This window comes from Centroberyx gerrardi, chromosome 23 (genome assembly GCF_048128805.1).
Source record: "Centroberyx gerrardi isolate f3 chromosome 23, fCenGer3.hap1.cur.20231027, whole genome shotgun sequence".
Lineage (NCBI taxonomy): Eukaryota > Metazoa > Chordata > Actinopteri > Beryciformes > Berycidae > Centroberyx > Centroberyx gerrardi.
The window spans coordinates 12,130,908-12,419,265 of record NC_136019.1 but is presented as its reverse complement, the minus strand read 5'-3'; the positions used below and the strand labels follow the sequence as shown (position 1 = coordinate 12,419,265).

Below are 288,358 nucleotides of genomic sequence, written 5' to 3'. Positions count from 1 at the left end.
CCCCCTCCTCCCACTTTCCCTTATTTTAAGTCAATGCCCAGCAGACTGAAAAAGAGGACGATTCCTTTGGGAAATTAGGGAGTGTCAGGAGCTGACCAAAGTGTTTGGGTGCAGTAATTATGTTAAGTTAATAAATCAAGATGTAGCTCTCTGATGCTTCACTCTGATGTTTTACATATAGAAGACATTTTTTTTTAAGCATTTGTCACGTTTTCAGCCTCTATCTCGACAAGTCTTTTCTTTCCACGTGACATCATTCAGTTCAGTTGATCAGATAATGACAATGTATTACCAAATGCCAGATGTGCATTGGTCTGGGACTCTGTGTGCATCTGTTTTGGTGACACTTGGACAGTTTTTTGGCAGTGTCAAGTGAAATCTTTTGGAGCATATCCTTACAGTTTGCTGATCAGGCAAAAAAGGCTCAGGGCCTTCTTCTCTCTGCCTTATAACAAAATACGGACTCGTGTTTTTGTACAGAGCTTATCAAGATGATGTCGCCCATTCAAACATGCTTCATTGAACCCTGATTCTTACAAGTTATTAGACGAGCATGACAGAATGACATCTTCGCCCTTGCAGGTTCTGACGTGGGTTGTAACATGTTTGTTTTTTTAATAAAGCACACATGAGTCAGCCATTCTGCAAATGCTGCTATTTTAGGGTGTGTTGCCTTCCGCTGCTTCCCTCCAAGTAGCCCACCGTGCACTTGGCTTTTATGGGTTGATGTAAATTCTCTTTCATGGCTGCAGTGGAGTCACTGTTGATCCTTATCTCCCGTAAAGCCGCGTGTTTATCGCCAGCGGAACACTTTTTAGTGCCAGAAACTGGCTGTGGTGGCAAATTACCGTTTGAAAAGAGAAAATTATCTAAAAGCAGTGATGAAAGTTATTGACCATGTTGTGGTTTGATTGTGTTCCCACTGCGTCGGTCTTAGACACCTGCGGCCCTTTGGACTGTTCACTTTGCTTTCTGACAGAAAAGAAACAATGGGAGGCATTTTGGATTCATTCATACTGACTAATTCATGATTCATATCCACCACCTGCGGCTCGCTGTGTAGTGGCTTATTGGAAGGTTGAGTGAATGCTCCTTTAAAAAAAAAAAATTGAGGGTTATATTTCATTGTTGGAATTGTGATTTTCATTTCAGGAGAGAAAAATGTTTATACTAATGTTATCTATTGATTGTTGCTATTTTTACAACGGAATAAATCACATTTATATATTTTCTTTTCCTTACAGTCACATACTGAGATGTATTTCTGGGCTCACTAATGACAATAATGTTTCTAAAGCCCCGTTCCCTCTGATATTGCTGCACCCTCTCCCTCAATTTCCAACATTCACCGCTGTAAGTGAGATCATCTGGACGTTATTGACCACTTTCTCTCGTCACCTCTCTTCCAGAACACGGACCCTGTTCATGACATGCTGTTGGACGTTATTACGTGGGTGGGCATCTTGCTGTCGCTGGTCTGCCTGCTCATCAGCCTCTTCACCTTCTGCTTCTTCCGTGGCCTCCAGAGTGACCGCAACACCATCCACAAGAACCTCTGCATCAGCCTGTTCATCGCCGAGTCCCTGTTCCTGGTCGGAATCAATCGGGGCGACCAGCCTGTAAGAGCAGCGCTGTTGGTGGAGAAATGTCATACTGATTGTAGAAAACACAATTTGCAGCTATACTGGAGTCCAGGAACTGGACTTGGGGGCCACATTGTAGTTTAAATAGCTCATATAAAATATATACAATTAATTTTTGATACCCGCCTGTCGGACTAATGGAAGGTCATACAGGATTCAATTCACTGGCCCTAAATGGAGCATGGATAAATAAATAAATAAATAACTTTATTTATATAGGACCTTTCATACATAACATGCAGCTCAAAGCGCTGTACAAAACAGAATAGACATTAAAAGGATATGAACATTAAGATATTAAAATGTACACATAAAATGAAAAGTAAAACAGTGCAGGATGAAAATAATGAAGCTAAAAATAATAGAAATTCTCTGAAAATCCAATCTTCAAGAAATACGTTTTCAATTGCTTTTTAAAGCTATTTACAGAGGGAGGCTGATGAATGAGAAGTGGGAGAGTGCTCCAAATCTTTGGAGCATAAAACAAAAAACGGCCTCTCTGCTTTTATTTTGTTTTACAGTAGGAATGTTAGGTAAACCAGCGTTTGATCTCAAGCAGTGACTTGGAACATCTTCCGTCAGGCAATCTGATATGTTTGGAGGTACAGAACCATTTAGTGCCTTAAAAACAAGTAAAAGAGCCAGTGCAAAGTGGCCAATGATATGTATGATATGATATGATGATATGTTCACTCTGCTTAGTCCTAGTCAGCACTCTAGCAGCAGCATTTTGAACGAGCTTAACTGTCTATTGTCTTTTGAGGCAAACCAGTAAGAAGTGCATTACAGTAATTGAGGCAAGAAAAAATGAATGCATGTTCAACACCTTGTGGTGATAGAATAGGAATCACTCTTGCAATTGTCCATATATGCTAAAAAACAGTCTTTCTTATGCTATCCACTGTACTTTAAAATTTAGCTCAGAGTCAATAATCACACCTAGGTTTCTTATCGCCACTTTTATCTGTAGAGCCAGATTACCTAGTTTGTTTAAAATCTTTTCCTGTAATTAGAAAAATGTCTATTTTCTCTTGATTTATTTTTAAAAAATTGTCGTCCATCCACTCTATAAGACTGGACAGACATGTTATCAAGACATGCACAGTATCAGCACTGTATGGTGATACAGTTATATATCACTGCATAGCTATGAAAATTGACACCATGTTCATATGTTTTCCAGTGACAGCATTTACAGAGAAATCAGAAAATAATGGCAGACCAAGTATGGAACCCTGTAACACCAAAAGTGTATGTTATACCTATTCAGCACATGGTGGCCAATACTGTCTTTCTGTCAGATAAAAGTTAAACCAATTCAGTACAGTTCCAGGAAGACCAATCCAGATTTCAAGCTTTTTTTAGGAATATACTATGGTCAGTAATATCAAAAGCAGCACTTAGATCCAAAAGTACCAGAACTGTTCTCATTATTTAGTCTCAGATCATTTACAATTTTAACCACTGCTGTTTCAGTACTGTGGTCTGACTTGAAACCAGATTGAAATGTTTCATGAATATTATTCTCAAGTAGAAAATGAATTGCATTAATTATGAATTAAAAAATAAAGAATTGAGTGTGTGAACATTGCCTTTTCAAGGATCTTACTAAGAAATGGCAGGTTTGAAATAGGTCTAAAAGTGTTAAAACATCTAGGATTTGTTTCTTGAGTAGAAGTTTTACCACAGCTGTTTTAAAGCGCTATAGCTATGGGGTGCAGAGAGTGCGTGGAGGGTTTAAGGTGTGATGTAACATTATGCAGCTCTGGTTCAGTGATGCTACAGAATACATTGATTTGTGCTTGCGGTCAGTGAGTACTATACCAGTCCCTCTTTAACTTGCGGGAATCATCATTTTTCCATGGCACTGCTCTGACCATACTCTTTTTTTTTTTTACTTTTCTCTGGGGCAACAATGTCAAGACAGTATCTTAGTCTTGACTTAAAATGTTCAACCTTGTCGTGTACACTTGAAAATGTGTCTAAGGTTGTTCTTGCATAAACGTAGAAAAAATAGCAGCGGATTGTGCATTAAAATAGCCCTTTTTTTTTACAGTTAGAGTATTTTACAATTCAAATTATCCTTTAGAACACCGGCATCTAAGTTGAAAAACACACAGTAATGATGTGAGATCGCGCTGTCCATATGAGCTTCCACTCCAATGTTCAAACCATAACAAGATCAAGTGTGGCTGTGATTGTGGGTTGACCCCATAGAGATATAACACAGATATAACTGTTATATCTCTATGGTTGACCCTTTCAGATCAAAAGAGTGCAAAAGCTGCATAAATTCTGTAATACATGAAAATTCAAATCACCAGTTACTAAAATCTCGGATGGTAATACAGATAGACGGATTGATGCATGGATGGCGTATCACTGGCATACTTAACAGCATACAACAGTAAATACATGCTCAATCACAATATAAAACAGTGGAAAATAATGAGTTTATCTCCGTTAACAACCATAAAATATGGTAGGTGCATCAGAGCCAGCAGAATATTTCCAGGGAAAAACAGGGAGTTCAATATTGAGAATTCAGCCTGGAAAAGGTAGTTTATTAGCCTGAGGGTAAAAAATGTTCAAATGTATAGTTAATGTATATGTATTGTTTTATTCAGTGCAATAGCAGTGTTATCATTTGAAATCAACACCAGAATCCCAAACTCTCTTGTATGTACTGAATATTAGGGATTTGAATTTAGAAAAACCTAGCATGCTGTGATATGACCTAGCTTTGCACAATGGATTCCGTCTCTCAAAATCTTCACCCAAAGTAAAATTATTCATCTAAACACTTTAGGGAGTAATTTCAAAAGTGGATAGTACTACTGATCTTGAGGTTAGAGCCCTTATACTACAGAGCAACTTGGCTTTTCAGTTCTCTCAAAACCCATGGCACCAAAAGAGCTAAATGAAGCGAATCAAAAAGCCAAAGCAAAGGATTTTGTAATGCAAAAAAAAAAATGTCATAAGGTCGTGACCTGGTCCGTTTAACTCCTACACTCATATCTTTCAATTCCTCCATAAACAAATCAGTTAATAATGTTCTTTTGCGAAGTTATGACCTTTCAGCAAAGGGTCTCAGTCTGTCTTATCTTCTGACAGCCAGTCACAGCGGACAAAGCGATGAAACTCTCTGAAGAATCATTGAGACATGAACGTGTTTGCATGCACGCGACGCCCAAAGGGTTTTGCCACATTTGAAGGGCAAACACCTTCAGTCTCCACAGTATACATGTTTTTTGTCTACCTTACAATGGTAGAATTTGTCAACATCTCAGGAGCACAATAATGCAATGCAGGGAGCTTTGCTTATGAGTTTTCCTCTTACAATTTCCCCTAGAGCTTGGCATGAATGTCCACTTACATTCCCCATCTCCTCTCTAGATTCTTAGTTTTTAGAGTCAGCTTACATTTTTTGGGGAAGATGTAACTACTGATGTCATGCCGAGTGTTACTTCCCAGTGAATCCCAATAGCCCACAACTTCATGTAATTCATTGAGATGAAACATTGAGAGAAAAGAATCGGATGCTTTTTTTATTCAACAAATGTTCCCTCCTTTGGGTGTACAGATGCAGACGCACACAAGTATACTCACATACTCACAACTCTCTGTCTCTCACACACACACACACACAACCCGCACATTCAGACGCTACACACACACACACACACCTGCAAACTCACTCACTTGTACTTGGTCAGTCTGTTTTTCGATATCATTGTTGTACATACCGTACCAGGCCCTCTCTCGGTGCGGTTGACCAATTTGTAAAAACTGCGGATAATCTGGATTAGGCTGTTCAGCACACTCAACCTTCCTCTTTAATGGCTGCAGTTGGATGCCATTACTTTCCTGTAGGAGCTCAGCTGTGGGTAGCAGGTGGAGGCATGCTGTCACTGCACAATCATCTTCGAGTGTGTGTGCATGTCTGTGTGTGTGTGTGTGTGTGTGTGTGTGCATGCCACTCATAGCATGGACAAATGTGGAGCCATTACTGTATATACAGGGAAGCCAGAGGGGTTGATTCCACCTACAGCTTGTCACAATCATGCCATGTTTGCTTGCTAATGAGGAAAAGTACACAGTAAGCTTTGCTCTCCTAGAAAGAAAGTTGGAGTGGTTGTGAATGTAATTAGCTCTCTGTGAGCACAGTAAGAAATGATCACACACACACACACACATCCATACATACATTTTAAATAGGGTCAGTCACTGGAACACAGCTTATTGCTAATAGCCTGTTATTTTTTATTTAGTTATTTATTTATTTATTAATTGGGTCCTATTCCATATTGGACAATACATACAGTCCACACATTTTATCAGTGCAGGTAAATTATGATAAATTCACGTAATACATTCAGGGAGAAATAAGTGAAGATCATTAACTCGGATGCTAATCGAATCAACGTGTTAATTATGTGGTTATGCAACTAAAAGTCTTGTTGATTAAAATTAAGCATTTTAAGTCAATTATGAGTGAGCTGTGCAAGGAAATGTCATTCAAATTATTATTATTTTTTTTTTATCTCATATATCTCAAAAAAATTTTTATTTTGCCCTGCAAATATCACTATCAGTATTGTATCCAATAATCAGTCCAATAGTTTAGAATTGGCAAAGCTACTTCGCTATAAAGTTAAAGATCATGGCCCTACACTTTTCCCTTCCATAAGATTTTATAGGTGTGATTCAGAGCCTAACTCAAAGATCACTCTCCTGGACTGCAATTAATGTCCGCTCAACCTTTTAGTTATTTAATTGAATCCATTTCAGTGACAAAATACCCCAGTTATGTTCAATTGTGCCAATAATTAGATCAATCCATGGAGGTGCTGTATCATATTCTTGAGTGTGTGTGTGTGTGTGTGTGTGTGTGTGGGGTCATGTGCACGACCGCCCATCCAGGTGCTTGCCTGTGTCTCCATCGCCTCCTGCACATGCGAGTGTGTAACTACATTGCGTGTTTGCACCTGGGTGTGGTATACAATACAATAGGCTCCAAATGGCTCTTGGACTGTTGACTTCCGTTCTTCATATCTCTCTGTCATCCATGCCAGCTACAGCAAACAAGACCACATGGGCTCACTAGCTGCGGCATTCTTTTGCCAGTCACTATAGGCAAACATCCAATCGCTACAGCCAAACAAAGCTGGCCCGGACTTCGCAATGCTAATTGTTGGGAAGGCAGAAACATGGAGAGGTCAAAAGAGGCTGCTTGGTTGATAGGATTGGATTGCTTGGATGCTTCACTTTGCCAGTGACGCTGTGCCCTTTAGCAAGGCATTTAATCCTGTATGAAGTCAGCTGAATGCCATAGGTACAGATTTGATTGAATTATGCTTTTATGTACAGTAAATGCTCACTTCTCCCCTCTCTCTCCCTCTCCATCTCTTTCCATCTATCTTATTTTCGCTCTCTCATCTCTTCCTTTTTTGCCACCCCCCACCCCCCCCCCCTCCCCAGATTGCATGTGCTGTCTTCGCTGCCCTGCTCCACTTCTTCTTCCTGGCGGCGTTCACCTGGATGTTCCTGGAGGGCGTGCAGCTCTACATCATGCTGGTGGAAGTGTTTGAGAGTGAACACTCGCGCCGCCGCTACTTCTACCTGGTGGGCTACGGAGTTCCGGCGCTCATCGTGGCGGTCTCGGCTGCGGTGGACTACCGCAGCTACGGCACCGACCGAGTGTGAGTATCGCTGGAGCTAGCTGGGAAATAGAGGTTTTCGACTTCACCGTCTGTCTGAATGCAGCAGAAGAATCAGCTTTCCTTTCCCAAACCTTAACTTAGAAGATCTTTTTTTTTTTTTTTTTAAATCATTTACCTTACTGGTACTGCGAAGAGAGAATAGAGGTGAAAATTCTTCTCAAAAAAAGCCCCAAATATTATTTCCTTTTCCTCTTTCTCTAAACTTACTACAAGTACTTGTGGTCATTTTGATTTACAGCCTCACGGTGTTGCACTGTGGACCCGTTGCCAATGTAGCATATGCAAAAAGTATTTACCAGAGCATTTTAAAAATATACACAGTAAATTATGGAACCTTTCAAAAGCTGTGGGAAACGTTGCTCTCGGAGAGGATTTGGCGATCACTATCACAAACATGATGCACACCCTTGAACATCCCCAGACAAATATCATGGATTTAGCCCTAATTTCCAATTCATGAGGTTGTTAGAGTTAGAAATGCCCTGTGTTTTTTTCCAGAAGTAAATTTCTGAGCAGTAACTAAAAAAGTCGATCAGTGTTCCAGGGGACAAATTCCCTTGAACCCTATTTAAAGTTAACTTTTTTTCTGTGGTTGTCTAACTATATCTTCACAAAGCGGCGTGAGGCATTTTAAAATGTTCAAAACTCCCAACCCCATCATCAAGCATCAGTGTGCAGCATGGAAGGGCTGAACATGGTCGAAATTGACATTGCTTCACACACTCATCTATCGATTCATCTCTGAATGAACACATCAAATTACGCTAATCACCTCATTTGTGAGTGATCATGTGTCTATCTTAAGTAAGACACTACGAAAAATCCAACGACGTTCACCTACTTAACCCTGGAAAACAGAATTGTCGACTTAGTGCCTAAAACATTGACAGTTCAACATATGCACTTATATGCGGAGGTAATGCTTAGTATGATTGTCTTCTATCTCAAACAACACCTAGATATCAGTTAACATTTCAAGTCATGTTTTAGTGTTTCTGGCCCCTTTAATATTATGGGACAAATGCTGAATCTGATATTTAAGTATGGATACTGCACAGAATGGAAGCTATATACACATATTTGCCATAGATTTTTGGTGCAAGTCAGTTTTGTACAAGGTGCAAAAACCCCATCTGGATACTTGCACTAGCAATGCTATCAGTATCTACCATTTATGCCTGTTAGTGTTAAGAGGTTACTGAAATTGACAGTGGAGCTAAAAGCTGACACGGCTAACAAAGATACAAAATTGATGACAATCTCGAAGCTGTGGATGAGTCTTCACCCTGCTAGTGTTTTTCCCTGTTTTTCCCCCCACTTAGCCCCGCCATCCTGTGTGTATCTATGGCGACACAAATGCTGCTAACAACGTGACAACTGTTTGTGTTGGTTTGAGGGGTTTTAACAGTATTGCAGAAGGTGCTCCAATAGCTATCGCTCATCATCAACTTTTAATGAAGCCGAACGGTTACTCAAGCTGCGTACTTGTGCTGAATTGACATTGTTTTGACAGTGAAAAATGCTAACTCCAGGAGATAGTATTGCCGGATGAATGTCAGGCTATTGTGGCTAATGCCTTCAGCATTTACAGAGTGCCCAAATTACTGCACCGAGGGTAGAGAACAGAGATGGAGAGATTTCAGGGATTGGGGGAGGGAGAGGAGGGTGAAAGAGAGAAAAGGAGATAAAAAAGAGGGAGAGAAAGAGAGAGAGAGAGAGAGAGAGAGAGAGAAACAGTGCCTTTTTTGTGTTTCCTACAGAAGCTACTTGAGAAATAATTCCCATTGCTCCAGCCCTTTCCTCTGAAATGTAAACTGGTCTGTGAACAGTGTGATGCCAGGCAGACGATCGCCCTCCATTCTTCTCCTCTGTCAATCTCTAACCATCTGAAAATAATGAAGACCAGCATCAGCAGTTTGCTTCCGAGATATTTATCATATATGACACACACACACACACACACACATATGCATACTGTACAAACACAGACACACACATGCACTTACACACACACACACACACACAACTGTTAGACAGTGCATTTGTAGATTGGTGGAGCCATAGTTCTTGGTGATGGATGAGGTGATAGCTGCCACCGCCCGAGTCTTGGCATCATGTGAATAATTAAAACCCGCCACCGGTGGAACAATTATACGCAGCCGTTGAAGGATGGAGGACGGGATAAGGCGTGACACTCGGCGAGTAGCGGAGGGTGGGGGAGGGCGCACGGTCCCACCTCAAATTGATTTTGGGACCCTAGTAGTGTTATCATAGGCAGCCTCGCTTAAAAACATACAACTGTTGCAGTCACAATTGTCCCTGATGGACAAGTAACTTAATAATGCTAGTATTAGGAGATGTGAGAATGATTGAAGCTGGAATGAAGATAATTGAGCATGTTTTGTGTGTGAACATGCCTTATTCCCATTGTTGGGACTGGCCAGTGCCAAAAAATCTGATCTGAGAGCCTGTTTATATTCCTAGATCAACCTGTAAAATCTGATCCCAGGAAAGTGAAGGAGGATTTTTTTCTCCATTTCTCTCAGTGATTACTCTAAATGTGCCCTTGAGCAAGGCACTTTATTCTCCATTACTCCAATGAGGCTGCTCAGGGGTCAGTGAAACAAGGCTGTAGTTCTACTCCGAGGTGTGTGTGTGTGTGTGTGTGTGTGTGGGTGGGTGTGTGTGTGTGTATGTATCCATGGCCCTCCCTCTCAATGAAAATACTCCCTCAGGGCACATCAGTAAATGAAAATGTATTCTTAATTTCCCCAGTCAAATAAAAGTAATAAAACAGTAACAGCCGGTAAACTAGGGAGACAGGGTGACCTTTTGTATTTAAAGAAAACTGCTGTCACTCTTCAGTAGTCTAGTTACTATTTCCGGTAGTCTAGTTACTATTTCTGCTCCATTGAAGATAGAGAATACTTGGTGGACATTGTTGATCAATTTTACACACCGGCGTACGGTACCAGTGTTTGAGCTCATACTTCAAGGCAGAATGTGCCATTGGTACAGAGAGAGCGGGACGACTCATCACATCATAATAATCAAGACAGAAACAAGATGCCGCTAGTGATCTACTTGGCCCAAATATTTCACATGGCTTCGCTCACCGTGCATTAGTCATCAGTTCGCCATGCCACTGAAACTGCTTTCTATCTCGCTCTCTTGCAAAAAAAAAGTGTTTGCAGATTAAGTCGCCTCAGCTCAAAGGGCGTTCTCTCTGAACTAAAATGCGGTGTCAGCTCACTGCAGATTGGCGGCACGAATGCCTGAATACCCAGCGCAAGTCGGCGGCGGCGGCGCACCGGTAGGGACACAAGCGGCGGCGCCTGCATCGGCGGGGACGCGTTTATGGTTTTCCATTGCTCGGGTACTAAAGGAATCCGGACGGGACCGTGCAAATGCAGCATGTCAGGAAGAAATGCAAAACTAAAAGCCAAACACAACCATGACACAAGTGGGGAAGGGGAGGTAGAGGAAGCGGGGGGCGGGGGGGGGGGGGGGGGGGGGGAATGACAGCCCGCAGCCCCCACCACCCACCATGTCTTTAAATCTTTCTATGATCTGAAAAAAGAAGGTAAAAAGGAACAATAGAGCTTTCAGCATAATTTATAACGGCGACGCGCGGAGCCTTTGATGAGCCGCCGGAGTGCCGTTTGCTTTGTGCGTCTTTGTGTTTGCGTTTGTGCGCTTCTGCATGTGTCCGCGTGTGTTTTCTGTGTGTCGCCTCCTCTCATCCATTGATATCAGTGAGGGGGAGCGATATCACGTCCCAGTAACAGCAAAGGAACAGTCAATTTTTGTCTTGTTGTCTCTTCATATATTCTCTGTCGTTTGAAAGTATTGTCTACTGTTTTGCACAGTTCTGTGGAAACAAAAAGTGGAACAGATGTATAAACTTGGCCGTGGCAGTTGAGCTTCTCGCCTGAATTTGAAATCTGTGTCTGTAAATACTGGAGATGCCCCATTTTGTTTTTCTCTAAGCAAATGGGACCAACATAGCATTCACCATAGCATGCGGCATTGTATCTTGCTTTGTTTTGCTAGCATAATGGGTTCAAGATGTGTGAGATGAAGCTTTTTTTTTTTTTGCATCAAAACAAAAAAAGTTTTATATAACAGCAGATGCCTAAATATCCATTCCACAGACTACATTGTGTCTTCCATGATATGTAGTAGCTGTAATGTCGTATTTTTTCCTCAACACCTACGTATTACTGTCCAAAGCCCAAGTGCCCCTACACTTCAATCTGCCTTAAAATGCTATTGAATTACAGCTAATTCTCTGCCACTTCCATTTTGCCTCTCTGTCAGCCTGAGTGACAACGCGGCTGCATGAACTGTAATTTTCCAGTGGCCAAAAATGGAGGCGTCTATCTGGTGCAGCAGCGGAGATTAAAAGATTAATAATTCAGCTACAGGTCATGAATCAAGTTCTTTTTTTCTTTCTTTTTTTTCGGTCATTTCAAAGGAGCTCGCCCTGTCACCTTCCATCGGCCCCTTTGCTTCTGGTGTCTCAGAGAGGAGATTGACTCTCTGTGGCGTTCCGATATGAAGCGTGAGGTCAAGGCGGTGCATATCATTTCATTATTGACATAATTATACAGAGTCCTGGAGAGTCGTCATGGTTAACGTGTAACATGTAGGACACTTTGTTGAGTGCTTAAGGAGTGTGTGTGGTCATGTCGGTCAGGGCCCGGGGTCAATCCAATTCCTTTGGAGGGATACAGATAGGATTCAATTGGGAACTAATTGAATCATCACATAAATTATTATCAATGATGGTAATTTGCTACCTTAACCGGCCAAATTGAAAACATTATTGACCTAAACCTTGGTCGTCGTCCTCATTAAGCAGCCCTGAGGTACATCCTTTACTATTTTTGCTGCATCCCATCCCCCTTTTCTCCTCCCCTTTGTATAGTGCATCTGTTCTGGCTATGAAAGGCCATCATCATCGCTGTCAATGACACTGAAAGCCCCCTTTAGATTCTTACCCTCCAAATTCTCAGTGATGGTCATAATTCTTTAGGCCCCTTGAGGGGATCTGTGTTTTGAAGTGCCCATTCCTCTGTGTCACTCCAGCCTCCCACTTGATATATATCCTCTGAGCAGGAGTATAAAACTGTAACCTCAAATCTTTCTTTTTCTCTCTCTCTCTCACTACCCCAACCCCCCTTCCCTCTCTCTCTCACACACACACACACACTTTCTCTCCACTCATGCTCCCTTTGTGGCTCCATCCTCTCTTTCTCTCGCCTCATGTCTCCTTTCCCCCGCTCACTCTCTTTCTCTCTCTTCCCGTTGCAGTTGCTGGCTTCGCCTGGACACCTACTTCATTTGGAGTTTCATAGGACCAGCAACCTTGATAATTATGGTAAGCGTGTCCCCCCCCACCCTCCGCTCATTAACCCTACTTAGCCTGCGGGTCGCCGCTTAAATGGTCCACAGAGATCCCTTTTCTAGCTTCCACCCACCCTCTCCTCCCTGCCCTGTTGAGCATATATGCCACCGCCGGGCACGGAGCCGTCCAGAAAAACGAATGAGGGGCGTGCAAAATATATTGCAGTTCGTCACCCTGCCGCAGCCACTGACTGAGACAATTTTGGCGGGAAAGAGAAATGGAGATAGAGAGAGAGAGAGAGAGAGAGAGCGAGTGAGGGTGAACTCTGCTCAGTATGCAGTGTTGGGAGTAATCCGCTCTGCGATTATGATTGATTTTGTTCCCCTGCCGACTCGCACTCTGCTACCTTTCTCCGTCTCCTCCTCGGAGACGCAGGGAGACAGCTACGCGTGCAGATAAAACAAGCGTATGCAAGGAGGGCGTACACACACACACACACACACACACACACACACACACACACACACACATACACAAACACACACTCTTTCTCTCTCGCAACTAGGACAGTCCCTGACTAAACTCATGCTTAGTAAACTAATAGTTATAAGGTTTTTTTCTAATAATAGTATAAGTCATTCATCCAACTTGTGAATACTATTGTGTATTATTTCCCCCCTTCAGGTTAATGCAGGCATGTAAGATAACCGCTTTAGATTTGGTGTTGGATTTAGTGTTCATGCATTTAAGCTAATGCCTTATTGTAAGTATCGTGACGCCAGAGATGTGCTCATCATTTTCCAGGACATGAGTCATACATCATAAGAAATATTTAAAATCAGTAAATCAGCTAAAAATATAACAAAAATCTACTAAAATTGGACAATTAGTCAATTGAGGATGGAGCAGCTCTACGCTCATCCCACATAATCATTTACTGTAGACCGCGAAGAAACCCAAACATATGTAATTCCGACAAAAGCCACACACAAATACACACACACACACACACACACCGCTGCGCATACGACTCTTAATGCCCAGCTTAGATCCCGGTGCTGAATCCAAACATGCATAATGCACTTTCATGCTCCAGTTTGGAGTAATCGCTCACAATGCATCTCTATGTGCCTTATGACTCACTCCTTTCTCTCTAAGATTCACAAACAAGAATATCTACGCTGCGAAAGAATAGCTGGAGCAGAGATCCAACTCTCTCCCCATGGGAATTTGACGGGGGTTGGGGCAACGATGCATTTATGAGCAGTTACATTTTTTTTTTAAAAATGGCTCAATTTTCAGACCCACCTGCCATTAGCTGAATGTCACCTCCCAGTGAACAGCAGTGGCCGTTAGCATGGTAATTGCTGTAATTTTTGCGGAATCGTTCTATCTGAAAAACACCCCTATGCCATGTCCAAATTCCACTCGTTTTCTATTTTTGGGATTAATGACTCCCGAAGAACAGGAAAATAATGAGGTATCCTGAAGATGCACAGCGGGTCTGTTTGAATCGAAGTTCTGCGACTTCTACCAGTGAAACATGAGCTTTTATTCTTCTTTTTTTTGACTAATTACAGTGTATCGGGGCAGATGTGGGCCCAGTTGTATTTGAAAATTGCCTCAGATATTTCAGCTGCTTGAGATGTACTTGACTCAACTTCCACGAATGTGTTATTATTTGTGTCTTTGAAACCTTTCTGAATATTTTTTTATTTCCTAGTCTGGTACTCAGATACCAGTTAATGCATACAGCAGCAAGCACGATGTTATATAATACCTTATCATTTGAAGAATGATAATAATGCAACAAGTCGTTCAAACATTTCGCCCTTCACTAAAATTCCAACTAATACCAAACGTGTTTCCCAGATGCGGCAACTGTAAAAGGCACTGGGAGTTGAACCACCTTCACAGATGGGCTCCGTAGCCGATAACTCGCATGTATAACAATTTCCTACCAGAAAAGAAAATGAATGCAGCAGTACAAACAGTTATTCCCTATGGTTGAGTCAACGTGTGAATATGGTGAGATAAGTGTGAATACAGTGAGACGGAGAGGCTGCCTCATACAAGTATGCAGCTGTCTTGTCTCGGCGTTCCCTGCTCAGTCCGATGTACCGCCATAGAAGTTTCATAGGATTTTGCGCTCTGTTTGGCAAAGTGGGAAACCAAGTCTTGCTGCAACATTACAACTTTGTGCTACAAAGTGCCCTGATTTAAAATGAATGGAACTGAAACAAGGAACATACAAGCTTCATCACTGTCTGTGTGTTTTCTTTCACCCCTGTCTCCCTGAATCTCTGTCTCTCCCCTATCTCTCTCTCTCTCTCTCTCTCTCTCTCTCTCTCTCCCTCTCTCTCTCTCAGCTCAATGTGATCTTCCTGGGCATCGCTCTCTACAAGATGTTCCATCACACGGCCATCTTAAAGCCGGACTCCGGTTGCCTGGACAACATCAAGTAAGAGCACACCGATCACCCAGATGTATACACTGGAAGCTTCCAGAATAGCTTCCTATGTGACTTTTCATTACATTTGGAAAGAAGGCAGAACAGTGATAGACTCTCTGACACCAAGCACACTGCGTCATCCGAGTTGCGTTCGATACGGCTCTATTTGGGAGCATAGCAACAACTTTCAAGTAGGCTATTTCCTCCCATTTCCCCTTATTTAACAACCCCGTGATTTAGGGGCGACTCTGTTTTGTGCGATAGGTTTATTGTTTTCAAGCCGGTGTTCGTGAACAATTCACTTTGTCTTGCCTCCCCCTTTGGTATTTCGGAACCTTTTTAAAAGCACTTAAGCTTGCGAACACCCAGCCCAAGGGTCCGGGAATCGGAGTCCGCCAGGTAAGCGTCCCTCATTATGCTGAAAGGTTGTGTCAGCCCGGGTTAAAATGAAACAGGTATTCTGTTGGACGTCCATCATTATCTGAAGAGCACGCTTGTCTGCATCGGAAAAGGCCAGGAGACAATCTGACAGAATTAACCTGGTGTTATCTCGGCGTCAACATGCCGCAGATGAATATTCATGTGTGTGTGTGTGTGTGTGTGTGTGTGTGTTTGAGTCTGTGTGCCTGCATATTCCTGGCTGCCTTTCAGATAACATGAAATTGTGAATGACATTATTAAACTCAGCTTTGGTGTTTACAATTGCCGGTATATGTGTAAATGTCTTTTATATACATTTACTCTAGGAATACAATTTATTGAACAATTGTTATGCTAGGGCAATTCAAATTAAATAATAATAATTGATTACATTTATATAGCGCTTAGTACATATAGTACTCAAAGCGCTTCACATATTGGGGGGGAGCAGGGGACTCAACTCATCCACCACCAATGTGTAGCACCCACCTGGGTGATGCACGGCAGCCAGTTTGCGCCAGAACGCTCACCACACATCAGCTATCTCAGTGGAGAGTAGAGGACTGAAAGAGCCAATTAGGTAACGAGGGATGATTAGGTGGCCATGATGGAAGGAAGGCCTGTTTTGGGGAATTTTGCCAGGGCACCGGGGTTACACCCCTACTCTTGCGATGAGTGCCGATGGGATCTTTATTGACCACAGAGTCAGGATCTCGGTTTAACGTCTCATCCGAAGGACGGTGCTCACTCACAGGACAGAGTCCCTGTCTCTGCCCTGGGGCATTGGGGATATTATTCATGAGACCAGAGGGAAGAAAAAAGGGGTAGACCGTAAAGGTTTCAGATAATAAATCTTTACTTTGATTTCCATTTTGTTTCTGCTGCAGGTGTGGAAGAAGTACACAACTATTTTGCTTACTTTCAGTGAAAATAGATATATCCTCATGGAATAGTGCTTTGGTATATGCAAAAATGCTCCATTCAAATTTCTCCTGAAGTAAAACCATTGAAGTACTGCACGTTCAATATCGTGGTCTCATACAATGCTCAGGAGCGTTCCATCATGCATTAAACTCTCCGGATTAAACCTGATGGGGTTGGTGGTTCAGTTACTCTCCTTCTAATTGCATCTTCTTAAAGATGGCTGGCTCGATGCCAAAAAAGTGCTTCGTTTCTATGGACTGACCACCAGCTTTGTGTGCGAAACCTTCATCTTAAAAGCAAGTTGTAAGTATAATCATTTGTAGTGGAATGACAAGAATAACCTTGGCTTTGTGGTGAAGTGAAAATATAAATTCCTTAAAAGGGAAATTCTCAAATGGACAAATACCTCAAATCTATACTTGCCGGCCACAATTAATACCATGAAGAATATATTTTTTTAGAATTTGATGAGTAACTATAGTTTAACAGAGAAAAGTTGGTTTGTACAATGACACAGCATTTTTGATCATTGTCTTGGACTCAAGCTTCAGCTACCTAGTGTCAGGGCAGACTGATTCTACAGATGGGGTAAAGTTGTTTTGCTGCCTATTTGCCATGATGGATAACGGTCCCTGCTATGTTTTTGCTGTCTGCCTCGCCTTTTTTAAGGCACTCTGGACACATTAGTCTACTTTATGGCCAGCAGTACTGGCTGCTGTTTTGCAGCCTCGCGTCACTGGCTGTGTCTCAGCAGAGTGGCCCCTGTCTGCCCCGCTTCTCTCAGCACAGGATACACACATCCAGCCTTACAGAAACGAACGCACCCACACTCTTAAACGTACACTACCACTCAAAAGTTTGGACACATGCATTTTTCTTTATTTGTACTGTTTTTCACATTTTAGAATAATAGTAAAGATGCCAAAACTGTGAAATAACACAAATGGAATTATGCAGTGACCAAAAAAGTGTTCAACAAATCAAAACTATCTTATATTTTAGATTCTTTAAAGTAGCCGCCCTTTGCCTTGATGGAAAGGCAAAGGCTTTGGAAAGAAATTCATACATAGGCATCAACGTCACTATTTATATTTGTCTAAGAAACAAATTTCAAGCATTTAAGCATAAGCCTTTAGATCAAAATGGCTTTAAGAGAATGAAAAACAATCAGGTGTCCAAACTTTTGACAACAACTGCGCACACACACCCAGTCTCACACGCACGCTCGGCTCCACACCTGCACTGTCTTTCACCCGCTGGCTGACATACACACAGACGCCCAGTAGCCCACACAGAAATCCCCTCGGTTGGCACTGCAGCTGAAGCAGCGAAGCCTGATCTGGAAATAGTTCACTCAGCAGCACACTTTGATTCAACTCCAGACCCGGACTGGGCGACTGGACCAGAATGGCAGTTATGTCTTTGAGCGAAGCCTTTGCTCCAAAATCAAGAAGTACACCATTAAAAAAAAATGTTCTGTACTCTGAAAAATTGCTGGCACAATAGTACAATCGATTACAGAATACAATTAAAGTTACTGGCTATCATAAGACTTGTGCTTACAAAATAGTGACTCTCTATTTTTTTAAATATTGAGTAATGAATCTTGGCTCACAATCGCGTCAGATGAATGAAGGCTGTTTTCCAGTGTGGATCTGGACTGATGATCACAAAATCAGTCTTCCTCTCTCACTGTTGTTTATGCTGCTAGTTGAAGTCCATCATTAAGATCAGATGCTCTTGGCAGAACTATATTTTGGTTACCATTTCCCAAGCCTGTGTGTGTGTATATGTGTTAAGCGTCTTCGGTTCCTCTTAGATGCATTGCCTTGTTTGCTCTTCAGAAAAATATTGACTTCTGTGGAGTTCTGTGTATTGCGTGATTTATCACACCGGCCTCCCACAATGCACCAAAGACCCGACCTCTCCGCTCTGAGTCTTACAGCCCACAATGTTCCACATCGGCGTTGGAAAACGGCACGATGCTGCGCGGCTTTTGTCAGCCCTCATTCATCTGACACAGTTTTTAAGCCAAGACTCATTACTCAACACACACCCACACACACACACACACACACACATTCAGAACACTGGCTTGTATTGTAAATATCAACCAGATACTGTTTAGCCCAAAATATCCCTAATAGCCATAATGAATGTTAACTGGCGCTCCTTTCCCATTATAAAAAAGTGGTGACAAATGAAAAAAAAAAAAAAAAATGAAGAGACTGCAGTCTTTCAGCTCTTAACTTGGATGGAAATGAAACTTATTTGATGATCGTGTTTCTCTCAGCGCTCTAAAATGCCAGAGCCGGAGATTTATTTGTCTCATTTGGTCTAACGGTCAGCGCTGCTCCGACCATTATTCAAAAATAACGGATTAAAATAAATTGGCTGATATTCTGAGACCCACTATTGCCGTACTTTTGATATAAGCTTTTCTTCCAGTTGAAAATTGCTTATCAAGAAGAACTAGTTTGATGATGATGATGATGATGATGATGATGGCGCGGGTTAATTAAGTCAATTTAGCTTCGTTTAATGAGGTATGTCTTCTTTTCTCTCATCTTTCTTCTCCGGTTTCTCCTTATGGTTTGATGTCACGTTTTCTGTTCAGATTTCATCATGCTGCCTTGTTTTAATATGAATGTTACATCTCTCTTTCACTGTGTATCTCTTTTCCCCCAGCTTTTCTTCTTTTGATTAGCACTCGCATCCTGCCTTTTTATCTTATGCCGTGTTTATCTTTAACATCTTTCTGTTTTTTTGTTTTTTTTTCATCTTCCATTTCTTCCTCTTCATTTTAGCTACCGTTATTATGATGGATGTGTTATTGTAGAATGGCACTGGTAAGATGTAACATTTCTCAACAGAAGGTGTAGAGTAGAATTGATGTTGTGTTTGATGTGTTTTTCCCCTCTCCCCAAAATCTTGACAGCTACTGCCACTGCCATGTGATTCATGGATTAGGGCGTGACTTCTTCTACTGGTGTAACTTTAACTAAACACTAAAACTTCTGCTTCTCCGGGCGTATATTTGGAAGATGATGGACTGAACATCTTCTTTGAGGAAGGGTTTGAATTTTGTCTTGCATAGCCCACTCTCCATGCAGATAAGGAACTTCAAATGAAATATGCTAACCAGGATGATGTCAGAGATAGATAAAGATGTCCCTGCCAACATCAAAAACTTTATGCTATTGATGTCTTTGGTAAACAGTTTCAGATGATTAGCATTTCCTTTCAAGCATACCTTTGGTTAAATAATTAACACCCTGCAGAGTTTTATCATAGCATTTCCTCTTTTCCTCTCGGAAACAGTCTGTAAAAAGCCTTTATGGAGGTTTAAAGGAGGCTGAATCGACCAATTGCGATCTCGTACTTAAATGATTTGCGCCATTGGGATGAATGGCACCTCTGCAAATTGAGTCATTCTGAAGGAAACTGGTGGTAATTTGACACCACAGTCTGAAATAGTTCTCTCCCTAAAATCGCTCATTTTTTGGCATCTCTGCTTGATGATTAGCACAATAAAGCTTTTCTCACTTTTTCTTTTTTTTTTTTTTTTCCTGTGAAAGCCTACAAGTGCTCTGTCTTCTGTAGTGCGGCCCTTGGGGACGTATATCTCAAGTGGCATCATCGCACGGCCATTGAAACGGTTCTGCGGGACGCGCTTGGGGGGTTTTGTGACAGGCACAGTTGAGCGGGACTGAAATTGCTTAGATGAAATAGTTGACATTCTGAAATTCATTTAAAATGCACATGCATAATGGGAATTTTACTTGGATTGCTTGATTTGCCGCGCCAAATTCTACACTTTATGTAAACTATTTTGAAGCTTGATGATGCCAGAGATACGAACTGAGAGGATCCTGTTATTGATATTGTATTAATAGCTTTCAGGCATGCAACACTCCAGACAGGATGAGACTCTTAGCCATACAACCACTTCATTTGTAAGTGAGTTGTTATGCTGTTAGATGAAGGCCATGTACAGTTTCATAATGCTTGCGTCGAGGCTCTTACCATGCAGCCCTCAAACCTGTGCTCACATTTTTATCTGCCATCTCCAGAAGCAGATAAGCTGCGTTCGGTATGAGTAGCTCCTTCTTCATATCCTGTCCTCTCGGATGCATTTGTTATGACCTCCGGTGTCTCTATCATCCACCATTCCTCGAACAAAAAATGCCACTAGTTAGAGGTCAATATTTTGTTCTCTTTTTGCCCACTGCTTGTGTTTCCCTGTCCATTCAGGGGGCAATCGCCTTGATGAAGTACCTCTCCCACCAGGTCATTAAGACAGCCCTGGGAAAATTATGTTTAATGGTTGCCCCGGTGAATTCATAAATCATTTATTTTGCCGCACACCTGGCCCATTTATAACAGCTAAAATGCTAAGGTCTGCCAGCATTTATGAGGGGAGCGAGATACTTCTGTGAACCAAGATAATTATGCTTAGCACCTGTAAATCACCAACGGTATGAAATCCATTCCTAAAATGTGCGAATGTCGGCAGATGTGGATGCCGTTTGAAGTCCAGTGAATGTAGCTTTCATCTCCACTGCCAAAATAAGCTGTCTTCCCTCTTGGTGCATTGTTTTGGTAATTTCCCTCGCCTCCCTGCCTTCCCTCTCTTTGGTAACAGCCCTATAGTTATATATACACTGTATATAGGGCGACACATTTTACATTCTAACTTTCTGTTCCTTTTTTCTATGATTTGATTTAACTTTTGCCTGTTTTTCTTTTTGTCATTTCGTTCTTGTCATATTGCTACACAGCTATCAGGATTACCAACCTGAGATCAAGTAAGACAAAACTGGCAGGGCCCCTCTATCCACAGTGCCATCTTTCATTTACTCCTCCATAAGAACCAATCAGGACCCAAATCCATCTAGCTGCCTCTCTGAATCATTAACATGATGTATTGTGGAGCTCTCAGTCATGTTGAAGGCCGCATTAGTGTGCACACAGCACTCCTGTGTTAGATATACATAGCCTGCAGATGTGACACACTAGATTAGGTTTAAATGGCACCTGTATCTTCACAGTGCGCTCCATAGAAATGTTAGTACTGTAGTGTTGCAGGCACACTACTTGGAATGTTGGAATGTGCAGAACAGATACTCATCAGTTGGTTTTCATGTTTTTCTATCAATATCCGCGGCAGGTGAGCGTATAATACTCTTAAAAGACTCGGCTTTCTCAAGGGCATGTATTTCATTTCATCCCTACAGGTATACAGAGTAATAATTTACGACTACAAGACACTTAATCCAACCCTCCGGTAATAGATTTCAACATGTAATGTACCCATGCAAATTGGCTTCCAATGAAAATGCCATGTTTGATCATACAGAACTGCGTAACAGTATACATGAATCCATCTAACAGGTATTGAATATGAAATACTCGGTTTAACTTTTACACCGAAACTAAATCTGGTATTTCTAGAGTGTATCTCTATTCCTTTAATCTCGTGCCCTCAACTTAATCTCATAATCTATTACTTTTCAAACACGTGATGCTATCAAAGAGTGCAAATGAGTAAAAAGAAAGAGTAGCTATCCCAAAGGAGAACAGAAAATAAAGACTGGATTCAAATTCATCATTTCTCATCAGTTTCTCTCTTTCCTCATGTGAATTTGTGCTTTTTGCCCTCGATTTTCACCTGTGTTTTGAGTCATTGGTGTCTTCAGGCGTAAAAAAAAAAATAAAAAAAATGCATTAACATAAGCTTTTTTTTTATAATTATTTCTTAATTCAGTGCGAGCACATTCTGCAGTTAAAGCTATGGACTTTAAATCAGGCACACCATTTATTCTCACAACCCAGTTTTAGTGATGCAACTTGAGTGTACACTAATGAGGAAATATGTAAAAGAGCTTTCAAAGCATTGATCTTATTTCAAGGTTGAACCTAAGCCGCATGTAAAGAAATAAGTCAACCTCCGCCTTAGTTTGATCTCGGAGGGGCCATATGTAATATAAGACCTCTTTAAGATGATGCATAATATGCATAGACCATAAAAAATAGTATAATATGGCATGCAGGCATTAAAGGATATCCCAGTGATTTACCATGATGCCGTTCTGGATTTTCTTAATAATAATATAGCATTACTCCTTCCATAATATTTAGCCCTTGACCACCTTTATAGACTTTTGCTAGGGGAAAGCTGTACTTAAGAAACTTTTTGAACACAATCAGTTTGTCAGTTTGTTTGTTCTGCTGTGTTCCAGATCATGGGTGATCGGGGCTATTGCCTTGCTGTGCCTGCTGGGCCTGACCTGGGCCTTTGGCCTGATGTATGTCAACGAGAGCACAGTGGTCATGGCCTACCTCTTCACCATCTTCAACTCCCTGCAGGGAATGTTCATCTTCATCTTCCACTGCGTCCTGCAGAAGAAGGTATGGATTCACTCTTGAGGTCCCCATGAAATGAACTCCCATTACTTTTACTTCCTGGAAAGCACAGTATCTTTCATGGTGACCTCATGCTGCACTAGTAGGTGTAAATATACATTTCTAACCAATAAAACCATCAGATTTTTGAACAATCCAGCCCCTCTGCACCCCTCCCATCAAATAAAATTGCCTTTCTCTCCCTGACTCATGTTCCATTGGTTTAGACTTGAATGATCCCTCGCTGCTTAATGTCCCGCATGCATCAAATCAAGGAAGTAAAGATGCCATTTCATGGGGTCTTTAAAGCTGCATAAGGTGACTTTGCACGTTGGCAGCTTGTGGCAGTTTGAAAAATTTGAACCCCAATAACCAGAAATCACGTTACATGATGTCAGTAAACTGCAGAGTACGCTCATGTTTACCAGCCCTCTGGTCTGTGATGCTTTATAACAAAGGATACCAAAAAGTCAAGAGTTAGAGTCCAGCTTTCATGGGAGACAGTTTGTATGTCACTCTTAAGTTTTGATTAATCACTTCCGGTGAGTGGAGTAGATTTCCCAACAGTATTCATACCCGACACCAGAATTTAATTTGGGCAAATAGGGCGTATCGACAGCATCTCAATTAGAGGGGACGGGACGCTCATCTCTGCTGCAGCCCCACTTTGTGATTTTTGCTGATAAAATGGTTATATTTTTATATAAAAATCTTGCCTTCTGCAGCTGTAAAGCAAATGAAGAGATGGACTGCATGCAAACGGTTTCCTTGGTTTCTTTCTTTTCATTAAATTCGATTTTTAATTTTCTGTAAGCGATGTTCAGTGTTTTTTTAGGGTGTATAAGATCATTACTTTTGGATTTGGTTCACAGTGTAGTTTTTATGTATGTGTGTGTGTGTGTGTGTGTGTGTGTGTGTGTTTATGTGCAGGTCCGTAAGGAGTATGGAAAATGCCTGCGTACCCACTGCTGCAGCGGCAAAAGTGTGGAGAGCTCCATCGGCTCTGGCAAGGGCACGGCCTCCCGCGCTCCTGGACGTTACTCTACAGGGTCACAGGTGGCGCGACACTCCTCCTTTTCCTTTTCTCTCCCTCCCTTTGTCTTTTCTTCCCCCTATCTACTCCTTGATTTACAGTACAGTATCTCTTTGCCCATGCGGGATTGGTTGAAGCTCATTCAGCTAATGGAACACCACTGAACTTAAGCTTTAAAATACAGTATGTCATTCTAATGCATTACACCAATTAGTGAACACTCACTATTGTCCCCCATAGCCAGAAGCACGAGGGAGGAGCTTACCCTGCTTAATAATCTGTGACATTACGCAGATGTACACCTCCATAGCGAATGAATGAGAAAAGATTTCAAAGGTGACTGTCATGGTATGCGTGATATTTTTCAGGGAATTAGGGTGCATTTTCTTGTTAGCACCAGTAAAATGCAGCTCTTGTTGAGATAAACACAAGATAAAGTCAGTCTGCTGTTCATTTTCAATGGAGCAGCTCCAGGCAACCCAGACTAAAGTCTTGCTTTTAGCTTTGGGAGGAGATTGTTCATGCTCACAAATTTGACTGTTCCCAGCCATAGGAATATGTGAATTTAAGTCCCCTTGTAAAGTAAATTGCTAATGGATTCTTCCCACATTGACATGAAGTATAGAATGAATTGCCATGATACACTATAATTGAACATCACATCCATATTCCAAAGACTGAGATTTCCTTCCAGTGTTCAATTATAAATAGTCCTTAGAGTCGAGCATGCAATGGCAACACACGATACAAGCTGGATTCCGCATAAAGATCAAAGCTTTTAATTATACACAGGGCTTTGACAAGATGGCTCTAACCTCATGCTCCGTTTCTTTCTATGAGCAAGACAGGAATGGAAACACTCATAAAGACGCGGTTATTTAGTGCCAACTCTGAGGCTTCTAAATGAATGTGTAATCAGCAAAGTACATTCGAACCCAGTGGCTATGAATGGTTGGAGTTTTTTTTTTATCTATCCAAAAGAAATTCACTGTCATTTTCAACCCATCCGTGTGCCCAGTTGTTGGAGACAATAATGGCATGTGTGTTAATTACAACGGCTGTGCCAATATGTGTTGCTATTAAAATATATGAGATGTGTGTCGTCATAGCTAGACATACAGATGTGTTGAAAATGACAGTATTGATCATAACACCTCTGCAAAGGCTGGTTGTGCACATCAATTTTGTCGAAAGCTTCTATGAAAAAGCAGTCATGTCCACAGCCTGAATGACTTAACTCATCCAGCAGTGGAGAATTTCCGAGAGAGATCTGGAGAGGTGCAGTGACAGTTGCACTAAATTTAGTTAATGGTGATGGCAGTGGTAACGGCTTAATTAAGCTAACACTTTTCTGGGGTGTTAAAGGCAATCACAGGAAAACAAAGTCTTCAAAGCATTCCTCTATTTCAAGGCTTTGTGCGACTATTACGGCTGTTGTGTTGTTATTAGCTTTGACCCTGCAATTATTTTGATCATGGTTGATCATAACTTGTACAAAATAGTGTTGGTATAGAAACCTCGATACTATAGTGCAGCGAGCAGTGTTGTGACAGGTTAACTCGAGAGCGAGTAAAGTCAAGTAAAATTAGCACTAATTTTCTTTTCAGCGTCACCAAACTCGCTCGATCTTCCTCCGGAATCCTCTGCCGAGCCTCTCCGGTGCAGCGGAGAATATAGTCGGCTGTGTGGTTGAATAGCCAGACCCTTAGCTTGTGCAGCCACCCATGGGACTCTGTCAGAATTAACCAGGATGAACCGTCTTGAATTGAGCCTTTTGCAACCCCAGACACTGAAAAGCAGAACTAGACTGATGACTTTATTATTGACTTCACCTATCACAGTACTAACGCTCACCCTTAATTGGAGGTTACTTTTCCCTGCAGCTGGTATTGTGCATGGTTTAAATACGAGAAGCAAAGCTCACGGTCTCTTCTTTTGCCTCATATAAATTTTTATTATTATTTATTGTGAAACACACATTCCACAAGTCTACAGCTGAGAAAAAAAGAACTGAAAAATTGAATAAAGCTAAAGAAACATACTAATAATACCGTGCTTGTGTGTTCGGTTGCGCTTTATGCCAGTGCTATTTTTTTTCCTCTAAGTGCAGACTGCAGCCTCTCTCTCACTGCTGAGCTCTATCATTGAGAATGTGTTCTGGCATGTTGTTTGTCTCCGCAGAGCCGCATCCGTCGAATGTGGAACGACACGGTCAGAAAACAGTCGGAGTCCTCCTTCATGACCGGCGACATCAACAGCTCTGCGTCACTCAACAGAGGTACTTGGTCACACGGCAAACTTTTGCTTGAATGACCCCCACAATACGCCGGCCTCGACCAAAACATGTCAGCCGTGGAGCGATGAGTCTGTTTTGCAGCAGGAGGTTATTCACTGAAACTTCACTTTTCGATGTGTTGTAGTTATAATCATTCAAGGGTGCAAAAGCGGTGTTTTTTTTGTGGACGGGCAAACCTCCACCCACCTGCTCACAATGGGCCCCGCTATCTTAGTTATGATGAATCGGCCATTTCAGAATAGTTTGCTTTAGATACTACAAATAATAATTAATCCCTAGAATAAGCAAACTCCAAATAAAACACATTTTTCTCCACTCCCCAGTTAATTATCACCAAATATTGAAGTGACTTCCCAAATATTAGAAATTAAGTGTATTTATGTTAAATCAAAGCCATTGCTGTGAAATCAAAATGGTATTGATAGCGCTGCAGCACTGAAATAGAGTGCATTTGTCAACAAATTTGCCTGAATGAGGGAGAAACGTGATTGTGAATACAAGGCAGAGCTTGAAAGGATAAAATCTTTTTTCTGGTGTCATTCTGTGACGGAAAATAGTTTGTCAAATCAGTTGTTATATTGAACCACCAGCAAATTATTTCTACTATCTAGTCATTTAAGGGGTATCCAATGTAAAAGACTTGAGTGTTTTAATTTGGCAAAAGTAGATATTGTCCAGAACCTTCACTGACCTTCACTGAGTTTTAAGCTATAATTTCTCAAGATCAAGTAAAATGCAATCCTGTTATATCATACAGCTGCATTTCCAGAGACAACTCAAAGAAAATCTCATGTATTATGTACATTATGCATATGTATTTCTTTTTTCCCCACTCAAGCGATCATCCATCACATCCAATTTCAAAACCCCTGAAACTGAAAACAATCTTGGCATATTTTCAGGAGATCCATTTATGCAGAATAACAACCTAAAAATCGATTCGGTGGATTTCAGAAAACCCCTTCAGAATTCCCCCTTCAGAAAGGCACATTACGAAGTGTTTGACCATAATGTATTTGACAGTTAGCCCGGTGAACAGAGTTGACTTGTGAGTCTCTTAAGTTACAGGGAAAACAGATACCAGACACCCCGGACTACATTTGCCGTAGCAGCAAATACTGTCCTGGCTGGCATCGCTCACTGACACTCTCCCCACTCATGGCATCTCTTGATAGAGGGCTCCAGTTCCAGTGCGCTCTCTCTAAATTTGCTCTGGGCTCCTGCTCGCGTAGACACTAATGCATCGTTACAATGACGGATTAATGTTCGACAGCGGGAGGAAGTGTCAAGATCTCAATAATTAGGCACTCAGCTTAGCACCATCAACAGACACAGCTTTTATCCGTGGCGAGGAGGCTGGATTGGGGTGGAGCGCGGGGGGGGAGGAGGAGGGCGATGTGGAGGTGGGTCAGGAGTTGAGGAAAAGCATAGATCTTTTCACGAGAGAGAGGCGAGGGGAGAAAATGGAAATTATTATCCAAATTTTACACCCCCCCGGCCTCTTACCAGGCTGGATCTGAACGTTCGGAAAAGAGCCGGCGAGTCTGCTGGGAAGTGCTTTCTGTCATCTCAGCGGATGGCGCGTGGCACGAGCATCATAACGAACAGATGCAAATAGAATCGCACTTACCCCGCTCCTGTGTTGTTATTATGGAATTATGTGTAGAGGAGCGAGCATTTCTTCCTGATTTGTCCTTTTCTCGTTCCCGGCGCCCGGCGTCTCCCCTCGCATACGAGAGCGGGGCTGCAGCTGACACTCCTCTCGCTGCGCCCCTCTTGAGAGGGAGCCATGCAATCATCTTGATAGCATTGCATGTTCAATTTATTCCGGCATTCGCGATTATTGCTACACAATCAGTGCGGTTTGCAAATTGTCCAATTTATCAAACACAGGCACAATAAGTGGGGATCTGGCGTGGGGAAAACAGTGTTTTTGGAATACTCTGTAATTAGGGCATGCGAAAACAACAGCAACAAGAAATAACTTGGCTGATTACATCAAAACAATATTCTAATAAATACATGCGTTCTTATTAATACTTAACTGAGAGAAAACACAGAGATTAAGAGAAAAGGAGGAGTTTAAGAGGTATCAGGGGTATAATACTGTAATTCTTTTCTAGTCCATCGAGAAGATATACTGAACTTTTTTGAATTTAGAAATTAGAACACCACTGAAACTATCTTAGCCTCATTTCATCAACTTTTTTTTACTGTATGTTCAGTCAATCATAAACCAGTTTCTTCAAATTTTGTTTTTTTAAAAGGGGACAGTCACAGGGCAATATTAAATTCTCTCTCTCTCTCTCTCTCTCTCTCTCTCTCTCTCTCTCTCTCTCTCTCTCTCTCTCTCTCCCATCTGTATGACAGATTCAGAGCACTAGAAAAGAACAGTACATTCTGCTGGAAGAACTAATTGCTCTACCTCAGATAAAAGATGTTTACCCACTCTGGCACGGCGCATAGGGGAAGGCGCATGCATGTACCATCGCGATAGGCTCTGAATTTAAAAATAATAATAATCAGACGCCACGTTGACGGGGGAGAATTCTTGTAAACAGGAAGTGAAGGGAAGTGAATGTGGAGTGGCAAATATTTTCAGCACGCTTGATATTCAGCGTGATGTATTCAAACAAAATAAATTATTTTTTAGCACCAGTGAAGAAAGCAAATATCATTGAATCTGCCCCATTCATATTGAAGATTGCAGCCTTCAAATCTACAGATAATCACAGGGCTCCGACTGTAAAGGTTCTTTTGGTAGTGTGGTAGTGTGTGCTTGGGAAACCGATGAGTCATCCGAGCTAGATCCTGGCAGCAACTATCTGAGGACAACCATTGCATAAATAGAAAATGAGCCTCTGCTCTGTTTGTGCAAAGGAGGCAAGGCTGAAAGATCAAGTCCAGCAGAAAGATCAAGTCCAGCAGAAAGCAATGTAATGACCATCTTGACTAAAGGAGGACGTATCACTTTGAGGCTCTTTATTCAGTAACAATACACAAGAGAAGGATACAAAAGGTGACCCCTGGCCCTCGGAGGAATTGAAGGAGCACCCTCGAAAAGATACTAGCACTTTGGGTCATAACACTGACAGTACCTGCCATAAGCTGTAGTAATGCTGCAGAGAGAGACTGTAGGAGTGCATGCTGTAACAGAAAAAGTAAAAAAGTGACTTACTATACAGTAGATGGGACCACCGCATAGTTTTATGACAATTCAAAAGAAGCGATTACAAGAATTTGAGGCATTATGACTTCAACTGCAATGACCATCAGTGTGTGATTATTGTATTATGTCCTGTTTCAGTGTAGCACAGGCGTGTCACAGTATATGTCTTGTGTTGCCGATGTCAGTGCTTCTTTGTAATTCTGTCTGCTAACACGTGTGCGCTGTCTGAATGTGGAGCACAGCAACGGGCTTAACACTAACGGCCGGCAATGCCATCGACGACAGAGTTAACGCACTGTCCATCGGTCCCATTAGCCATGTCAGTCCGGCTCCGCCGCTCCCCGTAGCAGAACCCCTCACACTAATGATCATGTGATCATTTGAATGTTAATGGCTGTCATTGCTCAGCTGCATCTGCCTGACTGATATGTGTGTTCTCTCTCTTTCTCTCTGTATATACCTCACTTTATCTACCCACCTACCTATCTGTCTCTACGCTCTCGTCCTCCTCTGTTCCCTGTCCCTCTCTCTGCCTCACTCTGTCTCTTTCTGGCTGCTCCAGGGGCTATGGCTAACCATCTTATACCTAATGCACTCCTGCGTCCTCATGGCACTAACAATCCCTATAATACATTGCTTGGGGAATCGGCAGTCTATAACAACCCTCTGGGCATGTACAACACACAAGGTGTGCTAGCTTCTTTTCATTCTTTTAACATTGTGGCTAGGGCAGTGTTTTTTAATGCCTGGTCATGGGGAACCTTTAAGGTTGCACATCTTTGTTCTTGCCCAGGACATAAACATTGGCAACTTTATTATTGGAGAGTTGAATTTAATGGACTTGTACTGAGCTGGAATGCCAGTGTTCACCCTTGTGGGTTTTTACAGGACTTTGATTAAGAAACACTGCTCTAGATGTTGTCTGTTAGCAACAAAAAAAACTATAGCTTTATCACAAAAGTCCTACAGTTTTGTGTTGCTGTGGGGTTTTTATTTGGCGGTGTATCGTGGCTTCTGGTCAGGACATGCCATTCAGTCACACGAGCATGAGTCACACTCACTCATTGCTGCTTGGCCGACATGAATAATGCAGTTTTCAAAAATTAGAAAATCCTTAAAAGTCAAGAATGGCACGACACTCTGGAGCCAGATACATCACCAGTCATCTGTTTAGACTGTGCTCTGATGTTGTCAATGAAGCTTGTGTGCCATGTCTTCTGTCTCTCTGTTTTTACTTTTATTATTGTTCTTTTTTAATGTTTCTGTTGGATTGTCAAACATTAATGAAATAAAATAAAAAATACAAAATAACGACTCAAATGCCAAAAAGAACCAAAAACCAAAGTCAAAACAGCTTAAATGACAAAACAAAAACAAAATGTAGACTAAATTAAGGAAACTGAACCATGTTAATAGTTGTAATAATTTGCTATGGAATTAGATTTGTTTCAGAAGTTCAAACAGACATTTCAAATTGAGAGCAAAATCATTTTGACAGCCAAGAAAAAGAATAATCTCAAGATCAAAACATCACACCTAAGAACAGAGACAAACATATTGCTCTCAATTTGAAATGTTTTGCTTGATATTGACAATGTTTTGATACTTTTGAAACAAATCTAATTCCAAATTTTAAGGCAGCTTAACTAAGTTTTACAACAATAGTACATAGTTCCATGAAACTTGAGAAGAGTTGAAAAGAAATGACCTTCTCTTTAATCTTACCAACTGCAAATCCTTAAATAACTCAAATAATAATAACTAATAACTCAAATAACTAAGTAAGTCAGCGCTTATGCAAAGCACTTGATAAGGTAAAATAGCAACTAGGCTACTATTAATAATTCAGCAGTTTATTGGGAGTAGAAGGCTCTAGAGGCAACTTGTATTCCACAATCTTGGTCAATTGGACAACTGAGCACAGGATTTACCAATACAAGTAATATCCGATCAATAGAAACCACATTTGAACAATCATCAAACAATCCATTTTACTCTGGGATCAATCTGACTGCTGACATCTTAGTTCCCTCTGTGAATAGCTGTTATTATATTCATAGTGTTTCATAGTACAGAGTTCTAGAACATGACAGAGGGCTTTATTTCACTTACCTTGCCATAGACTTTGAATAAATATCTGGTAGGGCAAAAATTATCCTGCAAACAAAAAGTACTATTTTCAATATCTATATCTGTTAATTGATATGTTCTGGTCATTTCTGTGGGTTTTCGCAAAATGTGCATGGTGACATAAAACAAAATTGCATTGCGGAAACATTTTCTTGATGCGTCATCAGCATACTGTATGTGCACATTTCTCTTCTACCTGTCACTGTTATGCTTATTGTGTTTTCTTTTCTTCTTTCCTTTCCCTCATGCTGTCCCTAAAAGAGCCCTACAGAGAGACAAGTATGGGAGTCAAACTAAACATTGCTTACCAAATGTAATTGACTTCGGTTTTACTTTCTTTTCACTCTATGCTGACAAAGGGGTAATGAAAAAAAATGTCATTCCCTTTGGAAGTAATACTATTTTTATAACAAAGGCCCTCACCATTTCAAGCAAGACCTGTGAAAAGCAGTCTAAAACCCAATTTGAATTTCACTGCTCACTTGTAGTTTCAACTACTAGATGTGAAAAAAAGAATTCAAGGATATGCTATTTCATACATGCAAAAAAAAATCATTGGCCCATTTGATATCACAGTGTGAACATTAAGCTTATCCACTGCCAATCAAAGCATTCAAACTTTGTCACCTCAGCAGACGAGCCTCCACTTTGTCACTGACCAATCAGTTCAAATTGATCTTTACTCTATTCAGTGAAAGTAATACAGCTGTGCCTTTGTTCGTGCATTTTTTACCATTCACTTTGCTCAAGCCAATACAGTTTTTGAAAGTCTCCAAATTCAAGCTTGTCAAATTTTCAAGTGGCTAAACTCTGCACTTCTAACAAGCTGCATGGCCTTGTCTGGGGCTGAAGTTTGAATCATCCTCTCAAATTTGCACTGATCTAGATACCGTGGACATTGTAAAATTGATAGAAATTGAAATCCACATGTTCATGCAACAGAGAGAACAGAAAGTCCTTTCCTATCAATGTGGTTTTACTCTGACATATTTTAACTTGTTCACCTTTCGAAAGACAGTAAGTTATAATGACATGGATACAGCAGACATCAAATTATTCTTTTGGGTCATAGTTACATTATAATGCTCATATGGGACAATATGGCTGGGGTCCAAATCTATAGTGGGTGCTTTGTGTGTCACTTTGAGTGTTAAGTGCATGGCTGTGATCTGATTCTGTGCTTGGACTTTGTGCATAAACTTTGTGTTCTTGTGTTGTGCTTGAACTTTGTTTACATGGGTGTCACACATATATCCGTGTTTTCATCTGTGTAAGTTTTGCCACAGATTCATTTGTTAGATTTAACTAAAAGCAATAGACACTAGTCTGAGAAAATGTTTTCTTCTTATGTTTACTTTCTAATTAAAAAGGTAAGTGTGTATGATAGATATTCATGAAGTCTTTTAATATACACATGTTATTGCTAAATCAAATACTGTAGGATTTTACTGTCCACACAGTGCATTTTATAGAGCTGCAGATGACATTACTTGCTAAGTATGATTGAGGGTCAGGACATATTTTTGAATAAAAGTGCTAAGTTTGATGGGGGTCAAAATGGCTGACATTTAGCTGTGCTAATTAGATCCTATCAGATTTAACCATTCTCACATGTCTACTGTACCCCCAACCCAACCCATGTTTGTCGTTCCAGAGGGAATCCTGAACAATGCCCGGGATACAAGTGTCATGGATACTCTACCACTGAATGGTAACCATGGCAACAGCTACAGCATCGCCAGCGCCGAGTACATGAGTGACTGCGTCCAGATCATTGACCGGGGCTACAACCACAAGGAGACCACCCTGGAAAAGAAGATTCTGAAAGAGCTCACCTCCAACTACATCCCCTCCTACCTCAACAATACCCACGAGCGCTCGGCGGAGCAGAACCGGAACCTTATGAACAAGCTGGTCAACAACGTCAGCAACGGCGGCAAGGACAGCGGCTACGGGATGGGCATGGGTGTGGGTGTGGGGATGGGCATGAATGTCGCGCTGGGCCTGGATGACCACTCCTCTTTTGGTCCGCACCACGACGAAGGCCTGGGCCTGGAGCTGATCCGCGAGGAGTCGAACGCCCCCCTGTTGCCCCAGCGGCCGCCCCCGTCCCTGCAGGCGGTGGACAACCTCCACAATCACCTCCACCAGTCGGCGCCGCCTCCCCTCCCGCTGACCCACCACCCCTTCTCCTCCGCCACCACCTCCTCCTCGTCCCGGAGGAGAATCCCCCAGGAGAACAGTGAAAGTTTCTTTCCCCTACTCACCAACGAGCACACCCAGGATGAGGGCTCGTCGCCCAGCCACAACCACCAGAGAGACTCCCTCTACACCAGCATGCCCATGCTGGCCGGCCTGCCCGACGTGTCCGCAGCATCCGCCGACGGCTCCAAGGATGCCGGGGACGCCAAGAGCCCGGAGGCCAGCTCGGACGACGTTTACTACAAGAGCATGCCCAACTTGGGCTCGCGTAACCACCTCCATCAGCTGCACTCCTACTACCAGCTAGGGCGGGGCAGCAGCGATGGCTTTATCGTGCCCCCCAACAAAGAGGATCTATCCCCCGAAGAGGCCCACCAGGAGCCCTCGCACCTGGTCACCAGCCTATAGACCCAACCACCCACCACCCCCTCCAGTGTCCCCTCTATTACCGTGGTCCTCTTCTCCTCCCCGTGTCCCATCGTTCGATCAGTCGTTGGCAGTGGTAGCCTTTCTTTTTATTCTGTGTCCTGAAGACTGAAGCCGAGCAAATAACTCTGTTTTCTTGCTATTACTGACCAGAAATACAATATTAATCGCTGCGTCCGGTGGCTAATATGTGACTAAATTTGGTTAGACATGCGGGAATCTGTTGATGTTGTGTTTCTCTTTTGTGAGAGGCTCAAACCCATATGTTTTGTCTCAGTGTGAGAAGAGACAAGTACTCATGCAGGATTTTTAGGTCTCGGAGATAGAGTCTGACAGTCCAAAGGAACTACAAATGGCCCAAAAACTATTTGATGTGTAGAGTACAGAACAAATGGGAAATTTAAAAAAAAGACTATTTTATTATACTTCTGTATCGATATTGACTTTTTGAAAGATTTTCTTCCTCTTTGGTGAGTTGCAGCACATTTTGTTTGCTGAAGTGTCCCTGCAATGAAAAAAAAAAAAAAAAAAAAAACAGATTTTGAACAATTACCATGAAGGAATTATTGATCGTATGCTTTGGAGCATAGCTGTTCTTTTTTTTTTTTTTTTTGTTTCGTTTTACTGTAATAACAGTTGTTAAAAGAGGGAGAAAAAACTAATAAGAGAATTATGAGATATTTCTATGTAATTGTACAGATACTAGCATTGCACATAATAGTATGCTTTTTTGTTCCACCCAAACCATTTGTCTCTGTAAATGTAGTGGTTAGGAGCAATTTTGTTCTGTTGTGCTGGCCTTTCTGGGTTTCTGATACCAGTCTGTTTTTTTTTTCTCTCTTTTATCACTTTCCAAGAAACAACCATCCAAATAGCAACGAAATAACACAAAAAAATCACAACAAAACACTTATCGTACAGACATTTTTGTGCAACGTATCCACCTTTGTTTTCAGGTCTGTTTTGGTTCCTGTTTGATTTGTTTTTTCACTGTATAGATAGGAGAACTCTGATTCAGTGATCGCTGAGGGGGCAGAATCAGTCCTAAGTGTCCATAAAGTTAATCATGAGGTGTCCCTCGGAAAGGTGCAAAGTGCATTCTGCATTTCTTTTGGCATTCAGAAGACGCTTGTGCTTCTCAGAAAGAGAACAAATTGAATATTGATGAGCACTAGGCACTTGTACAAAAAAGAAAGACGGCTGTTTTACTTATTAAAGAAAGAGCTTTTGGAGTGAGAAAAACTGGAAAAGTGTTTTTGTTTTTCTTCCTCAAGGGAAAAATATATTTATTTATTTGTTTAAAAAAAACAATAATAAAGTGGATAACTCGAGGTAAATAAGTTTAGTGGCACAGATAAGTTTTTATTATCGGCTATGGTTATGGCTTTTTATTTATTCCTTTTTGTATTGGTTTCCAAGTTGAATGACCTCATAACTAATATTTGTTGTAACAGTGAAACTTGTTTGCCAACAAATAAATTACTGATTAAGATTTATCACATAGACATGACAAAAGTGCTGGTGTTTTGTCTGGGTCTTGGAACACTTTGATACAGAAAAAGGCTAATGACCTCCAAATGAGCGAACGATTGATTCTTTTGTTAATTAACGCTTAATATCCCTCATTAGCCCTCTTTATATTCTAGTGCCAAAAGCCCTGCGACTTTAGCCCAGGAACAGCGGATGTGCTCTGCTCTGCTCGCTCCGGTCTGCTTTACAACAGAAGCAGTGATTTCATAAACTTACTGTAATAAATGTTTAAATGTCATTGCTGGCGTAACCTATGAATTCCTTACAGATATATTTAACATGAGATTGAGAACAGTGCGCTGTGAAGGAGTCATGAAAGTCACCTGGACCATCCATCATGACATGAAGCATGAAGAGAGGTAGGTATGCTTTGTCCTCCGAGGAAACGCTTCAATCACAGGATTTTATTGTTTCATACTGTAGCGATAGCTTACTGTAATGGACATGCTGAGTGAAGCTCAAGGTGCTGGTGGACATATGGTATGACTTTAATATTCTCACAAAGAGTTTTGGGATATGATTATTAAACCAAAAATATCACAGTGGCTATATTACAATATTCCTTTGTAATTGTAAAAGACTTAAATGTTACATTAAATTCCCAATATGTTTAATGTCACAGTGGAGTTGTTTTAAAATATTGGAAATCTCCTAAAATTGGTGTATGATAAAAAGGAAAGTGAAAAATACAATGTTCTGTCAAAAAACAGAAAGACAATGGTGTGTTTTCAGTAAGTAATCTTGAAAACAACTTGAAAAGGTCTATGTATGTGGAAGTAGTCATATTCACTCTCATCTCCCTCAATTGTCTTAGTCATCAGTGCATGTTTATATAGAAAAGTATATTTCTTGGATTCACCATATCAGCATCTAGGTAGCCTACAGTTATAATTTCTACCAGGGTTTGAGAGTTGAAAGGTAAAATTGTGGTTGAAGTTGAAATACTGGAGAGAGTGAGTCAAAGAAACGGTGTATGCTAAATATACGCTGATTTTCGCTGAGGTTATTGGGGGGAAAAGAGAGAAAATATGACTATTTACCAGACTTGGGTCCAAGTAGTATTTGCAAATAAGACTTAGCATTTGCATAGTGAAAACAAAACAAAGGATTAATGAGAAGGGATACGTTTTTTTCTCCCCAAGCATTAAATCTAATAGTAAAACCACACACGATTAAAGGACTGAATTGAGAATGTGAATGAATCCTCATCGGCTTGTAAAACACGTACAACACTACAGTTAATTTTAGCCCCTAGACGATTTACACAATGTATTGTGGATTAAGAGCATGATATTACAATTTTAGAGTTTAATATCAAGATATATCATCAAAACGAGGAAATCACTACAGCGATGAGCCTGGTTTACAAAATCCTTGCTATACCAGCACTCTATTTAGTAGACATTCTCCCAAGACTGATAAATTCATCATCATTTTATGTGATAAGCAGTCGCAGACTTGAGAAACCCAGAACTTCTCTTTGACTATGTTTGCCTATTATATTTTAGCATATTCTGCATGCCAAGTAGGCAGAAAAGCAGAATTGAGCCCAGATTCATTGAGTTGGTGCAGTGATTAATGGCTGAGTCATTGTGAAAAATTGCGAGAGATGTGTGGATCTTGCAGTAAAAGATGGAGGGGGGGCCCGAGCCTTGGCGCCGCTTCTGGCCCACAGATACGCTTAAGCCTGGCTCCTCACTTAGAGATATGACTCGGGTGGAGAGGAAGTGCCGCGGCCGTCAGCGCCGCATCACTTTGACTGGCATTTGCAAACCGGTGCGAGTTCATGAAATGTGCTGAAGAAGTGACTCTGGCCCCTATCCACCTTATTAACGAGTCATTACGCGGGCTCATAAGCCGCCCCGGGCCCTGATGCTACCCGCTAACATGCTTGCGCGGCACAAAATGCCATTGTGAGTAAACAGCAATACGGAATCAAAGCCAGGAAAGCTCGACCGTGGAGATGACGCTTGCCGCTGGCTCGGGATGCTAATGCTGATACGCGGATGTTCACTGGCACATAGAATAGTTGCGGACTGCAGTTATGTTTTGACAAGCTGATCAGTCACTCTCAAAATTAGTCATACAGCCTCCTTTATCCGTGCTGTTCAGCTGCATGAGAATATTCTCTGCCTAGGACCAGCTAAATAGAGATATTGATTTTATCTGCTGGACTGTCAGACTTTAGAAATGCTTAATTAGCATAAGTTTACTGCTATAATTGTTGACATGTGCTCAAAGCTCTGGAATACTTTGGAATCTGTCACACTTTTGTCATGTTTTGATCGTGGTTACATGACATAAGCCAAACACAACCACCCTAAGCATGTTTATATTTAACAGCACTACTTTTTTTTTCAAAACCATCCAATCCTTGGGAATCGCATAGCAGAACAAATACCCTCATTTATACTTAAAGAGCCTTTTTAGCGGACAATAGAGCAGATGCCTGTGATTGTAGGAACAGCTCATTTTCCAAAGTCCCCTGAGGAAGTTCTCTCAGGCAAGACGGTTCGCTAGACGATCCATGTGACAAGAGATATCCTTGTTGCTGACAGTGAAGGGCGATGTCCACTCTCCTCTGCCTCCCTCCTGCAGCACTTCACCGCTCTCCAACTCTCCCGTCTATCCCACTCCGTGCCATTCCTTCATCCAGGAGGTGAACCGCTTTTGTGCCGCCGTTTAGCTCGTTCATTTGTTTGCCTTGTTTGCTCCTTTGCTTTGTAAACCAAATGTATTCCAATATGTTTACTATGGCACATAGCATTTAAAATCACCCAATTTTACTTGTCTGTTTTTCACCAGTGCAATTGGTATGACTGCTCAGTATTCAAAAGGCATTTTTAAGGCCTTCACTCGTCAGCATGCATGGTATTGTACAGTAAATTGACTTAATCAAGAATATGTGCTTTTTCGTTAGTTTATAGAAAAACATACAAAAAATGATTTGAGCAATTAACCACTTTGCTTCCAGCTGTAAATACTTTCTATTCTTTGTCTGAATGGAGGACTAGAAGTATTGCGTACATGGTATTTTTTACTTCTTTTTCCACCTTGTATATTCATTGTGCTGCAAATTGTACAGGAAAGGTACTGTGAATATTGCGGCACAGGAGGGGAAATAGGTACAGAGGCATTGTCGAGACATGTTGGATGTGTTGATAAGGTGAAGTGTCCAGCTAACAGCAATTGTGAGCTGTCTGCTTGAGGAGATTGCATTGGAAAAACCGCTCTCTGCCGTACGTGTCCGCACATCTGGGTGCGGGCGGCTGTGAATATGTGTCTCCACGTATGGCTGTGTGCGGACGTGTGTCTGCGTGTGTGTGTGTGTGTGTGCATGTGCTTGTGAGAGAGCGAGAGGCGAGAAACACCTGCGTGTCATGTGAACAACGGTGTACGAGTAGGTCAGATGTGATATAGAAAATGACACATTTCATACCTTGCCCCCTGGTGAAAAATCAATGGCCGAATGCCTGGCAGAATTCCAAATGAAAGGTGAATCAATGTCATCTCCAGCTTTGTGTATTGGGACAACTTGACAGCCCTAGCACATAAAAGAAACTACCTCCCTGCCTTTTTCAGTCAAGATAACATTGATTTAAGATAGAGGGGGGGTTTGTCAATGTTTGCCACTCCGGACCGAAGTGTTCAAGACTTGGGGTAAGCTGTGTTTCAACTTAGAAAGACATTAAAACTTGGACAGCTCTGTAACTTAATGCTACTGTTAAAGAAAAACACAATAGCAGAAATATGAAAGCTTACATTATTATCTATTAGCCTTATCAATGACTGGTCAAAAGGATTGGTCCTAGGATCTATGTAATATACATACAAATGGTTGCTACATACACTACCAGTCAAAAGTTTGGACACACCTGATTGAATGTACTATGTTTTTCATTCTCTTAAAGCCATTTTGATCTAAAGGCTTATGCTTAAATGCTTGAAATTGGTTTCTTACACAGATATAAATAGTGAAGTTGATGCCTATGTATGAATTTCTCTCTAAAGCCTTTGCCTTTCCATCAAGGCAAAGGGCGGCTACTTTAAAGAATCTAAAATATAATAGAGTTTTGATTTGTTTAACACTTTTTTGGTCACTGCTTAATTCAATTTGTGTTATGTCACAGTTTTGATGTCTTTACTATTATTCTAAAATGTGGAAAATAGTAAAAATAAAGAAAAAATGTGGTGTGTCCAAACTTTTGACTGGTAGTGTATGTTTTCTGATCATCCCGTCCCTAGCCTTACACATTAGTTGTCAATCTGCAAAATGGTAATTTACATTGTGATACAGTTATGTATTTACATAAATCACCTGACTGGCATCTTTACAGATCCTTTTTGCACGTCTTCCATGCATCAGCCTGTATCTCTAATTCACTCCCAGGTGCCTCTGTCACTTTCTCTCATAAATACACTTCATAGTGCCTCATCTCTGCCTTGTTTTATGACAGATGGGGGTAGCGACAAAGCCCCTTGTGCCCCTTTAATGTCTCACAATATCACAACACTTACTCACCAGGGAGCAGACTGGCCTCTCACGCCACGGGCAAACAGGTCGCGTGACATTCACAAGAATCCTCTGTGAGTTCATTTGGAAGATAATTTTCAGCACACAGGCCGCCGGAGATGAAGCGAGCGAGGCAGGGCGGCGGTAATGGCTGTCCTGGGACCACTGTGTGTTACTGCAGGTCACAGGATGGAGCGCGCTGTACATAACATGAGCTTTAATACAACATGCTTTAGTGCCAGAAGAAGGCTACCACAACACGATGTAGTTCACCTGCACTTTTAATCTATCCACGGCATCAGTCTGCAACCCCTTTAGTCCCTCCAAGTTACTCTGCACTTTTTACAGTAAGTTAACCTTAACAAGTATATCACAAGACATTGGATTGAATGGACTGTCCTTACTGATTATATATATTGTCATTGGATTACATGCCTATTGAGTTGTGCCCTAAAACTATATATTCTGTATGCAGTAGTGCAGCCCTCGGAAGAATATAATTCTGTTTTTCAGATATGCATATTCTGCAGAAGAGACAAGACCAATTATTAAATAGATTACGCAGTTTCCCTACTTACTTTTTCTAATGATTTAAGTTCTGAGAAAGAAGCCACTTTATAGTAGGAAAAAAAGTCTGAATTCTTTGCATAGCAATTTTATTTAATTGTTAAACTTAGATTGCGGTTGAAATGCTTTCAATAAATATAATAAATAAATATTTCAAAGATGTTTCAGATGGTTTCATGTATTCATAGCATTGAATTATCTGCCTCTTGAGGAACAACTGAAGTTTCTTGAAAAGAAAAAAATTCTCTTGAGATTTTCAAATGAAACATCTCACCTGCAGTCACAAGATATATTTGACTATATGCGACAGGTTTCAAAAGATGTTCAGAAATGAATATGAAAATACCATATTTTTGGCCCAGGTTTCCCACAGCTTGTGTTTTGCTTCAAAAGTGCGTCAATTTTAGATGCTGCTTGTGGTAGCGGCGTATAAAGGTCATATTGGCAAAAATATGTGTTGTGAGGTTGTGACAACCATAATGACACTATAATTATGCTTGACACAGCAATAGATAAATGATAAAAACACAGCGATGAAGGTAAAATAGTTCTGTCTGCAAGCCAGATGGCATTCAATGATGATGTCTGGCTTCCAGTCAAGGTGGACAGCGGACAAGCCAGTAGTTTGACAAGCCAATGGATTCCATAGTCGCCATTGCCCCCATCTGTCCCACCTCTATGGCCAATCAACAGAGATAATCTTTTGAATTAAGAGGAAAAAAATCCAGGGTGAGCACTTTGATGAGATAAGTACCCTTTGTCAGTCCAGGCAATGGTATTTTAATTAAATATATGAACACATGGTCCTGCCCCAGATGCTGAAGTCTAAACAAAGATAGCATCATCTAATCAAAGCCGGGCCCAGAGTGTTTCAAGGGCAGAATTATTTTCTATTAGGGCCCCTCTCCCCGGGGATCGAGCCAATTTTCTTTATTATGATAGAATCAGCATATTGTAGATTGAATCTGGCGATAGTGTCACAGCAGGGTAGGTGTGCCGGTCCCAGATGCACCACCAGCATCTTAAAACCTTCAAACACCAGTCTGTCTTTTTTTATTCCACATGTCTGACCTGCAGATATTTTCCTTTTTGATGATCGGTTTGGATCTTGGTATGAAGTTATGTTCCTTTGAAAGAAGAAAGCATACCATTTATTGTTGTTGGCGCACAAGATCTCTGTCAGTAGTACAAATGTTTTCCCTGATCCATTAATCTCCTGACCTTGCTTGATTGTAATCGGTGTTCTTTCAAAATATGCCATTGAGAACAGAGATAAGGCCGTCCGTCGCGGTGTGCCTCTGTTTCAAAACGCTAAATGACTGAGATGTTAAGTGGAAACATTTAGAAGGTAGAACCAAAAATTAGCTCTGAAATTTGACACCCGCTAAGCCAATAAAAACATAATCTTCTGGATTCTCTGTGGATACTGTTGATTGGACACTGCTGCGATCCAGCAATTTAATGAGATCTCCTAAAGGGAGGCTCTTACTAATGTGTACACATCTGCTTTCATCACAGCGGCTGGATGTGGCTGGATGCTAAAACTAACACAGGGTTATACCGTGGATGCTAGCAAGGAATGGTATACAGTTAGCTGTACACGATGAAGTCATAACGTGTCATGTTTTCTAATTGGATCGCTCAGCAGCCCGGTTAAGTCTGGATTTCATTCAACATTTCTTGGAGGAGGAGAGATGCCCTCTGGAAACTGGAGGCTCAAGTTGCATCGCATCTCCCGAGACAGGAACCCTGCATTTCCCACTGTCAAAACAGTTGACATCTAAATATGTAAAAGGATTATTAGTTCTTGATGTGGATGGTAGCACATTTTCATACTCAAGCCGTAATTTAATTGAAGTGAAGTGAACTCAAATTGCATTTTATTAAGTTGCCGCAGTGCCAGGAGCTCAGTTTTCATATTGCTATCACAGGCACATACATGTGTTTTAGTTTAAATCCACATTTGCATGCTACACATTTGTGGACTATTTGTGACTGAGGAGACGGAGGATTTGTGGAATGATTAAGTACTTTGATTTCAGGGTTTGAACAGAGCATTCAAATCACTAATTGCCTGGCTCCCCTTGTACATCCTTAATTGGCTTAATTTCAATCAATGGCCCTTTGAAACAACAATTACAATTTCCAATTTCCCGACGCTTTTATCCAAAGCGACGTACACATGAGATTTTGATACAACACAAGCAAGGTTCTAGTCAGGAGAAAACAACGAGAGTAAGTGCCATAAAGCTAAGTTCTGGTCCAACAGGACATAGGTGCTACGAGGCAGTGCATAGAGGCAGTGCATAGAGTGCATAGAGGCAGATAAAGAGTTTTTAATTTTTTTTGGTTACACAGTCCATCAGGTCCATCAACTAGATGTTGAGGCAAATGCTGCAAACTCATTTCTGCGTATATTTATTGTGTGAATAATCCAAATGGATCATCGATACCCTTTATATGGATTTTTCATTTATAATATATATATATATATATATAATATATTATTTTGCTCCTACCTTATTTATGGTTATTGATCATTCTGCATTTTGAGTATTCACCTCTCTCTCTTTCTGAGTTTTGTCATGATACATGGAGAACTGGGTCCTTGAGGGCCTTTTAAAAAAGAAAAAAAAAGATTATCTATTTTGAAAGAGGTGAGCTCTCTATTGTCATGACAAAACAGAATTATGTTAAGTATTCGCTTCTTGTTAACACTCAAATGTTACATGAGCACACTCTCCTGTCATCTTCACTCGTTCTTTATCACATTGAAGACTCCACGTGTGCCAAGATGTAAAACATTCAACCGCTCTACCTGTATCTGCAATGTCAAATACTTGGAGAAATAGGCTGTGGGGATGCTGGAACACCTTCTGCCCTGTGCCACTTTAACAAGTAGGCTAATAGAAATGCATTTTAATTCCTGATTTGAATATTGTCGAGGATGATGCAAGTCTGAGTATAGATCCTCAAGGCCAACAACAAGGAGGAGGCCCTGTTACTCATCGTCAGTTGAGGAAAATGACCTACAAGCGTCTGCCGAGGATAATAAGCAGATTTAGACAGACTACAGCGGGACCAGACGTCGATAAGGAGATCACAACAAATATGGCGCTCCTTTAATAAGCCATTCTGCTGGGAACATTCTTTGCAAATGAAATAAACTGTCAATCAACTGTTGTCAGTCTAATGACACACGGGGGTTATGACCCTAACTGTCTGCTCTGATTACACCTGCGGAAGAAATTAACTTGCAGCTAAAGCTGATAGACTGACGGCGGAGTGAAGAAGAAGAAGGAAGGATGGGGAGGAAGCACCGTTAATCACCGGAGACTGTTCTCAGTTTTAGTGTGTGGGCTTAAGCTTATGTTGTTGTTCCATTGAGCCTAACCGCAGGGACAGTTGCAAACTGCAAATATAAGGCACCCCGAATATTAAAAACTTAAAAATTCAACTTGAAATTATATTTTTAAGTTAAATTCATGTTTCTGGAGTTATTCAAATCCCTTTTACCATGTTTTTCAGTGCGTAATGATGTGCACCAGTAGTTTCATGTTGGAAGACAAAGATTCACACAAGTAGGCTACATATACAACTAACTTTGTAGTACAATAAAACGTGTTTCCATTATTTTGTCAGTTGCCTGTAGTTTGGTTTACTTAGGTGATTAAATGAGCTTGCACTCAGTTAGTCATTGACCATGTAAACATGCGCACAGTAATGTCACTATTGCCAATACTGTGAGTGAGGCAATAGTCTGATTAAGCCGTTTACATGATTGCATAAACTGGCAGCTCCCCATGATAATCCTATTTACATGACGATTTTGATTATCCAGAGAGAATTGTAGAAATCAGAGTTTTTTTGCTAAAACAAACAAAAGAAAAAAACAATCTTTTCCTAACCCGCCACTATCAAATTTAACTAAAACAATTACAGCCATGATTCTGCTCTACCACACTGTTGCAGCGGTCTATCTCTATTGCAAGCAGACGACACATGCAGTTGTTGCATTCCTGGAAACCCAGTGTTTTTGGATGAGGATGTGGAGTGAGGGTTGATGGGAACGGTTGGTCCTGAGGAAGTTCAGTGATGCAGAAGAGTGAAGAGAAATGACCCAAAGATCTTTCATGGAGCTGTGTGAAATACTGTGTCCAGGGCATCCCCAGGATGTCACCGTCCATCCTCCTGTACTCCTATTTCGCAAGAGCCTGGTTCTGGTTGTGCAAGATTTCATCTAGGGAGCTACATTGGATGACGTCCCTCAAATTAGAGGCTGCAGATTAAACGGCGGCAGCACATACCTGTCCTGCCGCCTTCAGACGGCTACATGGATTTCATCAACCTAAAGGAAAAGCCCTCATTCATCCTACATGAAGTTGTGGATGACAGATATTGATAAGAATCACTCCTTAATCTGGCCCAGTACAGACTCTGCTTTACCCGCATTATTCCCTTAATAGCTCGGCAGTCAGTTCAGCTGAGTTCTCTATAGCGTACAGGCTTTGGCATTAGTGCTTAGGGAGTGTAAGAGTTATTTTGGCTCGCTTCAAATGATAATCACATATATCTTAGATACCATTTAAGGAAACATTGTAAATAAATAAACTTGTACTTTGTGTCTGAGTCACTTTACTCTGTTAGAGGGCCGAGTCCATAAGCCAGCCACAAGGCTGGCAGGCCTTTAGTCAGACAGAGACTTAGGGAAGAGGAACCCAGCGGACGACTCTGGCTCCTGACGTCCCTGACAGCGCAGCAGTGCCCTATGGGAGAAGGTAAGCCCTCCTCATGTGCCTTAAGGTGTCCTCTTTGTGGCCTCTTTGTTGACTGCGTGTCTCACCAGGGTCAGTTACTCTTGTCTGTAGTAGTGGGCAGAAGGGAGCGTGACAGTAAACAAGGAGGTGGTATAGTGCTACAACGCAATATCAAAATAAAACATTTGCCCAATTTCAGTAGGGCACCTGGAATGTTAGTGAATGATATCAATGTCAGTGATGAATATTTGGCTCTGTGTTTGACTGCAGTGCTGACAAGCCGTACAGCTCCTAATGTAATCCAACAGAGTTGAATTGATTCCTGGCAGATGCGTGCATAAACAGTCCAGTGAAGGTAGAGGTTTCTCACTTACTTTAAAACAGTTTCTGCTGTGTTTTTGTATTTTGTATTTTGTATTTTCCCCTATTCTTGTATTTCTTGTATATAACGGCTGTCATAGTAGAGTAAGTGAAGAGTTTGGTTCCAAAATGAGATTTCCACCATTTGAAAAAAAAAATTGCATTACATAGAGATTGCTGGCATGATAGCCCAGCAAATTATGGGTCAAGTTATAAATCAATTTAAGACATTTTAAATAATTATGATTTCAAGGCCTGAACCTCATCTGTGTTTTTAAAATACTGACTGAATTTCAAGTAAGTTTTTTTTCCCCAAATGGATACCTAATTTTTTGGAATTAAACTCTGCATGCTGTTGGTGGATTATTCATCCGTTCATCCAATACAAGCAAGGGTGGACCAATGCTTTGAGCTACGGGAAAGAAATTAACAAGTTGTATAAAACCACTTAGATGTGAGTCACAAAACTGAGGTTGTTATTCAATTTGATGTGTAACCCGTGTTGTCTGTGTTTAAAGCCGACCACTGTCTGAAGAAGACAGTGGTCGAAACATGTTGGCTTTTTTAATGATTTAGCCACTACAATAAAGGCTTTTTAAGTATTTTCTTCCTCGTGGTTATATTTTTATATTTGGAGTGCCTGGACTGTTCTTTTGTTTGTAGCACTCTTTTTTTCCCCGTTTTCCAAGAGCACCCGATACATTTTTGATCCTAGTTTGATAATATAGAGCAACCAGTCATTTCCTTTTTTCCTTTTTTTTCCTTTTTTTTGATGTGTAACCTATCGGCTATTATTACCTGATAGTGAGATGAATGTCAATGTCTATACTTCTCATTTGCTTTCAGTTACATTTTGTCTTGAAATACTGCATGGTTTGTTTGTACAATAGAACCTACCAAGTCTGTATGTTCAGGCTATACTTTAAATAAGCGATGACTCAAATAAAGATAGAAGATGGTCTCTCTTCGACCTGCTCCATGTTGTCTTCACTATAATAAACCAAACCTAACCTAAACTATCAGCGGCAATCAACTGGAAACACGTAGGAGGAAATATGAAGCGACCCAAGCGGACCAATCACAATTCTTGTAGTCTTGCGTTGCCATTCGCACAGTTACATCTATCAGCTTGCATTTTTTGCCCTTTACATTTTGCACTCTATGATTGTGATATAGCTTTTGGCTGCAACCTGAAGTTCTCCTGTGACTGTTTTTGAGAGCATCTGTGGAAACTTTTCCAGGAATTGCGTTCAAAAGCATCTTTGGAGTCTCTGATTTGGCCAGCAGAGAACTTTTAAACCAAGCAAGGCACCCTAGATGCATGTTTTCAACCCAAATCTTCACCTAAATCAGTATTGGTGGTTGTATTTCACAGGTACACAGGTTCACACTGGCAATTTAATTAGGTTCAACTTGGCCGACACCATGTTTTTAGCTTAAAAGAGATCATACCAATTTTGCAACTGTGGCAGCTAAAACCAACATTCCATACAGAAACGTGGAGCTATCAAATCTGTTTTGTGTGTTTATTGAAGATGATGATGAAGTTTTGTGTGTGTAGGCAATGTCCATAAAGTATTTTGGCTAACTAACATTGGATGGCAGGCTGAATCAGCAGCTGCAGGATATCAAAAACAGCAGAACTGACAGTAGACGCAAGGACAAAGAACATGATGGAAGTAAAGGGGACGCTTATTAGCTCAGGAGCCACATCTGGTATGTTAGTTTCAGCCAGTTCCCTGTAGACGTGACACCCAGTGGCCTGGTAGGAGCAGACAACATAATAAATGATGTTGTAGATTTGAAAACATGAGGCTCTATACTTCATTTACAGCAGAACCAGGTCATTGAACCATGAGTTGTTGTTTTTTTGTTTTACTTCTAGAACAGCGATAGACGATCATATGTCATGGAGGGCAGAGAGTTTGCAGGTTTTCATTCCAAAGACTACAGCAGGTGACCTGCATACTCTCAGCCCTCCATGACACATGGTTGCCTACTCCTGTTTTAGAAAACAAGTTAGATTAGAATAAGAAAAGGAATTATACTGCGCATAATGTTGCCCTCAACTTCCTATTGATGACAAGATGTACTTGCTTTTTCACTTGCATATAGTGTTTAAAAGATTTTATGACTTTAGTGGCTGTAGCTATTGGTTTCATTTCAGGCAAAGCAAGTGCTGTATAACACAAAACAACTTCACAGAATTAGCACTAATGTGTTGTACATTTACTAATGGCTTCTGTAATTTCATAGTCTTGAATAAAGATATTGGCTTATAATAGGTTCCATCTCAAACAATACATATCTAGATCCAGAGAGCTAGTTTTGCTATGTAGGTTTAAGTCAAAACCACTTACATATTTCCCTCAATGCATTGTGGTTACACTCACATAAACTATCTTCCCACATGTCATACAAGCAAATAACACTTTTAATAATGTCAGGAACAGCACATAATTTATGTCTTTGGCTTGTTTTTTTGTTTTTTTAATCATGTTTGAGAGTAATCTCATCAAATTGGCATCAACTATGTTAATTTGATGAGATTACTCTCAAACAATCAGGGTTTCATCTTATTCAAGAATGTTTAGTGCAACATGTTTTGTGAGGCTGAGAGGTTTATTTTGCACTTTATAGTAGGATGGTCAAAGAAAGGCAAAATTCCGCCCTTTTTTTCTTTCATTAAGGAGCCCCTCAGTTTGTATTTGCAGCAAGGCCCCACATTCTGGTACAAAGGGACACACTTCCTCAGGCTTATTAGTAATCACATCACAGCGCCTGTAGCTGGTGCACAGAGAAGATGCTTTGACCATTCCTTACAACCGGGATCTGTTCAGTGACAAAACTAGTCTGTGTGTGTGTGAAGCAGGCCAAGAAGGTATTATTCTTCCCAATTCATAATGCAATGCATCTAAATCAGGGGGACATACAAATGAATTGATGCTGCTGGATGCTTAAATGTTGCTGCCAATGATTTTTGCAGTGCTGTATTGCAGTTTCATGCACTGTAAGTCTCAGTTTTTCTACAGTTATTCAAACTCACATTTAAACTCACATTTATTGGCAAAATGATGTCAAGCAGATTTTCTGACATTTAGTCAGAAAAGATAAGAAAACAAATGCATACCTGGGTTATTGTTAATCATCACAAGCAAAATAAAGGATTCATAACGATCACATATTCATAAATAATATCTGTCTACCTTAAATAAATCCTCTTTTTGTTTTGCTCAGTCGCAAAACAAAAAGAGGGTAAGCCAGATAAAGACATTTTCTACAAGGCAAGGACAGCAAACACATAATCAGTTTATCTGAAATCTGAGGCACTTTGCTTTTGCATCAAAATGTCATATGGGACTGGGAGTCAATAACTCACACTGAATGACTGAGGGAGAAGTTGAGGTTTACTTTAATGAAGCAAAAAAACAGTTTATCTGGCTAGATTGACCTTAGGCAATTACCTTAAGCGCATTCTTCAATCAATAAAACACTGGTTCTGTTTAGTGTGTGTGTGTGTGTGTGTGTGTGTGTGCCTTCCAACTTCTTTGCTCGATGTAACACTGTAAACTCTATTGTGCTAGATGCTTTTGCACAATGACCCACATGCCACAGCATTCCAACACTGTTGAAATATTTTAACACAGAAAAAATAGATAACAATTGAGATAAGCACTGCGAAACAGTTTGCTTAGTTGTCAATGCGCACCTCCTCTGTCGCTTTAGCTGCCAAGCGAATAAAAAGCAATCCAATGGGACTGAGAATGTTTTAAGGAGGAGGTTCCTGGCCTTTACTGGTTTAATAACCGCTGAATAGCTCGGGGTACACTGGTTTAAGTTAAGTGTTTTGTGTACCACACTCTGTCAGTGCTGAGCAGCCGCTGTCAAAACTAAATGCCCATTGGCTCTTTTAAGAGAATACAGATACAACTGACCTCTTGCAAATAAGCTTTGTTCTGCTCTGGGTTTGCAGTGGCACAAGGGTAAAATAAGAAATCACATTGCAGATGAATATCTGCAAGATGGCCCTTTCTTCTATATGCTGGGGTGACCTTGTAAGATCTAAATTCCAGATATATAGAGTATGCTCCAAATTAAGCTTTGCACAGGAAATTGAACTGTCAGACAGATGGAGAGGGAGAAAAAGCCAGTTTGTGATATAGCTGATTTTATGCTGAGGGTCTGCTTGTGCAAATGTCAGACTTACTGCCAATTATTCTGTGGGAAATATCGGGGAGGGGGGGCTATACATTTGACATGCTATTGACGTGATCGATCCAATTTTGACAGCCTCAGTAAATATGAGCAGATCTTTTGCCTGACAAAGAAACGCTGAAAGTACATTGACTTGCATGCTGATTTGCATAATAAATGATTAGGAAAATATTGTGGAAATGCACTGTAATATGAAGAAACTCTCATCTCGTCTCCCTGCTAATTCCTTAAATGCAATCTGATACTGTGCTGTACAGTAATATAATCCAAAACATTTGAATTGAGCTCCTCCAGCGGACAAATTGCACAGAAGCATGTTAGGTCAGATGTCAGATTTGAAGTGCCTTCATGGAAACGATGCTAATACTGTAATATGACACTTTATTGAACTCCTCTCTTATCAGTGCTCTGCTTCACACTCATAGTTACACACGTTCATACCTGGGAGCTGCTGAACACAACCTCAGTCTTCTGCGGGGGGTGGAGTACCTCAGTCTGCTATTTATGAGATTTTCATTCAAAGTTATGTTTTCTCCGGATAAAGCAGAAATTAATCACCTTGTGCCTGGGAAGAGATTGTTGCCACTCATCGCTTACGTAAATCTGTGAGTAGTTAAACTCTATTATACTTAATCTCTTGATCAGAATTTAATGTCCAGATTAGTATTTAGAGACTTTTCAGACCCCACCGGCGACTTTATTTCTCAAAAGCGAGTAGCGACAAATGTAGCTCCTTTTTCCAACCGATGGGAAAAATGTTAATGTGTTCACCCCTGAATTATTTGGCAACAAATTGGCACGGATAATACAGATTTGCTCTAATTGCTTATCTAATCCAAAGAGGAGAATGCTCTTCCTAAATTGCCTAGGAGAGAACTGACTTCTCAAGAACAGAGAATGCCTCTTTACAGTCTGAGATGGGCTGTGTGCTTTACAGTAGATTATAGAGCTGTTTATTTGTGCATAGTTTGGATGTGGTGTGTCATTCTCGCAGTGAATCTCGGGGCTTCCCATTGGTTCTCGTTGGCCAAGCTCCATCCGTTGCATCCTCCATATTTTCTTACTGGCAGGCAAACTTTTGGGATCTTTATCCGTCCCCCATCCTTGGCATCTGATTGTTTTGGAATTGTGCATCATCCCTTAGATATTACGGCAAACACATCATGGAGGACAGAAAAATGCAAAGCCTTTGAGAAATGTGTCAGACTCGCATTTCTGTCCAACTTTGTTCATTTTAGTTTTCACATGCTGGACAGCCTGTTTGTACGCTAAATTCGTTTCAGCTGGAAGCATGACTGTTTTCCTCAGGCCGCCTGCCCATTCAGGCTCTCCTAACATACCGTAGTGTAGTAAATCAGTCCATGTGACAGGCTGTGCTCCTTCATGATCTTACGACACACCATACTCCCCGTGCTGTTGTGACATCTGTGCAACTGCCATGACCTGAAGTCATCACCTGAGATATGAGTCTCAGTCAAAGTCCCTTTTCTTCCCTCTAACTCGAAGTAATGACACCAAAGCTTATAGAGAACCCATTTCAATTCAACACCGCTGCTATTCATCTGATATCCTGGACAGTTGTGGTATTCTCTTCCCAGGCAAGCCTAACCAAGACAAGTCTTCCAAGCCTTTAACAATATACCATTTTTAGTAGTTCATACATGACTGAACCAAATGGCCTTGTCATGGGAATTTAAGGCAACAAATGGCCCAATGGATGGAAAGTCAACTTCTCTCTCAAAGACAACCTTTCCACTTGTTATCATATCTTAGGGAGAAATATGACTATTGTTCTGGTGTCTCATTTGATATAGAGCTTTGTTCCAAAATGAAATATAAGCCATTTGAGGTGAAACAAAATCTGATACCTTACAAAATACTAGTTCCCATAAAAGTCCTGAGTCATTTTAAGACCTTTCCACACAAATCACTAAGTTTAAAGGATATAGTATTTGTGTGTGTGTGTGTGTGTGTGTGTGTGTGTGTGTGTGTGTGTGTCCATGTCCATGTGTGCACTGTTGAAGCATTTATTTTTTTTTCTGAAATGGATATATAATGTTATGGAATGAAAATTTTAATTCTATATCTTCCTGAGATGTGCATTAGATCCCCCATCCATTTTGAGGCAAATTGGATCTGCAACTCAGAACCTCCATAAACCTCATACACTTCATGTAATAGCAGTTCTGGCAATGTCCTTTATATGAGTGATGACTGAAATTAGTATCTAACTAAATCTGCAATAAGCTACTGTAGGATAAAACTCCCATAGGACGAATGATGCGACTGCATTAAATTAAGTGAGCCCTCTGATGCCATCACATCACCCTGAGCATCTGTGTCTACGTTTCCATAATTATGCATGTCCCACTAAGAGCGCTTTAATGGCAATCTATGCCATTGCTTATTTAGTATTCTTACGCAAATAGTGTCAATTAAATGCCGTTCCCAAAAGGCCACCTAGCAGGTAAGTAGACTGATTAGATTATATATTTTAATGTAGTTTTGTTTGTTTATTTTACTATGTACTGGCAATAAAAAATATGGCTTATTTTGGTCCTTTGACATCTTGTCTAGCAGATGGATGCTGTCTAAGTTGGGATAAAAAGATGCATTGTTTTCGTTTATTTATTTATTATACGCAACATTTTGCTTTTCTATACAACTCTAATATTGCTACTATATGCCTGTATATATACTGTATATCTCGTACAGTACTTTATTAGTCCTAATGGAGGTCTCATTTTGCACGATGACTCCATTTATATTATTATATAAATTCTAACTTCCTGCTTTATGCTCAGTTTGTGTTGCTGCAGCAAGGTTGAGAAAGAGAGAACTGACTTACCCTGCTTCAGTACTTATCAGTTCTTTTCTTTGACAAATGCAAACTTTTTCATTTGAAACAGTTTCCTGCCACTGATTGTTCTGTAGTCAGGGAGGTTTACAGCTATGGGTAAGCAGCCGATTTTTGACCTTGGGTGATAACATAAAACATTAAATAGAGTTGTGAATGCCAGACTTGATGTCAAATGGTTAAACTTGGCTACTGTATGGAGGGAACTCTGGTTCAAAATTCAGACATATCTAGATAGGATTGACAGAAACAAGAATGGAAATTAATAAAGGAAAACTGTATTCAGTAAATATGTATTACACTATTTGAATATGCAAATAGTGTAATACAATATTTGAATACACAAACCAAGAAACAAATATTTTTACCATCCACAAATGTAGAATCATTTTCAGAAACAGATGCATATTATATCATTAAAAAGTCCAACTCCAAACTACAAAAGTTACCAATTATACCATTTTCATCATAACATTATGCAAAGAAATGTTATAGAAATTGTTGAATCTGCATTTGTGAATCACATTAAATGTGACGTGCATTGCATTAATTTGTAGATTTTGATGACTTTGTTTCACTTTTGATGAAACAATTCACAAAAAGGATTAATTCTGCCTAGCGTTGAAGCAGGCTGTCTCTGCTCAGAGGAAATCTTCTTTTTTTATGATAAAATATATTAATTCTAAATTATCCATCTGTTTTAGAAAATTACTTTACATTCATTTCTATGATGGTTTCCAAAATATATCTTGTTTGTGGATGGTGAAAAATATTTGTGTTTCTTGGTTTGTGTATTCAAATATCATTATTGAATGTAGTATTCATTGGTTCATTTCCATTTTTATCAATTTTTTTCCATTTCATCCTATACAAGATGTTCTGAATTTTGATCCAGATCTCCCTCCATACCCCAGCCCCAAACTTTATGATTTAGAGTGAGGAATTCAAATTGGAGATTAAAATTAGCTACTACCTCAACCCTCATCCTACCGACTGGGGTACCCGCAGACCCCAGAGGTATACTTTTTGTCATATCTCACAGGTGCTTTATTCTATCATTCCAATTTTTCATGACTTTGCCAATCAATTTGTTCCTAATGACTTCATATCATTGTTTTCTGTTTCTGTTTTGATTAGTGCTTTTTAAAAATACCAATGTATTGGGGTCCTGGGGGACCCCAGTCAAAAGCACCCAATTCCGCCTATGCAGTTTTAATAGATGGAACTATTTATTGAGTTCATGTTTGCCATGGGTCCTAATTTAAAGTATCACACACTATCAGGGGGGGTAGGGGCACTCTGTCAGTCATTTTGAAGGAGACAGACACAGATGCAGCAGACACAGATTTCCTCATGTGCTCTGTTGACGACCCTAAATACTGCTCTTCCTAAGGTAAGATGATGTTCAAAGTCAGAAATACAATACATCATTTAATTAACTGTAACTTTCCTAAAATAATAATAATCTGTTTTGGTTTTTTTCAGATGACATTAATTACATAACTAATAATGTTTTGAGAAGAAATAAGTTAACATTTTGCTATGATGGTTGTTTCTTGCAGTAGTTTATTCTTGGGGTCCCCAGGGACCCCAGTCGGTAGTCCTTGTATGTTAAATATGTTGGTAGGAAGAAGACTTCTGAATTAGTTGCTGAACCGTTTGGAGGTTGTTTGAGCTGAATAATAGAGAAAATGTGACAAATTAATGTCTATATCATTCATCCATTATGTCTGTATCGGTAGGTTTGAGGTTTGGATGAATTAGGCTATATTAAGTTTTATGTATTTCTTGAAACATTAAGTAGTTTTAGACAAGCAGAGAATCAAAATAAGAGCCGCCTCAGGCTCTGAATGTTCGTTTTTTATGGCTGTATTCACAAAAAGTGGCTTTCAAAAGGATCCCCAATTACCTATCTGGAGGCTTAGGCTACTATCCATTGTGATCATAACTGATCACAACCCAAGTAAGAACCACCTTGATTTTTTTTTTGTCCTCCCAAGGACAGCTTGAGTATTTATCTTATCTTTTGCTTTATCTTAGTTCTTATCAGTTTGCTGGCTCTGTGTGTAGAGTGTCATGCTTTTTTTTTTTTTTCATGCTTTTCTTGTAAATTCTGATGCTGACAACTCCCTCCTGGCAAGTCCTTATGTCAAGTAATGCCAACAACACTGACTAGACACAGGTTAAGACATCATTTCTGCACTCATATGGCCTTTACTACTTTGGATCTTCATGCCAGTAATGAGATTTTATTATTACTATACTCATAAAAAAACAAGAAGTGAGACTTTAAGCGTTGACATTTTCAAAATTTCACCCTTTACTGTCGAAGTTCCAACTGGAGGTGTCTGTTATCCAATATCACACAGTAAATAATTCACTGCTGCGGTGTTCTGGGTAATTTGTCTGTGAGTTCAGGGTGGCACCGCACGGACATTAAAAGGCAAGCATCCAGCTATTATAAGTAAAACTTCATTGAATTCTAATTTGTCATTCCTCCACCAAACGCGACCATTAGTGGAAATAGATAGCTATTTAATTGTCTTGCTGTGGCCATACTTCAGCGCTTACACTGACAGTGGTGTCAGCTTCCACTAAAACCTTGTTGAATTGCCTCCCCCGGCTTATTTTCGTTTGAGATCCACATTAAATTTCTCACCTTTTAGTACCTCTCTGTCTCTCTTTCTTCATATCTCTCTCTCCCTCTTTCTGTCTTTGTCTCTCGGGATTATGGGAAGGTGTGATTCACGTGTGCGGATTAATACTCTCCTTTAGGGACACTTTTCTCTTTGGCCAGCTCAAAGGATTTAAGGCGTCTTGATGCTGCACGCATTGAAGCACATTTTCCTCCGGTATACTGATATTCAAGGGTCTGACCATCAAAGAGAACGGATATTTAAAGGGATAGTTCACCTTATTTTCTGCTGAGAGGCGGCACTCCACACGTATAATAACTTTGTCGCTTTGGGTGTCAGGTAATCTTTCAGCATTTTATTTTATATTTATTTAGCCATACAGCTAATACTTCATTTATATGCAATATCATGTCTCTGTGGTGTCTGCTAGGAACAGTGAATGCAATCATTATAAGCCAGCATGATCTTAATTATTAAAACTCCATATTCTTTATTAGCTTAATAATTCTGGCCTAGACCCTGGAAGTCTCCAACACATGGAACCAATGAACAGTTCATCAAACTGACCGATCCGAATAAGGAAACGGCGTTTACTGGTGTGATTAATGGGGTCAATATGCTGCTAACAGGGACACTAAAACATGTCATTTTAATCATGGCAACGCTTGTGGGGGAGATGGGAGCAAATTATTTCATTACCATTTTCAAGCATCTAGCCGCACTGCGTAAAACACCTCAAGCCCTGCAGCGAGTCAGCCCTCCCTGTATAAAGATGCCAGGGACAAAGGATGTTGAGCCGTGCGCTCAGAAGGAAAAATGTCTGTCATCTCACATGGCTGTTCCCCAGAGAGTGGAGGCAAAATGGCAGAAACTGTATAGTGTTTTACCCTGGAAACCGCATGCCAGCAGTGTCAAAGCTTGTGAACTTTGCATTTTTTTTTAGCGGGTATGTCATGTTCTGTCAGCGAGTGTGGGGATGTAGCTTTGGGTGCATGTCTTTGTGGGTGTTCACACGAGTTTCTGCCCATGTGTGTGCACGGGATCGCTGATTAGGCGAGTTCATGGCTAATATAACCACAGTGGAAAAATGTTTTTGTTCACAGGCCGCCTGGCAGAAATGGCAGCTCGTCCAAGCACTGTTGTATTTGTCACAAGTAATTAATTTTTCTCCCATAAAAAAACGCTCACTGGGATGATGGAAAAGGTGGGTTCATTAACCCTCCTCACCCGCGCTTCCTGTGGCACTTTACAGTGTATTGGTCGCCGGTTGCTCAAATCGCCCATAGCAGAAAATGTTCAGGAATGAAACGCTTTTCCTCCAAGATGGCTGTTTTGCTCAGGGAATAAAAAGGATTTGGTTGATGGCTCGGTCCAAATTTTTTTAGATGCTTTTACAGCACTTTCACAGTCCCTACTTCTCCCCTTGCCCAACACACATCAGAAGACATGTTGAAACCCCCCACCCCACCCCACCCTTCTTCTTTTTTCCTCCTCCCACCCTGCGTTTCCCCCATATTCCCTCCCATCTGTCTCACTCACTGCCACCACTCCTCCTTCTCTCCCCAGTGCTTGGGCTGGATTTTTGTATTGCTTTTTTCACAGTTTATTTCAAATTGACATTTCATGGAATTTAATCTCCAGGGGGGAACAATGGGTACATTCCATCACACAGAGTGATATGAAAAGCCCCAGACCTTGTGAATGGAAGTGAGAGACAGAATAAAATAAATAAATGAGTGTCTCAGAGTGACCCAGAATACTGATGACAGGAACCACAGTGGTGGGCAACTTTGCATCTCATCTCTAACACATTCTCTTTCTCCTCTCTGACTCTCTCTCTCCTCTCTCCTCTCTCCTCTCCTCTTTATGGTGTAATTGTCAGTCAAGGCACTTCCAGCCTGCTCACTCTAATGCGTTGGAGCATTCTGAGATAGTATCCACAGATTGAATGAAGCTTGTTTAAAAAAAAAAAAGGTTGGGGGGAGGGGGTCTGCATTTGCTTGTGTGTTTGTGTGTGTGTGCACTTGTACACACTGGAAACAACTTGAATATTTTGACCAAGAAAAATAAACTGTGTATAAATACATTTCAGTATGTTCTCACAGTGATTTGGTACTGCCTTTGATAACGTTACATCATTTTCATGAGTGCGCATAGCTAGCTAGCATGTTCTGTAACAGTAACTGAAAATGAACAGAAATAACTAAAAAATTATATTTCAGAGTGCAACTGTTCTCTGTATTTTAGATATTTATTCCTGTAGTCTTTTAAATAAAAGTTGTAGAGAACTGGGAAGCTATGAAAGGCTGTTATCAACTTCTGCTAACACTTTTAAAAATAATCCAGCCTATGAATGTGTTTTCCTATTAATTTTCCCATTGCACAATTCATTTGTCTACTGTTTTACCATTTACACTTTCTGCCTGGGCCACACTTTATTATTAGTGTTTATTTTTTATTAGATGATATGCAACCAGTGTGCCAATTAAGCTCTCATTGGCCACACTGTTGCCAAAGTTGGTGACTTTGTTGCAAGATTTAGTGACTTTTCAGACCCCTCTGGCGACTTTATTTCCCAAATAATTATTTATTTCGCGACTGGTGGCAAATCTAGCCACTTTTTCTGACCATAGGGAACAATGTTAATATGTTGACTCCCAAAGCATTTAGAGACAGTTCTGCATGGCTGATGCTGATTTCCACAGAGGTCTGATGATCACACACAGTTTGGCCCTCCTCTCTCCGATTAGGGTTAGCGGGGAGTAAATCACAGGGCTGCCAACTCTCATGCATTGACCGTGAGACTCACGCAATTGACACTTTTCACACGCTCTCACGCCATAAATCCATTTTCTCACGCAGTGAAAAACAAATTCATAACTGATAACGTCGCGGCGCGAAAAGAGACACTGACAGCGCACGGACAGACGAGACAGAGCAGCACCGTGCAGCAGAGAGTTATTCAGACCATCTGAATAGCGAGAAATATACACAAATCTATTATATTGTAATTTATTCCCATGCATGGTGCTCAGAGTAATCTCAGTCAGCGGCTCTTCTGCGTCTCTCCCTTTCCTCTCGCGCCATGCGCACGCAGGCAGGAGTGAGAGTGAGTTACTATGGTTACGGGGACGCTCTGTGTCTGTCACTCTGAAACTTTCTCGCGCTTCCCAATAATAGGTTTTTAGGTTAGTATGCCTATGCAAAATCATGAATGTAAGCACCTCAATGCTGAAATCTAGTAATATAACATAATTTTACATTTTTGGTTAACATTATACAGGGTTGCTGTTTCTTGACTTAATCCAAGAGGTTAGGTGGTGTAGAAATGCAGGACATTTGTTTTAAATTACTATTTAACAAATCTCACTCCAAGCTGAAGTCAAAACTGGCAGCCCTGTAATCAGATATATTGATATGCAAATTAGCGTATGACATCATCTGGCAACTTATAGCGACTTTTTGAGCAGCCAATAGCTACTTTCCTTGGAAAAGAGTTGGCAGCACTGATTGGCCAGCTGTTGGTCTGTGGATTCTCCCCCACACCCTGTCTGCAGTCAGTAAGCTAGCATGCTGCCAACGCTAGCAAGCCAGAACAATGTCAGGGACTGGGACACCTCAACCTTAGCCTGGTCTGGCTGACCAGATGGAGCACTAACATGACCATGTATCACAGTCCTCCTCCAACCCACCCAACAATGGTGGAGTAAATCCAGGTACTCAAGGGTTAACTTAACTAGCACCAGTGAGTAACTAGTGAGCTAGCAAGCTATATTTGCATAATGAGCGAGGAATCCACATCCATTAAGTTTTTGTGGTCTTTGCAAAATGTTTTGTTCCATTGCCCCTTGCTTATTTTAATACTACAGATGTTCTTATTCATGAGAAGTGTTATTGAATTGCTCTGTGAGATGTGTGATAAATGGCCGCTGTTGACATGTGAAATAAGGGAGAATTCAAACCTCCAAGTAATTAAGTACATTTTAGGGAAAGTGTGAAAATATCACAACCATTATCCTATTGTTTTTTTCAACAAATTATGCTCCGAGAAGAGTCTGTTCTTCAAATGAGACAGAGTTTATCAAGCTAACATAGTGATGTTAACTTTATAGTTCTACTTCTGTACAGTACTTTTTTGACACAGCACATACAAATTAAATGAGCAAATATGCTTTTGGAACAAAGACAAAACCAACTTTGTGTTTGCTGTGATGAGATGTAATACATGTTAGACAGATCACATTTTCTAAGCTCGGTCTGAGCCTATGCTGTGCCACTTTTGCCGTTTTCATGGCAGTAACATATCCACCTCCCACAGTAGGCTACCTCAAATACAGAATTCCACCCCGGATAAATAATTGATGTTTCAAGCATATTTATGTCCCTCTTTATTGCCCATAGAGCTACCTGTGGCTGTAATTGTCATTTTGCTTTATGAGTTGCAACATGGCCATCAATTATTCTCTGTAGTTTGACCTTTTGCTGTCATACTGCTACAAGATCCTTGCCTGGTGTGATTACATCTTGCACACTGGTGGATATTTGAATGACACTCAAAGGGAGATTAACACTAATGTAGACTTTGAGCAATGCATCCTCATAAATCTGAGTATTAGACTGTTAACAGACATCCCATTTCATTTTTAACACAACGCATTTGGTAGCTGGATTTGATATAATTGAGTCAGGGTAGAGCGTAAATGCGCTAATAGATTGCTTGGCCACCTCTGAAGTTCCAGTTCCAGCTGTCATAACTGTAAAGTATCTGCAGCGCTCTTAAGAGCTTCACACTTAATTCATTCTTGATTTGTTTCATCTTCTAAAAATGAAATGAATAAAAGGGCAAATGAGACCGAAAGAGAAGTTCTGTATGGGCACATAATGGTGAGTGAAGCCACATCGTATCTCTCTTGGAGCTTTAGTCAGTAGATCATCTAATTTAAATCCAATATCTCCCTTAATTTAATTTCATTTGAATAAATCAGTTTAACTTGTATTATTTTATTGTCGCGAGTAGTGTTCTGTGAATTTTACGGCATATCTTATGGCAGCGATTTCAGGCTGTATGTCTGATTTTATATTTTTGAATGTAGTGTCATTCACTTAACACAACTAGGTAGTAACATCATAAATTACAGTCATATAACAGCGGCATTAGCCCTCTGCAGAAGGCGCAGTAACAATACTGTACCTGATGGCACCATAACCGAAGCAGACAGGTTGATTTTGGCTCTTGGACTTCGACGACATATTTGAAGATGGTGTATTAAGTCTCAGTGTGCTCCCTGCGGCATATACGCTAACAGTCATTCGTCTTCACAGTCATCATTCACATCATTCGCAGTCAGCCCACCACCCCAAAACCCCAAGGGTGCTGAGGGAGACTCTCAGAGAGCTTCTGGAGGCTTCAAGAGCGGTGCCATTATCAGAGCCCAGTAATGGATTACCTCAATGGTCAACCTCTCATGGTCAATGTTTGCCCTGACATTTCATGTAAAGTTCTCCTCCCCTGGTGAAATCATATTGCGACGGCCGGGCACCGGTTGTTTTGCCAAATTGGTTGTCACTGTGTTGGCGGCACAATCCCCTCTTTCCCCCCCCTTCACTCTCTCTGCCTGTCCATCCCTGCAGCTTGCCAGTTTGGCTACATGGCCTTAATTTGTTACACTGGTAATGCTAAAAGGATAATAGTGTAGGAAGAGAGAAAATGCAAATATAATTGGGTAACACTGGTACAATGAGTGTAGTTATGCATTCACCTGACCACTTTTGTTCATTGAATGTTGAATTTTAGGTTTGCCTTTCACTACTTAAATTAAGCAGTTTGTACCATACAGTAAGCATACAATAGGTCTAACTGTATGTAACGCAAACACTATTATATTATGGTCTCCATATATACTTCATTGCAATTTTTTCACAAGTCTAATTTCAAATATTGAGCCAACCGTATATTTACCTTTTTTTGTATTCTTCTCATGGACAGCATCATCTCCTAGAAAGCTATTGTACGGCTCATGGTACAGAAAACAGCCATGGGCAAAATGAGTTTGACATTGGCTCATGGTACAGGCAATGGAGGGTGACATATCCAATATCTGGAGAGTGGCAGGGCTAAATATTTTTGTCAGGCCAGCGGCTTTACTGTGAAGAGATGTGGATGAAGGGTTCATTTGGGTCTGGATTTGAACACTGCAATCTGGAAACTCAAACTCCAGGTAAATGCAACTCTTTACTCTCCCCTTGTAGACAACGACAGGACACAGGAGGACAAATGTGGAGGCTATTGAACTCACAATCATTGGGCAGAAGAACAATGTCATTATCAACCATTTCAATTTAGTGTATAATTCCAGGGTATATTTATTGAACATAGGCATAGAAAAATGTCTATTTATCTAAAATCGTCATCTTAAAGGATTACATGAATTGGTACAAGTATTTCAGGGAATACTGTACCTTAAGTACTTCATGCATTCCAAGAACGTACTTCAATAAAAATGAATAATAACATGGCTTTCCATATAATCCCATACCCATAGTGCAAATATATTCTTTGTATGTTGTTTGGACAAAATGCAGGTCATCAACAACTGTTTAGTTGTTTCATACTGTGAATGTACATTTGTAACTCCAGTCTTCTGAAATAGAGGTTTTCATCTATCTGCTAGTTTACTGCCTATTTGACATCTACTGCAGTCACTTCTTATATACACACACCACAACTCATAATTAAACTATACTGTTTTTGAGGTAAATACATCAAAATAATCAATATGTGTATTTTGAATGGGGTCAATGTGTCAGAATACATGAATAGACACCAAAATAAAGCTTGTAAAATAACGCTTCAAAAAATTCCCCCAGGGGAGAATGGCCCCTTCACCCCTCTAGCTGGTGACCTTTTCTCTCTACCTGGCTACTCAGTGTGCTTGCGGAAAACACGGGTGATGCTTTCTTTTGTACCACATCATAATAAGAAAAGGGGGAAAAAAATCTGTTATGATTCATTGATTGATTGATTTTTGTCTGTCTTGAAAAAACATATCGTCTTATAAACTAGCCCTCATGTAAACTATTCCTCTTCCCACAAGCATCTACATTGCATTATGGTTCATGACAATCTATTGCACAAGCATTGTGGGATTTCTTTTGGCCACTATCTTTTATTTGGTACTGGCTGTGTGGTTGGTAAAGTTAAGCCATTCTGTCAATAAGTATCTTCTTCCTTTGAAGCCCTAATGGTCTCGGCTATTTTTATATAATAATGGAGGTTAACTTGGATTTTTTTTGCATTAGCTAACCCCTGTATACCTGTCCTCATTTCCCCTAAATTATATTCTCCACTTCCCCTCTCACCCACTATCATTGTTTGTCCTCCCCTTATTGCAGGGAATCAGGGCTATTCACTCCCTTTCAGTCGATTCAGGAGATACAACACATTAACCGTTAAGTCCTGAAGAGTCTATTTGCTGCAGCCCAGCTGGCAGTGCAGCAGATCTGCTTCACCAATGTTCCTTTAAGTAATGCCCATAAAGTGGTCAAGGCCTTAGTGGAGTGAGCATGAATGATACCTGGCAGCTCAACTCCCACTGGCTAAGATTAGCAAAGCATCCAAATTGCTGGCCTCTTGAATAGAAAGCCTGCCAGATGTGTTACACCCCAAAAAAGGTAAACCCAAGACATTCTATGCTGGGGCAGAATGGGCATTTCAAAAACTGTGTCCTTTAGTTCTATGATTGTGAATGAATCTGAAAAGCAAACTACTTGTAATGTTAATATTGTGATATCTGCAGAAACAGAAGGATTTCTACACTGTGTTTCTCCATCAGGGACGTCTCATCTCGTAGAGTGTGCTGTAGCACCTCTGTCACTGTCAATGACACTGTTGAAACAAGGACAGAATATTACAAATGGCAGAGCGTGCCCTTGTTCCCCAGTTTGCGTGACCCGAGATGACGCTCCACATGCGCACGCCAGCCAGTGGACAAAGATGACCATTGGACCGAGCTGTTTTTCAGAAAGCGGGCGGAGACGGACAGATTATGGGCTCCGTGGATAAAGTGTTGTCCGCGTCCTGTGGGAGATACGACAGCGTCATTACTCATTGTTGGAAACCCTTGTGTATACCAAGGCTACGGCTGGAGCAGAGATATTATCAATCAGGGATTCCTGTTCAAGCCCTAAAGAGACAAGGGCTGGACCTCATGGGGGTCTTAACATTTTCAGCGTTCTATCTTACATTTATGAACACACTGTGGATTTTGTTTAACCGTGCTGTATCTGTGTTTTGTAGGAATATTCATGAAAACCATTTTAACCAAAGCTGCCTAGGTATTTTTTGATGTTTTTTTCTTTCTTTTTCATTTTTCTTTTGAGCATCATTTTTTATTGTTCAGTGAACAGATGTGTAGCTTAATACGGGTGGGTGTACATGGCTCTGTGTCTTGGTCAGCATCTGTCCATCGCTGCTGTTTTTGCTCACCCATGCCTTGCAACATGGTGGTTTTAGCAAGCTCACGTTGCCTGCTGTTACATTGAGCCGTAAGTCAGCTTCCTGCTGGGATAACGGCCTAGGGAGAGTGTCACACTAGAGGAAATAGCCTGGGCAAATCGATGGACTGTTTTTTGAAATGCCAATCAGACTTTGAACAGAGAGCAATTTGGATCAGCCTGCGCCGTCTGCACACCGATGTCTGAATCCAAGGTCAAACCTTTTAGAAATCCATTGTCGCCCAGGGCCCTACAGTTTGAAGGACTGGATAAAGATATGTCAAGAAAGCAACCATTTAAGAGTGTCTAACAGATAAAAAAAAAAAGACATCGCTGTGACCTTTTGTTTTATAGTTTTACTGGTATTGTAAAAGCCGCGTTCGCAGATTCTTTAATATCTAAGCATTAAGCAACACAATCACCAAGAGTGACAATCTTCTGGAAAAACTCTTCTTAAATCAAACGAGGGCCAAGAGAATATTGCAGGTCTATGAAAATCAAGCTGTTTTGGTAATGCTTAAGGATGTGGTTACAATTTTGGCTTGTGTGAACTGAATGAACCAAAAGCCCCTCTTCTGGTTGGTACATCGTTTAATCCATTTTTTTTTTTTATTCAAAGAGTTGGCACAGTACAGAGCTCTGGTGCATTGCAGATACAATATATATTAACGCGACAGGGGATGACTTATCTTTTCCTTTTAAGTCACTGGTGCACTGTGCTGTACTGTGAACTGTATAGTGATACTGCCATGCATGTGGATGCTGCACTACCCCGTGTTACAGTGTTGATCGTTATATAGAGACTGACGCAGTCCTCCAACCAGTTTATCCACCTTCTATCGACTATTTCCCCCACATACAGGGAAGTGAATCAGTGCGACCTCTTGTTCTCAAATACAGCATGAAAAGATACAAGTCATTTCCCTGTATTCCCAGCAAGCTCTCAGGGCTGTAACATCACACTGAGATCAATTTATAACATCCAATTTGTGTTGGTGTTACCGCGGCCATATTGTGCGAGGAGTAACAACAGGCTGAATTGCATAGTGGACTTGTGTGATTTTATTTTGAGTTGACAGTTGCTCGGCCCAAGTGCAGCCCACCTCTCTGCAGTGTATCTTGGATTAGTCTGTCATCATAATGTGACATATTGACTGGTAAATGGATCAGAACAAGCCATAACAGGATTAGGAAGATCTGAAATAAACCACCAAATACTCATTTCAAACCCATATTAGCAGTCAAATCCATTGAAACCATCATAAGACATCGGCTAATAAGTATGGAGCTGTAACTGTCCTGATCCTAGCAACTTTCCTGTCCTTGGGCTGAATGTAACAAGCTTTTTTCTCTAGCTAGTTGCCTCTTCTATTTTACCATTCCTGAGAGATTCCCAATGGTGGGCATCTATGAAATTTATAGTCTAGACTGGCAGGATTCTGTTTTCCGTCTGTACTTTGGCTCTCAGGCCTCATGAAGCTGCTTGAATTTCAGGTTCGCATTACTGATGAGTCTTGACTGATCTTGGCTCACCACTTTGATTGGCTAAGATGTTCCCACTGGCTAATGGTAGTTTGAAACCAATTATTAATTAGAAAATTCCTGTTTCTCCCTTTTATTTGTGTGATCAATTGGTTACTAATTTTCTCTATGAACTAGTTGTTGATTTATAATAAACTCACTGAAGTGGTTAGCTTACTCAGCTGCCCCTAACATGTACACGTACACACACACACACACACACACGCACACGCACACACACACACACACACACACACACACACACAAAATGCTTAATGAACCAGATCAGAGAGATGAGAGATGTTGATTTGGCTCGGGCCTCGGCAGGCCTGAAGGAAAGGTGCATAGTTGAGTGGCTCAAAATGATCATTAAGGGTTGCTTAAGCAGAAAGATGAGTGACCAAGTGATGCCACCGGAGGAGGTTTGCCAGTGAAATAGTTTCTTTAATATCCTGTTTCTAGGCCCCGTTACTGATGGGGTTGTTTATTTCTCTGTGACAGCGCTGAACTGCAACAGCTGACCACCAGAAGGGCAAATGATTTGATTAATCAGGAGCACAGTCTTATCTGTGTAGTTTGGCTCACTTCTGAAAAGCGTGAAGGTGCGGGTTAGCAATTGATTTGACAGTTATACTAATTGACATTAATACATGTCCATTTGTGTCTGAGTCGGTGGAGTGCTTACTCGGGGAGCATGGCCTACCATTAGCACTCTGCCATTTTCTTTGATGTGAAACCATAAACAGTGAGCATAGCACAGTACTCACCAAATTAAACCACTAATTCACTTTGAAGGCTTTACTGTATGATAAATAACTTGTCTATTTGGAAGTTGTGTACAGTGTACAAAGTAAGCCCCTTAATAGATTTTGCCTTTAAAATGCATTCAGATTCAGTAACATCAGAATAGCTTTTTATGAACCGTCCTCTCATGAGTACGTTTTATGCTGAATAATGGGAAAACCTAATGTATTTTTCTCATCTTGTCAATAATGAGACAATCCCTTTTTCTCCTCCTCTTCCAAGCCCGGGCCCCCTATTTTTTATCAGTTTCGGTAACATAATTAGATATTGAACCAAGGCACTCACACAAAAGGTGAAAATAAGCTAAAAAAAACTGAAAGATAGAAACCGCAAACGAGTCGATTTGTGATGTGTCTCCAACCGACAGAAGACTGAGATTCCATTATCTGATTCTATCCTTTAATGTGCACCCTTGATATGTATTTGCGGTATGAAGGAGATGTGTTTTGGTCTCTCGGTAAGCAGCGTGTCTTCCCTCTATCACCTATAGTGACCGCTGACAAAATGCCACACATTGTCTCGCATTATCTAGCTTGTGCGAGATTTATTTGAAAGAGACGCCGGTTGATCAGTGTGAGACGCCAGGTATAAGCATCGCTCGGGCCATTCTCTGTCTAGACCTTAAATATATGTGACCATTCATTGCAAATAATGACTTCCCCAGCCCAGGACATTTGACAGTTTCCTAAGTTCAGGCGTGCTTCAATAAGACCATTCATAGTTTTAATAAGGCATCGGGTTGCTTGTAAAAGCCTCCAGTGACCTCATCATCCATTCAGATTTATAAGCTCCTTTGAAAACATTCAAAAAAGGTTGTATTCCATGCAGCAGCCACAATGAGTTTAAAATGTGCAGGAATCAATAAGCAATACGTTGTTATTTTCATTTTGCCTTGTAAAGCAATGATTTGCTTGCACTTTCACTTTGTTGGCAAAGTCACTGGAGGTAGACATGGGTGGTGTGTTTTCTGAAGCTCTCCTGCTGCTTGTTTTTCTTTCTCTTTGAGCAGATTGCTACTCATGCATGTTGTTTTGCCATATGATATGAATAATATAATGATAATAGCGACTTCACTTTACTGGCACAGTGTGGAAACAAAAGGTTCACTGTCAGCAGTAGTACTGATACAAAAATAAAAAACATATTTGTGCTATTTACTTTTCAGATAAAAGAAAAAAAATACTTTTGTGTTATTTGTGCACTGAATATTGATTACTGATTGTGTTAGTGGTATCAGACTAAGTGAACCCAAGATGCATTTGCAGTTATAACATCTCAGGAGCAGAAGGCAGGATTTTTTTAAGGAAGACTGGTAAATGAGATGTCATAAAACAGGCTCGGCAGTGCTGTCACCCCGATTACGTCTTCAGCAGCAGACCCAGATGTGTCTGGGCCCCGTCTCTCTTAAACTGGCCATACACCAGGACACTGTGACAGTATTAACAGATTGTGGAAACAGAGATTGTTCTGCACTCGTCTTTCGAGGATTTTGGCATGCTCCCAGGAAGGTGTAGATCACTGGGCAATGAGGCAAGGATGGGAAATCACAATCTTGTGTTGTGATCCCCAGCAGCTTGGAAACATGCATTATTGAATACCACACTAGCTGACAAAACATTTATCACCATTCATCAATTTGTCATGTGTCATTGTGTTCCTCCTTCCACTGGCTATTGACAGTTGAGCTCAACCCTCAGTGACAACTGCTGATCACTGTGCTCAAATTGTTTTGCTGCCCATTTTGCTCTACACTTCTGTTCTAATTTGTCCAGACTAAAGTCTAAAACCACACAGGGCAAAAACGCTCCGTCTTAAGAAGTCATCTTGTAGGTCTACTGAGTCTTAAAATCTTGTTTTCCTTGAAACAAGTGAAACAATCTGGCAATGGGCTGAGATAATTGCTTTTGCTTTTAATGTTATTGTGAAAGTGGCAATATCTTCAAATAAGGCAGATTACTCCACCACCATCAAGATACTGGGCCCTATTTTTGTGAAGTGTGAAGGTGTTTGTGAAGGTGTCATTGGGCCTTCCGGGAGTGAATTTGACGACGCTATGCGCGTTCCCGTTTACCTTTTTTCGTTACCTTTTTTTAAGCTTAAAAACGGAAAACTCCACCCAACCGGGAAGCCTGGCGACGTTAAACAAACGCACAATCAAATGACAGGCGCAGACAGGTTAATGTGATCCGCGGAGATGACAGGTTGCGTTGTGAAAATGTCGAGAAAGAAGAAACTAGACATTGTTTTCTTTTCAACCCAATGTGAGTGATAAAACAATGTGTTCAAGTGAACTTAACTTGTAAACAGTCAGAAATGCCATTGTCATTTTCATTTTATCCATCTTTGTAACTGAAATTACTATAGTAAATAGTTCGAGTTGAAAGAAAGGCTGCTTTCTTTCAACTCGAACTCTTATCATTGAAGTCCAGCACCCAGCTACAAAGTAGCCTTTTGGAAGAAGCGCACCTGTTTCTATTTTGTACTATAGTAAATAGTTTGCTTGCTAGCTAGCATGGCAAGGAGAGTGAGGGAATATGTAAGTTAGCTATCTATTGTTTAATTGACTGTAACATTAGCTCATGTTGCAGTGGTGTATCATACATTATCTTTGAGTTAATCTGAATATACCGTATTTCCTCTAATATTGGCCCGGGCCTTTATTTACCTCAACTGCAGAGGGTACCAGGCCTTTATTGGAAGCAGGCTTATATTAGAGACAGGCCTTTATTTCTAATTCCCTCTGTTTGATAAGTATATTTGCTCCTATTTTAGTACGAAGCCTCCTTGTTTTCTGATCTGCTTCTGTTACGGTACGTTAGGTAGACGTTTTTTTGTTACTGCAATGCATTACGATAATTACGGTAATCGACGACGGCATGCTCCAGAGACTTCCGCTGGCCGAGCCATCTTGTGGCACTTGTACGTTACTACAAACTACAGTTACAAACAGGCACCAGGAGTTTACCAGTATCCACCGTTGTTTGCATGTAAGCTGAAGCTAATTGAAGCTAACTGAACCTGGGCGCCGATGTGTTCCCGGTGATCCGGCCGAGATTTCGGCGGGGGTCCGGGGCTTGGATCGGGAGGATCAATGCGGGCCGTGGGCACGGTGGAGAGGCAGCGGCGGAGAGAGGAGACGGACACGGTCCAGCCATGTACTAGGTTTTGACCTAGTTTTTTCCCCCGGCCTGTATTTGAGGCCGGCCTTTATTTGTTCGTGTCGACCACGGCCCCGGCCATTATCGGAGACCCGGCTTTTAATTGACTACAGGCCACTATTAGAGGAAATACGGTAGTCATTTAAAAAGTCTCCTATAGGCAGCCATCAGTAACTTCTGAATACGTAGCCTACTGCTCTATTTAATTAACAGAGCCAAATGAAGGCAGGAGGGTCATTTCAGAAGAGGAGGCAGGTCAGCAGAGGTCAGCTGATTACATGATGTAGAAAGCTAAAAAGCTAAAATAAGTGTACTATTCCTGGTTTTGCTAAAGCTGTTGTTGGTTCTATCATATAAAAGTGATGCCCCTCTTCTAACTGGTACCCTTGTACACAATAATATTATTGGAGCAAGTCTCAAGTGGTGCATTAATTAACAGTAATAAGGACTGTACTGCGCCATAGCCATGTGGTTATCTGAAATTAATCAGCACCTCTCCAGTCAATCAGAATTCATCCAGGCCATGTATAAATAGGTGATATTTTGAGCTGACTTTTTTTGTCATGTCATGTTTCCTCTAGCAGGAGGAAATTGAGCCGATTTTGAGGGAAGTGGCAGAAAACAGTGATGCCCAGGTGTGATCACCTTCAAACAGAGAAAAAATAGCAAAATATGAAACAAGTGAACTGTATTTTTTTAAGGTAATGTTGTCCATTCTATCAATATTATAGCAAGGACAGCAAGAGATTGAGGGAGTCAGGGTCAGGAGAGCAGAGAGGAGCCAAACCAACCAAAGTTCATGGCTTCACTAGAGCCTTTTTGTGTTTAGTTTATGTATGCAGCTGTTAGTGCTAAGTGTGATGGAAATCTTCCATCAAATTATAACAATTATATAAAATGATTCCACTCAAATGTAATACAGAGGTATGTTATAAGATCTTTAATTTCATCAATTTAAGATTCAAGCTAACGACTGTATAGTGATATGTGCAGTGTTTCTGTCTGTAAGTTATCACAGTATTTATCATAAGGCCTAATTTGTTTTTGAGGGTAAATAATGATAAAAACACCATCAGAAATTGGGCAGTAAAATTACTTGGATCCCTAAAAAGATCTTCAGTACTAGAGGTGCCACAAGCCATGCCAAATAATGTAAAAATGTATGAAATTGCACATAGTGAGCAAAAAATCTTCTGGAGGAGAATCCCTACACCCCCACCTTAAATGTCCCTACCACTTCTTTGAAATTGATGTTCTTGTCAGCAACAGCTGCCATCAGGATCCAAGTGTTTTAGCTATCTGTGTAATGTTATGCTGAGGATATTTTAGACCATTAGGGGGGTTTGTTTAACTTCAAAATGAAGTAAAAAAATATCTCTAAAAATGCATAAAAATGAAGCATTTTCAAATTCTGGCCTCTGACACCACTGGGTGTGACCAAAAGATTTTTGGTAATTTGTTCAGCTGACGCGCTAGCCCAGCTGTGGCACAGCTAAGGGCTTAGGAGGAATAAATTATCACAAAGTGTGGTAGGGACTGATGTCAAACATGGCCAATCAAATCAGCTCCTCTCATTCCCTATAAAAGCGGTGTGCTCCCCTCCATGGGGCACTAACAGTTTCCTAATGGATGAGGAGAATCCAGACCGGCTGCACCAAAAAAGCCTCTCCCAAGAGAACCTGGTGTCCTTGTCCGAGAGGTGTAGAGTCGCAAGGCGCGAATACACAGCACCCAAATACGAATATCCGGCACCGCAAATATGTCGCCAAGGCCACATGATGTCCTTTTTTGAATTCACATTTCTGGATGAGGATACTATTACTATTACAAGGGTTGGTTCCCACCAATCTTTGCTTCTTGCTTAAGAGAGAACTTAATGTTATGTTCACGTTTTAGTGCAAGAAAGATTTTGCACGCGCCACGGCCATTGAGTTCTATGGAGAAAGGTGTTTTGTTTTTTTTAACTTTAAATCTACGTAAGTTACTGCAATTATGCTTACTTCGATTAAGAGCATGACCACATTAATATAATCAGAGTATGGCGTTGTTTACACAGGTTCTGTATTATCTCGCATTATTGCCTTAATCGCATTATAATCAAAATTTTCATGTGCATGTAAACGTGGGTACTGGTTGGAAAATTTATATCAAAGTGAAATAGACAAACATAACATACATAAAAGGAGTTTATGTGATTTTGCAGAGGTCTAGGTAAAGGCACAAAAATAGCACAGAACACCAGTGCTTGCTTGACATAGGCAGAATAGGCAGAGGCGCAAGCGTAATATTTGATACCCAAATAGCTTGCTGAATTGATTTTGATTTGTATTGACACTCCCCTCTGGTGCACTCCACCGCCCATTTTGATGCAAGTAATGTCACGGCAAGTCATGAAAATATTGAACAGCCGTAGGTGGGAAAAAACCACTTGCGCCCAATTAAACTGCCACTTTGCCCCATTGGCAGATTTGTTGGCCTTTTTTTTTTTATGCTGTGCATGTTTGCAAAAAAATTGGCCCGATCAGACTATTCTGCAACTAGATTGGGGAGCAACAGATTGAGTCTTAAACTTGTTCACAATACAAGATTACCAGGGCCATCCATCAGTCCGGATGATGCCAAAATCTGTGTGACTCTCCTAGATAATGACTTGCCGGGACGGTCAAGCTGGGCCAATAACTGGGAAAATTATTTTCTTGTGGCTGGCCAGTTTTAGAGGTCTGAGATCCCACCTGCTGGGAGCAGACCGGGCTCATTAGGGGAGGTTCTATGGTGAATTCAGAGCCTTGGACAGAGAAACTTATATGGTGAAATACTGCAACAAATTCTTAGAATATGTTTTAAACTGCTTATGTACATGATGTGTGTGGTTTACTGTGTCAGGACAATTCAGATTCAGCTTCAGGTTCAGAGAGGAGTACTAAATTGACTTGTACCTCTGTCAGGACGTTTTCATTCTAGCTGACTAATCAGGGACTGTAGACCGGGACGACAGATGAATGCAATTAACTACCTGGTAGGTTAGAAAACCAGTATGGACCACGGGGAACGTTGACTCACACACACATAGAATGTACACACACAGAGTATTGTACACACAGTCACACTGCTACCAGATTTACATTATAAGCTGTATGTATATCTTCTGTGTGGACCCTTTGTAAGAAAAATAGCCTCAGACTGACTACGCACAGAAAAATAAAGGTGCGAACTGGAACCGAAAATGGTTCTTCGGAGTGATGAACCATCCACAAAGAACCTTTCAAGAACCTTTTAATATCCCAAAGAACAATATATGGTTGTCTTAATTCTTAGTTATTGGATGATGGTGATGGCATAAATGTGGAAAATAACCAAACCCCTCCATAGTATATATTGTGCAATTGCAGATGAGGCTACACAAGGGCAGATAAACAAAAGCACAATACAGGTGTCTAAGCAAATGATTGCATAAATGGTTCTTTAACCTGAAAGGTTTTTTGTGGAACCAGTAATGGTTCTTCTATGGCATCACTCCAAAAAAGCATTTTTGGCACCTTTATTTTTCTGTGTTGCCTCAAAGTGCAACAATATCCCAAGCATCACTAAGGATTCTGGGTAGACTGACTGGCAGGTAGGGAATGGGTATAAAGATGAGGAAACACTTGTCGTTTTCAATGGTGTAGAGCTTTGCATGTTCATGCGACCTGTCAGTAGTTCTCACTCGTTTTTCGAACCCTGATGGTCTCAATTGTTTGTCATTTTGACTGGAGTGAAATCTCTACCTTATGTATTTATCGTGGTTGTTACTGTTGAATTACCTGCTTGTTTGTTTAAGCTGGGCTTTTGGAGTGTATGTACACCTACGCAGCAGAGATGGATAATTGAGTATTTACAGATCACACAGGCATACAATTTCACAATGAAGATCAACCGTGCACTGTACTTTAGAAGAAAGCTCATATCATGCAATAGCTTACATTTTTGTAAACTCATGAGGAATACAGATAAAAAGCAGACGACACCTGAATACTCATTATTGGAACTTTTATCTGTGTAGCAGATGGTGAAATGTCTTTGCTGCTTTGAAAAGACTGTAAAGAAGCATGATATGATACATTGGGGAAAATGCTTGTTCTTAGAGTTAAAAGTTTGGAACAATATCTTAGATGATAGAGCAGATATAATCCCATTTTTGAAAGTCTTTTTGAACATGCAGGCCTATGTGAGTTACCACAAAGTCTATCCCTACTGATTTATAACGCAGTCATTTTTGAAGAACAGCATCATAAGAAATGGAATGGAAATGTAGGTTTATGCACTACACATTTTGTCTAAACTAAATTAATTGACTTGGTCAGTGAAATATGTACGCTATAACATACAGTACTGCAGCTTGCTTGAGTCAGTAAGATTAAAAGATGGAAATACGAGTGACGTCAAGGCCATCCGTATAACAAATGTGAATATCATCCGATGCAGCTATTGATACGCCTTCAGATTTAGTGCTCCCAGGATCCCATAAAACTTGTTAACAACCTTTCACTCAGGTGAAAACCTTTCCGCATACAAGTGGGTGTTCTGCCTTGCCAAGTCGTTGGAGCAGCACCAAGTACTGCAGATGATACCAATGCTGACTTTGGCCCCATCAATATGCTGGCAAATGGGTGGCTTGGCATTGTTGTTCTAGTGGTCCTCCATGGCAGTCTAGCGGCAGGTGTCACGCCTGGTGGACTATTAGCCGATTGGTCACTGGGTGTCTGTATCTGTCCTCATGCACACAAGGAAGACATTTTCGGTATTAAAATATCAGGTTTTTATTTCAGTTTTTCATGTGACATTCGACTTTAGAATCATGCAGAAATAGGTGCAATGAGGAAAATTCATCAGCTTGAATGTAGCGGCCTCACTAGTCTGAATTTCATACTGTGTTGTTTTTCTCATACCATGTTCTGCACTGCAGTCCATACACTGTTCTATACAGTGGTGATGTCAAAATAGACTACACAAGATCAAATTAAAAAAATGCCGTGCTGCCTCTGCACAGTCTGTGTGGGCTGTGCTGGCCGAAGTCAAAACAAACACAATCCTACCCATGGCCGGCAGTCAGGAAGAAGCAACAGCATCTGTCGAGAAAGGCTCTTATTTGTTTTCCTCAACTTTCCTGGTTTCTTTCCTGGTTTCTTTTTCCCCCTGCAACTCTCCGCCTGCTAAGAGGAAGACATAACACAAAGTGAAAGCCAAAATGCCAGCTGCGACCCTATACAGCTCTCTAATTTATATCCCTGCCCAGTGTCCGTCAGCTGTCCACTCTGTCTGCAGATGAGCATGGCTAACAAGCACCTGTGTGCTCACTCCTCACTTCGTCAACACTGAGGGAAAGAGATTGAGAAGAAGAGCGAAGGAGGAAAGGAGGCTGGCGAGGGTAGACTCTCGGGGAGATCCCAATGGCTTTCCATCTGACTTTTCTCCTCTCATCCTGAGCTATACCGGCTGGTATATTGATTATCCTTGCTTGGTTGTCCACCTCTGATCATTTATTTCATCTTCTGAAGATGGCTGAGTTGCAGGTACACAAAGGGTGGGGTGACGCAGAGCTACGTTAAGATATAATTGCTACCATGTGGAACCTGCATGCACATAAATAAGTCAATGAACTGTGTCGTTTCTGTACTTGAGCACTCCTGAGCAGGTAATAACCTCAGGAAGGATTGCGACGAAGCTTGTTACTCCTTGCTCCGGGTTATGGCAGAATCTGAGGTCTTTTTATTCTAGGTCACGGCAAACCTTAGTGTTATCAGATGGTGTGAGTAGTGGGACGATGATGATGAAGGTGCATTATATCAAAATCAGTGTCAAAGACTGAGCACCAGCAGGTGGTCTTATAACTGTGTGCTTAAGGCAAATATAGAACATTATATAACGAGCTGGTTTGAGATTAGACTCCCACCATACCTCCTGTCTCGGAATTACTAATTTCGCTTTTTCTCTGTGGAGAATGAGCTGAATTTTTTATCCACATCCCCCAATTAATTTGATCATGTGCCTAGAGTGCTGGGACACTTGATCCAGCAGAGGTTTGTGGGTTCAGCTTGTATGAACAGTAAATTATTATGGTTTTCCGCTTCCCTCTTTAGGATGAGAAAAGTCTTGCCCCTAATTCTACACAGGCATCCCAAGGAAAGTAAATAATGTACCAATGTTAAGCAACTCTCAGATGGCAACTCCTAAATTAATTATTTGCTGTGTTGAAGGCTGATTTCATTATAGCTTTTTCAATGCGTTGCTTTACTTACTGTATGTTCATCCAGTTCTGTAGTTTGTGGCCCTTGGCTCATTTCTTCTTGTCAGGTCCAGGCTGTATTCCCATTATCATTTGTTCCTTAAGGTATGCAAGAAACAAATTGCAAGGTGGTGTTGCTGCAAATGTGCGCCTTGTTTTTCATTGGTATGGGGTAGACTAATGCAGGGTTTACTGACCTGGGAACAGCAGGTGTACTCCAGCGTGCTGGTACCTTCGAGCGGCAGCACTTCATTAGTCGAAGCAATTACTTTGGGCAGTCGGGGTTTCACCTGGGCTCCATGCGTGTGAGTGTGTAACTAATTGAGAGTATGGACCCACACCTCATGAACCAGTCACAGCGACCCCAAAGTGATCATGAGGAACAGAAAGGTTTTCTTGTGTATTTTGGGAGAAGCTGGGGGGCAAGAGAATGTGATCACAGTCATTATAAAACTTCACATTTACTAGTCTGGTTGTTAGGTTCTTCGGGCGCTTTGAAGTGCTATGTCAAGCTTGGGTTGGTGTTTCAAAAATCCAAGTGGTAGTTCAAAATGATCTTCACATGAATTATAGGGATTGTTTGAATATTAAATAACATTTAAAAAAAGAATGATTGGTAGAACCTCATACAATAGGCCTACTTTAACTTTTGTCTGAAAGGAAACTTCTTACTTTCAATGACACAATTCCTCATGAGTACCGAAATATCATCCAGTGTGTGGTTTTCCTGTTTATTTCCTGTCTACATCCTCAGTAAACACCCTGCTCATCTCCATAATTATGTCCTCCCAGTGCACCTATGGCATTATTCTTTATCACCTAGCATAATAAACTCTTAGCCCCCTTGTTACCAAATTATATAGTTGCTATAAAACCCTACAGTCAGTGCACTTAGCTGCTCCCCCCATGTGACACATTCACAAGTTGATCATCAACAACATCATCAACATTTCCAACTAGGCTGTGTCTCACACAGTAAATAAATACACTCCTCTTGATCCCATCTGGTGTCTTCACTTTCTAATTGATGCCTCGCTTATTAAAACAGATTAATTTTAGGACTAATTTGCTCATGAATAATTTGTGCTAAGTCAACAGGTGAGTAAATTTCAAAGTTTGCTATCAGACACCCCCGAGAGAAACACACACAAGCCGTGTATACAAAAACAAGGCCAGTGAAATGTAGGGCAACGCTCCTGTTCGCCCTCCTCGCCTCATCAGGTGACTCAGATAAGACTACAAGAAACAGACATATGTGCTGTGCTCCGGGGCTAAGCTTAAGGGAACACGTTGTGTAATGTACACCACCTGCGTGCTACCTTGCTGCGGTATTACTGTGGCTACAGTCGCTATGACAGTCTCAGCAGAGGTCATTTGCATACTTTATGAATCTAGGTAAAAGGGGGAAGAGACCATGAGAGGGAGGGAGGGAGTGAGAGAGGTAGAGAAAGGAAAGAGAGTGACTTTTGGTGCGAGTCATAAGGCCGGGAGTTAAAACTGGTCAAATCCATCTTTAGGCCCTAAGATGTGCTGACGGGAGAAAGTCAAACAGCTCGGAGGTAGGTTGTTTTTGACAGTTTGTTTTCTCTAACAGGACACATGTTTTGCAGCCAAGCCTCCTGTGATGCTCTCTTTCTTCTGTTGTTGTTGTTATTGTAGCTTGCTCTCTCCTCCCGAGGCTAACGCGGGCTCAGGCCTGGGTATCTATACACTTGTCTCTGTTTTCCTCTGCCTGTCTTGTCTGAAGTGGATCAAATAGACTGCCCTGAGAACTGCTTATCGTATTTGAAAGCATTTAATATACTGGTCTCCAGGCTGGCTGCTTAAGTAATGGAAATAGAGGATCTTAGAAACATTTTAAGAGATACCTTTGTGTTCCACCACAACAAGAGAACATAAAAGTACCTATTGTTTAGTGCTTTGTTTCCAACATTATGAAACTCAAGGGACTCAAGGGTAACTGAAATGTTTGGTTACAGTAATCAACCTTATCCTGCTGAGGTTTCATTAATTATACCAACAAAGCTCCCATAGAATTAATATCTACAGTTTTGACAACTGAATGAAATACTGAATCTGGTATATTCAGAATCTGTAATCTGTGTCATACTCATCATGAGAGACCTGAGTCAGAAGGGGAGAGACTGTGAACTTTAGTCCTGGCTGAGCAGTTATACCACTCCCATGCTAATGATTTACCCAAAGCCTGGACTGTATTAACAAGTAGCAAAGAGATATCGCTGCACGTACGGTGGCCCCATGTACGAGATGCACACGTGTCTCCACGCATGGCATCTGCCTGTGCACATTTACATGCATGTACATGCATGTGTCCAAAATCATTTGCGCTTGAATGACATGTCTTAATGACTAATTTAGCACTTACATTTATAGCCTATCAAATTTGTTTATTTATTAGTTTCATTTGTTTCTAATGAATGAGTAATTAGCTGCTACAAACTGATTGACAGCTTGCCTCAGGAACCATGGTAACTAGAGCTTTGAAGTATTACTTCTCTAAAACTAATTACCTCTAATGACTTACTTAATATCATGGATAGCATCTTGACAATTAGAATGCTCTGACATCAAAGCTTAAACTCCCTGTGATTTAAGAGAGAATTTTGAACAAAAAGCACCAACGCTAATATTAAATGCATCACAAATGGATCACATCTCAAAAGTCTATCTTTCTCCACCTGTCAGCTTTACTTAGGTACATTCTACTTTTCAAACGCTGACATTGACAGACTGATTGTATTGTGCATTAATCGCAACTGAGCCCAATAAATGAACATGGAAAAGCAGCAGACCTAAAAGGCAAAAGTGGGGCAAAAAAAAAACAACTGTAAAAAAAGTCCCTTGAGGCAGATGTGACCAAATGCCACAAATTGATTAATTCATAGCACTAGATGAGTGCAACAAGTGTCAGTTCTGCTAACTCAACGTACAGCAGCATACTGTGGCCACACTGCTGGTATTCTAGCTATTGCGCTGCCTTCAAGTGCTGTCAGGAAAATCAGAATTACGAGTTGAGCGCACATGTGACATATGATGGGGCTAAATATGACGGGAAAGCTGGGAATTTCTATGATCCCCAAGTTGCAGAGATGTGTCATTTAAGGGCAGAGTGCATGGAAACCTTGTCAACAACTAATGGCAAAAGTGATGGATTTTTGTTGATTATATTTTGAATTAAAACGTCTCACCCATATGTGAAATGCCAACTTTAAAGATTCTAAAACAATAGGCTGTATCTCTTAATATTAGTTTGTTCTGGAGCATCTGTGAGTCGGTTGTGGTGGGCCAGCCTGGGTCAAATTTCCAGGGGTGTTTTTTTTTTTTATCCCAGTCCACTCGTAGTTCCAGGACATTTGTCTCAGCTGTACTCCGGAGGCACAAATTGAGTAGAATGTCCTTGGTGTATGACAATGCAGTTTTGCAATGTTATTCAAAGTTTATTTTTCATACCATTAAATTTCTTGTGACATGGTGTTCTAAAATTGTTCTTGCCTTTCTATAAGCTATAAGATACATTTGTGTCAACTGTTTGTATAATCATCAAATGTCAGAGTGTGTTTGCAGTTTGCCGTAGGCACTTACTGAAATGCAAATGAATAGGTGTAAACAAATAATCTTGTCCCATTTTTCAGCCATAAGCAATTATGAAAATTTACATTTGGAAAACATGGGAATGGACATCTCGAATATTTGCATTTGATAAGCTTTCACTCAGTTCATCTGTGCATTGATGGTCTAAAAGTGTTTTGAAGAAGTGAGCAGTGCCTGACAGCTGCCTATTAAAAGCATCTACATATCTTATGATTATTTATCTGCCTGAAAAGACTAAAATAAATTAAAAGACTAAAAGTAAATCTGGTAGATTGCACTGTTTGGTGTGCATGCTAACGGTTTAGCATACAGTACTAAGTGTACTAAGTAATCATATAGGCGACTAGCATTATCTGAAAAGTGAGAAACTGAGAACTTGTAGCAGCTAAGGCTGGATGGTTCATTTTAATGACCGATTTTCCACTTGCAGTGTTCAATTTCTCCGCACAACATGTCACATACAGTAAAAGACTTATTTTCCCTACATGTAAGAGTTTTTAGACGTTCACATTTTACCCAAAATTAAATGTTTCAGCTTTAAGGATCGTTTTAACCAGAAATATAATTCAGACCACCTTTATTCTCTTACTTCCTCTTTTATTAAGTTTGATCAGATTAGTTCAGTGCCGTACAATATAGTCATCATCATAATCACTACAATTACTGTTAATTGAAGTAATCTCAAAATCTCTACTTTGCAAAAACGTCTCTAACAGTAGCAGCCCGAATTTAACAGCATACAGGGAGGAAATTGTTCTAGTTCATCAGGATGTAGTGCCTGTTAGTACTGCATGTAACCCTGCCATTCCCCAGAAGTAGGATACTAATTAGAACAAACAACCTAAGTATCCCCTTGAACCTGCCTTCGGGGACCGGTACTGTATGAATTCCTGTTGCAGTGCGGGACGGCGTGGTGGGGGTGGGGTGGGGGTAGGGGGTGGGGGTAGGGGGTGGTGGTGGAGGTTTTATGATAGAGATGAGATGGAAAGAGAAAAAGAAAGATTGAGAGACAGAGCACAGGGACCATTATACTCTTCTGAGGGCTATAGCAGCCCCCTTGTAACGGATGTCGGAGGCATTCCCTGCCGTCCTCTGCTCTCATGCAGTATGACAAATATCTGTTTACTCTTTCTATCATCCTGGGGGCTGAAATAATGCACTCTGATGTCCCAAGTCCCCAAATGCCAGGCATGCATCAGCACTTTTATTCTCTCAACACTTTGCTTTCCTTTTTGTCATTGCTGCATTCTCCCTGCCTTGCTGCTTTCTTGGGCTTTCTTTGGAACTAATGATACCGTGAAGAGCCGATGTCTGAGCCTGATGGCTACAGTCTTGTGAAAAACAAGTCCAAAAAGTGGCAAAAGGAACTTATTTCAATTATTCAATGCGCTCTAACCCTAGATGCAGATTAAAATGATGATCTGGAAAACACACTGAGACTGTATGGGTTTTGTTCTCTGGAGAATGCTTCATTGTGTTTTGTAACACTCCAGCTGCAATGCAAATCACAATAATACCCTCTCTTGTTACTTGTTATCTTTTCTTTAGATGCGGAACTGAAAAAAGTCCTTGAGCCGGGCTTTTCCACAACACTCACCCACACAGATGCGCACACACACACACACACACACACACACACACACACCCACACACACCTCCTTTCTCAGACGCAGTCACACACCTCTTTTCTAAGACACACACACCTCACGCACGCGTGTTTTTGACGTAAGGTTTGAGTATATTCTTAGAAATGTTGTTCACCCTTCATGCTTGACGTGATTTCAGAATGGAGGCGGTTCCAAGCTGTCCTTCTGCTGCATGTTACGTGTTTCAAAGGACAGAGCTTGAAAGCTGTGCAAGTGCATGTAGCACATACTCAATTATACAAGCACTTGAGGGAGACGAGTGTTCATGCGTATACTGGGCCTCTATGTAAGGACACACACACACAGGCCTCTTTACCCTTGTGCTGTTCATCCCTAACTACCATCTCCTCCCAAAGATATGGAAAGTAAGCCAGGAGCTGCAGGCTAAAGCAAAGAGTGAATACTACACTACAGGAAAACTACTGTACAGGAGGTGAAGTGATTGTAGTACATTCATCCCACAGCAAGGGTATACGTCAGAAAATATGGAATGAGCAGCATTACTGTTGGAGAGCTTGATGACACCAGTAATGGGTTGATTCAATGCATTCAGTTTAAACAGAAACATACAGATTGATACAATACAGTCATATATACCAATATATATATACCAAGACAATGTTTGATCTGGAGAGTGCTTAGTCTGTTACCATCTCCCTGATTTTCTCTAACTACATTATTGAATGGCCTCCAGCAGTACAACTATGGGTCTCAATTCTTTAGCCCATTAGAGCCCTTATTTGGCCATTTGGAAAGTGGAAAAGCCTCATCTTTCCCATGACAGTAAATAAAACATCCATGAAGTAGCAGTAAATAATGTAAACACACAGAGGGGAGATGGAACCTGTACAGAAAGAGGAAATGGAGCGTTAAAAAGTGGCACATTTGTCAGGACTGCCCTTGGGCTAAAAAGCCCATCCTCGTCCCCACCTACTGCTCATGCTCTGACTCTAAGCCTAAATCTCCAAATAGCCTCGATTGAAGTATTGTGCAAAATGTTTTAGGCGCTATATATCACCTGAAGAGCTGAGAAATCTGCCGTTCCAAAACACATTTTCCCAATTTGTCCTGCCAGTGCCTGCCATGACATTTTCTTGGCACAAAATTGATTGTTATGTATGCTAAATGTCATTGTCAGTCATCATCATTGGCCACCACTGTTTAAAGTATTTGTGTTGATACATTTTGCAGGCACCTAATGAGTCCAACTAAGTACCATCATCACAATCCAAATGAGTAGAGACAACTTTGAAAGTGATCACTGCAATTCTTGTTGAAGCAAAGAACTGGATGTTTAGTGGCTTTTTAATACATTTTATTTATTTATAGCTAAATTTGACGCAGTTTATTTGGAATATGTACTAAATGGGCTACCTCGGTTATCACAGAGACTTGTGCCTGAGACTTTTTAAATGTCTAATCCATAACTGCATGGCAGACAATTTTCCTCTCCCAAATTTGTTTACCGAGCTATTGATCCAAATACTGGCAATATCTGACAACTAACCATGAGTTAGCATCCCAGCCTGGAACTGTTGGAACGCAATGAGGTTTGGCTGCTTTGTTTCATTCAAAGAAAGTGAAAAGTGGGCCTAATAATTTTATGTTGATAAAACAGATAGTTGATTATATAATTTGACTCATATAGAACTAACATCCCTGTAGCCACTAATGGAACTTGAGGGCAGGCCAATGATCGAGCCATAATCAAAGGAGAGTCTGTCTGTTGTGGAATTACTGAGTTTTTAATAAAGGTCATACTTGATGCACAATTATAAAATGCCACGGCAGATCTATTTGTTTATTATCTATGTAATCAGTGTTCAGAGGCCAGTAAAACCTGCAGTAAATGTTTTACTGCAGTCTTTGCTCCACACGAAAAGTGATGTAGTTGCCCATGAATTTCCAATAATTTATTGCGCACCGGTCACCAATAATACTGATTAATTGAGTTTTTGTGGCACAGTCATGGCCATGAGACAAAGAGGTTGAGACTATGCACATTGTCTGGACCCACATGACAGAAAATTGTTTGATTTTGATGAATTGATTTATATGTAGTACATTAAATAAAACGACCCTGTATCTTTGGTAAAATATCCTTATACCATAGAACCAGAATGGGTAATCTCCACATGCCGAGACATAGCCTAGTCTTGAGTTTTGCTGAGTGTAGGCGATAATAATTCATAGAACAGGTGCTGCACCATAAGCCCCAAGGCCTGGGGAAGTGAATGATTAGTGGCACTCCCCCATGATGCATTGCTCCTCTGTATTAAAACCAAACTCTGCCTTTTATTCCCTCCAGGGTTTATTAAGTGGGCCAGTTGCCATAGCGACGCTTTGGCAGGATATTGCCGGGATAAGGCGTAATGGGTCTCCTGACGCAGTTCACTCTGCTCCTGTGGAAGAACTTCACTCTCCGGAAGAGACAAAAGGTACACTTGTGCCCGCCACCCCCTTTGCAAATCAACGTATATCTGCTAAAATTGGTCAGTGATGGAGGGAAAATGAGGGTATGGTCCCAGGGTTGTGTTATCAAGGGCAACTAAGTTATTCATGGGAGGGAAAGGTAATAGGAGGGATTTGCCACGAAAATAGTCTCCTATCGATGTAAGCCGCCTTTAACTCCCCCACTAGAGAGCGAGAACAATCTTACCTTAATGCCAACCAATTCAAAGTGTCACCTTCAATTTTTGGAGATCTATCTCTCGTGCATGTTATGTCACATTGCCTGTATTTTAGTTCTAACAAAGCCAGCCTTTGGCCTAATGGAACTGGATGGGGAGTGAGGGATGTTAAATGGTTTGTTTGAAGGGCAAATACTCTTTCTGGCTCTTCCTAACAACTGGCTAGTGGCATCCAAAGCTTTATTGATGCCATGTTCTCACAGCACTGTTACCAGGCAATTAAACGTTATTTTAAGTGTTGCCTCTTCTGAGGATTATTTGATGCTCTTTTTTAGAGTTTTGATGTGTGCAACGTTAAACTGGAAGATGGACAAATTTGTTGAAAGTTTAACAAGCTGCAAATTCTCCCTTCTCAATACCACATGAGTTTGAATCAAGATTTTGCCACAATGCGTTTGCTACCACCTGTGTTACTCACTGTATTGTAGCACTGCATAGCCCTTTGCTTTGGTGAATTCCAGTAACCTGAGTCATTACCCCCTCACCTCACTATCACTATCACACCAGCCTACACACCATCACCTAATGATGTATGGTGGATATGATTGTCTGTGATGTCACCGACACCAACACTGGCTAAGAGATCACATGCAACAGGACTATAAGAAGGCCGCCATGGGTCAGAATAGCATTTCAAGGGTCAGAAAGTTGTCATGGAATCTATTCAGCCGACAAGGCAGTTTTGAGGCAGATGTAACTGTTACAGTGAATGGCAGCGCAGTCTTTGATTTATACCCTTGCAGTAATGAAAGTAACATCCACCCACTTGTTTTGTCAGGGGATCAAGCACAGTAGAGTGCCTCGGTTACCAGAGTAGAACAAAAGATATCTTCACAAAAGTCAGCTTTCATCAAAGTTCTTACTTTGTTTTGGATAACTCAAGGCAAAGTCATTTGTAATTTCACAACTTTGTGTCAGGGAAACATTCCCCTCGTTAATTTTATCAACTACCATAAAGAACGGGGAGCTATCCTTTTGTATTGGGAAGATTTCTGTAGCTAACTTTCCCCCTGAAAAGCATCAGAGGACAATGCTGATATTGTGCATGAAATGTAGGATATTTGGGCAGTGTCAACATGAAATATTGTTATTAGACAAAACCAGTGGGAGTTAGCAAGGACAATGGGGCTTCTGGAGGGCTTGTGGAGGTTAATGACCAATTATATGAATGCCTCACCAAGCATTTTAAGATTTTATAACAGGCATGAAACTGATTTTATGGTCCAGTATTTCACATAATTTCATAGGGGGAGATTATCTATTCACAAAGACGCTGGTGTCCGATGGCAAATGCCTGGGGAGCCAGACATTGAGAAAGTCCCCATGATCTCTCTGTTCCCTCTCCATTCTCTTTCTTTGGAATACATTATGATAATTCTCCCTCTCAGCAGAACTACATCCTCCCTGACACATACACTGGAGGGAATTAAAGGACTGAATTTCAAATTTGATCCAGTTTCTTTTAAATTTATGTAATGCGATTTTCTGTAATTTCCTGATCTGTAATTCATTGACAAAATCTACAACCGAAGATTTGGCCAAGGCCTATCCATCAAATCCAAATCCGTGTGTAGATGTCTCTAGCTATATAATGCACCGAACAAAATGTGCAGTGCTCATTATTCAAACCCCCCCCAATTACCCCCTACTGTAGAAACTGTAGCATCACTTCACAAAGGAAGAACTTCATGAGGTTGCCATGGCGCTGTAACATAACAAGCAATATGTGTTGTATATGTATTATTGAGTTTGCCTCACCTCCGCCTGTCCTTTAGATTAATTATGAAGTCAACAACCTCGGCAGAAGATGTTTTCTCGCATCATTTGTGCTCATGTGCGTCTTCAGACACAGGGTCTGAGCATAAAATTGGACCGTAGCGGGAGCTGTGGCTTGGCTGACTGGAGCCTTATATTTGATTTCTCTAAGCAGGTCACTCGACCAGAGATGCTGGCGAGATGAGTGTGCAGGCAGACCAGGTCAGCCGAGGTTGGCGGCGAGGGCTTTGGGAGGGGGTGTTGAGTGAGGGTGTGCCAAGAGACACGTAAAAGCCTAGATGACGGAGGCAGCGGGGTGAACAGTTGAGGCACGGCGAGCTGCAGCATTGTAATATCTCCATGGAAGTCATCCGCTGTGTGCGCCTGTGGATATTTCATGCTGGTGAAAACACTTCACAGCAGGGTGGAATTACCTTTATGAAGTGAAATCTGCTGCTGTACAAATCCTACTCTCTCGCCCTTCAGCTTTGTGCATGTTTCCTTCACTTGTGTCAAGGAAGAGAAACTGCACTGCTTTGGTGTTGCCTCAGTGACAGCAGTGGTAGAAATAAGCATGTAGGTGAGTTTGGTGAAAGTGGAATCCTGCTTGGATTTGTCATAAAACCAAGATGGTCCAGAAATCTTTGAAATGTAGGGTCTAGAGGTATCACTCACTTTGCCTCCGGAATATTCCTCAAGGACTAGTTGTAGAGAAAAAACATAGAAAATGTAGTAAACAAGCGAAGTCTTTAGGTCTTCTATTTTGTGTTGTGTTGGTCTCTCTCTCCACCCGTTCCCTTGGGTTAAAATAAAAGCCTGGCATGTCACATGGGACAGGGCTTGCTAACAGGTATTGAAGTGGCTGTATTCAAGCAAGGAAGTGGTTGGCAAGCCACTCTTCATCCAGAAGAGGACTGAGTGTGGAGAGGAGGAGATAAGGAGAGTGTGATGGATTTGGTTTGCGGAGTCACCAACAGAACTTGCTGCCTCATCCCAGTAAATGTAATAGCAGGAGAAACAGCAAAACAGATATGCTATAAGAGAGCTTGTGCATATACACTGTACACACACACACACACACACACACACACAGTCATTCACAGTTATTCACTTTTCAGAGCCTTAACCAGTAATTTGAAAAGGAGATTCATACGTAACTGGTGATTTCACAAAATGCTGCATTTTAGAGTAATCCCTGTCAATGCTATGATTTGTATCTGTACAAGTTTGATCGTTTTCAGGCAGAGTATCCTTAAAAAATGACATGACAGCACTCAAAAGCTTTGATCCAAAATGCCTATCAGAAGAATTTAGAAAACCCATAATTTACATTTTATTTTGTAGCCAATTTTGTGGCTTTAAACGTTGTAGGTTAACTTGACATTTTATGTAAAACAAAAGACTTTCATTTGTCTGCCGATCATCCTCTTAAAGGAAGATTAACTGTGGGGTAAAAATATGAAAGTAGGGGTTATAATTCTCCTGGGAGTAACAAAAAATGACCTTCAGTTCCTGTTGGCATTTTGAAGGAATGTCCACACATTCACATATCCACCCATTTTACTTTTACTACCTTTAGAGAGATTCTCTATGAATTTTAGCAGTGACATCAAATCTGTGGGTCTGTGTTTAAGGAAAACAAACCAAAATAAGCAGTGGCCATAATATGTTTTGAGATTGAATTTCATAAACAAATCATTATGTCAACAACACCACTCCATCCTTTCTGCAGGTGCGGCTGGTAGTTGAGGTGGTATGGCCTCTCTTTCTCTTCTTCATCCTGGTGTCGGTGCGGTTCACCAATAAGCCAATTTACAAAGGCCAATGTAAGTCCAAGCACATACTCTGTCTATTTCTTTGCATCAACAGAAGACTGATTTATCCAGTATCATGAGGAAACTAACAGTGATCCTTATTTGACTCCTAATTATCTTTGTTAAAGGTCCCATATTGATGTTTTTTTCCTTGCCCTTCCATTTGTAAGCATTTTGTCATTCTATCTAATAGCTGAAAAAATGTGAAATCTGAAGCCCCCCCTTTTTACCATAGTTTCCTTATTTAAAAATCATGTGATTCTACAAGGTGTTTTAATTTGCAGCCCTTAGTAACATCACTACTCACAACTCTCATTTTCCAGCTTTTCTCGTCAGAGCCAAAAGCCCAATGAGGCGGTCAATTAGAGCAATGGTTCAATAGCATAAAATCAACTCCTGCTCTTTTCAGTGGAGGCACTGATTGGCTGGAACTCACACTACAAAAGCTGGATTTAGGTGTTTTATTTTGCTATACACTACAAGGGGGATGCTGTGTTAAATTGCTGTAAAAGAGTAAAATATGGGACCTTTAAACTCATTTTACTAACTTTCAAGACAGCTCTTCAAAAGTTTCATTTTGTTTCTGTAACAACTTTCAATTTGATACCGACAAAGCCATGTCGCAATGTCTAGACATAATGATTGTGTAGCAGTAAGAACATAAAAAATACTCCACCTACCATTGCGACTCATCACTGCCTCCATATATCCCAACAACGGTGGTTTAGGCATCCAACTGGGTAGATGAATGAATCTTCTCCTCTGTTCCTCAAGGTCATTATCCAAATAAAGCCATGCCGTCGGCTGGTGTGCTGCCTTGGCTCCAGGGTATGATGTGTAACATTGACAATCCCTGTTTGAGCTCCCCAACGCCAGGAGAGACACCGGGTCAAGTCAACAACTTCAACAACTCCATGTATGTACTGCGATGTTTTTTTTTCTTCCGTTATCTAAGGATGAATGTCAATGATTTGTCAGTGAGTATTATTCAAGCAATATCTAAAACAGAAAACTTGCAGACATCACTGTACTTACTGCCTCTTTTCTCTTCCTATTAAAAGAATTTCTGGGATATTGATTGAGCTGCAGACTCTCCTGGTGAACAGATCCATTCTCAGCAAAACACAGCGGCTGGCGGATGACATAGACCAATGGGCTTCAATCCTTTCACTATCTAACCCTGTTAATGGTATAGACATTTAAATACACCAACAGAAATACAGCTGTGTGCTTTACACCAATATGTTACATGTTGTCCAAGTGTCTTGAGCCACTGACCTTAAAATAACGACACTGGTCAGTAAGGATATTGTTATGAATATGTAGATATTTTGTTCCTGTCTTCTCACTATCAAAGAAGTTGCTGAAGAGCAACATGGGTCAAAGCACAAAATTCTCATTTTTTTGTTGATCTTAAATTATTAAAGCTCTGTTGCCACTGAGTAATGGTTCAGAAATAATTGGTACAGTAGACACTCAGCCTCAGCAACAATCACTCTGCTATGTCTTTGTTAAGTACTCTTCATCAAGGAAAATATCCCCTTCATGTGGATGACAAGTTAGAGGATTTGTTATTCTCCTTTATCCCTCAAAAACAATGGCGCGTGATTATTTATGATGCAATTTGCCATGCAGACTGACAGATCGTTTGTCTTGATAAGTTGCTGCTTTGCATTAGGCTCATTTAGCCTGATGATATTCAGATTTTCATACGGCACCTAATTTGCAAATAGGCAAAGGGGGTGCCTGCCGATTCAACAATCGGCTTGTGGACCATTTGCATTTTGGGGTCGCTGGCTTGTAATATACAAGATTAAATCCATCAAAGATCTAAGCCAGGGCATAATTAATGGGATTCGCCGTCTGAGGCAAGAGCACAAAAGGTCATTAACAAGAAATGGGGAGTGGAGTACTATCAAAGGACTAGGGTGGCAAAGGTGATTGTGTTGCTCTGTTATTTTTTACTAAAGGTTGATTAAAAGGCTCAGGTGGTCACTTCAATCAGAAAGGCAACAATGTTCAGGAAGAGCCCAGAGCATGTTCTGGTTCCCCATTCTCTTCCCCTGTTCATCCCTACTGATGGCACTGCAGTCATGAAGGGCATAATAATAAAATGGGTTTAGGAGGAGTTGTAATCATGTGAGTGGTGTATCGAATAGCATCATTAATTCCGGCCAGTATTGAACGATTGTTATTTTTATTTAACATTTATCTTAATTGAACCTTGAATAACCTAATACAAGTCACTTCCCGCTCTCATACTGATAATTGACTGACTTGCATGTATTACACTTGCAAAAGGGCTAATCTAATTTAATTACATAACCCCTTCATCATCTCAACTGCACATGTTGGAGTCCCAGAGAGTAGAAATAGAAGTTGAATAGATCTGTGAATGGGTGTGGGAGAAACAGTGGGATCCCTGTCTTGCAGAGCCGTTCTGTCTGTCAGTTTAGAGGGGGGCTTGCATTGAACAGTCGATTGGTTTTGAAGCTCGCTCTTTTAAATCATGACTATCTGTGGGCAACTAATCAGGAGAAAATGGCGGGTTAACAATCTGATACATGTTTAGCGACAAATTGTCTGCTCTTACTCACTCATGCAGCTCCAGTGTTCAACCCCTATTTGCACCAATGAAGGCTTTAATTGCAACATTCATCCAGAGAGCATGATTTCAACTGTAATTTATCAGAGCTTTATTGCCACGTGCCACTCAACGCAGTGTGTGCAACAAAACAAAATAAAATTGCTGCACTTTTGGCATGCCATTTCTGCATGCTTGATTTTACATTTGTAAAATATTATATGTACACATGAAATGTAAAAGATTTACGATATATATATATGCGATATACCCTCAGAGTTTTCTGCATTACACAGCTATTCAGGAACTACACAGCTACTTAAACACTGATATACTGTATTTCCTATTGTATGTGTTTTCAATTTCACTTCCAATTCTTCTACACTTGTTCTCACTCTCAACCTTCATGTTTAAGGTCAACCGGTGTCTCTGAGGAGCATTCTGGATGACAATGAAACATTCTCCACACATTTGAGAGACGACTTATCCATTCCACCAACCGTGATCGAAAGTCTGATGACTGCAAACATCCGCCTAAATCCAGTAAGTATCTTTCACATCTGTGCTTGCACATGGTGGAAACTGCGAAAACCAGTCTCCACTCCAAGTCCTGATGAGTCCTGATTGGAATAACTTATGTTAGTGTTGAGGTGTAGCAAAACCATGCATTTCAGGGAGAGGCAAATGGACTATTGAGAAACTGTTTCCCAACTGCTTTGAAAGCAAATTTTCCAACTCTGCCCATAAATAATGGATTCAAATCTGGCAACAAGATGTTCAAAAGACCACATCCAGCAAAAAGTGTGATTGAGCATTTCAAAATGCAGTATGTCCTGGCCTGTACTGTACAGTATGAACTGCCTCTGGGACAACTTGCCTTGCCAGTTTTAATCAGGGCAATCTCTGGTATTGAGTTTACTTGACAAAAAAGCTGCATAGGTAATTTTTGAATGAACTACACTTGCAACACCAATAAGTGTGATGAGTGTCTTGTCTCTCAAATGTTCCCCTTTGATGCTCTGATACGTATCAAGTAATATCAGATGATCTGCAAGAAGGCAATTATGTTTGCCTCACATTAACAAGGATGCTTAAATAGAATGTGCACTGATTAAGAGATCTCTGCTGTACACGAGGCATCCTGGTGGCTCGATGGACTGGAGTTCATACTGTACCATGTGCAAAGTCCCAGTGTGTTTTGTGTGCCATTTCCATTTTCTGTCTTTCTCATATATCTCCTGTCTCACTTGGTCTCACTGCATACTGTAGAAATGCCATAAAAATCATCTGTAATAGGAGATATTCACTTCTGTGTGGATCTGCGTGAATGCATGTGTGTGTATGCCCATGTCAGTTTTGTGTCTCATTTTCACTGTTTCTGTGAGTCTGACTGTAGTACGTGTGTGTACATTATATCAAGGCTTTTCTTTTTTTTTTGAGGATGAGACTTGAGAAAAATAAGACTTAATTAAAAAGAAAAACAATGCGTAATATATAATATAATATATGAACTTCCCGTCTGATTTAGGGTGCCATGTTTGCACAACAACGCAAAACACATCAATACCATCAAGGAAAAGTGCTTAGATAAATAGAATATAGTCAAATGTAAAGGTGACTTGTTTGTCGACTTCTACCAGAGTTTGTATTTGTTTTTCAGATGAGCGGCATGCCAAGGCCAGACAAACTGAGGAGCATCCTGTGTGAGGGGACGAATCTAGATGAATATGTCCAATTTAGCAGCCTGGCTGACAAGGAGGCTTTTCAAAATGTCACTTGCTCCCTCAGTCCACAGCAGCTGATAAACACCCAGCGAGTTTTACTCCGAAATCTGGACAGAAGGAAGGTGCTCTCCAAGGTAAGGTTATGTTTTTGTCCCTTGTCCCCCACGCAATGAAACCGGAGGTGGGGTGGGTGGTGTGTGGGGCTGGGGGGGTTATATCTCTTATGGCATGACTGGTCTGATTTTGAAGAAACTTGGAGGGATGATGCATTTTGGCATGTGTTCTGGTGTTGAAAAAATCACATGACTTGGCCTGATGGGGACGCTATAAGTAAAGGTCAAAATGTCTAGCTTTGAAAGTCCCTAACATCGCAAGTCTGATTGACATGAAACTTGCTACACACATCCCGCTATCCTTATAAATTGCATTGATTGGCCTAATGAGGGCGCTGTTATTAAAGGTCAAAATTTGAAACTCAAACATAATGTCTCAAACACCACTGGTGCTTGACACTGGTGATTTTGACAAAACTTGGAGGGACGATGCATTTTGGCACTGTGTTCTGGCATTTGAAAAAAATGGAGACACTATAATTAAAGGTCTGATGGGGACGGTATAATTAAAGGTCAGAATTTCAAACTTTGAAAGGCCATAACTGCTACACCACCGGTCCGATTTTGATGAAACCGGGAGGGATGATGCATCTTGTTACTGATTGGCCCAAGGAGTGCCTGCATCATTCATGGAGGAGGACATGTTTACTTGTTCATTAGCCTTGTGTTAATCAGGAATGTTTATGTACGTTCTTTCATCAGTGATGTACTGTGCGGTGTGACAGTGTTTATCAGATCGTGTTTGGAATAGAAGTTGTTTTGAAGGAGGAGATGTTCTTGACACTGAAATACTTGAAGTGGCAGAACAGCACTTATTGAACGTGCATGTACACACATTCTGAAATGCTTGAATAGCCTAGTTTGTGGCTTAAGTCCTTTGGCAGCTGAGGCTTAAGAGCGAGGTTGGAAAGCCGTTGTATGCCATGTGGAAGTTTGGTACTGCAAATATGCACCCACATAAACTCCCAATTCTCTCATTCGTGGTCAGGGCCAATAAAAGCAGCCACAAAGGCAGCTTCTGGAGAAGCCAAAAAATCAGTCAGTGGCTCTGGCTGAAAAGAAAGGCCACCAGCTGGAGTCCAAATTTGGGACCAAGGCCTACTTTTTGCTGCAATCTACTTTGCTGTACATTTTGCTGTTTTGATTGCATTACAGAGTCAACCTGGCAAGAAGCAATAGACTGGGACAAATATTGAATCCTAGGTATATAGCTCTATCGTTTGTGATTCATGTATCTTTACTGAATAATGTTTACACATGGCAGTACTAGTAACATCATTAGCATAGGGTAGGTAGTAAGCTTTCCTGAGAAATGCATTTTACAGAGTAACATTCATTTTTAGTGCCAGCCACTGATTTTTAATTTTAGTAAGACAGCTATTTTGACATTTTTGTGGCCACATTACCATTATATGGCCATAAATGTCTGTTACACAAATGAAAAAAATAGCACAAACTTGGTTTGGAGACATTTCCCTTTGTCTCACTGACTGTTTCTGTAGATTGGTGACATCACTATAAAGCGACAGGGATGGATTCTAATTGAACAGTACCACCCATGGACACACAGCACCACCATAGTGTGAAGTTACATGTAGCTTTAAGTATTGGGTGAGAAATCATCCTTAGTCCCATTCAGTTTAAGCCTTCAAAATGACCATTGCCTTGTGCATTTGTGTCGTCTCCACTCCAGTGACTGTCAGAAATGCATGCAATCAGGTGTAAATTAATTGTTTATTAGAACCAATGTTTTCTTGGATTCATCTGAATCTCAGACTTCCCTTCGGGATGATGAAAGCCTGCACTTTTCTTTGAGTTTATCTTTGAGAGAAAATATATGGGACAGCAAATCCAATAAATAAGTGATAAGGCAGGAAGTTCGTAGGAGAGAGCATTTGAACAATTTAAGCCCACAGGCATTTTCAGACATTGAAAAGAAAGCCCAGACAAGATATGGTGAAAAAGCTCTTCACCGCCTCAAGCAAATGGATGGAAAAGAACATCAAGCTCTCACATTTTAAGCTTGACGTTGCTGAATAACAGTGATAACAACAACAACATAAAGAAAAGGACAAGAAAAAAAGTCAGAGTTTATCACTGAGTTAGTGAGTGGCAGAGGGTGATTTAGACATTGCTTCCACAACTTTGTGTTTGGGTTTCTGGAAATGATTTTAGAACACAATACATGGAGAAGGCAGTAAACACAAAGCATTTGAATATATGCGGTGCTCAACAGAGGTCGTACAAATGTCAAAGTACATTTTTGTAGTCCCTCTAGGATAGTATAATCTCCTCTGCAATTTCATTGGTTCATTAAATCATTTAACTCTTATTAAAATATGTTTTTATCCCTTAAAATCAGTTTTAATTAATTTATTCCACAAAACATTTTTGCTAAATTTATGTTGTCTGAAAAAGCAATTAAGTGGTGGGTTCTTTCAGAGGCTTTATTGAAATGCAGTACTCATTACTGTACATTTTCCAAGGATCTGAGCCTCTGTAAACATGTGTGGCTTAGGTCTTCACAGTTCAATTACTATGCCATTCCTGTTGAATCATTTTTCCAATCAGCTTGCCTGATTACCAAAAGAAACACACACAAGCTATGGAAAACTCAATAATAATAATAATAGTTACGCATGGTAACTTTAGTTCTATGATCACAGGTGGAGCCCTCTAACAGGGATATGTTGGCTTAACCACTCATCTAATAGCCTCAGCGCACTGAAAATGTGCATGCGCATGCTCAGCCAATCAGGGTGAGTCTATACAAACTTATGATGCTCTTCCCTATATACACCGAGCACACCTACACTCTGTAACCACCATGTCTTCAGTGACTCATGGAGCAGTGGGGTGACATGCTAGAGGGCTCTGCCTGTGATCAAAAAACTGCAGTTACCATATGTAACTATCATTCTATTTCACCCGCAACGTGATCTCATACAATTTTGTCAAATGAGCACTATGTCTGAAACGCAGATTACGTTTGTGGACACAAATTATGTGAAGATTACATTCCTCCACCACAAATTGGACATGCCATTTTCACCTAAAGGTTGACTAACGGTTAAGGCAACTAAAACAACTTTGATTAAGGTTTGGGTTAAGGTTATGGTTAAAGTTAGGTAACTAAAACTACTTTGGTTAAGGTTAGGGCTAAGGTTTTGGTTAAGGTTACTCTCACCAGTAAACAACTGCGGTGGAAGGGTAGTGCACACATATCACTCACTCTCTTAACTGCTGTCTTGGCCATGGTGCGTGACTGAGTGCATCCACCCATGATCCGCCCACCCATCTGATGCCCCAGGAGCATGGTCCCAGGGCATCACTGAGAACCACAGTGGACAGTGTATGGTCTGCCTCATGGCAAAAACATCACCTCCACTCTCCCGAACAGAGTCCAAACCTGACTCACAATGTCAGGAGGCAATTTCCACTCGTCTGACAGGGGACCGCCCCTTGACTTGAGGTAGGCTCCCGTGTTCTCCAGGCCTGAAATGTGAAGAGCCTTGAGAGGGGGAAGATTTACCATGGCCCAGAGCCAAAGGTTCTCTGCTGCCTTCAACAGAAGTGCAGAACGTACTCCACCCTGTCTGTTTATGAAGGCCACCGTGGTCCTGTTGTCCATCCTTACTAACATATCCTTCCCACTTATCATTGAGGCAAAATGTTGTGGGACTAACAGGACCGCCATTAGCTCCAGTAGGTTGATGTGGCAGTTTTCCCCTGGAGGCCACAAACCAACTAGTGATCTTATGAGGCAAGTCGCCCCAGACCCTGTGCAGGAGGTGTCCGTGAACTCCGATCCATAGGAGGCTACTTTTCCCAACGGTGTCTCCTCCGCCAGGTATCGGGGGAATGTTCACCAGGTGCTGTTTGTGCTGTCTCGGGTTCAGGTGCAACCTGATAAACCACCTCTGCAGGCTCATATGAAGCAGCCCCAGTGGGACCATGAGGTGTGCTGCCGACACGAGGCAGAGGAGGTGCATTACAGTGAAAACTGTTACCGCCCTGCTGCACCAGCTGGATCGTCTCCCTGATAGCCATCTGTCTGGATTCCAACAGATAAACTCGGAGCGAACAGAGCCCCAATAGAGTGTAGGTGTCCTCGCTTTATGTGGGGCGGAGCATCATAGGGTTGTATAGGTTCACCCTGATTGGCTGAGCAGGTGCATGCAAATTTCCAGTGCGCTGAGGCAACTAGATGAGTGCTTAAGCCAATAGAGCCCTGACAGAGGGCCAAGCCTGTGTGAAATAGAACATAGCAAGTAAATACAGTGGAAAATGGAGTTGGAGTTTAACAAATGAACTTTGAAAGATTGTCTTTTGCCATGGGGTCCCCTTATATGCCTCGTAATGTGATAGAGTGCTAAAATCTCTCTGCCCATCAACTACTTAGTGATGATTTCAAGCTGTTTTGCTCAAATTTGTCTAAGAGAGATTCCCGTGCTGCCTCACTCAGTCTCATCATGAAGTCTACTCTATGCACACTGAGGGTAAAACTGAACCTAAATTAATGTACTCAGGACTAAGCGGCCTGGCTATTGGCCAAGCTAAAGTGTTATTTCTGAATGGGTTTTTATTTGTGAAAATATGTGTTTAAAAATTAGAGTGTAGTGTCACCCAGCCCCCTCTCTCTTTCTCTCCTTCTCATTCTGAAATGACAGTGGTTGAAAGGGCATTCCATTGCTACCTAGAGCGGTAGGGTTTGGACTTCAGACTATCACTGTAGAACACTTTTGCAAGTTACACTTGTCATTTCAATGCAACTTTTATCATCAAATGCTAGTGAAGATAGGGATGATGCCAGAATGCATTAAGTTACAGATCACATTTTCTTTAGTCAGGTAATGAAGACATACATTTAAATAACATTTTCAGGCAAGGTGTGGACATAGAGGTGTGATCTCATAAAATCTGATTTCAGAATCAAACCCCAAAAATAATGTTGAAATGACAAGTATAACTCTAGCCATTGACCATAATGATCAAGAATGTTTTGATTAGCAAAACAGTACTGTAAGCATAATTTACACATCTTTGTAAAAGTTTTTTCCATGCCTGTGGAAGCTGTTGTTCTGTAAACCAACTTTGCATACCCCCTCTTTAGCTACCTTCAGCTTTGGATCTGAATCCTGCGGACACAGCTGAACTACTGAGGAAAACCACTACAGATGCATTACCAGTGATTGAGGAGGTTAGTGTGGCTATTGTGTAGCATCCGAATCGATATTGGACAGAAATGCATTAGTTTACTCTGTATGTCAGTGGTCACACCTATTATGTAACTACTACTAATTACTAGTCACTGAAAATACTAAGTTTATGTGATTGCTAAAAAGTCTTAGGATGCCAAACACAGATGTGCCATGATTATATTGTATAGGAGTCATAAAAGGAAGACCTGTCGGGCTATTTTGTTTCAAACTCATTACATTGTTTAATTCTTCACACGCTCCTGTCTGTATCCAGATGACCAAGTTGCAGAACTCCATGCTGTTCAAGGCTGCTGGTTTGTTGGATTTCCAAGAGGACATGATTGGCAGTATCAATATGCTGCTGTGTGGAAAGGAGTCTGACTTCAACTCCACCAACGTGACCCTGAGTTTACCCACCTCTAGACAGACGGCTAACAACGAGTCAATCTCCAGCAATTCCAGTAAGCCCCGTTAATGGTCAAAGCCATCAAAGTGCTTTTCTTGAACGATCAACCACATTTTACACTCACAGTATACAATGTGTGAATCTGACACAAAAAGCAGATTGGTCTCTCTATCTCTGTGTGCACTCCCATCATTGATTGTTTTTACGCTCCATCTCTGTCTGCATTCCTACCTTGTATAATCGCAGCACTTATTACTCAGACGAATAGATTATCATTTCATGAAAAGCAGCTTCTATATACTATAAACAAACACATCATGCAACTTTACTGTCTGCCTCTACTTCTGTCTGCTTGCTTTGTTTGACAATATAATGGTTTTCTCCCTTTCAATGTGATACATAAGTGCTTGGATATGTTTGGGTATGTTCTTGAAAACAGGGATGCAGAGGAGGTGTTGGAGTGTTCAAACACAGCACAAAATATCCATTTGTCAAGTCATTTGAGTCATACAATCTTATTTTTCTTACAAGTAAAAATCTACCAATGGGATGAGTAAATTGCACGTGTTTCTAATGCAAATCTACTTGTTTCAAGATTATTTTCACGTGGCAGAGTTGGTCTGTGTCAGTTAGTCAGTCAAGAGATACATAACTTCTCACACAACATTGTGCCCCAACTCCCGCAAGGCATGGTATTAAGTGGAGGGTATAGCCTTGCAGCAACTATTCCAAAAGCCAGTGGCTAAAGAAAACACCAAACAAATGTTCATAAGGATTTCTTGATGGTGACAACTGCTGTGGGTAAGTGAGTGTAAATGCTTTCATGTTTTTGTTTTTTTTCATAGCCTGGATAGCTGTATTTAAAGAGATAGTCCATGGAGGTAGAAAGAGGAGTCTAAACAGGTACGCTAAGGGGGCAGGTGACGATTTAACTAGTTAGCTATGAATGTATGATTCTAATCACAAGCAAGAATAGCCAACACAACTACTTTCACTAATAGTCAATAATAGATACGCAGTGCAATACAACACATTTTCTTATAAAATGTCCTTTGATACAAACAATGCTGTAGCCCTATGCGTTCACACTGTGAGCAACGGGGTGCTCTAAAATTGTGACTGAATGTGGGTGGTGTAAGAGGCTCCAATTGCATGTATGTAGTGGCCTTGTGCAGTTTTAACAGGCAAATCATATATTTTTTGGTGCTTTGGTATTACCTGTCATTATGGCGTCATTATAACAAGTTAGTCTAGCTGATGTTGGCTGCTTGGGTAATCCTCCCATTGGCTCCGATGATTTTTGCCCGGTCTCCCTCCCCTTCTGCTCTGCACTGTGTGTTACCTCTTTCAAAATCCCTCTACAATATGCAACAACAACAACGAAGCGAGCCATCCGGCTGGCAGCAGATCGCTATAAAATATAGGAATAGATTGTGTTTGCTTCTTTTGTCTGTAAAACTCTACTTTATGAATATTTTGTGGAGAAGTCTCCATTGCTGACTTGCTTGCACACTACCACCAATATGGGTCAGGGCTCTTCTCAGGTGTCCATGCTGCTTCCACAACATTTCCTCTTGACACTGTTTTGGAAGGGCGCTGTCACTGTGACATGGGCTCAGCGCCGCCCACGACAATAGTGACAATAGTGAGCTATACGAGACTAATAAGTTAACATAGATTGCTGGCATAATCAAAAATGAACAGAAGAAAATTCAATAAAATTCCCTCGCTCACTATTGATCCCAGCAATGGATGCAGGCATTCTCCAAGCATCCTTTTTGAGATGTTTATTTCTGTAGTCTTTCAAATAAAAGTTGTAGATAAATAAAAGGTGTTGTATAGTAAATAATTCAAACTTTACCTTGCACATACACACATTTTACCTTTGCCATAAAATGCAGGAAACAACATGTTTCCCCAGCACTCTCAGAAGCAGACTACCTCACACCTCATTGCAACATTCACCTTGTTGAGGAAGTAATGGAAATGTACCTATATTAAGTGAACATATAGGAATGTTGCTTAGAATAAGTACTTTTCCATTTCTTCCTCAACAACCTCAAACACAAGGCAATTTTGTTACTACAGATAAAGACTTATAAAACTTACCTTTGTAGTTGTACAATGCTGATAAAAGCACTATGTATTATATATTTGGAAATGTGGATGTGTATTCTTCATTTCAAGACTATTGACAGATAAAGACAACCTAATTTAACAAATACCACTGAAGAATTATATCTTTCAATCATTTATTCAGCAAAAATCAACAGAAATGCAGCTTCTTTATGTGGAAAAAAATAAGTACACCACTAGCTTCAGCAGCTGGTCTTGCCAGCTTTGGCAGAAATAACTTTCTTGTAACTGTCTATCAGTCTCTTGCATCAGCTGGGAGGAATTTTTGCCCACTCTTCTTTGCAGAACTGCTTCAATTGTGTGATGATTGAGGCCTTTTTTGCCTGTACGGCCCGCTTCAACTCCCCCCATAGCATTTCTATGGTTTTATGGTCTGGGCTTTGATTGAGCCATTCAATAGCCCCTCATTTCTTCTTTTAAGCCTTTCTTTTGTGGATTTGCTTGAGTGTTTTAGATTATCACCCGGTTGCGAGAACCATTTTCGGTTCAGTTTCAGCTTTTATGACAGATGGCGTCACATTCTCCTCAGGTATTCTCTGGTACTATGTGGAATTCATGGTTGGCTCACTGATGGCAAGCTGGCCGGGCCCTGAGGCAGCAAAGCAGCCCCAAACCATAATGCCCCGGCCGCCATGCTTTGCAGTTGGTATAAGGTTCTTCTGTTCAAAGGCAGTGTTTTGTTTTTGCCAAACCCTGACATCTGGCATTGTGGCCAAGCAACTCCACCTTTGACTCGTCTGTCCAAAGCACATTGTTCCAGTAGTCTTGTTCTCCACCCAGGTGTTGTCTGGCAAACTTCAATCGTACATTTCTATACCTTTTTGAGAGCAGAGGCTTCTTCCTTCCTGACCTCCCATGTAAGCCAAGTTTGTACGGTCTCTTTCTGACAGTTGACTCATGCACTTTGACATTGATTGTGGAAAGCGATGCCTTTAGATCCCTTGATGTTACCCTGGGGTTCTTAGAGACTTCCCTGAGCATCTTGCAGTCAGCTCTTGGGCTGAATTTGGTGGGACAGCCTGTCCTGGAGCGATTGCCAGTGGTCTAGAATTTTCTCCTTTTGTAGATTATCTTTCAGACAGTGCAATGATTGACTTTAAATTGTTTGGAAATGGATCTGTAAGCCCTCCAAGAATCATAGGCATCAACAATCTGTCTTCCGAGGGCCTCAGAGAGTTCTTTTGACCTTGTCTTATCATAATTTAATGTTTATTTATTTATTAATGTAGGGGTGTACTAACATTTTCTACACAAGGAAATTGCATTTCAGATTTTAAGATTTGAAGACTTAAGACCAAATATTAGACTTAATGACATCTTCAGATGGACATTTTAAGCAGTGAACCCAACGCACTGAAAAGCAAGGGAGCTTAAGAGAAGGTGTTTGTCCAAAAAGATGATTTGCACATACATACATCTCATTGGTGCAACATTTTTGATTTTCTGTGTAGGTCCACCCATATCATTACTGCTCTACAAAGATGTTATTACAGAAAGAGGGACAACATTTCAATCTGAAGAGGTCTACCTGACAAAGACTTCATCAGAATGACCTGTTTGGGCCAAAATATTATTTGTCTCTCTGTATAAACATTGTGGTGCAGTAATTCTGTGTGGGGGCCTACTTTGAAAATCAATGAATGTATTTGTCCCATGACATTGCTGAGCATTAGATCTTCATTGCAACTTCTTGCAGCCTCATGCTAATTAGAGGCCATGCTTTCCTGTTTCATTAAATGCCTGTTCTTTGGAGAAAACTGCACAAAATGAGATTTTAATAAGAAGCCTCTTTTCCCTGGGAATAAAGTTACACTCTAAAGTGGAATTGCATGCTGGTGCCACTGCAAATTAGCAAAAACATTGTGCCATCCATACAAAATGAGCACTAACATCTCTGTAAGCATGCTAATAGCTTTTTTGGATTTGCCGTGGCTTTTTATTGTTCAGGTCTATGTACAGTTAAATGAATATGGAATATACAGTGTGTCTGCGTAATTGCCAATTACATCTCGTTTGTAAGTGTTTAAGTACACTCAAAGGAATAGTGAAATAGCAATAATAAAGGCCAACACAGAGGTTTTGTAAACGACTCAGTATTCTCTTGCCAATTAATCCCTGACAGCAATGGAGACCCTCTAACAGAGCCATTATACAGAATAGTTGGGGTTGTAACTGTTCTTCCATGGCAGTAAACAGTAATTTTAGTTTGTTACCCTTTTCAAAATTTTCCCAGCACAAAAGTATGAATAGGAGGTGAAGGAGGATGGCAGGGTACAAGAGTAAAACACCAATATTTATACACTCTTTAGGAGAAAATTGCGAAAAGGAATGAGAAAAGAGAAATGTTTGCTAGGGCGTGTTTTGAATGCAACATTGATGCTCTTATTCATATGGCTCATTTTTGAAGTTTGTGATTTCCTTGTATTGTTGTTATCATGGACATAAATTGTCTGGTTTGCTATTTGAATGTCTGGGCTCCCGTAAACAGAAATAGGTCGGCTGTTGTAAGCAAACACAATTGAAGCTAATACTAGCAATAGCTACTGAAGTATTGGTTAGACTCGACCCGCTACAGTTTCCAAAGTGAAGGTCTAGTTGCAGCTAAACTTCTTGATTCAAATGTGGCCCTATGGCAATCATCAGCCATTCAAATATTTTCTATTGAATTCTATTAAGTTATTCTATTGATCTGTCAGAGCAACCTTCCCGCTTTCATTTGGGATTTTATTTTTTTTTCATTGCCATTGCTCATAATATTTTCCAGTCATCTCAAGGCTCATGGTGTCATCCAAAGACCTAGATATTGAGTATTTGCCTATGGGTGGTTCTTTGAATAATAAGTAATTGGCACTCTTTTTTTTCTAGTTATAAGCACATGCCTGTGATACATCGGAGCCACCAAAGGCACAATATGTTTGTGTCTTACATGTCAGTTGTTGGAGGTGAGAGAGGCTTGTCTTACACTACTGAATGCCAAAGAGGCCTATCTCTGTCTCTTGTGCGAGAGCGACTTTAATGACATTTATTCAAGCTTATTTGACTTTCACTTTGAATGTTGTGCTTGATCTGTAGTGCTGGCAAGAAGTAAGTGCAGTCCTGATTGATGCATGAGGTAGTTCGATTCAGATTGGCATGTCACATTCGGTGTTCAAATTTACTGTATGTGCATGTATGTCTGAGTGTGTGCATGTGTGACTGTGTGCACGTGCTTGTGTGTCTCTGTGATTGTGCCTCTGCCTGAAATATGTGTGTAATATGTGCTGTACATATCCTTTTGTGTGTGTGTGCGTGCGTGTGCGAGAGACCGTGTGTATTGTCAGTGTGTATAGTGTGTCGACAGCACTGTAGTGCTGAGTTGAGCCCATCTCCAGGGTACAACTCAAATTGATTAAATTTGCCAGGTAAGATGAGGGGCTGACTTGAGGCTCCAAGCAATTACTTGACTGTGGCAATACCTGGTGTAAAGTACGGATTCCCCAGTACTTTGTTACTGCCATTGTGTGATGAAATGCACATCTATTGTCAAAATGAACTATAATGTATCACAGCTCGGGAGAACGCATATAACCTCATGCTTCCTCCAGCACACAAAAATGTGAAAAATTGACATCCTTTCCACTAAGAAAGCATATCTAACATCAGTGTTATGCATTTTTCTCTGTATTCATGTGGCTTTGTTGTAGTGTTGAAAACACATATCAGAGCAAGTTTTGGATTTATTCTTTGACTGCTGACGTTGTCCCCCAATCTACAGCACGCCAATCCATTAAAATTCATTGTAAATGTCAAAATAAGCATTAAAGTGTGATATAAAATAAGGGAAGATGAAACTTGAACCATCCCCAAGGTGAAATTGGGTCACGGCAGCAGCAAATAATAACAGGACACAGCAAAGACAGATAGAATTTAAATGAGAATAAAGCAGAGGAGGGTCATATAAACACACTGGGTGGCACGGCGGCTCAGTGATTGGCACCGTTAACAAAGTCCCAGGTTGGATTCCTGGCCTCGGCCCATTCTGTTTGTTATGAGTTTTCATTTTCTCCCTGTATTGGCGTTGGTTTCCTCCGGGTGCTCCGGCTTCCTCCCACATTCCAAACACATGCAAGTCAGGTGGATTGGGGACTCTAAATCGCCCATAGGTGTGAATGGGAGTGTGAGTGTGATTGTCTGTGTGTCTGTGTGTCTGTGTTGGCCCTGTGATTGACTGGTGACCTCTCCAGGATGTTTCCCTGCCTTCCGCCCAATGCAGTTTGTTAATCCTGCCTCTCTCCACCTTGGTACACCGCAAAGAACAATACGCTGGCCTCTGCTGCATAGTTTGAAATACCTTAGCCTCCTCAACTATGAATTGAACTCATTTTCTAAGAGACCCACTAATGATATCAATCCATTGAGCAGAGAGCTACTGAGCTGTGTGTCACACACATTTCCTGTCTTCAAGTGTTGTGATTACAGGAAGTGGCATCTGTGCAGTCTGTGGAGGGAACAGCTGGCCAGACTCAGACTAAGGGATGGCCATTAGCTCTCGGCACACAGACCTCCCAGGAGCACCTGCGAAAGATGGCCAGCGGGCAGAAAGGCTAACATTTAATTGCACTGAAAATGGCCACTAAAATCTCCCTGATGGGAGAAAGAGATGCCCTGGTGAGATGAGAAGAAGTGGAGGACGGAGGTTTCGTTAAGGTCATGACAGGGAAAAACGTAAAAAGTGTTGGTAAAAGCAGACACAAAAAGCAGGGAAAACTGAGCTATCAGAGGATAAAAAGGACAGTTAGGAACAGATCGAAAAGACAGATGGTCATATTGACTGGCCGAAACTATTTGATCAACTGTCTGATGAATTGCTGCACTACAGGAGTCACATAATATCAGTTAGAACAGCGCAGGCACCGAGCAATAAGCACAAATATCCAAGGTTTCTGCCAACTGCAGGCTCCATCCCTTGCAGTGCAGGTCCTCATGTAACCTACGCAGAACTCTCCCAACCTGGCAATATTCACGTTGGCAGATAGGTTAAATTAGTAATGATCCTACTGCTGAGCATATTGACTTATATTTTTTTCTCTGCTCTGTAGAACATTTTTATTATTTACTCAGGGCTGAGCTCTTGGCTTATCTTTTCCTCTCTCTAACTTTTTTTGTTATTAGCCACAAGTTAAAGTAATAATCCACAACTTTTTCACAAAAATAAATGTCCCATTTTGCTACTCTGTTTGGCTTGATACTATACAATAGTGATTAAAGCTATACCCAGTTCATGAAAGCTCTTTTATTTGGTAAACACCCAGTCTTTCCCTGGAAAAATTTGACGGAAGCAGCGACAACAGTTTGTTTGGAATAAATAGAAAAAGACCTGGGTAGTTAGCTTGAGCAGCGTTAGCCACCATGACTGAACAAGTAAAAGACCTGTTACTTACAGAAGCTGAAACTTCACCAACAGAAAATCCAATTAAAGAGAAACAGATTAATTGCTCAGAGGAAGGCAAGTGTGCTAAAAAGGAAAGCAAAACTAGAGTGAACAGCGGCATTTTGTTTCCAAGATGAAAAGTACTCAAAGATGAGAAAGGACTGGGGAGAGATGCAGATGTGTCTCTTTTTCTTTTGGACTGGCAGGTTTTGCTATCGTTTATTGTTATGCAGTAAATTGCATACAGCTGAATCTGCTCACTTTCTCCCCTTTCCTTCTGTCCAAAAAAAGGGTATATGCATGCAACATAAGGAAATCAGAGATATTTTTTTGATCTTTTCTTGTCCTGTCTTCCATTCTCTTCTCTTCTCTTCTCTTCTCTTCTCTTCTCTTCTCTTCTCTTCTCTTCTCTTCTCTTCTCTTCTCTTCTCTTCTCCAGGTGCCTTTTGTCAGACACTCATCGACACCCTGGAGGGCACACCTGGTCTGCGCTACATTTGGAGCACCTTCAGACCCTTACTGCAAGGGAAGGTCCTCTACACACCTGATACACCTGCTGCTCGACTCCTGGTGAAAGAGGTAAAGTCCATGGAAAAAGAAGTATACACAACACACATACACACACACACACATATTTACAGAAACTTTATCCCACTGAGTAATCTTACGTTGAGTAGCCGTTTAAAAGACATCTAAATGGTTATAGATGTCTAGGTTAAAATAACGCTAGGGTTTAGACTTAAACTACGGCTTCTGGGGTACATGACAAAAATAAAGCACTGTCTTGTACATATGGACTCCTCTGGACTTCGCTGTTTATGCATTATTTAAATGTAATAATGTATTTACTGCTTGGTCTACAACTGGGCTGTAGCTACACAACCAGTCAAATGTTTGGACATACCTGATTGAATGCACTATGATTTTTATTTTTTTCATCATCTTAAAGCCATTTTGATCTAAAGGCTTTCGCTTAAATGCTTGAAATTAGTTTTGTAGACAAATATAAATGGTGAAGTTGATGCCTATGTATGAATTTCTTTCCAAAGCCTTTGCCTTTCCATCAAGACAAAGGGCGGCTACTTTGGTCACTGCATAATTCCATTTGTGTTATTTCATAGTTTTGATATCGTTGCTATTATTCTAAAATGTGAAAAATAATACAAATAAAGAAAAATGTGCGTGTCCAAACTTTTGACTGATAGTGTACATAGCCAAAAAGATCCTGGACCATATGAGAGCTAAAGCAAATATGCAATGTTGAAATGAGAAACAGTGCTCAGTGGGTACATGCATCTGTCTCGAAAGAAGCATCTGAATACTTTGCTCATAACTGTATAGGTATTATAGTTGTTTGTGAAAGCTGTCAAACCTTAAAAACAACATTATTTGGGGCTCTATGTAATTTATTAGTGTTATCTGTTATCCCCGGGACCAAACACAGAGTGAGCACCTTTCCCTGTAAAAAACAAAAAGCTCAAAAAGCTAGTGAGGAGGCTCCTTCGTGGGAGGTGGAGAATGTAATGCATTTTTCATGACATTTCTCCAAGATATTAACATCATTTTGATAACTGCATAAGCAAAACAAACAACAGGCAAGCAGTGGGGATTTTGCAACGAGAATATTGAGTGGGGATAATGAGTGTGAGCGAAATCTGCCGACTTCACAGCGAGCGGCTCGGTCTTTGCGCAGGAGGCCCTTTTCACACCCAGCATAGTCAGATTGTTTACAAGTCGGTGTTCAGGGGTAAATAACCCCATTTACATTTGTCACCGTGGGGGGTGGGGGTGTTAGAGTGATGAGTTTCTCCAGGGAATAGGTGAAATATGCGGATGTGGCGTACTTTCAAGTCTGAGTTGGCTCCAAAGGAATAGAGGAGGCTCAGTGGGTATGCTTTCAATTGGTGGAACGCGAGATGAATGTGTTGCTAAACACTGCATTGCTTTGTTTTTCTCTTTGTTTCAGGCAAATAGCACATTCAATGCCTTGGCTATGTTAAAAGAGCTTGCTGACTTATGGGATGAGCTTGGGCCGCGTGTGTGGGATTTCTTTCAAAACAGTCGCCAAATCAATGCAATACGGGTAAGATTCTGCACCTGCAACACTACATGGAGTGACCTTTATCCATGTAGCCCCTTGTACACTTCATGGTTTTTAATTACCGTTTGTCAAGTTTCAGGTTTCTAGCATCTAGTTTGTCAACAGATTGTGTCAGATGACAAGTTAAAAGAGCCTTTTTGGAAGAGAGATTGCTGAAGTATCAGATTTATGCAGTAGCATAAAGACTTTCCACTTATTTAAATTTTAAAACATTTTATAGCAAAGTTTCTCCTGCCTTCAGTATGCATCTGGATAGTCTCAAAAAGCTGCTTTTGCACGATCCTGCTTTTGCACTTATATACTTCCAGGTGAGAATATACACATCATGTGTATATCAATTTGTTACACTTTCTGTGGGATATGGAAACCGAGGGAGGAAAGTAATTATGGATAAGTGCAGGATAATTTTCATCCTGGCAGAAGGGATTATCTGGAAAAGCAGAGGACATGGATACTTCCCCACCATCTCTCTCCCTCCCTCCCCTCTGCCTCTCCCTGCATTTCCTTGACGCTGACATTACTCCAGTGTCACTCCAAATGAGCTTATAGGCAGCTGGAGGGAAGCAGACATTGGAAGCTCCATATAGCCAGGGTATTCATTACCCTAGCCCTAACCTTTACACAAATGGGCCAGCAGTCCTCCTTTGTCTTCATTTTCTCCCGGCCCAGCTCCCTCTCTCCCCACCCCTCGCTACAGAAGATGGTGGCTCCGAAGGTCTGTCATCTTCAGAGGTCCTTCAAGGTCCCAGACACATTTTACGTTGATGGGCCAATTACCACAACCACAGTTGAGCCATACGATTTTGGGTGTAGACCTGACCAGGAGGACAGTGGTTCTGTGAAATTGCTTCGAAAAGGAAAGTGGTTTAAAAAGTGTTTGACCTAAGAATAATGTTCGACTTTGTCCCCTTATGTCCTCAAATATTTAAAGTTCAACTTAATCCTATAACGTTCACAATGCCCATACTCTTTGAAGAAAACAGGTTTTATTTCCTGGACATTAAATTTACAGTGTCCATTGAGCAAATGTCAAGATTGGTGCACTATAATGTAAATGACCGCATGTTGGAAAATGCTGTAAGGATTGGTTTGAATTCTCATTGGCTGTTTGCCATGGGGACCTGACCGTTTCCCCTCTTAAAAGGCAAGCAAATACATTTCACTTTTTTACTGGAAGACCTTCTCATGATGGATTTCATTTGACACATGACCAACAAGGTTAAATGGCATATCTGCAACTCTCTTGCCCAAATGCCACTGAACATTAGGCAGTGAGCGACACATTTAGCCACAGTTGAAGCTGGACGAAGCTTTCAAATAATTCAACTGGATTAACAGAGTAATGTTCACAGTTGTAATTTGCCAGCATGACTCGGGCAAATTGCTTACTGTTTCATAACGACTTACAAATTTTAATATACACACATCTTCGATGGATCATGGCTATAATGTAGGACCAACAAAGATGGATGTACTGATTTTCCAAAAGGTCAAATGCAGCATAGAGATTACTTAATTTGACACTTTGACCTAAGGTTAACCAGAATATCATCAGAAGTGTTGACACTGAAATGCCACTGAATGCACTGGCCAGAATATATCTGAATCTCAACTAGGTATTTCCTACTTTGAGCAAAATAAGATAGAAATAGTCTGTTTTTGTTAGAATTACAAATGGGAAAGCTCTCAAATAGTGTCTGGCACTTCAAAAAGCTAAAACTACCCAAAATAATTATTGATTTAATTCCATAATTTATCGTCTGCCAGTGGGTTTTAGGTTTCTTTTCAGTATTTCCCTGCATACATGCCAATTAAATTATGAACATACTGTTTAATTTGAGTTTATGTAATAGCACTGTCATTACCGTATTATTACATGGGTGTTGATTTCCTAGCAGCAGGAAAATATGCAAATGCTGGGTGGGAGTAGGGGGGAATAGTGGTGGCTACTAAACAGAAGGAAATACATTTAAACCAACATTGAGGTAGTAAAATTGCCTTATTATGTAAGACCTATTGTCTGATTTTTTTTCTTCTCCACAGCGCACACACACACACACACACACACGTATATATATACATATATATATATATATATACTATATATACACGTGGGGCTTGAATAGCAAGGTTATATTTGCATATAAATTAGCATATCCTCTTTATTAACTCGTTGCATGATGAGAGGAATCGCAGTTTGAGGCATGAGATGGGCTGACTGGACGAGGCGTTGCATACATGTCTCTTATCACACTAGGGAAAGCGAATGTCTGTGTGTCTATTCTGTGTCTGTATTTGTCGTGTGTGTGTGTGTGTTTATTTTCACTCTCTCAGCCTTAAGGTGTACATGTGTGAGTTATGCATATGCTATGTCAGTGTGTCTTTGTATGTTGTTGTATGTGTGTGTGTGTGTGTGTATGTATACACACTACATGAGCACTGCCTAGCCATGAGAAAGGTTGATGTGCATCCCAGAGCCTGAAGTACAACAGTGCCATCTAGCTTATTGCTCCTAATTAATTCTGCATGAAAGTGAATGACAGCACCACCAAAGAACAGAGCAGACCTCCCATGCTCTCTTCTGAGATAATACAGTGTGGTCTGAAACAATTGGGGCCCTATTCAGATCCCATTGCATTCGTACTGCATTCACTCTAACCATCTCACTGGTGTTAGCAAACTAACCAAAATTAAACCCATCTTCTTTCTTTTGAAATCAGGCATTGCTGGCAAACCCACTGTTTGCCGCCGCCCTCGACCAGCGCCTCAATGGTACGAGATGGACAGCCGAGCTGCTGGCCAACTTCCTGTACAATGGGCCTCCAGAAGACCGTCCGGTCGGCATGCCGCCCTACGACTGGCGTGATGCGTACAACGCCACGACCCAAATCCTGGCGCTTCTCTCCAAGTTCCTTGGGGTTTGTCATTCTTTTGTCTGCACTTTTATTTGGCACAATACCTTTTCTGCTTCTTGTCTCTGTTGGTAAATGAACATGCTGTGTCTGTACCATGCTGATATTCAAACCAGAAACTCTTCCCAGATGACATTTACATTTTTTATCTTCCTCACTCTATCAGCTCTCATGGTTTTTGGAGAATAAGCAAAAAAGACTTCGGTCTTTTATTCATAAAAGTTTGATGTCCTCGACTTGACAACCTGCCAAAAACATATCCATCCTTAAATTGAGTGCTTCCATGATAATAATTTTAAAAAATATATGTTGTTATGAGGTCGACTATGGTGAATCTATAACGGCACAAAACACACAGGGCCGTCTCCAGGTAGGAACACACACACAGTCAGTCGACATTGATATATTGATCTGTGACACAGGTTGCAGCAAGACCCCTCTCTCCCTTCATTGTGTGATCAAACATGTTCAAAGCCCCCACCTTCCCACAAACACACACACACACACACACACACACACACACACACACAGAGTATTAATACACAGGCAGGTAAGATGGCAGGTATTGCCCTTGGGGTTAGCCACACACGGCCAATGAAATTCCAAGATAATACAATCCATTTTCTGCCCTAATGGAAATTGCATTTCTCAAAATGGACACCAGGATAAGGACAGTTACTAGACAATCTTCTATGTGGTCTCCTGATGTATGTGCTCATACATGTGCGCCAAGATTGAGAAGTTCTTTCAATCCCATACTGTATCAGTAGAAAAATAAATTGCATTTCTTTTATATATGTTGAGAGAAATTTGATTGTAGTGCATTCACTGAGAGCTAACAAAGATGTGTGTTGACAACAAGATTAGTGCTGCAGCAAGCAATTATTTTGGTAATCAATTAATTGGATGAATAGCAATTACTTGATTAATTGGCTTTATACACAAATTATTGATTTGCAATTGAGAAGGGCTACAACAAATGATCATTTTCATAGTTAAATACTCAAATTCGTGAGAAAAGGGTGTTTGTCTTGTTTTGGCTTCATTGCTCTTTTAAAGATAAAATTGCTTTAAAAAAAAAAAAAAAAAAAAAAAGGTTTACTGAACTGAAATTTCCACTTTTTTTATTTTTCTCAATTGCTCATTTTTTTCTCAGACACAGTACTGTTTTACCAAAGAACAAATTTCAATATTGCATCTTTGAACTTACTCAAAATAAATTCATCATCTCCAAATGAAACAGCCAACAGTATTTGATTTTGAAATAAGTAATTATGTAACTATGTTTATGCAACTTTTCCTCCTTGAACATTGCTTCAATATAGCCAGCCCTACATACTAAGCCTGAATAGCTCCTGATTAGAATGATGAATCAAAGTACTGGAGATGTGCAATCAGACTGTTGTGTTACAGGCTAGTGCACTGAAGCCAAACAAAGCCACAAGCTGCTGTTGCCCCTGATCCCAGTTGGACTAAAAATAATTTATTCATGAAGTGGCCCGTGACTATAATAGGATCATGGATCTAATGGGAGAATTTACAAAAAATAACAACGGACTTACATGAAAATAGAGCAGCAGGTCATCATTACAATGCAGTTCATAGCAGCTCCAGAAGAAACATAAAGAGTGCCATTGCGTCGTCCTCATCACCCCAGGTGATAGAAACTGAAACTTTATTGCTAGTACTATTGAATTTTAGCCAACAGTAGCTTCAGATGAAACTGTACTAGCACTTGTTTAGAGCTCTTCATTGCACAACAATGCTCTTTTGCTTAAACATTAAGGACGTTTTTGTTCATGTCATAATAAAAATATTGCAAACAGAAACATTGCCTTGAGTATTTCTGGTGACAAATCGACAACAGAAATATCATCCAGTAATTTATTATTGTTGCCAGTGTCAGTAATGTCGAATAATCGTTTCAGCCCTAAACAAGGTTGACGTGTGTGTTCCAGCTCCTGCAATTTGATTCAATTTCTGATTCTACTATATATGCAGCTCTGACCATGATAGATGTGTTTGATTAACTTTATCAAATCAGCAACACCGTTTAGATCAATGGAACATCCTTTCATATTCTTTGAAGTAGATTCTTGCATGTTGATGGCACATCTACATAAATGAAACGTCTATGAAGATGACTAGGTGAGCTATTTCCCTGAGTCGCTCCTAGATGAGCAGATCAAGTTGATTTGTACCATGCGTTATCTTCGACAGAGCAGATATCTAGCACTCCCAAGCCCAATCGACTGGCGCATGGGCCAACAGCATATGTTTATAATGCCATAGGGATCCGCCCATGTTAATCTCATCACGCAGCTATCAGTCGGCAGCACCCGCATGGCCTCGACAAGCATGACCTGACCATGTCCGTCCCAACTGCATGCATTGCCCTGGATGTTCCTCTGAATTAGGCCAGGACGGGATTGGCAAATGGGGGGCTATCAGTGGGGCCAGTTCCTCAATCCAAAACCCAAGTCAGATCGTTGATACAGTATCAGGCAGCTTAGGCTTAGCTTCTTGCCCAGTGGTTTGGGACCAAAAACCAACATGTCTAAACATGCTTACTTTCTCCCTCCTACTATCATCATGGCTGGTAGGGCTTAAAGCAGCAGTGAATGGCGCTGACTTGATGTTTTGTTATTTGACATTTCAAGATGGTAGAGTAAGGAGATTGAATATAGATAGGAAAGGCTCTGAAGGACAACTTTTAATGCAGCGTTTTGTTGCTGTAAAAAATAACTGTGTGGGAGTGTAAAGTCATAATAAATATACTTGTAATAATAGCTGTTTCTACTACGCTTAGTTCAAATAAACATCTGCTATGCTTTAATTTACACAATTGATGTGCTGGTTAGAATGTAACTCCTCCTCCTCTTTGGTCTGAAATTTGGGCTCAGACAACCATTCCAGCCCTGTAATATCCTACCAATCCGTAGTGAACAAATGCTGTTGCTGTGATATTTTTTCCCCTTTACTGGTTATAGAATACAGACTAAAGAATCCTAGGGGAGACATGATAAACTATTGCAGCACTGAGATGTGTGGACAGCTGTCAGGTGTGACTGCCTCCCAGGATGGCTAGCTCATTATCGTCTCATGAAACAAGGGGACGAGGCTACAGTACAGGGAGTGCTAGCGAGTCTGTATCTCATTTGCTTGTCTCTGCTGAAGCCCAAAACATTTCCCACCCCCTGGCAGCTCCAGATAATTTGGAACTCCACTCCGCATTGTTTGAGTGTCAATAGATGAGCGATACTTTTTGCTAAATATCCATCTGCCATTCTGCCAGCTCCCGTCTGCTCCTGTTTATTCCTTTTTTTGTGGATATTGGATATTTTAATAAAATGAGAATGATTTAAGAAGATTATTGGGATTATGGAAACCAAGTTAAATTGATTGATATAACCATTTCTTATGAGGGAATTACTTTTTAGTACTCTTTTTTTTTTGTTCTTTTGTTCGTTTTTCCGCCTTTGTGACACCTCTCTATTTGCTGACAGTGTTTGGACCTGAATAAGTTTGAGGCTGCCCCCACTGAAGGCCATCTGGTGAGCAAAGCCTTGGAGCTTCTGAAGAATGATACATACTGGGCTGGTATTGTTTTTGAAAACCTCCAACCACACGCCAGCCACCCCCCTCCTTATGTCAAGTACAAAATCCGCATGGACATCGATGAAGCAGAGCGCACCAATAAGCTTAAAGAGAGGTAAGTTACACAACTCAGCCTTTCTGTTTTGTACAAATGAGTGACTGTTTGAGCAGAACCATTACTTAACAAATACCACAGCTATTGTTTAGCCCAAATATTAAAGGAGACACTGCGCTGTCTGCTCTGTTTACCCAAGGTTGAGAGCAAATCTTTTGTCTTTTAAGATTTATTGTGAAAATGTGGTGTCTAAACAATGATACTCTGTCAGTTGAGAGTAGAAAAAAACAACTATTTGTGTAACTTTTGACTATTCTGGTTCAAGTTTCCTCGCCCTTTGCTAAGACAGATCTTGGTGTGTGTGTGTTTTTAATAAGGTCATGGTCTCCTGGGGCCCTAGACAACTCCTTCAACGACCTGCGCTACATATGGGGCGGCTTTGCCTACCTGCAGGATATGATGGACCATGGCATTGTGCGAGCGCACACGTCGAAGACCCAGCCTCTTGGTGTTTTTGCCCAGCAAATGCCATACCCTTGCTACGTGGACGACGTGTGAGTACAGAAGCTTTTATCTGTCAGACTTGTGATTAGAGTAGGAGGGAGGAGGTATTACAGCAATAAAATTCGACTCACTCTGGGGAGTTGCCACTCACTGCCACCACATAGTTGAGTTATGGTCTTATCAGTCACTTAGGCCCTTCAGATTTCCCTGTGGAAAGATGCTGCCTCTTATTTTTCTATCTTACCCCCCTTCTCTATTATCTCTTTCTCCTCTTGTGCTAGTGTCTTATGCCATCTTTGATCATAGATGAGGGGAATAAGATGGGGGGAAATTGCTCACTAATGTTAATACTAAAAGTCAAACATCAAATTTTAACATCCTCAAGGATACATTTAATTATGAATTGTGGTTAAGCAAGGGGAAATAAACAGAATGAAGAGTGTAGATGGAAAGAGTGAGCCAAAACTATTGATTTTAGTCAAACCACAGGAAATCCCTAAATGGTCGATGGATGCTGAATTATTTAGGCTACCGACCTAAGTCCCTTCCTTCCGTGCATTTGAGAGGCATTTCATTGTCAATGAAGTGAGCCTAGTTTGCCCCAGTTCCCACATGTAAGTCCATCATGTGCAGAGATTGAAAGGAGCACTCAATTTTGCGTTGCGTACATTCGTTGATAGTGCTGTCTTATGTATATCACATTAGATCATTCACCTAGGGAGAGAGATGATGCAGTATCACTCTGGATCTTCCACAGCCAAGATTTCCTCAGAGTCTGGCAGATTATTCCCATCTATGCAGCATTATGATCTCCATTAATAAAGGAAAAGCCCAGTGATGCCATCAAGAGAGAAGTTAATTACCGGGGAGATTTAAGTCCAACAGCACAATACACCCCCTTTCAGGAGATACAAAATATTCACACCTCATGGGAAATCGCAGTACCAGAGATTAGCGATCTATTGTAAAAAAAAAAGAAAAGAAAAGAAAAGAAAAGAATGTGCTTCGGATACCACAGAATATACAGTAAAGCAACCTTCAGCGTTTATTTTGACCAACATATTTGAGGAGGCAGAAGCAAAAAGAAGCTTGAAAAACTTCATGTTGTAGATGCAGTTGTGTTGGCAGTAATGTTTATAAGCAGGCCGTTGTTGAAATGTATGAAGTTGTTTTAAATGATAATGCCCTAAGCCGTGGTTGCCTTGGAGACGCAGGCAGCGAGAAAACATCAGCGCTATGAAAACCACATTGGAAGTAATGGCTTTACTGATTTGGTTTTCAATATCTGGGTCTGCCATTGGTTCTCAGTGAAAAACGTATTTCCCCTTGACTGATAATCGTGTTGTAGCTCCATGATTAACTGCAGCTATTGGCAAAGGTGTACTGCACTTTATTTTGTTTTCAAATCAGTAGACCTGCTTTAACACATATTTCACATCTTTTAAATACCTCAGCTGATGTGGATGGTTTGGCACATGGCAGCCAATGCTAAAATGGAAATAATACTATACAGTCAAGTCATGCAAATGTTGGCATGTTGAATAAACTCAAGGAGAAAATCAAAAGTTAGCATTGGATTCTTCCATATACAGTAATGCATGCTCCACATCCAGCATGCCATTTCTGAAACTCGTTCTCCGATTAAAAGCACCAATTTCCCGTGTCGTCATTTGCAACTCGATGTTGTGATAATGATTTGAATTAGATAATCATGGTACAGCTTATTTCCTAATGCCAGCCCCATTGCCTCAGTTCCCTCTTCCTAAAACAAAGGATTAATAATTACAGAAGATAAATGGGAGCCATAAAGCACTGCAATACCCTCAGTCCCTCCACCATTTACTCTTTCGCCTGCCTAGCCATTTGGGCATTTCTGTAAATTATTAACACTTGAAAACTGCTATTTCATTCATAAATAATTGAGAGTGAAATCACACAAAGGAAGATGCACTAAAACGCAGGGAGGCATGATGGGGAAGAACTTTCCTGGTAATTATTTTCATCTAGAATTGTGTTGTGTTGCCAGCCAAAAGCAAGGGAAGAGCATTGTGCATTCAGATGAACATGTTTGCAGTCTGCTGTAGCGATTCCTCAGTTTAGCAAAAAGATCTAATCTGACTTTAAAATGTAATTTTAAAAAAGCTGAGAATTCAGATATTTTTAGGTGTCTCATGAACAATTGAAAAAAAACAAAAAAAACTGGAAACTTGGAAAAAATGAAATGAATTATATATATGAAATCAAAGGATAAATAATACACTCTTGGCCACATAAAAAAGTCATCATATGTGCCTTTCCAATAGCAGTGTTACATGCAGTATCCTTAGTTAAATTCATAATGGTAGATTGCATGTAAAATACACTCACTAAATCATGTTTTCACCATAGCTTTGCACTTGACTACATCAAAATAAAAAGCAATTTACTCTCAACAGAAAATAATATTTGTCAGAAGCTCAAGAAATAAACGGCTACAAATTGCAGTATTCATTGCTCTCTCTCTCTGCTGTGAGGAGATCTCTTCATTACTTTGTATCGTTCTCTCTCCTCGTTCTTTTCAATCATTCAAAGACAATATTACTACCTCACTGACATACTTGAACTAGCAAGACACTGACATCTGCTCTGACCCCAACAGGCTCATCAACAGGAGACCTCACTTTAAAATTGTTATTTCCTTTTTGCGTTCTTCATTTCCTCCCCAGAGCTTTTGGATACAATACACCCAGTATTACAGTACCAGCAATCTTGGCCACTTCAACCACGGCTGACCCCGTTGGCATTTTGAACCTGAGATAAGCAAACTGTATTAGCTCCCACTGTCTTCACATCCACATTGTGTGCAGCCCAGAGATGGAGGCTGGGGATAAAGCTTGACCCCTCCGGGGGCTTGATAGCACATAAACTGGTCCTTTATTGGCGGCCTCTGTGCCGGCTCATGCATTGGAATCAGAGGGATCTCTTGTTTGGATCCTGAGGCTGTGCTCCCTTTCAATAGTTCTTTCACACTCACATGGGCTTGATGTGAGATCTGAGGCTGCTTTCACAAATATGTCATAGACCTGCAGTGGATATGAGGATATGCAACACAGGGGTGTGAGAGCGATGTAGTCGGTGTAGTCAATTAGCGAGATTAATGTACAGCATGTAAGCACTGCTAGTACTTAGAGTGAAATAGCTGAGCAAAGCTGGGGACTTTTGAAGCACATACAGCAATAAATGAACATAAGGTGTGGATTTTTGTTTAATGTACTTAGCAAAGCTGTCGTCAAGACCACCTTAGTCGAGTTCAGCCAATTCCAAGACTAGGTCCAGTCGAGTTTGAGTCAAGACCAAGTCAAGACCGGAGCAAATTGAGACCAATTCAAGATCAAAATAGTCAATAAACAGTGTACATTTCTTTTCAAATGTAAAAAATAATGCTTAAACATACATTATGTACATGATGTACTGTATGTAAAATACATACATCATAATTGGTTGGCTAAACATAGCCATCTTTAGCATAATAGATGAACAGCTCATAACGTTAGCATCCTGCCACTACACTGGTGCAGTAGAGCAACAGACATAACGTTAACCCTGTTAGCTCTGTATATAACACATTGAGAACCAGCTTTTTTTTTCTTTGTCAGGCTCAGTCCTGCACAGCTTCACATGGCCTGGTTCTGAGTAATGGAAATTAGGTATTAGACCTAGCTAGTAGGGCTACAGTGGTTTGCCTCAAGGTTCCTCCATCTTACAATAGCAATTCCAATGTTTATCCTTGTTTTTGACTTGTTTTTTTGTTCTTTTTTCCCCGACCTAAAGACTGGCTGCTCCTCTACCATATTTTGCAATACACACCCATCCTTGGGGGAGCAAGCTGACCCTGAACGTTTATAAGGGACTGGAAGGGCTCCCGCTATAGAGGAAGAGTGTTTTTATGGCCCAGAAAAAAATACATTGTGTTTAATACAGGGAATAGCAACAACCCCAGTGTGGAATGAATAGAAATAGAAATTCAACCTCCCACCATATATTTAGACCTACTGAGAAGACTGTAAAATTGATCAAAGTGAAAATACTACATAGGATACCATTAAGGAGTCCAGTTAATACATAGGATTTTGAATAATCAGTGCATCAAAGTTTGAGGACCATTACATACTATGCACAGCCTTAAATGTTTAGTGAGTGTTGGGGAGAAAATAAACAAAGGTGGACCAGGTGGAGAAAGACAATCTCTGGAAATCTTTAGATATATTAGATTTAAGATATATTTTTAGATCCTTTTAGTTTAGGTCTTGCAGATTGTGTTTATGTCAGCTTGTCCCCATTGCAAGTTCGAACATGACCATCAATGTATAAACTAAACATATTAAAGAAACATAACAATGCATTTTTGAAGCGAGAGAGAAGGAAAGGACCATCCCCACTCAGCTGTGATTTGAGTTTCATTGGAAGCTAACTCCTCCTCTTAAGATTCTGTCAAGAAGAATTTGATAATCATAGGCTCAGCTTATGATCTCTAGTATGAAATAATACATGTAAATGTTCCATAGAATAGTAATGTTAAAATTATTGCTTAAATAATGCTTTTCAGGCTGTCATTTAAACTGAAGGGTTTTATAACGTTTTCTTAATATCTAATTATTAATATTTATAGATGTATTAGCTAAATATTCAGCAAGGAGTAATAAAAGTAGTGTATCACTTTCAATGGCTCACAGTTTTCTTAATGTTTCTGCTGTTGTAAATGTATAGCTACCACAAAACTTTGTGAAATTGTATGAAAAACTTAAAACTCACAAGGCTGTTTATCAAAACTTTGTTTCACTGTTGTTTAATGGCAATATACTTCATTCTGTAGATATGATCTTGCTCTTAGATAAAATGTGGAAAAACCACAAGAGATTTGGGCCTTTAAGTGCCTTTTTTGTCATATGTCACATAACTGGAACTGTGTTTTCTTATGAAAAGATTTGTATCAGCAGTGAGGTAATCTATATCGCCTGAATAATATAGTCGATTCCTTTCAATGAATTTCTTAGTGCCAGCCAGCCTGGCAACTCAATGGTATATTTGCTTGAAATAAGACAGGAAGCTGCTTTTTTTTTTTTTTACCATAATACACCAACCTCTGGGGAGGCTCTGCTCTACTATCTCTTGATTTACTGAGAAGTCTGTCTTCCAGCTTCCCTAAATTTAGGTCAGGCTGCCAATGTAACTGGAGCCCTGTAACACAGACCCGCTAGGAGTTCTATTACTTAAGCACCTTTGATCGATCAGGGAATGTATAATTCAAGAGCATCTGGTGGCAAGGTTGTCAGTGTCAGACGTGGTGTGCATGACTGATCTCTCCCCCACTAGTGTTACGAGTCACAGAAGGAGTTAACACACGCAGGCTGTCAGCCGTTACAGAGATGTTAGGGTAGAATCGGGAGCGGGTGACGCCAGAATTAGTATTCAATTTGATGCAATTGCTACCTGAGGCTTCATCACGGTGTTTAAAAAGCTTGATCTGCCACAGCTAGATGAAGCTGCTAACCTCTCCTAGAAAATGTGCTAACATGTTTCACTTGGTGTTCTTCACATCTTGGGTTGAATCCTATAGATTTAGAGGGCTCCTCAAGTTTTCAAGTTCAAAGAGGCAACTTTTTTTCAAGACTTGTATGTGGTTTTGGTTTTGTTTGCCCTGGGTTGGAAGTCTTTAAAATCTTGGTGTCAACCAATCCTTTCTTGTGGCTCACAAAGCGTCCTTTGAAAGTGATCCATCCAACGAGGGAAGGGGAAGTGTCCTCAAAACCAAGTCTCGCTCTCATTTGAGTTCTCACATAACTGAACTTCTCCTCTGTCTCAATGGAGATAACTTAATCTCTTTGGTGTGTTTGCAAGAGCGCCCCGTACTTTTATCATCAGTTGATTTAAGGGCTACACTTTCTTCATGCTAAATTTACAATGTATATTTTGACTAAACTGATACTTAAACTGAAGATCCACCCTAAAACAAAATTGACTTATGTTGTTCCTGTGATTTAGACAGTTCAATTGAGAAATAGAGAATAGCGAACATGAGCATGAACATGAGCCAGATAAAAGTGAAGCAAAGACCCTAATCTGAGATTTGAGAGACAAAACCTGGAACCCGTTCTAGTGAATTGGATACAGACTATATGGAGTCCTAAATTTTCAGCTGTAAACTTTATTTCATTCTAGTGGTAAAAGGCAGGAACCAGAAAATGTCTCCGCACCCATATAAACTAACCCTAGTACTGTCACTCTCTCCCGTTTACTGTCCATTGAGCAGCACCACAATTTGCCTGTTGATCACATCTTTTACATCATTCAGCTTTCGTTGGATTAAACAAGTGGTATTATGCAAATGCAATATTTAAATAGCTCAGTGTCCTTGCTTTATAATGCTTGCTACGGCTTCTTTACCTTCATTACCTTACCTTCATTACCTCATCAACCCAAACTGGACCTTCATCAGTGCCTGCTATCTTTTGTGAAATGTCATCTATCTGCACTGAAATACAAGCTTCTCTTCAACAATAACTGTGTTTTCGACACAAAGGACAGTCTGACTATTCTTTCTCTGCTCTGACTGTTGCTGGAAGATATTAGAGAAAGGGGCAGGTGAAGCCTTTGTAAAGGGCACTTCCCATCTAGCAAAATGACTTAAAGCTGCCCAGGCAGATTGTGGAGTAATTTTTTGCAATTAATATGAATAATAGGTCCGTGGTATTATATCAACTTACTGGTGTTTTTTTTTTTACTATGCCCTGGCTATGTTTCCCTTATACAGGTCTGCCCCTGCTAGGTCTGCCAGGTTGAAGACAATCTTTGTAAAGAAAAAAAAAACATTGCTGAATCAAAATCACCTTGTGAAAAAAAGCACTTATTGTCCAGGGCTAATTAGCAATTAAGGGAAGTAGACCTTTGAGTAAGCCATTCTCACTTGGCAGGGATTCAGTAAGCCCCTTAACAAATCACTCGTCCAAAATGTTACATGAGAAACTCATTTAATGTAAATGTAGTGGAAGTATACTTTGATCCATTGTTTATGTTAAATGGCTTGGAAGTAGAGCATCATTCGGCCGATTGCTGCCTATCCTCTTTGTGTTCCTGCTACACATCTGTGCTCAACAGTACTTTGCATTATAACTCCAGTATTTATGGAATGTAAGCATAAGTGATATTTTAAATCTATACATTGTCAAAATCTATTTGATATCTCTCCTTCACTGTCTAATAAAGCGAAGGAAGCACTTTGTTTTATTGGCAGAGTAGAGGATATTGACATGGCATTTTGGTGGCATTATGAAGCCAGTTTAATATCGCCTTATTGTGTTGTAACAGCATCAAATCATACATCATCTCTGGCATGACGTGCAGCACTAAATGGCTTGATTGAGCTGATGCACCAGGTTTATGAAGGTTAGCTCAGTGTAAAAAAATAAAAACATCTCAATGGCATCGAATCTATAAAAGACCCCCTGATTGAAAATGTCTCTTACTAGATTGTTCATCATGGCAATGGCATTTTCAGCATCAACACAATGTGTTTCTTTGTCCTTTTGTTATTTAAGCAGATGCAGGTTAGCTCAGACAACGAGATATCTTAAGGACTATTAAGACGGCAAAAGGCAGCCTTGAGAATACAACATGCAGATGAGTAGCTGTCAATCACAAATGAAGTAGATCACAAATCGTTATAAAATGAGAAAGTGTATGAAGCAGATTTTCTGGAAATAGGAGTTAATACCAGTGCAACATGCTTTTCAAGCCTGTCTCTGAAGTGCCCAACCTCAACATCTTTATATCGACACACATGGGGAGTATACAACAGATTAAAAACACATTAGCTCCCATCTGGGTGCTTTGCCTCGATATCAAAGGCTGCCATGTCGATATACACCCCCTCCCTCGGCTCGCAATCCTGACCACTTTGATTGCCTTCCTCTGCAACCAGCTTCATCCAGAGTATCGGAGGCATCCTGCCCATGTTCCTGGTGCTGGCCTTCATGTACACTGTCTGCATGACCATCAAAGGCCTGGTGCTGGAGAAAGAAGTGCGGCTCAAGGAAGTCCTGCGCGCTGTTGGCTTTCAAAACGCTGCCCTTTGGTTAGCGAGGTTCGCCGAGAACATTGTTCTGCTCACTGTTCCATGTGCGCTCATAAGTGTCATGGTTAAGGTCAGTATGAAGGAGGCGTTCGTGCAAAATACCAAAACACAAAGCACAATATGATGTGGATGTTTGCTGTTATTAAGTGTTTATTTCCATGCATTGGAAGCCAGTGACACTTGAAAGATTTTCAGCCACTATGCATCTAAAGAACTTAGTCATTTCCATCCAATAGGAATATTGTGAAAAGATGATCGCTATTGTCATCATTTCACATAATGGTGTTCTGCAGAAACCTCCCAAAAGTCGACTTCTCAGTAATAAAGAAAATCTAGTTCATTTTTGCATCAGTGTCCATATATTTTTGACCTTTATAACATTGGTCATCATTGGTGTGGCTTAGTCTTGGGATATTGAACCATTTTCTACATGTCTGAGTTAATTCTACTAGTCATTTTAATTGAAAAAAGAAGGAGGACATAAAGTGCAAATGCTGCAGGACAATGAAAATAAGCATCAGAGCAAGTAATCTGATGTTGCTCTTACAGGTCGTGCAGGTCAGGAAAATGGTTGTGCCTTGTGTTTTGGTGTTTTTGCTGTCATTAATCACACAACTAATTAACAAGCAAAGAATCAAAAATAACCATAACCTGTGATTCTTCAAATCAGCCTCCTCAAACTAATTAATTTTGCATGCTACCAAAACTGCAATTTAGTCAAATTAAAATCACTCGTGTAGTATCTCATTTGCCCTTTATTTCTTGTAATTGCATCACCTCTTCTTGTGTGCTGTGTGCATAACGAGGACTTCTGTTGTGCAATCTGAGCTAAATACGAAATGTTTTGTATATTTAGATAGAAATGAAAATGAATCATCTGTGGCCACAGTAGTTTTTATATTTTATACTACAATAGAATTTCCAGGGTAATAATCAGAGGACTTATTTGGGATAGTGTATAATGATGTAGAGTGTTGCAGTGCTAGTAAGGTTAGCTATATGGCCACAGGTGAAGAAGTGCTGTAGTCAGGGGAATAGGGGATCTGACTACCCAGGGCCCCATGCTGAGGGAGGGCCCCTAAAGTGTCTGGACTAAAATGCCTTCTGTGGTCCTTAAGTGTACGTTTATTAATAATGTACACCTTTATTTCACACTGCACTGGTTTTGAAACAGGGTTTGGTTGAAATAAATCTAGAACAATGCAAACAAATATAACTGGAACAAGCACTTGTCCTCGCTAGACAGATTTTGAACAGGGATGAGTTGGTTATGGCAGCCGATCAGCGCTATGCCATAATTAAATTTATGCGTCCGATAGTTGATCAGTAAATTAATGTGTGGAGGTGTGTTTCAGTTGTGGATGGGTAGAAATAGATGTTTGTTTCATAAATGGAATAATGCTGGTGTGGGGAAGAGAGGAAAGTTGGGGGTGGGGATGGGGGGGGGGCAGAATCACCTCCTGTGCACAACTCCTAGCTACACCCCTGATTTACAGCATAGTCCCTTGCAGCATAGTTTGAAGTCATAAATCTTGATATAAAAGTACATTTTATTATAAAAGTAGCCTATAATAAGATATTGCACAAAAATGAGGATTGACTTTTTATTCAGGAAATGGCTTTAGTTGCTGGAAAAAATCTATCTGCAAGTCATTTGTTCAATTTTTTGCAGTTAAATAGCATCACTGTATTTAGATCTACTCTAATATTTCACTAGACATCAAATACATGTATACAGCTTCTACAGTAAGATATTGTTTATGATATAGGATACTGTGAAAACAGTACCTTAGACAACAAAGCCCATCTCAACATCATAAACCCCATATACACTCATCTAATACTATAGGTCCAACATCATCAATCACCTGAATAACTTTGGGACAAAGTGCACACAGGAGTTGTTATTGTCATATCCAGAAAACTGCTTGAAAAAAGAAAATGAAACAAATATTAGTCATGTACATTTTCATTTTTTTCCATTGAGAAAAACCATATTGAAAAATGTATTTCGGGTCATACATGTGGTTTTTCTGCTGTTCATATATCAATTGCTGCTGTGTGTCATTGATCCTGTGTGTTGCTTATCTGGTGGATTGATTTCCTGTCTAAGGGTTAATTTGTGAAAGATAAATTACAGAACAGTTATCACAAAAGGAAGACAAACAATGCAGCAGTGTTATTATTAGAGTCTTACAGGTAGAGCACACCCTTTAATGGCTCATTTTCCCTATGCTTTTGTTAATGAAATAAAAAGGGATGGTTATTTTAGATCGCCCTAATCAATTTTTGCAGTTTAATTGGAAAATGCTGCTGGTAAATAAAAACTGATATTTGAACAGCTGGGTGAAATGTAATTTCCCATCAGCCTAATGTGTTTGCAAGCCATCAACAATTTGTAAACATTAATAACAATAAATTGAGTTAGTTGGTTGCCTTGGAGGAACAACTGCAAGCATGATGTGTATTCAGATCAGAGGCCCACTCTAAATGATAATTTCACAGCCATTTTCAGCACATTAATAATAATAGCAAATCAGATGGTAATTATCGGAAGGCTGTATCTGGATTAGGTATGACAACAACCAGTTTTGTCATCTGCACCTGAGTCCTCTGTCGTTTTACACTTGTTTTCTTTTCCATTATGCGGCATGTAAAGCATTTATTATTTGGCATCCGGAGTGATGTATTGGAGTGTATTAGCACTGATCCCACACTTGGCTCCCTTCTCAAGCCAGCAACTGAATCAAGGTGTTAGCTTGACAAGATTTGCTCTATGAAAAGGAACAGTGATCAGTGATGATCAATATATGTTTCCTCTCCCAAACAGTGTGTCCTTGTTTTGACAAAGTGATCCCACCTTCCAAAATTTTGTCACATGTTTACGCTCTATATTAAAATTTGATTGATTTGATGCGCACGACAACACCGGCTCCCGAGGCTGAATGCAAACGACGACATCAGAGGCCGCCATCACACTTGGAAGACAGATATTGACATCTCATCAATCACCCATGCACACGGGAATAAAAAAATAAATAAAATGAGTGGGGAACACTTGCATATCAAACTTGCATAGGGAGAATTGTCAACGTTTTGAAATGTCTTTTTACTTTCTAAGGCAAAATGTGCCATGCCATGTGGTTTACCCATCATTTCTGACTTGACATAATATTGTCCAGTCCTTTTTTTTTTTTCTTTTCTTTTTCCAAGATGCTTTCTAGACTAAATCAAACAATTTGCCACTCCCTCCTCCTGGTCTGGCTCCTCCCTCCCTCAGGTTCCTCCGCTCCTTGGCGCGCTCTCTCCCCTTATACATGACTCTAGCCTGGATCTTCTCGGTGGCCATGATCGTTAAGGGCATTGTCCAGGAGAAAGAGGCGCGGCTTAAGGAGACAGTGAGGATCATGGGCCTGAGAAGCTCCATCTATTGGCTGAGCTGGGCAGTGTCCAGTGTGCTGCCGCTAGCCATCAGTGCCTTGCTCCTTACCCTTATACTCAAGGTGATTTCAAACTGATTTAACAATGATTCAAGGAGGACTCAACTCTTATTTTGGAGGGTTTTGGCTATCAAGTCTTATGAATTCATGTGAAATGTTTAAATTAAGCGGATGTTAATCTAAAGTGAAACCTAAGGATATGACGAGAGGTAATTGACTTGATCCCAACACAGTTATACTTGACAGTTCACTGTACAGTCTAAGTAGATTAGGAGCAATTTCTATAATGAACTTTTCATTCATTATTTCACTTTAATTGCATCTATTACAAGAGCACCATTATCCTGATAGTTCAAGTGCCTCTGCATTAGGCTCCAAAAAGACAGCAAGCATCATGCTGTCATGTGGAAGAATAGATGGATTCATGAGGAGCCCTCCAAAATTTGAGAAGCGTTCTCCTTCAGAATGGCAAGAGTAAAAGAGTCATATATCAGAGGATTTTGAGATAACTTTACATTATAGAACACGAGTCAACTGGATAATAACAAAAATTGTGATACACCAGAGATTTTAACCCTATTTACTCTGCCCATTGTATTTCAAGTTAAAATCAGCTATATATTATAATCAAATTCTTCATTTTCTGCACATCTCTTCCTCTTTGATAAGTAATATTGTACACCAATCTCCGCAACCAGTAGTAATTGCTCTGCTTTTGTCTATTCAACATTTCATCCCACTTCAAGGAATATTTTTTGGAGATCTGGTGACATTAAATGCTGCTGTTTATTTCAAAACTTCACATTTCATTCTGTCTCACCTCTTCCATTTGTCGCTCCCTCCCTCCCCTGATGCAGTATGGGAAAGTGCTGCAGTATAGCGACCCCTCGGTAATCTTCGTCTTCCTGCTGGTGTTCTGCATGGCCACCATCACACAGTGCTTCTTTGTTAGCGTCTTCTTTTCTAAGGCCAACTTAGCAGCGGCGTGTGGCGGCCTCATCTACTTTGTCCTCTACCTGCCGCACATCCTCTGCTATGCCTGGAGGGACGTCATGGGTTTCCAGGCCAAGGTTGCTGTGGTAAGTCCTTCTTTTGCTCTGACATGGTTTTGAATATCTTCCCTGGCTATTGGTTTGATAGTTATCACATGTGAGGGTCTGATTGTTATATTTTTGCCACTTTGACCTTGCTTTGGAATTGGTCTTGCATTCATTTTCAGCTCTTTAAGTTCATTTATCTCTGAGTATAAAGCCAAAATATGTCTAGGAAGTCTTTGCCTTGATTTACACCATAAAAACTTGTCATGTTCACAGAGACATTTTCTTTCCCGCTCTACCTTACCCATTAACTGCTCTTTTTTAAATCCAAACAGACACAAGCTGTGATTTCATGGGCATTGTTCTTTATGAAAGGAAGTAAACATTGATCCAGTGTGTAATATCACTGAGGGGTATTTCTCATTAGCATAGCTGCACAAGTCTCCTGATACTGATATTGACCAACAGGCCCAGGCTGCCCAACACACAAGAGATCCTGGGCAGAGTCATTGCGAAATGTTGTAGGCCCAATCCCAATGTCCGCACTCACAGACTCACGGACTTTGATGCGCGTTCCCGACAAGTCCGCGAGGGTTCAGGGCCGTCCCACTGTGAAATCGGTAAGTGCGCGAGGGCTCACTGGCGGACTTTATGAGCCCTTTATGCAGACTTTCAGCAAGTCCGCATTTCTGTAGACTTTGCTTGAGGGAATTACCCACAGTTCATAGCGTTTGTGACGTTAATATTCATGTATGTGGAACATTTCTACCAATACACCCGATACAAAAGAAAAAAAAACATAATTAAGGAAAAATGAAAGGATCAAACTGCATGCAAGATACAGTTAAAAGAGAAAACATTACAACATTAAAATAGAATAAACAGCTCATTTGAGAAAAAAGAAAGTTAAGTTTTCTTAAACGTTTAAGAAGGATGTTAGATGCTGCTAATATAAGCAGCATGTAATATAGCCTTTCTTATGTGCTTATTTGTGCTCATTAAGCTTTATTAAAAGTACCGTTTGCTTTCAACGTACCTCCTACTGTTTCTTTTTTTTTTATGTTGTAGTGCAGAATGCAGAATGAAGAGTATTTTCTACATCCATTAGCACAGTATAAATGGTTACAAAACATATACCTAGGGCTATTTAACATTATTTATCAACATTTTTTTCATTTTAGCTTAATAATGCTGTTTAGACAAAAGCGCAAACAAAGAGTAAATTACAAATTAATTAATTGACGGGAGATAGTAATGTCTGACGTCGTCAAGGCAACACGTGATACCACAAAGTGCTGTACCATTCCTCCTATTCGAGCCCTCATGACTTCTCGCACTCAGGCACTACAGTTGCACACACAGGTGACATCAATTAAGTCTGTGAGGGCTCAGGGCTCAGTCCGTAGGGGGGACATTGGGATTGGGCCCTTGTCACAGTACTCACTATCACCTCTGCCATCTGCTCTGCAATCCATTTCCTCCATACAAGCACATTGGTGGATTCTGCTTTTTCTTTGGCCAAGGATGTAAATATAGCTTCACAGGTTCACAGCAGTAAATCGGTTAGTTTAATTGTCATCCAGGTCTTCCACTCTGAATTGTGTGTATCTAAGATGTGTTCAGGGGTACAGGCCCACTGACGTTAAAATCACCACATGATATCATGTAGGAATCTTAAAATTGTCTTATAATTATTCATATTACCACCGTCCAGTCTATTGATTTTTAAGTTATTTGTCCTGACAACTTTTGGCACTAACTTATGAAACATTTACGCAGAAGAAGAGACTAGAGAAACCCTGAGGAAGTTAGAAATTTTATCCTATCCTTTTAGGGGAAAAAAAGATAAATAGCACACCATTGCTCAACTTTCAGCGTAGCCTTTCTGTGTGACCTTTATAGTGCTGCTGGTATCATTTGTCCTCCAGCTGTCCTTTCTGCAGACAAAGACGCACAAAATCTTTAATCTCCATTGCCATGCATGTAGGCGCATCTTCCCACAGTTTCAAGCAGGTCAATGTTTTCTTGTTTATCAAATTGAAATATACACTAGCAGTCAATAATATCTTGCATTGACATCTGAAATTGCTCACTTGTGTTATCATCTTTCATGTTCAGACGCTATAGCTCTGTAAACCTTCCTTTTGCAGCCAAGTAATGCCACCCCAGCAGCTCAAATTGGTCGTCTTTGAGTAAGTCTTTGTGCCTTACAGTCAGAGATTTATAATGATTTCATTTTCTCTGTAGAAAACTTGTCAGTTCTTTTCATTCGCCTTCACAGACTGTGTCAGTTATTTAGTCGTTTTAGCTTATTGAGCATCACAACCTTTTTTAATCTCAACACTTTCCCTGCACCATTGCTAGGTTCTCCCCTTAGTATTGGGATTTTTCTCCCCTGCTCCAGCTAGATGGATAGGCTAGTCCTCTAATTAGCATGAGCAATGTTCCTCTGACCAAACCACTATCCAGTTCATCCCTGCACTTAATCAGAGATGTGCATGCAGAGTTTTCTCCCTCTCTCGGCTCAGATGAAACTGTGTGCTGCCAAAGCACACTAATTCCCTGACATTGTCTTTGATAATAGAGTCTTTAAACCGAACAGAATTTTAAAAAGATCATCTGCATTTATATTAACAGTATTTGATCGCAGGTGTGTGCCAAAGGAGAGCTACAGGCGGTGTTTTGCATCAGAGGGACACCATAAGACAGAGCACATTCACAATCAAACCACTTATCTTCTTCCTGTATTTCTCTCTCTCTCTCTCTCTCTCTCTCTCTGGATTTACCTCCACTATTCTTCTGAGGTAGAAACTAGATAGATGCCGAGTCTTCCTCTTATAACCCCCATTGTCTGCAGCCTGCTGAATGGTGGCTGAATCTGCTGTGTTGACATGTTTTCAATAATGGGGTCTTGTTTTGTCTGCCTTCCAACTCCTGCCCTTTTCTCAAAGCCAAAGGAGTGGCTCCTGTCGTTTTGTCAGCCTTTCATACAGAGGTCAAGGAGGGTTGCTCACTAGCCCCGCTGTCACCCCTGATCTAGTGATTGACTGTTGATTGTTTGGCAGTAGATGGGCAGTGGAGGACAGCAGAGGAGGTTGCCGGCGGCAGTGTTTGGGGATAGCGGTCAGGCTAGAGGTTTGGTGTCACTGCGAGGCTTTTCAAATTCTTTGCCTGGCATTGCAGCAGCAGACAGACAGTATCCATGGTGGTCTGTCTCTAAAGCTTCAGTAAATGCTTGTGGCATCTGCCTAAGTTAAAATGCTGTGAGCAAATGAGGCGTGATAAAACAGCTGGCAGGCAACATGGCAATGCTGAGTGATAGGCCATGGCAGATGATGTCTCATGGGCAAAGTATCATTTGCAATTTCCTACTGTATGAAAGATCCAACCAATCTTTGTTTGTACCACATGTACACGTTTCCTTTTGCATTTTAGTCCTCGGTGTAATTGGAGAGTCTTTATAAATGCTCACAGTTGCAGCACTGAAATTAAACCCTCCAATGCCTGCGCGGCCACCGTTCCTCTTTCCACCACAATAGTTCATTGATCACCTATGGGTGTAAGCTCGAGGTCTCTCATGATTAGATCAACAGTTGACTGTAGTAATCAGAGGTGATTGCTTAACAGCTACTTTCCATTATTGTGCCAGAATTCTAATGAATAACTATTTGAGGTCATACTCAAGATTAATGTTTCATAGATTTTTACTAAGGCACTTGCACATCTTTCATTCCCAGAGCTTATTGTCATGTGTGGCCTTTGGCTACGGCTGTGAGAACTTCGCCAAGTACGAGGAGCAAGGCATCGGCATTCAGTGGTACAACATCGGCACGAGTCCAGAGGAGGGAGAGCGCTACACCTTCATCGTGTCCATCGTTATGATGATCTTTGACGCCATTTTTTACTGGCTGCTCACCTGGTACATTGAGAATGTCTTCCCAGGTATTCATCTTTGAGCAGAGCTTTGGTATTATGTTAGATGTTAGATGTGACTCAGCAGTGCACACTGTTATCTACCAACTTTTTTATGTTGTACAAAGATATTTACTGAGTAATGTTTCTGGTGATGAACTGAAAAAGATAGAAAGAGGCTAACATCTATATTGTGACATTTTCCTCTTCTTGCAAAAGAACTCAATCTAGCCTTACTAACGTCAGTAGCAAATGTCGCTATCCCAACAGGCTTGTCTTAATATTTCTCTCATCTGCTCTAATTAAAATAAGGCAGAGGATTTGTGCCAGGCTTTCTAGAGGAAACATGCACTGTAAAGTACCATATTCCCTCAAGCCAAACTGTTATTAAAATGTGAATAATGTTCCCCATGCTTGATCACAGGCCAATATGGAATCCCTAAGCCATGGTACTTCCCTTTTACTGCATCTTATTGGTGTGGGACAGCCTCAGTGACTGACGTTGACCCCGGTTTGCTCAAGGACCCCGGTGTACACAACGGTAAAATAGCATGTAATTTTCATTTCTCACCTGCAAGTACATTACACACCGGTTATTGTTTATTTGTCTAATTCTCAACAGCTCACCCATACAATAGAGGGAACATAGGTCTAATAAGATGTATAAGTTAATTGGGATGGGTTGCAAAGAAACATTAGCACCTTGTTTGTCACATAGGGTGATAATAGAGCATGGCGCTTTGAGAAAAACAAGGTTGTGCTTCAAGTCAAGGACTCATTAAAAAAAAAAGAAATTCCAATTAACATTCAGAGGAGTGAGGTGAGAGGTTGTGTTATTGCGATGAGTGTTCAGCAGTCTTATTTTCTTTTTTTCCCCCCTCTTTATTTTACTTGTTACCAATGAGTTGTGGTCACAGCCTCTTACTTCAATATATATATATTTTGTAATTATAGCCTACCTGGAGAAGCCACCACCTGATATGAAGGCAGGGGTCTCAATCCGCAATCTTGTGAAAATCTACAAGACTGGAAAGAAGCTAGCTGTGGATGGACTGAGCGTGGACTTCTACGAGAATCAGATCACATCTTTTCTCGGTCACAACGGAGCTGGAAAAACAACCACTATGTAAGTCACATTGTCTAGGTCGACATGTGAGGTAATGAAGCCATTTCTTCCATGCTTTGCCACTCGGCTCAAAGTTCATGTAATTTTACAGGGTGCCACTAATCTGACTTGTACTGTATTGTAGTCGTATTAGTTCAGCGGTCACTGCTCTCGATGACTGACGTGTTTTGAGGGGACATTTACCACACAGAGTTAGCTGTTGTGTTGATAGTGGGAGTTATCTAATTGCCGTTTAAAAAAAATAGCGGAAAGGTTGGAAGGGTTTAGGATGACAGGAAATAAATGAAACCCACTGGTCCAGAAAGAATGAGCAAGAAAGCAACTGATGCGAGACTAAGGGCTGGAGAGAAGACATCCCCTCTGAGCAGCCGTAACAAAACAGAGCAGAACAGAGCAACAGAAAGGACAGAGGAAGGACTTTGTCACACCCTGAATCTCAGTGTGGATGCACAGAACACAGTATCTATCTGTGAACTTCACAATAACATTTCAAAGTGTTTGCACAAATTTAAAAAAAAAAAAAATCTTGTAGTGTTTTTGGGGGTTTGATACAATTTGCAATATTTACTTTCTCACTTGTCTCATCACCAATGCAGTTTAACTACGTTCAAAACCGAAATTTTAAATGTTAAAGGAGTGAGTAAAGTATATAGTTGGATGTATATATAATTTGTCTCTTAAATACCTGTAGTTCTTGGACCACAGACAATATTGGCAAACGGCGAGCTCCACTGCTAGGCCTCTTTCCCAATGAGTCCAAATGGGGTTTGTCAAAATACCTCCAAAAAAGCCAGTCTGTGAAAACGATATGGAGACCAACCGACGTATTTATATCCACAGTCCGGAAAGCAGCAGCACCACACCATTTCCACTCAGTGGATCGTCTTCTACCAAACTCTACCCGGCTTCGTGTGCAATTGTTTACAATCTGAACTGACGGTCTGCAAAAGTCAATCACGCCGCCAGTTTCAGCCACAGCAGTCTGTGCTGCGGCAGAGAAAAGTAGTTCAGTGATTTCCTGATTAGTCAAAGTGTGCTTAATGGAGAAACTGAGTCACGTTTACTATCAACTCCCCTCTGGAGCCTACAAACAGCTTTTTTGGAAATATTTTGACAAACCCCATTTGGACTCATTGTTAGCAGCAAGAGGCCGAGCAACGGAGCTCGCCGTTTCAACCGACAGTCAATATTCAATATTCTCTGTGGGTCCAAGTAGTACAGGTATGTACGAGACTAATTATATATAGGTCCAAAATCGACAAACTTATCCTTTAAATGCTCTAAACTTATGTTTTTGCACTGTAGTGTGGTATTTTGGTAGATAGAGTTTTTCTGCCCAGGCTAGTACAAAATTACTTCCAATGGCCAGAAACTGAATAGGAGTTAATGGAGAAGATGTGCTGATGGCCAGTTCTCAAAATCCTTAACTTCCACCCTGCGAGGCAATTTGACACAGCGGTACATTGCTTGTTCCAGTTTTGAATATTCTTAATTGCAAAGTCTCTCCCTAGTTTATGAAAATCAAATTAGACCATTTTGATAAAGTATAACATCATGTCTATTAACGAACATTTTTAAGCGGAAGAGGAAAACTAATTGATCATTATGTTCAACCAGCTGCTTCTAAGTTGCAAGTATTCTCCTCTCTAGCACCTTGGCAGCGTTACAATCCAAGTGATTATAGTATCGCGGGGTATAAATAAACCAGCCAAAATTAATCTAATCCACATGATTCTGAAGTTTGTTGAGTTGATGTTTCCTGTATCCCCTCATATTTCTCCTCAGGTCAATTCTGACGGGACTCTTTCCACCTACATCAGGAACTGCCCTCATAAATGGATATGACATCCACTCTGACATGGACCGCATCCGGAAGCACTTGGGAATGTGCCCACAGCACAATGTCTTATTCAATGAGTGAGTGTATTTAACAGACACTAATATACTCCATCCATCCATCTAGTTTCATATTGCTTTTCCTGGTGAGAATCACAGCGAATGCACTATTAATAAAGATAGAAAGGCAAAGAAGGTGATACATAAACTGTGCCAACTGTCATGAAGAAACTAGATATAAATACCGGAAACTCTTTGCATGAAGCTTAATGTCCAACTCAACCCAAACAGTATTATTCCTTTTAAAGGCAGGTTGATGTTGTTCTATACTCATGTATCATGGTTTTACTCTAAAAACAATTGTGGAATTTAATAAAAAAAAGCCGGACATTACAATTCAATCATGCATAGTGGGGGCTCAGTGTCTCACCTATGTTTCAAATCAATACATCATTATCCCATCCCCTTATTCTGCAGAAATGAAATGAACTTTGTTCACTCAGTCCACTTTATTTCTCCTAATAGCATCATTGCTAACCATTATTCAGACTTTTATACCACCTTTAGAAAGTCCTTTCAATGTCTCTCTCTCCACAAACTGATTACCTGCAACTGCACACAAGTCCTACATCATAATTATGGCTGAGCACCCATAAATTACTTTCATTAATATTCATCCCAGACAGAGTCAAAGCATCTATATTAAGTGGGGTTGAAATATTCATGCACACATAGAGGTAGACATTAAAACACATGATGTTCTCACCCGCGAAGCAGCCAAGACAATTTGATAGAATTCGAGGCATTTTTTTTTCCACTTCTCTGAAGTGCAATCAGACTGGTGCAAGATTGTCTTGCAGGATGCATTAATGTGACAGGTTGGATCCTTCAAACCCTGACGTTTGATGAACTGTTTAAGGCAAATGATGCCCTCTTTGGTCATTCACGCCTCACGACATGTCAATCAAATCTGTTCATAGGCGTTACAATATCTTTCTCACCTTAACAGGCTGACAGTAGAAGAGCACATCTACTTCTACGCCAGGCTGAAAGGACGCAGCCGTGACGAGGTGAAAATTGAGATGGACCAGATGATTAAGGATGTTGGTCTGCCACACAAGCGCAAGGACCTTGCCAAGAACCTGTCAGGTGCGTTTGTGTGTGTGTGTGGGGGTGTGTGTGGGTGGGTGGGTGTATGTGCATACGTGTCTGTTTACATCTTTGGGATCTGTGCATCTCAGAACGACTGATTGAAATCATGCACAGATGTAACTTTATTTCTGATCATCTATTAATCTGTGTGTGTGTGCATGTGTTTGCCTGCTTGGTGCATGCATATCCCCTGGGAAGGAATATCATCTGTAGATTATCCTTTTATTCAATATGAAGCGGTGCTGTCAAATCGTTCCTCTGTGAGCGCATGTGCATGTGGCTGTCTAGACACACTTGCACTGTACCTGTGTGTCACAGGGTGTAATTCATTGTCTGGGGGGCATGAGCAAGTCCTGCTTGATAAATTGTCCCCAGTCATGGATTGCTTGTGAGCAAAATCACTGAAATATGACTTTCAAGGTTGATCTACGCTGACATTTCCACTACATTAGCACTACATAGGATGCATTTTGAACAGCTTGCTATGCGACTGCAGACTGGAATAGCCCCAGTAAGGCGTATCCAGTTCCCCGCCATCGATCATTTCACGCCATGCAAAAGACAATAAAACATGGAGAAGCACATCCTGACATATATTTTGCACAACCATTCCCTCATATCACATCCATATTAAGTACCTAATACCCAATGCTGACAGTTATATTGTGCAGGATTTTTTCGGCTAAGAGTCAGAATGTCAGCTAGATAGGACCAGATGAGTATCCGTTTCCTAATGTTGTCTATGAAGAACCTTGAACGTTTGGATTTCTTTGTCATCAGAGCACACTTTGGCCTTTAAACATGTCCAACACAAGTCACGGTAAACATGCTGTAGGTATCTAAAGATGATTCTGTCTTTCAGGGGGGATGCAGAGGAAGCTTTCAGTGGCCATTGCGTTTGTCGGCGGCTCAAAAATCGTCATCCTGGATGAACCTACAGCAGGCGTGGACCCGTATGCCCGCAGGGGTATCTGGGAACTGCTGTTAAAGTACAAACAAGGTACGAGATCTGCGGTGAGAACCAAGGCTCGGCTAAAAGCTTTGAAGTCTCAGTGTTTGCAGAATTGACTGGAATACATCTCACCGAGTGTATGTTTGATCTGGTTCAAACCGAGAAACTTTGCAAAACTGAGCCCAGCTCAAGGTAAAACTTTTAACTGACAAGGCTCAGACGTATCGGATAAGAGACTTCATAGAGTGATTTTAAGGTAATGAGCCATCTAACTTTTTTTAAAGACTTGCTCTTTGTGACACTGTCAAATGTGGGTAGAGAGCAATTGATATAATTTGAACTGGAACAGACTGAAATGGAAGTGAAGACAAATCAATCCAAGCCGCTTCAATTGACATTGCTTTTTAACAGAGTCCTTAATTGTCTGCCATATCAGTCTGCTTGTCACTTACTGGCCTCATACACTTTGTGGTTGCCAGTGGCTGTAAGCAAGACACGGACATTATAGTAACACATTCTCCCAACAGATGTCTAAATGTTTAATGTGCATTGAGCGACATTCCGCCCTCACTATGTCATTAGCTTCTCTCTCTCTAATCAAGTCCTTTCACTCCAATTGGAAGCCGGAGATAACTCTGTTATAATGAGAACTCCCACATTCTGGCTGGTTGAACGAGTCATGTTTTGTGCCTCTCCACTCTTATTTGCACCACAGTGTTACTGAGGTTTGTCATTAAGCAAAAAAGGCTACGGGGAGTCCGTTTGTATGAAACGAGCTGAAAGCAGATATTTTGGGCTTAATACTGAGGTTCTCTGTAGTTAATTAGGTGTGCAGGTTTTTCCCATACAAAGTGACCAGATTGCGCTAAGTGGATATTGTTTTGATTAAATTCTGCGGGGGCTTATTTGGTTGGTGGCAGTTCAAACTAAGAAATTCAAAGGTTTTGCTATAAACTGCTTCAGGCTAGACAAGGTAATATGGACATACAGCAGATGCCCTAATACGCACAATTGATGTAAGGTTAAGATCTGTGTAGTTGATTTATGTTGTGATATCAAAATGCTAATATGGGGAAATATTCTTTGATAATTCCTTTGTGTCAAATGGGGCTTTTGTTTTTTCTCTTCAACGGTCATTAGAGCATTCAAAGGCAAAGATTCAAAGTTACAAAACTTTTTAAAATGGCAAATTATGAATATTTAATTATGATCAATTTAACTTATTGGAAGGTGATTGCTGTTAAAGGACACCACCCTCAGATAAATCATTATGTTCTTACAAGTAAACAAAAACAAAAGGAATTTCTAGTAAACAAGCAATTTACTATATACAGTATCTGTTTCCTTAGCATTATTTATTGTGCTTTACTGTGTCCTCAATGTGAGATTAGTGATAAATTACAGGTTCATGAGCCATAATGATGATAAATTAGCAGCCTGTATTAGAACATGTTGGTCATGTAATTAGAACATGGCCAAATGCTCTTTATGAATAAAACTGACTTGACTTGGTCAAGAGGAATTAGTTTGTTCATGCACAATAGCATGACGCCGCTACTGGGTGACACCTTGTCCATCCAAAATGTCAACTTCTCAGCAACTAAGAAAAGCAGCTTGGGTGTAGCTTGACAACCATGTAGTTTTGAGGTTAATCAGAGGGTTTTGAAAGGTTTTCATAAGCCCCAGGGCCACAGAATATTCTTAACCCATAGCTGACCACGTAATCTCGGATAGCCACACGTCCGACTCAAACAACGGAGGTCTGGGGAAATTCTCGTCATAAAACAAGGGATAACGAGTCCTTGCTGAGCCAAAGGCAGCACTGATTGGCTGTGAGTTTGGAACAGGACTCTCGCACAAGTCCTCCGGAAACCCCTCTGGTTTATTTTTCTGCCCGGGTTGAACAAGTTTCCATCGTTAGCTTAGCTGCAACTCTAAAAATTAAATGAGCGAGATAAAGATGGATGACATTTTTGAATCAAGACGCTTTGCCAGAAGTGTGCTCATTACACCAGACCGGCCTATACAGCTTCTCAGCTGGAAGACCCTGCTGACCAACAGGGATGTAATGGCATGTTTACCAACAGACTGTGGTACAAGTTTGATTCAGCAAACTTGGCCGAAACCTGGCATTGCACGGGAGAGAGAAATTTGTTACTATAGCTATATATCAAAGTCACTGATAGCAAAACCACAAGCACCGGATAAAATGCAAACAAATTTTCCCTTAAAATAAAGTTATGGCCAAGCAGAGCCTTCCGCTCTATCATTCCTGAGTAATATATTGTTATTGTAGCGATCCCACTATTAGGAAAGTAACTATCCACACCAGGGATTAATTAATGCAATAATTTTCATTTAGAAGCCAGAATAGGCATGGCTATTAGCCCACAGCAGCATCACGTGACTTTTATTTTGTTAGCTAGCCATCTGTAGAAACGTCCTTGTTGTTCCTACGACAGTAAACGTGAGAAAATTGGAGCTGGAGGCTACGCAAGATTACGGACCATGTAATCCTCGAAAAGAATTTAAAACAAATCCCCCAAATTGTAGTTATGAGGTTTTCACATGACAACAGTGATAACTTAAACCTGCTCCTCCAAGATCACATATATGACAAACGTATTATAGCATTGAGCTATGTATATATTTTGTAATCAAAAACAACTTTCCTACTGGCTTAGGAAAACATAAAATGGTCGTTGTAGAGTTACTGACCTGGAGTTAGATTTGATTAGTAGGAAAAACAAACTTATTTAGAGAATGACTTGCATATGTGGCCTGCGGTGGCCCTATATTTCAAATCATTTCTAAAGCAATAAATTATGAGGATTGGTCACACATAGGCTTAAATCAAATAGCATTCATTAAATAAATAAATTACGCTGTGTTGAATGCCTCATCACAAACCCATTTTAAAAATCACATCAATGAACAGAATAATTATGTGCCTCCCCAGACTTACCTTGAAAACAAATTTACTCACAGAGACAAAGGGATATTCACCAAATAAAATTATATTCCGTAGCCGATTTGTTTGTAACAACTCAATTTATTACAGACTGTGATTGCAGTTTCTCTGGCATTTGGGAAAAATGAAAATATCCTACATAATGCATTGTTTTTTTTTGTTTTTTTGTTTTTTTAGAAATACAAATAAATGTTTTAAGGTTGCAACTCATGTTGCAATAAGTCTTTCGTCTGCATTGCATAGCACTGTATTTAAATTAAAAGTAGCCACATTGAAGCTGCCATTCGAATGATTTTATGTGGAAATACCAAGCTATTTAAGATCACATCTGTTCAATAAAATCTGTTGGAGAGAGTGGAAGGAAGGGAGCAAGCTGTAAACATTCAGCACTGCCATCTGAGACATAACTTTCTCCACAGCATATGATAACATCCGACACAATACTGTCCAGGAAAGCTATTCTTTCAACACATGTCCACCCTTCAGCTTATCTTTAAACAGTTAGAGATTCCTGGCACAAACCGCAGTGTCTGTGTTGCCTTTGGAGGTGAAATAAATAGATAACCTTCAAACGTGACCCAAATAATGCTGCAAAATCTCATATTCAACAGCAGCTGGTATTGACCCATGCATATAATAGGCCTGTATTTACATGGGTCAAATGATTTTTCTGATTCATTTGCACTGCATTTAATCAAAACAACAGGTTTGTCTCTTTCTTTTAACTTAGTGGAAAGGCTGACGGCGTCAAGGTAATTCTCAAATCATTGATGTGAATCGATTGCCTCAAACAGCAGTTATCACAGTTTTGGCCAATAATTCATCATACTGCTGATGCGCACGATATCCATCTCACCTTAGACAACCACTGCAAAATCCATATCTATCCACTTGATTTACAGGGAAGGAGGCTGAATTATAGAAACCTGATTTCCAGCCTCACTTTGCTGTACATAGTAAGAGTGCTACCAATTTACCTGAACCCCCCCAACTCCATTTGATATATCACTTTGTGCTTTAATGCACCACAACATACTATAAATCAGAATACCTTTGTGGGCCGTCCACAGACCAAACACATTTATTTTGCTCCCAACTCACAGATGATGCAGTGTGTTTTTATTATTTGCTCCTTGTAAACCACAACAAATCCCCAGGAAAATTATCTGTGAGTTTGAGCAAACCACGCAAAATGAGCTGGCTCAGTCAAACCAAACCTCCAGCGATCTCCTCAGCCAAGCCCTTCATAAGCATGGCTTTCCCCCCATATGTTTAATTGAGCGGGCGGTGGGCACTCACTCAACTTGGGCATTTTTCTCAAGAGTTTGTATATAGGAGGATCCAAACTTGCTTGGCGTAGCATAAGGCAGCAATACTTAACTGGGAGGGGACGGATTTAGCAGCTCAGAGGGTGGCAGGGCACTGGAGGGGCGGGAGGCGGGCGGAGGAGAGAACGGAAATAGTTGGCCAAGCAAAATGCCTGAACTCTGCGTCGGGCTGCAGTTAACGACCTCTGAGCGTGTGTCCTTGTCCCTGGGATAATGTGACCTGCGAAGATACAAATTTAACTAGCTCGCTGCAAAAAACCTGCCGTGCTCAGCAGACCACCTGACCTTTTGAAATAAAGACCCACAGATCCGACGAAGAAAGGGTGAAAACTCCATCCGGTCACCTGGACAGATCCTGAGTTTAATGTGTTTGATATGGCACACCTGGAGAGATGCTATTAGCTGATACTTACTATTTATAGGGGTTTGTCAAAAATTACACCCTGAAAACCTAACTGTCCCTGAAGGAAATACCTGTACACAGTAAGATTAAATTAAATTAAGATTTAGTGGAATAATGTCCATTCATTGACTAACTGTACAACAAAGGAATGCAATGGTCTTGAGCTAGTACCATTTTTTTCATACAAAAATAACAGCTCTCTCTCTTTGCCACTTAATAATAAATGCATTGCTAGAAGTCTGCTTTGAAACAAGTCTCAATCAACAATTATCTAGTTCTCTGTGAAGCTGCCTTCATGCAAAGTGCAGAGAGATGACCATGCTGTGACTTCATCACAGATCTAATCTATTTCCTGTTTGCTGGGGAATGTGATAATTAATATGTGTTAGCTGACACTGCAGGATATGCAAGGGGTTCAACCCTTGTGAATAACCTTGCAGTGCGTGCTGTGGTTGTCACATACAGTCGTGTTCAATGTGATGCCTCTTGAATCAAAAGACTCCAACCGCAGACGGGCAAAACAAAATAAAATGTGGTCTCTTTGAAACACTACTTGGAAAGTTGGCTTTGGTGGCATTCATCATAATTTGTCCAAGATTCACACCCACACACTCAGTGTGGTTTGTTTTGTTGCCATGAGGACAAGCATGAGTAAAAAACACAGTGGAGTCGGCAATAAGGAGATAAGCAACTACCATGCAGAGACAGATTGTGATATTGGCTTGATTTGAACAATTTTGATTCATGGCATCTTTCTTGTCAAGTCTCTCTTTCATAACAGCAGTTGTCAAAACAAACAAGTCCCACAGAGTTGTAAAACGCTATATTCTTTGCCTTTACTTTTTCATTTCTGCAATCCAATTTGTTTTTAATTCTCTGCTTCTGACACTCTGTCTGTGACACACACATACACACACTTGCAAGCACACAAACACACACACTTATTCAGCCATTTCAACCACACTCCACAGTGCATGTAATTGTGCCCATTCAGGTGTAATCGATGGTTTGGTTACTCTAGTCTCTCTCTCTCTCTCTCTCTCTCTCTCTCTTCAGGTCGCACCATCATCCTGTCCACCCACCACATGGATGAGGCAGACATCTTGGGCGATCGTATTGCCATCATCTCCCACGGCAAGATGCGTTGCTGCGGCTCCTCCCTCTTCCTGAAGAAATGTTTTGGCAGCGGCTACTACCTCACTCTGGTCCGAGGCGGGGATGAAAAGATGATAACTCAGCGAAGCGGGATTGCACAGACTCAGGCCAAACAGGTGTGAACAGATTACATAGTGTCTGGATCTGGCTTTTGAACCTTTATTTTACAGGGAATGATTAGCTGAGCATCTATGCTCTTGTTCATCAATGTCCTGATTCGCATTTTATTGAGTTTTTTTATTTCATTTATTAGACAAAAAAAAAACAAAGTATGGGAAAACCATGAACAGTTTTCAGAAATTGTCAAGGATAACACAATAAAGCTGGTAAGCTTATTTCCATTGTGGTCCTTGATGGAAAGAGGGTAAATCGAATTATAGAATGCAATCATATAATACCAGGCAGAAAGACAAAATTGGTGTTAGGGGTGTGTTCAAGGAGAGCCAGGACCCAGATGCAGAATCGAACAAAAACAGTTTATTTTCAAAAGTTAACAGAAAATCACCTTGCGGGAAAAACGAGACCATGAACAGGCAAAATCACTTAAAGTGTCCAGGAGGGAAAAAACTCACTAGAAAACTGGGACTAGAGTATCTACAAGAGATACGCTGAGGAAACACTACGACAGGAGATCTTCACGAGAGCGAGGAGGCATGAGACACGAGCATGTGCGGGAATCATCTGGCACTGGGGAGAATTTGGAGCAGGCTTAAGAAGCCGGGCTGATTGCGGGATGAGAGACAGGTGTGCCTTGTGAGCCTCACTCCCGTGGAGATCGGCCCCGCCCCTCTGCATGTACCTGCTGAGGGAGAGGGAGCCAGGAGAACAGGGAAGGGAGACCACGCCCACACACAAACAAAGCACGGACAGGGAGAGAGACCGACAGGGGAGCACTAGGAACACAAGGAAGGGGAAACACAAGGAAAACACAAGGGCCAGGCAGGGACCATGACAATTGGCAGCCCAATGCATTCAAGGAATTACCTTGACGGTAGTTAAGAGAATGAAGAGTGTCGCTCACTCCCCAGTATTTCATACTGAGTCATACACATAGTTGATGAATGTTATAGCAGGAAACAGTTTTTGTATTTCAAATAAGATGTATCACCACTCTATCTAATATCACAGAAAGCTGTAATATCCAACTCTCATGAGCATATTCATTTTGTTGCTATTCCAGTGATTTTTTTTTTATGTTTATGGTTTACAATTTACAATTTAGGCATTTAGCTGACACTGTAATACAGAGCCATTTACAATGAGTGAGTAGGTAGGGCTTTATTGGGATAAATTAGGATACTTTGACAGGTACGGCTGTTAGACAGACTGACAGACACAGCACTGGCTGTATTCTCTCATGATCTTGAGATAAACACAGATTTGGTGACCTGCATGACTAGACAATCGCCCCTCTTGTATTTTTTCCTTATGAAGCTAACTTTACATAAAACTCCTATAATGTGTGGAGATCATTCTGTTTGACTTCATGTATCAAGGAAAAAACTTCAACTGCAAGCCCCTTCGACACCGCAGTAACCTTTCTCTAGTCTATTATTGAACATGGCTCCCTCTGACTTTCCAGAGTGCTCTCTCTTCCTCGCTGCCCTCCCCCTGTAATGATCTGTGTTTAGTCTCTCCCAGCATGAGAATTGGCAGACGCCTACGTGCTGGATGATACTAATTGTCACCGGGGAGAGGGGTGATTCTCGGCCTCGCTCGCCAATGGTGCCTCGCACACTTAGTTTTAATCAATAGGAGCAAATGAACAAGATGCACTGATGCCAGCAGGGCTAGAGCAATTACCATTAGTCTGCAGACTCTTTGTGGTGAGCGGAGTCATTTGTTTGAAATAAATAAATAAACATGCAAACACGTTTGCGGATGAGGTAGAATGCTCCCCCCTTTCCCAAATGATGACTTGGTAATTAAGTGGTCAAATATTGCAGAGGAGCTGTGGGCCAGGTAGACCTAAGGCCTGAATTATTCCTCTTTGAAAGAATTCAAGGCTGATCACTGAATGAAAAGTTTTTCAAATACACAGCGAATACAACTGTGAAACAGAGCTGGAAGTTGTTTGACTTTCAAGATCCCTATCTAATTTCACTCTGTTTAAACTCCATTTAAATGCCATAAAGTTTTTGAAAAATGCAATGACCTTTATTTGTGAGGTTTATTCAGCCTACATTGGAATCAAACAATAATCCTCATTATGTGTGCGCACACACCTGTTGTACAGTCTCCTTGACTGAAAAGGTTGGCACTAAACTCTGGTTTCTTGTGTCTTGGCACAGCTACACGATGAGCACAACACCTGTTGGTGCATGTGTACAGCTTCATTTGGTTGCAATTAAATAGAAACTTGTTGATGGCGTCCGTTATTCGATTAATATAAGAGGGAAATTGTCAAGGAGGCGCTGTTCATCACTCTAAGTGGCAAGGCATGATGAAGCCTTTCTAATCCAATTCTGATTAATAGGAGAAAGACCGTCCTGCGAGGAGCGGCAGCCCGGATGACGGCATTGGCAGCCAAAACTGGAGCAACTCTGACCCCTCAGGTAGGACCAACAGTAAACATGGTCATTTTATCACTGTTCCTAGTTCTGATAGCATTGTACAGTTTAAGCACTTGTCATTAGGGTCCGAAATTAACACCAAGCATCAAATGCCGGTAAAATTAGTCTTAAAGAAAAATATTATTGATAAATCAATAAGGGTCACCTGGCACACTGGCCAGTAATTTTTTGAGACATAACATTTGAATAGCTCGATATACACAGTGTTTGATCATTTGATTAAGTTGAATTCTGTTGCACTTTATGATAAATTACAAATTTGATCCGTTGTATAAGTTAGTGAGCAGGTTTTACATTAAAATTCTAAACCTGCTGTCATCTATTGGATGTTTAACACAGTAAATGATTCTATACATGAGGTAGCATGGAAAATGGGCAGGTAATCTTATCTCTATGAAAAACATATATTTATTATTTTGGCTGGTCATGTTTTTTTTAGTTTAGCAGCCTTGGCAGGTGAGCCAAAAAGGTAATTTTGGATGCTGCTTGTTGATATTATACAATATACATTTAAACAACAACTTTGCACTATCATGGTTGGGAGTGAGGTTTGGCAGATAGCTAGTTTGAACATCATGTAAAAATATTTCTTTTTTTAATTAAATTGAGTGCAAAGGAATGATGTTCTTCAGCACAGTATTGTTTTAATACACCCTACTGAACCCTGATCAATTTTGTACTTGATAGTAGGAGCCACTGCATCATGTCTCCTTGTTAGTTGAGCTCGGCCCTCAGCGCTGCTGATTGTCAGCAGCTGATGGCACACATCCATGTGAGAGAGCCTCAGTCTCAAGTGGCTGTTGTCCACTCTTCCACAGATTGGTGGTCTTAACTAGTGCTGGTCCTTTAAATCCAATTCTGAATTTCAAGTCCTTGTCTGGAAACAAGGTAATGGCACGGATAGTTGCCTTTGAGAGGGATTTCATAGGGATGACATATGGGAAGTAAGTCAGTCGATGCCTGATCCGAACCAGAATGGTTACTCAGACAAGCGACTTAATGTGGAAAACTGTTCAGTGTCAGGAGGAGGTTTTCTGAACAGACTTTAGACTTCTGATCAGAGATTTTAATTGAGCATTTGCAGGTTTTTGATGTCATTCGAGCATGTCACTTCCCCGCTCCAGTGAGAAAACTGACACCTGCCATTGTTTGCATTCGAATTATCAACCAATTACTCATGCAGCTTAGAGTTTATTGGGAAAAATATGACTGAGGAAAACGATAAATCAAATCTCTTTTCCCCTGACCTTGCTTTTCCTCACCTGTTTATTTTCTTTGTTCAATAGTAAAGAATAAAGAAGAGACAGGTGATGGTGGTGATTTGATTTGATCATTGCTAGTCTTGATCATGTGAACAAAAGCAGCTCATACGAGACGTGATCACAAGAAAAACCTCAGAGGCAGGCGACATGGACACCATTTCATTCTCCACTTTATCCTGCTTGGAAAAATGCATCGCGCACAATCAAACCTGCTTATTCCTTTAGAGTGATAACACACATGATGTTTAAATATGACATAGAAAATGCCATAAAAGTAATCATAATTCCACAAGTGACAGCACATTCCTCTTCATTAGGCTTCCAGACGCCAACACGCGGACACACACACGCACGTTTACACAGATAATTTAGTCTGACGCGTAACGTCCGATCCATTTACTTCTTCATGAAGCGCCAGGTCTCTGGTTGGTTAAGCTGCAGTGATTATGTATGAGAGGTTCTGGATCGATAATGGACGCAGCGCGGTCCGCAACACTGTCCTGATTGATTCTCGCTGAGGCCCAGCTTGAGAATGGATGAGGCAGGAGAATTATGTCCACTGATCTATTTCAGTGTGTTCAAAGGTCACAGCATCAGATATATATCCAATATGTTACATAGCACTTTTTCAATTTCCACCACTTCAGAAAGATTTCTGGTAAACCGTTTCTCTGATATTACATTGTATGAATATTGTATTTAGACACTTTTACTAAAAATATGCTGAAAGGTGCTGACAAATGTAACATGTTTGCAGCCAATACTGGTGGGTTGTTTGTGAACTCATGAGGGTGTGGGCGCTGAGGAAATGAAATATTGCTTTAACAATAACCTTCAAGAATTCCTTACGTTCTTTTGGTTAATTTATTATACACTGCAACAACACACTTTTTTTTTATATCCATGGTCAAACAAAATACCAATGTCAAAGTTGTTTCCAAAGCGCTTTTTAGCAAACAGATTCATCACAAAGTGCTTTACAGAGAACAAAAAACACACATAAAACGAGAGATACAAATGTGTATTCTCCATTGACTTTTGGATGGTCCGTGTCCGGCGATTCTGCCGTTCTTTAGAGTTTGCGTGCGGGTAATTTAAATCTGTCCCCCAGATTTGACAGCGGTGGGTGCGCTTGTGCGGCGCCACGTCCCCGAGGCGGTGTTCCTGGAGAGCATCGGCCAGGAGATCACCTACATCCTGCCCTACGGCGGGGCCAAAGACGGGACCTTCGCCCTGCTCTTCAAAGAGCTCGACCTGGAGATGGCCGACCTCGGCCTCACCAGCTACGGCATCTCCGACACCACGCTGGAGGAGGTAGGCGTGGGACTGGCGCATGCGATGTGATGCATGCACACATACACACAAGCACCCACCTGTATACACCTGCATACAGAAGTAATCCTGCACCTTGTTCTTCTTCTCTTCCTTTATCTCTCTCTGTATCACACACACATTATTATTGTTATTAGTAGTAGTAGTAGTAGTAGTAGTAGAGTTGTTGTTGTTCTTATCATAACACATATAGACAGTAATCTTTCTCCTCAACAAATGACTCACACAATATGTTTAGCATGCAAACTAGAGTGTTGGATCATATACAACTGAGGGACTGTTGGCAAAAGCTCTTTATGTGTCTGGGAAATGAGTCAGACGCTCATGGCCTGCAGGCTATGTGAATAATTCCTTTTGAATGTCTGACATCTAGACACAACAAGGTCGTTTCATGCATCCGTGCTGATTTGCGAAGTCCAACTAGACGTCATCCCTAATGATTTTCTAAATGTCTCCGATAAACACCCATTCAAAGTTTTGTAGTCTCTCCATAAGCATTGCATGAGAAACTGGCCAATTGGAAATAGCATCTGCGTCAAACTTGCGTAAGCTTGTGGAGGAAAAGCTTGAATTTATCTATGATAGTAGCTTAGTAAACATGCATCCAGCTACAGTATTATTGGTTTGAGTTTTACCGGTTGTTGTCTACATGAGCGTAGTAACATTATTGAATTTTCAGGGGTTGTTTTTTTTTTTTGTTGTTATTTACGATAATGACATGAATTTCACAATCTTATTTTTATAATACTCAACAGTCTATAAATACTTGCAATGTCACTGATTGAGCTTTCTGTCCTCATCCTTTTTACATTGCATGAGAAAGATCATATGTAACAATGTCTGCTTTTTTAAAATGAACTCAGTAACTTTAACTCTGAATTAATTTTAAACAAGCTGCTTTTTACTTTACTTCAGTATATTTCTACACCAGTAGTTTTACTTCTACTAAAGTAATTTTATCAAAGTAGCAGCACTTCTTGGGTAGTTATTCTGTATGTGGTGGTGGGGAAGGATAGTGGTGGTGGCATATGCTGCGTATATAAGTCACAGTGTGTCGGACAGTCAAGTCATGTAATATGGTGACAGGATACATATCTCTTGTAAGACACTCAACATGACTTGTTCATTTCACAGATATTTCTAAAAGTGGCAGAAGATACCGGAGTGGATGTTGAAATGCCAAGTAAGGTGGCAGGATGCACACATGCTCATATACATGCACACACCATATCTGCGCATACAGAATGATTTTTGTTTGACTTCCGTCAATTCCTATTCCTCATTGATTGACCTCATTGGATGGATCATCCGCTCCCTTATTTCCAATCTTTTTGTTTGGATCCACTGCCAAACAACTCCACGTTTCAGTTAATCTGAAAATCAGATTCCTTTATGTCCCGTCCTAAAACACCTGGGTTTCTGCTTTTACAGGGAATAATATGGCGCCTTGCAGGGCAGGTTGCTATTCTTATTGTTATTTATAACCCTAAATTGGGTCAGGCCAAAACAACATATCTTATTTGTATTCCCACAGCAGCAAAGGAGCTGTTGGTGAGAGACTGCAGAAGAAGCTCCTGCGAATCCAAGCAGAACAGGATCGCCAACGTCCAGACAAATTCAGAACAAGGCCCTGGAATGAGTGGCAAGTCTCTACATATTTGATGAAACTCAGTTAAACTTTTTTTAATGTCCTTGATAATATTTATTGGTGTTCTTTCAAAAGGTTCAATTGAACCTTTATCAAAAATGAACTAATCTCTGGTGCACAATGTTCTACTGATGAAGCTGTCAAACTCTCCTTTCTTTGCTATTTTGTCTTGTTTTGCTCATGCAGAGTTAAAGGGAAAGTTCAGCAGTAAAGTGAAGGGTAAGTATTTTGTTGTTCCCATTCATGTTGTGCTATCTTTCTTTTATTTTTCGAGTAAATGGCTTTGATTTCCTTGCACCTTTTTTTCCCCAGTTAATAACTTCTCATTTAGTCTGGCTCAGATCTGACTCTTTCACCCTGGTGGCCATTGTGAAAAGGACTGAGGACTTAAACAAGAACTCTTGTCTTTTGTAATTTTCAAAGAGAAATTCATTTCTGTCTATGCAATGTTATCTAAGCTGCCTGCCACCTTTTCAATTTTTGCCCTTTTGAAAGAAATTCACTTTCACACAGTGTTTTACACCATGAAAATGCCTTTCAATCAGAATATGCTTTGTAATCTTTGTGACTTCTGTGAAAACACAGGAGTTATTTTGTGAGAAATATTAAAACAAGATTTTTAGAGGGTGTAAGGCATATAACCAAGGTGTCTACAAAGCTCTTGTTTACCACACTGTTCCTCTCCAATGAATCAGACCACAACACTATTTTCCATGCATGTATGTTAGATTGAAAACCAGAAAGAATTTGGGACACTGAGGGATGAGATGCTGCAGCTGGTAGTTTTCACACTTCAGTTATGCTTGATCAGCTCATTAGCTGTACTGAAAAGTGTGGCCCTTTTACATATGCATAGATGACACAACTGGTTAATGTCCACTCTAGATTCAGAGAGGGTTGCGAGTGTCAGTGGGAGGGGGTCGGCGGTCATCACTGGATGGGAGCTGATCAGGAGGCAGTTCCTGGCGCTCTTCATCAAGCGCTTCCACCACGCCCGGAGGAGCCGCAAGGGACTCATTGCCCAGGTAATGGCCTCACTCAGTCTGTCATGTTGATGAATTGAAGGGTTATGTTAGAGGGTTGCAGGGGAGGATCAAGGTAGTATTGTACCAAATACATGTTGGGGTTTCAACGCATCAGTTAATGGAATATATGACAGAATGAAGTCTTTTAAAATCTGCTAGAAAAGTCATGCCATCTGTCTTGATGGAGTCAAGAGTTATAGAGTGAAGCTTGTGGGAAAAGAAATTAAGGCAAAACCAAATGGCAATTTTACCTCTCAGTAATCCCTTTAATGAAATTAAAAGGTTATTTTTTTTATTTAAAGCTGCACAAGGCAACTTTACACATCGGTGGCTCCAAATAGCAGTGAGATGTAACTGAAACTGTAACTGTCTGAATAATTTCAAATTTCAATACCCCAAAATCATGTAAAGTGATGTCAGTAAACTGCACACAGCACACTCATGTTTACCAACCCAGCTGGTCTGTGACGCTTTCACCAAAGGAAACCAAAGTCCGGCTTTCTCTGGACGGAGTGCTGCTCGCTGCTGTTTGGGAGACAGTTTGTTATGAGTTGTCACTCATAGGTTTTGATTTATCACTTGCTGTGGGCGGAGAAGTGTCCGCTCCCGGCACCAGAATCTCATTTGGGTAAAACGTGTGAATCTTTGGTGTCTCAATTCCCTATTGCAGCCTCCCGTTGTGGTTTAGGCTGATGATTACAAGTGTATTTCTTACATAAAAATCTCGCCTAGTGTGGCTTTAAATTTAAAATGTATTTGTATATAGAGAGAGTATGTATGTCAAAGGTGTTTTGCTGGCTACAGTTAAAGTACCATCAAGTTTAAGGCCTTTGCAAGATTTTGAGACACAAGGAAACTTTCTGTTTAGATGGGAAATCCATCTGACATAACTGTGATTGGCATGGAAAACTCAAAGTGACACCTGTGATTTGTTTTTCCTTCATTTTAGTGTAGGCTAATGATATGTTTTCATTAGCTATGCATTAAATGTGATAACATAACAATTAGAGAGATGACAGGCAGCTATTAGCCTATTAAGTGTATGTCTATATTATTTTGTTGTTCATAGACGTAATTCCAAAAGTCAGAACCAATCAACAGAAATAATTTAAACAAGTCAAAACCAAATTCAATGAGTAGCAATTTCCAAGGTACTTCAATTTTTTTCATAACTTCCAAACAGTTTTTGTAAAGTATGTTCAAACTTGAATTATCATTCACACACACACACACACACACACACACACACACACACACACACATCTGGATTCATAGCTGATATCATGTAACCCTATCACTTATGACAGCTGCCATGACATTGAAGTAATTACACTTGAAAAGGATTGTGAAGCACCGCCCCTCCACTCCTACCCACTGTCCTGTGTGTGTGTGTGTGTGTGTGAGAGAAAGTGTGTGTGTGAGTGTGTGTGTGTGTGTGTGTGTGTGTGTGTGTGTAGGTGTGTGTGTGTGTGTGTGAGAGAGAGAGAGAAAGAGAGAGAGCAGTGTTCCACCTCTGGTGAGGTGTATGGGTCCTTCTTGTAATTTGCTGCAGTACCAATCCCCATTAGTCACTGTCAATCTTGGACGTCCCTCTTTTGTGTTAGAGAGCAGGATAGAAGGATAAGGGTGTGTGTATGTGTGTGTGTACGTACAAGAGTGCACATTGTCTGCCAGGGCGTACCTCCTACCTCTTCCTCTTTATTCATGTGACAAAAGGTTTTTTCCATCATGTCAACAGCTCCCATTGTCAGCAGATATGATTGTGTGGTGAGGTAATCTCTTCGAATACAAGTGGTAAGGGAATACAAAGGAGATTATGGCACGGAACTCAAAAGGAGTGATTTATGGGGAAGAAAGTTGGGGACAGACGTCGCCTGGCAATGTTGGCATCAGAGAGAAGTCGTTATTGGTTGTGTTGTGCTGGCTGTGTTGAAAGAGAGCTGGAGCTCGGAGCGCACCATGCAGTCCTGGAATTGACTACAATGTCCCACCGGAGTGCCAGCAGCCTTGTGTGCGACTAGGATATGAAAGTCTTCCTTTAGTAGATGATGCTGCTTGTAGCATGTTCTGTAGTACTCAATATGTCCAGTGTTTATGAGTCAAATGATTACTCTACCATGGTTCATAAGGTGTTCATTTGTTGTATTTAAGTTCCAGTATCATTAATTATTGTCTGACACTGTTCTGGATATGATATGTGCAGTGGAGATAAGAATAGTTAATAACTCTTTATGTGTTAGATTTGATTAGACAGATGTAAAAAGGAAAGCTAGTGTTAATAGTGTTAATAAGAAAAGTTATTAACACTGGGCAAAACCTCTGTAACAAATCCAAGGTGATACTGTATGAATGCTGTTCTTTTTGATACGCACTTTAAGGCAAGGTATATTATATTAAGGTATATTATTCACAAATGTAATGAGATACACAAAAATGTTTATGGGGAAAACAAATGTATTAAGTCAACAATATGCCTCCACTCTGCCCTCAAACACAATCTAATGAGCCATTTGACTTTGCAGTGAATAATACACGTCTTAATTGTGTTTTGGTGTTTATACCCATTTTGAATGTAATCCTTTCCTCTTCTTTAAATCCCCACTAAACTTGAGAATGTGATAAACTCATGCATTGTTCATGGGAATGCTTTGGCTTTGTGAACATAATGACTTTTCCCCTTTGTTTGCAGATCTCACACAATGGAAGAAGTACCAGCTGTCACCTGCAATTACTGTCGAGAGAGAGAGAGTGTGTGTGTGTTTGTGTGTGTGTGTGTGTGTGTGTGTGTGTGTGTGTGTGCGAGAGAAAAAGATAGTCCCTTCTTTTGTGGACTGTCATTAAGCTTTTCAGTCTCATTGCTGCTCTTTATCTTTCTTCCAGGCGCATTTCCATAGCCATAGCTCCGTGCAGTAAATTTAGAATTTTCAATTGTAGCATCCTGAATTGGCCCGGCAAATCGCAGGCCCTGCAATTAATCAAGTGTAGGCAAACCTCCCCCTGCTGTCGAGTACCCCCCACCCTACAAGTGATTAAACATTAAAGATATCTTGCATTCTCCCACTGACCTTTTTGTCAGCTCTGACAATGAAATGAAAAGAGAACATTTACATGACGGAGAAAAGAGGATTGGATTGGGGTGAGGGTGGGGGGGGTGGGGGGGGGCTGGGCTGGGCTTGCGGAGGGGAGAAGGGTGGCAGCTTCTGAATAAAAGAAAAAAGAAAAAATAAGGCGAGAGAATAGCGAGAAATTAATTATGCCTGAGTGGCCGGATGATGGTGGCAGGCATTTGGAAGTGTTTAATCAAACTCATAATGCATGCACAACAGCCAAAACAAGTTGGTGGTGAGCATATTAATAGGCACACAGGTAAACGTGATGGTCCCGTGTGCTCGGTTGGTTGCATCAGTCACTTTGTTGCATGTAATGACAGTTAGGGGGCTCAGGGAAAGGGATGATGTAATTGATCTTGCATTGAGTCTTGTGCTGCCGTCCTGCTTACACACATAAACATGCACTCCACTATCATCCATGTGGATATCTTATCCAGCTTGCATCGCTATGAAGCCTACATAAGGGTGTAAATTATGATTTTACTATTAAAGCAGGCATAGTCATAATCCCATCACTCACAGCGTTTAATAATTATATTGGTCATAACATGACACAGCTTGTTTCCACATATGAAAAGCCTGTTCCGAGTAGCTACAGTGGAAAAAGATTCTATATGGGTTACCCACTCTAATGAAGTTAGTTTGTAGGTAATTAGCAGCTTGAATGGTTTCAAAGTGAAGCTTGAAAAATGTCACATAGGTAATATAAAAGCGGAGGTTTTTGTTGCCTGAAAACAATGTTTTTATTAATTGCATTAATGTTGTTTTATTTTTGTTGACCCCCACCCACCCTTCATTTAAGCACATTGATATAAATTAGTTTTAGGGCGACATTTTCTGTTTTCAATTTGCTGTTTTGTCCATTTCAGTGTATGTAGGTTTACAGTATGCATTTTGGAAAGTGAAATTATCAAATGAATTAATTCAGTCTTCTGCCATTAATTACTCCCCCGAGTAACCCTACGTCTATTAAAACCATTCAAATCATTCATTTTTTAGAACATTTCATAACCTCAAATGACTTTTTGGATGCAGTACTGTGAAACATTTTCAGCAGAGTTGTGACAAAGACACTTTGATGAGTGATAGTGATTGTGAGTCAGTGACACTGACTCACATTTGTCTCTATCTTCCTAGGTGGTCCTGCCTGCTGTGTTCGTGTGCCTGTCTCTCATCTTCTCACTCATCGTCCCACCGTTCTCCGAATATCCAAGTCTGGAGCTGCAGCCCTGGATGTATGGACTACCTCAAACCACCTTCTACAGGTCAGGGACTAACACTGATCTGGATTTTATGGCATAATATGACTCACACTTGCGGAATGTTATGACATTTTAACCATGTTCTTTGCATATTCAGATTTTATATTTTACGCCATTTTCATATAAATACATTTCCATTTTGCGACGCTCTATTGCCGATTGACATATCACAATAGTGACTCAACCTATACGCAGTTTGTGAAAGCTTTTACATTTGTTACATGCTGTTCTAAACACCCAGTAGCAGGTAGGTCTTTGCAGGGAAAAATACTGTGGTGCACAGAAAGTGAGAGGCAGAAGCAGAAACGGCGGTTTGTTTGGAATGAATAGAAGAAGAACTGAGTTGTTAGCATGAGCGGTGAAAGACGTCACAGTGCTGGACACACTGTTTGATTGACAGGTGATCTCTGGGAAGTGCAGTGCAGAAACACCACAGCAATTACTGCCTATCACCAAGGATGTCATCAAAAAAAATAAATAAATAAAGCTCCACTTTATCTAAGAAACAACTAAGAAACATACGCCCATGTTTTCATATGGGCAGATATGTGTGACATAACTCTTAAGCCTTTCCCGACAAGCTATGGATTCAATCTTTTGAAGTCATATGATTCTGGGGGAGAAGTCTCCCTATAGTCACACCAGTGGGCTCAAAATGGCTGCAACATGATCTAGCTTTCTCTGTAACAACATAAGTGCTGTAAAATGCCATGTTTGAATTCTAATATGCATCGTCTGTTATCTGTTCGAACCATCAAAGAAATCTCGGCACTGTATTCATATTCATTTCTTGTAACATGAAGCTGTCATTGCTTATCCACTACGCAGGTTTTTCCATTTCCCCTGGCAGCACTTTGTAGAAATTCACTTTGAAGATGTCAAGACACAATTAATCGTAGCCTTATGTGAAACTGGTTTATCTAAGATAGCATCTCAACTGTTGGTTAGAGTGAGAAGCTGTTCCTTTTGTAGACTATCTGTTGACACATTTACACACTTCCCTGTTTCAATGTGATCTAATATAAATCACATATTCTACACATATTAAGTCCAGAGAATGAAAAAACTTTTGATTTTGTTCTTGCACCTTTACGTATTTTTCCCCTCTCAAGGTGGGAGATGTTTTGCCAGTGTAACAGCATTACTTCGTTTTATAGTGGAATTGTACACTTGTTCTCAAAATACATCACAAAAATGCAGGAAAACATGAGAAAAACATGTTGAATATTTCATGCAAGTATCTTGTCGGTACACCCATACAGTATCCAGCTGCTGCAGTGACAAAGAATCTTATTGCATTTACTGCTTTGGGCTCATTGGTATTCTACGGTAGCGTGCTTTTTCTATCCAGAGGAGATCATTTCATTGTAATAGATCGATCTTGCTGGGTGTTTTCAATAGACCGGCAGGACCTTTGCGTGTTACTGTGGAAATAGGAGGCCATTGTAAAACTCTGCAGCCTTTCCTGGAACTAAAGTGGTGACGAAACTTTTCTTATCAGGATGACTGGCCAGTCCGCCCCGCTTGTGTGTTTCCTTTCTCTCCTTTATTTGGCCACAGCAGAGGTTACAGTCACGCATGCCACAACCGGGAACAAAACTCTCAAGGGAGGGTTCCAGACTCATACATGGGATTTCAGAGCTGGCTGCCCGACAGACTGTGCCACACAGTCTCGCTCAAGGTTGGCGAAACTTGAACAGCAGATGCAGTTGTCATGACAATTACTGGGAGCCGGTCTTGTGTGTTACATCGTAAGTTGGGAGTGTTCTTAATTTCTCTGACATTCCCCGCAGTCAATTACCGAACATTGTCTTTTCCCTTGAGTGACTTTAAAACATCCTCCCTTGTGATGACTGTGTGGCCAGGAGCGCTGTGCCTTTTTATCTTACAAGTTCTCTCAGATGTGCATTGGTGTACTGCATACCCAATAAATGCCAATGATCCATTTTAGTTCAGAGTGATTGAAGATAATGATTGATATATCTCACTGCAGTACTACATGCAGTAGTGGCAATAACCTGGTTTACTCAGCCTCTCTGTAATTTTCTGGCAGTTACTGTCACAGCAGCATTTATTAGAAATTCCAGTGAAATGCCAAAAGATTATACGCTTGTAGTATATGCTATTTATATTCCACACATAATTTCAACACATAATATTAACCAACACTCTGTTAGGTATCATATTCTCCAAAAAGTTTTTAATTCCCATATTATTATGTTGCCTCATTTGGCTTAACTTTGCCGTTGTCTCATTGTATCTCCATGAATTCTTACTTCTAGGATATTCCATTTTGACCAAATGAACTACTCATTAGTTCCGCTGCTTCTGTGTATATGCACAAGCCTTCATTTTTTAAACTGTCCAATAGTTTTATTACCCTGAATAACGTAGTAATCCAGCCATTGTTAATAGCAAAACAGATGGCTGCACATAATCCATTTTTACAATCGGACCACTTCAATTGCTCTCACTGGTGGCCGAAGAAATGACCGTATGACCTTCATGCAGATGCCTCTAAATGAGACAATGAACACTGTATTAATCCCAATGGTTGGCCGGGCTGTGGCCACTGCTGGCAGAAAGCCATCGCCATAGTCTTTATGAAACACTGTGCTTAAACTCCCACAGTACCCTTAAGATAAAGGGCAGAGTGTGTGTGTGTTTAGTAATGGGAATGGAATTGGAAAGGGAAGGTTGTTTAACTGAGACACGGGGCTTTGATGTGTACAAGACACTCAGGCAGTGATGAAAGGTCTGTAAGGAGAATATACTGTACACAGAGTCTTTAACGGGCACATCTCCACACATGCTTGCACAAGAATACGCAGTGAGACAGTCAGACTTAATGTAGAGAGAGAAAGCACACATCGCTGTACAGTCAATGGTGTGTTGGGAATTCATGTTTCGACTCCTCAGCCAAAGGAAAGGGTTCGTAAACTCAATGATTTTCCTCTCACTCTTGATTAAGCTAAACCCAATGGCATGCTGCATCGCCACTGAGTATTTACTTGAAATGCACCACTTCCGATCTGTCTAATTTCCTTTCAGGCCTTGGATGTCGAGATAGATTTAAGACTAATGATCATCTAATCCCCTCTGCTTCGCCAATGCTGGGGACACACTAGAAGACTTGCAAAACCCTAAACAATTATGAAAATGCATTGTGTCACAGACATAACAACGGATTGCACAGATATTTGTCATAAATATGCTCACACTAGACGATTAGGCAAAGACTGAGTATCACTATCACACACTTAACAATATAACTGAGGTTATCTTTCTGGCTCCTGATGCATCACTGACATCAGGACCTCTAATCTCAAAGGAACTCACGCGATCAAACGTGACACCAATCAAACCAATGAAGGCGGACAGCCGGCTCTACTCGCTCCGTCTCACCTCACTGCAAACTCGGCTCTCATTGACTATTGGTGGTCTTCTCTCTAGGGATGGATCTGTGATCCCCACACACCAAAGGACTTGTTCAGGACAAAGCAGATGTCAGGTCTTAGATATCAAACAGGTTAGATATTATCGGGGCAGCTCAGATCAGTCTGCAAATCATGGGGTGGTTAAGATTGAATTGGTCCCAACCAAGCCTCTGATTGGGGTTTCCTAACCCTAACCCGATTATCTAGATGGGTAAATCGAGTGTAAATCGGTCCAATAATCCTCTAGTGTGTAACTAGCCTAAGCCAAGCCTTCCCTGAACCAGCCAATGCCACAGCACATTTGATAACCCACACTTATTGTGGGGTATACACATTTCTTCACACTCCAGTCAGTATCGCCAATACCCAGAGTTCCTTTGGGTGTGGAAAGTTGGGCAGTCCGGACATGGGGCCCAAAATATTTCCCATTGTTTTTGGATTGCACTGATGTTTAGACCTGCTGTGAGGGAAGGAGTTGTAAACTTAAATGGAGACTAAAATGTTTGAATGTTTATTTTTATTAATACTATTCCTAATATTTACAGCAATGATGGTCCAGATAATGTGGAGGTGTCCCGGGTGGTGGACTCCTTGGTGAACAACCCTGGCTTTGGGACTCGCTGCATGACTGGAGACCCAATACCGTGAGTACACAAGAAGAATAAAGCACAAATTATTTGCCAAAACAATCCAGCCAAACATATATGTACTCGTGTGTGCACTCACGTCCATTCATGCCAAATGGCACTGGCAAAGCAATTAGCCATGCAGCTGTGCCATGCAGCTGTGTGTGTGTCTGTGTGAGAGGGCTAATAGTTACACAGCTGTGTATGTATGTGTGCATGCATGCATTCATTCGTGTCTGAACATGTGTATGTCTGTTTCTCCTCCAAGAAACACCACCGCTGAAGTAGAACCAATGAAAGAGCCAAGTTACTCAGAGCCTCTGAAAGCAGCGCTCTGCATGATTGTGTAATCCAATTTCTAAGAACAAATTTGATCAATAAATGACTAGCATTGCATGAGCTGTCCAGACCATCCTGATCAGAATAAGTTGAATAATGAAGAGCTTTTTAAACTTAGAAAAGAAATGCAATTATTGCCTAGCTCAGAACTTGTGGACCACATATTCCTTGCAAGGCTTATTATGTTTAAGTTCTTCCAACACAAACTAACACTATATTAAGCCACTGTACATAATTTAAGTCAGGGCTAATACTCCACATTCTTCAAAAATTCATTGCCTATGACTCAAGGCACTCATGGATGACATGAAACCCCTCAATTATTTATTATCGCTGAAACTTATACGAGCATTCATTTGTTTATTCCTGTGACTTATTGATATAGTCTAGATGTACGACCATGTGTACCATGGTATGGCTGTTATATAGCTGTCAACTGCGATAACCTGTGATATCTCCTTTCATATGTAGAATCCACACTGTCAAGTCTGATCAGGAGCAGCCCCTGCCTCGTCACAACTTGGGGGTGGGGGGTGGGGGTGGGGGGATTAAATGTTCACATTATCATTCTTTGTTTTCCTTCAGGAACCTTCCCTGTGCCTCCAGTGCGTCTGACTGGTTCACTCCACCTGTGGATCAGTCAATCAGTGACATCTTCCTCAATGGGAACTGGAGCATGTCTAACCCCTCTCCGTCCTGTCAGTGCAGCACCCCTAAACGCACCATCATGCTACCTGACTGTCCACCCGGTGCGGGCGGGCTCCCTCCCCCTCAGGTTAGTCTCCATAATCTTGGTCAAGTAGTTGGAGCGGCGATTTTGTGACTGTAAGGTCATAATTTTGATCCCACACAACAGCCAATGTGTCAGTTTCTGTCCAAGTGCCCTTGAGCAAGACATTGGAGCACTTTCCTGTTCCAGGGGCACCGCTGCTGGCTGCCCCTGCACTCTGAACTGTTTGGAGAAATGCCTACACTTTCTTGTGTGCCTCAGAGGGATACACTGTGTGTAAAGGGAGTTGAATGCTCTAGATTTCTGCAAAAAAAATCATTTGTCAGTGACTTCTATAGGCAATGACTGACACAAAAGTTTAAAATATGCTTATCTTGGCAGCTCTTGGTTAGCGGTCTGAAAGTTACAGTCAGCATCATTTTGATTTGAAAATGTAAAGGTACTAACTAGCAAGGAATTTCCATTGCATTGCAAAATGTGGATTACTTTTTTGTGCTATCTCTCCATTGTCATAGCATGCATGCACGAGTAGGCCCAAAATTGATCTAGGGAAAGAAAAAATAATTGAAAATACACTGAATTTGGACAGTGCCAACCATTTAGCTTCTCCTCCGTACTTGTTAAAAATTAAGTGAAAATATTCTCATAATGGGAACTTTTACTCTTTGAGGAATATGTTGATCTCTCACCCTGTAGCCTCCCTTAAAGCAATTCCTTGCATGCAGTGCCAAGATCGAGTTTGCAAAGCACCTCGCCCATTCTCTCTTAACATCCACTCGTCCTGGGAGGTTCGCTTGTCTCATCCTCCAGAAATCAATGCCAATGCTTTATAGGCTATTACCTTAACAGTATAAATGGCCAGATGCAGCCGGGGTGAATGTTTGAGGGTCTGACCCCATGAGGCCTGATCCTGGCTGGGATCAATAGGGGAGTTAGAGACCCCTTCCCTGGTTACCAGCCGCCACGCGCCAACTGAACCAAACATGACGCACAGAGAAAGTGTGCCTCATTTGGGGTGAAATGGATTGCACCACTGCCTCCCAATGACAATGAGAAATCTAAGAGTGAGAGACAGCCAACACCGTTTTACTGGAGATGGCTTTGTCTGTTTACTCAGGTTTTGTGGCATGTGCCTGCATTTTGTATTTTTCTGAAAGATGAGATTTGAAGATAAATCTCTTATAAATCTTCCTAGCCCCTCCACCACTATTACCCCCCCTCCAGAGGGAGGTGGGTAGTATTTTGTAATATGGAGTGGTAAAGTCCCACCCAAAACATGCCTGGATCCAGCAAGATTGGTGATTTACCATAGAGGAAAACAAAAAAAATGTATCTTCTTAAGCAAACAATGACATAACAATGACATAATGTTTTTGACATAACAGTCTACTATGGAAAAGTATATTTTTTTTATATTTAAACCCTAAACTGTGCAACAAAGAGGACAAACACCGAGAATGTGTTACGTCAGCATCCGCAAATCTCTTCAGCGCTCTCAGCTAGCTAGTAGAGAGAGATAGTAGATTACTGTGCATGCGATAGCGAGTAAAGCCTAGATCTAGTGGCAAAGACGACCAAGAGTTTTTCCAGGTTCTGCTCCGGGGAGTGAGACAGGCATTAGCAGCTGGTTTCTGTCACCTGAACCAGAGACACCTGATCCAATGGTGACAACAACCGTCCCATCTGTGCCTGATATTGTTCGGCAGTACGGAGCGGTCTGGAGGCTGTCCTCAAAATGGAGTTGAGCCAGCAGCAGAGGGAAGCCACTCAGTGCTTTACTGTTGGTCCGAGGGAAAATGTGAAATGTATGAGCTGGGCTATGCAGCTATACAATTACAAAAAAATGGATTGCTGCATGACAGCATAATCCTGTAATCGGCCTCTTACTTGAATCCAGTTACCGGTGCCTAAATATACTGACCGATACGTGATAAGACTTCCTCATACTGGCCCTCGCTGCAGCTGTCCCAAGTACGACGGGGTCCCGACGTGTCCTGAATTAACGTGATTTCTCCTCTCCTCAAACTCCTGCCTTCAAAAAACTTTGCCAGTAGATTCAGACTCACTGCTTTACTCACCATCACATGCACAGTAATCTACTATCTAATCACTATCTCTCACTGTCTAATATCGTTGGGAGTGAGTTTTTCTTTGGTAAATCACCACTGTCTAATTATCTTCCGGGGTCCAGGCACGTTTTGGCGCTGGGCGGGACTTTAACACTCTATAGCCAATCACAAGAGTGCCTGAGAAATCTGAAATGAAGCTTGAGTGGCTAGGATAGGGGTGCAATTTGGAACACTGCACTGAAGTAACAGCCTTTGTCTTCATTATGAAGAAGTTTTGGCTCCCTGGCAGTTATTCAATTTGAGGGATTTAAATGCAGAGTAGAAATAACTAATTGGATAAAACTGCCGCTCGATGCGAGCCTTTTAAAATGAGGTTTTAGAGCAGGTTACTTGAGCACATTAGGCCACTCACTCGAGCATATTCACTGCATCCAAAGTCTTCATGACACAAAGATTTAACCAATAGAAGAATTTGCTTGATTTTCATTACCCAATGTTTTGGGATTTTAATATTCTTCCCTCTTTCTTATGTTGACTAGTCATCAAAGTCCTTGAAACAAAGTCAATATTCTATTTACTAGAGCTGCGGAAAATTAACAAAATGTAATTTCGCAACATTTTTTGTAATTACAATGTATGATGATACAAGTTGACGCAACTGCTTCTACAAACATCAACTTGAAAAAAATGTAAACAAAAACATTTTGGAAGGAAAAATATATTAATGAGATATACATTTTCTCAGTTTGAATATAATTAAGAATTGTCTGTCTTTTTGACCAGGGATTTTGCCCAACACCAGAAAAACAAGAAAAATGACTACCTCTTGTGATTTTGAAATAAATGCAGTATACAGTTTATTTTGTTATTTTTTAAATAATGATGCAGCCCTATTAAATAGTTTTCAAACATGATACGCAAAAGTGAAGTTAGCTCACTGAGTTTACCTCACTTTTCATTGGCACTTGATGATACAATTTCATACAAGTCTCTCACATGCGGATGTGCACGTGCACACACACACACACACACACACACACACACACACACACACACAAACACACACACACATACACACACACACACACGCACATATTTCAGTTGATGAGGTGCTTTGGTTAATGTCTAAAAGTGTATTGTTTTAATAATAGTAATATAGATTTATTACATGATGATCCAAAACTGTTTTGCACAATCTCTTTTGTTTTGACTTTCGGTTTGAAGTTGTCACTTGACCCTGAATCCTTCCATTACTTTAGTTAAAGCTCAGAGATGTAAATAAAAAATACAGCAGCATGGCCCAAAGCCTTGATGACTTCTTTTGAGTAAATATAGTTTTCAAGTTAATAAGTTGTTGCATGTATTTAGAGTGAAAATAGCATTACAACTAAATATCTAATGAAGAAAAAAAAACACCTTTCTGGGGGAATCAGTTGCTCTATATTGTACTTGAATCTATTTTGGATGAAAAATGCCCTATAAGATTTTTAAAAAAAGGGTCAACTCTTGTTTTTAGGATTTTATTTTTAACAGCCATTGTGAGTTCAATTTGCAAAGCGGGTATTCATTTCCAAAGCTTCTTTCAGCTTCAGTTTAGATGGAAATGTTATAGGGAGATATACTGGCCCAGTTAAAAAATACTTACATAATCACACACTAATATGTCTGAAATAATCTGGTCTCATAATTAGTATGACATGTTTTCCTTCAATATTGGTTGCAATTTCACTTTGAGATGTCTTGTTGGAAGGAGAAATGAGACATCACTCATAAACCTTTAAATATTGAAAGGTTTGTAAGTGGGAATTTGTGTAAAGTATTATGACTAGTCTTATGCTTGTGTATTTGTACAAGTGTCTGCATATCCGTGGTGTGTGATGAGCCCTCAAACTGTGAGAGGCTGTCCAAAGTCAATGACTTCCCACAAGAGGAGCCCACATTGTTTTGTGAAATGACACAGTTTGAGACTGCTGGGCTCATCTGCCACTTCTTTATTTCCCTCCTCCCTTTTAGAAGAGATCCCCTATATGTCCCCTATATACCATGCTATGTAATGTACCACTCTGCGCTCTCCAAGGATCTGTAATGCCTCGTTGAACGCGGGTGAGTCTTGCTGTGTGCTCCATTGTGTGACAAGGCCATATAGGGCCACTTTAAAAGAGAAATTGTCCAGGTATTATGTTATGGGATGATTGTTGAGACAGTCAAACAAGAGGAGTGCCCTTTGCGCGACCTTTTCCTTTCCCTGACGTCTGGTCGTAGCTTTTGACAGCACTGTCAAGGTGTCCCCCATTTGTTGAGGCACTGCTCATACCCTTGAGTCTTCACTGGTCGCCCGCTTAGGCCATCAAGGTCTTTCTGTCTCACTTTCATTTTTCTCGATCTCTTTCACCATCCGCTATCTTTCTCCAGCCATTTCTTTGGCCTCACTCATCTTTTCATTTTAGGTGATTTTCAGCCTGAATCTTTTTCTCTTGTTTTATGAATTGCTACTCAGACACAATCTTTATGGTGTCATACAGTAAGTGGCTGGTACTTTTAGTACATTTAGCTTCAGTAAAAAATACCATTTACAAAGGACAGTTCTTGCCCCTCTGAGTTACATTTACTTGCGTCATTTCTCTTTTATTCACAGCATCTTGTTTTGGTTTTTGGTCTTTTGATCTTTGTTCCAATCCAGATCCTGTAAAAAGATATTAAATGGACTCTCATTTTTTTTGCATGGAAACAACCTTGAGGACATTTACTTATTATTATGCATCAAGATGATTGCCAGTCATTTCCCACTGTGGCTAAGGAACTTTAAATTTAGGATAAGACACGACAAATGAGGAGAGGAGAGCGTTCATGTGCAGTAAACCTATTGTCAACAACCATTCATATTCCTCTCTCCATCACCGATATTAGCACAATTTAATCAAAATATTACTTAAATTATTTGGCAGGGGCCAGATTTCACAACATAGTAAGCCAGCAAGCTGTCATTTAGATCCATTGTACATTTCACCAACATTTAGTGGTCAAACCTTAAAGATCTTATACCAGTACATTAGTCCATATGGTAGAAACATTAAGTATTCTACGTATTCTACGTATTCTTGAGATTAATGGTCAATGAAGTTCAGTCTTGAGTCAGTCTTTTTGGTCAATATTTCTATGTAGTTAGTGAAAATTACCTATCTTACCTACCTATGAATAAGAATAGGCTACTGTAGCCTGTGTAACTTAAACACTCCTTTTGCCGTTTTTTTCCCATCATCCTCCAGCCCACCTGCCTCCCTGCTGTCTACTGGAACTCACCAGTGGGTCATAACCCACAGTTTGAAAACCAGTGTATAAGAACTAGTGCAGTGTGTAAGGTCATACGGTAGAAACTTAAAGTACGCAGTATAGTCTGCAGATCATGGTCAGCGATGTGGAGTCTGAAAATATATAGCATTTTCACTAAAACTGACACGATTTTGCAATATGAGAGTAATGTTTTTGCAATGAGATAGGATAGATATTGTCACAGACATGGAATACATGTAAAGATGGATGCAACACACACACATGCTGATGAGCCTCATGCACCCCTGCACATTTATCATTATTGCGGCATTGCTTACCTGTAGACCGTGGTCCAACACAGGGGGCCATAAATTAATGTAAGTCCTCGGCACAGACCACCAACAGCAGCCGAGCACATTGTGAGAATATATTCCCTTTGACCTGAAAGCCTCCCCTGTTGAATAAATCATGACATAGAGTACCAGCCTCATACTAGTTTCTTTTTTATCTCTTATCCTGGCTATCCTCCCAATATGCCCTTGAGAAACTACAGAAAAGAAGAAAGAGGGAAAAAACACGGACATAACACCACAGGAGGTGATGTGGAATCATTGTTTCCATGGAAATGGCATGCAACAGTAAGCCCATTATCAATTCTCAGGTATTGACTCTCGTTAGCTGGTGATATTTAACCTTCATAGATGAATAGGCTGCCGTGCGTGCAAAGGAATTGATAAAGCCGCCACGTTCGCAGTATTACGATTGATGTCTTTATCATTGGGAGACTGGCCTAACTACAGCTTGCTTGCAAATGACTCTCCTTGGCCTAATCTATCAGCCTATTGAAGTTGGGTGTTGGCTCTTCATTGAGCCATTTGTGTGGACAAAAGTGAGAGTTCTGCAGAGGAAATACAAACACCATCATCTAGTCAGTTGCTTTGTAAAAGCTGCCTAAATACCATTATTGATTCCTTTCTGTACAGGTATTTTGTAGTAAAGGGTTGAATAAACCACATTCTGTTGTTGCTGCTGAAATCCTGCCTTAGATGTCTACAGTTCTTCCAGTTATTGCATTCCCCAATAATGGTAAAATTGTTGGACACTTGTCATATAAATGCCAGTGTCTATTGATGATCTATTGGCCTTAATAGACCCATGAATGGAAGGGAATGGAATGAACTTACAGCACTACTGTATATAACCCCAAAGCTGGTTTTATGTAGCATTGTATGGCCTATCAATTGATGGCTATAACATAAAATCAGAAGGATTGACATATTATTTATATCTTATGTTATCATTATTCCATGTCAGTCAATGAGAAGATAATGAATCTGTAAAGCTTACATCTGAGGAAAGGTTTTCTCTCTGCCTGCAAATCCAAGCTAACTGCAGTTCAGTTCTAAGCCCTGCCAGTCTATACTCAAGCTGGGGAACAAAACAGGCTGACACATCTTTTCTCTGCTTGGCGCTGTTGATTTGTCACTTTGACTCCCAATACCCGCAGATCCATTTTGGTGTAAAATGACCTGTCCGGAGCCATACTCTCAGCGGAAGGCAAGAGATGCTCAAAAACAAAAGCAAAAAGGTTGCTGAATTGTGAGATGAGGCAGATGGTGGAAGGGGCAGAGTGATTTATTTTCTTTTTTTTTGTAGCTAAACACAACAGAAGGGGTCCGGATAAAAATCTGTCATCTGCTGTCGATGTGCACAACACAATCTTTCATGACCATGGGAGGAATAGTCACAGCAGCATTGTGTTTCAGATAGTAGCTGTGCATGTTGGTACTGTAAGTGTGTGACTGCTTTGCAAGATACTCCAGCTATTGTCCAATGGCACGGTTTGGTTCAATGTAATGGTTTTAAACGCTTCTTGTGATGTGATCGCATTGGACATAATCATAACAGAATGAAAGGTGCTGCACTGAGAGATGAATTATAGCTCCTGGCATACACATAGCACCCCCATCCCACACACACACACACACACACACAGTCACTCACCTGTCACTTCCAGTGCCAATGCATCTTATTATAACGAGTTGAATTCCAGAATGACTTTACACATGCATAAACATAAACGCATTGTTTTGCATAAACACAATTAACCTGATCATCACTTGCAAAACTTCAAGGACCGACAAAGTCAGAGGACAAATGATCATACAGCATGACATAACATGTTTAATTATAAGAAGATTCTGCATTCCCAAGATTACTTTTCTTTGTGCACTCCAGATGAAATTTGAATTTTACCTTAGAGGTACAGCGTGATACAAACACCACGCTAAGATTAATATGAACACAGCAAAGTCTCTTATCATCTCTCCAGTGCTTGAGTATGCCAGCTCATTCCCCAGATTTGATTACTCCTTAGTTTACATTTCCCTCACCCCTGTTTGCTTCCCTTGCTATCAAGCTACCACTGTGTGATGGAGAACTGATGTCATGTACAGAATGCTAAGCACACTGAAGCGATTCCCAGGTAATGAGCAAGAGATACAGGCAAGAGAAGCCCAGGTATCGCACAATGATTTTGTAGGAAGAAATGTTCCCGTATCAGTCTTTTTGATGGGGAAAATATGGACCAAGGCCAAAGTAATTAGACCCACGCTGACTGTGTGCTTGGGTATAAACTCATTGAACGCGCAGAGGAACGTAAAAGCTCTCATTTTTGGCTTTGTTTGTTCCCGGGTTCCTGTGGCTTTCGAAAGAGAAGCGTGTTTGTTCAGAAATAAGCCAAGGTTGCTGCGTCGTTCGTCCTCCTTATCTCTGAGTCATAAGCCAGATGGACCCTATTCCTCCTCCTTCTGTTTGTTCTTCGCCTTGTGGTTCTAGTTCTCCTCCTGCTCTTTTCCCCCTTTCTCCCCTGCTCTCTCTCCTCCGGTTTTCACTGATGTTTCTATCCTCTATCCACTCCTCCTGCTCTGCTTTCTCCCCCTGTTTCTTGTTTAATCTCTCCTCCTCCTCCTGCTCCTTTTTCCTCTACTTCTAATCTTACCTCAATTTATCCTCGCTTCCTCTTCATTTAACTGCTATTTCCACATCCCATCCCTCATTTATATACTAGACGCGCAAGACAACATCTGTGTATATGGAGCAGCGCTGCTTACTCAAATGGAAAAACTCTCTGAATCTTTTCCTTGTCCCCCCATCTCCCTTCCCCTTTCGCCCTGACTGAGTGCGGACTGCGGAATGAGTTAAAGCCCTCTGTCCATTTGCATTCAGATCCAATTTTATTAGGCAACAAAAATAAATAAAAGCGGAGTGCGCACACACAAAGGTTATCGACACATGGGTGTAACTGATTAAACAACACGCGTTGTTTACCCTCGGCTAGCACATCAAGCTAAGAACACAGAGCAGGCTGTTTGTACACAAGGGTGGATATAAGCAGGGTAACGAGGGGATCTGTTAGGAAATTGCGTTGCAGTCGGGGGTCTCCATTACACTTTTACCAAGGATCACTCTGATAATTAGCATAATGTTACCCCTTCAAATGAGCAGGGCTGCAGCGGGCTGGTGTTTACTGTATGTGTGTGTGTGTGTGTGTGTGTGTGTGTGTGCTGGGGGGTATCAGTCCACACAGAGCAGAGTGTATCCGTGGCGGTGTGTCGCACCCTCTCTTAATTGGATGTTTGAGTGTACCCATTTATCCACAGAAGGGCATCTAATTAGGGTCCTTTGACATTAGCCACTGCTTTCACAGCTTTGGCGGGGGACTGGATTTCAGGCAGGCTCCCCACAGCCAGGCTTAATTGACTATTATGATAAGGGTTGAGAGAGTCTGCTCCCCAACGCTGTGCACGCATATCACCTTTTTTGTGCTCTGCTGCGAAGTGTCCCTTTTCCTCGAAGTTTTGTTGATTTTGCACGGACTGACTGGATCCCTGTGGGTGGGCGAGCAGTCGCACCTGCTTGAGTCCCTCTGCGGTCAGCTTTTCTGCTCGTGACACCGCGCTTCACACAAGAGCACAATTCACTTCTCCCTACGTGAAAGAAAAAGCGCCGCGCTGCTTTTGTATGAAAATCCTGTAGCTCAAAAAAAAAAACACCTTATTTTCAGATTATGCATTTTTAGAAGTGGTTTTGAAAGGGTCCTACTGGGTCCTACACGTATCAACAAAGTCAGTGTGAAGTTTCAATTCAAGTAAAGGAAAAATCAAAACCTAAATTGGAGTTATGTCCTCACAAGGAGACAGCAGCACTACTAAACCAATACTGTGTTTTAACCTCTTTGTCTTTAGAGTGCTTACCTTTTTTGTCACAATTGTTCTTAACCATATTTTTTTATTTGTTGTGATTACAGAGGATCCAGAACACGACAGACACGCTGCTGGATTTAACTGGAAGGAACATGACAGACTTCTTGGTCAAGACTTATGAGCACTTGGGCAAAAAGAGGTATGTTATTGTATGTTGTATGTCAATGTCATTAGCAACCTGAGTTTAGTAGTGTGTTTTTGAACATATCACGGCATTAAACGGGAAAAAAACACTAAGATTAGTTTTTCCAGTTGTTATGGAATCAGAATATCACCATATACATACAGTTATGTGATACTGTAATACATACAGTTTTGTGGTTGCAATTTCAGTGGGGATTTTCCAGGTGCCTGATTTTTGGCCACTGAGTTTTTATCTTGACACACAGAGAGTCAAATCTGGCTTGTTGTTTCCTTTAATTCTGGACTTGGCAGTGTGTTTTAAAAGAAGTGCATGCACATCCACTTCTAGATGGTCGGTTGAGAGTAACATGAATAAAAGGGAAAAAAAAAAAAGAAAAAAGCCTGCATACAATGCTGCCATCAAGCCGCATCATGGTCTGATAACTCCCACTGCACCACCCTTTGACACGCTTCCCTTAAGCTGTCATTTTACTGTATGAAAACATTCGGAGTGAACTGTCAGTGAGTGAAATGATTGCCCACTTTTTATTGTAAAGCATTAGAGATGATTTCTGCTCTTTCTGTACAGCCCCTGTGTGTGTGCTTCATCTTGTTTCCAGACCATACATGTCTGTGTATGTCTCACTTCCACTATAATAGCCTCTTTTATGTCTACGTCTCTATGCTTGTGTGTGTGTGAGCGAGAGAGAGACAGAGAGAGAGAGAGTAAACGTATACATCTGTGTATTCTTGGCCTTGCTCATGTCCACTTTCTTCCATTTGAACTCCTGTCTCCGTCTTGCTTTTCTGCCTATCTCAGGTACGGAGGGATCTCTGTTGGAGCAGTCAACTCCCAAGTCCGTCTGACAGAGGCAGAAATCGAAGCTGCATTCAGGGATATAAAGGGCTTGTTCGATTCATTCCAGGTATGCGCTAGGTATCGGAGTCCTCAAGGTGAAACTTGTTGGTTGCGCTGTATTATAATTCAATTTCTTTCAAGAGTGAAAGAGTTGTACGTTGTAGTGCGAGGGCAAAAGGTGTGTGTTTGGAAAAAAGCCCAGAGGCATCCTCCAAAGAGCCCTGATTCGCAGGTCCCAGAATTTGTTTATCCATAACAAGTAGAAATATGAAACCAAGGCCAAATAACCCCCCCCCCTCCTCAAATCACCAAGGTGCTGATGTCAAGTCTGGGTTTTGTGAAACATGGTCATAGTCATGGGCATACATGCTTGAGCGATGTCAGATATCAACCCCAGCAGAGAGAGAGACGGGAGCGCTGAGAGAGAAGGAGAAAGTAAGGGAGAGAAGAGTAAGCTCGTTCAAATCCATTTTATTTAGTGTCCATGGCAACAGGCTATGATTGTCTCCAATGCTGTGAATAAATCTAGCAATCTGTGTCCTCACTGCGCACGAACGCACACACACACACACACACACACACACAAACCTTTTCTCTTGTACGTTTATTGAACTTCATCTGCGAACTCCCTGAATTCATCCTTTCGAAACACACGCACACGTGTACACTTTATTTCTCAAGCACACCCGTTCCTTGAACTTCACACCAACTCACTTCTCCCTCCCCGTATCCGCCTCGCTGTGTCTTTCTCTTGCAAACACACAGTCCCTCATTAAAATTTCAAACCTGTGGATGTTCAAGCTAGTTTGAGATCAGCATATTGCTTTGCCCGGAGGCGTTTCCGGGTTCATCCTTCGCCCGGCTCCCCTCTCCGTCTCGCCGATCTCCACGCTAATGTGACTTTAATTTGTGCGGCGGTGATGATGTAACCCTAATGGCCGAGCATTAGCCGTCCCAGCTCTGCACTCCTTGTTATTAAAGTGCTGCGCTGTCCTTGGGATACGTCTGTCTCTCTCCCGCTCTGCGGCGCAGGCATCGCGATGCGAGACAGGAAAGGGAAGGAGAGCGTTTTTGCACTCTGAGCCACCTGCGCAGGCTGCGAAGTGCGCTTTGAAATTTCCGTTTAATTGCGTTTCCTATGTCTAGCAGGTAGAAATAGAAGCGTTTGTGTTGGAAGACACGATGGGAAAGATGAGAACAAGAAAGTCAGTGTGTCGGCAAATGTATAATTAAGCCAAGACTGTGTCTCAAATGGCGCACTGTCTTTTGTAGATTGTGTTGCTTCACCACTATTCCCTGAAAAGTTTTTTAAAACCCACTCATACAACAGCTTTTTGAATTATTTGAATTATCCATAAAGGCAAGCCTCCTAATTCTAGAAGCCATGAACTCCTTCCTGGCCTGTGCTTAATAGACACACACACACACACACACTCTCTCTCTCTCACACACAGAGCTTGTGACCAGTGAACTGTGCAAGCTGCTTTGGAATAGTAGCCAAAAAAGTCACCACACACTTGAGCGGCTTTATCGCTGTGTCGTTAGCCATGGCACTAGCAGGTCTGCAGGCCAAACCAGCCTTGTCATTGTCCTTGAGCAGGGAGGAGTTGTCAGGGATTAGACGCGGGCAGCCGCTGGCCCACTTCTCGTCTCGTGTCAGCCGCCGCTAATCCTCAGGAAGGCCGCCTGTCGATGCCGCCTGGCACAATGCAAACCGACGCGAGCCTCCCATCAAAATGAAAGAAAAAAAGAAACGTTAAAGATCCTGTGTTTTTGCAGGAGAAAGAATTATGGACGAGGGCGGGAGGCTTGTTCTCCGCCCGGTTTATGAATAGGTAATGTGTTGGAACAGAGGGGATGTTATTTAACACAAATACTCCTGTCAGTGTAGATGGCGGTGTTTTTTTCCTCTCCCCTTTCACAGCTTGATAGGGAAAGAGAGGAAGAGTTCACGCTGCGTTATGGAAATGATGTGTAAACACTCTGGGTTATGCCAAAGGAGCAGATTGAATCTACGTCAGGGCAAAAAAAAAAACGTTTCAAATACTTTTTTTATTTTTTTATTTCCAACTTTCTGAGTTTGGGCAGGGGATGCCCCAATGTAAGGGAGGTAAGAGCTGGTTGAGTGAAGGATTGCGGGAAAGAGAAAGGAGGAAGAGACATGGAATGATCTGCTCAGCCCCTTTGTCCTTAGGTAACTCTCTTGAGACTGGAGATGTCTTTATTTCTTCCCTCACTCCCTCTGTCTCTCTCTCACATTGTGCTCGCTCAATGCACACAAGCACTTGCACCCGAGCGTGCACATACATTCTCTGGATGTCTTTCTCGATTTCTCTTTCTCTTTTTTTTGTCTACCCCCTCCCACTCGCTCCAATTGTCACCCACACTCTCCTCAGCCGACCTCTCCTCACTCCATGTCATCCGCTCTCCTCCTGTTCCCGCTCCCTTTCCCACTCTTGCCTCATGATGAAGGCAGGGGTCCAACAGGGGATCCATTTGCATTTATATCACACATGTAATGTGCTCAATGCACTCACGGCTGAGTTGAACAGCATGGCATCAACATGACACTTTGGAAATCGCATGCCTGTCATCTCAAGCCCTCATCCCAAGGCCCATTTCACATGACACATGAGTGGAGCAGAGTGGAGGAGATTCTTAATGCGACCCGTCCGGTCTGCTCTCTCCACCAGCCCCTTCTCCTCTGCTACTAACAAAACTGAGCAGACATCGTGTATTCTCTCCCTTACGAAGCTACTTTTTGTCGTTATTTTCATCTTTATCTTTATATCAAGACTTAGGGGTGACTTTACAAAAGTACTGTGATGCTTTTGCGTCCATTACACCATCGCAAACGACAGAGAGAAAGAGGTGTGATTCACAAACCACCCCTTTCTATGCAAATGAGGCTCATTACAGCGAGCGTCCAATTCACAAAGATCATCGCTAATTGCGCCTCGCAATTAAGGTGAAATTGTTAAGACCTTCCAAAAGCTGGCGGTAATGGAAGTTTAAAAGGGATGTGATGCGCACACTTTCCAGTCACTATGGCAACTGTGATTGTAGCCAGGCGAAGGCATCGGCAACATCCCAGGCGCGTTATTTTGAAGGAGAATGTCATTGTTTCAGTTAACTGAGCCCGAAATTACCGCCGTTATAGGTTTGCGAAGTTAAAGCTTTCAATTATTGACTTATTTGATGTGATCCAGGAGGAGATTGTGCCTGCCACTCAAAGATCCCATGCAATATCTGCCATTGATAGGCTGTCAACACTTCAGGTTCTTGCATCTGGCTCCTTGCAGACACCTGTTGCCCGTGTCTCCGGGGTTTCCCAGCCATCTATCAGCAGGGCAAGCTGTTGTCTTGCAAGTGTTTTGCAAGCTGTTGTCACGTTGCATCTTAGTGGCTCGGTCCAAAGACGTTTGTCTCGTCGCTGATTGCGTTCAGTGCGGCTGTGTCTGTGCGTGATTACTTGATTTGCACAGTTTCTTTAGTGAACTGGACAGATTGCACTCGCAAAGTGCAAAAAATGAATCAGCGGTCGCTATTCATTCTTTGTGAATTCACCCCTTAGAGACTTACAATCCAGTCAGAATACTTTATAAATATGGTTAACACGACGTCATATCACATGATGCATTTTACCATCACTCATTAAACATCGTAAAGCACTGTTTTTATGACATATGTGGTGAAGTTATTCATCACCTATTACCTTTCACATATTATTACCTAAACTCCGCGTATAACGCTTTAATTTGGTACATTTCCTGTGAAACTTTGTTGCATGTCATCCCAATTCTCTGTCCCATCTTTCATACATTTTCTTTTGTTTTATACTATTGAATAAAACAGAAATGTCAAAAAAGTAAAAAGGAGAAAAATAATGCAAGCAAACTATCAAGTAACCAAAATAACAAGGGACACATTTTCCAGAGTCTGTAGGAAATAAGTGGCTCAGCGAGCCAAAAAGCTCTCCGGAAGTCTTAATTCTTATCTCAGCCTCATGTTTTCCATTTCAAAGAGGAGTGGTGGTTTTTCAAGTGTATCCAATTAAGTCTCAAACTCGTTTTTTTTTTTTCTTGTTTTCCTCATCTTCATTAGGCTAATGTGACTGATCAGATCTTCCAGAAGGCTGAGACTCTGCTGAAGGAGTTGGGAACCAGGGACAACATAAAGGTATTAGATTAATTGTCATGTACCCCTTTGCTGTACTGTTAGATTAGATCAGATTAGATGAGACTTAAATGATCCCTGTGGGGAAATTAGGTTATTGCAGTTTTGCTTCTTTTTTTCCCCCCTTTGGGTTATTGAGAGGAATAGGATATAGGCAGGGATGTAGTTTACCCACCTTTTAATCATGACATACATTTTATACCATAAATAAATAGTATACAAGTAGTAAGTAGTATCAAACTGATGTACATTTAGTAGGTAGTTGGTCTTAAGGGGAAAAAAGTAAAAATGAATGATGTTTTTTTTTCCTTTTATTTATCATTACATCACTAGATATAGATAAGAAAAGAACACGTCAAGTAATTACAACAAAATGACATATTGAGAATACAACAAATAATAAATGAAGCTACACCATCTTCGTTGACAGATTTATAAATGAGATGTCTTGCTGTTTACAAATTTGCAATTCACAGCATACATGTGTGTTAAATGTGCATCATTACCTCTACATTATTAGATTAGTAGATTAGTAGATGTGAAAGTGTGCATCACAGGTGTTTACTTTATCAGGTATACAGATGGAAAAAACCAAATGTACAGAAATGTGTCCAGACATGCAAACGTGATGAATGTATCAGCGTTCACTGAGCCACCACTCTCTTTTTAAGAGAAGTGGGCAGTTGAGCTGAGCACATGCGCTCTTTTTCAGCAGTGCACTGCTTCACCCCCATACAGTCACGCACATTCACATTTGGGAGCCACCCACTACAACCAGTCTTTTATTGTTGGCCACTGAGCAGCTTCACTGAGCATGTGAAGATTAAGTGCACTGGTCAGGAGGGTTTGGGGGATTTTTTTCCTATTTTAACAGTCACAGTGAAGAGATACAGCAAAGTCCAGTTACTAAAGACAGATGTGGTAGACAGGATTGTATGAGCTCGATTCAAGGCCGTACAGCACCAAATGTGCAGGAGGAGACTGGGCATCCAGGACTCCTTGTATTATGAGTATTTTGCTGTAAAATGCAATATTATGGTATGGCCTAGTGGCTCAGTCTGTTAATGCACATACCATGTTGTCGTGACCACATGAGTCCCACCTGCTGTGGACTGTGTAAAAGGGGCTGCAACTCAGTATTAGTAAATTGTTCTTGTAATCACTTGTGCAATCAGTGCATGTTCAAGCTTTCAGTTACCGGCTAGCAAGGAATAGATGTAATGCGTTTTCACAAATGGCATGGTGTAATGGATCGATAACCTACTTGAAAAGCAGGTATCCAATAGAAAATTGACTACAATTGTATTTAAACTTACAGTTTAAGTTAAATATCTCATTATCTCAAATATCTCTCAAGACTACGGTGTTGCTACGCCCCAAAAAGCTTACTTCTGTGCTCGAAGCAATTATACATTCGAGTTACATGGCGGAAATGTTAACTCAACATCATCATGTCCACCTACGCATTTTTCTCTCTCTCCATACCACCAGTGCATATTTAGTAGAGTAACTCCTGCTCCTTTGTAACCTGTTATCTTGAATACATGAAATGGTAATTTAGCAGCAGCCCCTTAGAGACTAAAGGATGAAGAAAATATCTTTAAATGCTTCATCAGAAAAGCAATTTGTGTGTACATATGTGTGTGTGTTTGTCTGTGTGCATATGTGTATGAGAGAGAGGAAGAGAGAGAGAGAGAGAGAGAGAGAGAGAGAGAGAGAGAGAGATAGGCAGACAGACAGACAAACAGGCAAAAGAGTATGTATGTGTGCGTGCACATCTGTGTGCATTCTTGGGTCTCTCCATATCCTCCACTGTGATGCAGTGTTATGCTAGGCTGACACTAGAGGGGTACAACCACTCAAACACTATCCTCTCCTAATTAGCGCTGCACTATCAGCAGGGAGTCCTCTCTCACATCCCCTCTCTTTCAAACATTCTTCTTCTTCTTCTTCACCCCAGCAGCCACAGACATAGAGAACCACTTACATTGAAAAGAAAATGAGCAAAAATACAGCTGAACAGTTTTGGTTTTACTCTTTCTTTGCAACTAGCCTTCTACTTCACATTGGGATCGGGTTAGCATTGTTGCCTTTGCTGTTATGTAATAAAGAGAAATGTTTGGCAGCTCTATTGCTTGTCCTCTTATCACTGTAAATGTTGCCCTCAAAACTGTTTGAGAGATGTTCTGACCCCTCTCCTCAAAGCCCTTTTTGTACACTGCAAGTGATCAAGAATCATTTGCACATCTTTATCCCGCATGGGTATCTTTTGTTGTTTTGGAGACAGTGATTATTATGTTTTCATGCCATTGTAAGACAAACTTGTATTTCTACTTGTCAACACAAACACACAAATTTGCAACAACTTGTATTTTGGGAACCTGCACAGTAGGCCAAAAGTGGTACATTTTAAGACATTACATCTCCTACTGTATATGGTACAAATGACAACACCAACTTACTGTCACTGGCAATGCTTTCTCTCCATTTCTCGAATTGTGGAGAAATAGAGGACTTTCAAGTGATGTGGCACGCCCTCTGGTGGCCATATTGGTGGTCCGCAGCTCTTGACAACAACGGCTAAGAACACCTGAATGTATTTTAAAAATTTTAAACGTATAACTCCGCTGTCTCAACAATATTGAATAGACAAGGTACAATTCTGTGCTGTTATTGGCTGGGAACTGCTCATTTCAACACTGATACATCTGACTGATTATGATTTTGTGAAGATAATGTCAGCTTCTTAGCTATAGCCGATCATACCAGCCTACGATCTTGTTAACACTTCAAATTTGCACAAGTGCTAATATTATGTGGCTAGGACCTTCTTGTGGCTAGTATTTGCATATTAACACTTACATTAGTTACTAGTTGGCTAGCTAACAAAGCCCAAAAAACACCAAAACATTTGTTTATGTTAACTGAGCTGACACTTCTCAAGCTTCAAGTTAGGACGAGACCAGATGGCTCAGTATGCTAAATTTTGATTTTTGCAGTATGTTTTAATTGTGAATTCTCCAATCATCCAAGATGGCGCCAGATGTGGTTGCTAGGAGACATATGACACAACTGCAAAGACTCTACATGCTGTTCTTACATGCTAATGCTTGTCTCCGCCTTCATAGGTGTGGTTCTACAACCAGGCGTGGCACGGTGTGGTGTCCTTCCTCAACGTGGCCAACAATGCCATCCTGAGGGGCAACCTGCCAGCAGGACAGGACCCCCGCCAGTATGGCATCTCCGTCTCCAGCCACCCACTCAACCTCACCAAGGAGCAGCTCTCCTATGTGGCCCTGTGAGTCAGTTATTTGGACCAGGACAGGCTGCAGAAGGGTGGGAGGGGGTGCAGGGTGGTTGTGGGTGAGACAGGAAGGAGAAATAAAATGATGCTGCCTTCCATTCAAGGTCAGAAGTCAGAAATGCCCCGCTGGCAGGTCATGATAACAACTTCTGTGCCTGCCGGTAGTCCAGTTCAAAAAAACAAAACAAAACAGGAAGAAACATGGCCTCCAGTGAGATTTTCTTTGCTAAATGTTACATACTGCTCCCCATGAAACAGCTAATGTTATAATATTTGGCAACATTAGCCATAGTAGCACTAGCATAGAACGCTGTTATCCTAAGTGCAACTTTATATTTTAAATGTATACGTTTAACCATTCACCACACCAGTGTTTTGCTAGATTTAAGGTGTATTTTTAGGATTTAAACATGTTAAAAGTAATGCTGTGTAGTAATTCAGATAACGAGTTTCCTACTTGGAATTCCGACTTGTACGGCTATTCCATCGCATTTTTCCTCGTAGGAAGTGGGAATTTCTGACTTTACGACTGGAATGCAGCAGGAGACACGGAAGGGAGAGACTGATGATGGCTGGGGAATTGAGAGAGAGAGAAGGCAGAGTGAGAGGGATATAGCCTAGTAAGAGAGCGGGATGCAGAGAAAGAGAAAGCACTATAGGGTGGAGCAACATAGGCAAGAGAGAGCAGATGAGTACAATAGAAAGCATAAGACAGATAGATGGGGGATTTGTGTGAGTACGCACACATGTGGAAGCCCATGGGAGCCCCATGCAAGGGTATACCGTTTTTTTCTCATGACTTATCCCAGGGCTAGCAAGGGAGCAGCTTCCCATGAGAGTCAGAGATTAATGAAGTGCTAAGCCACAACTTATACTGGCTCATACCATATGGATCTATCTGCACTCTATCTGCTCTGTTTTTGTGATTATAAGCACATTATGTGCTGTTCTGTCTGCTGGTGAATATTCCTCAACATCATCTAAGGTGTTGATATTTTGCATTTTGTCCTATCATACCTCAACATGATCAACACTTTCCTTGGAGATGAGTTGGAATATTATGGCTCACCAGTGTACTGTATATGGCATATCCACAACTTCAGACTTTACACAGGCAGTTCAGTGGCTGCCACCAATCACAACACAGCAGCGGTTTTATTCCACGTTCCCCGTTGCGCCAGCACAGCCCACAGTCAGGTATTTATGTAGTGATCCGGTGCTGACGACAGCCTGAGTTAGAGAGCCAGGCTGCACCGGTAGGGTTAGGAGATAATTACGACGGCCTCCCTACCATAGATTCAGACTGAGCTTCTTTCCCTCTCTATCTCTTTGTGCGGGTTGTGACGCCTGCAATTTATTAACCGTGATTTCCAGATTAGCTTGGATACTCATTCACTGTTGAATAAGTGTGCTGGTTGGAGAGGAAAAAGGAGCAGAGACCACCTGAGCTTCATGTTTATGCACTATGGGACTGGGCTGGTTTGATCATCATCGTAAGTGTGGTTTGTAGTTGATCAATAGACTGTAGAGAGCGTGGTGTGAAGGCTGCTTGGTTTCATAATGCTTTTAGTCAAATTGTCATTTTCAACGGTTTCAAAACCTCATTTGAAATCATGACTAAGGTCAGGATAATGGTTAGGCCTACACCATTTCATGTTGCAAAAGCCATTTGTATGATGGTAAAAGTTGGAAGGAGGGATGGTGGAGGTGTGTTTCTTGATGTCATCAGGGTTCCCATGGTTACGAAAATCTTGCAAAAGTTAAGGAATTAGAAAATTTCCAGGCCAGGAATGCTTTGGAACATTGTAAAATATCATTAAACTTTTGGAAAATTACTTACATTTTAAATTAAATTTTAAAACAAGCGGTTGCTGTGAATATGTTGCACAATCTCACTATTCTCATCACGCAAAGGTTGCATCAACATCTTGTTGCTAGACAACCAGCAAGCGGGTTCAAGACTCTGTGGGATTTAAGTGACCAAAGTAAATTGCTAATTTTAGAATTAAGCGGACAGTTTCAGGTAATGTTATGTCATGCAAAATGTTTTCATGTTATTGAAAACATTTCCCTGTAAAACACCATGCGATTGATGTTTGGCATCGTATTTGTGCAAATGAAATATATTACTATATATATTAGGGCAAAAACTACAGAAGGCACTTTACTTCACATTTTTCTTTTTTTATCTTTTGTACTGTAAAAATATTAATTTAAGGGTTTTAAGGGCGTTTAAAGGAAGATGTCATTCTTCAAGGTATAGTTCACAGTAAAACACATTTTTAATGTCATAGCATTTGTAAAGGTTGCTTTATAATTGCACCACAGTAATACAGTCATGAAAATCTGGTATGAAGTTATGGAAAAGTTTTGGAATTGAATTGTAAAACTACGTGTGGGAACCCTGTGTCATTTAAGGTGACATGCCCGCATTATCAGTATGATGTGTCTCTCTGAGTCATTTTAGGTAGCAGCTTGTCTGGCTGTGAAATCTAACTAGCTGTCTGACAGCCCTCCATGAAAGGAAAGATTGTGAATGATGGTGGTTTAGTGTGACCTGAAGTTATCTCAGTGCCCACTGAATTACTCTCTGTACTTTAAAAAACAATGCCTGAAATTAAAGGGAATATCCACCCTGAAAACCGAATTCACATTGCCCCTTGATCAAAAGAAAGAAAGAATGACAGACAAATCTCCCTTGGTGCTGCCATCAAGAGACAAGTCCTAGAGCTGTTACACTGATAGTGAATCAAAAGCCTTATTCAGCCGGGGTTAGTTTTACAGGGGGAGGTGGGGTAATATAATTATTACCAAAGCATGTCTGTAATTTTTACTGTGAATGCCTGTGCCATGCCACACAAATTCCGGTCTCTTTTACCTCCTGTAAAAATCCCAGTAAAATAACCTCAGGTAAAACTACTCCCATCCAACTTGACATCCCTGATTAAATTGAAATTTATCATTTTTCTATGACAAACAACAATCAAGATGTTGAGTTCAGACCCAAAGTCTCAACTCAAGTCTTGCAGCCGTGCTGTATTGTTATTGTCAGCTCTGTAACTATGGAGACTGATTACAGAAGTCCCGTGCAAATTGGCTATTAACATTACAGATGTCCTGTGTTAGCAATTATGTACATTGTCCTGTAAACAAATCCTGTCCGAGCAGGGCTAAAAAAACACAGTGACAGTTACAGTGCCTAGGGTTATATTGCACTTATAACCCTTACATTACAGTAACAAGGCTTACGTTGTCTGCCTGGTTACTGTTAGCACCGTGATAAGTCCATAAAATCAGTCTTCAGTTCACTGTCAACGAGGCAGCTCCAAATTTTCTCTTAATTACAACACCAATTAAAGGCTTGTTTCTCTGATTTCTACAGCTGCTTTAAGAGAGTTCTTCATTTTCATAAATATTTAGCTGTTCATTGTCAGCGTTAACATATGTGAATAGTGTTTTCGGGGGTTTTTGCTTTTTTTAAGAATTAAATTTATTGTTTTTTGCTCCTTGTATCCTCCATGCCCTGGATTCCAATTACCTCAGTCATCTTCGGAAAAGGAAATGACAAACTTTGGGCAACATTTCATTATAGAAGTATGGGTATCGCTTCTCAGTTGCTGGGGAATATCAGTGTGCCTTCTGACATTACGGTGGACTGACCCTGATGAATGTGTTGTATTCCCCTTATAATTGCTTTGTAATTAGCCAATGAATATTGTTTGTGATTCATGGGACACCAGTAGCCTAACAACAGAGAAACAAATGTCGCTGTGTTGTTCCTCCTCTGTAATTCCACTCTAATAGCAAAACCACTAACTACCAAGATATAACATCAAAGGAATTTATATAAGCGCGACCTGCCTTCATCCTAATTTACTTTTATCAAAATGGAAAATGGTTCTCTCAATTTACATAGTACTACATAATACAAATAATGGCCTTTAAACGGTGTGCCTGAAGCTCAAGAGTAGATCATTATCTCACGCTTTCTAAACCCTCCTACACCTCCACAGCCGAAGCCGCACCGCGCTCCAGACCTTGTCACGAAACACCTAAAGGAAAGCGGCACATAAAGCTTCACCCCCACTGCTCATCTTTCTTGCTGTTCCATTATTAGTTCATTAGCAGGTTGCTTGTCCTCTTCCTCACAGCAATTAGCCTGCTTCAAACGTTCAAGGTTAGATCATTTACCACTTTGTCCCCTTAAACTGTCTGCCGGCCCAGCTAGAGCGCGGAGCTCTCGAAAACCTGTTGAAATGCGGCGCCCACTGCGGTGAATGATTTCATATTTGTGTGTTCTTAATTGCATCTGGTTGGCGCTGATAAATACAGCAATGTAGCCAAACAGGATAATATGGTAATTACTCAGCGTGAAGTCTTGTGAGAGATTAGCGCAGGCTGAGGAAGTGGATGTCGGCGGTGGGGGTTAATAAAATATACCAGTTTCATCCATTGCTAATTGACCAGATGCAGCAAGGACATGCTCAAAGCCAAAGGGATATAGGTGGAGATATATGAGAATGTAACAAAGGTCAGTATCTTGGAAGAGAAAGAAAGGAGGGATGCACGAGTCTTTTCCACAAATCTGTTTTGTTTTTTTACATAAAAAAAAAGGGAAACTGATCTCCTGTCAAGGTTTTAGAGTGCTCCCCTATTCTTTGCATGCCTTTTGACATGATTGCAGGGAAAGTGTTCAGGCTGGAGGAAGTTTTCCATGTCGTTCAGTGCCACGCAAGGCAAATGTGAAAATGTAAAGTCAGATCTTTTCATTCGGCCTTTGATCCTTTAAACTTAACTTTCCATACCCTGCTTTTATGTCTTCTTTATCCACTTCCATCCCCTCGAACACTGCGAGATAAGCCGCTGGGCGTGCGGGGGCTATTGGGTGATTTATCAGCAGAGATCGGCAGGAGGTCAGAATTGACAGAAGGTGAAACTAGCATGATGGCCTATCGTGATTTGAGAAGGCTAATGATGTTCAATGATTTATCATGTACAAACAGCTTTCTTTCCATAAATGTTTCTCTGTGATGCCTGTCAGAGATTCCTGTCACGGTGACAGTCTAATTAAGTCATCAATACTAGAAAAAAAAAACACATACTCTACACATCAATTACTCCCAATTACAAATATCATGCACTAGATGTAAGATGGTTTGTTTAAATGCCATGTAATGAATGCATCTTGAAACAATGTTTAAGTGGCATTTGGCTCACTTCTTGTCAGCGGGAGATTAATTTTATCGAACAGATGAAAGTGTGACATTTTCACTACGGAATGGAGCCCAATGTGGTGGAAAATAACAGATAGTGCTGTTTACGTCCTCCAAAGGGATCTCTTGACTTTGTTTCTGTCTGAGATTTCTTCACGGTGACAAAGTCATGAGCACGCTTTGCCCCGCAGCGCGAATGTTTCCTCTGACATGTCTGACCTTTGCTGATTCCCAGTGACCTCAGTGGGTTAATTGTTGGGGGGCTCGGCCTTTCTGTCGTTGGCAGAGGAAATAAATATGTAGACTGTTGTATATAGCAATGACTCTAGTGCCAAACTGAAATGGAGAATCAAATGAGCCAGTATCCTCTCAGAAATAACTATAGATGCAGAGAATTTCAAACCACAACTTGAATTAATCTCCTATGAAGCATGTGTCCTATTCATTTAGCTTGTAATTGGGCTAAAGTTCTGTATTCCATATATACTACCAGTCAAAAGTTTGGACACACACATTTTTCTTTATTTTTACTAGTTTCCACATTTTAGAATAATAGTAAAGACATCAAAACTATGAAATAACACAAAAGGAATTATGCAGTGACCAAAAAAAGAAATCAGTATCACAGAAATGCAAACTTTAATCTCTGCTTCTGCATTGATCCTATTTCAGTGTCCTGGAACACTCTAATTACACTTCCTGCTTCTTGTGTTCTGTCCAATCACAGGGCCACAACCTCCACCGATGTGGTGGTGTCCATCTGCGTTATCTTCGCCATGTCCTTCATCCCCGCCAGCTTTGTCCTCTTCCTCATCCAAGAGAGGGTGAACAAAGCCAAGCATCTGCAGTTTGTCAGCGGCGTAAACCCGGCCATTTACTGGCTGGCCAACTTTGCCTGGGACATGGTGGGTGCCAGCGTCATCAGCCCGCCATATCACCTCTTAATTGATCCTCGCTGCGGGGGGTGCAGAGTTTAGCACCGGCGCTTCATTACCTGCTGTGTGCCTGTGACAGAGTGAGAAATCTGACTTCTGAAGTGAAGCAGAATGCTGCGATGCTTAGGGCAAATATATGTGTGTGTGTGTGTGTGTGTCATATAGGAAAGAACTAAAAAGGCATGTGCTATAGCATGAATCGTCCACCCTAGATTTCTATGCCCTGGCATCACTTTACCCTCATTTGCAAGTAAGGTAATCCTCAACTATCCTGAAGATCTTTTCCACCTAAGGCTATATTGAAAAAATAATTCAGCCACTTTAATGGATAATGCACCTTTGACACCGCTGGTTTCTGGGAAACGTTGTACCTGAGTAACTGTTATTGGCTGATGTGGAATTATCGACACCGGCTGACCCCACTGGTTATGCTCAACAGGCTTACTAGTGGCAAACTGAGAAGTGAAGTGGTAGTGTATTGGCAGTTTCCCTGAGGCCTAATGGGAGTAAACATTTTATCAGGTAGCCATGGTAAAGAAATGGCGGCAGGCGGCTCATCGTTATGGTGGATAAATGCTGTCTCAGTAGAGAAATGGTAGTGTGGAGCCAGTCTAATGATTTTAGCCTGGAGCTCTCTGCATTAGCATACATCCTCTATCCACAATGGGGATATTATAGGGAATACAGGTTGAAAGCTCCTTAACATTTCAACTTTCAAGTTTTTTTAGTTTTATTTATGTATTCTTTTATTTGCCGTTGGAATTCAGTGGGTTTTTTGTTATTTAGTTAATGTATTGTACACACTGGAGAGCTTTTCAGCCAAAGGATATATTATTATCCATAAAGCATAATCCAATGTAGAATGTGCAATAATATTATTTCAATTGTTATCACATATTTTATGTTGGGAAATCTCTTAAACCTACAACTAAAACCTTTTTTTTTTTTCTTTTGCAGCATATTGTTTTGCTGCTGTATGGATCTAAACAAACATTAAATAACTATTATTATTATTCTCCTGGTTTCAAAATGACAAAACCATCGCTCACTTGTTCACTGTGTCGCTGGCCGACCACTTGCCTCAAACGGAGGAGGATCGGATGGCTCTGTTATGCGCTGAATTCATTTTGAAATTAAAAGGGGGCATATATGAGTGCTAATTAAAAAGTCATCTACAGATTTCATAATTACACATCCTTTCAATTTGTTTGAAAAACTGAAAAAAGAATGTCAAGAGCAAGCAATCTTTTGATGTAGTCAATAATGCCCTGAGCAGTTATTTCATAATCATGCACTGGCCTGTGATTGCTTCTGATGTGAATAGCAGCTTATTTTTTTGCTTATTTCCACAGTGTAACTACATCATACCGTGTTTGATTGTGATCGTGATCTTCCTCTGTTTCCAACAAAAAGCCTACGTTTCACCTCCTAACCTGCCTGCTTTGATTCTGCTGCTCATTTTGTATGGGTAAGTACATTAAATAAGTAAACTAAAGGATCAACACTAGATTGCATATGGACTGTGGAGAAAGGAGTAATTAAAACAAGAATGATACATCTCCTACAACTCAAAATACCTCCAATGGATCTCAGATAAAACAAAAATTAACTTCATATACAAGGCAAAGAAATCACAGGAATGATGACAAAGTGCCGCTTGCAATAACATTTATTTTTTCAAACCAACCATTCAAGACAGAGGCTTTACTTGATTTTTCTTTTACCACACATGTATGTGAAGAACAACATGAGATGTCAATGATATGCAGTATGTGACATACTGCATGACATACTGCATGACAGTATGTGACCACTCTGCAAAATGATTAAATGCAAGTAATTCTGATATTTTTTCAATAATAGTGAATAACTTAAGTTCTTGGTTTACAAAATGAGAACCCTTTTACAGACTGCACTATGTATATTTTAGAGATATTGACTGAAAAACCTCAGGTAATTATTCTTAGGTTGCCACTGCATCAGCAGTGGTATAAACCCTCCTCAAAGTTCAAGGCTCAGCCCCGCTGCACCGTGAGTGAAACTTGGTACAAATATGTATCTGGACATGCTGAACACTTTTGCCTCGTTCACCATAAATTTCCGGCTGCCATTTTGGATTTTTTTGAAAACCTTTAGAAATCTTCTTCTCATGAACCGCAGGTCAAAATGACTTGACATTTTTGCAAGTATTTAATTGGTTAGGCCTCCTCTCAAAGCTAGAGGATCGGTCCAAAAATGGTCAAGTTATTAAAATTTGCACAAAGTTCAACAGACTGTAAAATCATGACAAAGTAATCAATCCACTTGGAATTCAACAGGTCGGTCAGAAACATACATTTAAAGATATCTGCAAAGCCACATGCTGATACGTTGAGAGTTGGAGAAAATACAGCCATTTGTTCTGTTGTGTTGTGATAATAACAAAGACTGTAATACCCACAATGCTTTGTGGGTAATCAGGGAACTCAATGCATTCTTTGTCACGCTGTGGCAACCTGTTCATTGCTGTTAGCAGCTATATTTTTTTGTTGTTGTTTTTTTCAGAGTCTTCTTCACATTGACTTTGTTTATAGTGCTGACAAGTCAGGTCAGGAGACTCTTGTTTTCCCATTCTGTCTGTGTGACAGCCGATTGTTTTCTCCAGGTGGGCCATCACCCCAATGATGTACCCAGCTTCCTTCATCTTCAGCGTGCCCAGCACAGCCTACGTGGTGCTGACCTGCATCAACCTCTTCATTGGCATTAACGGCAGTGTGGCCACCTTTGTCATGGAGCTCTTTGATGATGATGTAAGTGACGGGCACACACACACACACACAAATGCGTATACATATTCTGGAGAGGACGGATAGGCAGGCAGACAACCACACGCTCACATATACACTACCAGTCAAAAGTTTGGACACACCTGATTGAATGTTCTATGTTTTTCATTCTCTTAAAGCCATTTTGATCTAAAGGCTTATGTTTAAATGCTTGAAATGTGTTTTTTAGACAAATATAAATAGTGAAGTTGATGCCTTTGTATGAATTTCTTTCCAAAGCCTTTGCCTTTCCATCAAGGCAAAGGGCGGCTACTTTAAAGAATCTAAAATATAAGATAGTTTTGATTTGTTTAACACTTTTTTGATCGCTGCATAATTCCATTTGTGTTATTTCATAGTTTTGATGTCTTTACTGTTATTCTAAAATGTGGAAAATAGAAAAAAATAAAGAAAAATATGGTGTGTCCAAACTTTTGACTGGTAGTGTTTATGCACAATTTTGCACACCAACAATGACACACTTGCAGAGAAACAGCAGATACACATACAATACAGTTATATTGGAAGTGATGGCAATAGATGGCTAATTGCATAAACAAAGGGACCCGCGCATCCAAACCTGTTAGTGCAGGTGCATAGGAATAAATGCCAAGGCTTGTATAATGATAGAATGAAGATCTTGCACGCTGCCGGAACTTAATGTCGCATATATATCATGCTCTGATGAAGGTCCATATTGGATTTAACGTTAAAAAGTTCGCTGTCAAAAAATAATTGTCTGTATTGCAAGAGCAGTGCACGGGAACTTCATTCCATAATAGATGTCTAATTGGCTTGAATCCTAAATAATTGCTCTGTGTTTTCCAGCGCGTGTGTGGGTGGTGTGTATCCACCTGGAATAACTTTTAATATATTTCTTTTACCCTCTCAAGGATTTTTCAAAGGTGTTATTTTCCCTATTCTCTTTAATGTTTAATCGTTTGGTGAGAATTGGGTCTTCGGAGAACTTTTCCTCATCCATCTTTCAGTAAGTGTTCATTTAAACTGCAAGCTGCCTCAGTCTCCGGGGAATCAAAAGACAAAGACACAGAAGAAGAACTAAATAAGAAATGGAGAGCTGAGTTTCGGAAACAAAGAGAGAGTGATGTTGACTGTCAGTCATTTTACTTTTGACTTGATTATTTAAATCACATTTCATTAAAAAACAGAAATTGCACTAGTCTGAATATAAAATCTGTATAATACGCACAATTTCCAGCAACAGCTCCTCATTCACTTACAGGTGCGGCTTGAATGATTGGGAATTACGTACTTTTTTCATTTGTTCTCTAACTATACTGTATGTCTGAATTGATTTGTAGAGTTAATTGTTTTTTTTGTGTGATTAGCATACACCTCCCACAGTGGGATTTTTCACTTCATATTTTTAGACTCGCAGACAGTGATCAGTCATTCCTTGTCAGCAGTCACACTCACGCTCTTTCACTCTCCGGCAAGCTGCTCGTACATCTGATGCCTCATCAGAATGTCTCCCACAGCTCTGATCCGACACTTCAGATGGAGCATAATGTGGTCTCAAAGACTTTGCCGCTGCACACTCTGTCCCTTGAACACGCCCGCCTTTGACTTGATGTTTCCTCTGGCACAGCTCGGCGCCGGGATGGGATGTTTCCTCTCTCGTAACGAGGCAGCCTCATTTGCATGGTGATTTCATTATCGCCAACATTCATCATCGATTTGTTTTCTTCAGCTGGCACATCTCTTCTCAAAGACAGTCATGTCTGCCATTGTGTTCTCTCTAAATCTGCTGTATTTATTGATACAGTGTTAGTGGATCATATTATTCATTAAGGGGGGGCACTGGTAATATTGTAATGGACAGCAGGCATGTTTGCTGGAATGACCTTACTGTGCACTTCTCTTGTCAAAGGCACTGGTGAAGGGCAAATAGAATAGAATAGTACTTAATTGGTCTCACCAATTAAAACATAACATCACACCCATGTATATCACATCAATACAACAAATTACATCACATTTCCAGGTCTCCCTTGGAAAAGAGATTTTGAATCTCAGTGGGACCACCTGGTAGAATAAAGGCTGAATAAATAAAATCAATACAAACCAATCACATCACATCAATCAAACTAAAACATCACATCAGCGTAGCGTCGTCCTGAGGAGAGTAACTCAAGACGTGACAGGTATAATGATAATTCTCCAAATCCCAGGTAATTTCACTGCTGATAAGGGAACTTCTGTCTTAAACATCAAGCAGACAGTCTTTCACTGGAAAACCAGCCAAATAAAAAATAGGCTGAGATGTTACAACGCTCCAGTTTTCCCTGTGCCCCCTGTTCCACCCAGATAACTCTAAGGAACAGACTCTGCACAAAATGGCTAATGTAGATAAGACAGTGCCCCAGTGTGCCACAGTTAGGCAGAGAGGGTACGTCCTACATCTGACAGCTCAATCCAGACTCCTCCATTTGTGACTTCTTCCGTTTCAAACCTCCGTTTCATCATTTTTAGACTCCTGCGCAGTGACAATAGTTAAACAGTTTTATTCAAAAGCAAAGCTACAGGCTTCATTCTGTTATGTGTTTTTGAGCACAGGGTGAATCTAGATCCCTTTTTGGCATAGCACCATTTTTCCAAGAGAGAAAATAAAATAAAAAAAAGAGTAAAGGAGTGAGAAAGCAGAGCTGCAGTGTACAGACTCCATGCCCCAGTTTTGTCTGGAGAGCAATGGGAGCTTTTCTTCCCCTCAGGACTGTCCAGCTCCCCGTGGATTGCATCAATCCCAGCCTGCCTTGTATGCATGAAGCAGTGTCTAAGTCAATACCTCCGCCACGTGCCACTCCGACAAAACCACAGGCACCTATAGATCCGCCAGGCTAAAGGAAGAGGCATGAAAGTCTGGCCATGCCGGTACTAGCAGCCCCTTGCAGTGTAATTGGAGCGCATGTGTGAACGGTCCAGCAAGAACTTCGCAGACAGGATGCTTTATGGGCATAAAACGCTTTGATATAGTGTATTCTTCAAAACAGAAACCAGTGAAATGGAATTATCATAGTATATCGACAACAAGCATGGTAGCACATATATATATAGATAGATAGATAAATAGGTATAGATGCAAACACGCTGGGGGAATCATTCAGGTTAGCGAGAACTGTAGGCTAGTTTTCCCTCAGGGTATAAGCCGCTATTTTTCAGAATCACTAGTCCTGTGCCAAGCATGGCGAGACAGCCACACTACAAATTGAGCTTGTTAAAAAAAAAACACACTCCTGAATTAGCTGACGGATGGCATTTCCACCCGAGGAGCGAGTCCCACAAACATGAACATCAACTACAGTTCTCCCCAAAAAAAAAAAAAAAAAAAATCTAACTAAAACGTTGGAGCCATATTTTCCCCGTATCTCTTCTCCCATTGTGATTCCCGGTGGTGCGGATAAAGGTGGCGCTGTGGGAATAAGAACAAGCGGCGATATGGGTCAGACAAGAGCCTTGAAGACTGTACCCTCTTCACAACCGTTTGAAAATGATTTATGGGCATCTAGCGCGAAAGTTAGGAGGAAAATTGTCAAGCATTTCATCATCCCCCTAAGAGCCTCTTAGATCCCCTTGATGAACACCCAGTCAAGAGAAGATGTGTTATTTCATGTATTGATCCCAAATTAGGGGCTCTGTTTCTTCACATTCGTCTCCAAGACAGAGGGGCCTCATTCAGGCAAGGTCGTTGCTTTTATTTATTTATTTGATTCTCTCTACCTCTGCACAGGCTTTGTGTTGAACTTCAAGAACAGCTCTTCTCCGCTTGATATGAGTTTTTCAAGAATGAGAGATATAATCCGTTTGAGATACAATGAAGCTGCAGAATTGTAATATGCAGTGCCTGAATTAAGTGTTAAATATTTTTCAAATGATCTTAAACTTAATCACGTTGCTGGTGGAATTTAGGCTTAGCTTTGAGTTGCGATCGCACATCTGCGCACCCTTAAGTCTTCAAGGAAGCCTGTAAATGCAGATGAAGGCAGTGATGAATTATTGTTGAATTCATTGCCGGACATCTGAAGGTTTGCTTTGACATCATGATCAATGAGGCCTTTTCATCACGCTCTCATATTTGCCTGAGAGAAACTAGGCCAGTGACCACCTACTCACAGGCAAAGATATCGCTTTTGATCTTGGACATTATGCTTCGCTACAAACATAAAAGATTAACTTAGATTACACTATTGCCTTTGCCCTGGATGTGCTTGCATGAATTCATATGTGCAATATTATATCAACGTTAAAAGACTTGATCCTTCCACATCAGATATCTAGTGTCCGGAATTGTTTTGCCTCTTAAAGTTCATTTTAGACTATCCAAGGTGGGGTTGAGCCAAAGGGCCTGGTATGTAATTAAAGTAAAGCATTTACAGAACATTTTGACATGAATTTGGAGCGATAGCTATTGCAATATGAAGATATGAAGCTCATATGTGTCCCTTTTCTGACCAGATCCTGCCTCGCCTCCTCTTCCAAGATAGGGAAGTGTGGATAAAGGAGCAGGAAAAGAAATTACGCCTAACTTAAGTAGTCGGCATGCAGTAAACATATTTGACAAAAACATCGTTGAATGAGGCATTTGGGTTTTTGTTAAGGCTGACAGCCTCATAAGGCTGCGTGCACTCATCCTCAACTGCCAATTGAAAGCTCACTCAGTGAAACTAGTAAATCACAGAGCAATTACACGTATCCATGAATAAATTCCGCGACAATAAGGGGCGTCATCTGTAAATCTTGCACACAGCTTTAAGAGATGCCACCCCCCAGCACCACTGCCGCCCCCGCCCCACCTCCTCTTTGCCCTGGGTCTACCAAAAAGGGAAATGATGAATTTATAGTCTCTCTCCATGTATGCAAGAGCTTTGAAGACTATGCTGCGATGAAGCAGTATGCATAATGCATGAACTTGCTTTTGAACGCCATGCCGAGCCAGAAGTGGCAATATTATATCCTCTCTCTCTATTCCTCTCCCTCTCTCTCTCTCTCTCTCTCTCACTCAACCCTTCCTTGCTCCCTGCCTTCCTTCCTTCCTTATTTCGGTCCTCAGTCAGCCAGGCAGCGACAGGCTCTTCCATTTTGTGTTCATTTAATTAATTATTGCTTTTGTGGTTTAATAGGCGGCCGTTCAGAGGTAGCCTCAGGGAGGAGGGAGTGAGAGAGGGATAGAGAAATATTGGAGAGAAAGAAGAGTTGTAATCAGTCAAGATCAGACTTACTGAAGTTAGTACTGAAACTATATGGTGTGGGTTTGTGTCTGTCTATCTGTTTGTTCCTATATACAGTATCAGAAAAAAAGAGAAAAAAAAGAGACAGACACACGGAGAGTGTGCTCGTAGGCGTTTTTGACATTTCTTCTTCTTCATCAACTGTGTCCCTGTGTTCTCTGGGTGTTCTACAACCTTCAGCGACGATGGCGAGGATCAACATCTGTTTACCTGAGCACAACTCCATCAATTTGTGTTTACATGTATGCGTTGCCCCCTCACAGATCACAGTGTGTTCCCCTCACGCCTGCTCAATTTCAGCACCAAGAAAGCTCGATGAGCTGAGATGCACCGTGTTTCCTCGGCGTGCCATTTGGCACCCCGAACCACAACAGCGCGCAGCATGAAAGTGGAGTGCAGGATGTTCGTTAATTACCCGCGCTCACGTCGGAGCGCCGCAAACTCTCTCTTCCCACCCCCTCGCGCCGCCGGCCCTGCTGATTCAACGAGGCTAGTCAACAGATTTGTGCCTCCGCAGGCTAACTCCCCCTTCAGGGCTCTCAGTCCTGTGATGTTGAATGGTTTGAAAGTAGTGTGCATATGTTTGCTCCTGTTTGCTTCAAAGCTTTCACAAGCCACTGATTTGTATTTCGGTGTGTGTGTGTGTGTGTGTGTGTGTGTGTGTGTGTGTGTGGATGCATTTCCCTCAATAGAATGTCTCCCGCATCAATGACATAGTGAAGCAGGTGTTGCTGATATTCCCACATTTCTGTCTGGGCCGAGGGCTCATTGACATGGCCAAGAACCAGGCGATGGCCACGCTCTTCAGCAGCTTTGGTAAGAGGCCACAAGTCATTCAGTCTAATATTAAGTTTTAAAATGTTGTTTTGCTAAGAGAAAGTGAGAACATCTGCCAATGGGGTGAGGTAATTTCACTTGTTCCTAATATAAATATACTTGTTGCAACTTTCTTGAATTAGTTGACACTATTTTGATACTATTGGAGTGTTCAGCCTTAATTTAAGATATTACATGAAACTGTATTGGAAACAAGTGAAATGATCTCACTCTGTTGGCAAAATTGTTTTACTTCTTTTAGGGAAAACAAGGTTTTTGGCTCTGAAACAGAGAGCAACAACCCTTGGTATACTACATCATGTTGAAATTGTACTTTCATACGTATTATTCTAACTCTGACAATCAAAGCAATATAAATACAGTAGGTAACACACTTCAGACAGCACTTGGATGGACAGTAATGACCTGTAATTCATATAAACTATTGACCTTTGGTGTTTACTGCAATATGAATGTGCCGTAGTTACCTGTATGTCATAAATTCATACTACTGTAACTCCTGGTGGTATTATACTCTTAAATGACACTTAAACCTCAGTCCCTTCCTTTAAAGTGACACTACGCTATTTCATTATAATATAGCAGCTTTTAGTCTCTCCAGGGAGCGAAATATTTGACCAGTAACGCGACTCCCAAACCTCCTCCGGAGCACCACGCTCTGTGTTAAATTTAGAAAGGAGAGAGTGAGAAGAGGTGAACAGGGAAGGGGGGGGGGAGGGTTCAAGAGGCAAAGAGACACATCAAAGAGGAAGAGGAGTCTTATCTGTAGAGAGATGGAGCAGGAAATAGTGGTTTGAGGAATCATTTGCGGTGGTGGCGGAGGGCAGGAAGAGAAAAGCAATCACAACTTAAAAGGGCTAGTGTGGAGAGGGGCTGTTTACCAGAGAATGAGACTGAAAGCGCTTTCGTTTTTCCCCCCTGTCTCCTCGCTCTCCCCCCTCAGGCTCAGGGGTTGTTGTGGCTGAGAGAGAGGGAGGAAGAGCGCATTTGAAAGAGAGAGCAGAATTGAAAATGATTAGAGTGAGGGGCTGTCACAGTTTTACTTACATGTTCATTAACCAAAAAAAGGCTTCAACATGAAAAGTACAGGATGTCAGCTATTTCTTCAGATGACAGAGGTGACAGCGATTTATGTGAGGCTAAGTGGCAATTTCATCTGAGGGCTCTCACAAAAGAATTTGTCATTCACAAAAAAAAGGAAAAAAACCTTCAAACAACTGAAACAAAACTTTTCACAAAGATATTTTTGGCTGTCCTTGAAAGAATAGGGAACATTCGGCAGTCCCCTTTTGTTGTCCTCTGAGCTCATACATGGGGCTTGGACACTAACATGAAATCACACATAAGTAATAACTTCTCTTCTCCCTTTTTGAAGCATCTTTCTGCATTGATTTATGTATTCATGCAAAAAATCTCCATCTTAACAAGTCATTTAGTCTAATATTGAGTCCTAAAATCGTAATTTTCTTACAGCAAGTGAAAAAATCTGCCAATGGGATTAGATAAATTCACTTGTTTTCAATGTCAATCAATCAACTTGATTTCAAGAATTTTGAAATATCAAGTGTCATTTTCTTATGACTTTTTTCAACACATTGACACTAATTTCTAGAAAATTCCTTAAACAACAAGAGTAATCTCACCTCATTGGCAGAATTTTTCTCTTGGTTTAAGAAAAATAAGATTTGAAGGCTGAATATGAGACTAAATTACTTGTTAAAATTGAAGTTTTTTGCAGTGTTTATTAATTTTTTCTTTCTTTGCTTCTTCCCTCCCACCTTCCTCACCAGGAGAAGACCGATTCAAGGACCCGCTCAGCTGGGAAATGGTGGGAAAAAACCTTTGTGCCATGTCCATCCAGGGCGCTGTCATGTTCACTATCACGATCCTCATCCAGTATAAGTTCTTCTGCAAGCCGAGGTAGAGACAGCTGTCAACTGTTACTTGCAGTTACTTCAGTGTTTCAAATACTATGGTTGGAGGCCTAAAATGGGTTACAGGCCTGTTCTTGGCGGGTTCCCACATGAATGTATTTAAATTTCTCAAATCGGGCCCAAGACTTGAGAAAGTTTAAGAACCCTTTCATTGCTGAATATCTATCATTTCCTCTGTCTATACATCCAGCCATTGATTCGTCCATTCATCTCCCTCTTCTCCCTCTCCTTCCCTCTTCTATATTTTACCTATTTCCTTGTGTTTTCCTCCCTCTTTCCTCTTATGTAATTCTTGTTCATCCATCCTTAGCTTCAATTTCCATTCTTTTTGCTCTCTCTTTCCTTCGGGTTTACAGTGAAAGCTACATATTTCCAAATAGTATTTGTTTCAGTGAGATAAACCAATATTTCCTACTTTCCCTCATTAAACTAGTAATGAATATTCATTATCCATACAACATCTGTTGCACCGTAACTTTGTTAGGCAAATACCACCCAATTTTCTTTAAGCCCTAATGTTTACTTAGTCAGAAAGTGAGGTTGTCATGGCAACTAAGCTCTGTGGCTTGTACTGTTTGTGAAAATTGCAGAGATTGTTTCACCGAGCTGAGACTATGACCGAGATAATTTGTCACGCGAGCTCATGTTAACTTTAATGAATGGTGTGATGCCAACTACGGTTGACTTTCTTTCCCAGGCTTATTTCAGGAAACTCATTATCTGAGGGGGAAGAGGATATTGATGTGGCTCGGGAGCGTGAACGAGTACATCAAGGCCGGGCCCACAATGACCTCCTGAGGATCTGCGACCTCACTAAGGTACTGCGCAGTCGGCTTCCAGCTCCTGCTAAAATGTTACTTTGATTGTATTGAATAGTGGACTATCCTGATTGATATGCTTTTCTCACTTCATTGTTCAGCCATTTCTTTTATTCTGTTGTGGCAGGTTGATTGCTTTCTTCCTTGTTATTCCCCATTCCATTTTCTAAAACGTACAATTAACAAGCGGAGGGGGGGTTAATACCTTATTGCAACAAGGGGAATGACATCCATTTTTGTCTCCCTCTCAATTTAGCCCTTTCATTATGCCTGATTTTATGCCATTGCTGCATTAGTCCCCTTCCTCACAAACAGCAAATCAATGGCTGATGAAGGACAATGAAACAGCCAACCGACTTGCACTCAAGAACTGAAATGCACCCAAACATCTCACCACGACAAGCCAGACTTCACTAATCAGTGAGCATTGCATTAATCTGCACCACTGAAAACCTTGACAGACTTCCCTGTTTTCACTTGTAAAATTATACAAATGGACTTCTGGTGTGTGTTGGAGGAGGGGGGTATTCTGTTTCCAAGTTGGGACGTTGCCAGCTATTTTTTCTCCAGTCGCATTCCTCATATGCTTTTCAGTCCGTGGGTCAAATGAGAAAGACAGGCAGGTAATCTGCAGCTGCAGATGCTCACAAACACAGACATGGACATGAGAATCCAGGAAGATTGGGTTCTTAGGGGTATAAAGGTCTGCGCCGCTGTACAGCTCTGGCAAACCCCTCCTCGCAGTAGGTGAAGCCGAGCGTGCCGCGGCGGCGCGCGCCTCATCACCGCCAAGATTAACACTTCATCCGTCAGCAGATGTTCCTCCCCCGCGGGGGGCTTGGCAGCAGGAAGTGGCGCCGCAGCAGCCCGATTCGCAGCTCCGATGCAGACATCTGGACCATCTTACAACCTTTTGACGTCCCACCACCCGTCCTCACTCCTCTGCTCCCTGCGCCGTCTTCCCCCGTTCGCACCGCACTTCATCTTTCACTCCTCGCTCACGGACACGGGCACGTGCCACATGCACCGGGGTAATTAATGAGCGGGTGCTGAATAAAACAGCCGGATGGATAATGTATTACGAAAGATCTCGCAAGGTGAAATGATGTGGAGAGGGTGCTGGAATTTTCCCTTGTAGCTCTCTCAGCTAGAGCTAAGCTAACTTTTTTAATGAACTATAGAACTGTAAAGTTAAATAAAAAAATGTGCTTCATCTCTAACACACATACAAGGTCAAATAACTCATTAGACTTGGTTGAGTTCTTGAGTTCAGTGTTCGTGAATACCTTCATGGTCGACAATATTTATCTGTGAAGACACGCAGCGGCCCTTCACCAGGTAAAAACAGCGGTGCAGCTGCAGCAGGCACGAGGCTGCCTCCTGCGGTGCCCTCATCGACTCCCACCACAGCTGTGCCCCATCCGGTCGGGGTGCAGATAACAAATTGATCAATGAGCGCGTGGCTTCGGCGGCCACGCGCCACCGGCTGGGCTCCGTCATAAATCTGAGCGTGCCTCCGAAGCGATCGACAGGCCATCAATCATGTGTCAGATCCCCGCTCCTCCCCTTCCTTTCCCCTGCTCCTCCGCCCAGGAGCGCTTTGCCGTGCGCCCCCACCTGCTAGCCTCCGCTTAGCCGCCGCGTTAGCGACAGCGGCGTAATCGATGGAGACCGTAATGGCGGTGCGTCCGTCTGTTTGCATTTTCAATGCCCAGTGCTGTCAGTTTAACCTTCCAATCACTCACTAAATCGACAGAGAAAGTTTTATGGGAGCCTGTGACAGCTGTTTGAATCTAGCTGACCAATGAGCGATGAGTGGCAACTCGCTGTCTGGCAGATGACATGTTTGGCCACAGCGCCATTTGAAATATAGTATACTCGTTTGATAACATGTCCTCTGGCTTTTATATAAATAGCTCAGACGTGTCTCTAGCTTGAACAACATACTGTGCAGTACATTCACAAGGGAGTTGTGCAAGTCTCCCGAAATACTTCAAAAAATATTTTCCAAACAAAAAACAAAAATGAGGTCAGCAATATCTGTTATGACACAGATGTTTGTTTATGAGTGGCTGCTGACATTGGCTCACACTTACATTCAAGTTTTCTGCTCTGTTTTTTGCAGAGATTATATTTCTGCCTATCATTTCTTTTTCTCTCTTTGTTTCTTTCTTTGTTTCTTTGTTTCTTTTTTCTTTCTTTCTGTATTTCTTCCTTCCTGTATTTCTGTATTTATTTTTGTACTTCTTTCTTCCTGTATTTCTGTATTTATTTATTTATGTATGTACTTCTTTCTCTCTGTATTTATTTGTTTATTTGTATTTTTTATTGTTGGTTTGTTCATTATTTTGGGCTAGCCTCAGTCCCTTACCAATATAAAACAAAGCCCATTTGGTACCTTAGCATAGCACCTTACAGCACTGTGAGTGATTTTACTATGGATGGCCCAGGTGGGGATCAATCCTCCAAACCAAGCAGTATTAATGCCATGCTCTTCCCACTGAGCTATACAGCTCTCAGTCTACAAGCCTAGGCTTGTGATTCTCCTACTTCGGTCTGTAGTGTGTATTTTATTTTTGGTTTGCACAGCTACCGCCATCACATTCTCTCAACTGTCTCATCTGATTAAAAGTCGCCCTGCTTATCATGACAGCCGTTATGGTGCTCAAGTCAGGAGGGAATTATCCTTTAATTGCCTTCCTCCCTACATGTATCTGGTGCTTTGATGTAGTGTTACCATTGCACGCTATCAGTAAAAAGTAGTATGTATAATCCAGGTTGATAAGTACTGAGCGCTGCCACCAAATTACACTGAAAAAATAGTGGATCTCTGCAGGCCCTGTAACAAACACTTTTGGTGTGCCAACTGTGTAATGAATGCAGTGTCATTGTTTGCTATGCTTGAAGTAGCATTACTAATTTCACATTTGCCTGGAAGCGTTCAAAATTCGACTGAGACTGCTAACTTTCAAGTAGCCAAGGGAGTAAGTGTGAAAATCACATCACTTTGCAGATGTTCTGTCAAGCTAGAAACTAGCCCAATAAATTGTTGAAGTATTACTAAACTCAACTGAATCAAGCTAATATAAAGAATTTAGCCAAATGTTGCTGAGCCCTAGCCTGGTGAGACCATCCTGATCACGTTACTTCACATTCTGTTTCGCTGCACGGATCAGTCTGGACTTCTAGCCGCCCACATCGAACAGTAATGGCGTCTCCCGAAGCAACGAGCGGTAACGTTAACGTTAGTAGAGTAAACACAGCCATAAGTGCAGTTATTGCAGAAATAGACTCAATAAGAACAATTAAACAAGAACAAGAGTATGCACTAGCGGAGTTTCTCGGCGGAAAAGACGTTTTCCCCGTTCTTCCGAGTGGATTTGAATTTGGATTCGCTGATTGGCTGAAGGAGTTTGTCTGTCAAGGCAAGTACTCCCGCCCAAAAAAATCGATGTGGGCGGCTAGAAGTCCAGACTGATCCACGGAGCGAAACAGAATGTGAGGTCACGTGATCAGGATGGTCTTACCAGGCTAGCTGAGCCCTGCCATCTCATAGAAGTTCAGCAGTCAATACTTCAAAAACACAGATGACTCTATCTGCAAAAGCATCATTCATTTCTAAGCAATTGTCTTTTGATTGCTACTAACTTTAATCATATCCTGTGATGTGACTTACTTTCATGTCTGCAGTCATTTTTGCAGATGCAGTCTATTTTTCTTCTTCTTGGATATCGGTTTAGGATTCTATACAGGAAATACATCGTTCCTACTGTAGCAACATGAAATGGCAATTTTCTGTTGTAATGGCATTGCAATGTTTCATTCTGACACACTCAGATATAGAGACACAGAAACACAGACACACACACAGACGCACGTAAACACACACGACTCTGACCGAGAACTATGATTTCAACTTTAAAAAATCTGAAAAACAGCCAACAGTTGTCCCTTTCTTCCATACCTCAAAGGAACACAGTGCTGTCCTTGCTTGTGAGTACTAAATGAGATCTTAACTGTCACACTCAGTAACAGCAACAAGGGCCTTGTCTAGCTTTTCATGCAAGAGAAAGAAATCAACGTTCTTTTGAAAACACTTTGAAACCATATCAAACTCCAACATGGTATTGAACGTAAAAAAAACACCTCATGCACTAAGAACTTCATGTAGCTAAATGTTCGCCAGGTGTATTTGTATTTTTTAAATCCTTTTCACTCTAAGTGAAGGTTTCTCTACCAACTCTGGTGAGATTTTCAGACAATTTGGACTTGAATGCAAATGCGGAAGGCTGAGGCTGGTCAGTGGGTGAGGATGTGGATACGGCAATGAAAGTTTGAAGTGAGAATCGAAAAAGCTCAGCCATGTTCTCATTTCCAATTTTGCTACATGATCTTGGCGGGAGGCTGACTCACAATCAGAATGTGAGATGTGATGCGAGATGTGCTCTCTTCCCCGCTCTGACTTTTTATCTAGTCATACTTCTGAAAGTACACTTCTACAGCTATGCCATCAGGCTTACTCAGCATCTCACTTTGTAATTAAAGTATTGAGATGACATTGTTGAATTGATCAGCATATGTAGTAAGTAAATGCAGCTGTGGTTATAGTTGGTCGTCCAAAGTAGAGTAAACAGATTGGGAATTTGTGAGTGTGTTGAATCCTATTGAGGTTACCAATGTATTCAAAGTGGAGACAGATTTCCTCATGAATGCTGTCAGAAAGGAAGTCAAAAATACTAATGTGCCCATCTCCTCTTTCTCCCTCCTATGCAAGTATCTCCCATTCCTTTCACCTTGTCCCATCTGCCTCTCCCTAAATTTTGGAAATGATCCCTCCCTGTTAAAATCTGTTTCTCTCCCTTCTCTCTCTCTCTCTCTCGCTCTCCCTCTCTTTCTCCACCTGCTCCTTCTATCTCACCTCTTGCCTGCTGCTCTGGTCTATCGCTCCATACTTTCTCGTGCCATCCTCTCTGCTATCTTTCTCACTGTCTGCTCGCCCACCCCTCCCTCACTCCTGCCTGCCATTTCTCTCTCTCTCTCTCTCTCTCTCTCTCTCTCTCTCTCCCTGCCTCTCTCTCTCTATCACTGGCTGGCTGCTTGATTCATTTCATTGTCTGCTTGCTGCAGGTTTACCCAGGGAAGAAGACCCCTGCTGTGGACAGGGTGTGTGTGGGCATACCTGCCGCAGAGGTGAGCCAAATGCTGCAGAAACACACAGACACTCAGCGCCTTTTCAAACCTATAGTCCGTTTGCTTTGGTCCGGTCTTTGTTGCATTTCCACATTCGTTTACATTTCCAAATTTCAAGCAAATCATAATTTATCAACAGTCATGTGGGAGAAGTAATTTCCTTCATTGGTCAGAAATTTGGTGCAGGAAAGGACTTACCAGCTTAAGTACCAGCATAACCCATAATTCACGGCGTGTTTATCCCGTAATGCACAGCGCCTCTTGTAGTTGAGTTGGATCACAGTCGGATCACGTTCTCGCTCCAAACGAACTGCTCCAGGATTGGCTTGTAAACTGAGACCACCATCAACATCGACAAGGTGTCAGTGCGATTATTTTGGTCCACACCTGAGTGCAATTGCTATGTTCTCATTAGCCCAAACAAACTGAACTAAGGGGGAAACCGCTGCAGGGATGGAAATAACTTCTCTAAGGGCATGTTCACACCGAGCAACCCGCCTGAAAATGCTCGAATCCTCTTCCAAACGAGCTGTGGTGCAGTTTGTTAGGGGTGAGAACGTAATTCGAACCAACTACAGGAAATGACCCCAAAAAATGCTGTTTTCTGGGTGTAAGGGGACGGGTGTTGACAGATGTTGACATCTAATTGCGAGCTATTTCTTTGTGTGGTCTTATCTGGTATGAACACCAGAGAAGATCAATTATGGCAAAGAATGCAGACAAGTCCATTATGCTTAGCTAAATTTACAGGAACTGGAATTGGATTTGTTTTGGCCCCCACCACCGCCAAAATCTAACCTCGTGGGATGACAGTTTGCCAACACTTTGTCCCATAAACAAGCTACTTGTGAGTCCATGTGACTTTTGTTAACAAGCCCCGGTTTGCTTGCAACGGGGCAGTGTAAAACTAACAGAATCAAATACAAAAATGCAACAAAGTCAACTTTTCCACTATGATTCGGACCGAAGAAAATGAACTGTAGGTGTGATCGCAACCTAACTGAACTAGGTGTGTATCACCCTTACACATACATGCACATACACACACTGCACAGAAAATAAATATACGTTGTTTATTCTGATTACAGTGGCATAATTGTGTGTAATCAATGGTCATTGTCCACTGGCAGGCATCACACACTCAAAGTGAATACTCACTGTCTTATCCAATCCAGCATTTGTTAGGGATCCACTTCACATAGATCCATTATTATCACACAATCAATCATGTTACACATACAACATGTTACACATAAACTACCTGAACACGCACACGCACACACATAATACCACCGGGTACTTTGATTTAAACATGGTCTCAAACGCTGACAGGCACCTACGCTCTGTAGGCTTTCCGCCGGTGTCCGCCCTGCCACTGTTTACTCCAAACCCAATGTAAATGCCAGTTGAATAATGTGATTCACAGGGCTCCGCTGATCACACACTGCATTTTCATGTATTATTTACGTCAAGCTTAGCCTTCTTCTGTGCATTCACAAGCCCGGGTCACAAACAAGCACGGATCAATAAATGACAGAAATCAAATATTTATGCCGGAGCCAGAGAAGCGAGGGCAGGTCACCTGACCGCACGGCTCCACAGAGGCAACTTCCTGCTGTGTGCCCTCAAGGAGGAAGTGGAGAAATCAACACCATCGGAGAGAGAGAAAGAGAGAGGGGGAAGGAAAGAAGGAGAAGAGAGCCTGATGTTTGTTGTAATCAGTAATTCACCGAGGCAGAAATAAATGCTGTTGGGAATGGTCTGTTGCTTGTTATGTTGCATATGTGTGCCTGTTTGTGTGCATGTGTGTATCTTGTCGATTTAGTGTCTGTTGTTTTGTTTGCGTACGGAAGTGTCTGTCAGTTTGTTGTCAAGGTGTTGACATCTTTGGCAAAACATTGATCTAGTCACACAGAATCCATACATTCTAGTTATGTTAGTATAAACAGTGAGCCAGTTCAATTATATGCAGTATACAAATATTTATACTCTCTGCAGATAAACGGTATTATATGGTTTAATGGGTACCATTTATAATCAAGAATGCCATTATGCACAGTAAAGCACCATGTTCTCCTCACAATAGCATCACTGTCTGTCTTAGAAAAAAAGGCTTGTATATATAAATCTCGCCTAATATGCTTTGCTAATGATTTCCCTATTGTCTCCACCAGTGTTTCGGCTTGCTAGGAATCAACGGGGCTGGGAAAACCACCACCTTCAAGATGCTGACAGGAGACATCCCAGTCTCCGGTGGAGAGGCCTTCCTAAATGGGTACAGGTGAGGCACTAACTCCCGCTAGCGCACCGAGCCACTCATCATAATTAGCCACCCAAGATGGCTGCTCAGATGGGGATTGAGCCGAGGGATTTTTTTTTTTTTTTCTTTTTTTTGGCTCGCTCCCTTTTTCAGCAACTCTTGTACTCTGTAACGTGGCTTTCTATTCCTCTATCCCTCACACTCTCATTCTTTGTTTTTCTTGGCCAGGTTTTCTCCATGCCTTCTCGATGTGCATTCTGCCTTCTCTGCCTTTTCAACTTTGCTTCTCTCATGTCCCCTCACTCCTATATTTTCAGAAATTCTAAAAATTCTGCATTCTCTTTCTTCCTACCTCTCGCACATCTTGCACATATTTCATTCCTTTTCACATTCTCGCCCTGTACCTTGCTCTCTCTCTTTTTTTTTTCCCTTGCCTCACACAATCAGTCCTAAAAAAAAAACCATTGTACATGCCAAAAGAAAGTACCTTGACACCGGCAATATGAGATTCGATCACTTGAGTGCAGGAAGGCTTGTTCTTTCTTATTTTTAGGAACAAACAACATTGTTCCTTTGCGTGCATCTCTAAGGAAGCAACTCCAAGCGCTGGGCTGATGCTGGTTCAGTGAGAGCTGCTGTTGGTTTTGCGTCACAGTGGTTGCTATAGTTATTCATTTATACATCTGGTAATTGACTTTGTGTTGAACAAAGAGAGGGAGCTGAATGGAGCAAGGCCTAACACAGCGGTGCTAATGTTGATTAATGTGGCTAACAGAGATCAAAGAAAAATCTCCTAGACCTTTAGGGGAAAGAAAAACCGAAAAGGGAGAAAAACAGATGCGAATACGCCCACTCTTCTGTTTGCAGCTCATTACACTTGCTGTGCGATGGCAAGAGGATTGATCGCCGTTGAACAGATGAAACATTATCTCTTAAATATAAGTTTGTGCTCCCTTTATAATTTTCCTTCCTGTTTGTGATTGTGTTTTGATTCAACGAGCTGTCGTTCATACCTGCATTCGAGTCGCTGTGAAGGAACATATAGCCCCGTGTCTGAGGACCGCAGAAAATATTTTTTTATATGAAAGATTAGTCATTAACGCCCATTTTGAGTGGAGGTGACATACTGTACAATGATAGGCCCAATGGTATCAGGGAGAATAGGTCATTTTTTAAGGCAGATAGTTTTGGCAACAGTCACTTGAGACCAAGAGCACAAAATGTGAACTGAACCGCTGTGCTGTTCTACATTAGTTAGTTTGAAAGAGTTTTAAAGAGAATCATAAGCATTGACTTGCTAAGACATTATATTATTTTTCGTATAAAGGAATTTAGAATTTTTGATGAACCTTTCCCAATAAACAAATTTTATTCTTCGCTCTCTTTGAAATACAATAGACAACTCAAATGCGGCGTATGATTCTTGGCCTTCTAACAAACTGATTTCGTTGCATATTTGACATCATACTCCCTTTGTTGCTAAGGCATTTAATATAATCTACATATGTGTGATCCATTGTTCAAACATTAATGATATCTCTTGTGAAACCCCTAAACTGCTCTCTCTCTCGCAGCATCCGGACAGAAATGCGGGACGTGCATCAGAACATGGGCTACTGTCCCCAGTTTGACGCCATCAACGACCTTCTGACCGGACGAGAGCACCTGGAGTTCTACGCCAGGTTACGAGGGGTACCAGAAAAAGAGGTCGCCACGGTAACCGCTACATCCTGTCCCACTCCTTGTCTCATGCTTTGAAGTTTTTCACCTGTTCTGTATCACTGGCACAGTTCAGGACTCAGTTGAGTTACGCATGGCTCATCTTGTTAAGCGCCACAGGATGAACACAAACAGACGAGCTCTCATAATTGGAATATCGGATAAAGATTAAAAAAAACAACTCAAACGTTCTACTTCTTCTGTGGCTGACAAGAAAGGACTATTTCCTTTCAAGAGTTTTTTCCATCACAATACTTTCCAACTAGAATGTGCATGTAGGGCAAGCCGAAGCACGTCTCGAAAGTGATAGATAATCTCGACGGGAGAAGCCATATATAATGAATAATGGCCGGTGGTAGAAAAGCAGCGGCTGTGGGTTATGGCTCTACATTATTCACCATGCCCAGTGGTGTGGCCGGCCCTGTGCGGCCTCCCTGCACTCCTCCCGCACCGCCCCCTCAGCAACAGTAAGATCAAAAGAGAAAGAGGCTGGCGGCGACCATAGGCCTCAGACCCGGCGCCAGGCCTTTGATCTCTTAGCTGCTGCGCACGGGGACCCAGTTCTGTGCCGCTAGCGCCACTCCATTTCGCTGTGGCCCATTGTGATGTGCTTTTTTCGGCGGCCATCCTCGTTCCAAACCGAGCCCTGGTGCATTTGCATTATCAGTATGCAAACACGTCTAAATGTATGTGCGAGGAATGTAAATGGCGGACTCTATGCGTTTGACACCCAAACATGACCTTTGAGAATTGCTGGCGTAATTCATTTTGGAGACGCTCCTGCTGGCCAGTGTTTTAGGAGAGGCTCTTGAAATAGCAGGGAGACCAGCGATGCACCGCCGCAGCCTGTGATGAAGGTCTTACAGTGATGCCAGCTGTCAAGCCTCGTCCTTGAGAACCACAGAGCTTGAATACAATAGTTCTATGGGGATGCTGGCCCTAGTGTCATCCATCATGAAAACATGAGTCTAGCGGTATAGGCTGATGCCAGCATTCTTCTTGACACCATAATGGGTCAGGTTATGATTTTTTTTCCTTTTTCTTTTTCAAAGGTGGCCGAGTGGGGAATCCAGAAGTTGGGATTGGTGAAATATTCCAACAAGTCGGCAGGCACCTACAGCGGCGGGAACAAACGCAAACTGTCTACAGCGATGGCCCTGATTGGTTGTCCTCCTGTGATCTTCCTGGTGAGATGCAACTTTATTGATAAGTTGTAGATGGAGAAAATTGAATACTTTGCACTATTATTATTGATAGCTTCCTGGGGTTTATTGTAATAGCAATGCATCAAACATTGTTGAATAACATATATTTGTAATTATTTGAGAGAATATTCACTGTCAATACAATACTAGTGTTTCTTAGATCTGTGAAGAACCTTCGGATTACATTGTGCAGCTGTCATCTTTTCTTTTTAGAATCACAAAGGGTAGCAAGAAAATGACAGAGTGCAGGCATTTTAGTAATGTATACCTCAAAAAATGAGGAGGTAAAAAAACAAAACAAGTTCTGGATCATCAAACTAGCAAATCTTTGCTGAATTTCCCAAGGGATTACAAGTAAATTGCTTGTAGATGAGAAGGGTGTGTTTTTTTAGGGGTCACTCACTGGTCATACTTTAATTCATTTTTTCAAGAAAGAACCAATTTCTTCTGAAAAACTTTAAGCACACACAACTGTGTTTGCAGGCATTAAAGCCTTATTCATCAGGTCTTAAAACTGAGGGCAAGAGTCTGCGGCAGCACTAAGCTAAGCATTTTCTCACTGATGGAAGATTAATGAAGGCATGACTCAGAATTCATTGCATCGCATGCTTTCAATAGAGAGGCTTTAACATGTATTAGGAAGTCATGGTCATGTTATTAGCAGGGACAAACTTTGCGGACCTTAAATCACGCTAGAACTGCTTATATATCTTATCTTTAATATCTTTAATTTCTTCATTTCACTAATAACAAAGAAAACTTGCTCTGCTCTAGCTGTGAAGACTCTGTATAATACTTAAAATTCATAATAGTGTTATACAGTAAAAAAGCAGAATTCAGAAATGACAGTGGCATTATTACTATTTGTCTAATAAAGCCAAAATGCCATAAAACAATCTCATACATGAATGTAATGTAATACATGTAAAACATCTATTTTTATGTGAGTGTATGCACACAAACACCTCTTCAAACAGCCTGAAATACACAGCTTCAGATAACATTATTGTTTGTCAAATTGCAGTCTGTAAACTGTAATAAAGTGATCATTTAATTCCCTTTTCCATGGTTTATAAGTAAAGTAATCCAGCGGATTATGTTGCTAATATCAATTTTAGGCATGTAATGAGTGATCTATAACAAATTTCATATGGAGAATAATCTTTCCAATCCTTTCTGTTTACTGACTCGGGGCATATGATACAGAACAGCACTATTCCAAAACTCTCCCCTTTTTTACTTGGCTGCATGTCAGGCTGGCCGTCACTTTGAGGGAGTGGGATAGTGTGTTGTCAGTGTCAGTTTCCTTACTGTGTGCTAGCGCAGGGAGCCTTGGCGGCCTTGAGGCGATGCCACATAGGCTTTGCACCGGGACACATTGGGCATGGTGATGGAAATACCCCATGGGATTTGTAGGATTCTGCTAGTGGGGGAGAACCGGGCCTGGAACGAAACCAGGCAATAGACTGAGTCCTGTCACTCTGTAATCGTGCATGGACAGACTAGCCCTGAGGAAAAAAACACAGCAAGTCACTGAGACTGTCTGCGTGTGTGTGTGTGTGTGTGTGTGTGTGTGTGTAGGTGTGTGTGTGTGTGTGTGTGTGTGTGTGTGTGTGTGTGTGTGTGTGTGTGTGTGTTATGGGTTAGAGGGTGCTTTAGTGAGTGTGTCTACATTATGTCTGCATATTTGGTGTATGAGGGCTCTAGATTTCTGGTAAACATGCAAATGTAATGCATTCGAGAATTTGTGTGTGTCTACGAGCAATCCTCTGATTTCATTTGACCTGCTCTGAAAGTTTCTTGCGCCCCTGGTCCATCTCTCTCTCTCTCTCTCTCTCGCAGAATATCAATGTGGAATATCAATAGTGTACTTACGAATATTTGACTATACAGACATGTACATCTAAACGACAGCAAAACTGGGAAAATCTGTCACACTATCAGTATCAGACATAAAAAAATATTTAAAAAAAATAATAATTTTACCAAGTCATTTAGTCTTATATTCAATCAACTGTCAGTATATTAAAACAAAGCAGAATAAGGCAGAATATTTCAATGCTAGATTAAATGACTTCTTAAGATCCTATGCCAATCTACATTTAGCTGCTTAATGATATGTTGAGATGAAACTGAACGGAAAATGTTGATATGAGGTTTGCTCTGACTGCAGGATGAGCCGACCACCGGGATGGACCCCAAAGCACGGCGCTTCCTCTGGGACTGCATCCTGAGTATCATCAAAGAGGGACGCTCTGTCATTCTGACATCACACAGGTGAAACAATGGCTCATCATCGCTCTTTATTTAGTGGTGATTTTGTATGATGCACGCTCGCCGCTCAGTGCAACCGAATTATCCATAAATTGCGTGTGAACAACAAAGAACATTTTATTATTGATTAAATTTCAGCTTTAGTTGAGAGGCATTGTTTCCTGAGTGACAGTTAATATTGGCTGCCATAAATATATTGGCTGCTATACACCTTTCATGAAGCATGAAGGTATATTGACTGTTTTTTTTCCCCCCATGAAAAAGAAAAACCGTGTCAGTATCAGTGTGCTGGAGTCTTTTCATTATCCAAGCTTATGCAAACACTCTGACTTCCTGGAGCAAACTTACTTTTCCCAACTTTTTCTTCTTTATGTTGGCCAATTTTTGACACGGTTTGTAGTTAGGGGAAAAGTGGAATGCGGAATGTTTTAGTTGAAACTTAAACTTGATGGCCCAAGTCGATATGCAACATTTCACAATTCACATGCATATTCATTTTCCATTTTCCAAATTGCTGGGGTTTTCAGATCAGTTAGGCTCATGGCAGTGGGTGTGAATAATCTGTGCTGCCGTTTCAGTTGGAATATATTATCCTCATTGCATGTGTTCCCTTCATGGAGAAATAAAAGGCATTTGTTGTTATCCTAGGCAGCGTGGCTGAGCTGCATCCAATCGTCCATAGCGCGACCAGGTGGTTGTGTTTTGTCAAGTGGCAGATTCGCCAGGTTTTACAAAGTCATAATCCTAATTGCACCATTCCTCAGAAAAGCTTCACAGGCTTCGCCTCAGCTACAAATGATTCGTATTCCAACCCACCGCGGAAAGAAAAAAAATGAGATACTAAGAACTACAGATGGTCCCTTCCTCTCTCTCTAATTACCAAATTTGTCGTCCATTTAAGGTGTCAAAGGAGACGTGTAAAAATGCTCTTTGCTCCCCAAACTTTAACTGTACATGAGAAATGATGTCTCATGCAACTACCTGCAGCTAATTAGTAGAAAAGAGAGAGATTTTTTCAGCAAAATACAATATAAAATAAGTACTTTTATGGGCTGACACAATTCAAAATTGAACGTCAGTTGTACTCTGTATGAAAACCATCTCTGATCAGTGTCCTACCTTTGTATCCAGCACCTTTAGCAGTAGAACAAAGACACATTACACCTGTTTTAAGTTGTCCCTCACTCTCTTCTGAAAAGGAAACTGGTATTATTGTCTTTTACAGTATGGAGGAGTGTGAAGCACTGTGCACGCGCATGGCCATCATGGTAAATGGCCGCTTCAAGTGCCTTGGGAGCATCCAGCATCTGAAGAGCAGGTAAGGATGCTTGTTTTGCCACAAAGCGCTGTTAGACCCGGAGTAAAATGAAAAACAGTGAAATCTTCAAAGTCTCTTGATCAATTCAATTGAGATGAAAGGAACCGAAGCCTACCGAAAGCTCCCATTGAGTTATCATGTTATTTTTTCATAAAGCCAATGATTTTATTAATTTTATATCCAAGGATGATATCTTGCTTTGACACATGTTTAATTCACCTTATACTGTTAATGAAAATATTATGATCTGAGTTATCTAATGAAGGAAAGACGGGGAAATCTGAACATGGTAGATATGGCCTATGTGTTAGTTATCATGGGAACCTTGTGATATACTATTCCCTTGGATGTGATGCTTGACTAAGAAGGAGCGTATAGGAGATATACAATGTAGATAAACACTAATTCAATATATTACACAATATGCAGTACCAGTGGAACCCCACGTCAACTCCACTGTGTTTTTATGACTATTACATGCCATGGCTATTCTCTAAAAAAGAAAGGCAGCAGCATTTTTATCTAGCTTTCAATTGTTCAAAGACCATATAATGAGAGGGAATGTCACTGTATCCACTGTATCCTTTCAAAGCTCTGTCTTCATGACATAATGGATGGCCAATTTTGCTCCCCAGCATGCATCTTGTCTTAATGAACCCACTGTCGAAGGCGTATGTATTGGGACACTAAGCTAAAAATAGTCTTTTTTTTTTTTTTTGTATAAACCCATCCACAGTTTTAATTGATTTCACATGAAAAGATCAATATGAGGCAACAGTGCAGACCAGCTTTTGAGTGTGGGTATTTCCTGGCCCTCGTGTTAAATCATGCTAAAACAATGTGACCAGCCAAAAAGTCAAACTTAGGCTTAGTGTCCCAATTGTTTCTCCATTAACTCTCCCTCACATTTGTTTCTCTCCAGACCCATAAATTCTATTTCCAACACCTCTGTCCTAATGCACACCCTTAATAGCCTTTGTACATGTCTCTTAATGCATTTTGTTAGGTCTCCATCTCCCATATCCCCCTGACCTTAACTCTTGAGCACTTGAGCATGCTCTCTGATATTCATCTGACATTTCCCAAGGCCAACACTTATGCCCCGAGCCCTGCATGTAACAGCGAGTCTGATCCATTACGTTAGGTACAGTCTGGTGACATTATTACCACTCTATTGTGTGATCTTGCAGGAGGAAGGACATTCCACACACACACACACACACGTGCGCGACAGGAATATGGGGTGGCAATCTGGGGTTGGGGAGAAAGATCAATACACCTGGGATGAGGGGCGGAGCAGACCATTTTTCAAGTTGTGCAGGGGGATTAGGGGAAGGTCGGGAACAGCAAGGAGGGGGCAACGGTGTCAAGGGTATTTCTCATCAACGGCACTAATGTCATATCATTGGCGAGGCTTTTAGATCACTGCGGGGAGAGAACAGGTACATGCTAGATGGGCACAGGGATGAAAAAGACAAGAGAGTTGAGAAGAGAAGAGGATAGAGAGGGAGAGTGATGGAGCAGCCAGGCCCTCCCAGATGTTAGGGTAATTGACAGATCCTCTGTGTCAATTACATCCTGTCCGTGTGGGGGGGGGGGGGGGGGGGGGGAGCAGGGTGGTGTAAATAATTTATGAAGCACACAGGAGCCACAGGATAGGTAAAAACCGTCGAAGGAAGGGGGAGGAGAGACGAAACAAGCAAGGGAGGAGAACAGGAAGGTTAGCATATGTCCTACTTCACTCGACATGCTATCAGGTAAAGGGAATCACCCACTTCACAAGATAGCATGTGAGAGGGAGCCAGATAAGCATGACGTCTACACAGATTTTTGCCGTGCTTATTTTAGATCTCACATGGACAATTTACATGGCGCTGAAATACTATCGCTCAGTTCTCGCCACACAGTGAATAATTTCTAATTAAGCGTCCCTATCTCGGCAGCGCTTGGTGTAATTAATGTTTCATGAGGTGTGGGACCCTGTTAATGACTGAAAAGGCAATTAAGGACTGTCTTCTCTGTTTTCTTTTCTCCTCACTATCCCACCACATGTTTGTGCTGCCATGTTGCCCCCCCACCATCCCACCCCACCGATGGTTTTGGTTTGATCCACCATCATTTAAAAGTTACTCTGTGAGCTTCATCAATCCTTTGTCATTTTCTGCAACAATGCAACAATTTCATAGATTTCACTTAGTTACAGTTCATATAAGAAAGTCATTCAATTAAAAGAAATTCTTGGAGAAATGCTCACTTACATAAATATGTGCACAAGATTTGAGAGAAAGAAGCTTTTCGTGGAAAAATTATGGGATATTTTATTTTAGCTCATGACACATGGGACCAGAACTTTACATGTTGCATGTATATTTTGTTTAGTATAGTTATAAACCTATAGTAAAACTAAGTATAGCTTTATAGTCTGGAACATAGAAAGTCAGATTTCTTGCACTTGTTTCCACATCTGAGTCCACAATGTGAGACCGGAGGGGCTGATGCGGCGTCTCACAAACGCCCAAGCTGTTGCCAATTTGGAGATTGGGAAGAGTTCCATCAGGCGGCGGGGGTCGAGAAGTGGGCGGGAGGCATGGCGGCGGAGGCAGCTGGTGTACGTCATTGTCACGCGGCGGTAGCGGCTGACCTGCGAAGCTGGGGGTGCGATTTCTTTCCCCGGCCCCTCCCAGCCTCACCTTCCCTCCATCTCTTTTTCATCACAAACCTCTGAAAGGAGTGCAGAATCTCACCACGGGGGCAGCTCTCACATTTTGACCCCCCATTGCTCATATGTAATACACGCTCACCCTCCCACATCCCTCTCTCCTCACCACTAACCCTACCCACCCCCACCCCACCCCACCCACCCTCCTTCTCCACTCCTCTCCTCCAAAAACCTCTCACCACATTACCCTTATTTATTCCTCCCCCTGCTCCTCTCAGGTGGCAAGGCTTCCAACCCAGCCATCCAAGTGCTTGTTAGTGCTGCCCCCTTTAGTTCAGTGCTGACCCTGTCTTTATTACTGAGATGCCCTTCTGCTGCTTTAACAACCCTGCCTCTGTATATCAATCAAGCCCCAAATGAGCCAAAATAGCCCATTCAAACCACATAGAAAGATAGTGAGAGTGCGAGAGAGACGGAAGAGACTCTTAATGTGATTTGAGCGTTGAGGCAGGACGGTAGGGGCGGCCATTTTAAGACGCTCCTTCATTATCTTCCTCCATGACTGTTTTGGCTGTTAAAAACATCCTCCTTACCTGTCCTGATATTGGGCACTTCAAATCAATCACTCTGCTAGGAATTTAAGTCTGGTGAGGAAGGGAAAAAATAAACAAGTAAAAAAAAAATGAACAAGTGGCTGTAAATAGTCCTTTAGTATAGCAGTGCGCTGGCATGAAAGCTCCCAGGTGCTAAGTAAACTCAAATGAAGTGGAGGAACCAATAAAAGCAGCTTCAAAGCTCCCCCTATAATCTTGTCAGTTAGGAAGGACGCACACTAGCCGATGCAGGATTTTTCACTGATTGATATCATTCATATCCCGGCTCATAGAGTACCAGCAGTAAGTACACACTACAGCCTCAATCTTATTTTCTCCTTGCTTAAAGTACGGCGCAATATAAAAGTGGGGGGTAAAGTGCCTTTAATGCATTAAGGTAATGTGGTGTGGGTGCAGGGTTTTTACAAGAGTAGCGTCTAAAAGTTTGGATCAATCCCTTGAAGTTGACGTTGAGAAGTCCAATAAACTCCTTCCCGCTCAGTCAGCGTCAACACTGAAGGTGTGCTGTTAACTAAATAGTTTAAGGCTTTTAAGCGGGTGTCATTGGCTGAGATGGATGGGGAAATAATGCTCTTTACAGTTTACAGTGCATCAGCGATGTAGCTGTAATTAATAACTCTAGGACACCGACAGACACAGATGGTGCACTGTACATGTACATATCTGCAAGCTACCCTTTGCAGAAAATACATGTCTACACTTGAGAGTACCAGCAAGGCAAGCATTTACATGTAGATCCCTATAGATCTGCTGAAGTTAATTAGTGACTGTAGGGTTTTTATTAGGTCCTTGTTGAACTGTGCATGTTTGAAAAGCCTGTGGTAGTAACCTTTATAGGACATATAGTCAAAAAACTGCTTACTGAAAAAACGTAAATAAGTTTAAAAAATAATAAAATAACTACTCTCAACATCTTTTCCAATGTCGAAAAACATAAATAAAATAATAAAATGCAACATCATGAAATAAGCTGGCCCCTATCCCACAAAATCTTAATGGACCACCGCGATCACAATCAATGCATACAATAAATAACTCCTCACCGAGAAAATAGCACAAAATTCTAAATAAAATAGTATATGTAATGCAAAATAATCACAAAGTAGTCAAACTTGGTACAAACTCAATATTCTCACGTAATATACACAATTTATTATATTTGATTTATAATGATTGACATACACAACTAGACAAGCACAATTTATCATCACATATCCACACAATTTTTATTAAACTTATTCATAATAATCATTACCTTTCAATTGCAATATAATGGGTGAGATTATCAATACATTTTGTTGTTCTCTATGTCCAACCCATCAATCTGGTCAATCAGCAGTCATGATGTTATCCAGGAATGTAAACAAATGACACATAACATCTTTATACTCCAAACCCTGTGTCGTCCAAATAAGTGGTGTTGCAAAAAGCTTAGAGGTGTTTTCTATATCCATCATTGTCCTAGAAAAACTTCAGTATTATTTGCTAAGACACTCACAGTTTCATTTGATTTCATTTCAATGTTTATTTGAATTTACAGATTTTACAGAACATTTTGAAGAAATAGTCTGATGTCACATATCATAACATTTACAGCCTAAGCTAATTTGCAAGTTGGCAAGCACATAACCAGAACGTAGCTAGTTCACACTCATAATTGTGATAGAATGCATTTTAATTCAATGGCATTTTGAGCACCTCCCTACATTGTGCAACTGTTTATTTCTGCACACACATTGCACATTGAATAAAACATGCAACACTCCATGCATCCACCCACCCACCCATCCATCCATCCATCCATTCATCTATCTATCATCCCTCCCACTCTGCGCTCCCATTGCCTGTGGCGTCCCTGGCCAGAACCCTGTTGGCTACCCCTCTAGCGACCTGAGGAAGTATTCTGGATGACTTCCGGCCCGATCAAAGCGTCCGACCACCCGAGCCACAATGTGACCTCGTGCCCCGCGTCCCCGTCCCCCCACCCCCCCACCCCTCCGGACACAAATACAGGGTTTGGCAGTGGCGAGGGTGACCTTTCTAGACTCCCTCAGATGAAGGAAGGCAGCAGCATTATTTTCTGCCTGTCATGCCCTTATCTATGTCTGGCTGTTGTTTGTTTTAAATTACATGGAAGGAGGACTCTCCAGCGGACCAGGGTAGAGGAGACGATTGAGGCAGAATAATGAAAATGAGGAGGAGAGAGCTGCAGAGATGACATACTGTAGCAGTGGCTGCACCGCTTGAGGACAAGGATGATAGCCCATGCTGTGTTGATTTGCCGTATCATATCTCTACTGTAAAATGTTGTGAAAGGATTAGTTGCGATGACGACGTGATGCAATCATGACTCTAAACCTAGTCCATTTATTTTTTGCTCTAAGGCATATACAACCTCAAGATGCAATGAGCTTTAGTTTTATCAGGCACCTGTCAAAAGTGGAAGGTTAATGACTTGTTACAAGCATGCATTTATCCCATACAGGGCAGGCTCTATTCAAGATATCCAAGCATTTCCCCAACTTTCACAGCCAGAGTTTGTTTGAGTAGTTCGAGACAGACTGTATCAAAGATGAAAGAGCTTGTTTTGTCGCGAATACAAAGAGGCAGAATAAAAATGATGAATATGAAAGAAAGATATGCCTCCCACTGCGCCGCCTGAAGCCACTGTGTAGTGGCAGAAAGATTGAAAAAAGAAATATAAGGTAGACGGGGAGAGAGAATGAGAGGAAGCTAATTGATAAGCCCTTTTACCGTCACTGACAAGCAGCATTTCATTACCCATGTACGCCCCAAACCCTTTCGCCACAATGCTTCCTGGCGTTATTGGATTTTTGTAAAATGTTTTTGCATCTTGGCTGAGCTTGGCGGCCCTTGGATAAAGCACAATTCCTGAGCCGGCAGCCACAGTAAACAGGAGGGGATTATCGTCATAGTCTTGATTGGATGATGAATTGAGCTTGATGTCTGGGGATGGTTGTGATGTCATGGAAGTGGTGTCTGCTTACAGACTGGGTAGTCAGTTGCATTTTATAAAAGGCATCAAAGAATTGTGGCCATACCTAATATAAGATGTGTCCCATACTGCGGATGTGGTTACATTTGTCTTTTCAATGCAGCATTTGCAACCGGATACACCAGATTGGAACACAGCCACAGACACTTGAATGTGAATTCTGTGCTTGCATCTGAGATCGGATTTTATGTTTCCACGCGATATTAAAGTCACCCTCTCTTCTCTCATTCCCTCACTGTGTCTAAGTTGTTATTTATTCACATTTGCGGTAGTAATAGTTGGGCCTGCAGCAGGCTCGCATTGTTGAGGAGAGAGCAGTGGGGATGGGCACTTTACGGAGGCATCATGTCCCTCAGCGACGGTTGTGCATCGGGTAATGTGGGCCCGAGAACGCAGCCAACACTGTTATGCCACTGGGTCTTGTCTGATATGCAGTGGCTACAGAAGTTTTGTATGTGGAAGAACACTTTTAAGCTTGTCTGTTCCCAGCTACATGACCATCTACTACGGCCAGCACACCCACCTGCGGGCATTTGTGTCTGTGAGCAAAAGAGTTGCTGTGACACTGTGGCGGTTTGCCACAGGCTCATGCTACTGAGATGTGGCCACTTGTTTGGTTTAAGCAAAACCTCGGTACGAATGGTAGTTCACGAGGTGGCGGAGGCCCTCCACGTTGCGTAGACGTTACGTTTGCTTCCCCAAGAGAGAATGGCTCCATGATTTGAAGAGAAAGGACTCCCCCCGTGTGCCGGAACTGTTGATGGCTCACATACAACCATCGTCTCCCCAAATGAAGATGCCAGGAAGGGATTGCATTCGTGGGTGTTATAGGCAGTGGTTGACCATCTCTCCTGTTAAGAATAACACCCATATAGTTGGTGATTACTTTTCAAGATAATGTGTGAGAAGCCCAATTATTTACAATTCTGTCCCATTTGCAAAACCCCAATGCTGTTGAAGGTTGCCAGTCTCCACATTGCCTTAAAAATTTGCAAAGCCAAGACTATACAACAGGCCTGGTCTTATTAATACACCACTTATTAATACACCACTATTTACTGATGTTTGGTGAGTCCGATCCATTATGCTAATGACTGTCACTCTGCTATACAAATTCCTGTAATTATAAACCATAGACACAGACCCCATAATCTCCCTGTAACATACAGGAATCTAAACAATTTATTACTGGTTCGGACTCCAATTATCAGTCCAATTATCAGTCCCCCACAAAGCCATGCACCTCGAACAATAAAAATGGCTTTATTGAACGTCAGGTCGCTAACGAATAAGTCATTTTTAGTTAATGATCTTATAAGTACCCATAACCTAGACTTCACCCTACTGACCGAGACCTGGCTGGATAGAAATGGCGCAGTCGCGCTCATTGAGACTGCACCTCCTAACTTCAACTTCATCCATACCACTAGATCTGCTAAGAGAATTCACGTCTTTTGAATACCTTGCTGTATCTATACACTGTAATGCTACGATTTTAGTAATTACTGTCTATCGGCCACCAAAATCTAAATGTGGCTTTCTTGATGAATTTTCTGAGCTACTGTCCAAGGTCTCCACTGACTACGATTGTTTAATTATCTCAGGTGATTTTAATATTCATGTTGACAATCAAACAGACCCCGATGCTAGAAACTTAATTAGCCTACTGGAGGCATTTAACCTCACTCAGCATGTTTCTGGACCCACCCACAATAAGGGGCATACTCTGGACTTGGTCATATCAAAAGGACTTAATATTACCGTACCCTGTGTCATGGATGTTGCTATCTCAGATCACTGTTGCATATTTTTTGATGTGTCTGCTTTTCCTGTACAACAGAAGAGTACTCGAACAATCAAAAAACGTACCATTGATAATAATACAATTGAGACCTTTAAGAAAACTGTAAATGAGTTATCGTTGTTCATGGCATCACCAACTGAGGATCTTGTGAACAACTTCAACTCAAAAATACGAAATATCATTGACAACATTGCACCTGTTAAAACTAAAAACATAAAAAAACAAAAAGCCCCCTGGAGAAATGGAGTGGTTGTTAGGCAGTTTAAGAGAAAGTGTCGCCAGGCAGAACGACAGTGGAGAAAGACAAAACTTCAGGTTCACTATGAAATCTACAAGGATAGACTGAATGACTACAACAAAAAAATTAAACAGGCCAGACAGTCCTTCTTCTCCAAAATCATTAATGAAAATATCAACAATAGTAAAGTGCTCTTCTCTACTGTTGATCGATTTATTAATCCACCATCTCCAACCCCATCAGAGATGCTGTCCACTGAAAAATGTGAGCAATTCGCCACATTCTTCAATAACAAAATTATTGCCATCAGACGTTCTGTCTGATGGCAATAATTTTGTTATTGAAGAATGTGGCGAATTAGTGCCTCAAGATCTATAAATGAACCTACCCTCCAGTTCTCCAGGAATATTACTTGTGCCATGTCTCACTTTGACCCTCTAGACCTAAAAAAAACTAGACAATATTGTTGGGCAGCTCAGGTCCTCCACCTGCTGCTTGGATCCTCTCCCTACCACATTTTTTAAAACTGTTTTTAACTGCTTAGCACCTGAGGTATTAGAAAATAAAAAAACAGTTATTGCTAACTATAGGCCCATCTCCAACTTACCATTCCTCAGCAAAATACTTGAAAAAACAGTTTATTCTCAGCTTAATAACTATCTAACATCAAACAGCCTTCTAGACACTTATCAATCAGGTTTTCGATCTCACCATAGCACAGAAACAGCACTTATCAAAGTTGTGAACGATCTGCATATAAACACAGACTCTAATAAACTATCTGTTCTTGTGCTCCTGGATCTCAGTGACACTGTTGACCATGATATTTTACTAGAGAGGTTAGAAAAATGGGTCGGCCTATCCGGCCCAGTTCTGAACTGGTTCAGAACCTACCTACAGGACAGGCAGTTCTTTGTGTCCATTGGAGACTTTGCCTTAGACAGAGTGGGTATTACATGTGGAGTACCCCAAGGTTCGATTCTTGGACCACTACAATTTAATCTCTATATGCCCCCACTCGCACATGTTATACAGAAACACAAAATAAATTACCATAATTATGCAGATGATTCACAACTGTACATATCCCTATCTCATGATGACCTAGATCCCATACATTCCCTAACTCAATGTATTGATGATATTAATCTATGGATGTCAGAGAACTTTTTACAACTGAACAAAGACAAAACAGAAATACTCATCTTTGGTGCAAAGGCTCAGAGACAGAAAATTGCAGCTCATCTCAGTTCTCTGTCTCTGGAGAGCAAAAGTGAAGCTAGAAATCTGGGTGTAATCATAGACGGCGATCTAAATTTTAAGAGCCATATCAATCAACTCACAAGATCAGCCTTCTACCATCTAAAAAACATTTCAAAACTAAGGGGCTTTCTATCAAAATCAGACTCTGAGAAATTAATCCATGCATTGATAACAAGTAGACTAGACTACTGTAATGGTCTTTTCACCGGCCTCCCAAAATCAGCTGTGCGGCGACTACAGTTAATTCAAAATGCGGCTGCACGCGTTCTCACCGGAACTAAAAAGTCTGAACACATTACACCTGTTCTTAGATCTCTGCATTGGCTCCCCGTCAAAACTAGAATCGATTTTAAAATTCTGCTACTTGTTTACAAAGCTCTAAATGGCCTTACACCTCAGTATATAAAAGACATGCTAATTAGATACAAACCAGCAAGAACTCTCAGGTCCACAGGCAGTGGTCTTTTAACCATCCCTCGTACTAACTCTAAAGCAGGGGATGCTGCCTTTTGTATTTATGCCCCAAGTAGATGGAACGCCCTGCCTGAGGACCTGAGAGAGGCCCCCACACTGAACACTTTCAAAAGCAGGTTAAAAACCTTACTTTTCACAACAGTCTATGGCTATGTTCTTAGTGTGTGTGTGTGCGTGTGTGTGTGTGTGTGTGTGTGTGTGTGTGTGTGTGTGTGTGTGTGTGTGCGCGCGTGTGTGGGCATTGACATTTGCATATTCTCCACTGATTCTTGTATAACTGCACTAACACCTGTTTATCTTCTGCACTTGCACTTCTATGATTGTGTTGCGATTGTATTGTCTTTTTATGTAAAGCACATTGTGTTGCCCTGTGTATGAAATGTGCTGTATAAATAAAATTTGACTTGACTTGGCTTATTATACTATTTGCCCCACTATTCTGGTTTTAAAGCACAAAAAAAACAAACTTGTGTGATCTCCCATGTCTACAACTTTACTAACATCAACATCATTTAGCCCAGCAGTGTCCATGCTGTTTTGCATACCTCCAGGGTCTTCAAGCATGCAGAGCACAGTGATCTTTCCCCATTGCTTAATATTTCCAAGTGTTTAACTGTAATGTCCAGTTATTTATTGTCGTTATACTTTTGCTTCACACTAGAAACCACAAATGCTTTAAAATCCATTTAAGGATATTAAACGGCCTTACACAATGAAAATGTACTTATGAATATAGCAAATTAACCAAGGAGCCCATGGGCCTTGTGAAAGCACAAGTCCTATAATTTCATTGCTCATTATAGTCCTTATATGCCCATTTTCATAAGCTAATATGAATGATATACTCACATATTGTCCATTATTAGGATAACAATCCCAAAGCTTGAATGTTAATGAAAACAGCTTTACAAACAAGGACAAAGCAATGCTACTGTTGTGTCACACTATTTGTTTTGTGTTATACCAGGGTACCAGTCATTGATGGGACCCCTGTGCCACTGATGATCCTTAGTGATTCTGCTTATCCTCTGCACTCATGGTTGATGAAGTCTTATAAAGACAATAGACGCCTGACAGATCGATAGCATTATTTCAAGGCAAGGTTGAGAAGGGCTCAGGTCAGTGTTGAGTTTACCTTTGGACAGCTCCAGTGCTGTTGGCGGTGAAGTGCCTATATGTTAATACATACAGGTAACCATAACTGTGTAAGCATGCTGTGTACTCCATAATACTGTACATGTGCAGACCCCTTTCCAGCGAGACATGCACTGACAGTCTGCATCAGCCAACAGTGCATATGGTTTGTGATCATGCTGACTGGACATGGATGGTAAATAAATGTAAATAGTTAACATGATAACTTTGTATTTGTTGCAGTTAAAGTGAGCTTCATAAATTCTGCCAGTGACTGTTGATGTTTTGCTACTGTATGAATGGGCAGTAGAGGCACAATCATCAGATCCTCAGATAGGCTTGGTTGTGGAAGGGTAGGACATTGTGGAAAAAACAAGCAGATGGGACCACATTCTGCAGAGCATACCCAACACCAAAACCAATCTGTTTTAGTTGAAGATGAATTAACATTAGATAACTTTAGCTAGTTGGGCTAGCTACCTGTGCCATCACCAAGGTGCTTTGCCACATGCAAAACTACAGATGTCTAGAGAATTGTCCATTGATTTATTGTCTGTAGCGAGTGTTTTAGCATTTTATTTGCTAGTGAACACCAGCAATATACCCATGTATACACCCCAAAATAACAAGCCTCTTTGGTACCCAAGCTAGTAAACGTATTAACCTAACAATTCTCACCTTCTTTATCTTGGCTTCTAGCAGCAGCTTGTTCTCCAGTCTCTTCCCCACCTTTATCCTCCCTACTGGGGACACTGCCCACGTCAATCTTTCGTTTAGTAGTAGGATAGTCGCCAAGCACCTGGTCCATTTCAGCATAAAATGGGCAAACAGTCCGGTTGTTGCTGCTCTTATTGCATGCATCCTTTACATTCCTGTATGTTGTTTTGAGATGTTTTATTTTTCTTTGGCATTGCAGCCAAGTCTGTGTATAATCCTCCGGTGTCAGCAGAACTCCATGACTTGCTCTTCTCTATCTTTTGCCAGTACCAGTTGGGAAATTCTTGTGGCAGGAATTAGCCAGGAGACAGAGGTCATGGTCATGCCACTTAAAGATGTGGTGTGGCTCATCGGCGCATAACACAAGAAAAAATACGACTGGGGAGCGTTCAGACCTGCCAGTTAATGCGTCCTGGCATGATCGGGAAAATAAAAGTCACATTGAGAAGACAACCGCAGCCTCTGTCGCGGCATGGGAATGAGTACTAAGTAGGCATCTCCAAATACTATCTGTGACAAAGCACACTCACACAAATTATGCAGAGTAACTGAATTTGGACTCTTTATTGAGGCGCTGTGGCTCCTCAACTTCAAGCAGTCGTCTTGTAACTAAAGGGACTTTGGCACCCATGGGGCCCATTCATTCTGCTTCTCAGCACAGCTTGAGCTTCACTTCCTCTCTCACTCCCTATGGGATAGTGGAGGCCTGCAGTTTATTCACCATATCTCTAATTGCTACTATGGGAGCCTCTGACTCTCCTTGCATGTAGCTCTGTACTGGCCCACAATGGACATTTCCATGAGTAAATCTAACATTAGGGAATTAATTAGGCAGAAAACAACGGGTCATAAGAGTGCTAACGACAAAATAACAAGGCAAAGCAGTCTTATTTGGTGCTCACTAGACGTAGCATACAACCAGGAAGATGCAGAATGCTAATTAGCTTGAGAGCTTAGCTATGGCCCATTTCAGCACTGACAATAGTACTTTATGTCCAGGATATGGTTCATGTTGTACAGTTATGTCAGTTGGGTACGCTGACACATTTTTAAAAACTCTTTGGCTGTTCAGTAAGAGTAACTTTCCAGCCAGAAAGCAAGCACTGCACTTGATAAGAACCACTCATCATATACTGCAAGTAATTAATGTGCTGATTGTCACAGAATATTTTTTTGTTTTGCACAATTTTGTAAGAAAAGACAGTTTTCATGCTCACATAATAATGATTCTGCAGTTACTTAGGACACCTCATGATGCTTGTAGATACTTATTCCGCTTGTCCTAGTTATCTTAACATTATGGAATTATATGTGAAATCATGATGTTCTAGTAATAATGGGCTGCATCCTGGACATTTGTAGCACAGTTCAAATTTGCAATAAATCTTCGCAAGTGGGAGATGAGGGAAAAGGAGAGATGGAAGAGGGGACTGGAGGAGATTTTATTTGGGCAGCAGCTAGCAAGTTGCTTGTGCCGGTGGAGTCACGCTGCTCTTGCTCTCGTATGCTTTGTGACTCACCTGCTCCTCCAGCTCACCGTGCCCGGGAGCCTTAAGGTGGCTGGGGAAATTAAGACCAATTATACATTCTCCTCCCTTTTTCATTTGCTTCCCCCCTCTTCTCTCTTTCCTCCAATACAGCGCCCTGTTATGCAAGCTCATGCTGACACTATGCCATGACCACATACCAGAGAGGACAAATTAGAAGTGCATTATATAGGTAGTCAGCAGTGAGCACTTTGAGGAAGATGATGAAGATGGACAAGGGGGAAATGGTAACAAAGTCCTCTGAGAAGCAAAGATGAGGATACATCTTCAAAAACAAGGAAGCGAGCGCATATCACTCCGGTTTTAGCTACATTGCACTGGCTCCCAGTGTCCTTTAGAATCGATTTTAACCTCCTTTTACTGGTATACAAAGCTCTTAATGGCTTAGGACCGGCCTACATTACAGAATCCCTGCTGCTCTATATTCATTCAAGAGCCCTCAGGTCTTCTACAGCTGGTTTGTTAGAAGTACAATACCCCACTCAAAAGAAGATAGGGGATGCAGCCTTTTTTAACCATGTTCCTGAACTGTGGAACACCCTGCCACAGAATATTAGAGAGGCGGGTTCTGTAAGCATTTTCAAGGGACTACTAAAAACTCATCTTTTCAAACTCATTTTAACTGTTTAATTTGATTGTGTTCTTTTACTGCAGTTCACTTTGTCTATTTATTTGCATATTCTTATCTTTCTATTTTTACTTGATTTGATTATTTTAATGCAATGCATTTTGCTTGTTCTTATATTTATATATATATATAAATATACAGTATATAAGAAGTGCAGGAAGTTGAAGTGCAGGATTGATTGTTGTATCACTCCTTATGACCACAGAAACGCACTAACTTCATACAACTTGTCTTTTCTACAAATTGTGTGTCTGTGTGTGTGTGTGTGCGAGTGTGTGTACATGTGACCATATGTATGCATACTTGCTTTCACATCTTTTTTATGCACTTGATGCTGAACTGTGGATCCCTGTTCCAGGTTTGGTGACGGCTACACAGTGATTGTGAGAGTTGGTGGGTCTCCTCCCGCCTTGGTGCCGGTGGAAGACTTCGTCCAGCAGTCCTTCCCAGGCAGCATCCTAAAGGAGAAGCACCACAACACACTGCAATATCAGCTCCCATACACAGAAGGGGCTTTGGCCAGCATCTTCAGCCAGTTCACCAGCCATCAGCAGAGGCTAGGCGTGGAGGACTACTCCGTGTCCCAGACCACTCTGGACCAGGTAAGGCCTTCAGATTGGATTAGCACTAGCACTTTTTCCCATGAACCTACTGAGCTTTACATTCGTCTTTGCTACTTTGTGTCTGAACCATGAAGCATTTAATTTTTGATTCCTCACTTATGTGAGGAAATTGCAAGAACAAACAAAAGTGTTTTGATTTCATTTGTTATAAAAAGCCCTGTGTGCCTAAATCTAAGTAAAACCCCATACTAAAACACAGCAGAAGGAGCAAAGGAGCAAAAACAAAAATCCAAGCACAGCCTGAGCTGTTAAACACAGGGTAAATGTTGACATGAAAAAGGACGTTTCTGGTTTCCCTTGGTTATTGCTAATCTGACCTGTAAAAATGGAATGAGTCAGTCTAACTCATAATTTCCGAAAGTATGTTCCATTTTAAAGGCACAGACTAGTTGATGACACATTTCCCTTGATCCATATGTGGTATTTTCAATTTTCAATTCCGGATACCCTTGGGATCCTGTGTGTTAAGTTGTTCTGTATTGTAAGACAGATGTGGGGTTGTGCAGTAATTTCTGCGGTAATGCTTGATAGGAAAACAATAGGCTGTGGTAATCTGTGGCAAAAGCTGGACCATTTACCTCCTGATTTGACTTCTGACTTGGGCTTCATTTAGGGAGACCAGAACTTGCCCCATATTTTTCTCCAGCTCAATTTAAGAGATCATTAGGTCCTCAATCAGTGCATTCAGCTTTTTTAGTGCTCACAGTTACAAAAGTCTGCACAGTCCAGGATAAGATTTAATGAATTATTGGTGCCTACACAGTGAAGATCTTCTCTCATTAGGCTGCTGTCTGACTGACCAATGAGGCCTACACCGCATATGTGTAGCCGAGATAGTTCAACAGCCACGGTCTCGGTATCGATCCACAATCTAGACCGAGACCTTTTATAAGTAACTCCCCTAGCCAAGGCATTTTTTTATATTCCAGCCTAAATGTACTGGCTAGAAACCCTGATTGGTGAGATAAACTGAGCCCTGCATGTTGTGGACTGGCATCACCTTGTGTTTTCCAAACGGCCCTGGAGACCTGATGCAATCAGGCCCTCTGAGGTGAGTCTGAGTGTGCCTGGTCCCACAAGCTCACCATTAGCTCAGCAGCAGATGACCGGGTGGGAGGTGAGGACACCCTCTGAGGGGTCCGGAAAGGTCATCGGTCCACTCCTCCATGGGGAGAAAAGAGCCTCTCCTTGGATAAAAATCTACCACTTATTCTCCAGACAGAGATAGGTGGAAGGGTGTGTGTGTGTGTGTGTGTGTGTGTGTGTGTGTGTATGAGTGACTGAGTGCATGTCTGTGCATTCATGTGTGCTTGTCTGTGCATTCATCTGTATTGTGGTAAAACAGAGTATGTGAACCCAACTGCAAAAACTGTAGTTTTCTTTGTCTTATTTTAAATCAAAATGATGATAATGTGTGGGTGTGTGTGTGTGTGTGTGTGTGTGTGTGTGTGTGTATGTGTGTGTGTGTGTATGTGAGTGTTAAACATTTCAATATCTACATTTTCCCCTTATGGAAAACCCCCAGTTCAGCAATAGCTAAAACCATTACTTCAGTGAAATATGCCCTTTAGGGGTTAATTAGACTCCCACAGCGACTGGAAAAAAATCTTTGAAACGTTTCATGTTTGGCTTTAGTATATAGTAATATACTGTATAGTCACATATGGTTTCTCCTATGGATGTCAGCGGGTTTTCAGCAGAACCCGGGTTCTGCTTCACAGATCTCCTGTAAAGTGAAACAAATTTCTCACCCAATGACTGACGATTTTCACATGTTCTAGCTGACTTGGGCGTCAAGTCAGTGATCAAGCCAACATTGTTTCTCTATGGTAGCTGTTGCAATGTGATGATCAAATATCTTATTCATTCATGGACTAGATACATTTGGTCTTGCCATGTCAGAAAGAGAGACAGAAAAAGAGATGTGTGCTCGTGTGTGTGAAAATTGAGGCCACAGTACTAGCCCTTATCTTGCATTATTTCTATTTTTACTTTTTTATTAAAAGGCAACTTGTCCCAAATTGTGCAATGGTCAATATTTACCAGATCAGAGGCAGTAAATAAATCATACTTAGAGCAGGAGGTCAGAGCGTTAAAACACAGAGGGGAGGACTGGAGAACCTGTGGAGACCCAGACAGTCACCTTTCAGCTGGTGATTTATAGAGAGAAGACTTGACCTATAGTATAAGACACGGCTTGCACTACAATTAATATTGATCCTTGCAGCCTGCAGCTCGGCCGTTAATTCTGATGGCCGAGACAGTGCAGAGGGAGCATTTGAAAGGAAAATGTGACTTTCTAAACTGTCATTCTAAGGGACTGTGTGGTAGTATTAGAAGTATTTGCTTTGCTTTGTTTGTGGAGAATGTTATGGATTCAGTACATTGATTCAACCCTTGTCACTACTATTCCACCAAAGCTGACCTTTAAGAACCATAATACACTGTGTGTATTCCCAATTATTGTTGTTGAAGAATAGGACAGTGTGTGCTGATGGAAAATGTACAAAAGAAAAGGGTTTCATATGTTTTTTATTGTTCAAAAAGTGACTCAAAAAGAATAACCAATATTTAGGTGTATTTAATTTACTACCACCACAGTGAATTCTTGTATGTATCTTGTCAACTTTTTAGTTTCGTTATCCTCATGACTTATTAGTATTGCTATCATTATTAAAGGAATGTTAAGTAATATATGACTTCTACGGGACCAGCTCCACCCCCCTCATCCCCTTGAGTATAGTTATACTGTCACAATACAGACAAGTAAGCTAGCTTTTGAAATTAGAGCAGAGATCCATCAGAAACGTCTAGTGTAGAGGTGATATATCATGATGCCAAATACTGTAATAATAATACGGCTTTGTCATTTGCTTTTTTGGCTTGAGAACGAGGCTTTTTATCTTTCGTAGCTGTAATGTCCTGCGATGCTGGTCACTCATAGCACTGTCCTCCATCGCTGAGCTGTTGAAAATGTGAGCAGGTGAGGGGGGGTGGGGGGGGTTCTTGAAACTGCAGTGGGGGGAGCTTTTGTTCCAAAAGGTAGAGTACAGGCCAGAAAGTGAGTTTTGAAAGCCAGAAATCTCAGCACCTGGCAAAGTAACTGTTGAGTCATTGCTATTGATCAACAACACTATCAATCCCTTGCAGATTTATTAGGGGCATTTTATGCAATGGGGCAGTAAAAACCTTACTTATTCCTCATTTTATAGTTTAAGAATATATTCATATATACATAAAATCTTTTTTTTTTTTCTCCATGTTATTGATTTTTTTTATTGGTAAATGGGGAGGCTGTTGTATGAGCCCCGTCAGTTTCTCTCAAATCTTCACTCTACTAAACTAAACTAAACTAAAGTAACAGACGAAGAGAAGTGAGATCTTCCACTTCTGAAGAACCTTTGAAAGACATGAGAACATGTGTGAACATGGCTGAGCATGGACATGGCATGTATTTAAAAACAGCCCTTGTGCATTCTGCAGGGACTCCATGATACACTGCAGAGGTTAATTGGTCGATTCAACGTCCTTCCCCTCCTCTGTTCTGCCTCAACGGGCATCTAATAAACACCCAAATGCACCCTCTGTAATGTAATTAATGCCTGTATCCATCTGTTATTAAGGAAATGCCATTCAGCAGCACTGGTGCATGAAGTTCAGGTTATGAATGGATGGTTGGCTAAACACACAAAGTGTACATGATGGAGAAAATCACAACATTGGTAAAGCAAAGGGATGAGTGTAACATGGTCGACTCAGTGGAAGCTATACGGTATCGTTTATAAATCTCTATCAATCATATTCGGATTCTTCCAGAGACGTAAAGTATGAACAGTATTTCTAAATCCTAATCCAAAGCTATGTAGTCTTGACTCAGTATTGCAAAGTGTGTGCAGCCGCCAAGGCCAGATATTTCCATCCATAGGAAATGCTGTACGTGCCTCAGCATATCAAGCCAGCATCAGCCAGTGGCAGGGTCAGAGGCCGGGAGGGAGGGGTGGGGGAGTGTATTTTTTGCTACTGTCATTTTTATCCTCTTACTTCTTCTCCCCCGATAAGATGCTTTGACAACTGTGACCTTGATACAGACAGCTGATGGCCTGACATCACACAAACAGAAGCATTCTCTATCTGGTCTGCTTTTCCCCACAACCGCAACGAGCTAACAACTCCATAAGCTGACACTTCCCAGCTTGCTGCTGCTTGCTTGGTCCATGTACATAGATATGTTCCCAAATTCAAGTAAAATGATAGTTGAGCAAACAAAGTTATGTTTTTTTTAGCAGAAAGCTGCTACCAGTAGGATTTGAAACTTGAAGAGTTTGGCGACCCCTTGAGTCCCTTAGTGGTTTTGTTTTACATCACCGTGACAAAGATGACTTGCCACTTTCTCTACTTCTCACCTCGTATTGAGTGATGCTCGCTCGCCCAGTGTTACAGTTTTGCAGTGTGTGTGTTTGCAACTGCATTGGCTAATGTATGCATGACAAAAAACATACCCAATGCTGTTTACCCAATGCTAAGGAAACTGAATATAGCAAACCTACCAGAGTGTAGCGGTATAGTAGAGTGGCTCTATTCTTCTTGACAATAACTTCTCTTGACTCCCTGGTTATGCTGATTATGACTGTAGTAACCTAAATTACAGCAACAGTTGCTGCACACCTAGCTAGGTGCTGTGGGACTGGACAGCGTCTGGACTATGTATTGTGAGGCAGTCCTCTTCCTGTTTTGGTTGAAGCCCCTCCTTTGTGCCATAAGTCAAGCCTGCACATTTTGTGGGAAACCATATCCAGGGAGACAAAGAATAAACACAGAAAACAACTGAAAAAGAATAAACCAGTTTTCACAGTAATGGCCTCATTTTTCTACAGCCATTACACTATGGTATTAAAATTAATTTGAGAATGATATATTGAGGTTAATATTGTACACTCAGGGGATTTAAGTTTCAGCTTGTGCTTTTAATTAGAAATATATAAAGCTTGTTATTCTACCTTGGAGTGGACTGAGTCAAATTTGGGGAATATTGGTTGTGATGATCTGCCATCTGATAAGAGTTACTGAAGGGAAGCTAACTGCCGTTTGATAACTGGAGGAAATTGCATCACTATTTTTCAGCTAGACATTTTGAAGGGAATGGAACCATTGAACCCAGGTTTCTCTACAAATAGCCTGTTGCACCACTTTCTAAACTCTTCCTTTCACCAAAAAGTCGAGGAATACATTTGAAATGGATTTTTTTTATCTTAGATATCACACACCTCCCTGTCCATGTTTTCACAACCAAAGATGTAGTGTATGACACAGTGAATACATCCTGAGAAATTGGCAAACCACTCCCTTTGTTCAAAAAATGGAATTTCCCTCTGCTAGAAAGACTTTTGTGCTTTATCTAAGTTAAAAGGCCATAGATTTAATTCAGCTGGTTAATTAAAAACACAACAGTCACAGAGCATGAAAGGCTGGGAGGATGGGGATGAGGATGGGAGGATAGATCTTTATTACTCTATGTCTTTATTATCTGGGCTTCCCAAAGACAAATAAAAGAGAAATGCATCTAAGCCTGAAAGTCTACTATATGTTTATATGTTCCATCCCATTTAATTTATGGTCTAACAATTGAGAAAGATTTACTTCATAGGACTGGCTAATGGATAAGGCGGGGAATAATAACAGCCTCTCAGTTTAAGTTTTTTTTTCCCACTGTATAAGACCGAATATAGAGAGTTTGACTAGTTTCTGATGGAATTGGTCTGGATTTTTTTTTTTCCATTGGGACTCCCAATAGAAACTAGTAATTCCCATATGCTTTTATATTCGCACAGCCACTGAAAATATTTTAATGAAAAAGCAATGCTCTTATCATTTTATTTGATCCTCATTGTTGCTTTTCTTGTTGAATGAAAACGTTTTCTTTTTTTTTTTTGCCTAGCTTTCCCCACATCAGACGGCAAACAATACGAGAATAAAACGTCTGGAGTACAGTGATGTTTACAACACAGTGAAATACACAAGCGCTTTTTATGAACATTTTAGGATTGATTTCCTCTGACATTAAATGGGGCATCACAGAGAGAAGAATGATTGTTTTATTGTCTTTCTCAGCTGGTCAAAGATGTCAAACTGACATTCACTGTGTGAGGCCAGACTCTTTTACTTGATGCTTCACAGCCCTTGTCTGGCAACTCATTCCCATCCACCCTGTTGTCAGCACCACTATCTCTGTGTGTTTTGGAGAGTGGGTGGTGCAGAGCAGAATCAAGATGGGTAGCCAAGGAATCCAAAGGCCCTTCTGTATGTATTATATGTTTAATTTAAGTTGACAAGTACCATCTTCTCTCTCCCCCATTCGTACTCCAGGTCTTTGTGAACTTTGCGAGGCACCAGCATGACGAGGACTCTCAGGCTTACGAAAACCCAGTGGACACCTCAGATGAGCTGCCAATGCGGTCTGTGAGAAGCTCGCAAGAAGCAGAGAATGTTTAAGGGCCAAACGATCCTCCTCAAAAGCATCACAACACACACAACACTTGGTATACCTCACGCTTGAACTTTGATTAGATTTTTACATTTTTACACATTGTTTACATTTGCCACGAGTCATAATGATTGTATGTTTTATCACTTTGCAAAAGAAAAAAAATCCTGGAAACATGTATTTTGGTGTGGAGTGATTGTTGACTTGAGATGGGTGTGATCAGGTACAATATTGGGCTAACTACTGAAAACAAATGTTGGTTTACAAATGTTGACCTTAGATATAACAAATCAAGGATAAAGTTAAGTTTTTAGTGATCTCAAATCAAGCAGCCCAGTGAGCTAATATAAGAATCTTTCCTCAACACAAATGCCATAAGATGTAGCACTGAACTCTGGTGTCAAAGGTCAACACCTTTTGAGTAACGACTGGTGACATTATATGAAAGGTGTATGAAGGAAACTGTAAGCTGAAAGTTGAACTGTTCAAAACATACATGGGATCTTGCTCAGGTTACTCTGTAAAGTCAATATATCAAAGTGCCTTATTTGCAATATAATGACACAAGTGTAGGCTGTTATGTTATACAAGTATATACTGCATGTACTGGATAGCTTGTGTCGTCATGACAATATCTCTCAGGAATGTTGTACATGCAAAATGTGAAGAGATATTTATACCTACATTCTTATTGTTTGTTTTCGACATTCATTAGACTGTATATCTGTGTATGACTACATCGAGAGAGAACACAGATAGTTGCCGTGCTAACAATGAAATCCAAGAGCTCTTTTGTTATGCAGCTTACATTACTTGGTACTTAGCTCTGTACTCAGAATGTAAATAACTCCTCACTTTGCCCCTCGCAGGCTTTGTGGTTTACTTTCGGAGCTTGACATAATTTGTATGCTGCGCAAAGTCCTCATATCACTATCTTGTTCATTGCAAAGAATAATGAATCCTATTTGTACTGAATATTGCTTTATACCAAGACCAGTGATTAAACATTTGCACAAATTGTCATGTGACTCAGAGTTTAATGTTTGTACATTGCTGTATTTGTTCAGCGATTCACTGGGTCCCTGTTTAAAAGTCACTTTGAGTGACTTGCTCAACTTCCTACATTCTGCATGCTGTTTGATTATCTTGTTCTTTCTTTCACTCTTTCATGTCTCCCACCACTTCAGTCGCGCTATTAGTCTCAGCTTTCGGTTGCGGGCTCATCTTTGTTGAGTCTCTCACATGTGAGCCCCTTTAACAGAAACCATGGGAAGCCAGACTACAAATTGCATCCACAATGGGTGAGACAGTCCATCTCATATTTAGTAGAGTGGGCCTTTCTCGAAGGGGAAGGAACACTTTGTCTGCCAGATGCCTAAGAATGAATTCATTTTCTTGTCAAACTCTCACACAGGCTCATTTAGTTTGATTTATCTTACTGTTTTCTTCTGCTTTCCTTTTATTCATTTCACATTTTCTGACAAAATCAAAAGGTAGGTACGCCACACGTCAAACCAATTAATTTCTCAATTCCATTTCATTATCACAAAATGTGGCGCTGTTTTGTTTTAGACTAGACTGCGCCCCTCCACCAATAATTCATTAAGAATTGTCTCAGCACTCTGCAATCCTTAACCTTTCCCATACCGATTTTCCTGCTCTTCCCCTGATTATTACAGTATCAAACCTTAACTGATCCATTAAAATGTCTTCTCCATTTTTTCAGTGTGAATTGTGGGATTTAATGTATATGGATTTTACATTTTCTGCTCCGGGTGCAAATTCACCTGCTGTTTGTTTTTGATTGTGAGGTCTTTCTGTGTGTGGCGGTCGGTCAGATGAGGAAAGGGATGACTGCAGTCCTCCAGAAGTCTTCCTGGCCCACAGTAACATCTGGGTCGTCACTAATGCTGCAAACACTGCAACTGATGTAGAGGGTACAGCAATGTCAGTTTGATCAATTCCTCTGTATGTGTGTGTGTGTGTGTGTGCTACTGTCTCGTAAAGTTGTGATGACTTACCCGGTACTGTTTGCGTCATGATAGACAAGCTAAGCCAAGCTCCAATCTGAAAAGACAAAATATTGAATAAGTGTATTCATACACATTTTGCTGATAATTATAAACAGTACAGTGCAGCAGTTAAAAAATAATCAATTACCTCATAGGTGTACTGCGGGCAGTGTACCATCTTGAAGAGCCAGGTGAAGGGATTATAGGTGGGTCTGGCATATGTTACTCCATTAGCTGCCCACAAACATAATTAATTATTCATTTGAGTTTTTAATGTCACTAATATGGCACTGAAAGTTGACATTTTCCTCAGCGCTTCCATCAAATGCACCAGATCTCTCGTAACGTTGGAAATCGTATTCTAGGAAAACTCCTAGGCTCAGACTTAAGTGAATGTCCGGGCTTTCTGCAGGAATCAGACCTTCTCTTGTTCTTCACTCGTTAGGATAAAGTGCCTCTGGCAGCGCGCCCCCGAGCGTGGCTTAAGAGTCAGCTGGGAACTTCACAGCGGTGATAAAACACGGGTCTCATGGTTAAGATAGGGTCTCGTGTTCTACCATTATCACCTGCTACTTTCCCTCCTGGATTAATACATGGTAGGTTTATGAGCAGAGGTTACGTTTCAGACCAGGAGAGGTGGGTGTGCGAGAGTGAGTGGGCAGGCTGATGAACCGTCGGCATACTCGTGGCCATGCAGTGTGTTTGTTTCGCTTCACATATAAACATGCTCTAGATGCATGACACCTGACCCTTTTTCCAGTCCATCATCATGCAGAAGAAGAAACCAATTGTGTATACATGCCATATCATTAAAATTCAGAATATTTTTGTGCCATATAAAGCTTATGTATATTCACATATATTCTTACATTTCGTATAATCGACTCTGTTTAGGCAGCAGGGTGGCTTAATGGTTAGAGAGTATCACATTAAGAAGCTGTGACTGGCAAATGTGTGGAAACTACGCTTTTCATATCTCAGGTTCATATCATTCATTCATATCATGTCATACCTACAGGTACCATATCTTTTAATATATCAGAATTCAGGTTAGTTTAAGCTCAGTGTTTACAAGTATATAGCAATGTAAACAAACCTTCTTTCAAAATACACATTCAGTCATATACTGCCAGTCCTTGAATCAAATGCTGAGGCATGTCATTTTAAAAAGTGAACAAATGTGTTCAATCCAATAAGTGAAAAACCATAAACAAAGCCAGCAGTGTGGTAATAGTGTTTCAAATGGGGCCTCATGCAGTTACAGATTGGGGTGTTAAGGGTTGAGGTAGAGGACATATTCCAATATTCACCTGTTTGTTTATGTTGCACCAGACTGATGTTGATGCAGAGGTTACCCAGCTCACAAATCTGTTGAAATGGCAAAAGACAAGTTGTCTCAGTTTTTAAAATCAGGAGACCCACTCCAATACCCAAATGGAAATTCTGTGTACTGTACAGAGCGACATTTTCATTTTTTTGTTGAATAAAAATCACATATGCTATTCATATGGCCTGTGGCAACAGCAATGTACTGCCTGAAGCTGCTCCATTGACAAAAAAAGGGGGAAATTGACATTTGGGGATTCTTAGCAGAAGTGCCCCAAATCTCACCGTTTGAAAAACTGCCCTCAAAAAGCCTTTGTTGTAATTGGCAAGCCTTCCTATGGGCCCGTTTTCAAACTTAACTATCTTTCTGTGTTGCTTTTTACCCATTTTTAATTTTCTAACTCTGAACTTTATTTGTTCAATAATTTGTTATTCATTTACTTACTCAATTATTTATTTTATTTCCCCTGAAAAGTGGTTAAAGACTTGCTCCTGCAAATGGGAGGTACTGTAACAATGGAATTAGTGGGCAGTAGTGTTCAGTAATACATTAATAACTTGGTTCAAATCTTGGTCCTGGTCCTTTCTGTGTGGAGTTTGCATCTTCTCCCTGTGTTAGCGTGGGTTTCCTCCCACAGTCCAAAGACACTCTAAACTGCCCATAGGTGGAAACGTGAGTGTGAGTGTGTTTGTCTGTCTGTGATGGACTGGTGATCTGTCCAGGGTGTTTCCCTGCCTTCTGCCCAATGCATGCTGGGATAGGCTGCAATGCCCCTGTGACCCTGCATAGGAATAAGCAGGTATGGAAAATGAATAAAGGACCTTAGGCATTGGAAGAACATCTTTGAATATTGAAATTCAGCGATATTCCCCTTTAAAGCCAAGGTACATAACATCCCATTGGCAGGTGTGCTCCAAGGAAACCATGTCACTGTTACCTGCCTGCCGTGTTGCAAATTCAGCTCTCAACCTGGGTCAAATGTTGTTTCCCTCTCTCATCATTCCTTCCTCTCTCTACTCTCAAATTTAGGAAAATTGCCCTAAAGTGATGTTGAACTAGACATGGGTTGTGTAGCTTCTTGGCCATGATATAACCCCAAAATCAGTGATTCTCTGTTATCTGTTACTCCGGTAGAAACGATCTGAGAATTGTGTTTTTTTCCCTCTCCATTCACTGCCATTGTGTGGTGAAACAGGTCTGAAAATCACACTTCTAGCACATAAACGAACACGAACAAAGCAGATTCTGGCGATATATAAAAAAACTACTCATGCTGCTGAATTGTTTGAAAAGTTCAACATCACTTTAAAATAGTCTTTACATTTTCAGTTGTAATTCTGTTTGGTAGTATGTATAATTTATGTTACTGTCTACTTCTGTATATGAAAATATGCTTTAGACTTTCACTTAGTTTATCATTTCGGGGATTGATAAGCACAGTTTCTTCTGCAGAAATAACTTTTGTTTCTAGTCAATAACGACATGGCTTTGTAGCGGGTGCTGAGCCAACAAGCGTCTAAATAATTCAATTCATCTCTTCAACAATATGCTGATTCCAGAGGGATCCTCCTCAAGTCAGATACATCTGCAACTATTAAGTGATCAGCTATTCCTTATTATAGCTCATGAAGAATGGTATGCCCACAATCATTCATAGCTGAAATATTGAATGCACATCTCTCTGTCATCCATTTTTTCTGTCATCACTTTATTTCTGAGGATCTAACATCAGAGCATGACATTTGAGTATAGAGCTGAGCTCATTGTTTCTTATGGTACAGTATATGCTTGTGACAAATAAACAGCCTTGGTTCAGTTGGTACTGAAAGTGCAGGCCTAAATCACAACTGACATTTGAAGGTATCATGCTCTGAAATCAGCCAGTGCAACAAAGGATATTTAATACAGATGAGTTTCAGCGGAAAAGTGATGATAAATGATTTCTGAATTTTTAAGAAACATTTAGAAGTTTTAATCTCACTCCTCGTACATTCAGTAGCTCCTATTTGTTTGTTCACTGAAACCTGGAGCATGACATACACTTATGTCTTACAGGTAACATGTCTGAAGCTGAATATTAATGTCAAATATGTTAATCGGGCAGTGTACTTGCTGTGGAAACGAATTCTGTGATAAACTCTCCATCTTGTCTCCTGGTTTGACTTAAGGCAAATTTATGGTTTCTGCGGTGTGCGCGGTGTTCGCAGTGCGGAGGGTCTGTGCGGCGAGTGCGGAGCTCCGCAGGGGGTCTGCGGAGGGTCCGCACCGAGCTCCGCGCTCCTCTCAAAAACTGAAACTCTGTGGAGGCCTCCGCAAACGCCGCAGTCAGTTCAGAGGCTATGACTGGTTAATGGTTGCTATGTTAGTTGGTTACTAGGGAAGTAGTCTAATCGAGCCAACTGACAGCTGACAACCGGCAAAAATGGTCAATCGGAGGAGATTCTGTGCTCTCCACGAACACTGCGCTGTTACCGCATTTACCATAAAATGCTGTGGCTCTGCGGAGAGAACGGTCTTCCGTGAACACCGCGAACGCCGGGCACATCGCAGAAACCATAAATTTGCCTTTAGTGGATGAACATAACATCTCCCTTTTCCTCTTCTTTTCCTTCTTTTAGTGCAAGGTATAATCAAACCACTTCCAAATCGTCACCTTTCACCTCAGCCACTATTGTTGTACTCAGAGTTTTTGTCACCGCTATTTCTTGTTTCCCTAAGTTATGATTGTCTCTTTAATCGTCTTGCTCCCCCACTGGCGTAGAGAGTAAATGAAAAAAAAAAAAAAAAAAACACAGACGATGCAGTGAGTAGACACACATTTGTATGCGTCATTCAACTGTGTTTCTATTTCGGGCAAGGTAGACTTTGTTGTAAGAATACTGCCTCCTTTAGCAATGTGGCCCACTGACCCCTGGGAAACTGGTGGTGAGATACCGGTGGGTTGTGAGGATGCACTCTCCTCCTCCCTCTGTCTTCTGTGACACGGATCCTGTTAAATCACAACCCCCCGCTACGCTCTTTTACACAGCGGGATGGCGTCAGAAATGTCGGGGTTGAGTCAGAAATGTCGATGACGACCAGGTAAAGTGGCTATCACACTTTTAGCCCAGGTCTATTTAAGTTACACTACATGCCTTTCATATTTTATTTTATTTTTTTTAATGAGAAACGGCCACCCACTTCTCTGAGGTCTCATGCTGTGGGCAGATGAGGGTTCAAGCTCGCTGTGTGGGCCTGGGTTTTCTTTTGATTGGTGTTCATTTAGGATCTCCAGCGGCGATGAATGCCGTAACACCGCTGAGAAGTCGGAGGGACGTTTCTCGGTGCCTTCCAGCCATTCTTTTCCTGTCCGCCTGTCATCACCGAAGTGCCCACGCCGCTCGCCTTTGTTGAAAGAGGTGGGTGCCGTCTTCTGGGGGTTCACTGTCATGGCACCGTCAGGCATGAGCTGTCTGCTGCGCTGACTGATTACGCCCATTTTAATAATTTAGCTTTTAAGTCACCTTAGCAGTCGCTAGTAAATTACTTTTCCCTCCAAATTCATTACGTCACGTCTCCTTTGGATGCGCTCAGCTCATACAAATGACAATTGTCTTTTTGGAGTGTTTCTGCGGTGATTATTATAATTCTAATGAGAGAGGTAAGGAGAATGTGCTCATATTGTTGTAAAATGGATTATTATCACCCGCAGACACCCTGAGGACAAGCCTGATCGGCAGTCGAATCGAGCCATCTAAGCACTTTATCTATCCCTCTTGGATATAGTTTTTGCCGCATCTAATACCCAGTAAATATGATCCAATAATGATTTCTTCTACCATTTCCTTTTATCTATTTTCTTTCATCCATTCTCAAAGGGAAGGTATTCATAAATAGGCGGAGGAGTCGGCCAACAGAACATGCATACAAGCACATGTGAATCTCAAGGCCATCTGACAATGAAAAGCCTTTTGCCAACACAGATATTTCATTTATCTGAGAATAGCTGTTGACCGTCTGTGTGAAACTTAAGCCTTTTCTATTATTTATGAAGCAGTGTTTAGGATGTTCTGTCCAATTCTCAGGCTAAAATCCTCAGTTCTCAGGTAGCTGTGATAGCCCCAGGTTAAATGAACTGTAATCCAGGTCAGGGAAAGCCCATCAGGACCAATACTGATCAAACAGAGAATCAGAGAGAGATTGTTGATCTCTGAACAACAATTTCCCTCCAAGAACATAAACATATCAACCAAAGAATCCTCAGGAAAAAACAGGACGAACAATACATTTGTACATATAACCTCCACTATAGCTGTATAGCCCATGTGCAGTGCTATAAAATCTGTGCAGCATACTATATGATTTCAAATTTTTGATACATACTGTATATTGTATGTATATCAAATATATATTGTAAGTACTTGAAAGCACAGGTTATTATTATTTCACTGATAATAATTCAGTTACATCTTTGATAAAGCATGTTCCTATGTGACAACACAAGGAGAAGATACAACTTACCAAGAACCAAAGCAGGGATGGAATCACCGGTTTAATTGAATCATCTGTAAGACAGCAGGGGAGAGACAGATACAGACAAAACAATTACTCTCCAAATGACTACATAATAGCAGATAGTGTTTGTCATTTAACAACATTAGAAATTATTTTTTACAAATTTTCAATCTCTCTTTGCAGATGATGTATTTCTACTTGCTCCTGTGGAGCCGATTTGGCGACAATGACAGAAGTGATGATTAAAAATTCTATTCTGTTTTCCAGGAAAGTTCCTCAGTCAGTTTGGTGCCAATTTAAAATGAGAAATAAGCGAATCTGGGAAATGTTGGTGATATATAAGAGGCATTTCTTTTAGGCCTGTTGGTGTCATGATGTCATCTTAGGAGTATTTTTAAGTTTAAAGGGTGTAACAGAACATTTTTAAGCCCAAATAAAATACAACTTAAACCAGCAGATGTGTTAGACAAATGTTTGACTTATAATACTGATTTGTTAAAACTGGGGATTGGAAAGTATGGAGACTGAGGTAGCAGCGTCATTTCCTGCTTATGTGTCAATGTATTGTGTTTGTTGTGTTTGCAATAGCTTGAGTAAGCATATTTTTTGTGTGTCCTTTCACCAAGCTGTAACTGCAACTTCAAGATAAAGCCCTGACACAAAATCTGGATACTCAGTGGGGCTGTAAGGCAATAATACAATAATGCATTATTCTGTGCCAATTAGCCTGTCAAGGGCACTATAATTACAGATTAAATTTGAAAATATTAAAAGGCACCCACACTGTGAGTCCTACAACTATGAAACATATATACACCATAACCATCAAAGTTTATATACATATTTTTTTTCCCCATGGGTGTGATCCCACCTACAGTTGTTGTCTTTGGTCCGAACCATAGTAGAAAAGTTTGCTTTGTTGCATTTTTGTATTTGGTTTGTTGAGGTCCACACTGCGACAAGTGAACCAGGGCTTGTTAACAAAAGTCACATGGACTCACAAGTAGCTTGTTTATTGGACGGAGTTTCTGCAGCCTGTCATCCTGTGAGGTTCAAGGTTTTGGCGGTGGGAGGAGTCAAAACAAATCTGACTCCAGTCCCTGTAATTTAAGATAAGCATGATGGACTTATGTGCGCTCTTTGCAGTAATTTACCTTCTCTGGTGTTCATATCAGTTAAGAACACATAAAATAGCTGAATATCAGCAGGCTCGCAGTTCATTTCCCTTGGTTCATTTTGTTCTGCTCGGCTTTCCACGCATGAGGAACTGCTGGCTATCAGATGTCAACATCCGCCTCCTAATACCCATTGAACCACGGGTCGATTCCTGTAGTTGGTTTGGATTACATTCTCACTTCTAATGAACCGCTCTGCAGGTCGCTTGGAAGAGGACTGAGCCCCCGCATTTTAGGGGGTGTGGATATTGGTGCGAATGGCATTGTTCTCACCTGTTCACACCAAACAAACCAAACCAAAGGAGTAAACGTTGGAATAAACTGCTCCACACATGCTTGGTGTGAACGTGCATGCCCTAAGATTTATCCCCATAAGCACAAGGCGTGCTGCTTAATGATATTTGGCTAACATATGTAAATAGATTAGACACCAGCCCAAATGGATTCACAATATGACTTTGAGCAATTAACATAAGATGGGGCATGGTCTATCACAAGCTTGGCCATAATTCATCAATAATTTGTCCGATCATCATGAAACTTTAAAATCAACCAGCAGCGGCACCACAGAGGTCCAGAGTTTGTATCTCTTAATCTGCTCAACCACATTTGGTAGACATCCACTAGGACCAAGTATTCGTTAAAATTTTAGGTTTGGTTCTGATTGCTGAATGCAAGTGTTATTTGTCACATAGTGTCTATAATTCATGGTGGGCTTGAATTATCATTCAATTCTGACTACCACAGCTTGGTAAACACATCCTGGCATCTATTCTGAACATACAAACCAGATTCCATGTGTGATGTAGGCAGGACAGTCCTCTGACAGCCTGCTCTGTGCCTGTTTTTCCTGGTTGTGTTTGTTTCATCGTGATGCTTCGTCCATTAAAGGGTGCCTTGAGGTCTCAGCAGCGCTCGTGACTTTGTGTGTAATCTTGTCTAGAAAGTGATGCACTCGCTTGAAAGGGCACCAGCGATCTCGTTGACAATGTAGGCGAAATAACGAGGGAGCTCTCACTGCCTCTTGCCACTTCAAAACCTCACTGTCTAATGGGTTGGCGAAGACACAGTTTGCCAACAAGGTTGGCGGAGGAGGGGAAGGGGGGGATGAAGAGAAGGAAAAGAAAACTGAAGGAGAGTTCAAGGCCCAGCCACTCTCACGCCCGGCTGTTTCCCGTCTCTCTCTTCCTCGCGCCTCCTAGAGCTTTCCAATCTGTTTTGTGGCCGGGCACGCCGCTCCGCTCCCAGTGTTTATCTGACATCATGAAGGGCTTCGGCTTCCCCCGGTCCGCTGACAGCCCGAACCCATCAGAATGTACCCACAAGCCAACTCGGCAGATGACAAAGCGCCGCTGAGGCTGTCGGCGGGACCACGCGGCTCCCAGCATGCTTTGCCCTCAGCACGTCACCTACCCGGTCTGGCGCAGGCTCAGCCTCGGAGACCGCCTCATTATTCACTTTGACGGGGTTGTATGACCCAGCAGCAATGCCCAGGCTTGTTCTGGGACCATGAGCAGATGTTTGGGTCTGTAGCCGTGCCACTGTTATCAAATCACAACTAACCACGCTCCTGCTTGCTTCTAAACAAAACGGGAAGAAAATAGGTTGGTCGGTTGGAGTTGTTTTTTATCTATTTATTTCCCAGATACTCACATGGAGGTGTGTACGAAGGGTGGTTGACACAGTAGCCCAGCCAGGACGTGAAGCCCCAGTAGAAAGCACAACCCTACGAGGAAAAAGACACATTGTCAGTGTGATTTTTAAATTGAATTGTTATTCTATCTGACGGCTTTCCCCTTAGGGTTAGGGTTGGGGAAAAAGAGACAGAAAAGAACCTATTAATGCACCACACACATCTGCCTGCATGTGCATACTGATCAGCAAAGCTTGATCGAGCACAGGATGATTCACCCATGCCTCTTTTTTGATTGAGCGATTCAGGGCCGCACATGAAGGGCGACCGTGCTCTCCCTTTGGTCCTGCGACTCCTCGTGAAACACGGTGCAAGAGCCTCTTGCTAAGCCCTCTAGCAACACGAGCCCTAAATTTTCCACAGGCATGGGGCTTTTTTCAATATATTTTCTCCTCCCTTTAATCAAACGAGGTTTGACCTTACCGTCGTCGGAATACAAAGTAGGCGAGGCAGAGGGCCCCTGTTTAAAGCCAGATTTGAATGGTGAACCACAGCTTGGAAACTAACAGTATCAGCACCCTGCACTCTCACAGATAAGTGCAGTCGGCAAAAAAAGAAAGAAGAGATGCATATGTTTACCATCACTACACTTTGCTGCATCAGGGGAAAAACAACATAAGGACACACAAAATGGCTGACCTTCAGAATGCTGCAGCAGCTGGGCAAACTCTTCCAATAATCCTTATTTCTATTCTATAATTGAAAGCGAAATCCAACAATGCAAGGCAATGTTGATATTTTTTGATGATAAAGGTGACGTACAGTGGTCAAATACGTAACCATTGTCCCTCTGTCCAAGGCTAAACTTAGACCGGCAGTTTTAACACTTGTTCATTTAAAGCAACGGTGCTCATTCTCCGAGATAATCTAAAGAGGGTAATTTATGGAAAAGTTATTGCATGTTATTGACATATTATGACATTATTTTTAATGTAACATACCTTTAAAATGCACATATGAAAATATTTAAGAGCATACTTTGGATCACAGACAAGGCCACTGTAAACAAAATGGTGGTCTCACAGCATGGCTTCTGGTTTTGGAAACAGAAAATGAAATTATAGGCCATCATGAAGAAGTGTGTGTTGCAGTCACTGACAGTTGCAGGTTAATGGTCTTTCCAGCTCTTCTGTATACAATATGAGCTGAGCTGTAACACTAAACTAGCAAGAAGTTTTGGCCCCAAAGAGCACGATCAAGATTTGTACTTGTTGTCATATTGCTGTTACCGTCGTTCTGTATTTCATTTTGAGCATGCATGTGTGTGTGTGTGTGTTTCATCTATGTCTGTTTATGCGTGTATGAGGGAGAGAGTGGTGTCCTCCTACTGTGTCGGTGTGTGTACAGTGCCAGTAAAAGGCCAGGCCAATCGATCAGCAGGGGCTTAACGGCTTTAGTCAAAGAGCACATTTTGGCTTCCTGCTCTAAGCTCTGCGGGCTTCCTGCGCCGTGGCTCCTCTATCGCTGAATCCAAATGTCTGGACTCCCGACTCGCGAGTTTCGCAAGGGCCCAGGGCTGCGAGACTAACGGGACGGGCCGTCCTGCAGTCATATCCGTCCTGCAATGAACTGTGGGAAATCTCGCTTGGAAAGTCTCACTGCAGAAAATCTCCATCTTAACAAGTCATTTAGTGTATTATTGAGTCCTAAAATCGTAATTTTAGTTAGATAATTTCACTTGTTTCCAATGCAAATCAACTTAGAATTTTGTAGAATCAAGTGTAATTTTCTTGATAGTAGTGCAGTGATCTGTCTTATTCTGACTTGTTTCAAGATACTGACACTCATTTCTAGAAAATTCCTGAAACAAGTGAAGCTGCATTGGGAACAAGTGGAGTTATCTCACCTCATTGGCAGAACTTTTCTCTTGGTTTAAGACAAATAAGCTTTGAAGGTTGAATATGAGACTAAATTACTTAAAATGGATGTTTTTTGCAGTGTTGCAGCGTAGCAAACTGTCTGGAAGTCCGCGTAGACCCCCACCCCCTAAAAGTCCGCATGAGAGCCTTTTCAGACTTAATGAATTTTGGCAAGCGACGGCCCTAACCCCTCCTGCACTTAACGGGAACGCGCCGCAAAGTCCGCAAGTCAGCAAGTCCGAGGAACTCCGGACTTTTGGATTCAGCACATCTCTCCTCTCTTTTTTTTTACCCCCTCCAGTTGTCTCACAAGACCGCAGAGGAACGAAGGGCCCGAGCAGAGAGACTCGGCTCCAGAAAAGCGACTTCAGCTCCGTGCCCCAAATTTGCTAATCCTCGCCTCACTGAGAGTGACAAGCCTAATGTTCTTTGCTCTTAGATGCCTCGCGCTTGAGTGGCTGATTTATTCACACAAGTTCCAAGGTTTCCATACATGCCTGTAGGTGAGGGGGAAAAAATGAAATTATGAACTGAAGTTTCTGTTTTCTTACTCTCTGGGAGTAATTGAACAGGATGTTATTACATTTTTACCTTCAGCATGTTTCCAATGGGTGTGTATCCATCAGGCAATTTGTGAACAAACAGGGTCTCCAGCAGGTGTTTGATGTGGTGGAGAGAGTGGCAGAAACAGGCCAGGCTTGTGGGAAACAAAGAGGTGGCTATTTGTTAGAGGGTTATAATATAATATTCCTCTAGTTAACAGGTTTGTGTGCGTGCATGTATGCATGTGTGTGTGTGCTTCTACTTAAAATATGATTACGCGTCAAACATCTACAGAAGTATGGTAATCTGACAAGTCTCTTTGTAGCATGAAGCAATAAATACTCACTGTACCACCTGATGTGGATGTCTTTTGATGTCATCATACACGCTTGCCAGGCGGAAATAAAACACAAGGTAGATAAGGAGAGGTCCGACATATTGCATCACAAACACCTACAGACCATAGAATCTACTGCAGCTGTGACTGCAATTCTTTAATCAGGTTACAAAATCGACACAGCGCTAATTCTTGCAAGCTAATAGGAGTTCTGCATGACAAATACGCTGTTACTATGTGTTGTATTATCCCTCAAAATGCTCTTTTGTTGTAGCTATTTGTTGCATTAATTAAGCTGTCTCTCCATTTTCTCTATTCTTATCTATATCCTATCTCCTTTGCTGCTGCAATGACCCAATTTCCCCACAGGGATCATAAAAGTTTCATGTAATCTAAAGTAACTGTTATCAGCCCTGAAAACAGTGTAAAAAGTGTCTAACATCATTGCGTTTTCCACGAGTTTCAGGGACAATCTCTCACTGAATTATTCGTAATCGTAATTCTGAATTTTTAGGGGTTTGCTGATTCTAAATAGGTGTCAGGATAACGGTGCAGTGTCTCCAGGCCCGCAGAAACAGGCCATCACACAGGCCTACTGAGCAGTTTTAATTGGGATTGAGAAGGTGTGAAAGCACTGAGGCACCTGGGTATAAGGAAAGCCATCTTAATTAACTTTGTGACCATTTCTCAGAGGCACTATTAGTTTGAACAAAAGAGAATAGTGTAGTTCTTTGGTCTAGCCTTTTATGTGGAAAGTTATCTCTGAAGCAAAACAGCAAGCTCTGTGCAAGAGAGACATTCTGGTGGATTGTTACAGTCAATCTAAATTGCCTATGTAAGACTGCAGAGGATTTCAAACTATAAGCAGTCAGCATGTCACTTACAACAAAAAAAATCTTTATTCATATAGTTTATGCACATGAATAAATAGGAAGTAATCTGAAAGAGACCTCTCAAGCGTGACATCATTTTTTGGCCCAAATATGGAATTGTGGATCCAACCCCATTTATTTGTTGGGGTGGATTCTTCATTTTTGAAGCTGCAATGAAAAAAGTAAAAAAAAATCTCTAGCCATATCATACCAGCTTTTCATGGCTTTGTGAAGTGAGGATGACATAGACCGTAAGTAGGATAACGCAACATCTGCCCTATGGTTGTTAGAAAAATAGTCTTTAAAAATACAATAACATATAGTAAAATATGTAATAACTTCATTATACATCATTTCTACTTACATTATTTCACCCATTTCAAGAACAGAACGACTGGCAAACAAGATCCAAAACTCCCATTCGTTTTTGCCACAGGCGAAAAATACAATGGACCCTGACATGACGACTATATAAATAATAAAAAAAATTGCTTTCACATTACCATCAGTAACTGACTGCTTTTCAGAGTCGGCTAATCTGTAATCAGCCCATGCCACATTTCTGAAGTCATTCGCTGAACATCGCAACCCATGCATGTTCTCACCTCACCCTGCTGTTACAGCTAATCAAACCACTTTACTTGTCAAACGGATCAGCGGCACTGTGGGAAAAGAGCGCGATTGCTCTCGGCTTTGAGGCGAAGAAGCTCCGCATCGCATGTATGCGTTTGGTCCCGGCCTCGCAGCCTGTTGTTTGTGTTGCCGGTGGCTGTGATTATCGTGCTCCAGCCCACTTGCCGTCCCACATCACTGGAATACACTGACAGTGGAGAGGAGGCGGCGATGCTCCTCAGCACACAGCCGTCTCTCAGGAGAGGGCCAGCTGAAGACAGAGACGGGGGAGACAGATATGTTGCGTTCATGCTGCGGCCTAAAAATAAACATCGGCGTGATGAGATGTACAGTAAGTCAACCGCAACTGCAACCGGCCTTCTCCTTGCCAGTGATTTTGATTAGCAAGCGGTTCGGCCATTCCATGCGCATTGACACAGAAAAAATCGGATTGATTAAATAGCATGGTGTGACTGTTTGTTTTCCATAATTCTTTTAATTTCAAAATGTCTGACAGGTTATATTTTGCAGAAATTATAATGTTTATTATGATTCCCGCAGTGAACGAATAGGAAGCCAAATCAAGGAATTGGAACAGCTCAACCCAACCAAAATTTGGCAGAACATATTTTCCCTACCAGACTCCAAAATCATCAGTTAAAGGAAAGCTTATATTCACAACTTCATCTTCATTGAAAGATGAGACAAGAAGAGTAGGTACACAAATGTATGTGTGTTCTTAGATTTTGCAACATCCGGTGTATCTTCACCGCCGCAGTAGAAGGATAAAGTTGGTAAAATTCAACTTTCGTCACTCAGTTGTGTCAGGTGCGGGAGGCAGCACTCTCCGCCAGCGACGGTGGAGTTTACTGTCACTCTCTTGTTGAAAACAACAAACATCTGGTTTGCCACATACTACCACATACTGCCACAATGTGAAAGCAGCAATAGAGATGGAGAGCAGCAGACAGAGCAAAGCACATTTGAGGAGATGGAAAAAAAAAGAACGGGACAGAAAAAAAGCCACAGTGCTTTTTTAAGAAGAGCTAAAGCCTCCTGAAAGCAGGACGGCAGCTACACTGTGTGTAGGTCACCATTTGAGTTATTTTAAATACCATTTGTGTCAGACAGGCTGCACAGCACATAAGGCCTGCTCTCAAAGGACAAAGATTTCTCCATTGTGTCAATTATGTTCTGAATATAAGAGGAAAATAAACGGATATTACACCCAAATATCGCTGCTGTCAGGTGAAAACTGCGTATCTCCAAAATGTCAACTTTTCAGAAAAACAGCATTGTTTTTGGCTAGGGCAGGTAATTCATATTTTTTTCACAACTGTAATTGATTTTAGTTGTTGGCATACATTATAATTATTGAGCACCACACACATATCTACACACCAGCGTGATCTCATGAAATTTTGTGAAATGAGCACAAACTCTGAAACGCAGACTATGTGTTGTAGACACAAATTATGCGAAGATTAACTTCCTCCACCACAAATTGGATTTTGTGACAATAACACCAATTGGACACGACATTTTCACCGCTAACTGTTAATTTTAGGCAAGCAAAACAACTTAAGGTTAGGATTTAGTTAACTAAAACAACTTTGCTTAAGGTTAGGGAAAGGCTTTGGTCACGGTTCAATAAGAAAAACTAAAAATTAAAACTTCACTCACAGTAGAAATCTTCGTGGTATGAGTTGGCAAATGCATACGCCCATCCACCACCCTGACCACAACACCCATACTTTCTACTGCGTTATTTCAATGTCAGAGTTTCTACTTATGTCTCTTTCATGGTGGAACACGTATTTCTCTCACTTTCCGTGCACGGAGCTTTCCGGCTATTTGCATTTTAAGACATCATGCTCATTTCACAATCAGATCAGTCTGACACACACGTTTACTTTCTGATTGCAGCTCAGCATTTCAGATGATCCCAGAACCCTACTGACATAAAAACCCCTTTCCAGAAAGAACCGATGGCACCCAGATGAACCCTATTAATATTTGGCGGGTGAGAAGTTCACCGTAACCCGCGCCCGACAATACCACCCAGAAGGTCCCAATCGCCCCTCGGCGGCCTCGCGCACACAGAGAGATTATTCGGTTCAGCCCGTTGTTCATCTTCCCTCTGCTCTTGCTGGAGAGATGGGGGACATCTGGGATGACATTCTGAAGCAGATGCGAAGGGTCCATTACGGCTGCCCCCCGGCTCCGCGGCCATATTTCCTCTATCATCGCCGCCGCGGCAATGAGATTCCGAGGGAGGTGACCAAGAGCTCGGCCTCGTCTCGAGTGCAATCTGTTTTCGGGAGGGCAGGGCAGACGCGACGACACAGACACATAACGTGCGCGCGTTAGACACACGGTGCGCCATATGGCCGCGCCACATAATGAGGGTCACTAATGTGTCGGGGTAGCGCGTGATTGACAGGTGGCAGGTGCGTTGAGTGGCAGGCCCATCCACAACACAAAAGGCGGAGACGGCGGTGTCGCGGACAGACGCGCGGAAGGACACCGCCGCGGTTTATGTGGTCGGCTGAGGACAATGTCAAACCGTTTACCTGGCGTGACCGGCCCGTCTGAATGCGCTCCCTGATGGAATTGTTTGGATTTATCTGTAAAAGTTTAAGAAGCTTTCCTGTCCCCCTTGTGCCGGGAATATTTACTGACGCATTTTGGTCTTGTCTGTTCTGCATGGTTTGAAATACTGTCACGGCTCAATATGATTATATTAGCCCTCCTCTCAGGCGGTGGGAAAGAGCACTTTCTGTAATGTGAATGCAGATACCTAGAAATATTGCCCTGTTGTTGGGCGCGCACACTTTCAAGGGACTTCACTCTATGCACCAAAATCGTTGCTGTTGAGGACAGTGAGCAAGATGAACGACAACCATAACCATAACTGTTTCATAACTGTACAGCTTGTACTAGTAGGTGTTCCTGCACAGTAGCTCATGTATCATAAAAGGACTGATCTTATACTGATAAACAAGCAGTTACACGGCATAAATGTCAACTCTTGAAACAACATGGAAGTGAAAAGTGAAAGCAAGTGAATGTATTGCATTGGTCTCGCAATAATAGCTCTTGTGTTTACTGCTGAGAACTTTTTTTTTTTTTTTTTTTTGCTTGTTTGTATGCATGGTATGTCGCATCCGTCTCACCAAACAATACCTTTGTGCCATTTCATTTAATTGTCCAATAGACAAATTATAACTCCGCTAACAACAGATAGAGAAGCATATTTTTAGGTTTCCCAAATAATTAGCCCGGACAAATTGAAAGGTTTAAGCTGCTTAAATTGGAACCGCTTCATTGTCTCCTAGGAAGCTATTCTTGCCATGAGGCCACTGTTTCCCTTCTCACACTATTCCAATTAAGACAAAGCAGCAATACAAAAAAAACCCAAAAATAATCAACATCCTCAAGTTCAATCAGGAAGTATATAAAGAAGAAGGTGAGAAGGTATCTATCTTTTGAGGCACCATATGGGCTCCACCTGCTAAGCATGATTGACATTTTAACAACTTCCTCCAATGCATGGGACTGGTGCTGTGAGGATAAACGAAGGTCTGGTGTGTTTATGTTAGTACAAAGTGAAGTTTCACAGAATGTGGAAGTTTGCGTTAAAAGAGCCAAAAGGGGCTGGAGTGATATATCAGTGTTTATCAGTTTTAACCTCCCTAAGCTCAGTGAATAAGGCAAGCATAAACTTGTGTCATTCTGAAAAATGAAGTATGTTTGTCAGTGTTTAAACTGTCAGCGAAAAGTTCCAACTTTGGCTGTTGTGGGAATTGTTACTTACTAAGACTTGTCCTCAGTCCAGTCCTTGGTGGATATCTGTCAGGACCTGAAAAGCAAAATGGAGGCATATTCTGTGTTGCTTACTCTTATGTTGTTATGCTGCAAAACATTTCCTTGGTAAAATTTTCAATGATTCATTTTAGACCCAACCAATTTCATTTCTAATATCCAATGCCTGCTTTTCCATCTTTCAGCATAGCAAGCAGTAATAATGTAGCTGCATTGCATTTGCTGCCGTACCACACACTTTTAGCTTTGCTGTTTATTAGAACTGCAAATCAATGTCTATGTGCGCCTCGGTGCTCTACCTGAACTTATTAGGCTGTATCTGTTATTACAAGTGGCAAGCTGATGTTTTAAAATGTTTACAGAGGTAGATAAAATGATTGAGCTGTAATAAATCATATTACTTTAGGTTGTATATGGCAAAACAAATAGATGCCTCGGTGATTCAACACAGCCAAATTAATGTGTTTTTTTTTTTCTTCTGCCAGTTGTCAACTTGCCGAAAATGGGAAACCTGATGGAAACTCATACAAATGAACAGCAGGGCTAAATCAATAAGACAACAAATATTGGTCTGCATTTGGAATTGGACCATTGATTCAATTCAACCTGACAGTTACTTTCCTCAAGTTTTTCAAGGTTTTTGAGTTTAGTTTATAATGAAGGCGTATTTTGAAAGTACATGATGTTCTTGAAAAAAAAAAAGTTTGTATAGATAAAATAAAAGTTCATTTAGATATTGTAGAGTGCATTTTAAGAACTGTATTTTAAGAGTCTTTTTGATACTAGGCTAATTCTCAATGGGCATCATCCAGACAAAGTTTCAAAGAAGAAAAAATAAAAACTACAAGGTTAACTGACACAGAGCACTCAATCGACGAGGCAAGTTTTCAAAATTCTCAAAATGAATGGCATTTAATGGAGAAGAATGACAAGCCGTTTCCTATTGCGTATTAGAAGAAGTGGTCTATTGCGGCGCTTTTGATTGCAAAGAGAATGGCGAGGCCAGGCGAGTTGTGAAGTGCAGCTCCCAGCAGGGGGGCCCAAGGGCGCATGATTGACATTTCTAAAGACCTCCAGAGCCGCAGTCAGAGCCTAAAAGCTGCCGGATTTCCAGGCGTGCGAGCGGCCCCCTCGAACGCCCATCAATGCCGAGGCTGTGTGTGTTCCACCCACATTAGGCATCTCCCGCTGTCAGGGAAACATTAACAAGGTAGGTTGTGCCCCGTCCTCTGCACTCAAACTCTTGCTTTTTCCTGTTTACTGTTTTCTGTGCACTTCCAGGGAAGAGGTTACGGACGTGACATCGCTGACTCGAGGCACCTATACTGACACGTCCCGATGCACATTTCCCCACCCTGAGGTGAATGTTGTCACTGCTGTCTCTGCTGTGATGTCGAGTTAAAAAAAAAAAAATCTGGTGCACGCTTTTTAAAAGGACATTTTGCTGCCATGTCGACAGAAACGGACTAGTTTTACTCCCCTAAACCTGAGTGAACGCTGACAGTTGGTTGTTAAGTTGATCACAAATAGCAGTCACCTGACAAGTTATAAGCCGCCTCTCACATTTCAGCCGCAGATATTTTGATTGATAAATGCTAGCAGTGAAAGTCCATTAATAGGAGAGAGAGACAATTAGCAGAACTAGAGCTGAAGGAGCAGACCTCGCCCCCGTGAAGTCAACCTGATGCCCAAAATCTTTTTGTTTTTCTTTCTTTCTCAGACAGCCTATGGGGAAATTAACTGATGAGTTCATGCTGGCAACAGGGTTGCTATAGAAACTTCACATATAAGACTTGGGCTAGAGTTTGTCAGCAGTGAGAAAGAAAGAAAGAGAGAGAGAGAGAGAGGGAGATAAAGGGGGGGAGAGAAGGCTGTGCTCACTGAAGAGGCACTAGAAGTGGAATCATTTGCAACACAACATAAATGCCATGTTTTATTTCTTCCCTTCCGTACAGCATCCTCTCCACAAAATCCCCTTCAAATCATCGCTCCCTGCTAGAGTGGTGAGCAGTCAGATGGTGACAGAATCCGAGGCAAGGTTTCTCTTTAAGTTCCAATACCCTAAATATCAACGTTTCCACCATCATTTTAGAGATCATCAATACAGTCGGACAATAAATTCCGCCTGTCATCCATCAGTAAAACATTCCTCTGCTTGACACGGCTGCCGTCAGAATGCTTTTTGGATAATCACGTTGAAAATAGCATGTTTTGGGATGAACTGTCCAACTGAGATCAGAGTGCTGAGGGATATTGTGTTGATGTGTCGTGTGCATATTGATCAGATGTTCTGTTACTGGCCCCTAGTGGCGCAAGTCAGAAACACGACTGCGGTGTTGCAAGAGCAGTGAAATGTCACGTCTGGACAAGTACAGCAGGCTGTGTGTGTGTGTGTGTGTGTTTAGGAAAGGTTATGTGACGTGGTTTGAAGATGAAGTATCTGTTAAAATCCTACTATTCACATTATCTTGAATTTAGGCCACACCACCCATTTTAATCTGCCCCAACTCAGTGTTACTGTGCAGATAACTGGACTTAAATTATCATTCTGGTGGAAAATGTAACAGCACATACTGTTCTGTTATATGAAAAATGAATGTAGGTTTATGATAAATTAAAATCTTGAATGTACTTTATATTACCTGATACCTTCAGGTAAGGTTTAGCTAAATTATGGGTCTAATGGCCATTTCATTTTCATTTAATTTTATTTGTTGTGTATGTTTGGACATATGTACTGTAAATGATGACAAAGCAAAAAAGACCACCAATAAGGATAGGTTGTTCTTCATCTTTTCCCTACCTCTCTTGCTCAGACAGCATCAAATTGCCTTTCCAGTCAAATCTTTCATCATTGTCAGTGAAAACAAATGGTTAACTCTATCACATCCCTATACACCCACAAGATGGTACAGTCTAATGGAGCGGGGGAAAAGGAAGCGGGACTATTCTTTAAAAGGTCTCCACTTAAAGACAATACTTACATTCTTTCTGAAATCTATTTTTCAGGTCAGGAACGGTTGAGGAAGGATGAACCTGTGGAGAGGGGCGATTAGAAGTGATTAAACGGCGACATTCACTTATTGCTGCAACAATTGCGGAAGGCTCTGCCCGTGATTTATGGCGGTCAAAGCCCGTCCTAATTTCAGTCTGGGTGACGCGCGAGACGAACGCCGCCGCTGCAGTCGGGCTTCAGGCGCTGACAGGAGAGTCGCGGCGCTATCTCCCATCTCTCCCTCTCTCCTCCCGCCACTCTTCATCCTTCCTCTCCCGCCCCTTTGCACCGCTGTCTCTTTCTTAGTGACTTTTAGAGGAGCGGTGTGAGCATTGTCATGCTGAGCTAGGCCTGCACGTCTCTATCAAGTATCAATGCCCCCTGGAAAAAGTGTTTCAGGGAAAAGAGAGGAAAAAGAAACAAATTTATTTTGAACATCTTTCTGCCCATCTCCTCCTTCTCCACCCACACACACTGCCGATGGGTACACACAGATGTGCGTAGGGAGTGCATGCGCGCGCACACACACACGCACACGTTCAAAGCCAGACGCTGCCTATTTGAGACTCTCACACAGACGCACTCTCCCCTACTCCTTCTTCACGTTGTAAACAAAGTAAACACACACACCGAACTCCTCTCCACCTTGTTCTCTCCAGCCTCTTTCTGTGTTTGTAGTCAGTGTTGGCAGAGCAGTGCCTGCCTGGATCCAAGCTGTCTCTGTATGCACCTAACCTGGAGTTGACTGGAGTTGGAAATGAGACAGCGAGTTGGAAAGTTGAGTTGGAATGTCACCTTTTGTTTCTCTGCGTCTCCGCTGGGAGGGCCGCAGAGCGTGGAATGGGACACAGTGGGCCCCCCGATCCCTAGCCTCGGGACAGATGGCAGGTTCGGACCCTTGGCCCCGCTAATGAGCGGGTCGTGCCAAGCGGTGTAGGGCGCGGGGACATAGGTTGTGTCGCTCCATCAAGGCCGTGATCTGCCGTGTCAGTGGGGTGAAGCCACGCCCAAATGCCGCTGTAAGCTGGCAGTGACACGGCTAACGACGGGCTGTTGTCTGAGGCTTTGGGCCGGCCGGGGCTCGTCTCACTCAGCTAAGATGACACCAGTTGCTAATGCTGGGTTCACATTGTGGTCCTGAGAAAGCCGTACCGCTCGGCATTGTGGGATGGCAGTCAACCGCAACGGCAAACTGCCTTCTCATTGCCAAGGTGAAAGAGGCCACTCCATCTACACTGATACAATAGAAGCTGATGTATTTAGTAGTATCATGCAGAGGTGGAACAAGTATTAAGATATAGGCCTATACTCAAGTTGAAGTACTGTTTCTTTGTTGGAATTTTACTTAAGTAGAAGTAAAGTACTGGTGTGAAAATCTACGTAAGTAAAAGTCAAAAGTAGCTCATTTAAATGCAAATGACATTATGTGATATTTTCCATGCAATTCTGAAAGGCTATAAAAGGCTGAGACGGCAGAGTTCAAACTAGATTATTTTAATTGGGGAAAAAAAAAAAAAAAACTTTACAAAATAAAGTAAAGCCAGATTACTCTTGTCTTCTTGCACTGTGAATGGCTCCACTCCACATTTGGCCATTTTACGACCGGCCAGTTTTGTGATGCAATACTTACAGAGTCTACAAAATGTACCGGATGTGATTTAAAATGTAGCAAATACTTCAGTCAAAACATACATAAGTAAAAGTAAAATTACTGTTTTCAAACATGCTCAAAAAAAGTACAATTACACAAAAAAGCTACTCAATCATAATAACGAGAGTAATTGTAATGTATGTATTAGTTACTTCCACCCTTGGTATTGTGTGACAGTTCAATTTCCGAGTTTCATTTCATTTCAAAATGTCCAATAGGTTATACTTTGCAGAAATTATGAAATATGATTCCCACTGTAAGCAGGGGATTGGACTGACACAGCTGAACCAAAACTTGGTGGTACATCTTTTTCTTCCAGAAAAGTTTTTCTGGACTCATAAAGTGGACAGTGAGAAAAAGAGAGCTGTTGGAAGCAGGTGCACCAACGTATGTGGCTACATCCATTTCAACCTCCAGTTTGTCTTCAAAGCCACGGTAGAAGGTAAAAACTGTCTGGTTCCATGTGCAGGCTGCACCTTTCTGCCCCCGTGGGAGGAGTTTACCATCAGTCTCCAAAACAATGAACATCCAGTTTGACATTTAGCGTACTTCCACAATGCATAACACAGCATAAGTTTAGTAGTTATTAAGGTGGTTGCAGGACAGGTATGCTAGCATTTGAATTGAAACAATATGTAAAGCAATCAGATCACAGGTTAGAACCATGCTGTTCCAATCATTGTGATTGATTGCAAAGGAAAGGTTATTCATCACAACTGATGACAATTAGGAGTGTGAAGACTGCTGTTACTGTTTTTGAGTGCGTGCTTTGCCAACTCAATAGCACAACCATCCATACTGGCCAAATTTCAAGTAAGAACATTGTTTTTTTGTGATTAAAAAAACCTATTGTCAGGCTGGAAAAATGTCTACCACTATTCCTGCTGTCCAAATCTATGGCTGCAACTCCTGGCAACCCATATGTTCTGACCAATCTGTGAAATTCATGTGACTGGCTATACGTGTGTTTATCTCTTAGATGGATATGCAAACAAATTCCTAATTACAGCACCCAACATTCTGACTGGGTACTTTAAAGTCCTAAAATTCGAAGGCAGACCCGAAATTACCCATTCCAAAAACGCTCTTTGTTTGCCTACATTTGTCAAGCCTTTCATTTTCAAACTGAAGTGAAGCAATGACCCGCAGTCATATCCATCCAAGCTATCGATCCGCCCATCGTGCCCAGACACAGAGCTCCTTTATCTGAGATAACACTTTACCTGGACTGTGAAGAATATTCCGAAACCGCTGATATTGGTCGGATGGACAGCCCGCATCCAGGGACCTCATTTGTAAAGAGTACAGGTGTAAGGAGAAAGAGAAGAGACAGGTAGGAACTTATGATGAATGATGGGGGTACACAGAGGACCAGTGACAGGGGAACATCAATAGTTAAAGCATCAGTGATGTATTGCATTTTGTAGTTTTGCAGCACTCAGTTGAAGTTCAAAGTAGTTTGGGGATTGCAGCAGCCCACATCCAGTGCTTTGCTTTGTCAAATTTAGGAGGCTTGATGCTTTTGAAACTTTATTGTCATGCACAATCAGTCATCGACTTGCTCACTGGAGGCTTTTTGTTCCTCAAATCAAAGACCTTGAGGATGGTTGATTGGCAGAGCGTGACAATCCCTCACGTCGTACCTAAGCCAAAGTCCCAGGCTCTTCCTATTAGACATTGCCCTGTACCAAATGACTGTCAGTGTGTGTGTGTGTGTGTGTGTGTGTGTGTGTCTGTGTGTTCTAACCTTAATTTATCCTGTGAAGATTTGCTCAGCATGCATACTTTCTTTCTGCAGCAATGCCCTGTTCCACAGTCACGCACATTCCCAGACTGTGAGCTTCCCAGTGCATTCCACTGCAGCAGGTGGGGTTTAAATGCTTTGCTCAAGGGCACGTCAACAGTAGCTGTTGAAAGTGGGGAGAAGAGAGCATTATTTTTTTTCTATTGCCCCGCCCAGATTTTCCTCATTCGGGAATTCAGACTGGCAACCTTCTGGTCATTCACTTACTTCTCTATCTTTATACAACCATCGCCCCTTTAATGTTACAGTATGTTATAATGTGTTATAAAGGCTTTTTGGTACATTTGTGTGCACGCATACAGTAAAATTACCTTCACTATCACCTTTTTTCAGAGTTTTTCCAGTCTTAATGTCTTGAAATTTGATCAACAGGAATAATGAGTACTGTATATAATGTAGGTTTATATGCAGGATATCAACATCAGCATACCTACACCCATAAGTGGTACTCTGCACAAGAACAATGTGTAGAACCAGCGACACTATGCTCCAAAAATACTTTTTATATAATTTCATATTTAATATAAACATCAAAATGATTTATTTGTTTAATATGTATTCAACCCAAACATATTTTGTACCATAGTATAGTGGGTTCTATGCTTGTTATGTACAGCATGACATCATATTCATGTTGTGCACTGGTCTGCCGCTGCATCATTGTTTCTGGGCAGCAAAGACCCCGTCTCTCTCTTCTGCAATGAAACAGTGCCATCTATGGAAATATGTCAGGCCTATATTTAATGGAGACAAACCTTTGACAGTCTTCTTATTGTTTTATAGGAAGCGGTTTAATACATTTCCTCCCCTATGGAGCTACTGAGTGGGATTTATACAGTGTGCTACCTACAGAGGCCAAACAGCAATCTAATTCTTTTCATTTCTATTCATTTATGGAAACAAAAAATGCTCTTGAGTTTGCATTTGCTTTCTGATAAAGTATACAGTATAGCAATTTTTATCTAACCTGATTTAGATTTATTTCCACTCAGAGAGCCTTTAAGTGAGAGAGAGACACACAGAGAAATTGCTCCTAAAATTACTCATGGACAAATCCTGGGCTTATGCGTGGTTGCTCTGTGATTGTAAATATTCTTCTGACAGTTAGGAATGGCACTAATATGTCAGGCTTGGCTGCTGTCAATCATACTTACTGGCTCCTGCGGATGCTTGTCCCCTCAAAGCAATAATCTAGCTACCTTGGGATTCATCAAACTTGATGTATTTACCAGCATGCTGGCATTTCCATTTTATTGAATTTGTGGAGTAAATATTACGGTATACTATATGTTTCATAGTCCTTCCTGATGTCTGATCTGAGTTTGCACATTGTGACTTTTTAGCATGTGTAGCCCATTTTAAAGCTAATGAAGGTACAAAAATGGTGGTTGTGGCAATCATTTTGAGCCAATAATCATTATAGCAGGCTGGCACAGAGCATCTGGATTTGCATTTTCTTTTAAATTTAGTGTTTTTCAGTGTGAGGGCTCATTGTTGAAGATGAATATGAGCAAACAAGAATCTGCTTGCCATTTTAAAGGACAATGACCATGCAATTTTGTTGGACATCTCAGTGCACTAGCTACCTGGAACAGGTGTGCTGCCTTTGTTGAACAATTACTGGGGTGTCGATCAAAGTATAGAATCTGACAACAAAGGATGGCTGACAATTATGCCAACAGGGAGTTGTCAGGGCAAAAATGCAAACTATGCCCAAGAACAATGTTTCACATTAACTTTCCACTCCGTTGAATGTGAAATTGGCAATATCACTAGTTTTTCTCACCAGCAGGCCTGTTTTGAGTTATAACCATTTCCCCTGTACCTGAGTGATGAGCATTTGATCACAGTGATAGAAGGCTATTTTTCAGGCATTTCTTAAATATCCATTATCTATGTATAAAATGTTTGATGTTCTGCAGTAAAGATGTGTTATTTACAATGTTCCCTAGTTTGTCACAAAATGATTGTGTTCAGTCACCTCTCTTTCTGCCCTGTCATACTGAAAGCAGTGTTTGGCTGCATCACAGTATTAGTCTGCTCTACAGAGATTAGCTTCGCATAGCAAACTTGTTTCTGGCTTGTCTTCTGTTTGCTGTGGGAAGTTAAAAATATATTTTGTGCAGATTTCAAGCAAACTCGTGACAACATATTGGAACCATACTTTCGCAACCAGATGGTGAAAACCCCAAATGATCCAGTCGTTTGAACACACATTACTATACACATATTTGATTGCACATCTTCATGTTGCATGGACGTGATACATTGAAATCCTATTGCAAGTTGTTTTTTCAAAAGCTGAGAGGGGTTAGTCTCCAAGAGATTTGTTGAGACACCAATCCTTAAACCAATATTTTTCTTAACAAAACACTATGCCTGGTAACCTTTGCTTTCTGCAGCCTGCTATCTTTACAGATAGTTTTGGTTGTGGAAAGTTGCTTTGACTTTGGCTGAAGTAGACAGCCAGGTGGTAAGTATAGTCTCAGACAATCCCCAAGCAAGCAGATAACGATGAACTCACCCCTCCCCGTTTCTGTTCTCTATTAAATGAGAGATGTATGGGCCCAACCCATACTGAACGTTCTGGCAATGAACCAGTGCCCAAGGATTGTGGGAGGCTAAGGGTTGGCCCTCTAGGGCTGAGAGGCTGTCAGTTTCCCTTCCAATCTTAGCCCTCAATTACTGAATCAAAGGCGGGAGGAAGACTAAATCCCATCCTGTGCCTGGTCCTCATCTCATCCTCCCAGACCCGACGGGCTATCTCTCTCTGCTTGTTCACTCGCTCTCTAACTCTAACACACGCAGAACGCAGCTCCTGGGAACCTTGCAAGTGAGCTTCTGGTTGTGCTCCAAAGAAGCTTCAAAGTTCATTGCTCTTTCTTGGCAGCAGTGTGGATGGGGGAAGTTCCAGATATCTCCTTACCTCTTTTCCCACACACTCCCTCAAACGTTGCTTATTCCTAAGCTGCTCCCACATGAATGTGTGCAGATGAGACATGTCAATGTCTTTTTCATCCCAGCCACCACATTTGAAAACTCCCTGCCTGTCCTATGAAGAAATGCACTCTTTATCTTGTTATTTACTGAACAATTTCAAGGCTTAGCTTAAAGTAGAGAGAGGCTTATCCCAGAAGAAAAACTACTGCAATGACAGCTGGAATACTAATGTGACTGACATCACTTGACTGGTTTATATGAAATACACACCGGCTGCAAAAATAGCCTTTTTTTTATTTTCTCGGGTACAGCGTAGATTTAAGATGGATATTCTCTAGACGATTTCTGCTTGGAATGGAGGGATGAAGTGTAAATGCGCTCCAAGTCTCATGAGAAAAAACTCAATAAAAGTGAAAGTAATGCAGTGTGGTGTGTGGCAAACCAAATTTTCACCGTCAAAGAAATGGAGAGTATGCTGGGAAGTATGTACATGCAAAGTCAAGCTCCCTTACTTGTTGGCCACTTATGGTTTTCTATGGAGGTTTTGTGAACCAAAGTGTTCCTGAAAGTCAAGGAAAAATAAAACTGTTCAAGCAACATGACAACAACAGATTGTATTTTTTTTTAGTTGTGCAGACAAAATACTCAACTAAGGATTCCTTCTGCTGCGTGTTTCATACATAAGTCTTGTCACCGATACACTAAAAATAGTTATGCCCTTTCAACCACACTTTGGTTTCCAATGAAGTGAGTAAGAGCAACAAGAAACACCAGTGAAACCAAAAAAATCACTGGATATTCTTTTGACTATGTTCTTGAATGAAGCTTTTCCGTGTACCATCTATTTTAACAAATCCTAGATGACAAGGGAGCGAGTGACAGCTGAGACTCCACTGAGATAATTAGAGCATTTTTCTCAAAAGCAGTGATACAAAAACTCACCAGATAGCTATGACTACACTTAAAAAACTCCTGGAATGTTGTTAACATGTTTAGGCAGTATTGTCTGAGAAACTGGCATCATGATCATACCCCATAGCTTGTACTCATCTTATTTATCATATTCCAGGAAGGCTACTACACTTCTTGCACTTTCACTCGCCTAATGCAAGCCTCAGTGGGCTCATAAATATATAAAGAAGGCCTCAAATATAAGCTGACTAGTTTAAGCCAAAAGGCATTTGTACAATCTCTTAAACCCACATTGCAGGAGAGACCACTCCCATGTTGCTCCTCTTTGCCTGTTCACTTGTCCAGTACCTGTTTTGACTCACACCTGAACCTCTTCACCCCACAATGGGACTGCTGTGCTTGATGAGCCACTGTGCTCCTAGAAGTCAGTGGAAGGCAATGAATAGATTTTTAATAGACATCTCTGACTTTCATTACTCAAGGCGGCAACTGTGCACTCGCTGCCCCGTCTTTGCAGTCCTCTAACAAGCTGCCTACCAGCATTATGGAGAAAAACTGCTGCTTAAGTGAGAACAATTGATATTTAAGTTAACCACATGCTGAATGAGGGAAGCAGGGGAGTTGCTGTATTGTGATTCTGGGCCAAGAGGAGAATGATTAGTGCTTTGGTACCATTATTTGGTGCTTTTATGTGGCACTATTAGTTAGCTGATTTTTAAGGGGATGAGTTGTACTAAAAATGATGACTGTGAATTACTAGGAGGCATTTAGCCAACATGCAAGATGTGTGTCTACTTCCATCTTTGTTGTGACCATACTGGCGGCACTTAGCTAATGATAATCTCGGCTTAACACCTGTGGCTGTCAGCCAATGTAGCACACGTGAAATAACTAGCTCATGTGGGTAATTCTGTAGCCTACAGCTCATGTCATTGCAAACGGCATGAATGCTCATGTCATTGCACACGGCATGAATGCAAAAAGGTAAAGTGAAAAAAAAAAAGATGGGACGAATTGGGAATACATAGGTTTAGCGTTGGCTCTGAACTGAAAAATCCAATTTGGTAAGGAAAACAAACAATTCCAGAGGACACTGACCTGAGCTTTCTGATAAAATACAATGCCAATCCATAAGACTCATCTAAACCAGCTGCTTAAGGCACCCATGCTGCTAAAGCTAGTGACATTACATTCGGAAAACCCTCTCCCGCAGAAAGAGAACAAGAATAGAAACTGATTGATTGAAGTTTGCAGAAGACAGAAGAGGGAACAGTGTAGCCAGATACTGGGTTATCTTATAGAGTCAGCTTGATGGAAGAGTCTGCCAAGGTGACTCAGGGATACTTCAGCACCAACTCTCTTTCTCTCTGCCTGAGTTACACTCACAGCAGAACTGATGCTGCGTTCCATTTAAAGTTATAAGTCGGAAAGTCCCAGTTGGTAACTTGTAATTACAACCTCTTTGCGTTCCAGTTGTCATGGAAAAACAGGGAAGAAACAAGGGCGCCTGCGAGATTTAATTTGCCAAATGTAAAATACTGTTCTCCATGCAACAGCTAATGTTATGTCCATGCAACACTAGCTAGCGGTAGTATAGATTGTTAGCAACTGTAAGTACAACTTTCCATTTCAAATTTACATGTTTACCATACAGGTGTTTTGAGTTTTTTTAAGGTCATGCAATGCTGAAAATATATTTTGATTTCCATGTTAAAGTAGGCTAATGCTGTGTAGCAAGAGTAGGCAGATGTTGTCATGTTGACATGACGACATTGCATCTTGGAAACTGCATGGTAATCTTGCCTGAGTTTCCAACTTTCATTTCTGACTTGAAGGACCGTTCCATTGCATTTTTCCTATTAGGAACTTGGAATGTCCGATTTCTAGAACGCAGCTTCCCACAACGGCCATTTTTATTCCACCACGGCCATTGTTGTGTACCAATATGTACATCATACAAACATCGGGAATCGGACATTATCATTTCAGATTCTCCACTGAAAAACATTAGAAATGAATGGACCTCAAGAATCCAGAAGATATAGATTCACATTTTAAACTATGTTATTCCGGAATCTAGCCTAGGTAGCTAGCTATTACCTAACTAGCTAGTAAGCTAGCGAATTTCTCTGCTAACTTCAAGCAGTTGTTGTAGTTGCTCTTCCTGAGATTGCTTGCTAATTTGATAACTGTTAGATCCATCTGACGTCCTCGCTTATGCGTTGAAGTAAGTTGAAGTTTTATAAATATGCCAGTCTTCCGGGTATTGCTTCCCACCCTGAGTGTACAAACAAAATGGCCACTGTCAGCAATGGCAGAGGCAATGGCCAACAGTACATTAAGCACAACGCCAAGACACTATCGCTCCCATTTAGCATGTGTTTCAATAAGGAAAACACTCCCCATCAGTAGAACATCGCTACCACAAATGAGGGACATATGGTTGCTTCTCCAACAGAGATCCCAGCTTATGTTAGTGTCCATTAGGCAGTGTTCGCATTACAGAAGTGAGAATGACTTTCTCACACACAAAAATATTCTCTCTCTCTTAACACTTACAAACTCAAACAAAGAAAAGGTGAAAATATACTATAAAAAAACACATGCGCTTTACCTTATCAATAACATGGACAGGCCTTCCAGTATCTAGATTCAGGATTTCCACCTCCAAGTATCCCAGTCTGTTTCCCTGACCCCACTGCAATGGCCGGGGCACAATTCCATTGACGCTAGGCTGTTGGGTCCTATTGAAGGCCTTTCTTACATCCTGCTGCATCAAAGCCATCTTTTTCGAAGGATTTCTGTCCCTTATTACCACTTAAAGAGCCACTTCCCCTTGTTTTGTGAGTTTTAAGTTCTCCAGAAACACTGCAAGGTACTTCTGAAAAAAAGATGCCATTACCTTAAATAGCATGGTGGCCTAAACTGATTTGGGGACACCTAGTGACATGACATATTAAGTGGTATAATCTCAGAAGCTGAGACAGAGAACAATGTCTGTCTAATCACGCAGCTATATTTAAACCTGTCTGATGAAATGTCTGGCTTTTCTTTTCCACACCCTGGAGCGTTCTTTCTCATATGAGTGGAGAGAGTTAGTCTGCTTATCTCGTCTTGTAGGTGATTGCTCTCTGAATAAACACTGACGTTTCTTCTAGACTTCCCTTTGGTTTTTGAGGGTATTTATGTGCAAATGTGAACATATTTGACTTGTGACAAGTACATTGCTTAACTTGGATGTCCATTATTGGTGCATTTAAAGGTGCATTGAGGTGCATTTTACTGTCCAGCACAAAATGACCGTAATATATCGGGTAACACATAGCATTGTTCATTACCAATGACTCCACCATTACTCCACCTGGGGCCTGCCTCATGAAGATTAGTGGGTTAGCAAGCTAACTTTGGGCTTAACCCCGGGTTTTCTTTCTCACGACGGTGGCTCTTTTACATACATCGCCATGGTAACTCTAGAGAAGGTTATGTTTAGGCTATTAGAAACAGATAAAAAAAAACACCTCCTCACCAATCAACTCTCTGGAAAAATGGCATCACCATTCCTAGATGATCCGGTGGACTTGTGCAAAGGGAGTAAGAAGGACTCTACACAAGGAACCCATTTGCTTTCCCTGATGATTTATTATATCAGAGATATAATAAATGTTTGCAGCGTTTCCAGGCCATTAGCCCATTCCGGCTATAAAAGAGGGCTTCTATCAAATAGCAGGTAGCTTACATTAGTTGACTATAGTTATCAATAATGAATGAAATTTACTGTTCCATATAAGTGCACTGAAATTCTTTCATAGGATTCCCAAGAGTGATTAGTGCAATAGACTGCACCCATATTCCCATCCGTGCAGCCATGTGTGGAGATGAGACTAGAAACTCTTTTTGCAGCCTCAGTGTGACTCCACAATATGGTATAACGAGAAGAGAAGTAAGCCTACAGAGAAGTAAGCCTACAGTGCCTAAATGACAGGGCACTGATACGTATATTTACTTGTGCATTTACAGTATCTGTTTTCATTTACAGTATCTATTCTTATCTTAAAGTCACTGTAGGAAGGTCTCAACCAGTTATGAAAAATAATTGACACCCAAACCCTCAACCTCCTTCCCACCTTTTCACTAGACATTGTTGTTGTTGGATCTCTGCTTTAATTAGCTAGCTTATTCACTCTATTGTGAAAATGTTTATGTAAATTTCATGTTTCTGTAAATTATAAGCAAAAGTAAGCTGTGCCAGAGACCTGTCGATGTTGTTGCAATTCCTTGGTCGCCAGTAGAGGTTGATAAAATCATAAATGACTTGATGCCCCTTTAATATTACAGTTGAATTCATATAACTAGTTACACTTGATACACCTATTCTTATTTTGTTGCAGTGCCATATTAGTCTCCATTCACTATATTTATATGAAGTTGGATGTCTTTCTATCAACATAAGAATTCCCACTGTGCCTAGAGTCATGTTATCATTAAAGTAAACCTGTCCAGCATCAAATACAGGTAGGTTTTCTCTTTGGCCAGAGGGCACCTGCCTCACTGGCAGGGAACAAGTCTGCTTATCTTCTCTTACACCTCACTGGTCGCCTCAGGTCGCCTCCTGATGCACTCTACCAAGCTAAATGGAGAACGTTGGTTGAAACTGACCAAGTACATTTTGTTCATAGAAACATTTGCCATCAGGCCTCAACATATACTGATGATATCACACTATATTGTATCATGGCGCATAGGTGAAGTACTAAGTTATCTGACCAAACTGTGATGATGAGAAGTGATGAGCCAATTTTTGCACAGGGGCCTTTTGAGAATATTTGCAAGTCTATCAGCTGCTATTGAACTTGGGCAAGGTTGGACTTTGTTGTACAGTGTGTATTCAAACAAGACAAGTAGGGGCTCTAAGCACCGGTGCACATTGTGAAGTGCGTGTCATTCAGTCTCTTTAGATTACTGAAAAAAATGGAGTCAGGAGTATATTAGCCATGCTGGCTAAGGTAATAGCCTTCCTATGTGTTCTTGTTTGAGATCTGTTGAATAACACAAGGTGAAACATTTTATTGGATTTATTGACATGAAAATCTGTCTGGGTGAGTATGCTGTGACCTCCAGTGGTGATCATGACAAGGCATCACAACCACCAATATGAAAAGAAAATATTTTCAGAAAAGTATTAATTCATGCTTTTGTCCTTAAAATAACCGATGCTCATAATTTTCATGGTTTCTGTCTGGTTTTGCCTTAAAATTTGGGTAAACTGAATTTAGATGGGTTTACATTCCTGAAAATATGCCTCATTCTGTACATGAAAAGCATTAAAACCTCTTTCTAGCAAAACCCTATGACTACTCTATTACTCATGGATAGAAATAGGCTCTATAACATACTGAATAAAACTAACTCGGATGTAAAATTAGTTGTCAAAAGTAGCCTCGTATATTTGGAGTTATATGGAGGGGAATGAGTAATAACCCCCATACAATGACCATCTTACTTTAACCTCTAACACTTGCAACAGTTTTCAGGAAACATTTCTACACTGTGGAGAAGAGTAGTAATTAGTTGAGACCGAATATTTTCCACTGGTTATAGTTTTACGACCACTGACAACTAATCAGTGGTTAGTTTAATTTAATTCGTGACAACTGTCAGCCCGCTGCACGGAGCTGTGTTAGGGTGTATAAGGATAATGGGAGCTTATAAAGCCAACTGTAATTGGAGAAGACAGCTGAGGATACGGAGAGTATTAGTTAGGGCCAGTCTGGACAGCCATTAAAATTGTCTGAATTAAGACTAGTGCTCGCAATGGTTTTCTCCCGTGGTAATTAGATTAGGACACATGCACATATCTGATACACGGCCTTATATGTTCTAGTATGCATTAGAGGCTGACATACGTATATGTGCAAATATTGTATGTGATGAACATGTATGTCTTTATAAACATATGGGAATGTAATGTTCATATATGGATGAATGCAATGGTATTAGTGACCATGACCTTCTACATCTGAATGTTTTTTGTTTTTTTTTGTTTTTTTAGTTAAAATGCTCTCTTTTTTTCTTAGAATTACATATTAAAGTAACTTAAATGGTTTGTGTGCAACAAACTATCACAAGTAAATCATGTATCTTATTAAGTATCATGAATTAAAATGCTGGATATATTAAAGCCTGTACTGTATGATGCATATATTTTAACTCGAGTGGTAGATATATATTAATTTCAATATCACTTACAGGGGAAATGTTTTCAAAGATCCCCCAGTGACCATATTCAATTTTTTTTTTACTTTTCTGAAAACACTGACCCCAAAAAAGTGATTTCCAGACAGCCTTAATCAAACTGAGGCTCAGGGGTGAGGTAAGGGAGTCGGGGTGGCAGTGCACAGTTGGCAGGGAAGTGGTAACAGGAAAAAATCCCAGCAAGTGTTGATTTTTCAGTGACAAGTGTTGATTGGAAAGTTGTTTGTTCACTCATAGAGCTGATATGGCTCTGAGGAGGGCATTCCAAACTATCAAAAGTGTTAAAAATGAACTCTGAAGATTAACACTGAAGATTCTGCTGTGTTGTTTTCCCTTAAAAACCAACGATTGGCTTTTACAGGCTTGTTTGAAAATGTCAAATTGGTCAAGCACTCTAAAATACCAATGGACACCAAGCTGTATCCCAGAACACACAAGCATTTCATCGCCAAAAATCTGCTATATATCCAGATGTAAAGTACAAGTTTCAATAAGTCATAATCAGTCAAATCATCTGAATGTATTCACCCCTTTACAAGTAATCAGAACTACATGAAAAGCATGAAGGCCTTAAAACAATGTAGATTCTCCCCCATCCCCTTGTACTGGCTATTTCTAAAGAGCATAATATCAGTAGGGCTGCTATAGACTACTTAGCACAGGCAACAACACACACACACACACACACGCACACACACACACACACACACACACACACACACACACACACACTACTCCTATTCACTACCAGAATCTCACTTTCCTTTATTTCATTTCATTTCCTGCAACAGGTCAATCTTAATTAACTTTCCTTTTTGTTTTTCATTTACCATTTTCCTCCACATAGTTTGTTTTCATTTAGTTTCTGTTATCCATGTATGTCAAGTTTTTTAATCTCACCTTCACAAACTCATAATTTTATATGTATACGTACCTAAACCGAAGTAAATTCAATTTTAAAAAATGGTAAAGAGCATTCTATGTACTGTACTTCTCCTTTAAACCTTTCGTCTAGCCAGATTTCCTCATTAGACAACGGAGCCTTGATGTGTGTTCAATAGACTGCCCTTGCTCTTTTGAAGATAAAGTGAGAATCATAAAAACACTGTTTCTATGAGCATCCTCTTATTTAAGAGTGCAATAATGTGCTATTGTGAGCTGATTTGTCTGCCACCCCAACGCTCTCCAGATTTATTTTCATGAGCAATGCTTCGGCTTGGTGTGAGAATTACCCCCCACACCCTCCACCCCTCTCTCTCTCTCTCTCTCACACACACACACACAGGTTATTTTTCCTATCCTCATGGCTCCCAAACGCAATGTCCCCTTCACCAGCGCCAGCTCTATCATTGCCCTTTTAACGAGGTGATATTCAGACACATGGGAGCAGATGTTGCAAGGAAAACACACTGTGACGTGATTGTGATCGATGCGCGCCTCCCACCAAATCCACTGCATAATTTGGCGGATGGCATCAGGATAACAACCTGCATTATGTGGAGACAGCTGTCGCCATGGCGCCCGGGCAACCGTCGTATTGGCTCCCGCCTTATTTCAGGCGGAGGTGGGAAAGCCAATTAGAGTGATTTACAGCTCGCTAGTGTCGTCACCACCTTGAAGCCCGTGTCTCGGTCCACCTGAAACAAATGCATGGCTACCTGGGTGGTAATAGGGAGGAGACACTGAAGAGAGCATTAGAGTTGTTTATTGGGTCAGGTGAACTTGAATGTGCTTCTGCTCCAGACTGGAGATCTTTCAAAGTGAACGTGAGCTTGTCCTTTAAGTGATGCTAATGAACTCTTGTAGTTCTGTGAATTGTATTGTTTTCTAAAATGATCATGCTTCAATGAATAGATATGACCATAGATTATGACAATCTCTAGTGCAATTTAAGATATATATAACTGATATTTTTTTCAATTGCCATAGAGCTTGTTAGTCATCTTACAATGTGTGATGCCTTTCTTTTTCCAAGATTTTCATTCTACATTTGGTAGTACGCACCTAACAGTCTCAAGCGCAGTGTTTTTGTTTTTTGATTATGTCGTCCCACAGGATTTGTACGGGGAAACGTGCAGCATCATTTGGAATTCCATCTTCTTTCATGCACATTTTTACACATTTGTATGGTTCATGCATAATGTGCTAAACCGATTGAAAATTGCATCTTCATACATTTCAAATTGTGGTTTGACAGATGTGAGGTATGATTAATGCATCATTATTATTATTTTCATAGTAGCCTGAGTTCTTCAAAAAGTAAAGACGTGAGTGCTTGTGTGGAAAATAAAAGTCCTAATTATGCTAACTCCAATTCCTTTGTAAGCAAATATTACAAATAATGAGGATAGTGCTGTATGGTTTAAAATGTGGGGAGAAAAAAAAGAAATATGAATGATGTAGTTGAGTCAGAAGCAGCAGGTTTGTAGGTTTTGCTGTAACAAATGTCTGCTATATATGTTTGGGTTTTTTTCTTCAAATCTGGATGAAGTGGAGCGGATGGATACTGGGAGATGGCAAGTCCGCCCGAATTACAGGAAGAGGACTTGTGATTGACTGTGTCACCAGACATCAGAGCAAGCTTTGAAGTTTAAAATGATCATGGGATATAGTTTGAATGTATTTCCACTTCTATCAAGACTTAAGAGCTCCAGAGAGAGGTCGCAGGGAGGGCACCTCTTTCAGGTTCAGTGAAAATACAGTTTGTGCAGTTAAGAGACACGTTGATCTATAGCATCAATCGCTGAATATGAGTCTGTGTTGCTGTGCCTTCAGGGAGATTATTTGTCAGTTACAATGTCAGACCGTAGGCTATACTCACCAATTTATTGCATCAGTTGACTTGTACATGGGCACACGACACTACCCCCACTGCAATGCTCATTTAGTGAGCAATGGAAGTAAAGTCTACTAGTCTGAGAGGTAATACACTTTGCTTGGAAAATTTTAGATATTAATCTTGCTGCAGAAAAATTCCAGTTCATAGTTTTTACAGCAGTTTGGACCAAATTTATGTTTCAATTATTTGTTTATTCGTTTTGACTCGCTTGTTTGTGTTTTATCCTGTGGAGGGCAGTGACACGCCTTAATGAGTGCGGTCTGCAGTCAATTTAAATGAAGAAGACAGCGTTTGAGAGTAGTTTTGGACTCACTTTTGGATGATTGGAGCCGCAAGGTAAGCCCAACTTGACACGAAAACATGATGAGCCAACAGCTGAAGATGGTTGATGGTGCTCCTTTACTACGAGAGAGGTGGGTAAGAGATATCTGAGGAAAGACCAGTAATACTGTATTAGTACCGTCGACTGGTACACACACTCCAAAAGAAGAAAGGACAACACATCAGCTCAATAGGTGGCGGTACAAAAAAAAGTTAAGCTGGTTGGAAAAGTCACCGAACAAGAAGAAGTTGTCGCTTGTTAATGACGTAATTGTGCCGCGACGTACACAACTTTAGCTTGCGAGCGGTTTACAGAGAAGGATTGGCGTATCTAGCTTGGAAAAATGCTGAAAAAGAAATCTAATAGCACGGAAAAGAAAAGAAAACACTCGCAATCTGAAGAACGGCACGACAACAGAAAACGCAGAAGCACTGAATCCAGCGTGGAGGTGAGATACTCTGTATATCAGGCTAGCCATGTTGCTAGCTTGTTGTTTTGATAGCCAAGGAAGTGTTGATGATTGTTAGTGTCGTTAATGGTAACGTAGTGATAACCTGATGTTTCTGCATTTTACCGGTGAAAACTGATTATGGCTTTGGTGAACCCCGACTGGGTACTCTGCTAGACGTTTATATTCATATTTTCGACAGCAGACTTTGCTAGTATTTTGCTGTGTGCAAATCTCTAAATCGTGATAATGGATAGGTACACTTCTCCCTATTTCTGCTACAGCTAAACACCAACAAAAGATTTCATTAAGATTCATTTAGGACTGTTTCAGAACTTTTAATGCCTTTTAGAATCAAATATAAGACCAGTTTCTTTTAAAAGCAGCACACCAAGAAACAACAACATTTTTGAGACCTCTAAAACTGAATTTAAGATTTTAAACGCTACATTGGCATTGACATTGGCATTCAAGACCTTATAAGGCCTTGAGTTTACTTGGTATGATTAGACCTCTTCAAGACCCCCAGACGCCGTGTCTCAACAACTCCTTGGCTCCCTAAAAGCAGGACTCCAAGGATGAGCTAGCCGACCCCGAGCTGGACAGGATTGGCAGTGACATCGAGGAAGGAGGACTGGACCTGAGCGTGCCGTTCCAGCCCATCAGCGCCTATGTCAGTGACAGGCGGGAGATGCTGGAGCAGTGTTTCCATGTGCTGGGGGAGAAGAAGCTGCAGAAGATGCTGCCTGATGAGCTGAAGGTAATGTGTGAGCGTGCATGATGACACAACCGTCTATGTGTGGACATGGTTCCTACACTGTTGCAATTGCACAAATAAGTATGGAAAAATATTGTTATTGGGTCCTGGTACACAGTGACTACATGGTATGTAGTTTTAGTTAGGTATATATTGAATTATAAAGGCTAAATGGAAGTGGCAGTTTTGAATAAGATGTCCTCAGTATTGTAGAAAGGTTTTTAAGCTTTACAAACAAATAGTGAATAGCATTTGTTGAATAAATAATGATGTAGGATTGGCATGTCCAGCCTGATAAATGAGTTTCTTTGCACGACAGTTGAAAAGAGGCTTTGGACATTCTGAAATATTGTCATGTGGTTTTATGGACATTTGTTTGTGTATTATAATATTGGCAAGTACATTTATTCGTTGTTGTCTTCCGACAGTATGAAATATGGGCGACGTTAGCTCATACCAAAGAACAATAACGACTTGGGCAATAGTAATAATTTCTTAAACACTTTTTCCATCTTCTCGTAGATGAGTTTTATGGCGTAGTTGTATATTCAATAAGCTTGTTTTTCACTTCAACCCAGCTGATGGAAACACACCTGCATTTTACTTTTTTGTGACATCTAAGCAGTTTGCTTAAAATTTATCTATAGCTATAAAATGTTATTGAACAGTGACCAAAATCTTGTGATCCACTCTAGAAAGAGTATAGTATTTTGAAATAGAAAATTAATATAGACTTATGTGTAGGATAGAAAGTTAGGGCCACAGGCTTTTGCTATTTGCTTAAAAGACTATCAAAGCAACTTGCAGTCAAAGAGACTTTCAACTTGGCAAGTAAAGTACTTTCTAAACATATTATCCTTCACAGGGTTGTAGTTCAGAGGAAATCAAGAAGCTGTGTTGGGAGCAACTGGAGCAGATCTCACAGATAAATCTTCTTCAGATCCTGGGAGGTAAGAGGTTCACAGTTACTATCTGGACTGTCTGCACTTGAAACAATCCAATATTTTAAACAAGACATTTCTGTTCAGTCAAAACCGTTTCTTATTGTATCTAGGGGAGGAGCTGACATCTGGAAATGACAATGAAAACCCAGAAGTGACCTTGGAAAGCCAGTGAGTAGATCAGTTTGCTAACTTAGTTACTTAAAGCACAGTTTCAGAAGGAACTGGAGTGTGTCCATACTGTCATATCCTCATACATTTGTTCCATTTTTTCCATCAAGGCAAGACAATATCGTGGACTCTACATCTTCCCTCAAAGAAAGTGCTAAAACAGAGGACCCTAAGCAAGGTAATTAATACATGGCTGGTGAACTAACTATTTTCAAAAGGAACACGCTCCGGGCATTTAATCAAAGACTTCAAAGATTACATTTTCATATTTAAAATGTCTTGGTGTAATTTTCTTTACAGAGGGCGGTGGCTCGGGCGAGGAGAGCGACGTCCTAAGCATCAACGCAGACACTTATGATAGTGACATCGAGGGGCCCAAAGAGGAGCAGGCTGCTAAAACCGAAGATGCCGTAGTGAAAGTAGCGGCCAGTAGTGGGGAATGCACTGACCCAGCTGCTGACCCAGCTGCAAAACCAGCAAATACAGAGTTACCTGTGGACAGCCAACCAGTGGAAGCAAAGAAAGACATCCAAAAGGACATAGACAAAAGCGTGAGTGAGATTTTAGCGTTCTCATCCACTTCAAGCAAAGAGGAGGCTAAAGAACAGAGGGCGTCACCACAGTCCGCGGCTGTAGGTTTACCTGTTCAAGGTGGACCGGTCTCAAGTCTGGCACCAGTGATATGCCAGCCTTCAGTCCAGCAGCTGGAGCTTCTAGAGCTGGAAATGAGAGCCAGGGCCATCAAGGCTCTAATGAAAGCCAGTGACGGGAAAAAGCCCCCTGGAGAGAAAAAAGTTTAAAAGACTTGTTTTACATCTCACTTTCACTTTAAATACTTTAATTTACAGTTGGAGAACTTATTTTTTGGTTGAATGATGCATTTATAATTGTACAGCATGAATATGGTTGATTTGTTTGTTTTTTAACTCTGACTTTTTGTTCTCTGAATGTAAAATTCAGAACATTTTGTGTTATAAGTCCATATTGGAACGCTGTAACAGAAGTAAATAGAAATGATTAATTACTGAAGATCACTAAATGCTGTATAAATCTGAAATACAGAATTAAACACATCAAGGCCTTTTCTACCCTGGCTGAATGAATATATTTGGAGGTTTTGGTCTTTTGTAATGGGTGAAAAGAATGTCAATGCCTAATGTATTTCCCTCTCTGCTCACTAGATGGCAATGTTACTCCGCCGTGATTTGTGTCCCGAGGAGGGCCAGAGAGTTTATTTGTTGCTCGCATTACAGTCAAATTTGTCAAGAGCAGCATGACAGTCAAGTTTTCTGTGTAATGATGTAATTTCAGAGTTAAACATTTTTCAGTCAGGAATCACTCATATAAGTTTAACCAGTTATTGCGTTAAAATGGTACTGCAATTAGACCGGGCGGTATTGGTTCTTTAATGGTGGAGGTTCGCCTTAAATCCAAGTTACGGGGAATGAGAATTTCGAATGTCAGTAGACTCACTGTGCCTATGATGTGTATGTTGTGTACTGTCGGACCAATCTTTGCTAGCCAATCTAGGTGGGACCAGCTGTCCACTGCCATATTATATGGAGAGACTATTACTTGTTCCATGGTGGCGCTTGGGCACCTGTTTGACATGTCAGGTTCACCTATGCATAAGATACAATTTTTTCCACAGCACAACCCCATCAGACTGGCTAAGGTTCGCTCTTTTGCGTGTAACACAAGTAAAAAAAAAAATTCAACAATAAGCAAAAAGAACTGCACATTTTGTTAAGAGGGGAACTGATGACATTGATGAGTAAAACCTGCTTGGCAGAGGAAACCAACAAAAAGGTTTCCTTGGCCCTACAGACGGAATACAGAGAAAACCCCACAATGAAATACATTTGAGGTAATTGGACTGGCTGTCCTCACCTATAGATCAAGTAAAAGACCTGCCAATTTCATCCACTAGAGTAGCTTTTAAATTAATTTCTGCTTCCTCTACCTCTCTGCAGTGACTAGAATTAATAGCATCCTCTCACCTAATGTTTTAGCATTTTTGCTGTAATTTATTCTGAAGCGGCTTTGTTCTGGTAAACTGTAAGGTTGCAGTGTGTGCAATTACATGCAGATGTGTAGCAAAACACCCCTCTACCCCCCACCCCTAGGGAGACAATGAAATGTACGATAAGCAGCCAAATGCCTCCTGGGTATTTGCATTTAAAAGGGTTTTTTTGGGTGGGGGGGGGTTAAACGCATCATACTATATGCATTTATGAGCAGGTATCTTTTTATTCATTGATGATTTCAAGGGGAAAATGTCCACTTTAGTAAAAAGGGATACAAAGAGACTGAAGTGCTCATAGTGTCTGTGATTGATGAGTATTTGTCGGTGTCATTTCCCCACATTAGAATGTGAGTTATTATTTGGGATGAGCAGATAAATGGCTCGACAATCAGAACTTGAAACGAGGAGGCTGAGAAATGGGATGGATGGAGATGAGGTGACGGCGTTTAGGTGAGGGAGTACTTGAGATGGTAGCTGAATCCCTGCCTGAATTCAAATGTCTTGTTGAATACCGAGCTTTAGCTCAGGAGGCTTACAGCTTTGAGTCATGAGCGTACCTGCTCTTGTGGATCCAGGTTTAAATATTCAGGTGTGATGCTCCCATGAATGGTGGAATGAAGGCCAAAGACAAGGCAATGCAAAAGGTTCTGGTGCCAACCGGTTCATGGGCTTAATAGCCACAACTATTATTCTCCTCAGTATTCTGACAAATACCTCCAAACAGCCGAGTGACACCCATTATAGAGACATTTTCAGCAGAAAAATATTTTATGGTGGTTTCATTTCTCATTTCTGTGTTTAGTCTATTGTAAGTACTATGGTCTCTCTAAGAGATTCTAGAAATGGTGTTTATGGTAGAAATAGCCTATTTTATTTCAGGGAGGATACATTGTGTAAAAGTCTTACAAATATTTGCAATCAGATTTAAAGCTGAGACAAGAAAATAATTTAAGAAGTTCTTCCTTACAAAATTGAGCACATTGTGTCTGTCTTGTAGCAAAACTGAAATCAGATCCTATAATGCATTTTAAGGACTTGATATGCTAGATGGGCTCTACGTCATAGTATAACATGCAGTTCATTAATGGGCGGCAAGAAATGCTGCATGGTTCTCAAGGTTGCAATCAAATGGTTTCCCTATAAGACAGTTCCACCTAGCAAATTTCCAGAAGACCAGAAGTGATTGGGTATTAAACACCAGAAGTGATCGGGTATTTTCTGTCATGGGTCCCGAGATCCTGAAAATATAAGACTTAGTCGAATGTGATTTCATTTTGTTTATATACATTTGTTTCATATTTTTTTGTAACTTTGTCAAGAACATTAATAGTAGAAGTAGCAGGAGCAGTAACAGTAATAGTAGTACAATAGTAGTAAAAGTAGATACAGTAGTGGTGTGTGTGTGTGTGTGTGTGTGTGTGTGTGTGTGAAAATGGTATCCTGTCAGTACAATATAATATCCAGATGGTGTTGTTTGTACCGCCACCAGAGGAAAACACAGGTATTTAAAGACATACAGTAGATGTAACTTTTTAAAAGAGCACATCATGTTTACACGAGTAATGTCATTTTTCTTCAGATCTTCTCCTCTGTCGAGTCTCTGTTCTTTTCTGCAGCAAGAAATTAAATTGAACTAACAGCACATGCTGACAGGCAATAAATAACTTAGCACCTCTGTGTGACTAAATGAATTGATTTCCCAGAGCAATGATTCACCGGGCACATTTCATTTTCATCAAGTTTCAAACTGCATCTGCAAAGTATAGGGAAAAATGTTTAATGTTAGATGAGTATATCTAAGTGTTTGTTTTAATTAAATGTCCAATTCTTCTTCTGATAGTGCTAATTACTGTTGCGTTGCCAATAATCATGATTGCAATCTTAAGGGAAACATATACAATCTAGTAATAGTGATTATAACTGACATATAACTTGTAAATGACCCTGAGCACAATTTTCTGGACTAGATGTAGTATGCATATTTTAATGATGACTCACTGTTGATATATCAGTCCTGAAAAAGGGAGTCTTCTGTTCTCTGTGGAATCTTTTGTCTGTGAATAGAGAAGAATGACTAATGTATTATTTTCATCACAGGTGTGGTGCACATCTGTTCGCAATTCACTTCATTTGCGTCTATAAATGCTCTGCTTCTTTCTCCAAGAGGTATAAGCTTGGCAGAGCCCTTTTTTTTTTTTTTTTTTGAAAAGTATGAAGTAGGTGGGTTATTATAAGTTTGGCACTATTTAAAACGGAAGAGCTACATTTTTTAGTCACACACCAAAATCCCTGAAAAACTCGATTTTAACATTTGATATTCCGCTCCAGCGTAGTATCTGCATTTTGAGAAATTCCTCCCCTCCTCTGGCTCCTCTGACATCTGACTTTCAGATTCCCTCCATGCTCTCTCTCTCTCTCTCTCCGCATGGGTTTTTTCCCCCCAAAACTCCAGGGTCTGTATTCAAATGGTGCATTAATACCATCAAACACCCATTGAAATTCTGGCGAGTAGACCGGCAAGCCAATAAAGCAAAATGCTTTTGACGGATATGGAGAGACATCAGGCAGGATGGATGACCTCGCACAATCAAACCGGCATAATCAAATGAAATATCACAATATTACATCAAAGCCAACTCCCTCTACGACAGCAACTGCAACAAGATCAACAAGCGCGGTCCTGAGGGAATCGGTGCTTTCTTGGAGAACTCACAAATTTTGCTGATGACGGCCTACACATATTTTGACTTTCTAATGTAGTAGGTTTAATATAAACCTGTGAGCTTGTGTAGTTTTCAGTTGTTAATCTTGGATCAGTAGATATCCACGATTGTTCCCCGCTGAAATGAGAAAGCAGATTCCAACCCTAATCTGCAATGTTACAAAGACGTAGCTCTACTTTGAGATTCGAGTGTGATAGCACTCAAGATAATTATCTGAGGATCAGAATATATTTTCTTTTTCAACATTGATAACACTAACCTAATTGAAGCTGATTTGAGTATAATAACTAAAGGAAGCGAGAAGTTTCAGATCAAAATAAAATATTCATCATTTTTAAAAGTCTGCACCACCCACAACATGGTTGCTGGTATGGAAGTAAAACTTAAAAGAATATTATTGAAGTAATAAGTTAGCTGTGTAAGCGTTCATGTTTGAAACATTGAGCAATGGACATAAGCTGTTTTTTTCCTCAGTGGATGTGTGGTGTTTGGGAATGAAACCCTTCATGCATTCACAGTCTCACCTCCCATTCATTGCTTGTTAACTACTAGAGTGAATTGTTTATTTGCACAAATGTGGACTGAATGTTCCCATGACATGTAAGTGACGTGAATTTGCAATTTGAATGGCATTCCCCTGCAATTTCCCCACAGGGATCAATAAAGTTTCATATAAATCTAAAACCACACCACAGCTTAGCTTTAAAAGCAAAAACTTCACCCAGACAAGGCTCCAAATTTGCAAAACCTGCACATCCTTTCCTTTAACCTTTCTAGGTTTTCACATTTCTGGGGCGCTAACATATGTTGACATTGACATTTATTGAACTTTCACAAGTGAACGTTACTCTTGGTGGCACTGAACATAAAGGCTTCTAAAGAGCTGGAAATTTGAAAAATCAACTCTAAAACCATTCGATATCCAGTTTTTTTGAACCAATCATGCTTTCTGGGAAGCTAAACTTAAACAGCTGCATGGTTATGGCCCCAGCTGTCCCACGAACAGCACCAGACCACCAAAGTGTCCCCCAGACGGATGATAGATCACAGTATATGGCCCTGGTATCTCGCACTTTTATGATGGTGAGTGAAGACTACCTCTTTGTGCTGGGGTTGGAAGACATTGAACTGTCAAATCCTGGTGGGTTCGCGTTTATTTATTTTTATTTGGAAGATATATTCCCCACAGAAACACAAAGGGAGTGAGCCAAGTAAATTACTTTTGTCAAAGTTGTGATAAAACTGTCAAATTGTTCCCCACCACCAGCTGGCAAGCAATTGTATTACATAAGTAATTGTCAAAAGGAATGTCAAGAGAAGAGTATATCGCCTGATGAGTTCCTGTCCGTCTTCCCTTTGGGGCTTTACATTCCTCGCCTTACTTTAATGGCCTTGACATGTGTTTTAACTAAGGTGCAGCACGTCGCTCTCCTGGGCAAAGCCATGGTCTGGGTGAGGAGGTAGACTTGAAATATGTCATAAAATAAATCAAGATTAACCTGACGTTTTTTACACTATTTTGTAATGTATAGACCATAAGAATGGGACGATATGCTTATCTCACGATACGATACGATATGTGATATAGGGTTCACGATTCGATACAACCACGATACGATGTAATAAATAAAAGTTCAGTGATAACAAAGTGTGACTGTGCAGAATTCTGTTTATTTCCGAGCCACCAATCTTTCTAGCGATGGCATTGGCTTGCTAGAATGAATTTAAAAATGTCATTACAAAGTGCAAATAATATAATTTGGTTGGACAGCATGTGAAACTGTGATGGGCAAGCTGTCTCATTTGTGATTACTACAGCAGAATAAAATGTAGCTAATATCACGATTCATTTTTCTGCCCCACGATGCGTATTGTCACATTTTTGTATCGCGATATATTGAATTTCAATATATTGTCCCATCTCTAATAGACCACTGTGAGGTTGGATGTTTCCCTTGTAGGTTTCTGTTTGATGGTACCGGTCTCAGTTTTGCCTTATTTTCATGGTCCATTATTACAATTATGTCCGGTGTTGTTTATCATTGTGTTGATTGATTGTTGATAACCTTTACGATCTTCTGTCGAGCTCAACAACCTTCCTGTAAGTTCTGAAGTTGATGGAAGGGAACAAGTCGGATGTATGAAGTTGTTGTTGTCTTTTTGGGGAAACTATCAGACAATAGGCATGAGTCACACGGAACCGCAGACTGATGCCACACAAAAGCGAACCCCCCACGCCGCCGCCGCCGCCAATCCCGCGCTCCATCCCCCCTCCTCCTTCATCACATCATGTGAATGGAGTGCTATTTCAGCTCCACTTCTTGACAGCCAATTAACCAGCCAGTGCCTGCTTTACGCTTCCCCAAACTGATTGCTTGTCCCCTCCACTGATTGTGATTGTTACAGAGACAGTATTTTTGTAACTTAAATGACATTTTGAAGTGAAAATAATCAGATGCTATGGCTTTACTGGTGGCACTGAATCAAGCGCTTTCGAGAGTTGCTCCGTGTGTTTCTTAGTAGTTTCGGCGAAAGGCTCACTTTAACATTAATTTCCCATGTATTCCCATATATAAATTATATTACAAGTACTTCAAGTGACTACAGAGATTAACACAGACAGCACAATTCCTGTTTCCTCCAACTTTCCATCCTGTAGTTGAATGCAGCAGTGCTGAAGAAGTAGTCAAATGTCTTTTCGTATTTGTTACAGGGAATCAGTGCCAACCCCACTTGGAAAAAATGACTACCACCAACTGTGGCTGCGTGCTTACCTGAGTATCTTCTGTTTATTGGCTGGCTGCTGCACACTCACTGAAAGATACACCGGCTTGGCTCCCTCTCGATGAGAGAAATCCAGCATCACACTGTCATACAGTCGCACCCTGCTGTTTAGATGTTTCCTCTATACTCCGGTGCCTGAATGTTGGGGAAAAGGGTGAGCAGACGGAGAGTGAAAATTCAACTTACTTTACTGTGCTGTTATTCTTCACTCAGCTAATCAAATCATACTCTATTACGAGTTTGAAAATTATTTGTGAATGAAATGATTTTGAATATATCGGTGTATATTGTAAAATAGCTCTAAATAAAATATACAATTAAAAATGTGGTTATAAATAGAATTCAAATGTAATAGAATGTACAGGTTGTCTCAATCTTATGTTCCCTCTCCTGAATGTTCATTTTTCCTGGCAAGTCATACTTTATGGGAGCAGCCATATGGAAGTGGATTGCAGGAGTTGTGATGGCTCCTGTGTAATGAGTGTGACCTTCGTTATGACTGATCGGGTGTAGAGTTCTTGTAGTTGGGCGATGACGGTTGTTTTTTTCTCGCTTAATTGATGATCCCCGCAAGTTTTGCCTTTGACAGTGAGGTCACTGCACCGGAATGCGATGTTAAAAGTGAGCACAGAGTCGACGAGGGGTTCGGGGACAGCTGTTAAAATGTCATTCCTGATGTTAAAACTCCACGGCTTCCACAGCAGGAACAGGTGTTGCTGGGCCTTCTGGTACATGGAGTCGGCATGCTGGGAGGAGGAGAGATGGCTGTTTATCTGCGTGTCCGGCTACCTGAAACTCAGACCTGCACAGCCTAAAACTCAGTGGTAAGTTTGCGGAAAGACTGGTTGTGGCTTTTCCATTCATATGTCGATGTCCTTAGCAAATAATTCTGTGGTCGGCTTATGTATTCAGACCAAATGGGAACAAAACCGTTCCATGCAAAGTTAATGAGAAAAAATGTCATTGTCAAATTAGTTTGTGCTGTGTATATGATTATGAGCTTAGGAAATGAACTATTTGTTCGTTAGAGGCTAAATACTACAGCACACTAATAACAATTTCTGCAGAATTAATCAAGGTGAAGTTGAAGTGACTCTAGCATTAATCAACATTCTCTTGCCATTCAGATTAATCTGCTCTAACCCAAACTAATCAGTGGCAGGCAATGCAACCCCCTAAGACTTCACAATTGAGCTTTTTCACTCTTTTTTTTTTTCTGCAAAGATGAATTGACTATCACTTGTTCAATTAAAGGTCATATGGAAGTGATGAGTTGCCACTTCAAAAATCAACATCCTGAAACCAGAAGATCCATCATGAGTCATCATGTATATTCACGGCAGATTTGCCAAAGGTCCACCTATTATATTACTTGATATTGATGACCTCACTCTTATGTGAACATAGTCCCATGCGACTCATTAGTTACAGAACTAATGATATGTCACAGGAGTGCAGTTAGAGTTATGGATGTGAGTGATGAACGTGGCTGAAGACATGCGAGCTGTGATGTAGTACATGTCCGATCTGAGCAAAAGAACTGAGCAGTTCTGGCATTTGCAGTTGGGGCCAAAAAGACTCCCTCCCCCCCTTCAAATCGTTGCTTTCTCTGGAGGTAAACAAACAAACAGCGTCCCGCCACTGGGAGTAAGACTCAGCATTTACCAAAGCCTTTTTATTTGTTTTAGATAGCTGAGAAGTCAGAATGGCCATGTTGGATCTTTTATCAGAGCGTTATCATCCTAACACCAGACTCATTACGCAGCCCAACACGGGTGCAGAGACGGCATAATAAAACGTGACTTAATCAAAACCAAGCAGGCCCAGAGAATAATGGCTCCCCACAGTTGAATATGTGAAACAATCGGTCGGGGGCTACCGTGCTACTTAACCTCATCAAGGTCCTCATTTAGGTGATGGAGGACACAGGTGCTGAGGCAAAGGGCTGCTGGGGGGTTGTTTGCTATTTTCAATTTACGCTTCACGAAAAGAGTCAGCAGTTTTAGTTTGAGGAGAGATAATCATAGGAGTACATTTTATTTTATGGTGCATTCAGTCTCCATCAGAGGCACGGTGTATCCATTTGAGTCGGAGAAATTCGGCCCTGTGTTATTATTTTTAACTATGATTTGGATTCCGTGGCAAATTTTCTTTGAAGGTTTTGGCCACAGCTACCTCAAGAATCTCTCCCCTGAGCGGTCTGTCATTTTGTAAGTAAAAAAGGTTATGTGGACAGCATTAGATGATGCACAGGAGACCGAAAAAGGCTCAACAAAGTGCCCCACATATCCTTGCACAGGTAATGCAAGATTTAGGTTGAAAGTTTGGGCAAAAGATGATTGCAGTGTTTTTACACTGGGGTTGAAATCTCCCCTGAAAGCTTTCCGAAGTGATGTGTAAGTGTCTGTTTCTGTAATGGGCTATGCCATGGGAATGTTTCCATGGTAACATGGCAAAGGCGCTAGTACAGCTCAATGCCGCTCTCTGGGGAGTATCTGGGGAGCTTCTGCTTAGTGGGAAATGATGATAATAGCACAGAGTGTTGGATAAAACTCAACTGGGGAAGACTATCCCCTTCATACTGCGGGAAAAGGAGACAATTAACGACGCTCATCCTCCTCTGCAAAGTCTTTTGTTGGAGTTTTTACCAGTTTCCCTAGTTACCAATATCATATTCTATATTCATCACCTTCATTTTTGAATTTTCATCTGATTGCAGATTGCTGACACTTCCACATACAGTATTAATAACTCTTCAACCATGAGTGGGAACACATTGGTGCTGGTCACATTCAAAGGACATGGGATATTTTGGTTTTTAGAGTCTGGACTGTGATTACTGCTGTTTTTAGAAGACTTGGCGCACTATACACAAGCTTTAGGAGCCTGACCTATTCAAATATTGAATATTTTGATTACGAAAGCTCACCTAAATTACATCGGTGAAAAAGGTTGTGCCTGGGTGTTTTCAGAATTCAAACTGATGGAGTGAAGAAAGTGTCTTCACTGCAGTTGCTGCAATTTTATTCATAAAACCGTTAGAATTCCTTATACACATTGAACGTACCTAATGCCTAGTGGTTTCCACAGTGGTTTCCACAGTGGTCTCAGGCAAGTAGCACTGATATGCTGGAAGACTATTTGACCTGGTGCAGCCTCTTGCAGTGAGAAACCTCTGCTCAAATCAGATACCTGTTTATGCCCTGTTGGCGCTCTGTTGCTCTTTTCCCCGTGTTGATGTGTGTGTACGTGTGTGTGTTGCTCCGTGTTAGATGTCGGATTCCAGCAGCTTAGAAAACACAGCTTTGTATTAGATCACAACTGTGCATAAATTACATTCACAGCGAGAATTAGGCATGGAGAAAAAGTGCGAGGACTAAAACCCTTTGGAGTTGAAAATGTCACATTAATTTCAAACACATTACCCCCTGCCGGAAGACCTAATGAAGAAGCCCATTAGAATGTCATACCTGCTTACTTGTGAATTTTGTAGAAAGTTTATTTGATATGTCTAAGTCAATTACCCAAAGTCTTTGTGATAAGGAACTGCTCAGCAGACCTGAACCCCCAGTTCTGAATGGGGGGCATTGAAAAACGTGGCTGTTTTATGCGGGGCTTGTGCTTTGAATAATTTCCAGGTGGAAATTCTTGGTTGGCAAGGTACTCAATTTTCCCCCTCCCGGCTTAAAGGTTTCGTCCTTGACACCACTTTGCAAAGTCAGTCCAACTGATACGAATTACAGACTTAGAGGCTTGTTTTTTTAGAAGAGTCTGGACTTCTTGTTCTAGACCCTGCACAAAACCAGACTGACAGAAATCTGGGGCGAGGAGAAAAGGGAGTGGAGTAATGGTCTCAGGAGTTTTGAACACTACAAAAGGTGTTTTCCACTTTGCAAATAAGCTTACTTTTCTTGTCTAAATAGTGATGTTATTCCATGGGACCTTGGCATGGGATTATTCTTCATGGTGTAATGCCAAGAGCAAATCAAATTTCATCACATTACAAAGGATTGCCTCATAATACATACTGTATAGCCTATCCATTCATTCATTAATTCATTACTATATGTAAAGGACAATATAGCACCACTGTGCAAAGCATATACAGCAGTGGGATAATACGCTTATCTCACAATGCGATCTGATACGCGATATGGGGTTTACGATTCGATACAACCACGATACGATGTAATAATAATAGGTCAGTGACAACAAAGTATGACTGTGCAGAATTCAGTTTATTTCTGAGACACACATCTTTCTAGCAATAGTAAACAACAATTTAAAAATGCAAATAATAGAATTTGAATGGAGAATTGTGATGGGCAAGCCAACTCACTGATTACTATAGCAGAATTCATTTTTCTGCTCCACGATGCGTATTGTCACAGTTTTGTATCGCGATATATTGAATTTTGATATATCGTCCCATCCCTAACATACAATTGGACTGACCAGAACTCCTATCTGAGACTTATGTACTGACTATACTGTATACACTGTATAAAACATACTCCATGGTAAACGAATCTAAATTTTTGTACAATATTTGACTTGACTTGCAGTGACAGCTGGCCTAGTTGTATTTAAACTCTATCGCAGTCATTTTTATTTGTCAGCATTCCCACCATGGAGTTTGTCTCTCGGTGGACGTGGAGCGTTTCATGTCGTCCTCATGACACATTGCTGGAGCAGCGGGACAAACACCGGATGAGTCACTGAGAAAACAATTCCCTTGGATATGCCCGTTGTCTTGCTCTTCCTCTCTCTCTCGCTCTTGCTCTCTCTCTCTCTGTCTCTTTGGGGTTGAATCATATTTCTCTTGCTTCCCCTCTGTGTCTCTGTCATATATAGGTGCACAGGCACATGCACACACTAGTGTGCACGCGCACACACACGCGTGCAGCACGCAGACATTCGTTCACTCTTCTGACACACACAATCTGACAAATCCCCTTCTGCAAAAAAGTCGATAAAAAAATGCATTGTCTCCTCACTTTCTGCTGTTGGCATCAGCCTGTCTAAATTGTCTGAGAAGGCAGCGGAGTGTGAAATTGAGTTCAGAACTGTACGCTGTGCGAGGGGGCACAAGATGAGCATATGTTTGCTTATTTATTCATATTGCGTCAGAATTCACTGGTGGTTTTGCAAGAAAAGGGTCAGTTAAACATGTTGAGATCTTCTTGGTGGAATTCAAGAGTGTAAGTTTGTCACCTTTTTAAAGGAAAAGGTTTAGGCCATGCCATCTGACCCCTGGACGATAGGTTGTTTATCTTAGGGGAGAATGAAGCTTTAAAGTGAAACTGTCCGGTTAAATCTTTCTTATTTCTTCACTCATCTGGTGCTGTGAACCGGGAAGGTCATTACTCTGGACGGCATCTACAGTGGAACTTGCATACAAAACAAAAAGGTCATTTTTACTGGAAGTACAGTGCACGATGTAGTGATTGAGTAACTCGGTTCATAGTGTTCTGCTGTCTCCTTTTTCTCAGCACAAGACAAATTTCTTCCCCAAAGCCAAGGAGTTCATGCTAGAATAATAGCACCTGCCCATACTAATTTGCCAGGAACAAATGATTTTGCTGGAGAATGTAACTTTTTGTGCTGCGTTTCCTAGATTTAATCAGTGGTATTACACAAACCTTCCTTTGCCTGGCTCTTTTCTTGTCATGCGGTGATGAATGTTTTCTTATCGGATGATGTATGTTTATAGATTGCCGGGGATCACTGCTGTTTTGAAGAGTAATAGCTCCCCTCACATCTCAGAAAGTGCTTCTATACAAAGATCATTCAGGAATTTCAGGTTTTTCCCTCAATTTGAGTGAGCTTCAATGCATGATAAATGTGCATTTGTTAAAAACTGCATTAGTAAACTTTGTTGCCAGACTTTTTGACAAGGCTGTTTGAATGTCAGTCCATGCTACAGATTCTGGCAGTCAGTGAAAGAAGTTTCACGTATTACTTTTTTTTTTCTTTTTTTTTTTCTAAAGATTAGCTGCTGTGGTTGAAGCGCCCTTCAGTGTCACCAGAATCACCAGTGTGGAGGTCATCCTCTTCAACCATGGACTTATTCTAGAGTGACAGAAATTGTAATAGCAGCATAAATCCCATCAAACTCTGAAAACTGTCCAGGGGTCAACTGATAGTGGAGTCTCCATTTTTGAGGCATTCGTACATCCATTTTTAGTGACACATTGTAATGACGCATTTAGAAAGTCAGGAAATACAATGGTTAATAGTAGGTCTTGAATTGTACAAAATAAAGTAATTACCAGATAAAATAGGAGGAGTTTTGTTCCAAAATGAGTCATTCTTTCACAGTATGATTGATAGCAAAAATTTACATGTACACCAAATAAAACATTATAAAAGTTGTAGAATACTTGTAGGATATTAGGTAATTTAAGTCCTTGGTTGATAAAATGTTAACATTAAATTCTTGAAAATTAACTTGTATCTAAATACTGTGATTAAATGCTGTAGGATTACTCAACATTACTGGAAATACACTTTCTTTTCCTATAACAATAATGGACATGATATGTTAAAACAGCCTTGGCCCATGGCATAAACCCTGATAAGGAGTGTGACTCCAGTGAAAGACCATGCCTAAATGAAAAAACACTGCTTTTAAGCTAATCATACTACCTTGAGGACATGCTGGGCTATTATCTTCTTTTAAGCATCTGCACTCATTAACTGGGTAAATACACAATTACTGTCATACTAATTAAGGTGTCATTTGCCCCTGTCTTTGATTTCCAAAGAGCTGCCATCTCTTCTCGCCACCAGTAACTATGACATGCAAAATAGCAAACAAACAGATTGCATATTATACTTTATAAGTCATTTGCCCTTTTCTGAAATGCAAAGATGATTTAATGTGGTTAATGATGTAATTATTCCTTCTCGGAAAACGGCTCTGCATCCGCGGCTCTAATGCCTGCGCGTGTTTGATTTCCATAAACTGTCACATTAAATGGAGAATATATTCATCTTGACTGGCTCGAGGCTCGCTTTTGAGGTGTGAACTTGAGAAAAGTGCCAAGCACATAATGAACACAAACATGAAAACTTGGGGTTGGGTGAGGGATAATGAGGGGTCATTTCAATATAGGGCTGTATGTGGATGTAGATAAAATGGATTATACTTGTGGTTTATCAAATCTGTTTACCAAACATTCTATGCTGTTACTATAAGCAACGGCTATTACTTCGCACCAGCTCACCAAGTAAATGTCACACATTCTCCAAATGGCCCTACAGAAGCATTGTCAGTGTTTCCCTTAACCTTTTGTTTTTACTTAGCCATGACTCCACTCTGTACTTAGATATGTGCTAAGCTCCGAGTGGCAAATGCCTCAAGTTTAAATCACACTGACATAAGTATAGCCAATTATCAGCACATTCTCTCCAATGAAATATTTATCCGCTTCACCTATTAAAACTTTTACTTCTCGGCTAACAGTGGCATCGCTTTATGAACTCCCTGAATTCAATGTTTAGTCTGTTTTCTGTCCTATTTGTTTTGTTTCAATCCACGAAAGCCGTAGACGCTACGTCATTCGGATGCCGGCGACTCCCCTGAAGTTTACTCGAATCAATATTTCAGGGCCGAATGACGAGTTTGTCCTTAAACAAAAATAATTTTCCTTGACAACCTGAACAAGCGTTAAGCCAGTTAGAGGAGGTCTGCCCTCCTCGGAGCCCGTTAAAAGGGTTTTAATGAGGGGAGAGTGGAAGGCAGCAGTGGACCCCCCGCCAGCTTTTGATACAATGCACTGTCACCTCATTAAATCCTGATGAAGTTCGGCGGTGGTCCGGGGCAGTTGCGAGACCCGAGTGTTACTCGGCGGACGCTCCGTCGCCATGGGGGCACTGCCAGGGGACTGCGGGTACCAGCTGGATTTGGCACCACAGCTTGGCCCTAGACAGCGATAATGGCTTCCCTGCTTCTTGTTCGGATCACATGCTTTGTCAGTTTAAACTGCTTCGTAATGGCCTTTATGGGCTGTTATGAATTGTGCAGTAAAGAGAGGCAGTTGGGTGTGAAGGCAATTCATACAGAATGGGCAGCAAGTTGGGAAAGGTTGTTTGAAAGGTTGCCGGTTTGATCTCCAGTACTGATGGTGCCAAAACGCCCCGGCACTTAAATGTTTATCAACCTGCTGTAAGGAAAGGTGTTGTAAACTGGCCAACAGCAGTTAAAATACAGTGATGCAAACAAAGGAGCAGTTATCTGTCCTGGTAAAAAAAAAAAAACCATACATTTACATATATATGTATTCTGTCATAAAGTCGATGCCAAAATTGTCCTGCTTCTGTCTTATTATAGTGAAATACAAGTCCTTGTAAAAAAAATAAAAATAAAAATAATAAAAAAGTACCAACAAGTCCTTTTTGCAACATCAAATACAAGTTATGAAGTTGTATAATAAGCATCTAAAAAGGGTGAGGTGCACTGGTCAGTCAAGATTTCAGAGGGCAGACTAAACTGTTTAGTATCATCTTTTACCCACATTTAAATTCTGAGTGATAAAAATACTGTTCTTGACAATTTGAAAAAGTGAAAACACACACAACTGTGCCCACGAGTCAGGATCTATTCTAATAGAAATATTATTCTTGCTTCTGTGATACTATCTTAATATTGTCTGCATAGTTACTATTGTGGTTGGCTGCTTATTTAATCAAATAGGCCTAGCTTTACAAAATGATTGTAAATATTTCATATATTTCTCAGAAACGGGACAGTTATTGTTGAAGTAATGCTAGTGAGGGAGGTAAAGGAAAGGTATGAATGTCATGAACTACAATGAGCCATCTCCAATATAAGCAGTGATCAATATAAGTGAGCTATGGGCGAACACACAGCAGAGGACTGAAGCACTGATTTGTCTTCATGTAACAACAGGACTGGTGTCCAGATACAATACTGCCTTCTCTCACTTTGCATAGTTAACAGTGGAGAAGCATTTGATGAATTGTGTCAAGAAGACGGAGAGCATCTCTGTCTGCTTGCTTTGTATTTCGGTTTTGTGAACAAGAAACGTTTTCCTTGTTTGAAATATGTTAAGTGCCCCAGCTCCCCAAATTAAGAGGTTTTCAGCTTTAAGCAAAGCCATTGCAGAAAACAAGCATGAGAAAATCATGTCACTGCTATGAGCCTATATTGTTTTTCAATTTGAATTAGTGCCTAAATGAAGCATTATGATACATGCACACAACCACTTGTTTTATTCTCCCAGCTTTTTCTGCAGTTGGTGTTATTTTAATCACATTGAACCATGGTTGAAGCAGAATAATAAAATGAATGGGGAGGCTAATTTTAACAGCTTTCATTTTTCATTTGATTCAACCAGGAGGCATATTTGGGGGCTGCGTGTTTTTTCTTAAGACTCATTTCTTATTTCATGTGTGTGTGTGTGTGCGTGTGTGTGTGTGTGTGTGTGTTTAGAATACAGTGCTATGCCTTAAATGTCTTGAGACACTCAAGGCAATAGGCTTACCAGCACCATACTATAGACAAGACAGAAATTAAATATAATCTGTCTGAAGCCGCCACACTGTGAGTTATTTCAAAACAGGAGGTGCAGCTTCAGTTTCCCACTGCCCCAGGTCGTATACATGAGGATATCATAATAAGGGGAGGTGGAAAAAAAATAACGGAAACACCTAATTTTTTACCTAATAAGGAATAGGGCCACCCTTTGCCTAAAGACAAAGCCTCATTCCTCCTTGTAATGCTGTCATGTGAGTGCTGAACTGTGTGTAGTGGGACTTTATTCTTCAAGAAGGAAAACTTGCAGCTCTTTGAGGGATGAAGGAGACACTAAGACTTTCCTTAAAGGTTCAAGGATGTTTAGGTTTGGTGACTGGAGAGGCCATGGATGCTCAAGGGTGCAGGTTTTGTGCTCCGTACACCGGGTTGGGCATCTTTCGGCCTTGGATACACGTGATTTCCAAATGGCAGCGCTACCATAAGTACCATTTTTGCGAAGCTCACAACACACAGTTTCTGTTGAGACTGTGTCACAGAGGTGTTGATCAAATTTCAGGTAATTTCTGAGGTGTTGAGCAATTACCTTGTTAAGTGTCCGTCTTACACCTCAGTGGGTAAGTCTGTCTGTGCCCGGCATGTGCATGATTTTCGAG

At 41.0% G+C, this 288,358-nt stretch overlaps 3 protein-coding genes across 4 annotated transcripts in view; all 3 read left to right on the top strand.

Moving 5' to 3' along the window:
• The window catches only part of LOC139914573 (adhesion G protein-coupled receptor L3), a 142,500-nt gene extending 107,825 nt beyond the window's left edge, over positions 1-34,675 (top strand). The window contains exons 14-23 of the mRNA XM_078291708.1: positions 1,410-1,619; positions 7,125-7,345; positions 12,683-12,749; positions 15,086-15,177; positions 21,294-21,320; positions 22,755-22,923; positions 23,848-23,973; positions 26,132-26,228; positions 29,978-30,103; positions 33,200-34,675. Coding sequence (XP_078147834.1) covers positions 1,410-1,619; positions 7,125-7,345; positions 12,683-12,749; positions 15,086-15,177; positions 21,294-21,320; positions 22,755-22,923; positions 23,848-23,973; positions 26,132-26,228; positions 29,978-30,103; positions 33,200-34,155 — 2,091 coding nt within the window. The 3' untranslated portion in view covers positions 34,156-34,675. The remainder of the gene's footprint in view (positions 1-1,409; positions 1,620-7,124; positions 7,346-12,682; positions 12,750-15,085; positions 15,178-21,293; positions 21,321-22,754; positions 22,924-23,847; positions 23,974-26,131; positions 26,229-29,977; positions 30,104-33,199) is intronic.
• A 48,801-nt stretch (positions 34,676-83,476) lies between these two features.
• LOC139914564 (phospholipid-transporting ATPase ABCA1) lies at positions 83,477-229,897 on the top strand. Its single transcript, XM_071902919.2, has 49 exons — positions 83,477-83,542; positions 87,282-87,375; positions 88,138-88,279; positions 88,425-88,552; positions 90,363-90,490; positions 91,608-91,805; positions 96,898-96,984; positions 97,260-97,455; positions 105,377-105,516; positions 106,904-107,020; positions 109,759-109,956; positions 113,457-113,662; positions 113,980-114,156; positions 122,064-122,286; positions 126,514-126,735; positions 130,431-130,635; positions 131,030-131,146; positions 131,560-131,731; positions 133,517-133,648; positions 134,577-134,716; positions 135,582-135,719; positions 141,430-141,644; positions 144,005-144,083; positions 146,475-146,677; positions 147,830-147,878; positions 148,230-148,337; positions 148,530-148,562; positions 149,229-149,368; positions 153,616-153,743; positions 157,723-157,821; positions 158,728-158,917; positions 168,521-168,615; positions 169,420-169,525; positions 173,563-173,637; positions 176,763-176,932; positions 182,879-183,056; positions 184,439-184,554; positions 185,731-185,875; positions 191,829-191,952; positions 193,764-193,893; positions 194,605-194,725; positions 199,853-199,915; positions 202,090-202,196; positions 203,750-203,891; positions 204,947-205,081; positions 207,273-207,376; positions 208,599-208,691; positions 223,144-223,387; positions 229,772-229,897. Exons 1-49 carry the CDS (start codon positions 83,477-83,479, stop codon positions 229,895-229,897), a joined length of 6,744 nt encoding a protein of 2,247 aa, XP_071759020.2.
• A 38,743-nt stretch (positions 229,898-268,640) lies between these two features.
• caap1 (caspase activity and apoptosis inhibitor 1) lies at positions 268,641-271,753 on the top strand. 2 transcript variants are annotated; one of them, XM_071902871.2, is made up of 6 exons: positions 268,641-268,801; positions 269,370-269,561; positions 270,424-270,508; positions 270,613-270,670; positions 270,781-270,848; positions 270,971-271,753. In XM_071902871.2, exons 1-6 carry the CDS (start codon positions 268,697-268,699, stop codon positions 271,468-271,470), a joined length of 1,008 nt encoding a protein of 335 aa, XP_071758972.1. In that variant the 5' UTR covers positions 268,641-268,696; the 3' UTR covers positions 271,471-271,753. The 2 variants fall into 2 exon arrangements, with proteins under 2 accessions (XP_071758972.1, XP_071758965.1); XM_071902864.2 differs by having other exon boundaries at positions 269,367-269,561.
• Positions 271,754-288,358: the final 16,605 nt, after the last annotated feature.

What these genes read in the sequence shown, in the direction of transcription:
- LOC139914564 (XM_071902919.2), top strand. Translation starts at nt 83,477, where the DNA reads ATGGGTCTCCTGACGCAGTTCACTCTGCTCCTGTGGAAGAACTTCACT. An exon ending in CATTACCAGTGATTGAGGAG is followed by an intron (nt 96,985 to 97,259) that starts GTTAGTGTGGCT and finishes GTCTGTATCCAG; the next exon opens with ATGACCAAGTTGCAGAACTC. An exon ending in CTCGACTCCTGGTGAAAGAG is followed by an intron (nt 105,517 to 106,903) that starts GTAAAGTCCATG and finishes TCTTTGTTTCAG; the next exon opens with GCAAATAGCACATTCAATGC.
- caap1 (XM_071902864.2), top strand. Translation starts at nt 268,697, where the DNA reads ATGCTGAAAAAGAAATCTAATAGCACGGAAAAGAAAAGAAAACACTCG. An exon ending in GCACTGAATCCAGCGTGGAG is followed by an intron (nt 268,802 to 269,366) that starts GTGAGATACTCT and finishes GCTCCCTAAAAG; the next exon opens with CAGGACTCCAAGGATGAGCT. An exon ending in TGCTGCCTGATGAGCTGAAG is followed by an intron (nt 269,562 to 270,423) that starts GTAATGTGTGAG and finishes TATCCTTCACAG; the next exon opens with GGTTGTAGTTCAGAGGAAAT.